Here is a 288,358-nt window from a genome sequence, read left to right on the forward strand (position 1 = left end):
TTTCTGAGTACACAGAATAATTCTGTTGATATAGTACATTCCTAGTAAATATTTGTGAAATAAATGTTTCTTTTATTTTTTTTAATTTAATTTAATTTTATTATTATTATTTTTTTTATTTTAGAGAGAGAGTACATGTGCAAGCTGGGGAGAAGGGCAGAGGGAGAAAAAATCTTAATCAGGCTCCACACTCAACATGGAGCCTTATGCTGGGCTTGAACCCATGACCCTAGGATCACGACTTGAGCCAAAATCAAGAGTCAGATGCTCAGCCAACTAAGCCACCCAGCCAACCCTGGAATAAGTGTTTCATTTTGTACCACAGAATTGCCATTTAAGTGACACCTATTTATGCATTCCATTTGAGTCTAAAACATTAGATTCACGAGAAAATAGGGTTTTTAAGAAATGTTCATGGAATAACTATTTCATTTTTAAACCAAAGCTGCTAATTTATTTAGCATTTTTGTATTTGCTAAAGTTTCTGCCAAATACTTCATATTTAATGATGCCTCCAAACAACTTTATGTTCTCATAACAATTTTACATATCAAACAAATCTAGACTCACAGAGGTTAAGCAAATTGCCCAAGGATATAAAGTCAGTAAGCAAAAAAGCTTTTAACTTTTTATAGGGATAAAATTTACATACAGACAACTAGAAAATTATAAGTATGAAGCTAAATTAATTGTTGCAGAATGAACACAGTCATAGAAGCATACCCTGGGAACAAGAGAAAGAATCCAACAAGAAACTCCTATGAACCCCTTGTGTCTTATGAAATCCCTACACCTTTTCTCCTCTCTAAAGACAAACACTAGCTTGTAAAACCATAGGATACTTTTCTTTATTTTTGAAGTTCACACCAACCTATTTGTATTGTATATATTGTTTTGTGCCTTGATTATTATACTTAGCATTATGCTTTTATCACTGGGTAGTATTCTACTGTGTAGATTGTTTATTCATTCATTCACCTATTGAAAGACATCTTGGATTTTTCCAGATTTTGGAAATTATGAATAAGTACTATAAATGTTTGCATGTAGGTTTTAGTGTCAACATACATTTTCAAATAACTGTGCAAATACCTAGGAACTCAAATGTTGAATCAAATTATTTAGCATTTTAAGAAACTACTAAACTGTATGGAAAAGTGATTTTAGTTTTTTTTTTTTTTTTTTTTATTCCTACCTGAAGTGAATGTGATTTCTGATTGTTTTATATCACCTCTAGCAATTACTGTTGTCAGTTTTGGATCATGCTTATTCTGACTAGTGTGGATTAATACTTCAAAGTTGTCTCGATTTGCATTTTTGTAAGGATAAATGATGCTGAGTATCTTTCCATATACTTATCTATCATCTGTATATCTTCTTTGGTGAGGTGTCTGTTCAGATCATGTGACTGTTTTTTAATTGGCCTCGTGACTTCTGTATTGGAGAAGATTAATTAATCCTATTCATTATGACTCAATTCCTTTGATAGACATTAAATTCTTTAAAAAATTTTTTTTTACATTTATGAATTTTTGAGAGACAGAGAGACAGAGCACAAGTGGGGAGAGGCAGAGAGAGAAGGAGACAGAATCCAAATCAGGTTCCAGGCTCTGAGCTGTCAGCACAGAGCCCGACGCGGGGCTGGAACTCATGAACCACAAGATCATGACCTGAGCTGAAGTTGGATGCTCAACCAAATGAGTCACCCAGGCGCTCCCATAGACATTAAATTCTTTTGATAGATTACCATTGGACTTTGTGTGAGTTTTGTTAGCTTGTATCATTGAAGGAATTGCTACATTTCATCAAATGTTGATATTTTGTGGATATAGATTTGTTCATAGTATTTTATTAATATTTTAACGTCTAAGGATCAATTTAATGTCTATTGACTATTCTTTCATTTCTAGTACAGAAAACCTTGGTTTGCAAGCATAATTCATTCCAGAAACCTGCTTGTAATCCAAAGCACTTGTGTATTAAAACAAACTTCCTTGTAAGAAGTAATGGAAAGTCAGATGATTCACTCCATAACCCAAAAATATTCATATAAAAATGGTTACAATAATGTAACAAAGGAAATACAAAATATAAAGAAAACTAAACACATTAACCTACACTTACCTGTGAGGGAGACAAGAGAGAAGTGTTATTGTGTAGGATGACTGTTACTATCACTAACGGAATCTCTGCTATCTATTGGCTCAATGGAATCTTTCTCTGCATTGGTGCCATTGTATACTCTCACAAGGATGTTGACTACAGAATGGTATTAATAAACTCTCATTATATAGTGTACTTAATGGAGATGTCAATAAGGCAGCAGAAGAAAGGGTCTATATCGGCAGGCAGCCTGACCTAGAATGAAGCAAAGCCTTCCTAAGTTTAGTCTTGTATGGAAAAGCAAAGGACTGTCCATAGGTGCTTGGAAGTGACAAAAAATACACTAGTGCCTATTGTGGACATTTTCCAATGTTCTGAAAAATCACTGATTTCTGCCAAACACCACAGTCTGGGACCAAACATCAGAACATGGGAGAAGACCAACAATCACAGAGAGAGAGAGAGAGAGAGAGAGAGAGAGAGAGAGAGAGAGAAGAACCATTGGCTCATCTGTGATCATGTGATGTTTGGCATCACATACTACTTGTATTGAAAGACATTGCTCATTTATCAAGTTAAAATTTACTAGAAATATTTGCATGTGTTGTGGCATACTCACAAAACAAGTTACTCATAATCCAAGGTTTTACTGTATTTGTAACTTGGGTATCATTTTTTTTTTTAATTCTGGATTAGCTTGGCTACTAGAGGTTTATAAATTTTATTGAGGTTTTTAATGAGCTAGCTTTAGATTTCATCAAATTTCACTACTGTTTTTCAATTTCGTTGGTATCTGCTCTGATTTTTATTATTTCTTTTCTGCTACCCCTTCAACATTTTGTAATGTTACTTATTACTCCTGATAGTCTTCCTTATTCTGAGGTCTGCTTTGCAATTAATAGCTATACCAGCTTTCTATTAAATGCATTGTGCATTCTTTTGCACTCCACTCCATTTAACCCATCTGAATCTTTGTAATTACAGTGGATGTCTTGTAAACAATGTATAGTTTGGGTCTTTTCTTTTTTATCCACTCTAACACTGTCTACCTTTAAATTGGTGGAGGCCATTCACCTTTGAAATGATTATTGATACAGTTGGATTCATATATACTATGTTTATATTTTTTAATATTCATTGCATTCTATTCTTTGTATTTTTTATCTTGTTTTTTCCTTGATGATTTTATGTGATTCCAGTTTATTTCCTTTCATAGCAATAATGTTTTGAAAAATAAAATTAGCTGTTGCTCTGGAGTTTGCAATATACATTTACAACTATTCTAACTCAAAATAGTGACTTGAAATTTTGCATGGAATTTTGCTTGGTTTATATGGAATCTTCAACAAAGAACAATACATTTATGGAGAAATGACATGACAGTTTGAGGTTTCCAAGGGCAGCAAATTATGGGAAAGTAACTATAAGGCAGGAAACTAATAGAACAAGATGTGTTTGTAGATTCTCTTGGTGCCACCTCTAGGCTGTTAATAGTGTGTCTCCAGTAAAAAGAGAATTGATATCCTGCCTTCAGTCAGAAAAGGGGAGTGTAGAGAGAGCTTTTCTTGTGTTTGTTGCTTCTTAATCATCTTAAGCTCAAAATAACTTTTATGTCAAAAAGGCATATTTTGAGGAGACATATTGTGGTTTACTTCAATTCCTATTCTGATGCTCTTTCTTTATGCAACTCTGAATTTCTGACCTGGATCACCTTCCTTTTCCCTGATGAATTTCTTTTAACATTTCTTGCAGAAGAGATTTTTTTTGAATGATGAATTTCTTTAGTTGACCTTCATCTAAAACAATCTTCACTTTTCTTTTACATCTAAAAGATAATTTTGTTGGGTATGGAATTCTAGTTTGGTGATTTTCTTTCATCACCCTAAATACTTCACTCCACTCTGTTCTCATGGTTTATTTATTTATTTATTTATTTACATTTTATTTATTTTTGATAGAGAGAGACAGAGCACAAGAGGGGGAAAGGCAGAGAGAGACGGAGACACAGAATCCAAAGCAGGCTCCAGGCTCTGAGCTGTCAGCACAGAGCCCGACATGGGGCTCGAATTCGCAAACCGTGAGATCATGACCTGAGCTGAGGTTGGACGCTTAACCGACTGAGCCACCCAGGCACCCCTGTTCTCATGGCTTTTGATAAAGAGTCCAATATAATTATTATCCTTACTCCCGTGTAGGTAAGATGTCCTGACACCCCAGCTTGCTTTGTGATTTTCTCTGTGTCTTTGGTCATCTGCAGTTTGAATGGGATATGCTTAGTTTGTTTTGTTTTGCTTGGGATGTGAGTAGGTATATTTATTTACCTTGGCATTCTATGAGCTTTCTTGATCCTTGGTATGAGATCTGTCAATAATTTCAGAATTTTTCATTTACTATCACTTCAAATATTTCCTCTGCTCTGTTCTCAACTTATCCTCTGCCTGGAATTCCACAGGCGCATGCTAAAACTTTTGAACCTGTTCCATAGTTTTTGGATTTTTTTTTCTTTTTCTTTTTCCTTTTGCCTTTTGGTTTAGAATATTCCAATAACCTATCTTAAAGCTCACTAATTCTTCCCCCAGCCATGTTGAGTCCAACAATCAAAGGCAGTCTTCATCTCTTTTCAGGTTTTTGTTTTAATTTCTAACATTTCCTTTTGAGTTTTCTTAGCTTCCTTCTTTCTGTCTGCATTGCCCTTCTGTTGTTGCATACAGCTTACTTTTACCATTTGACCCCTTAACATATCACTCCTAGTTGTTTTAAATTTTCTGTCTGATTATTACAATTTTTATATCTCAATCTGTTTTTGATGATTGCTATTTTTCTTCAGACTCTTCCCCCACCCCCCACTCTGCCTTTTGTTGTGCCTTACAACTTTTTGATATAAGTTAGACATTGTATTAGGTAATAGGAACCGAGGTAAATAGAACTTTAGTGTGAGGATTTATGGTACTTTGCGAGTTGGGATATTTAATCTTTATTGTAACTATAGGTGGGAGCGGCTTCAAATTCCTCTAGAATGTTTGTCCTTGTGTCCTTTCTTTTTTTGACTTTGGGTCTCCCTAAGAACTTCTTAGGGAGATGCTGTGTTTTGTAACTCTTTCAGCTAAAACACAGCATCATGGAACCCTGCTCACATAGTGGGAAGGCATGGGAGATGATGCAGTCTATAAGTAGCTTCATTAAATCCCAGTCATTCATTAGTGGGCCTGTGTCTCAGGGTTGTTTCTTTCATAAGTGTTTCAGTGATAAAGTAGCTTTTTTCTCCCTGCCCCTTATTGCCATACCTGATTCCACCATTCTTAATTTATGTCCTTGATGTTCACACCCCTAATTATTATGTCCCCATATAAAACAGGAGAGTGCTGGAGTAAGAGGGAAGTTATTTCCTCCATTGAGACAAGGCTCTTGCAAAATATTTTCCTCTGTAGAGTGGGTCTTTGTTATGAAAAATGTTCTGGGTGCATTTTACAATGATCATTCTGTCTCCTCTTGCCTTGGTCAAGAGAGATTCAGAACTCTCTCATTATGGTCTGCCTCTGCCCTGAGAAAAATCTCTGAGTCACTTTGCTGGGCACTGGGCAAGGTGGTAACCTCTGTTCTAATGAGCTTGCCTTTCTTTGTGTGGAACATCTGCCCTCTGAGACTCTTGGGGTGAGGGCTAAAGTGTTCTTAGCCCACCATGACTGTGGTAGAGCCTCCCATCTGATGTGTGGGGCTGGGTGGAGGAACAGAGCCTCTTACCTCTTTGCTGTACTCAGGAAGTCAGCCTGTTCAATTCAGAGTTTGAGACAATGAGAAATGCTCATGGCCTCCTTCTCCTTGATTGTGAGCTGAAAGGAGATGAAGTTCAGCTTTCGCATCTCTACTGTCCTCGATTGGAGCTTACTTCAAGTTGAACTGGAGGCAGAAGGAGAAGTAGATCATTGGTCACATGCCAAAAGCTCATGGTATTCTCACCACGCTAGAGTAGATTTTCTTGACTAAATTATTATTCTTTTACTGTATGCTCTTGGCATAGATCCCAGTCTTTATTATTTTTTTTAATGTTTATTTATTTTTGAGAGAGAGACAGAGACAGAGTGCAAGCAGGGGAGGCGGAGAGAGAGAGACACACACAGAATCCGAAGCAGACTCCAGGCTCTGAGCTGTCAGCACAGAGCCCCATGCGGGTCTCGAACCCACGAGCCATGAGACCAGGACCCCAGCCGAAGTCAGCCGCTCAACCCACTGAGCCACCCAGGCACCCCTAGATCCTAGTCTTTAAGTAATTTTTTTAATTCTCACTAGTTTTGCTTGTTTTGTATAGAGTGGTTCCAGGGAACTCCTCATGCTTCCATCCTAAAGAAGCAGAACACCTACACTTATTTTTATACCATTCATATTGAATAGAGTAAGTATACTTACTATAGGCAGGAGAGTGGTGATGACATATGCCATGGGAAGATGAGCTCCGTCCTTGAAACCACCTGCAGTAGAATGTGATACACAGCCTTGACGTGTACTGCCTGAGCAGCCTGGGGCAAATTACCATATGAGGCCCAACTTTGCAAAGCTAGCACAGAGACTTTTAAAAGATTTTGTCTACCAGTTCCATTTGCTTGCATTAGTGGCATCTAAATACGTGTAATTTTTATTTAAACATTTCAGAGCTTTTAATTGAAATATCTAAAATTAAAAACAAAACACTGCTCTCTCCCTTCTTGCCGCCTAACGAATTCAGTGGCATATAGATTCTTCAAAATGAAAATCTGCTTGTTAATTAAATAGCAGTAGCACACTCAGTAGCTCATTTCCTGGGATATGCATTCAAAGGGCGGGTTGGGAGGAAAGAAAAGATGAAGCAGAATGGAAGATGATTGCATACCTCCAAAACAGCATTTACCCCAAACTGTTGCGTCTACGAGAATCATCTAGGGAGCTTGTTAAATAGCAGATTCTTTTATCCAATCACCAGAGATTTTTGACTCAGTGACGCTAGGATGGGTCCCAGTGATTTGAATTTTCAATAATCATCTCAAGTGATTTTGATGCGGGGGCTAAAATAAACATATTTTGAGAAGTCTAGAAGCATTTGGGTCATTAGGGTTCTAGTCCCAGTAACCGAAATGCCAGACAACGGTACTGAGGAGTGCGAGGGATTTCATATGAGAGCTGAAAATAGAACAGGTGCATCTGGTCATGCTACTCAAAACATTTGTAGTGCCTAAAACTCATGTTGAATGCCTCTGCTTTTGCGTGATTCTACCATTCTCTGCATTTAGAAATTATAATATAAGGGTTTGATTTGCTTGGAAAGAGTAGAAAAGTGGTGGAGGAAAAGGTGTATAGAATGGTTCTCCCTTCAGTTTTAATATCCCATGCATAAAACCAACGGTAAAATGAAGCAAATTAAAGTTCAGGGTTAGGAAGTTTTTAAAAACTTCAAATATACCCCGTATGGGGTGCAGATGCATAATTTAAGCTTATTAAAGTAGTTTTGCTCTTAAAATGTGTCATTTTGAAGAACATTTTTAATCAATAGTTTATTAAAACAATATTCCACTTGATCTGCTTTATTTCTGGAATTTTAAATTTTAATGTGACACATATTAATCTGCATTATAGTACCAATTATAATAAAACACTCCACATGAGGCATCTTCTTATTTCATTGTGTTCCATTTCACGAGACAATTTCTTATATGCTTTATATTTAAAGTTCCATAAGCACAAAATGAATGCTACTCTAAAATTTATAAAAAGTATGACATCTTTTGCCGTTGATGTCTCTAGTTTCACAGTAGTAGCTGTGATGACAGAAATAAGAAATTACATGACAGTTTGATGGTTAGTGCACTGCATATGTCTGTAGATTTGAATTTCCCCAATGAGAAACATCTAGAGAATTGGAATGGAAGAAAATATGTTGAACTACATATTTTCCAAGTTGTAGTCTCTCTCCTATTCTGAGAGAGAGAAAGAAATACATGTTCACGCACACAGGTGTCTATGAATACACAAATACAACATGCGTTCATGGTTTGTGGATGTCTTTGCAAGTCATAGGTTTTGTTTTGTTTTCAAAAGGTAACTCATTCCAATTTAAGCAACTCAAAAAACTCGACCTTTTTTTTTATGGGGTGACATATCATGACAATCTAGTAGACATGGAAACTGAGTTGTGGATTAAATAAAGCAAATTATGAAGAAGACCTGTACTATATTGGAAAGCTATTTATCCATTATTATCTAAGAAGAAAATAGGAATGTGGCCTTTCAGGAATAGAAGGCATACAAATCCTCCTTGGTCTTGCTAAGAATTCCTAACTCTTGCTGTTTTTGCTGTTGGTACTAATAGTTTTAATAACAGACAAAAAAGTTTTTCAAATGTTTATTTATTTTTGAAGAAGAGAGAGACTGAGTGTGAGCCAGGATGGCAGAGAGAGAGGGAGACACAAGAATCGGAGGCAAGTTCCAGGCTTTGAGCTGTCAGTACAGAGCCCAATGTGGGGCTCGAACTCATGGGCCATGAGATCATGGCCTGAGCCGAAGTCAGACGCTCAACCGACTGAGCCACCCCAGTGCCCCAAGACACACAAAATTTTGATGTCACATTTCTACTTGCAAAATATTCCTGTATATATTTTTTTCTTTTGAATTAACTCTTCCCATAGATCTCTCTCTCTCTCTCTCTCTGTGTGTCACACACACACACACACACACACACACACACATGTGCACACACACACATCATATCCTCAGTTGTAGAACTTGCAGTCATTCTCTGGATCTCAGCTTAGAGCACTTCACTTTAGGTGGCTTTCATTTCCTGTGGAAGACTGGATGCTTTCCTTAGTGGGGATTTCAGTAGCAGGATTGAACTCCATCATAAGCATGTATGCTTCTGTTGTTTGTTTTCTCTACTAAATCATGAGCAGTTTGGTAGCAGAGATTGTAGCAAGCTTCTTAGCATATCCATGGTGCTCAGTAGTTTATTTTAATTTTATGCAACAATTATATACAGTATATTTTACTTACCAATAATTCTGAAATCAAGGCATGTGTCCAAGATCACTCATCCAGTGGAGAATGGAACAGGTTCTGACAACGAAACAGGTGGTTCTAAATGATGTCCTCCTTGCCAATAAATGAAGAGGCTGGCCTCCTGTCTTTGCAGGAATTTTCACTCCATTCCTTTTTCATTGACTGAAGACTAACTGACTTTCAATCTTATGTACACAAACGCACTGGTTTATTTTATGGAGTTTTGTTTGGCACATACAGGCACCCAGGATTGAGGTCATGATACTCTCAAGTTCGTGGTGCATTACAATTATTGATTCATATGATACCATCATATCTTATTCATGTATTTCCTTCAGTATGTCCCTTTCATTCCCCCCCCACCTTCCCCACAAACAATATATTGAATTAAATTGTGTTATTATTAATGTGTAATTTGGTTTGTGTTAATATATTGTATAGAAATTGTTCATATTATAGATATTATGGGTCTCATGTATTGCTTACTTTTTTCGTTCATCAAAATGTGTTTCAGATCTATTCATTTAGTTCAATATATATCAATTTTTTTCCTTCTCATTATTGCACAAAACTCCATGGTATGATTCATCAAATTTTACAGTCCATTCCCTTCTTTTACAGTTATATTTAACCATGGTTCATGTCGCCGTGACACAAGCAAGTTGCCCCCAGTTTCTGTTTATGGTCAATGATGCTGCAATTAACATTGGTAAACATTTATTTATTAAGGTTATGTTGTCACAGGAAGAACTTTTACATCATAGGTTTGCATCATAGATATTCTTGTTGAGACTGTCTACACCACCATCAATCCCGGGAGCAGAATCACTACAACACTTATTGCCATTTGAAAACAAAAGAATGGTAAACTGGTCCACAGAAATCAAAGACCTTAGACAGATGTTACAAAAGCAGCACCACACAGGGATGGGGAAAGCTTGAATAGGTGTTGGTTCTTCTCCCTGAGAGAAGCACTCATTCCATTGATTTCCTAAGCCTGTTGCTTCACCTGCTGGGAGGTGTTCTGCATTCATTATCATACTTAGAGAACATCTGATTAAGGCAACCTTTGGAGCCCCAAGGTTCATTTTCAGCTGCATACAGTGGGCTGTTTTAAATCATCAACTCTCACAGAATTTTTATGCTAAGAGTTATGGTTTCTTTGGTAGTATAGATCTTATAAACATAGTTGGCTTCTATGTATTTGATTCTTGTCAGCTCAGTGTACAAAGACCCATATCTGCAGTTCTCTTCCAGACATTCTTCTTAGATTTGAAACATTTCTCTGCTTCATTACCTTCAGGCTTCTATTCTTTCCTAACCAAATCATAAGTAACTAGGGCCACTTAGGTTGGAGAGTAGCCACATTATTACTCTGCTTTTTCGGAGCTGTTTTGTCTAACGGGGGGTATCTAATGGATGCCAACAGCTCATTAAAGGGTTTTACTCATGGTTGTAAAATCTCTATTCTGTATTTAATTTTTGCTTGAAGACCAATTGGAATTTGCTTTTGATGTCAAATACTTATTTCATTTTATCTTTTACTGTTTGGGATAAATAAACAGTTGCCTTTCCGACTCGAAAGATTCCTAAATTCATGAACTATACTTTTCTTGCTTGCTTCAAACCATCAAATTTATTTCTGAGCTCAGTTTCTAAGAATACTTCCAACATGGTCTACGGTAAATGTCAAATACTTCCAACATTCTGTTCTGGAACATCTTCCCTCAAAGTAGAAATTCATTCATCAAGGTGACATTTTTACCAAATATTTCACCAATGTAGAACTTCCATCAACATCCTTCCAGGCTCTGACAATTTCCTTCCTGTCTTCCTCCTGCTCCTTAAACTAATACCAAATATCTTAGTATTTGCCTAAGAGCAGTATCCTGATTCTGGTAGCAATTACTGTACCACTCAAAATGGCGTTGGTTCTGCTGAAGTAAAACTCATCATCAACTGCAGTGGCTAACAGAGCAACAGATGTTTATTTACAGATTATGTTATATATACTCATGGTGAATCTGCTAGAAGCTGTGCTCTGGACCTTTATGTCACATCTCAGATGGAGAGACCAGTCACCATCATTGCTAATGGTGGTAGCAGAAGGAAAAACAACCTGAGGTCTTGTGCCAGCAATTTAATGTTTGCCCCGGAAATGACACTACCCATCTGCTCACAGTGTGTTGGCAAGAATGAGTTCTATGGCCCCACCTAACTTAGAGCACCCAGAAGTGCAATTAATCCAGGTGTCCAAAAGGATGTCCATAATTATGATGAAATAATTGGCGAAGAGTCTATTACAATTACAGAGTAGGGTTTATCTCGGCAATGTAAACGTGGTGTAGCTGCATAAAAATCCAGCAGCGTATCAGGATTCTGTATAGAACACAGAAGGCGCTCTGTTTTCCAAATGAAAACTGTTCTAATGCTGGAAATTAGAAGCTTGTACAGTCATTGGAAAGACTAAGATCAGAGAATTCTCCACCAAAAATCATAGCCAAGACTGTTGGATCAGGTGGTTTTCACAGATTTACTGATGACCTACTGTAGGAAATCTAAAGAACTGTTGAGAAGCTCTTCTATTTAACTCAAGATGCATTAAGTAACACACAAGAATCTCACCTGAAAGCTGTTACAAACACCACAGGAGCATGTTTCTGTCTGCAAATACTTAGAATAATCATCTCTCCTCTTGCGCCTTCCATATCTCCTATGAAATCCTTTCATTGTCAGTTTTTAACTGAGAGAAAGTTAGGTGAAGTGGATTCTGGGAGTTAATAGTTTCTAGTTTTTCCTTTGTGAGGCAGAAGAGATCTTAGAATGGCATGATGGTGATGTTTTATTGACAACAGACAATTCAGCATGTAAATAAAACTATATGATCCTATCACTAGATACAGAAAAAACATTGATAAATATCAACATTTGTTCATAATGTAAAAGAAAAAACCCTTAGTCAATAAGGAGAGGAAGAAACCTCATAAATTCAACCTATCCACTGGAAATTCATAGCAAATGTTATTGTTAACAGTGAAAAAGTAGAAGTTCTCACATTAAGTAAGAAATGAAAGGAAGATATTCACATCATAACAATTCAATATTTCCCCTAAGGGCTTTAAACATAAATGCCTTCATGGACCAGTGATCAAATCTAAATATCTGTGCATTCCAGGCATTGTCAGTCTACTTAACATTTTCACTTGGATGGTTGATGGCTAGCTGGTATTTAACATGTGAAAAATAAATAAATAAAACTTTTAATTTACCTCTAACCCTGTTTCTCCCAGGGCTCTCGTTCTCCATTGCTGTCTAGCAAGCCATGCCAATACTTACAGGCTTAAAATAATATTTATTTACTTATTTGTTTCCCATGGCTTTGTGTGTTTACTAGGCTCCTCTGGACATTTTCACTCAAAAACTTTCCTGTAGTTTCAGAAACGTGGTTTCTGAGGAGGAGACATTTGAAATCTTCTTCATTCATATATTTCTGGCACCTGACTTGGAATAGTTGACCGCTATGGTCTCTTTGGCTTCTCTCTTTCCATATGTCCTGTTTAGATGGCTTCCTTACATTCAGGAGGTCTCTCTGTAGTTGGACTTCTTCCATGAAGACTATCAACTTCCAGATAAGTGTCCCAAGAGGCTCAAGTAGAAGCTGCAAGACTTCTTACCTGGGCTGGGACTTCCCGATCATTTCTTGCATCACAATTTAGCATTCAGTCAATCCACAGAGACTTGCCCAAACTCTAGAGAAGGAGACTTATAATTAACTTTAAAAAAAAATTTAATGTTTATTTATTTCTGAGACAGAGAGAGACAGAGCATGAGCGGGGGAGGGGCAGAGAGAGAGGGAGACACAGAATCCAAAGCAGGCTCCAGGCTCTGAGCTGTCAGCACAGAGCCTGATGCAGGGCTCGAACTCACAAACCGTGAGATCATGACCTGAGCTGAAGTCGGTCGCTCAACCGACTGAGCTACCCCGGCGCCCCTAATTCACTTCTTGAGTAGAAATAACAAAGAATTTGTGCCATATTGAATCTATTTCACCCACAGTCTTTTCCGCTTTAAGATACAGTAGCTGCATGCAAGTCCAGATGTACTTGATCATTTTATCCTTGTGCACTTTACTAGTTTTTTAATTGCAGTAGAGTTAACATACAGCGTTAGTTTTAGGTATATAATATAGTGATTCAACAACTCTATGCATTATTCAGTGCTCATTATAAGCCATACACTTTACTTTGAATCCACCAATTAATCCTAATAATTCTACCTTTGAAAGAGACCCACTCTGACCATTTTCAGCTCTTCTACTGCTAACGCCTTGTTTCAAGCAACCATATTTTGCCTAAAGTATAATAGCCTAAACATAGATGGCCATTATGTAGTCTGTGTAGTCCCCCCCCAACAGAATCATTCTTCTGAAATTTAATTATCATGTCTACTACCTATTAACTTCCATGGCTTTCCATCTTAGAGACAAGCCAAACTTCTTAAATCGCTATAAGATACCAATTATCTAGCTGCTTGCTAGTTTTCTAAACTGTCTTTCCATTGTTTCCCTTGTTTATAAGACTTTGCCCATGAATGCTTTGTATTTCCTAAAACACACCAATCCATTCTCAACTTAGAGCCTTTTTTGCACATGTTATTGTCTCTGCCCAAGAGTCTTGTTCCAGATGTCCTTACATCTTTCAAGTGTTTACTTCTTCCTTTATTGTAATTTAGTCTTCTTTCCTTGTTGATTATAAATAGTCTAACACATACTGAACATTGCGTGTGTATATGTTGAAATCCCTTAGGGGCGCCTGGATGGCTCAGTCGGTTGGGCGTCCGACTTCAGCTCAGGTCACGATCTCGCGGTATGTGAGTTGAGCCCCGCGTCGGGCTCTGTGCTGACTGCTTAGAGCCTGGTGCCTGTTTCAGATTCTGTGTCTCCCTCTCTCTCTCTGACCCTCCCCCGTTCATGCTCTGTCTTTCTCTGTCTCAAAGATAAATAAATATTTAAAAAAAATTAAAAAAAAAAGAAATCCCTTACTCTGAGAAGAATCATATTCAATTTTTAAAAAACACAATTAATTGGCCCATATTTTATTTTTTTCAAAGATGTGCTTGCTGAGTGGCACTGATATGAGTAAGACCATTCCCTTTGTCAAATACAACCTTTAAATCTTGTACTTATTTTAATTATTTTACTAAAAAAACTTGTTTTTATTCTTGGAACAATAATTATTTTGGATCATGTGTTTAAATTTTTAAGTGGTGAGTTTTAAATTCACTTAAAATATTCTATGGTTTTAGTGCATCACTATTGGAGATTCAAACTTTGCCAATATATCCGTTTTTAATTATTTAACATATAATATTAATATATATTTAATAGATACTGATAAATGTTTTATGGATATTTGAAAAGTTGTAATTTTTAAATATATAACTCAATATAGGATATAAATATCACTTTAGGTATGCTATTAAAATCATGACCATCTTATTGTTACATGATTAGATAAATTTCCTAACTCCAAGTTAGGTGATCTTATTACAGTTGTAATTGGCAATTTCTAAAAGCATTGCCTTCTGTAATTATCCACAAATGAGTACTGTTTGTGATTTGTACTTTCTTCAATACAAGAACAATAAAAAAAAGTTCATTCTACGTCGTACTATATTAATATCATATTTGTATTTCACTAGTCTCAAGATGATAATTATTTTTGCTTAACATAGTCAGAGAGTGAAAGCAAACAGACATTTCTTTAACATGTATTGTTTTTCTTAATACAAGTAATTTAAGTTTAATGCACAATCTTTATAAAATGAAGAAATGAGCAATGAGAAAGGCATGATCCATAATCACAGCTCATGTTAATTAAAATATTAAATTTTAGTATATTTTTCCCGGAATATGTGTGCATATGTGTCTCTGAGCGTAGATACGTAAAGAAAATTAGGATATGTATTTGATAGTTTCTCTTATGTATATTCATTTTCATGAATTTTATACCATTTTTAGTGTGTGAAAACTTGTGAGAAATGCATAATATAGTGTTGTATTACTGGGTTCTCTTATTTTGTGGTAATTTACTAAACTATTCTTCTTATATTAGTCAGTGTGCCCGGTCCCATAAATAATGCTGCAATAAACTTTCTTATGCATAATTCATTGTGCACTTCTCTGATTATTTCCTTAGGACATATTCCTAAAATGGAATAATTGGGTCAAAGAATATGGGTATTTTAATGATTTGGATAAATGTTGCCAAGTTGCCCTCTAGAAAGTTTCCATACATTTGTATTCCCACAAGCTGCACATTAGACTACCCATTTGCATTTCTTTAATTATAAGTAATGTTGAATATTTTAATAAGTGTATTAACCATTTGTAGTTGTTGAGATAATTTTCACGGGTGGAGTTGCTCCAAGTGGTAATTTACTCCTTGCTTATTTTTCTTATTTATTGAGTTAAGAATTAACTTTCTGGGGTGCCGGGGTGGCTCAGTCAGATAAGCTGTCTGACTCTAGGGTTTGGCTCAGGTCATGAAATCATGGTTTGTGAGATCAAGTCCTACTTTGGGCTTTACACTGACAGCATGGAGCCTGTTTGGGATTCTCTCTCTCCCTCTCTCTTTACCCCTCCACCTCTCTTTCTTTCTCTCTCTTAAAATAAATAAATAAACATTATAAAAAATTAAGTTTTAAGCCACATATATAGCAAATTGTTGTCTAGTTTACTATTTGATTGTTAATATTATTTATATTTTCAAAATATACATAATTTTGAAATGTATATGTACTCACATTTTCTCATTTTTTTCTTTTTCTTATTTTAACTTTCTATGATTCATAATTACTTCCATAGAATGAGTTTATATATCTATGTTTTCTTCTTGTTAATTTCCATTTTTATTATGTTTATTTCACCAAGCTAACATATATTTTTCTCTGTAATCTATTATTTATAAGTTCTAATATTTTATTTGCAGAGTATATAGAGACATTAAGAGTTTTGATATGGCTTCTTACAAGAGTATGATATTCTTTTACATTTATGATTGAGACTGAAAGTTAGGGCGTAAACAGGGGAGAGGCAACACATCTAAGACATGGTCTTATAAGGTCAAAGATATAACTTCCATTGTTAATTTAACAAATATTTCTTAACTTTTGGCTTCCATTTGTGTCCAACGAAATATTTATTGGAAGTTAGACTGAGTATTGTAGCCATTTTCAATGAGTGTTACCATTCTCTCAGAACATTACTGATTTTTCTAGGCATATAAAATTGAGTCTGACAAAAAAAAAAGAGTATGATAAAAATCCCAAATATAGAAGATAAGACTTTCAGTAAGTTAAGTGCAGAATGCCGTGATTTTACTCCGTTGTTGGCATTCCCCATAATTTTCTAACATCTAAATGAAATCATATTGCCCTTCTTCTTTTTAAACAACCATATATCAACCAGCAGCTTCCCTTTGACCTTTACTATATACACAGAGTTATGCAGAATTTCTTTAAACATGACCAGTGCCTAGCAATGGGTTTAATCCACTGTAATAACACAAAATGCTATATGATGACTGGCAAGTCCAAATCTGCAGTGTGGGCCAGGAAGCTCAAGGCTCAAGAGAGCCAGCGATACAGTTCCATTACAAAGAATGACAGCTGGAGACCTAGGAAATCCAGTGGTGCAGATGAAGTACAAAAGCAGTCTGCTGCTGGAGAATTGTGTTTTACATGGTAGAAGGTCAGTTTTTTTGTTCTGTTCTAACCTTCAAATGATTGGATGCAGCCCACCCAAAGTATATAGGGTAATGTGTTAATGTTTAATGTGCCTAATATGTAAATTAATCTTTATCATAGGTATGTATGCATAGGAAAAAAATATGGTGTATATTTACATGTGGCTCGCTATTGTCTGCGGTTTAAGGCATCCACTGATGGTCTTGCAACATATCCCCTGTGTATGATGGGGGACTATTATAATGTCATTTTTCTTCAAAAGGCAACCGCATATTTACATTACATATTTGTATTACATATATATATATATATAACACATATACATATATATACATATATACATATATACACACACATATATATATATACATTATGTATATATATACACACATATACGTATGTATATATATATAGGTATGTGTGTGTGTGTGTGTGTATATATATGTGTGTGTGTATATATATATATATATATATATAGTATATGCATGATCATCTGTCCATGCTAGTGAGACCAATGTTAAGCAGAACTTACCTAAACTATATCTTGCCCATCTCATAATATTTCTGATACTCCAATGTTATCACTATATCCTTACCTTTTTTTTTTTAAACAAATGTTTATTGATTTATTTTGAGAGAGGGAGAGAGAGAAAACAAGTAGGGGAGAGGGAAAGAAGGGGAGAGAGAGAATCCCAAGCAGGCTCCACACTGTCAGTGCAGAGCCTCATGCAGGATATGTATCCCACAAACGAGAGATCATAATCTGAGCCAAAATCAAGAGTCTGGCACTTAACTGACTGAGCTACCCAGGGGTACCCTACCCTCTTTTAATTTTGAGTTTCAGATTCCTGTCTGATTTGAGTATTTGCCTGTTATGAAACTTGCTGTCTGTTCATCATTCCGGTTTCTAATTCTCAGAGATATGATTCTTAAATGTGAAAATATGCCTATGCTTAATGTGATATGACTTTGAATTTCAGCTTGAATCTCCTTATGCCAGGATGCTAGAAATACATTCTTATTAGTGTCTCTGTGATAAGAAAGACAGTAAAACTATAACATATTTATTGCCTAACTCTTACCAGCGGCTTAATTCATTAGCTAGTTTATTAGTTGTTTGCTTAGGTCAGAGACATGAAATAATTACCTCTAATGGGTGAAATGTTGGTAAACATGTGAACTGATGAAGCAGAGTATGTGGTCGCAGAGGTCTCAATGCACCATTACCTTGCATGTTAACTGTCTATAGGGCAGAGAAGGATACAGAGACGAAAGAGGGTAAAGTTTTCTTCATCCTTAAAATGAACAACTACGGTGAATGATTTTGAGATAATTATTGTTTAAATAGCTTCTTAATTTATTAGTATATGACAGAGTCAGTGATGAACTTCCACTTACTTCACAGAACTTTTCCCACATGTTGCTTCTATACAGACTGGTTTTGGTGGGGTCTTTAATTCAAGTGAAAGTTGCCCGAGAGCCTAGAGCTTCCGATTTTGTGTTCGTGTCTGTGCGCTTCAAACCTACACAAACTTAAGACGTGATTTGGTACCAGCTTAAAAGGAGCTGAGCAATGATGTCTTATGTTCTACTATGCAATCCCAAAGGAAAGACTGATCTTCCTTCTACACTGGTAAAGCAAACCATGTGGTAAGTATCCCAATTTGCCTCAGCAGCTAGTGTGTCACAAACTTTTGAATAGACTTTGAACATTTCCCCATGTATAAAATTGCTTTGTGTTTAACCACCATACTAAAAAGGTGGCATAGGTTGGGGCCTCCTTTAAAATACAAGATCTGTGAGGGGCGCCTGGGTGGCTCAGTCGGTTGAGCAGCCGACTTCGGCTCAGGTCATGATCTCACGATTGGTGGGTTCAAGCCCCGCGTTGGGCTCTGTGCTGACAGCTCAGAGCCTGGAGCCTGCTTCGGATTCTGAGTCTCCATCTCTCTCAGCCCCTCCCCCACTCATACTCTCTCTCTGTCTCAATAATAAATAAACTTAAAAAAATTAAAAAAAAAACAGATACAAGATCTGCGAAATATCATCAAGGATTTCCTTCTTCATCAAGATGTATAATTTGGCAGGCAGCTCGCTAATTGGTCTTCATAGAGATTACTGTCTTCGGAGCTGACAGTCGACTGTGCTGTATCATTCTCAAATATAATGGGAATGTCACATCATATGAAAGAAACTGTCAACTCTCAGATAAGTTTATGGACCCTGAAGCTGAAATCTGTCTAAAGCAACCTGGACACAAACATCTTATATTTCATGGAAACAGTACTCAAAGATGCATCATGTTCATTTTTAAATAATTAGCAGAGAAAAAAAAAGTTGTATTTTCTTCTTAGATACATTACGGAAATAGATACAGAAAGACATACCGACCTCAGAAGTTGATGAAATTGTGAACTTTTCAAAGTTCACCGACTTTTATGAATACATGTAAGCTTATTTGAATCCAGTATTTACTCTCATTCCATAGGATTTGGAAGGTTTATGAAACTCTTCTGCAAAAATTCCATGCTTTCACGAGCAGGCCACAAAAATAGGTATTTTGTGATGATTATGTTGAAATCTATTTTTCTGTGTGAAATGCAGTGTCAGAGCTCTAACTTTATAAACTGCAATGAAGGCATCACCGGAGAATATTCGTTATCAGCTCTGTTGGTCTTATAGCCTCTTCAAAACTCAACCTTTTTAATGATGTATATTACTGATTTTAACAAGAATCACTTATAAGGCAAATACACATCATCTCATAAGGGATGAACACTGAATATATGCAAAATGCCAAATGTACCACAAGGAGCCACAGATAAACCTACAAAAAGGCTGTTTCGCCCTCTCGCTGAGGCCAACATATTACTCCTTTTTCTGTGAAAGGAGGGATGGTGAACCTTCTGAGGAGCTATTTAAATGGGGAGGTGAGTAAAAATGTTAAATTTTCATTAAAAAAGAAATGAGACAGCCGTTGGAGGACCCAGGAAAAGAATATCTGTCTTAACATATTCCAATGCAGAAGTAACAAAATAATGTCCAAGTAAATAGGTCAAATATACACTAAACATATATTGTGTCTTCCTGAAAAAAGAAACAAAAACATACAATCACGTAAAAGAACTTTCACCCAGTTTCACAGGGATCATGGACCCAGTTTCACAGGGATCACGGACTGTCATTTGTGATAGCCTGAATTCATGAGCTCTAGTTTATTACTCTTTCATTATGTGACTTAGTGCACGATGTGCAACAATTCACACTACACTTGAATGCTATTCTAGTGAAATATGCTGTCTTGAAAGTTACTTTTTTTCACTATTGCAGAGGGATCAGGGTAGCAAAATGCTGAAAAGAAATCAAGCAATTTGAATAAAGGATAAGGCATGATATCAAAGCATAAAAATACTCCAGGGGCGCCTGGGTGGCTCTTTTGGTTAAAAAACTGACTCTTGATTTCGGCTTAGATCAATGATCTCACAGTTCGTGAGATCATGCACTGAATGCAAGGAACCTGCTTGGGATTCTCTCTCTCCCCTCTCTCTGCTCCTCCTCTCTTTCTCTCTCAAAATAAAATAAACTTTTAAGAGAAACATAAAAATATTCTGAGCAAGAGTGTAAGATCAGCAAAAATATAGACCAATGGATCACAGTAGGAAACACAGAAACTATCCAACAACATACAAAAAATGTGCTTACAATGTGTAATAGCAGGTTCCAATTCCATTCCCTTTCCCCTCGAATAACTGTTGGTTAAAACTCTCTTCACTGAGTAGTTGTCCTTTTCTTGATGGTATGCATACCACCTGTCATCTGTCAGTTTTCCGCACACATGTAGGTCTATTTCCCTTGGTCAGTTATTCTCTCCTCTTACCAATACTACTCTATGCTACTTTAAGAGTCAACCTGATAACTTTGTAAGTGCCTCTGTGTTTTGGTCATTTGTCAAGCTATCTTAGTCATATACTTATTAAAAAATAAAATGCATGGCACTTTGTGAAATGTCACAGAAATCCCTTTGAAGAGAGTGATTACAGGTGTTTTATTACTCACTTATGGTGTTCTATGATCAGTGGGGGTAAATGATAACTGTGTAGCATTAAGTTTTCTGAATGTGGGGTATCTCTCCATTTTTTGAGGTCTTCTCTATTGCCCTTTATGACAGTTTCATTTTTTATTACGGAAAATTCTTATACATTATTTGCTAAATGTATTGCCAAATAAAATACAGTTTTATTGCTATTGTAAATTATATCGTATAATTTATATATATATATATGATACATATATCATATAATCATATAACAAGTTGTTCATATATTTTTTGTTCATGTTCAGAAATAAAATTGGCTTTTTAAGTCATAGCCAGTAAGCCTTTTAATATTCTCAATTACTTATAATAAAATGTCCACGTATCTGTTTTGTGTTCCCATGTAGAAAACCATTAATGACAAATAATGGCAGTTTTATTTTCCTCTTTCAATTTCCTATGCATTTATTTAATTCTATTTTCTTATTGGAGCATCTAAAGATTCAGTGCAAAACTGACTAGAAATGGAGACAGAAGGTATCATTCTCTGTTTTAAAGACACGCTTCTAATATTTACCTATTTAAGTAGTTGTTTCTTGATATTTTTAAGTTGCATAGGCACTGTTCATCAAATTTCAAAGTTTATTTTACTTGTTCAATGAAAAGTTAATATATTGGGGCACCTGGGTGGCTCATTCAGTTAAGCATCTGACCTCGGCTCAGGTCATGAGCTCGCGGTTCATGAGTTTGAGCCCCGCCTGGAACTCTGTATTGACAACTCAGAGCCTGGAGCCTGCTTCAGATTCTGTGTCTCCCTCTCTCTCTGCTCCTTCCCTACTTGCTCTCCTGTGTCTCTCAAAAATAAATAAACATTAACAAAAATTAAAAAGAAAAGAAGCTAATTTATGATTATCTTCTCTACGTGAGGAACTGTTCTCGGTGCCTGAGATATACCAGTGAAAAGAATAAGGTAATGCCCTGTCTTCATGAAGCTTACCTTCCCGAGTTCCTAGATCACTAATAGTATTTGTTTGCTTTCTTCCCTAATTATGAGTACATATTAAATCTTACAAAAACCTTCTTCTATATCTATTGAGATGATATTTTCCCCTTTTAATCTTGTAATGGAGATAATGATGTCTAAAATGTAATATTTAAACATCTTTGTATATAGAAGACAATTCCAGTATAGTAACTATTGAATTTTGAATTTTTAAAAATACAGTGCAGGGGCTCCTGGGTGACTCAGTCAATTAAGCATCTGATGTCAGCTCAGGTCATGATCTCATAGTTCATGAGTTGGAGCCCCGAGTTGGGCTCTGTGCTGTCATCTCAGATTCTGGAGCCTGCTTTGGATTCTGTGTCTCCTTCTTTTTCTCTGCCCACCCACCCCCCTCTCTCAAAAATATACATTAAAAAATACATTGCAAAATTCAACTTGCTAATACAATGAAATTAAGAAAATGACATAAGCATATTAGAATATAGGGTCACAGAGGGATCTTCCTGCATTATTACAGTGCAGACCAAATCCATCGGCAGCATATGATAGTTGTGTGTGTGTGTGTGTGTGTGTGTGTGTGTGTGTGTAATTTCTGCCATTTAAAAATGACAAACTCTTGGACTTCTAAGGCAATGTCTAACATTTCAGAAAGAGCCTGGTTCATTAAAACCAATATTTTTGGCCTAATTAAAAGTTCTTGAGCTGGGAAAACTCTAAGATCAGAAAGGTTTGATCTCAATGCCCTGACCATCAAAGTAGGATTTTGGGCCATTTGTCCAGTAAACCATTTTCCTACTCCTCTTTGATAAGATACAGTTTTAACCTTTTGTTCACAAAGAAGGGATGCTCATGGTAAGATGAATTAACTCACCAAGTGCCTTATTTTTTAATTTGTGTTATTGGATATTTTCCTGAATTTATGTAGGATGTATGCATCTACACTTATGGATCAAGTAAGCCTATAGTCATTATTTCTCACACTTTCTTTGTCTAGTATTGGTAATTGAGGTTATATATTAGCCATATAAAATGAGACATTGAATGTACATTCTTTTTCTTTTTTTTTAAGGTTTTTTATTATTTTTGAGACAGAGCATGAACAGAGGAGGGGCAGAGAGAGAGGGAGACACAGAATCGGAAGCTGGCTCCAGGCTCTGAGCCATCAGCCCAGAGCCCGACGCGGGGCTTGAACTCACAGAACGCGAGATCGTGACCTGAGCTGAAGTCGGAAGCTTAACCGACTGAGCCACCCAGGCGCCCCAGTACATTCTTTTTCTGAAAAAGATCAAATTGTTATCGGCCTTGAAAATTTAGCAGAAGTATTCTTTAAAGCAAAAGGTTTGAGGGGCGCCTGGGTGGCTCAGTCGGTTAAGCGTCTGACTTTGGCTCAGGTCAGGATCTCATGGCTTATGAGTTTGAGCCCCGTGTGGGGCTACCTGATGGCTCAGAGCCTGGAGCCTGTTTCAGATTCTGTGTCTCCCTCTCTCTGCCCCTCCCCTGTTCACACTCTTTCTCTGTCTCTCTCAAAAATAAATAAAACATTAAAACAAATGAAATAAAAAAAATAAAGCAAAAGGCTTATTGTCTCCTTTGTAGAAAGATGTTAAAGTATCACTCCAATGTGTTTAATACAGAGAACAATATTATTTAAGCCTTCATTTCATCTTGTGCCAGATTAGATGATAGCAAGTTAGATTTTCTTAAAAATATTAGAGTTTTATGTAATTTGTCTATTTCTAGCCATAAGTTGTTGATAGTGTTCTTTTGTTATCCTCATAATGTCTGATACCCTGCTGTTATGACTTCCTTTCTGCCCATCATGCTACTGATTTGTGAATCCCCCCCCCCCTTTTTTTCTTCTTCTTGGTTGGTGTTTTCAGAGGTTTGTCCATTGTTTTTACTTTTGCCAAGAAAAATCAACTTTTGCCTTGATTAATCCTCCTTGCACTTTTTAAATTTCATATTGCATCTTCTAATTTTATCTTTATTATTTTTCTGTACAGTGGTCTGGTACTTATCCATTCTGTTCCACCAAACAGAAACCTGAAGTTACCTTTGGTTCCTCCTCATGATCCCTCCATGTGCAAACGTTTAGCTCATAGACATCTGTCAAATCTATACATTGCTGCCTCTCATAGGAAAAGGAATTTCGTAAGTGCTGTTTCTCTGCACTGACTTCTTTTTTCGTTTGCTCTGTTAACGTCTCTTCAGCTCCTTAAGCTCCTAGCACCTAAATTACTTCTTCAGAGTGTTTCTTACTGTTGTAATTTCTCATTCTTTTGTGACTTATTTGATCAATACTCTCTTGCTAGACTGACATCTCAGGGCAAACAGGAACCCAGTCTGCCTTGCTTACCAATATGATCCCAGGTCTTAGGAATCAGCAATTATGTTTTTTAATGACTAAATACAAGAAACCATAGACAAATGAACTTGGCTACTGGATAAAATTAAGGACACTCAGATTTTGACTCAATAAAATACATTTTAATTCAGATAAGTAAAAAAAAATTACTGCATTTGGGAAGTAGTTTATCATCAGCATGTTGGCAGAAATATTGCAGAGAAGATTCAGGAACCAACAAAGATTACATGGGTTTGTTGTAGGATTATTACAATTTGAAAGTACCAGGGTTAGCAGTGGGTAAAAAAAAAAAATAATAATAATTAAATAATAAATAACTAATAATAGATTTTAGATAATTAATAAATAGTGGCATTTATTGATTTAAGAGTGGTTCAATTCATTCCATACTAAGAGCACTTATATGACCTATATTTTTTTCATCTTGTTGATAAAGTAATTATACCCAGTTTACATGTGTTGAGTGAAATGTGCAATCCTTTAGTGAAGTCTATTAATTTATTTCTTTTTTTTTTTTCTGATTCAAGCACTGTAATCAGTAGGTAGATGACAAGTGACAAACTGTTGATAGGGTCTGTATGGTTTGGCTGTGAATTTTGCAAAATAAAGAAGAAAAAAATGCCAGTAGAAATATCTGAGCTGATACAGCAAGGGAACTAGACACACTCTACTTCATGAAAAAAGCAGAGGATACTTTTTATTAATAATTTAATTTACTTAATTTAATTTAATAATTTAATTTAATTTTTACTACTACTATTATTATTAATGTAATATTTATCCTTAAGTCATTCTTAAGATGGTTGAAAAATAAAATCAAGAGAAAGCGTCAGAGTGGAGGGCATAACACACAGTGGGAATGATGGATAACATTTAGAAAATCTCTGAATGTTTGTTTTGATTTCATGCTTTCTGCCCCAGCCTTTGGGAAGAGTCTTTAAAACTCTCACAGGTATCATGATGCAAGTGAAATAAACTCCTGTGCTTTAAAATGTTGTGAATGAAAGTTTTAGTCAGGTTGCCTCTCTAAGAAAAATCAATAAACCCTTTTAATAATGTGGGTCAGGCTATTTCCACACTAGGGTTTGAGAAATATAATGTTACCTTAAGGGAGTACTTGTTTTTTTGTTTTTGTTTTTTTTGTTTTTGTTTTTTTTTTTTTCTATTCTGAAAGTATTTGAAATAACATACCCTGGCTCTTCATATCCTTCTCCCTATCAAATGTTGTCCCTTGAACTAGGGAAACTTGCCAGTACAGCAACACAATTTATTTATGAAAAGAGGTGAAGACTATATTTCAGGTAATCAGACTACATGCAGATATTGAACCGATTAGCTCATTGAATAACCAATGACACTTTTTTTTTTTTAGCAGCAAAGAGTGTGACTTCATTTTGTGAACACGACATTTTATTTACCACGTAGAAATTACTCCTTCAACAGGAGAAATTATCATTGCATTTTGGGCCCTAAGTCATGGATGAATCATGATATCTCTGTAATTTCATTTAGTGAAACCATTTACTATCTTGAAGTCCATGCCACGATTGGTAATTCCATGAAACTAATTCCATGGGCTACTGCTCCCATAGAAAATATAACCTAGACAGAGGGAGACACGTAAACAACTACAATGAGATTCTTTTCTGAAGAATGGGGAAGGACACTCAACAAAAGGTGAACATGATAAAACAGAGTTGAAAACTTCATTGTGGAATAGCTTTGTAAGTGATTGGCTCAAGGGGATAATTAAGAACGGAAAGTCTAAAGATAGTCTAGACAGCTTTCATAGTTTGAACCTAAATTGTATTCTTGGGCTTTTTTTTTAAATGTTTATTTCTTTTTGAGAGAGAGAGAGAGAGAGCACAAGGAGGGGTAGAGGGGTATAGGGAGAGGGAGAGAATCTCAAGCAAGCACCACACTCAGTGTGGAGCTCAACACAGGGCTTGATCTCATGATCACAAGATCATGACCTGAGCTGAAATCAAGAGTGGGATGCTCAACCTATTGAGCCACCCAGGCATCTCTGGGCTTTTGAACTTTATCACACTCCCCAGGAAAATTAGAACTAAGCAACAAAACATATACTTTTAATATTTGACTATTTCATTAGAATGTAAGCGTAAGCTGGGGCACCTGGGTGGCTCAGTTGGTTAAGCATCCAACTTCGGCTCAGGTCATGCTCTCAAGGTTCATGGGTTTGAGCCTCACCTCGGGCTCTGTGTTGAGAGCTCAGAGCCTGGACCTGCTTTGGATTCTGTGTCTCCCTTTCTCTCTGTCCCTCCCCCACTCATGCTCTGTCTCTGTTTTTGTCTCTCTCTCTCAAAAAGAAATAAATATTAAAAAATATTTAAAATATTTTAATATTTAAAAAATATTTAAAAATATTCAATGAGAAAATAGATGGAGAAATTATAGTGCCCTCACTGTCTCACATACATTTTAGACCAATAAATATTGAATCAAAGAATGAAGCTCATGTCTCAAATTTTTAAAAGAAAAATTACTGATTAAAAATGTCTAATCAATAAAAGGATATAATTGTTATGACAATTTGGGGTTTATTTATTTGCAAATCACCCATATGTTGATTTGTTATAAACATATTATAGAAATCAGCAAACAAATCTATCAATTACAGGAATATTTACATGCCTTCACACACACACACACATACATATACACACACATACACGCATACACACATACACACAACTCATGAATGTTGTCTATTGTGGTTGTTTTAAGAAGTCACCTCCTCTGGTATAATGGTGATAAAAATCAATTTCGGTTATTGTAAATGTAAGTAGTACTTTACATTGTTTGGAGTCGTCATTATATTTCTGGTATTCTAGAATTTTATATCTCTCACCTTAATTTAGCACTCAAACAACTGTGTATAATTTGATGATAACACGATTCCCATGTGATAGATGAGAAAAGAGATACAGATGACTTAAGTTATCTCTTGTTACCAGCTATTTAGTGACTGAACTAGGATTGACACACAGAGTGGTGGATTCCAAAGTTTTACTGAGCGTTATTGTATCATATAACCTTCTAATTAAAGTAATTCTGATTATGATGACAATGGTGACAGATATTGTGTTTACTGAGCATTCATTTTTTTTGCGTGAGGAATCATGCAAAGTGCTGTTGTTTTGCAAAATTTGCCAAATTAAAACCTCATAAAAAACTTAAAATAGTGTTACTCTTATTGTCCCCAGTTCACTACCAAAGAAACTGAAAGTGTGCTTACAATTACACATCCAGTAAACTCCAAACCCAAAAATTTGAGTTAATGCCAACATGTTTTTTTATTTAGCAAATATATTGCTCCTGGGGGACTAAGTATGATTATCTTTTTAATTTTTTAACATTTTTATTTATTTCTGAGAGACAGAGACAGACAGAGCAGTAGTGGGGGAGGGGCAGAGAGAGAGGGAGACAGAATCCGAAGCAGGCTCCAGGCTCTGAGCTGTCAGCACAGAGTCTGACACAGGTCTCAAGTTCATGAACCTTGAGATCAGGACCTGAGCTGAAGTTGGATCCTTAACCTACTGAGCCACCCAGGTGCCCCAGATTAGAAGTATTCTTAAAACTACACAAAAATACTGTATCTTATCTGGAAATCAAGTGCTAACCTAAATAAATCCATCCTGGTGAAAGAATCGCTTGATATGAACAGCAAAATCATAACCCTTTTAAAATGGAATGTACCCAAAGCTCTATGAGGATGGGTATTCCATATACAGTTCCTCCCAGTGTCTTATACCTCTACACGCACACACACACACACACACACATGCACACACACATATACACGTAGGCTGATGAATGCATCTCTAAGAAACATATATATGAAACACACAGTGTTGGTTTGTATTTATTCCTACTGATAACAGCAGACTTGAGGGAAAAGAAAATATATTCTATATTTTAACTTAAGTTTTGATGTAGTGAGAAAAGCCCAATGAGTAAAGGAGATTAAAAAAATGAAGGGATGAGACGTAGAACCAAAGAATTTTGTAATTATGAAAGGTCTTAAAAGTTTTCTCCTTTCAACACCTCTGATTTTTAGTCATTCTACATCTTCCTCCATTTTTTACAAGTCAGGCTGTTCTACTTTCAAAAGGTTGTAATTGTTACAAATGTCTTTTGTACAAATGTCTTGATTCCTTATCTTCCAGTCTCTGTTAAAATTCTTCCTTTTGGGATAATACAGAATAAGATTATTCCCTCTCATATAAATATCATCTTGTAGCTAAGATTTTCCTTTTGAACTAAACACAGTTTTTCAGCCATGAATTTGAGCCTTCGCTTTTACTACTCTTTGCTGTGACTGGAGGTTCAGTGACTTTTCTCTTCTGGCCTCCATATTTTAATTCTACACTGAGGTAACACCTTTGGTTACTGATATATTTTAACAGGTGAATAACCCCTCAGGCATGGAACAACTGACCAACAAGAAATATAAGCCCCGGAGTGACCTTACACAACGTATAAAAGGTCGACAGTTCCTCCATTAAGAGAAGGCTCTTTCTCTCCTCCTTAAATCTTGTATCACCTCTCCTTAAATCTCCTCAAATTTAGGATAGTCTTGTGACGTAGATGGACAGGAAAGTCAACATGGTGTGAGTTTCAAACCTAGGTCTCCATAGGCTTTGTGTTTCATTTTTGCTCATGGAAGCCCTGTCCAGAGCTCAGCTGAGCTGGAGAGACCTGAATTGAGCTGTCAGGTACAGGACGAGCCAATTAAGACAATAAACCCAAATAATAGTAAGCCTCAACTTGTAATCACTTCCTGAAATAATGTGAGGAAGAGGCTAAACTGGAGAAAGTGTGGACTCCTCTCAGTTCCCTGAAGGGGAGGAGTGAGGGTGGAGGGCCAGCAAAGATGTTAGCAATCATCTCACTGCTCGAGCTCCAAACAAAAGGATATTGCAGTTTTTCTGGGCCTAGGGACAAAGAAGAGGGATAAAGGGGGTGAGGTAGGTCTAGAAAAGTGTAGAGGTATGAAGTCAAAGTGGAAAAGATGTCCTCAGATTGGCCACTTCCCATCGCCTGGTATCAGGAGCAGAGACCTCTGTGCCTGGCCTCCGTGAAAGAGGCCTCTGAATGGACATACCTGGGCGAGGAACACAGATGAGCATAAGAGATGGTGGGACCTGTGTCCTTGACTGCAATTCCTTTCAAGGACTGAAACGCACTGGCTATGCATGAAGTCTGGGGTGAGGAGGAAAGCTTCTCCCCTTGAGGCCTGGCAGGAAAAGTCTTTGGAATTGCCTGTGGCGGCACTTGCAAAATCATACATAAATTTCTGGCCGGGAGCTGGACTCTTCACCCCTGTTGGTAATTAAATAAGTCCAAGATGGCCCAGTAAGTCATGAGAGATGCTATTGAGCATGAAGGCTGCAGACGACACTCATGCCTGAGTGAGTGTAGCTGAAATCAGCTAAGTCTGACCCAGATCAGTAGAATATTCCAGCTGAGCTCAGTCTAGATTATCAGCCCATAGAATGAGTTACATAAATATGTGTAGTTTTAACCCATTCAGTTTTGGTTTGCTTTGCTTTGTTAACATGCACACAAAAAGCTAACTTACACAGATACTAACCAAAACCCATTAAATATAATTCACTGATATATTTGAAACCACCTAATCATACGGTTGTCTAGGGCCTTTTGGTTGTATATTCCCAGAGGTATTTCAAAGTTGGTGCTACATGCTTGTCATGTATAGTTCTTTTGGATTTCAATGGTTATTACTTCTTTCAACATCATTTTAGATACCCTCTGAATTTGGGTTAATTTTGCTGTTGGATTCTCGTATTTAACTTCTGTAAATTTTCCTACCCATCATCAACTTTTCCTACTTCTTCATATTTTGGTGTCTATGTCTCAGAGAAAGAGATCAGCTAAATAGTAAAACATTATACAATATATATTTCCAAAGTTATAGAGCATTGGTCTAAATTTTCATTAATATATAAACATTTCACATACTTACATATCAAATACTTGTAAAGATGAAAAAGTAGCCAAAAAAAACAATTCACAGTTTTTTAGAACAGTCAAGTTGTTTTTTTTTAGTATGAGAAAACTGAGGTCCAAGAAGAAAAGAGAAATGATAAATCTGTCCTATAAGTGAAAAAACTGTGACTTCAACCTTGGTCTTCTGAACATAAGTCAACCAAAAAAGGAGACTAAACTAAATTAAATACAAAAGCATTTATTTGGGGTCTCAGAATTGCAATTCAAGGAACACACATTTGGGCTGCAACCCAAAACTGTGCCTTCCGCCTCCCAGAGAACAAAAATCAAGGGTTTTTAAAGATGAGAGAATGCTTGTATATGTTCTTTACCCAAAAAAATTTGATTGGTGTTGGCAGAAAACCAATCTTGGAGGAATCTATTTGGTTACTAAGGTTATCACTAAGCATAGTCTCTACTATAGCAAGTTGCAGGTGTTTGGGCTTAATCTTTGAAATATTAGCTGTTTGGCCAAGTTCAAAAGTTCAGGGTTTCACTGAGTGAGGATATGCATAAGGCCCATCTCTTTAATGACTTCCCATGTCCCTTTTAAAACCACTTGACATAAGTGACCCCATTTCATTTCACCTTTCACAGGTATATCAGCACATTTTTACCATTTGTAATTACGATGGTAGGACATTTCCAGTAAGTTGTTAAATGTGCTAACACTGTCGCTATGGAAAAGCTATGAGAGCAATGAGATGGAATTCAGTAGAAATGACAAGATCATACATTACTCTATTGATTACCCATTGTTCTGAATCCATTTACTAGTTGTGAAAGTTTGGAGGTGTTCATAGTATAATATCTATAGATTTTCTGGGCTTAGTCCCTGTTTTGATACTCATTTTTGGTGGAATATTGGTAAGTTCTTTATCTTCCTTCATTTTAGTTATTCTAATTTGTAAACTGGAAGTTAATTTAGTACAGATCTCCTAGGGTCATTGCAATGATTATCTGTGATGATATATTTATAGAGACAGGCTGTAAGAAGTACTCAGTCTTACTCCAGTCTTCCTGCTGTTTCGGACCAGGCTGTAAGATTCTTTTTTTTTGTTTTCAATTTATTTATTTATTTTGAGAGAGAGCATGAAGGGGGAGGGGCAGAGAGAGAGGGTGAGAAAGAATCCCAAACAGGCTTGGTGCCCTCAGCGCAGAGCCCCATGTGGGGCTCAAACTCATGAGTCCCAAGATCATAACCTGAGCTGAAATCAAGAGTCGAATGCATAACCTACTGAGCCGCCCACACGCCCCCAGGCTGTAAGATTCTTGAGGGCAGGATTGCCTTCTGTTCAGTTTTAAGTCCTCAGGACCTCTGTCAAATGTCACATGCTCTGTAAGTACCCGTGGGAGGAGTAAAGAAGAGAAAGAAAAGGGAAGAAAAGAAGGGAAGAGGGAAGAAAGGAACTGAAGAATGAAGGGTGGGGATGAAGAAAAGAAAGAAAAATTGAGTCCAGGATGATTTCATGAGAAACATCACCAGGTTTATTCAAGGGCCTAAAGTCAGTTAGTAAAAATATTGTAAACCGTTGATGAAATAATTGAAGAGAAAGAGAAAGAACTCCATATATGGTAGATGCCTATAATTATTCTTAAATAATCATTTGGCATAAACATAAGAACTTGGTTTGAGATTCTATTTTTTTATGTTTATTAATTTATGCTATTTATTACTATTTTCTTCCTTTTTCTTTCAAATTAATTTGCTATTATTTTATTAGCTTCTTCCAATGAACGTTGAGACAAGTGATTTTTATTTTTTTCTTCTCTTTAAATATATGTATCTAAAGGCAAGTATTTTTTGTGTTTATGACCATAAAGCCTTTCCACAGTTATTGCATATTTTTTATTACCTTGCATCCAAAAATACTTACTAGTTTCAGTTATGACTAAGCCTCCAATGTAATTGTAACCCATTTGACTCATGGGTTATTTAGAAATGTATTACTTAGTTTCCAAATATTTATGAAAGAATTTTCCAACTATCCACTTATTATTGACTTTGTTAGGTAAATGTTTTGGTGTCAGAGATTCTGGGCTAATGACTTTAGGTTTTAAAAACTGTTTGAGACATTCTTTATGACTCAGTATGAGTCGATTTTTTAAGATGTTCTAAGTGTATTTTAAAATAAAATATTTTGGCAGTTATTGAGTAGAGTCATTGAATTTTCCTGCCAATTTAATGAGGAAAATATTATTCTAATAATCTGATTATTCTCATTTTGCAGGAGAGAACATTGAGACAGATAGGTTAAATATTTTGCCCCAAATCAGATAGCTTCTAAGCAGTGAAGCTCTCAGGGAATTAAGTCCAGAGTATGTCCACTTAAACCCAAGCTAAGTTGTTTTCTTTGTTATATAATAGCCATACAATTATTGCATTAAAGGTTAAAGTACAAATAAAAGAAAACTTCTAGGTTAGGTTAGATGAAGACTCAGTGGTAAAATTATATGTAATCATGGGAAGAAGAATTAGATTTTCCCCCTGTGTGACACCAAGAGGTATGTTAGGAGTAATAAAAGGAAGTTGCAAAGAAGTAAAAAGAAATCACATTAAAAAACCATTCCAACATACAGAGCTATCCAGAGAAAAGAGACTTCTTTAAGAATCATGCAACTCCCCTAACCTAATACTTTCAACATTGCTGAGGAACCACTAAGTGTAGTAAAGAGAACACTGAGAGCAATGGTGCTTGTGAGTCACATGCATTTTAGTCGCTATCACCAACATCTCCTCCAGCCAGTCCTATCGATGCTGGCACAGTAGCTAATGTTTCATATTCTTACCGATCCCTTATATTGCCCTTGAAATCTTGTTTTTTCCTGAGGAAACCGTATTTGAGGGGGTAGCATAATAGTAGATCATCAAATGGTAAGTAAAAGAAATATTGTATTGCGTCTTCGGCTTTTTAGTCAATATCAAAACCCATAAAAACGATTAAACCTTAGGAAAAAAAAAAGAGTCCCTGAAGAAAGATGAAAAACAATGTATATCTAAGAAGAGACCAAGCTGAGGAAAAGCATGAGGAAAGTATTAAATATTCACAAATAGAACAAAAACTCATAAAGAAACACTAAAAGAATTCCATGTTCGGCCTACCCATTCCTTTCCTGTAGTCACAGGTAATTCAAGTGGTAACCGGACTTAGAAATAAGGGTTCAGTATCTGAAAAGGTTGGTAAACATCTGACAAGGGCAAATTCGAGGTGAATTATTATATACCCCAAGAGCTGATAACAAAGAGAATATAAAGGGCTTACAAGAAAATCAAACTAATTTGCCTTGCAAAAATTAGAAAATCATCTATAACAGGTCACAAGTAGCTATTAATTCTATATATCACTCTTTTTCCTTCACAGCATCCCGGCTCCAAAGGGAACAGGAAAAATTTCTGTGTGTTTGTGTTTTGGGGGGCAAGATGGTTGTGGTCACTGAGACTCAGAAGGTGTTACAAACCACCCAGACTTGAGGAATCATGGAGGTATAGAGTTAATCCACGTACCCTACACTATGCACCCTGCACAGTCTCTTCAGCTCTGGCCAAATCTCACCATCTCGATTGATCAAGAGATACCTGGGATTATCGATACTGTTCTCAGTATTAGAGTCAGCCACACGACCTACTCATTGTCTTAAATGGGAACAAGTGATTATCACCCAACTGTTCCAAAGCATATCAAAAACATGGCTGGATGTGGATAGCTCATATGGTCCTCTGCCTAGCTAGCTGTGTAGACTTGACCTAGCCATTTTACAGAGCCCAGATTGAAAAACAAATCAAAACAAAAAACTCATTTTGGTGACTGAAAATTTGAAGACCACTGGTCACGTCAGCATAAAGTTACCCTGTACTAACACTGGAGGTCTGAAAGAGAGGTCACAGGCACAATCTTGTATGCCTTGGTGGTCTTTCCCTCTTTAAATGTACTGTTTTAAACTTTGCTCCCCAGACAGCAGGAGAGGAGAGCAATAACATGAAAAATTACATTGGTCAACAATTGCACTTTTAGTCTTTTCATTTATTACGTTAATATTTTCAGTTCTGGGGGCAAAGAGGTTACTTGAAGGCTTTTGTTGTGATGGGTTAAAAAAAACCTGATTGGTGATTTTTCAGTTAATGTTTATGTAATTCAAGAGTGTGCCAATATAACTACAAAGCATTGCAACCCCACACTACATTATTCAGATATATTTTCTTGATATACTGAAATAACAGTCCCCCTCTATCTGAGAACTCTTTTGGTAAATTGTACTTTATATTATCGAAGGCTGTGACAAACTTAAGAATCTCTGGAAGGTTAATCAGCAAGGAAAAAACTTAAGATCCAGTGACTTATAATGAGATTCAGTGGAAGAATTTAAGGGGCTTTAGCTTGGGAATATACTAAGTGATTTCAAATCACTGAAGTTCCCTTGTACAGAGGAATGACTTTTGTTTTGACTCAGATTGGAAAAGCCATGATCAGTAGGCAGATACTCCGGGGAACCAGATTTTGGTTCAAAATAAGGAGGAACTAAATATTAGAACTCATTGAAAATACAAGTCACCAGAGGCTGAAGTTTAATTGCAACTTATTAGAGGCAATTATGCTGCTGTGGGTTTGGGGTTGAACCAGTTTTCCACCATTATCCTGTTTCACTCCAAGTTTTTCTGAGGCATGTTTCATAATGGAACTGGAATTAAAGTAGCTAAATCTACTCAAATACACCTGGGGGGTGGGGATGTATATAAACAGCATTTTACTTTCCCTGAAGTCAATACAAAAGAAAAACAAAACTCTGTGAGAGCTGCGTTAAAAAATAGCACTATATAAAGTCGCAAGACTTGTGTTTTGCTTTCGTAAAACAAGAAAGTAAAATACGATTCTTTCGAAGCCTCATAGCTGCAGAAGTTGATAAAACACTTTTTGACAATTAAGTTAACAATGTTAGCATTTGCTCAGTTTATACAAGAGGAACATAAATTTGCATGAGGGTGAAAATCACAGATTTTTTTGGGGGGGTGGAATGCTCAACTTATAGCAATGGTTTGAAGTGTAAATGTTCAATTTGAATGTGGAGGGTCCTGTATTACCATGTAGAGATTGGGACATATTTCTGCAGATAAAGAGATCTTGTGAAGGTTATTGAATATCATGGCTAATTAACCATCAGATACTTAGCTAATAGCCCAGCATTGCTGCCGTCCTATCACCACGTCAGGTGAAAATAATTGTTCGGTGAGTGATCAGAACGATTAGAGAACCAAAGGCAATTTGTTTCAGCTGCAACTTAATCATAATCCTACAGATTGTATTTGAGAAAATTAAATCACTTCCATTTCTTTAAAAAATGCACATAGTAATAGTCTCTGTCCACAACAAATTGTAAATACCAAACGAAATAATTCAAGTAAACACACATTGCTTATTATCTTCATTATTATTAATGCAACTGCTCTAAATTATTATTTATAAAATAGTTTAGTATTCACTACAACAAAATTTCCCCCTGATATCATTGAAATGTCTATCACATCTATCTACCAATTTCAAGTGACTTCAGTAATAAAAACATGGATAAAATGTGGTTCCTCGAATGGAAAACAGCAATCCTTAAACTTACACATTATAGGTATCTCTCTCTCTCTCTCTCTCTCTCTGTCTCTCTCTTTCTCTTTCTCTCCTTCTCTCTCTCTGTCTGTTTGAACTTACCAGAAACTGAACTATTGTAGCCCCTTGATAAATATTTATTGAATGAACATTAAATAGACAAATTCAGGGTTTTTTTTTTGTTTTTTGCAGCAGTGCTTGAAATAAACAAAATATAGTCTAATCAGACAAATTGTTTGAGGGAAAAAAGCAAACTAAATTATATATTTTAAGTCAAATAACCCATTTTAGTTTCCACATAGCCCTATTCTAAACTTTTAGGCCATAACAATTCTCAATGAATTTTATCGTATACTCAGTGCTCTATGACAATGACGGGATTTTCTGTTCTTTCGGTGTTGTTTTGTCATTGTCTTTATGGTGGGATACTCTTTTGCCAACTTTTGCTTAAATAATAATGCCAAAATCTCACTGGCTTATAACAACACACATTCAGTTCTCATCCCCAGACTTGTGTATCAGCTGCACAAGCTCTGCTCCAGGCTGCAGGTTTGATTCGGGTCTGTTCATACATCCTCATTTACCCAGCCGGGTGGAAAAGGCAGCTGCTCCATGGGGCACGCCCGTCTTGTTGCAGGTGAGAGTGGCCAAGAGTCTAGCAACACTGAGCAAGAGCCCAGACTAGATATGTGCCACGTCCACTCACATTTCACTTGCTCAAAACAAGTCACAAGGCCAAGTACAATATCTACAAGGTGATACACATATTCCTCCCATGGAGGCTGGGGGAAGGTGAATAGTTGCTCCCCATTCATTAAGAGCCATCTATTAGAGTCACACGTCATAGGCTCTCCATGCTATTCCCATAATGCAATAGTTCACAAACTTTGAAAAGATGTTTTTACAGGATTGAAGTAGAAAAAAATATTCCTGGTATTAAGCTATTACGGTATGGGACTTATTTGAATCGTATTTTATGTGTCATGTAATATCTGGTAAGCAGTGGGTAGGAAAAATAATCCCTTAGAATTAGTATGTGAATATTATGTGAAATGTAAGTGCTACTTTTCACCTGGAACTCCAAAACTCATTTGACATGAAAGTTGAGACAGAGCCTTTAATTTTCAAATTTAATTTTTAAAATTTATACTACACGGCAGTGAAAAATTTTGATCATCAGTTTTGATACTTTGCAGTACTTAATGACTCAGCATCAAAATATTTGCGGCAAGTGGGGTTGCACAAAGCTAAGAATATTAACTAAGAAGTTAGCTGCCAGCTGGGTCATAACATGTCCCTCCAAACATGGTGATGAATTCCAGGTGGCATTTGGGCAGCAACAATAGTTAGATTCCAAGAAACAACAAGTAGGAATACAAATACCAAAATATTGATAACCTCTTCAATATTTTTAAAGTGTATGGGCTCGGCACGCTTCTGCTGCATGACTCTGCTACTATTTTTAAGCTTTAAATATCTGGAAATTTATTATTATAAATTTTAGAATTATTAGACTTTCAATCTGTAACTTTTATTGATAGTATGTCCTATATGTACAGATCTGTTATGGTATGCCAGTCCTATATATATTATAATGTATAACTCTACTATATACAACTTTAAAATGCTCTCTGCTCATAATCAAGTGATTGAAAGTTTTCAACAGCTTTTGAATGACTTACAAATAATATTCATTTGATTCCTTTCCAATGTCATGAGAATTTAAGTCAATGCCTTATTTGAAAACATAAGCATTGATGATTTATTATGTATGAGTAGAGATATTAGCAACTTCATTTGCAGAGTAATTGAATGATAAAAATCAAGAGAGAAAGAGAAATTCTATGAAATAATTTAATAAATATTAAAGGAACATTTCAAAAACAAGCCTGGCACAACTCTTAAGGTTTGCTCCAGGGATAGAGCTAATGGCTTATAGAATATTGTCTCATTTAATCCATCGTTTTAATACTTGATGTGTGGCAAGAGAAGTTGGACAGGATTGGTGATCTTAGGATCCAGATATATAAGATGAGGCTCTCAGGTATAAATATTGCTTTTGGTGGAACTGAACGAATCCTTCCTTAACCTCTGATTGACCTTTAAGAGATGAGAGTGTATTCAGGGTATTAGAGTTATGTTGTATACATGAAAATAGGACTCATATAAAAATGCAATCATGGTGGAGTTTGACATTAAGGCTACGCCCAGACAAACAAAAATAGCTGCACAACAGTCTTGAATGTGCTATTTCTACTATCTTAATAGTCCATTTGACCTTCTGTAATAAGAAGGATTATTTAATAATCAAATAAAGCAATGTCACAGTATGGACTGTATGTGAATCGACATAACTGACAACTGGGTTTGAATTAAATGTTTAAGACCCCATAACTCTTGATGGCTTGAGAGCATTTTAGAGAAGAGTTTTTTTCTTTCTTTCTTTCTTTCTTTCTTTCTTTCTTTCTTTCTTTCTTAGTGTCAATATTTGTTGTATGACTTTCTTCTAGTTTTTTTTTTTTTGTTCCAATTTGATTTGTGTTGACTTTAGAAGTCAATAGTATAGGCATAACCATTTAATTATGGGCACATTTAGCATTGCGAACTTAAGAATACCTGAAAAACACAATTGTCATAATTGTTGTAAAGGAATAATTCATGTGTCAGGAGAATAAGAAGGGGGGAAACATGCGAGAAATGCAACCAAGCACCAATATAACTGTTTAATATTAGTATATTCTTATGGCTGTTTTTGCTTCTACATCATCCATTTCTAGATTTTAATTACTCAAAGGATACCCATGTAAATACCCTAGATAATATTATCTTTATTATGAGAATACTAGTATGTAATTTGCTTAGAAACTTCCTCGCTTTAGAAAAAAGTGTACCTGGATTAAACTTTTTTTTTTTTTTCTGCCAGTAGTTATATTTTAAATTTTTGGGCAGACACTCTGATTTTCCTTGAAATTTCACCACACTGAAGTAACAAGAAAAATATATTTTCCTTGGACTTCTCTATGTCTTTCACAGAAAGGTGGCGATAATGGTGCCAACTAATTTGCTCAAATATTTACCTCTTCTCTCTACTATTAGATTGTACTTTGCTACCCTGTTGACATAATATTTGCTCATATAATTTGTTGGGTCATAGATTATGAGAAAAACAGCACGTGGCTCTTTCTCATGGAAGTTTTTAATGGCCACTCTGCATTCACACATTTCTTTTTTTTCCATTGGGCATAATAAGTTCATGGTCCTTGGAGAGGCTGTTTTTTCAGTTCAGGTCCCAGTACAAATAAGAAACACAAAGCAAGCCTTTGACCAATTTATGGTATAAGCAAAACATAAACATGTATTATTATAAATCAGGGAGATTTAGGGATTGTTTGTCACCACAACATAACTTAGTAAAAGAGCATTGATACACAGGCACAATAGCTCTGTCTAAGATGTTTAAAACGATTTTAAATCCATCTTTATCCCAGATATGCGTCGTCAGTGATTTTTAGAAAATTATCAGATTTCATACAATTTCTAAGCTAAGATGGTGAATTAGGAGGGTCTTGAATTCATTTCTTTCTATGGGCACACATACTCTCCAGCTACCCATGAAACAATCCCCTTTAAAAGAAACCCAGAAGGACGCCTGGGTGGCTCAGTCGGTTGGGCGACCGGCTTTGGCTCCGGTCATAATCTCACAGTCTGTGAGTTAGGGTCTCACATCCGGCTCTGTACTGATGCTCAAGAGCCTGGAGCCTGCTTCGGATTCTGTGTCTCCCTCTCTGTCTCTCTCTGCCCTTCCTCCACTCCTGTGCGCACATGTGTGCTCTCACTCTCAAAAGTAAATAAACATTAAAAATTTTTTTAAAAATTAAAAAAAATAAAAGAAACCCAGAAACTAGTTGAGTGACTTCTATACATTGGGAGAATGAGAAAATACTCACATAGAAATGGGTGTTGATGCAACGTCAACTATGGGGAGCCAAGAACAAAGAAGGAGGCTTGGAAAACCACAGAGGTTTGAGAGACAACTTACAGATCTAGCTGAGCTGAATGATAAAGTTCATCTCTAACACAAGACCACTCCATCAAGACTGGGAGAGGAGGCTGTGCTATCTAATGCATACACACCAACAGTGAGAGTCAAGGAAAATAAAGAAATAGAGGAATATATTCCAAATTAAAGAACAAGATAAAATAAAAATAAATAAATAAAACAAAAAAAAATAGTTTAGGGGCACCTGGATGGCTCAGTCAGTTAAGGGTTTGACTTCAGCTCAGGTCATGATCTCCTAGTCCGTGAGTTTGAGCCCTGCATTGGGCTCTATGCTGACAGCTCAGGGCCTGGATCCTGCTTCAGGTTTTGTGTCTCCTTCTCACTCTGCCTCTCCCCTGCTTATATGTATATGTGTATATATAGATATAGATATAGATATAGATATACATATACATATAGATATATAGATATAGATATATAGATATATGTGTGTGTGTGTGTGTGTGTATGTAAGGAAGATTAGTGATTTACTTGATAAAGTGTTCAAACTAATGGTCATAAAGGCACTCATTGAAGTCAAGAAAAAAATTAGTGGCAAAATGAGAATTTCAACAGAAAGAAAATATAAGAATCTGCAATTCAGACCTGAAAGAGCTAAAGAATACAACCATTGAACTAAAAAATCCAATAGACACAGAACAGATGAACACAAGGGAAGGAAAACAAAAATAATAGAAAAAATGGGGAGGGGGACAGACATAAAAGACTCCTAAAGATGGAGAACAAACAGAGGGTCACTTGAGTGTTGTGGGAGGGGGATGGGCTAAATGGGTAAGGGGCATTAAGGAATCTACTCCTGAAATCATTGTTGCAGGATATGCTAACTAACTTGAATGTAAATTAAAAAAAAAAAAATCCAATAGAGGCCTTCAGTATCAATTAGATCAAACAAAAGATCAGTAATCACAAAGTCAGGGAGATAAGATAGTGGAATTCATCTCATCAGAGGAGTAAAAAGAAAAAAAAAACAATGATAAGAGTGAAGATAGCTTAAGATACTGATATGACACCATCAAACATATCAATATTCACATGATAGGGATCCCAGAAGGAAGGAAGAGAGAAAAGGGGGCAGAAAAGTTATTCAAAGAAACAATGGCTGAAAAGTTTCCAAACTGGGGAGAGAAACACACATCCATCCAGATCCAGGAGGACCAGGGAGTCCCAAATAAGATGATCCATACTGAGACACATTATAATTAAACTGTCAAAAGTTAAAGATAAAGAAAGAATTTTAAAGCAGCAAGAGGAACAATTTCTTACCTGCAAGAAAACTCCCATAAGATCGTTAACAGATTTTTCAGCAGAGACTTTGCAGTCCAGAAAGAAGTGGGTATTTTCAAAGCTTTGAAGAACAACACAAAGAACTGCCAACCAAGGATACTCTACCTGATAAAGCTGTCTTCAAAATTGAAGGAGAGATGAATGCTTTTTCAAGCAAAAGCTGAAGGAATTCATCATCACCAGATCAGCCTTACAAGAAATGCTAAATAAACTTCTTCAAGTTTCTTCAAGCTAAAATAAAAGGAGGCTAATCAGTAACAAGTGTATGAAAGTATAAATCTCACTGGTAAAGGTAAATGCATAGGTCAATTCAGAATACTCTAATGTAATGGTGATGGATAAATCACTTATAAATCTAGTATGAAGGTTCAAAGACAGATATGAAAAAAAACTATAACTACAATAATTTATTAATGGATATACAAGGCAAAAAGATGTTAATTGTGACATAAAATAAACCCACAAAATGTGGAGAGAGGAAGAGTAAAAATGTAGACGTTTAGTACGTGTCTGAAGTTACGTTATAGGGTAAAACTAGACTGTTATGAGGCATTTTATGTAAGTTTCATGGTAACTACAAAGCAAAAACCTATAGTAGATACACAAAGATAAAAAGAATGGTATCGGGGCGCCTGGGTGGCGCAGTCGGTTAAGCGTCCGACTTCAGCCAGGTCATGATCTCGCGGTCCGTGAGTTCAAGCCCCGCGTCAGGCTCTGGGCTGATGGCTCAGAGCCTGGAGCCTGTTTCCAATTCTGTGTCTCCCTCTCTCTCTGCCCCTCCCCCGTTCATGCTCTGTCTCTCTGTGTCCCAAAAATAAATAAAAATGTTAAAAAAAATAAATAAAATAAAATTTGTTTAAAAAAAAAAAAAAAAAAAAAAGAATGGTATCTAAGCATACCACTATGGAAAATAATGAAATCACAAAGGGAAAGAGCAAGAGAAGAAAAAAGCAAATAGATTACAAAATAGCAAGAAAACAATGAAGGAAATGGAAATACCTGTCAATAATAATTTTAAATATAAATGGAGTCATTCTTCAATCAATAGGGAGTGGCTCAATGGATAAAAAATAAAAACAAAACAAAAACAAACAAACAAAACACAAGAAGACCCAACTCTATGCTGCCTAGAAGAGACTCACTTTAACCTTAAGGGCATACAGATAAAAAGTGAAGGGGTTAAGGGGCACCTGGGTGGCTCAGTCGGTTGAGCATCTGACTTTGGCTCAGGTCATGATCTCACAGTTTGTGAGTTCAAGCCCTGCATCAGGCTCTGTGCTGACAGCTTGCTCCGAGCCTGCAGCCTGTTTCGGATTCTGTGTCTCCTTCTCTCTCTCTGCCCCTCCCCAGCTTATGCTCTGTCTCTCTCTGTCTCTCAAAAATAAATAAATGTTAAAAAAGTTTGTTAAAAAGTGAAGGGATTAAGAAAATCTTTAAAATAAAAAAAAGCAGGGGCGCCTGGGTGGCGCAGTCGGTTGAGCGTCCGACTTCAGCCAGGTCACGATCTCGCGGTCCGTGAGTTCGAGCCCCGCGTCAGGCTCTGGGCTGATGGCTCGGAGCCTGGAGCCTGTTTCCGATTCTGTGTCTCCCTCTGTCTCTGCCCCTCCCCCATTCATGCTGTGTCTCTCTCTGTCCCCAAAATAAATAAACATTAAAAAAAAAATTAAAAAAAAAAAAAAAGCATCCTACAAAATATAAATATAACTGCACAAAACAACAATAGGGGGAAAGTAGAATTAAAAGACTAGGACACACTTGAAAAAAATTATGGCATTAACATAGAAAATGATTTAATTAATACAAAACATATATTATAGTGGCTTAATAGATAATATAAATTCTAAGCAATTGAATAGATGTGAAAAATTAGAAAGAAAATACTAACATAAAATCATCAACCTCACTGATGACAGATATATACAAAATATTTATAATATATAATATATATACATGTTTTAAATGGCAGTGTTTACCTGCCCAATTGATGTCCAAGTATTAAAATAATAATACACATATTTTGTGGAGTCTAGTAATTGGATAATTTTATTAAGACATGTTAGGGATGTAATAGGATCCTAATTATAGGAGGGTGATCAAAGACTATATGCATAAAGTGTTGAAATTGTTCATAGTAGTGTTGTGTTTTGTTTTGTTTTGTTTTGTTTTGTTTTGCTTGACTTTACTTTTTTTTTTTTTTTTATTTTTTTTTTTTGACTTTACTTTTTGGAGCAGCTTTAGGTTCACAGAAAAACTGTACACAACATACAGAGATTTCCCATTTACCCCACCCCCCAAATTCAAAACCTCCTCCAATCATCAATATGTCTCATCAGAGTGGTACATCTGTTACATTTGATGAACCTACATTGAGATATCATCCAAAACAGTTTGCATTACAGTTCCCTCCTGCTATTGTACATTTTATGTATTTGGATCTAAACATATAATACCATGTATCCACCATTATATTATTATATAGAGAAGTTTCATTGCCTTAAAATTCCTCTGTGCTCCAACTATTTACTCCCTCCCCACTAATCCCCAATCCCAGACAACCACTGATATTTTAACTGTTTCTAGAGTCGTGCCTTTTCCAGAATGTCATATATTTGGAATCATACAGTATGTAGGTGTCTCAACTGGCCACTTTCACTTAGTAATATGCATTTTATTTTTTCCATGTCTGTTTATGGCTTGATAACTCATTTCTTCTTAGTAGTTAACAATATTCTATGGTATGAATGTACCACAGTTTATCCATTCACCTACTGAATTACTTATACGTCACAAAACTTGGAAGCAACCAAGATGTCAAACAGTTACAAATGTCTGTGTGCAGGATTTGCTGTAGACATAAGTTTTCGGCACCTCTGGGTAAATACCAAGGAGCAGAACTGCTATGTATGGATAGTTTTCCAAAAAACCACCGAAATGTCTTCCAAAGTGGCTATATCATTTTGCATTCCCACCCACAATAAATGAGAGTTCCTATTGTTCCACACACTTACTAGAATTAGTATTGTCAGTGACCTGGAATTTGGCCATTCTAATAAATATGTAGTAATATCCCATTGTTTTAATTTGCAATTTGCTAGGTGGCATATATTGTAAGCATCTTTTCTTATGCTTATTTGCCATCTGTATGTCTTGTTCAATGAGGTGTTTGTTAAGTTCCTCAGCCTTTTATTTAATTGGGTTGTTTATTTTCATATTGTTAAAGTTTAAGTGTTCTTTGTATATTTTGCACAGCAATCTTTAATCAATCTTTGCAAATATTTTCTCCCAGTCTGAGGCTAACCTACCTATTTAAAAAAAAAATAATGTTTATTTATTATTGAGAGACAGAGAGAGACAGAGCATGAGCATGGGAGGGGAAGAGAGATGAGGAGATACAGAATCTGAAGGAGGCTCCAAGCTCTGAGCTGTTCGCACAGAGACCGACGCGGGGCTTGAACTCACAAACCCAGCGAAATCATGACCTGAACCCAAGTCAGATGCTTAACCAGCTGGGCCACCCAAGCGTCTACCTATTTTTTTTGACATCATCATTCACAAAGCAGAAAATTTTAATTTATGAAAGTCTAGTTTATAGGGCGCCTGGGTGGCTCAGTCTGTTAAGCATCCACCTTTGGCTCAGGTCATTATTCGCAGTTTGTGAGTTTGAGCCCCACATAATGCTCTGTGCTGAGAGCTCAGAGCCTGAAGCCTGCTACGGATTCTGTGTCTCCCTCTTTCTTTGTTCCTTGCCCATTCACACTCTGTCTCTCTTTGTCTCTCAAACAAAGGTAAAAAAAAAAAAAAAACCATTTAAAATAAATTTTTAAAAAAGTTCAGTTTATCAATTATTTCTTTCATAGATTGTACTTTGGTGTTGCATTTAAAAAGTTATTTCCATACCCAAGACCATTTAGGATTCATCCTTTGTTATTTTCCAGGAGTTTTGTAGTTTTTTAATTTTTAAAAAAATGTTTTATTATTTATTTTTGAAAGAGAGAGAGAGAGAGTGCAAGAAGGGGAGGGGCAGAGAGAGAGGGAGACACAATCTGAAGTAGGCTCCAGGTTCTGAGCTGTCAGCCCAAGGCCTGGCATGGGGCTTGAACTCACAAACTGCAAGATCATGACCTGAGCTGAAGTCAGATACTTAACCAACTGAGCCACTCAGGTGTCTCACGTAGATTTGCATTTTATATTTATGCACTATAATACATTTTCAGTTAATTCTTGTGAAATGTATAAAGTCTGTGACTAGATTTTTTTTTCATGTAGATGTATAGTTGTTCCAGCACCATTTTTCTGTTTTTGTTTATTTGGTTTTGGTTTTTGTTTAGAGGGAGAGAGAGAAAAGGGAAGAGGGGAAAGAGAGAGAGACAGAGAGAGAGACACAGAGAGAGAATCTTAAGCTGGTTCCACCCTCAGCATGGAGCCCAATGTGGGACTCGATCCCACGGTCCTGGGATCATGACCTGAGCCAAAATCAAGAGTTAGATGCTCAACCAATTAAGCCATCCAGGCACCCTAGCACCATTTGTTGAAGAGATATCGTTACTATATTGACTTTTCTTTTTGGTCAAAATTCTCTTGGAGTCTATTTACATTTATTAAAGTCTACTTCTGGGCTTTATATTCTGTTCTGTACATCTATTTGTCTACTCTTCCACCAATACCACATTGTCTTGATTACTATAGGTTTGCACTAAGTCTTGAAGTTGTGTAGTGTCATTCCTCCAACTTTGGTCCTATCCTTTAATATTATGTTGGATATCCTGGGTCTTTGGCCTCTCCACTTAAACTTTAAAATCATTTTGTTGAGGGGCGCCTGGGTGGCTCAGTTGGTTAAGCATCTGACTTCAGATCAGGTCAGGTCATGATCTCATGGTTCTTGGAGCCCAAGCCCCACGTTGGGCTCTGTGCTGACAGCTCAGAGCCTGGAGCCTGTTTCCGATTCTGTGTCTCCCTCTCTCTCTCTCTGCCCCTCCCCCACTCATGCTCTCTATCTCAAAAATAAATAAACATTAAAAAAAATTAAAAAAATAAAATAAAATAAAATCATTTTGTTGACATCCACAAAGTAACAGGTGATTTTGATGAAGATTACATTGAACCCATAGTTCAATTTGGGAAGCAATGGCATTTTGAACATACCGAATCTTCCTTTCTGTAAACACAGAACTTTTCTCCATTTATGTAGTTCTTTAATTATATTCACCAGGGTTTTGTAGTTTCTGCCATAGAGATTTTACAGATTTTATTAGATTTATACCTAAGTATTTCATTTTGGAGGTTGCTAATGTAAAAGGTATTTTGCTTTTAATTTAAAATCCTACTTGTTCACTGCTGGATATAAGAGAGCATGATTTTTGTATATTAATCTTGTATTCTGTAACCTTGCTATAATTGCTTATTAATTCTCAGAGATAGTTTCTGAATTCTTTAGAATTTTCTACATAGATGATCATGCCATCTGAAAACTGACAGGATTTCTTCCTTCCCAATCTGTACACCTTTTTTTCTTATCTTATTGCATTAACAAGTCCTTGCAGCATGATTTTCTTACAAGTTATTTTATACGACCGTATAATTTTAAAATTTGAAGAGATATGGAATAACTTGGACCAGTATTTATATTTGTATAAACTGAGCCATAAATTTGCTAACAGATTTGACCAAAATCGTCCAAATGCATCTCATATGTTGATATTGAGGCAACGTATATAAGAAATTATTTCTACTGTATTATATATATTTTGATAGACAGAAGATTAAGTATTATTAGATTTTAATTTTGATTATGATTATCTTTTCATAAGTTCTTATAAAACTCCTGTCTTTATTTACATATTCACAGATTTTATATTCTGTTATATATTATTTTCTCTGTTTTTATTTAAAAAGTAACTCAGAAACTTGATAAATCTATATAATTGCCAAAAAAAATCTCAACTTTAGAAAGTTCCATCAGAGTGAAATCAAATATAGAAAGAGAGGTAGTGCAAAATTTAAACTGTTATTCTATCTTTGTAGTTTTGTTTTGATGTTTTGTTGTTTTTCTCTTTCTTTGCAATATAGAACATTAATTCTAACTTACCGAAGCACATTGATAGAATCACAAAGAAGTTTTACCTGTTCTTATTTTATTCCCATTCTTGAATTTCCTTCATAGACAACATAATATGTACTTCATAATTTTACCCAAACAGGCATATTCATGATGACTGCATTTTCTTCTCTCCCATCTATCATAACATTTCCACCTAATGTAAAGTTCAATTAAAAGAATTCTATTTGGCGGTGGCGGGGGCGTGGTGTGGATTAAGAAACTGGAGTTTAATTCCAGCTGCATGACTTTGGCATAGAAAATTAACTTCTGAAACCATGTTTCCTCTTGTACACAAAAATATTACAGTGTCTGTCGTATCTTCCCCAAATGTTCAGAGCAAAAAAAAGGACTTTAAAAATGTAAGATTGTTAGTGTAAACATGTTCAGAATCCAACATTCCAAATTGCTAGACATTTTTTTTAGGAAATGAAGTGGATAACTTCTCTCACTTCTTAACGAAATAGAAAACATATCCAAGGTTATCCCAGTATATTAAGAACGACATTACCAGAAGTATTTCTCTGGCTTTGCCCTGGTTGTTAGTTGTATGCAGTAAGCTATTTATGTGAAGGGAAGGATAAGTACTTTTAAATGAGAATGAAGTAAACGAGACAACAGGGAATTGAAAAAGAAAATCATACCATGACCTGACTTAAAACATTAAGTAACTGATGGAAGTTAGAGTCATATGTAAATCTACTACTTAATTTCGAGGCAGGTCCTGCATACGAAAGAAACCTCCATGAGATGACAGCAAATACAGAGGAAAGAGTCATCCTTCACAACCGTCCAATCTCCACTGGTACCATTTCAATTCCCTTTGTCATATCACTTGTTTAAAAGCCTATTTCACATGTTTTGAATACAAGATTTTGCATATGCAGAGCTCTAAATGCAGAAGTACAGACTTAACTTTGATAACCGGAACCCATGTAACCTGACATGCATCCTCCTTTTGCTTTTATGCCATCTGTTCATTGGTCAATTCTTCACCTTTCTTGATCTTGCACTCTGACCTTAGGCCCCATTGGCTTGCTACTTGTCTTCATTTCACTAATTATAAGCTTCAACGGCTTATTAATTGGTATATTGACTTGTATAATATTCAATCATTTCGATGTGTTGCAAGCACTATGACTGAAAAGCCATGTTGGCTTTTTTATTATCTTTGGTCCACTATGTAGGACAGTAATCTGGAACAAACAGGCATCGAATAAATAAATGTGGAATAAAATTAAAAAAAATAGTCCTACAATTTTGTATATTTTAGGTACTATTCATTCATTCATTTATTAAATAGATATTTATTAAGCACATACTAGGCAATTGGAATACATCAAAAAATAAGGTCTATAAAAAGTTTATTGTATTTGCATTGCCTAAGGGGAAACAAACCATAATAATAAGCAATAAATGAGTAATTTTATAGTCTGTTAGAAAGTAATAAGTGATTATAAGGGGAAAAAAAAAAGAAATATATGCTTAGGACAATGGGAATTAGGAATTTTGGACCAGGGCCCAGGGAAAGTTATTATATTTAAAGATATGGATGCGAGGGGCGCCTGGGTGGCTCAGTGGTTGAGTATCCAAGTTCAGTTCAGGTCATGATCTCACAGCTCATTGCGTTGGGCTGTGTGCTGACGGCTGGGAGACTGGATCCTGCTTCGGATTCTGTGTCTCCCTGTCTCTCTGCCCTTCCCCTGTTCATGTTCTGTCTCTCTGTCTCTCTCAAAAATAAAAAAAAAAAATTAAAAGATAGAAAAGCCATGTTCATTTCTGGGCTTTACTACTGACTAGCTTCATGACTTCATTTTTCTAAGGTACTTCTGCATAATTAGATATTTGAGGATTTACTCAGGGATACTTAAAACTATGCTATTCCATGACTCTATGTCTAAGCTAAGCAACTCTCCTAAAGAGGATAAATCAATTACATTAATGATAGTTACAACCTAAAAAAAATAAATGGGGGCACCAGATTAAACTTTTTGAAAACCTTGGCTTTGATAACATATGAACAAAACACATTTGTTATTGTTTGTGATTCAGTACTAATTTTATTCATAACCCAAAATATCTGCATATGAAAATATAAGTTAACCATGTCATAGAATTTTTGCCATTATTCAAAGTAATACAGTGATAAACACAAAAGAAATCATTTCACAGTAGAACATGAATAAAGTAACACTTTATAATGTTATGTAATACGACACTATGTTATATTTATGATGTTATATAATGCCAGGTTTGCTTGGTCTTTTGGAATACAAAATTGTGATGTAAAAAATGTTAGATATTCATAGTCTGGGTTTAATGTGCTGGATGTACTGCCTGTCTGCACTTTTCCAGGTGGTTCTTCAAACTAAAGCTTAACTACTTAAGAATTTCAAATATGACAAATAGCTCTTTGAAGTTGACTTTTGTGTGTGTGTCAGAGAAACACAAGATGGAACATAAATAAAAACAACTCACAGAAACAAGGTTTAAGATGTGACATTTCTAAGCAGCAGGTTTCTTCTGTCCCCAGGGAGATAAACAAAACTATTGAAAACCCCATTAGGTATATTTATAGCCCAGGTTTAATGTCTAGGATGTAAACTAAGATGGCAGACGGCCAGCTACCAACTTGGGACGGAAGAAAGCAGCTTCTCGGAGTGAACTTTTTTATCATTTTGTCACCAACATTCCAAAGACATGGCACCTAAGCTTTTACACAGTGCAGGGGGAGCCTTGTTTTTCGATTACTTCCCATGAACATTTTTATTTTATTTTTTCATAAAACGTTGTCCGGGGAAAATTCACTAACCAGTTTTCCATTATATTTACTTGTTCTTGGATATGGGGAGAGAGGGCCCAGGAGGCCCAGAGAGGGAAAATCAGGCTTCAGAACTTTTCATGGCTCCTCAAATGGAAAAGAAACATATGAATCAATAACTTATCCTGAAGGAAATGTACCAATGAGCTGTTCTTGGAAGCAGCTACTGGGGGGTATGTGAAAGCCAAAGAGTATCTGATGAGACGTTTCAAAAATTGAGGTTATAGAGACTCTGAAACAGACTTTTTCATAGAATGCCAAGGGGTCAAACCGGTATATGTTATGGACTGAAAGAAAGTTTGTGTCCCTGAAAATTCATATGCTAAAACTCCGATCACCAGCGTGGCTATATTTGGAGTAATCAATATTAGATGAGGTGATAAATGTGGGACCCTGATGAAATGGGATTGGTATCTTTGTAAGAAGAGACACCAGAGAGCTCACTCTCTCTCTCTCTCTCTCTCTCTGCCGCCATGCACATAAAGAAGAGGCCATGTGAGCACACAGAGAGATGGCAGTTATGCATAAGAGAAGAGGCCTGAGAATGAGATCCACTTGCCAGATCACCTTGGTCTTGGACTTCCAGGCTCTAGAAATGTGAGCATTAGATGGTTTAACTCACTCAGCCTATAGTATTTTGCTATGGCCACACAATCAGACTAAGATGCCAGATGAAATACAGGAAGAATAATTTAATTCCTTTATAAGCAAACTTTCTATATCAGTATCATAAGGGGGAATTGACTGTTTCAAGGAAAACTCTTGAGTTCGCTGTTATAAGAGGTCAAGAAAAAGCCAAAGAATTCCTGGAGTCGGTTTTTGGTGTGGATGGGAATCTGGCACCAACCATACCATTGGATTAAATTGTAGAGTTCTATTCCAAATTGGATAAAATTCTCTAATTCTGTGGATTGAATTGGCAGGTTATTTTTTAAGTTTCTTTCTTTATTTTTGAGAGATAGAGCACAAGCGGTGAAGGGACAGAGAGAGAGAGAGGAAGAGAGAGAATTCCAAACAGGTTCCACGCTCAGTGTGAAGCTGGTTGTGGGGTTCAATTTCTCAACGGGGAGATTATGACTTGAGCCAGTATTAAGATATCGAATGCTTAACCGACTGAGCCATCCAGGTGTCCTTGAATTGGCAATGTTGTCCAGGGGATATATTTATGAGACAAGTGTAGTCACTGTGATTGTGTAGTTTTAAAATGTAAGAAGGACAAAAGAAATTGCAAAGGAGACTCAGGAAAAGCAACGAGTTCCAATGTTGGTGGGAGAGATGGTTTAGAAAGACAGTAAGAAGTAACACTGAAATATGAAAAAACAAAACAAAAACAGAACTATAAGATATTTTGTGATAGAGGCAGGATTGTCTGAATTTCTATGATTTTGCTAATTAACAATTGACCACAATAATGATTGGGGGGGATAAAAATTACTATTACTTTTATTTTGCTATTTCATATAAACCTACATTTTTTTCTGTTTCTTTTCACTTTTTTTTTTTTTTTATAAAAGGTGAGGGTTCCATGTATCTATTTAAAGGAACCCTTTGAGAAAATGATCAAGTCCCATGGGTACAGGCAGATTATAAGACGCTTATCTAAAACTAGAAATGGTTTTTAAATATTTTTAATAATCATTGAACTAGAAGAGATTCACTCAAAAATATTTGGTCACTTTTAAAGGCTGACTCTATAAGTAATAGCCTTAGAAATGCCCAAGCTGTAATACATTTTATCTATGTTTTCCAAATCCACTAGAAATTTAACAATTTTTTCTCTTCCGTCCAAACTCTTTTTTTATGTACTTACTCCTTGGAATCATTATCTTTATGCTGAATTAGTATTTGTCTCAGGAACACTCTCAATATAGCAAGAAAAATAGCCTAGAGAATTCTACTACCCTATGGATTAAACTAACAGTCCAAGAATCTTCATAAGTAAGCAAAATTCACATTCAGACAAAATTTACATATTTATTAGCCTTTGTATAAGCAAATACCTTTAAGTCTCAAGTTCTTATGCACAAGTTGCCAGTTACTTAAAATTCTTTGCAGCTGTTATGTGACAACTAAGAAATAAAATATTTGACCTTTTGTTTAGAAAGCTGTGAATAAGAATATAGCATAACAAGACATTTTTCAGCTGAGATGTTCAACAGGCAAAATTTGGCTCAAACGAATGTTTGGCAAAGGTTTTTACATTCTGTCTTTACATTGGCAAAGGCAGAAATCAGAGAACTGGTTTCTACAGATCTATATGCCAAGCAAGCCCTTAGCAAGTGAGTGTGAAATCTGGTGTAGAAAACTATCAAGTGTACTTCTCCGTTTAAGAGAACAAAGCATTTGTTTACTACTACATCTGTCTAGAACAAAGCTAATTGGATTTTTAAAGTTTTGGGCTTTTTCCTCTGATATTCTTATGATCAGATTTATCAGGATGGTTTCAATCGCCATCTGCAATTTTGGTTTGTGATTTTACATTCCTTTAATGCAGCTTTCACCTGCTGCCATGGAAGTCTTTCAAAAGCACAAGTGTAATTGTTTTATTGCCAATTTCAAACAATTCAGTATCACCATGGGAAAAAGCCTACAGTCTTTAGCCCATGGTTTAACTGTGTGTGTGTGCGTGTGTGTGTGTGTGTGTGTGTGTGTATGTGTGCGTGTACAACCTGGCTCATGTCTATCTCTTTATTCTCTTTAATAGCTGCTTTTTACTCAGGCTAGCCTACTTATGGTTCTTAGAAAGTACCACATTGTTTCTTATTATTTTTTGCTCAGGCAGCATCACTCTCGCTCCTAAATGCCTTTCCTTTCTCAACATGAATAATCCTAAAACATGGGCTAGTATGTTTTATTTTCCTTGCAAATTTCATTTCAAAGGCCCATTTATTTATTTCAGGTATGTTGAACACCTTCCTTCTGCAAGATAAAATTATTCAAACTGACACCTGTGACCCTGCTGAACTTTGGAAGGTTTTCTGTCAATATACCTCTAGCATTTTATTACATTGGTTTTCATTGTCTAGGTCCCACTTCTAAGCCGGTGACTCTCAAGAGTTGAGGGTTATAGAAGAATATTTATGTTAATGGGAGGTGAGGGATATGGGGGAAGGGTGTCAGACTCAGAGGTTTAATTTTCTTTACTGTTACATGTGCCCCTTGTGTGAAATCAATGTGAGCCAAGGGCAGGGTTTTTTTTTTTTTGTCTCTTTATGACCAGTACTCAGCAAAATACCTAGAAATTATAAGCTGCATAAAAATAATTTCTTCACAAATGAATGGATGCTTTCTCATGAGAAGCTTCCAAAAACATCCCGCGTGTGTGCAAACATTTTATTTCTCTCTCCTTTCCTTTTCCTTAAATTTTAAGTTATGAGATGGAAAGTAATCTTTACATTAATTTGCATAAACATGGAGGAAAGGCTTGTGTGTAATTATAACTGCAATTATACAATTATACATTATTTTATATGGGTGCATGTTTATGTAACGTATATTCATAGACTTGGTAGAGTCTGAACTCTCAAAGGGTGGAGTAATGCCTATTTTACTTATCTTCGTGTCTTCCATTTTTTCATCTGAACATCAAATGGTGCTCAACAAATACCTGCTGATTAAATGAATGCATTTGTTGATATGGATGAGAAAGAAATAATGTTTTAAAAGCTGCCTCTATTTTCATCAGTTGCTCTAGGAATGGACATAACATCCATCCTTGGAAAGATAGCTTCCATTATTAAATCAATGAAAGAAATCACTCACACATGCATAAACATATACACATACACACATATACACAATCACATGTTCATTTCCGGTATACAGAGGTAAAGCCCAGGATCTAGGTTTTATGGTCTAGATAGAAGAGATAAATTACTCCGCATTTTAAAGTAAAATGAGTTTTTACCAAGACTGTGAGTTCAAGGGAATTTTGCTCACCTTTATATAGCCCTGACCATAATTTTTGGCATTTCATGCTTGTTCTATAAATTTCTGTTATATTGAACTAAATGCATTGTCTTGAACTGATTTAGGGTCCAACAAACAACAACATCACCTTGTATATTTCTAAGTTTATATTTGCATTATCATACAGTTTTTTTTAATTGTTTTAAATGTTTATTTATTTTCGAGAGACAGAGAAAGATAGAGAGGGGGAGGCACAGAGAAAGAGAGGGAGACACAGAATCCAAAGCAGGCTCCAGGCTCTGAGCTGTCAACACAGAGCCCAATGTGGGGCTCGAATTCACAAGCCGTGAGATCTGACCTAAGCTGAAGGCGGACGCTTAAGCCACTGAGCCACCCCTGCATTATCACACAATTAAAAACAAATGACATAAAGCTTTTTTGATATATCAAACCATAAGGGCTTACACAATAGCAAAAGTATTAAAACCAAAAGATTATTTTTATATCCGGATTGAAATTATTTGGAAAGCCACATAACCGCAGCTTCCTGTCAATTACTATGTGCCAAAACATGGTCCTAAAAATAGTTTATAAACATCATCACATTTTATCTTAGAAGTCAATGTTATTCCCATTTTACAGGTAAGGAAATTGAGGCTCATGAAGGGTAAGAGTCTATCTCAAGATGGAACCTCTAGGAGATTTGCCCAATTCAATACCATACCGCCTTTCTTCTAGGTTGGTAATACCTTGCAGTGCTAGGTTGAAAATAAACACCCAAATTTAGTGTCTGGACACTGGTGAAGATCCTCTCTCCTCTGCTACTGAGACTACATGTTGCCTGTTCTAATTCAGAAGCAAGGGGGAAAATGGATTTTAAACGATTTATGTATATTTAATACTTTATGTTTGACTCAATATTTGGATACTGAATAATAACAAAAGCATAATTGTGCTTTATATGTATTTTACATTTCTATAGGACAATTGCTTCTTCATCATAAAATATGAAGACGTTTCAGAAATTTTGATCACTATTCTTTCTCCAATTAGTCATGCCCCAACAGATGTTTTCAAAATGATAAAACTGGCTTCATCAACCTCATTAACATTAGTATTTGAGAAATTACTGCCTTTAATATATCTAAGGCTAAAGCACAGCTAATTGCTGTATTATACAAAATTGCTAGGCCCTCCAAAATCCTACCAGCTTTAGGAAAATAGCAGTATGCTTAGAACTCTGTCCAAGAATTTTTAAGGCAATATTTGGTCCTATTTTTTTCTGCAATATTAATATGAAGTACATGATTTTCCCCTCAAATAAGTAACTTCGTTCTTCTTTTTAAATTTATTTATTTATTTTTGAGAGAGAAAGAGGGGGAGAGAGAGAGAGAGAAAGAGAATGAGCTGGGGAGGGGCAGAGAGAGAGGGAGAGAGAGAATCCCAAGCAGGCTTCATGCTGTCAGCGCAAAGCCCAACACAGGGATCTATCTCAGGAATTGTGATATCATGACCTGAGACAAAATGGGGAGTCAGGCACTTAAATGACTGAGCCACCCTGGTGCCCCAAAAGTCATTTCATTCCTAAGTTATCTCTCTTTCTTTCCCTTTCTCTCCCTTTCTCACATCTTCATATGGAATTTAGTTATTGGTGAATATATGCATATGATTGTTTATGTCTTATCTATTTATACACCTTAATCTTAAAAGTCACAGAATAACGCTTAGCAAATTTAGCTTAGCTGGTTGAAATACAACCCTGTGTTATGTCTTAATGAATGATAACATTAATTCTAGTAAGAGCTTAACTACTTATTAAGCATATTAATGTTAAGAGCTTTAGTTTTCTTTTAATGAACACAACCTTTTAAGCAAGGTAATGTTGTCTGCTAAACAATTTATAATGTCTAACTGGACAGTGTGCCTAATCAATAATATCATATGTGACTATGTCAACTCCATCTGTTGTTGTCTTTCATAGATTCATTCATTCACTCTAGACATACCATGGAACAGTCATCCAGCTACTGTTTCTAGGTTTGAGAGTTACGGCAAAGAGGGAAACAGATGAAGGCTCTGCCTTGGAGTTTCTGTGGTCTTCTTTGATAGTAACACGAATAGGAGCAACCCTCATCTTATCACTTGCTTCCATCATTTCATCCTTATGCCACAGATGTTTTTCTCACTCAATTAAAACCGACCTCAGCAGGCATTCTTGTTATTTCAATCATCTTAAATTGCAGGATAGCTTACCAAGGAAGTTTTAACACGGCTCAAACCAAAGTGAATGAGCCGCCAAAGAGCAAATTTGCATCTCCGTGGACCACATGTACACGTAGAAGTGTGAAGGGCATGCATCTCATGTATCCATTAGTATCTTCTGTCAGACGAAATATTTTGAACCAGAATTGCTCTGGTAGTTAAGTATTGAGTCAATAGCTTTTGAAACAGGATCATACAACAGAAGGCTTTTTCACGGTCTGTTCTCAAGCAATCAAATGTATCAGCAGATAGATTAGCCAGAAACTTCTGTTACACACTGAATAAAGTGCAACTAATTTAAACATCTCCACATGTGTCATCTGTTTGTTTGCTTTGTTTGCCGCAATTATCTAACTCAAAGAGAAGGAGGATCTGGCCTGAATTATCCTGATGATTAAATCAGTTATATTGTTAAGCCTTATATCTGGATAAATGGTTCTTAAGTGGCGCTGGTTTGCTTCCAGGGGAGATGAGGCAACATCTGTAGACATTGTGGGACTGCCACAACTGGGGGGATGCTAGTGGCATCTAGTGGGTAGAGACCAGGAATACCGCTCCATATTCGACAACGTAGTATAGTCCCCCACTTCCCAACGAAGAATTATCTGGCCAAAAACTTCGAAAGCTTTGAGGCTGAGATACCATGATCTAGAGAGTGTGAAGGAAAAGTAAAAATTGACCTTCCTGACATAATGTCATTCATTTGTGGATAGGGTTGCCTGGTTTAGAAAATAAAAATATAGGATGCCAGTTAAATTTTCATTTCAAATAAATAACTTTTTTTAGCATAAATTAATTGAAATTTAACTGCATATAGGGGCGCCTGGGTGGCTCAGTCGGTTAAACATCTGACTTCAGCTCAGGTCACGATCTCGCGGACCGTGAGTTCGAGCCCCGCGACGAGCTCTGTGCGGACAGCTCAGAGCCTGGAGCCTGTTTCCGATTCTGTGTCTCCCTCTCTCTCTGACCCTCCCCCGTTCTTGCTCTGTCTCTCTCTGTCGCAAAAATAAATAAATGTTTAAAAACAATTTTAAAAAAAATTAAAAAAAAAGAAATTTAACTGCATATCCCATATTTAATCTTACACCCTATTTGTGAAGCAGTCAATAATTACAGACAATAGCATTTGGATGCACTTGTGAAGCTCTTACCATTTTATTTGTCTATCAATGCTGCATTTAACACATCTCAGTCATATATATGCTTCACCTAGACATAATGCAACCTGAGGTATAATTTTGGCTCAGAAAATAATTGTGGACAAAGATGGCCATTTGGAATTAGCAAAATTAGCGATAATTAATAAAAGCAGCAAATTTTTCATGACGAAGAAGCATCTCTCAAATATTCAGATAACTTTCATTGGAAATAAGCAGTAGTTCCATGAATTATGATGAATTCCATTACAATAGAGTTTATGACAGTTTGTGATCTACATAATTTTGCTAAATTTGTATGATCGTGATGAGTGATACCACAATGGAATACCCCTCTTTCAATAGTTATTATATAAAAATGAGATAGATGATCAGTATTAGTTGGAACCTCCAGACCACATCAGAATCCTAGAGGAGCTATTTCCAGCACTTGCTCTGTGAAACAAATACTCATGTTTTCCTGGTTCTTGGGATTTACATGTTGCTGTTCTGAGATACCCTTTACCTCTTTTATGACTGGAACAGAATTTCTTGGGTTTTGGAGACTGTTGGATCCAGATGGCTCTAAGCTAAGTTCCTCTTGGAAGACTACCTTGAAGAGATCTGGCCCAATTTCAGTGATTCATCCTAGAGGCATTCAACCATGGTGTGAAGTCTGGTCCCTTTTCCTCTGTGGGACAGTGAGGAGCGGCTTTGCAGCTCTAAGACCCTGGAGAATCAGCAAAATTCTCCCTCACAATGTCACTGCGGTCCAGCCTCCCTCTGCTTGTTCTGACTTCCTTTCCTTCGCAGCTTCTCACAGAGCTGATCCCAAGAGATTTCTCAATATAAACCTCCTGCTTGAAAATTCCCATCTCGGGATATGTTTCCCCTGGTGGCCAAATTAGGGATCAGATGTATTGTTTCTCTGTTGTCAAAGGCCCTGACTAGTAAAATGTGGAACTTTGTATACTTTTCACTGTAAATTTTTTAGTAAAATGTGTTCTGTGTGCATACAGACACAGATACACACACACATACACGCACACACACACGCATTTTTGTTTGCATGTCACAGAGACACTTCTCTGTTTTTATTGAGTGTAGAAAAGAGGTTTGAGCAGGTCTTTGTCCTCTCTGTGTAACAGGCAATAGAGGATTTTAACCTTCATTTGATTTCCCAGTGAACTAAACCCTTCTTATTGTGCGTTAACCACATGCTTCATGTACTTTACCAGGCACTCTGTAAGATCCAAAGTAGGGATGGCCCAAATAATAATTGAAAGAAAAAACAAACATTTTCATTGTATTATTAATTTTATTTATGATAATATATTTATGATGTATTATGGTTAACAGCTGCTTTCCAATGCTTTTTCTCATTGTGCTCTCATAAAATCATGGGAGCTGGTGAGTGTTACCATTCTCCTTTACAGAAGAGTAAAATGAGACTTGGTAAGACTGATTATGTGGCCGAAGATTACCCAGGTGACAAGTCCTGGAACCAGGTGGCTCTGGACTTCTGGTCTTTCCACTGTAAACCAGCACAGAACAGGCTACTGTAGAATTGAATCTTCTGCTAGGCTGGGGACTTTAGAGCTGAATTTGTTACTGAAGTGTGGAATGTTTTTATTTAGGGAGTGGGAAGGATGAGATACCTGGTGTTTGAAAAGGGAAAATAAGACAGGGCAGCTTTGAAAAGGCTTAATTACACGGCCAAACTTAACATATAGAATGTTGTAGGGCTGTACCATCTGACAGGCAATATCTCAGCTTACGAGTCAAGACTGTGAGAAACGTGAAGCACAGAATATGACATAACTAGGGATGATCTACGGGCCTTGTACCTAACAGGACTCCATAAGTATCTGTAGAAATAATCAGTGAATAAATCTATAGTAGGTGCACAGATCTAGCCTGATCTGGCCATCTGGTGAGGTCCTGTGTCCTTCAGTGTCTAAAAAAGTGAGTCTTATGGATGCCCATATTATTACACAATGAGGTATTTCTTTGGCATCAATGACTTGAGTCTCCTGGTAATGGGTCCACACTTGAGTCTCAAAGGTACGTTATGCTGCAATGAGTTGTGTGCAAGGAAGTGACATTGGCACTGGATTTATAACATTAGGGGCAGTTTTGGGCAAGGCAGTCAGTGCCCATGTGTCCAATATCCTGCCCAGAGCATAGACCTTCTGGCTGCTGGGTTAGAGCCACTCCCATACACACAGATTTGTCTTGCCATCACTTCCATGTTACAGAATTCCTTCATCACAAAATTCTAAGTATTAGCAAACTCACGGATTTCTTCTTTTGATTTACGCAGATTTAACTATAAGATCCTTGAAGACAAGAAGAATATTTAAGTGTGCTGTCACTTTCATATACTAGTTACTTAATAAATCTCTTTAAAAAGGTCTAATGTGAGGTGCCTTGGTGGCTCAGTCGGTTGAGCGTGTGATTCTTGGTTTTGGCTCAGGTCGTGAACTTACCTTTCATGGGTTCGAGCCCCGTGATGAGCACATCAGTCTCTGTGCCCACAGTGTGGGACCTGCTTGAGATTCTCTCCTTTTCTCTCTGTCCCTCTTCCACATGTGCTCACTCACTCTCTCGGTGTCTCTCTCAAAACAAATAAATAAACTTAAAAAATAAATTAAAAAGGCCTACTGAAACAGAACTAGGTCTTGAATAATTGAAAGAATGCAGACAGTAGGGACCAGTGGAATAAGTGTCTGTGATGACCAAATGCAAAGTGGGTTTGACCTGTACTGAACATGGCATAGGAAATAATCTGATTGGAAATCATGTAAATGGTAAAGACTTGAGGGAGGCAAAAATTAATTAGGGAACATGTGACCATATTATACAGGGTTTTGATCATCAGAAAGAGGGTTCAGTGTAGTTGGACAAGAGCTCCAGGTTAGTTACTGGGCAGAGCAACCATATTAATCAGGAAAAATGTGACTATGAAAGGGAGCTTTAGGAAAAGCAATCATTGGTTTTAAGTAAAATAAGACAAGTCAAGAAATATCAGCACAGAGCACCCAAATACTGTGGGAGCCATTTATTACTAATGAACAGTGCATATTATAACATGCAAAAGGCAGAAAATGTTTCCTGTTCTTTAGCATTAAGTTCCAAATTTCACATGACCCTTCTAAAAAGCTACAATTCAGTTCTATGAGATTGGCTACAGTTTTATAAAGTATATGAAATCTTCAAAAAATAGAACATACCTCTGACTAATAAATCTTCAAAGATAAATCAGAAGAAGACCTGGCACATAGTTAAGCAAGGTCCTGAAATGCTTCCAAGTTCCTTAAATTGTCAAGTATTCAGCCACCCAATAATTTCTGATTTATGCTCAATTTTTCAAAAGCATGTATTTTTGCCTCATGGTTAAGAAAAGATAAATGACTATGTATTTTACAATGATGTCTATTAAAATTAGGCTTCCAATGATGTCAGATAAAAGTCTCCTTTCACTTCTAGCAGAAAAAGGCAGATCTGAGATAAAGAGTTCATATGATTTATGTTTCAAGGCAATCACATAGCTGTGTATTTTGGTTGGCATAATATTTTGTTGACAATTGTTAACAATTTATACCATATCTATATAATTTAAATTTTTCTCTTGAAATGGGCACTCATGCTATTTTATATGTCTTCTCCCACATGCATATGTCTATAACTAGTGATCAAAACACTTCTCTTTCCCACTCAAGTACTAACCAGCCCTGACGGTGTTTAGCTTCCGACTAGCTTCTGAGATCACATGAGATTGCACACGTTCAGAGTAGTACAGTTGTAAATGATGAGCAGAGTAATATATAGAACTATATTATACACCTGAAACTAATATGACACTGCACTGTATATTAATTACGCTGGAATTTAAAAAAATCCTCTCAAGGCTTATACTATGCTCTTTACTCAACACGCCTTCTGCAATTCAATGGATAGATGATGTGGTGGTGAATTATCTGAGTATAATCTCAAATATCTGAAGTTTTCCCTTGAGTCAAGCCATTGAACAATTCCCTGCACATCCTGTATCCTTTATCATCCTGTCTACATTTGTATCATTTCAATGTCATTATCAAATACTACCTGACCCAAGACACTCTCCACATCACTTTCATCAGACTAAATTTCTCATTTATATCTCCTCACTCCTATAGCACTTCGTGTGAACATTTATTGTACTATTTGTACAAACTTGCTTTATATTATCAGCAATTTATAAATAATTACTTCATCTATTAACTTATGAGTCTCTGTGATATTAGAGAAGTGGAGATAGCAGATTGATTTTTAATTTATCACAGTGTCTTAGACATCCAAATTGAACATCCTAAGCTATCAATAAATATTTACTGAATTAAATAAAATGTCTTAAAGTCAATTTCAAAAATTTTGTTTTGAAAAAAGTATTGATTTTCACAGAAGAAATCCTGTCATAGATATGATTTCAAGAAAAATTGCATGTAGTGGACAGCAAGAGATCAAATTACAATTCCTGTCACTTGATTTGCACCCTTGGCAAACTTTCTTTGGGCACACAAAAAACTGACACTGGATCCTGCATATTTTTGTGAGTTCCCATCTTGAAAATATCTGATATTTAAAAGTGACTACCTGTGGATATTACTTTTGCCATTGAAAAAAATAAAAAAAAATTACAGTATCTAATTTTCTTTTCTTCAGGTCAATGTGAGTACCGGCTAAGACAAAATGAGTGGAACCACAGGTATTATAACATTTGAAGTTATTGTTAGTACTGTTTTCCATTTTATGATCTACTGTGTTGGATTAATCTTCCTTGCCTTACACAAATTTTAAGAAGATTAGCATAACAATGGTCTCTGAGTGTTTTATAATCTGTAAATCGTGCTTATGTACATTACCCACACAGTAGACTTGGAAGGATGGCACCATCTACACACTCCTAAAAAAGTATTATAAAACAAAAGTTTGATATCTTATCTGTGTGTGTGGATTTTGTTTTTCCTCCCTTTTGCCTTGAAAAGTTTGTATGGTGGCTTCTTTTGAGTTGATTTTATTTGTTCTTCATAATACTTTATTATTATTATTATTATTTTAATTTTTGAGAGAGAGCGCATGAAAGAGAGTGGGGAAGGGGCAGAGTGAGAGGGGTACAGCGGATCCGAACCTGGCTCTATGCCTACAGCAGTGAGCCCAATGGGGGCCGGGGGGAAGGGGAGGCTCTATCTCACAAACCAGGAGATCATGACCTGAGCCGAAGTCAGATGCTCAACCGATTGAGCCACCCAGGGCCCCTTTTTCATAGTCCTTAAATACGGTGCAACAAGTATGGAAATATATAGTATGTAAATAGAAAATACTTATCACATAATTTCTATTCCAAACAAAAAGAAATGGAATAAATAGAATGACTCAACATAACAGCCGCCAGTCATCATCATCCCTTGGATATTATCATTGAGAAACAGGTACTGGACTATATCTATTGTGTTTGAGTAACTACAAGATCTCATAGGATGAAATAACGCCTCAATGCTGCTCTTGAATATCTTCAGAAAGCTGCACATTTGTGTAAGCATACCTTTCTAAAAATGTTAAGGTTACTATTGTTCAAAATGGAAGAATAATTCCAAACCTTTAGGCTTATTGCATATATCATAGAATAAACGCGGTAAGGATTCTTCTGTTTTCCCATATGCCATTGCTAATGGTCTTTGAACAACTTTCAGAAAGTCCAAGTGATGCTCTTTATTGAGCAAAACTGATCACTCATTGCACAAAACCTTTAATTTCTGAAATAATCGATGCTTTTTTTCCGACTTTGAAAATCAACTTTTTAAATTCTCATTGCCAGTCTCTATTTCTCCTTTTGACCATTATTTGAAACCATCCTAAAATAAATAATAAATAAATAGATTAAATAATAATAATTGAAGATAATAATATAAAATAATAAGATGCTAAAACATAAAACATAGTCCACACCACTCTCAGCCATGTCTAATTGACATTGATCCCTGAGGCAGCATGACCTAGTCCGATATCACCCTCCAGTGACCCATCTGAGGGCCCCGTGTCCAAGCATGATAGCAAAGAGAGCCCTGGCTCCAGCAAGCTCAGTGACATTCCCCAGCAGCCTTTGTCTCCAGCCACCAACATTCCCAGCTCAGCCTCAGCCTCACCCATCACCTGGTTTTCAGCTGCCATGCAACCTCTGGTGCATCTGTGCTACAGTTGTGTTTCCAGTGCGGTCATGCTTCAGTCTCCAATGGCACCCATGGTCTGATTGCCCCTTGCTCTATGATCACCCCCTGTGCCGCCCATCATCCAAACACCCAGGATCCATGTGGTGCCCATGTCTCCTTTGCCCCCTCTGCCCATGCCCCTAGTCTACTTGTGCCAAAAGCTTTTTTGCCCACTTGACCTTTGGCACTGGTCCCGGCTCCAGCCCCCAAGCCCACTGTGCATCCTAGCATCTCATGGAAGGTGTGCCTGTCTCCGAGACACTGAAGACAAAAAAGAGGCTCATGTCGCAAGAAGAGCTCTTCACGCAAAACAAGGTCTGGTGTTCTTCAAAGTCCAGGTGCCTAATATACGGGGTGAGAAAGAATGGAAACTGAGAAGGCAGGTGCTGGTGTTCACCCTCCTGCTCACAGATAAAGTCTCTGGCATCATGGAGAAGACTTATGAAACCAGCGAGGGAACCGAAGCTGCCCTAGGAGGACATTTTTGCCAAGGATTCCAACTTACTAGCTTACTCCAACATGGCCAATGGTGCAATCATCTCCTGGCTCTCAAGGAGAGAGGCAGGGGAAGGAAGTAGGTGAGAAAAAGCTGCTGTCAGGTCCCAGCCACTGCCATTTTTCTTCTCTTGTTCCCCCCACACCCTGCCCCAGCCCCAGGAGACACCGCCTGCACATTTATTTCCCTCTTACCAAGTTTGGAAATTCAAACGGTCCCGCAGAGTTTCCTCCCGCACCCACCCCTGTAAGGATAAGAAAGCAGGACTTTCTAAGTACTCTGCTCCCCAGGGGTCTTGATTTGAAGGAATTAATTTCTTGGTAGCTTATTAGGAAACATGAGCCCAGGGAATCTTGCAGGATTCTATCATTGTGCCAAGTGGCACCTGGCTGACAGAATATGATTGTTATAGTCACTAAGCATTCTGTATCTTGCCATGGGCTATCTAATAAACCTCTTGAACCCTTCTTGGGAAAAAAAAAACATATCATTTCTCTAATTGACAAACGTCATGATTTCCTGTTACTTTTCAGCTTAATATAAAGCCTTACATTGGCAACCCATGGTCCATAACATTGATTTAATTTATCCGACCGAATTTGTTTCCTAGTGCACTTGTGTATATCATCTATGTCATACAAAACTAGATCATTTGCTGTTTCCTGAACACCGCTTGTGAGTCTATGGTCATAACAGTTCTCTTTCTAATTCATCATCACCACCCATCTGCATCTGTCAAAGCTGATCTCAAGTGCCATCCTCTCTAAAGATTGCTTTTGGACTTCCCTGAACTCTGGGCTGTCTCTCTTCCGAGATAGTCCCATAAATCTTTATTTTTATATTTCTCTCTGAATTTATCATAATGTAGGATTTTCAAACTGAACTTTAGGGAGCTGAGGGTTTCCTCAGAAGTGCTTCAGGCATTATGTTGGAGTTTCAGGCAGAGGAGTAAGTGAATATCGGTTTCAATTTTTTTTTTTTTTATCGGTTTCAATTTTAAGACCCAAGCCTGAATCAAAGGCATAGGTTTGTTTTTAATATGGTGTTTTTCTGCATGACATTTATCTTTGTTATTTTTTTTTAATGTTTATTTATTTTTGAGAGAGAAAGACGCAGAGCATGAGCAGGGGAGGGGTAGAGAGAGAGGGAGACACAGAATCAGAAACGGCCTCCAGGCTCTGAGCTGTCAGCACAGAGACCAACATGGGGCTCGAACTCACGAGATCAGGACCTGAGTCGAAGTTAGGCGCTTAACTGACTGAACCACCAGGCACCCCTGCATTGCATATATTTTGAAGGAAATATTTCTGTTTCTTAAAAATCAAAGCCCTCATTTGATTTATTTTGTGTACTCATTTAGGATGAATGCATTTATATCATAAGCTTGTTAAGAGATGGAGTTCTATTGCATTCACTTTTGCTTCCTACTCCCTCCCCAGCATCAAACCCAACCCCTGGAGGAGTAAAATAATGGAATGCTATATATCTGGCTATTTTTCAGGGAGTATGACTACCAGCAACAGCATAATTCTTTTAAAAAAATTAAAAACAAATTTTTTTTAACGTTTATTTATTTTTGAGAGAGACAGAGCATGAGTGGGAGAGGGGCAGAGAGAGAGGGAGACACTGAATCTGAAGTAGGCTCCAGGCTCTGAGCTGTCAGCGCAGAGCCGATGTGGGGCTTGAACCCATGAACCATGAGATCATGACCTGAGCCAAAGTTGAACGCTCACATACTGAGCCACCCGGGCACCTCAGAAACAGCGTATTTGTAAGTATGGATCAGATCCATCCAGGAGAGCTGAGTTGAATCAAAAGACCTTTGCTATTCACGGGGAGGGTGTGCAACATAGCCGTGGTTCCACATGGTCTCCAGAACCACTCTGTTTTCAAATCCTAGCCACTATCACTAGCTAAGTGATCATGGGAATTTTACATTATCTCTCTGGAAAACAGTGGGTGATGATAAAAGTACCGACTTCACACATAGTTCAGGCAAAGAAGAGGCGAGTTAAAATAACCCAAGGCTCTTGAAACAGGGTCTTCTTTTCTACGTGGTAGGAAGTGTACATATTAGTTATTATCATTTTAGTATACATTTATATTTATATACATATATTATATACCTCTATCATATATTTTGTATTTATTTATTAGTGTATATTTGTCATCTTTATCCTCCCAGCATCCGAGTCCCTTTTATATGTGTGAGGATCTCTCACTTGATAAGGACCAAAAGCTGACTCCTAATACAAGACAGCGAAAGGCTTCGTATTTACACATTCTGCTTGGGCAGGCATATAACGTAAGCTCAGACAATCAGATGAGTCATTCAGTGCTTTGCAATGGGAGCTAATGATATAAACAGGGAAAATGGAGAATCTTTTTGGATATTGGTGCTGATGACAGAAGGCCTTGTGTATAATATCCAGAAGAACTGGTAATGGTGGGCAGATTTTAGTAGCCAGGCATTGATAGCCTTAAATTTAGGAATTCATTTCAGCCTGGTTCCAGTAGCCTGGCTTTCGTTTCTTCCTAATCTCTTTCAGAGCCCATTTTTCTAGTCATCCCAGTGATAATGGGAACCACCAAACGCGTACTTAATGGTATTTACATAACAACTTTATTGACATAGATTTCACATATTATGCAACTCACTGCTTTAAAGTATACAATTCAGCATTTTTTAGTATATTCACAGAATGGTTCAATAACCACCACATCAGTTTTAGAATATTTTTCAGGGGCGCCTGAGTGGCTGAGTCGGTTAAACGTCCGACTTCAGCTCAGGTCATGATCTCACGGTTCGTGGGTTCAAGCCCCCCGTGGGGCTCTGCGCTGACAGCTCAGAGCCTGGAGCCTGCTTCGGATTCTGTGTCTCCTTCTCTCTCTGCCCCTCCCCTGCTCGCACTCTGTCTGTCTCTCTCTCTCTCAAAATAAGTAAGTAAATAAATAAACATTAAAAAAAATTTAGAATATTTCTCACCCCCCCAAAAGAAATCTTGTACCTAATAGCAGCTGCTCCCCACTCTTCACCAGTCCTAACACCTGCAACCTTAGGCATCCACGAATCTGCTCTCTGTCTCTACAGACTTGTCTATCCTCGATATTTCATGTACATGCAATGCATGCTATTTTGTGACTTGCTTCTTTCATGTAGCATCATGCCCGTAACGTTCATCCGTGTCATGGCACGTATTATTACTTCGTTCCTTTTTTGTTGCAAACTGACATGCTATTTGGAGAACACACACTTATTTTCTACTTCTCAGTTAATAGACATGTCGGCTCCCACTTTTGAGGGTTAGTTTTGAGAGCACTCTGAGATTGGTTCAGACTCCAGGACTGCCCTTCTCTACGGCTGGCCTACGGCTTGCACTCGGACAGCGAGCAAGTTCCTCGTCATGGCTCACCCCCAAAACCTCTCCTGTTTTTGATGCCGCCTTTAGATTTGAATTTCTCATACTCTGTAGAGAATAAAGTCAGTTCCTTTGGAGAGAGAGTGAGACTTCTCCGTTCTTAGGGCCTCTTTCTCTTGCACGAGCAAAATCTCTGAGGTAGAACGGCGACAGTGGCCTACCTCTCTCAAAGTGAACCCTGCTGTACCGGTAGGTGCCCAGGGTGCGGTGGGGCGTGGGGGGTGGGGGGCAGCCTCTGGTATTCTCTGCTTGTCTCTTCCAGGATACAACTGCCACGACTACATGTTGGCTGGATATTCCCTGGCCCCAGGAGTCTAGGCCTCCTACGGCTGGCTTGGAACCTTCCTCTTAGGAACCCTAACCTCTCAGAGGCACTCGCTTGGAGTCCAGTTTTCTAGGACACGGAGATGAAGGGCCAGGGTGAATGTTGGTGCATGCCGCTTTCAAGTTGTCATCATCTCCCTTGATTAGGAATGAGGGGCAGGGGCGCCTGGGTGGCGCAGTCGGTTAAGCGTCCGGCTTCAGCCAGGTCACGATCTCGCGGTCCGTGAGTTCGAGCCCCGCGTCGGGCTCTGGGCTGATGGCTCAGAGCCTGGAGCCTGTTTCCGATTCTGTGTCTCCCTCTCTCTCTGCCCCTCCCCCGTTCATGCTCTGTCTCTCTCTGTCCCAAAAATGAATAAACGTTGAAAAAAAAAATTAAAAAAAATAAATAAATAAATAAAAAAAAGGAATGAGGGGCAAAGAAAGCTTTCCTCTCAGCAACACGTGCCCAGACTGGTGTCTCCATCACGCTGAGCTGTGGTGAAGGCAGAGGGTGGGGAGAATGGGCTGTGCTCAATGACCAGAGACTCTTCTGAAATTTAGTTTCTTCTTGAATTACATGCCCTTAGGACCATTTCTAAAGACTTTACTGTCTTCCCCGTGATTTTCCCCATGGGTGATTATTTCACCAGGGGACCGTTTGCAGAGCTCCTCATGCAATTCTGAAGTCCTACCTCTCCGCGTCCTATCAATAAATAAATACCCCTTCTACTTATATAATCAAAATTGAGTTTCAATTTTTTTATGTATGTATGTATGCATGGATGTATTTACTTACTTACTGTATCTCAGAACATAGTTAGTATGTTGCAACTCTGGGATCGGATATCCAGATAGCCAGACCTGCTCCGGACCTGGCCTGTGTGTCTCACACTTGAAAAAGGGTGAGACGTAAATGAAGGTACAGGATGTCATGAAATTTCACCCTGAGCCTGCAAAGTTGAAGCTCTTTGGAGCATTTTCTTCCAGTGACATAGTTCATACTTACATATATGGATATATTGAAAGAAATCCTCTCTCAGCCCTCCCTTGTACTCTGCGAGTGAAGGTATGAAACTTAGTGATATTGAAACTCTTTTTGACAAGGTCAGAATTCGAATGGGATTTTGTCTTCATTTTTACATTGATAGGTACCTGCCTGTAATTAAAATTATTTGAGTTAAGCTGCATTCAAAATTCTCTAATCCCTATGAATCCCTCAGCCCTTGATATGATGTCAAAATATCTCTTCTATGACATTAGTTAAAATTTGGATGATAAACAAAAGTAATAACATGAGTATTTGTTTATTCCCATAGTACAATGCTATTCCTTAAAATGCCAGGTTTTTTAAACATAATGTTTATTTATATTTATGTATTTATTTTGAGAGAGAGAGAGAGAAAGAGAGAGAGAGAGAGAGAATGATGGGGGGAGGGGCAGAGAGAGAGGGAGACACAGAGTCCGAAGCAGGCTCCAGGCCCTGAGCTGTCAGCACAGAGCCAGCCGCGGGGCTTGAACTCACAAGCCGTGAGGTCATGACCTGAGCTGAAGTCGGACGTTTAACCGACTGAGCCACCCAGGCGCTCTGCCAGGTTTTTCTAAAAAGGACATTGAGGAGAAGGCATTCGGGAAGTGTTTTCTCATTGAACACAATTTAATTTAATTGTGAGAAGATTTTGAACCAGTCTGTATGTTGTGGTGAAATTATCTTGCTACATGAATCCACACTCATTCTGAACACAGGTTCTGGGTAGACCGTGGATATAAAGGGCAAGGGTATCTATCAGTGTCCGTTGTAGCTTGACACAGCTAGCCCCTTGTCAGAGGTCTCTATCACCATCCATTCCTCATGGTTAGGTGACAGTGTGATAGAATGAAAATTCACCCGACCAAAGTCCCACATGTTAGATGTTGTATTCTAATTATTACTGTCCCTGCGCTTTTCCACTAAGTGATAAGCTCTTTGTGCTTTTTGTGGGCAGAGACCCTGTTTTATTTGATGTCATGTTTTTAGTATGCATCGTAGGATATTTTTCCCAGATTTTTTTTTGTGGTAAGATAAAAATAACATAAAATCGACCATCTTTTTTTTTTAAAGCCAATGACTTTTTTTTTTGTTTGTTTTTGTTTTTGTTTGTTTTTTTTTCATGTGAAAGAGAGACAGAGAGAGAGCATGAGTGGGGCAGAAGGGCAGAGGGAGAGAGAGAGAATCTCCAGTAGGTCTCATGGTCATCATGCACCTTGATGCAGGGCTCGATCCCATGACCCTGGGATCGTGACCTGGGCCCAGATCAAGAGGTGGATGTTCAACTGACTGAGGCACCCAGGCATCCCAAAATTTATTATCTTAACTACTTTTAAGGGTACAGTTTAGTGGTATTAAATACACTCATAATGCTATGTAAATGTCATCACCATCCATCCATGTAACTCTTGCATCTTGTAAAATTGAAGCCCTACACTCATTAGGAAATAATTCCTCATTCTTCCCTCTCCCTAGCTCCTGGTGACCACCATTATACTTTTGTCTCCATGATATTGGCTTCTCTAAATACTCACATAAGGACGATTGTACAGTATTTGCCTTTTTGGTGCCTGGCTTATTTCACTCAGAGTGCATCCATGTTGTGGCATGTGTCTGAATTCCCTTCCTTTTTAAGGCAGAATAACATTCCATTGCATGTATATGCCATGTTTCACTTATCCATTCATTTGTGGATGGATTTCTTCCAAATTTTAGCTGTCAGGAATAATGAATGTTACCATAAATATGCACGTACAAGTATCTCTTTGAGACCTTGCCTACAATTCTTTAGGGTATATACCCGGAAGTGAAATTGTTGGATTCAATGGTCGTCCACTATATTTAATTTTTTGAGAAACCACCATACCATTTTCTGCAACAGCTGTCCCATTTTTGCATTCCCACCAACAGTGCGTAAGGGATCCAATTTCTCCACATCGCCAACAAAACTTGCTATTTTCTGTTTTTTGGTTCGTGTTTTTTATTTTGTTTTGTTTTCTTTTGATAGAAGCTGTCCCAATAGGTGTGAGGTGGCATCTCATCGTAGTTTGGGTTTGCATCACTCTAATATTAATTGCAATGAGCATCTTTTTGTATGTTCATTGGCTATTTGTCAGTTTTCTTTGGAGAAATGTCTACTCGCACATCATAGGATCTCGTACGTGTATGACCCTCTACAAGTGAATAAATAACTCCTTAAAATTCTACTCCTAATTTGGGGCGCCTGGGTGGCACAGTCGGTTAAGCGTCCGACTTCAGCCAGGTCACGATCTCGCGGTCCGTGAGTTCGAGCCCCGCGTCCGGCTCTGGGCTGATGGCTCGGAGCCTGGAGCCTGTTTCCGATTCTGTGTCTCCCTCTCTCTCTGCCCCTCCCCCGTTCATGCTCTGTCTCTCTCTGTCCCAAAAATAAAAAAATAAAAAAAAAAAATTCTACTCCTAATTTGCTGAATAGAGTGGTGGAAAATTTTCTTATGTCTGGTCTTTACATGCCAAGAGTGGAAGAAAAAGGTATTATTCAGTATAGAAGTCTAATATGTAACTCATGTGGCATTTCAGTGTGGGAAATATATCCTAACCCGCTCATTTTCTTTTTGTATACTTAATCTCTCTGCTACCTATGTAAGAAAGAACCGCTTTTCTTAATTATTTGATCACCATCTTGAGAAGTTATGCCTGATACAGACTGCTGATAAAGGAAAAACCCAACTTTAAATAAACTTTTCTAACTTTACCAAGCTTTTCCAGAAGGGAAGAGCCTGTGGATTTTTGCCAAAATATTCTTCCATGACGCTGTGTGGATCTCAGAATGTCTTGTGCCACTAATCAACTCACAAAACAGCACTCTGTATGACTATATCGGCTCTGTACTCTTTTCACTATTATAACAAAGGCATTTCTACAAAAAAGTATATTCAGTTATTTACTAAATCCATGTATATATTTTTGTCTTATATTATCTTTTTACAGAAAGAAAATAAGGTTGTTCAACCACTGCTTATTTTCTCAATTTTTTTTTTTTGCTCATATGTTACTGCCCAAAGAAGGTCTAAATATGCAGACTTTATTAATATTACAGGGCAGTTTTAAGGGAATTACTCTATTTGCTTAAAACATCCTGTTTAGATCATAAATTGTGCAATGTGCCATGAATTTTACACATTTAAATATCCAGCTAATTTTCATGGTGATTGTAGTCACGTAATGTTCTTCCCTTCCTGGTCTTTTTTCAAAGTCTGTTAATGTAGAAAGATGCTTTTTAAATAATTATCACACAGAACATGTTCCATTAGCAGGATCAAGGTGTTCTGCTTCTGTAATGGAATAATGAGTCTTTTCCCAATTTGTAGGGAAGGAAAACACCTAATGGAGACATTTTTTTTTAACTTTATGTTTTTCCTCCAAATACGTTTGTCTTAGAACATTGACCCTTATTGTATGTTATTGATCTTGTATGTGTGTAAGATGATATCTGGTTTGCCTCAAAATTGTGTATGTGGAATTTAAAGATGTCTTGTACCCAGTATCTCAGTATTCCAACGGCCTTCCACAAACAGCACTGTGACTTCCAGCTGCTAAACCAACTGAATAATTCTGAGAACCACTGGTCTAAGTACTTAAGGAAAACAAAGGAAATTTATAAAAATGGAAAAATGAAGTTAATATTCCTGAATAGCAAACCTTTTTGAGTGCTGTAAAAGGTGCTAACCCATCTAGAGTATATACTAAATCACTCACCGAGTACCCTTAACAATTTTCCAGTAGGGATTTTTTTCTTTAGAAATCGCCAGCCAAACAGAATGGATATTAAAGCTTAGTCCCTCCTTGTTTGGGTGAAAAGGCTCCTTAGGAAGAACCTTAACACATTTATAAAAATCTCATTTACCTAAAGTAATGGCAATTCACATACAGAAGCAAATTTTATTTGAATATTTACATTAGAAAAAGAGGCTTATTTTGATAGCCATAGTGCTGCAGAGGAAGAGATGGAAATTTACTTTCAGTGTTGGGGATAAGGATTTGTTTCCAGGCTGTAGAATTAAAATTGAGAAAGAGAGAGAGAGAGAGAGAAGGGGAGAGAGAAGGGGGGAGGGAGAGAAGAAGGAAGGAAAGAAGAAAGGCAGGAAGGAGGGCAGGAAGAAAAGAAGGAAGGAAAGAAGGAAGGAAGGAAGGAAAAGAAAGTCAGGTATATAGAATTAGATGGGATGGGAATGCTAGAATATGAGTCATTATTATCCATATTGCACAATAATGTCTAAACAAACAATTTTTTAAAGATTTTAAGTATTCTCCTTTTATGAGCTTGATTTTCACCCACTATTTAGAAGATTCTAAGGAAACAATGTCATTATTTGCATAATCAAGAAATAGAATATTCTTTTCTTTTCCACAAGTCACCATGTTTGACAAAGACATATACTTTCAAAAGTACAGACATCTGTAGAAATTTCCTTATAATAGGGAATGCCAATAATATTAAATATATTTCTGTATTTATTTGGCATCTAAAATAAAAGTTTCCTTTCGTATGTAGCATATTAATTTTTGAGAACTTTACCATTACTATTTCACTATTAATGTCACAATTAATAATTAGTAATTTTTTCCATGAATCAATTCTACCTATTACTCTATCACATTTAAAAAAAAAATAACTTGAGGTCAAATTGTTCACCTCTTATGAATAGTTGGTGTGTACATTTTCTTGGATTTTACCCGAGCATGGTCAGGGATATCTACCTTTGCTTTCCATATGACACAATTTCTTTGTGAATGAGAGATTTACAAAATTCGTTACCCCAATAGGCAAAATGGGCCATTGTCATAGACTCTAGGTAAATATTAGAGGCGGCTATGGTGTTAAACAAGCTTTCATGCTCAGTGATCTTCCTCTTCACACCGTCCAGTCTCCCTTTATCATAGCACGATGTGCATCTACGCAATGAAAGTCATGGCCGTCTTGCTAAGATGTATTGTTTGGGGTCACAGAGCAGCAAGAGCAATCTGGAAGAGATTGAAATCTGCCTGAAGAAAAATGATGCTAGATTCCGAAGAAAAGCATCCATGAGGCTATTTCACAACTCAGTGTTTAAAGGACCGGAATTAGGCATTACCGCCATAGGTCTTTACTGGAAGGTTTTTTTGCCCTAAAATCCTAACAGGGATCTAATTTTTCTTCAGTTAAATGAGAAATATTATAAAGTGTTACATGTGTATCTAAAGCGCTCAAACAATATCCAGAGATGTAACTAAACTTTGTATAATACTGAAAAATCCGTGTCAGACTATCAGGTAAAAAACAAAATTGCTTTGACATCTTGTTACTTGGTCTCCAAAATATTAATATGGTCAACGGGGGGTGCCTGGGTGGCTCAGTCGGTTAAACGTCCGACTTCAGCTCAGGTCATGATCCCACAGTCCATGAGTTCGAGCCCCACGTCAGGCTCTGTGGTGACAGCTTAGAGCCTGGAGCCTGCTTCGGATTCTGTGTCTCCCTCTCTCTCTGCATGTCCCCTGCTCATGCTCTCTCTCTGTCTCAAAAGAAAATTAAAAAAAGTAAAATATTAACGTCGTTATTAACAAATAGTTATTTTATAGGCAGACGCATGTTCTCCCTGACACTTTTCCCATCTGCTCTACTTACTTTTGTACAATTTTCTTCGATACTTTCTCAACTGTTTTGGCTTTTATTGTACTTTCAGACAAAATAAAGACTAAATAGAAAGTCACACTGAAATCATGCTCAGGTGAGAATGATATGGGAGAAAAAGGATCATCTGGCATATTCTGACAGGATCTCAGAGCATGCAAACCACACTTTCCAACTGTTGGGAATCCATGGGTTTTTCAAGATTTCTGTAGGTAAGTATAACATTCTACTAATTAATACCTAAAATGTAACTCAAGAGCTTTCTCTCATATCATACAGTTTTTTTTTTTTAATGTAGTTTGGGGGAAGCAAATATAAATACTTCCTATTTAAGCATTGTCTGAAAACATTGTGTGGGGAGATACGTACATCAGAGAAATATTAGAGTTAAAAAACCCAAAGATGCTTTATAGGGGAAATGTTAACCTATAGAGACTCTGCAGACGACTGTCCAAATTCATATTTGGGTAACAGAAAATTAGCTGAATCTTTTCAGCTTATGTACTGTAGACCCCTCATAAAATTCTACGTTTTCTCTGCCAAGTGGAGGGTATGAAGACATTTATTTTGTGACTGAAGCAGGCAAAGATACAATCTTAAAATATTTGTTCCAGATTTCAGAATTCCAAAATATTTTTTTTTCTGAACAAATGCATTCATGTTGTAGTTGTTTGAATTTATTATCTATCCTTTACGTCATTGATCAAAGAAGTGAGGGATACCACTGTTTCAAATTCTTGATCAATGCTATGACCACTTCACCCGTGTCGAGTTCACCAAGAGCAGAAACTTCTCTATTCTAGGTTTTTAGCCTTGTTCTGTGATTAATCATCCTGCCATACCAACACAATAGCAGCTTAGTTTAATTAGCTATATGGCTTTACAGACAGCTGAATCAAGACCTTCATTTTTCTGCTTAGGATTTATGCCCTTCGAGAGGCAAGTTTTCTCGAGATAAAAATATTCCTGGCCATTGCAAGAAAAAGAGCATCTAGACAAATAGGAACAAAAAATACACATAAAGCATCTCATAATTTCTTTTAAAATCTTCAAATGCTGATCGAATGAACACAGGTATGTTAACCTTAATTGATTAAGACATTAACTGAATTGTCATTCAAGCAAAATTGTTAAACTTGGTTGGATTAGCTACTGCCATCATTTATATTTAGGGATATTTGAGAAAGGAAAGAAAACACAGGTAGGTCAACATGCGTTTGGAAATAGTTATCCATCTACTGAGTAACTTTATTGATGACCCATTATTGTATCATGTATGTAGCTACCAAAAAATACACAAATTATTCTCAATTCAGCAAGTTATTATATATATGAATGGTGACAAAATGACAACAGAAAAACAAATGAATGCTGATAGATATAACATACAGGTTATAGGTAACTACGTATGTGCACATTATATACACACATATGTGATCTCTGTATGTTATGCTATGTATATGACCTATAAGCGTAATGATTTTAAAACATTAGATTAAGCTTTTATATCAAAATTTCACAACCATTCAGTGCTTCTAAAACTTTTGATTTGAGGACTCCTTTGAAAACAATGGTGACAGCGATGGCCCCTGTTCTTCAGTTTGTTTACGGCAGTGACTTATCGATAAATCTTCAAGCTCCCTATATCCAAAGCACATCCATAGAAACTCCAGATTAATAACCTCCTGATTGAATCGCTTGGGAGACCAGCTGCAGAGTTTATGGTGTTTCAGTAATAGAGGTGCTGGAGATACCATCGTGCTTCTCAGAATTTGAGGGTTGTCACTCTCTTTCTCTGTAGTGTGGCCCAAAAGGATTTGATCTCGGTCTGTTATGCCACCTTCGAGAAATCCAGGGTCAAATCAGTACTTCTCTTATGCAAACTCTAAACTGCATAAAATAAAACCTCCTCCTACATGTTCCAGTCAAGGTTTATAATGAATTCTTTTTTATTTTTCTTAACCAGAAATCCTTCCATTCTTTTGCATAAAATTGCTAACCGAGGTCATTCTGATTTTTCTTGGCTTGCCCAATTCACGTTATTTGCCTGGTTATTGTTTTTATTGTACATTATAAAGAACATGTTCAAGTCAATTTGTACTCTTAGATAACTCGTAAATCAGGATATGGGCAGTTTTTTTTTTTTTTTTTTTTTTTTTTAATGTTCTCTCCCTGTATCTGATCTTTGTCTTGCTCTAAACCACATTGTTTTATCCTTCCAACGTATTCACTTTCCCCTTGCTGGTTATTTGCATGGGTTTAAAAGCATTTCGCCTCTTGCCAAATCTCTTTTTATCTTAGTTTCTCTCAACCTTAATCTATTTTCCTGTACTAAGTCTGTAATTCTGCCTCCACATTCTTTTATTCCCCATGAACTTATCTCTAATCACAGGCATTTTTTTTTTCCTGCATAAAACTTGAAATAGCCCGTGTTACTATTCATTCTGCGTGGCTCTCACAGATTCAGTAGATCAGCATTGATATTAGCATTCTGAGCCACACAGACCCATTTTCCCAGCCAGCAATTCTTCCTACAGGTGTCTCAGCCGAAGAGAGAGTGTCTGTACAAAAGTTTGTCACTGTTAATACGTTATTCTTTTAGTCATTTGCGGAAGATATCATTTGCCGAGAGAACAAATTGGACTAGATTGCAAGAATTTGCTACTCTTTCTACCTGAATCACTTGATTCTAGGTTTTGTGGTTTTGAGAAACACATAAACCAACAATTCTGAACACATCAAGTACATATTGGTCTGACTCTGGCTTTGTTTCTTCATTCTGATTCGACTGGCTGCAGATTTACCCTCCTGACAGAATTCTCATAGTAGCAACATGTACAATATCTTTTTTTTTTTTTTTTTTCTCTAGAACTTTGAGTTTCACCTCATTGCCTAACCTTGCTCATTTTTGTTAAGGAGCAGAGTGCTGATAACAAAACGCAGCTTGTTAAAATTAGGACCGTATATCCCAATGGCAGTGTTTCTAATAGATAATTCCTGCTCTTGCATTTGCCAGAACCCTGCTGTAAGACCTGTGGCAAGATACTGAAGCATCGCATTGACCTTCTAGATGCTACTGCTGTGTTACATAAGTGTGCCTCGCCTCTTTGCCCAGCCACCTATGAGTGCACGTATGATCTGTTTATGTGGACCCCTCACACTTCATTCAGCTGTTTCCCCAGAGCCGATGCAGTTACAAGGTAGGAAGATACATTCCAAGCACTGGCATACTGAATTTAAAAGACCTTTGACTGTAGGGGCGCCTGTGTGGCTCAGTTGGCTAAGTGACCGACTTTGACTCAGGTCATGATCTCAGGGGTTTATGAGTTCAAGCCCTGCATCGGGCTCTGTGCTGACAGCTCAGAGCCTGGAGCCTGCTTCAGATTCTGTGTCTCCCCCTCTGTCTGCCCCTCCCCGGATCACTCTTTCTCTATCTCTGTCTCTCTCCAAAATAAACATTAAACAGTTAAAAAAAAAAAATTAAAGATCCTTGACTGTAAATATGGCCATTTGGAAACTAGCGATGTCTCCATTTTTTCTATCTATCTTGTTGATATGTGTGACACTCATGCTTTCCTTAGTCAATTATCTCCCCTCTGCTTATTCTCCCTGTTGGCTCTAGCATGTCAGTTGCTTTCTATTTCATTTTTCTTCTCATGTGACTTAGGCTTTAGTGAATCATTCACTCACTCATTCATTCATTCATTCATTCAGTAAAAGTTTAACAAACCCAGTGCCTGAATGGTTCATAGCATTGGGGATGCAAAGGTAAATAAAACAGACACTCTCACTGATGGAACAGACTATCAAAAGTAAATAGATAAGAATTATCATAAATTTATTATCGCAACAGGTGTCAAGAAGGAAATAAAACGGCATGATGTGATAGAACGTAGAGAATGATGAGAGTGTGGAAGGGAGCCAACTTACAGTGTATGGTCAGGACCAATCTCCCTATAGAATTCTTTAAACCAAAACCTCGATGAAGTCAGGAGGTGAGCCATTCTAATATACAGGAGATCAGCGTTCCAGGAAAGGAAAGAGAAAGCAAAAGCCCTGTGGTAGGAAAGAGGTGAATTGTTCGAAGAACAAAAAAAATCTGTGTGACAAAGCAGAGTGACTACATAGAAACATGGGTGCACAATGACTCTGCAAATGTTATCAAGATGACAGATGTTGTAAAGACCTTGTGAGTAAACGCATGTTGTATTTTATTTTTGATGATATTAGGAATCAAAAGAGAATTTTTTTTTATTTTTTTTTATTTTTTTTAAATTTTTTTTTTCAACGTTTTTTATTTATTTTTGGGACAGAGAGAGACAGAGCATGAACGGGGGAGGGGCAGAGAGAGAGGGAGACACAGAATCAGAAACAGGCTCCAGGCTCTGAGCCATCAGCCCAGAGCCTGATGCGGGGCTCGAACTCACGGACCGCAAGATCGTGACCTGGCTGAAGTCGGACGCTTAACCGACTGCGCCACCCAGGCGCCCCAAAAAGAGAATATTAAACAGGAAGTTCGGTTGGCTGCTTACGTTTACAATGAGTATAGCCAATGACATAGTCCAAGAGAGAAATGATGATGTCTTGGACCTGAGTAGTATTAATGACATTAACAGAAATGGACATATTTGGGTATACTGGTAGGCTTCGCTGACCTATCATCCTGTAGTTCTTTGGCATTTGCCATTCATATCTCAATATTACTTTATAACTTTTACATCTCCAAAAGATATCCAAAGGTTTTATTTTATATGCAGAATGATCCCACTAAGATGTTCAAGTTGCCTTCAGGGGCTAGTTTTGACTGGGCGGAATATGATTATTTAGGAAAGGAGAACAACAGCCACAAACAGCTACCATTAGCAATGAGCGAACCAAATAATAGGACAATGGGAGATGGGGTTGTTGGAAAGAATCATTGGAGTTAGCAATAAAAAGACCAACATTATAAAGAAGGAAGTAAACACTGTATAATGATGGATGACCTTGCAAATGACTACACAATATTTGACTTTGATATAGAAGATGCTATTGGGGAAATGCATTTTAAATATTACTTTCTTAAACCAAAATAAAGAAGATCTCCCAGAATGTAAAACACATTCCCTCTTGGCTCTTTGTTGCTTATAGCATATACTATGTAAAACTTCTGCAATCTACCTTGTTCGCCTTTATTGGTTGTTATTCTGAATGCATGGCTTATGCTTTTCTCACACTTGATTTTTAAACTATTCTTTTAATATATATTTTTTAATAAAAGTACTTATCCTTGCGATCGCCCCTACTTGGAATGTTTTCCTCTTGTTTAGCCAATTCTAAAATTACTATGTCAAGTACCTCTCCAAATATAACCTTTATGAAAACTACTTTACGAAAATTCCTCTGTAATCCCATCGCACTTACTATACGTGTTTAGTTTAGCAGAGTCTAATCTTTATATAGATAAGTTTATATCTTTGTCTCTTCCACTGTTAGAGGCTGCTGCTTGAAACCATTGCTTTTTCTCCTTTACACACTGACTCTACAGAGCAGGAGGCTACCAATAAATATGTGGGGAATTGAATAAAATCCCACTTTGCATAACCATAATCTAACCACAAACCACAACAACTGAATTGATATACAATTTGGACTGAAAACAGGAATGATTGTGTTATGGTCTTCCTAGGGTGACCCATCTTGATGGGCTAGATGTGTAATTCCACAGGGGCTACAGTTATGTTCTCATGACACGCTTACTTACATGTTCTTGGTCTCACAAAATAGTGCATCATGTGCCTTAGAAATTTTATCATCATGGAGGCCAAGCCTTAGTAGATACTTTGCTAGTTGTTCCCCTGCATTATCTCAGTGAACCCCACAACATTGGTGTAGGTAGATAATTGCTAATTCCATTTTGGGGAGAGGAAAATAAAAAAAAGGTGAAAGGGGTTAAGCAAATTTCCTTAGGTCTTACAGCAGGAAAATATAATTCCAGATCGGTTGGACCCCACAATGCTTGCCCTTTCCTCTGCAATTACATGGAGACATGTACATGACATGTACGTGTAAGTGACATAGAGAAGTACAACAGCATCTGGAAAAGGGTAGGCATGCCCATTAAGTCTCTGTTGCCTGCGCTAAGAGACAGAGAGACAGGCCTGCACGTTCTACTTACCTATAAACCTGCGCTTTTTGGTAGGTGTTAAGGTTTGCTGTTGGCCAACCACTAAGGGGCGGTGATACACAACAATCCACTCATTGTGGCTCTGGGCAGTGAGTCATGGAAGCTGCAGGTTCATTGCAAGGAAAAGAATTGAATCCTCGGTTTTATTTCTCAGTCGAGAACTGGAGCAGAAACAAAGCAAAACGCTTTGTCTCCCTCCAGGATCTAGTTATACCTTTTACTAAGACAAACACATCACATTCAATTCTTCTCTCCCACTGCTGATGAGAGAGAAATACATTCAAAGAACCATCCGGAGCAGCTAGATTACTCTCCCAGAAAAATAAACGGTAGCTTTGTTTACAGAACTCTGTCTCATCTTTACCCACTGCCCTGTGCTCCTAGAGGCAAGCACGTTAACATCTAGCATGAAAAGGGAATCGTTTCATGGCTGACGTCTAAGATTCCGAACGGGCTATAATGTCTGAATGCTCAGCCCCCAGCAATTAGTGTCCTGGTAGCTAATGTTCCCGGGCTCTATCAAGTCCAGATACTTTGCATAATATCCTCAGATATTGCTTTTACGCTGGGCAAGCCTGGATGCAGGGAAATTGCTATTAGAAAGGTTGGGGGAAAATCCTTGCACTGGAGTTGACATGCCGTATTGATCTAGTTTGAAATCCATCTATTCCTGAGACAGATGGGGGAGCTCTGAGACTCTCCATCCAAAACTTGCAACAGCTTATTGCTGCTGCTGCTGCACATGCTGACAATAGCTACAGTCTGAAAAGCAGGGTTTACATGCCTGAAATAAATTGTTTTGATTAGAACCTTTAGGAGAGAAAGTCATAAGGTACAGTTTTATTGACTACTTGCCAAACAACACAGACCCATGCACTGGAAGCTTGTTTTGCTCGTGTAAGTCAAGCACCAACTAGGCTTTTATTTTCTAAGGAATTGGAGTATAATATATTATCATTTACTCTGAATTATTGCACACATGTCATAGGAGGAAGTAGAATTAATTCTCGAGTATTGCTGACCTCTGTGTACGTGTCTGTTTGTTTATGACCTTGTTTCCTTGCAGCAGGTGTATCCTAATTTGGGGTAATGAAGGCTGCTTTGATTACTTGGTAATCCATAAGTGTTGTGGCCAACAAAGTGAGCTCAAAAAGCTGCCACGGGGCTCTAAAGAAACAAATTGTGAAGAGAATAATCATATAACTAGCTGTATTAATAATGCCTTCTCTCCTTTTCTGCCCTTCTTCCCTGAAGCATATTTTTTCTCCTGCAGAGAGCTTCCTTTTAAGCTGTTGCTGTTTTTCAAAAACAAGACAATTCAGTGCAATCAACCAAACAAAATTTGGACAAATCGTTGTAAAATGCAAAATTAGAAGCCAGCATGCTTTTTTTTTCCCCCTGAAGCTGGACCTGTGTTACATTATCCCCCAAGAAAGCTATTGATGGTGATGCTCTTTTCCCAGCAACGTGCATGGAGATTACTTTCTTTCTTACTTTCTTAGCCTGTTTATATGAGTTTCAGAGTTGGCTATTACAGATAGAATTTTATCGTGTACAAAGTTTATCGTATTAATGCCTGTGACGACACCTTCTTGGTCTATTGTGCCTACACGAAAACAAACATCTTGCTGAGAGAGAAAATCGTGTGTGCATGTCTCCATACATATGCTTTTATGAGAACACGAGATGAATGGTAGGAATAAAAGGAAACCATATATATTATCTATTTTATTATAGACACTATATTGCATGTTTCACACATATCATTTCATTTTATGTCAATTCACTCCCCCAAAATACAACTAACAAACATATACTAATGTACCTATTAAGCATAAACTTTGGTTAATCAATCATCTGGTATTTACTAATCCTGCTACATTCTAACTTTGTGTCACGTTAATTAATCAATTAATAAAATGAATGTAGAACATAATGACTTCCTCTAGGATTTTATAATCCATTCAAGAGATATGAATCATTGCATTTCGTTGTTAGCTCAGAAATGCTAAATGTCAAATGATTATAAAAGCTATGTAATAAGATATCAATAAGGGCCAGATATTGCTGCTTGAACAGAACAATAATTTATTTCATACAATAAATGCCTATTAAAAAAAAGACACGTATTAATTAAAGTGGCAACAACAGTATATATGGCTAACATTTGACCAATAGGTCTCCACGTTTCATAAATTGTTCTTAACATGTGCTGACACCACCAGATTCTAAAGTGGTGAGATCCAGGGTCTCAATTTTTAATAACTCATTTGAATGACAAGTTGCCTAGCTCTCAATTTATATGCTGCAGGAGAGCTATAAAGGTGGAATTAAATCTGCTAGAATCCGCACCTTGGATTTTGGGGGTTAGCTCTAAAATATAGGACCACATATTGTAAATTTCATCATGCAATTTGCATTATCAGAAAGTCACAAATGCTAATTGCAAAGTGCTTGCCATTTTTCTGAATGACGCGAACACAGTATTGCTGTCATTTATACCATGGAGATTTTTACCATCATTATCATTACAAGATAAAATGATTTCCACATGAAATTTGTAAACATTTCTTTATATGCCAGAAATAAGAGGTGTGATTTAATGGGGCTCGCTTCTCCAGACAACTCATCTCATTCAGTTATGCTCTGAGAATGTGAGGCTGTCGGATGCTGCAGGGATATGTAGTTCAAGCACACTGAAAGAGTTAAATGTTGTTCCTGTGCTCTTAGCCAGGAGGGTCATAAGCATTGCAGTAAATGGAGCATCATTTATTACCTCTGTCTCTTCCACTGTGTTTTTGAGAGGAAGTATTGGCACTTACTTTGCAACAGATTTGATCTTCTGTTCTCTGAGGAAATGCTGTCACTGGTATTATTTACTCTCTGAGCAACAAATCCTCATAAATTATAATGGTTCTCCAGACAGCCATTTGCAAATTTAATCAGGGATGATTTCCTTGCCTTTTTCAATTAGCCCCAAATTGTATTCAGGCACTGTAATATACTAAGTCCTTTTCTATATTCATTCCAGAAATATGACTGCAATAAGCTTCCAATCTAAAAGAAAGGGTATAGATGAAGGCACATCTAGCGTATAGCCTATTTAAAAAAAACCAAAAAAACAAAACAAAAAAACAAAAAAAAACACGTTACTCTTTTTGCTTTAAAGTATATAAGTACCGCAAAAGATTCTAGGTCACCTGTCTGCCAAATCACTGTATTGCTTCTCAAAGACAACACGCACCGCCCAAATAGCCAATAATCATAGGACATTAACATGAACTAAAGCCTTATCCCTATAGCACAAAGATCTAAATTTGAAGAGAGAGCTAAATTTGTCTTCTGCCTCCACCATTTCCTAGGTATATGCCCACGAGGATATTTCAGCTTCTCTAAGATTCAGTTTCTTCACCTATAAAATGGAATAATGTTAATACATCTCTCACACAATTTTTAAACGATTACATGATATCATGGAAATAAATAATGTAGAGAAATTGAGATATAGTACTCAATAAATAATAGCTATTTGAAACAGCTCACCTCTCCTTTCTTTTGAAATGAAATAGCCAATGTAACCAGAATATATTTCAATAACTACCCAGTACCATATTAAGAGTTGGGATAGCCTCGGGTTTTGAACACGTGTCTCCAGTTTTGGATCGCTTTTTATTAAACTCTCCGCTGCAGCAGTTTATATTATATAGGAGACTCAACTGTAGGTAATTCCCCGAGCAGTTTGCTCACTGTTTAGTGAAGGTCCTACCATTTTATCAAGTAATGATATAGAGGAGTAGTAGTCGGTCACCTCTGGATATTGCCTTAGAGATTTCAATGACAATTTAAGCTTATTTCAAACTGTTCTTACATTTGGACATGGCACTCTTGGACACTGATGCTGGATGGAGTTGAGATGCCTCAAAAATCAATACTCAGCAAGTCTGGGGTGCCTGGGTGGCTCAGTCGGATAAGGGTCCGACTTCGGCTCAGGTCATGATCTCCCAGTTTGTGAGTTTGAGTCCCGAGTAGGGCTCTGTGCTGACAGCTCAGGGCCTGGAACTTGCTTCAGATTCTGTGTCTCCCTCTCCCTCTGCCCCTCCCCTGCTCATGCTCTGTCTCTCTCTGTCTCTCAATAATAAATAAATGTTAAAAATAAATAAATACATACATACATGCATACATACATATGTACGTACGTACATACATACATACCTAAAATACTCAGCAAGTCTGAACGGATGTTAATAAGCTAAACAAAGTGCCCTGGAGCAAGGGCCAAGTTTAGGGGAGCCTCAACAAATTGAAAGAATGACATTTCTATTCGAGAGGTGGAGCAGGAGGAGAGGGTTACATGGGAGACACCAAGGGAATATGTAAACAGACTAAACAGGTGGACTGAAAGCCAAGCACACACAACTACACAAAGATATTTCTTTTTAAACAATGAGATTAAATGCTGGTTAAAATTTTGATGGAGACAATACCAATGTTCTTACAAATAAAGGTAAAAATTTATAATTAAGTGGGAGAATCAGTGACCCTCCCAAATTTTATGGATTTCAAGATTTAGGAAATCAAATAGATAAACTTTTTAGAAATAGGCCCAAGCCAAGAAAATATTAAATATGAAAAAATGTTTACAAAAAAATCATTAGTTTTAACATGTCACAGTATCACACAAGATTAAATTGGGCAAAACAGTAAAATAATTGCATTCTAATCTTGTGTCGTTAATTTTGGCTCTGGGATTTCATTATATTTTGACCCCATCTTGTCGATTAGGAAAAAAATGTAACATTCCATCTTTATCTCCATAAGAAATGATCCAAAATACACAGGCTTTTAATGTCTGAAGTCATTTTTTTTTAATTTACGAAAAATACGTGTTTGTAAGTAAGTACGTATTTGTATGCGTGAGTTGAGGAATCCTGGCAGGTATCAAAAACAGTATGGGGAAAGTATAGATACATGAAGAATTGGAGCCACCCTAACAAATAACACTTCTCTTGCCCAGATTTTTAAAATTGATGTCTTAAAGAAAAATGAGATGGAGTCATCTCATCTACTGATAAAGACTAAGCTGGAAAATGTCAGTTGGTGTTGGAATAACAGGTTCTGTTGAGTATCCCCCAACACAGGATAGATGCAAAATAGAATAGAGGTGTCACTTCATCCCCGTGGTGCCCTTTGGTCTCATTACAACTCTAATGATTCTATCTCAGAGACCTGATTCTTTCTAAATCTTTACCCCCCATTACTATAGATCCTGGAAGGTTTACTACACAATCAAGAACATAAAAATAGGTGATTCTTTACAGCAAAGTGGAACAACATCTCAATCATTTGACCCAATAAGAACTAGAATGTTGCCTCACATATCTTTCCATCTCTAAGTCTGTGGTACTGCAACATCGTTAGCATCAAGATACCATCCATTTTTCACTCAGCTTAACAAGTACCTTCCAGCCGTATTGCCCGTGCAGCATTTACTTTGCGCTGGTAGTTTACCCGGGCAGTATGGATGTGTCCCATCTGTTCAACTTTAATTAGCTTTACACATACAACATAAAAGATGATTTCTGTATCTGTCACACTTTTGCAATTTAATATGACAACAAGTTGAATAAATCTTAAGTTCTTCACCTTTGCGTTCTGTTTTACACTTTTCGTATGTTGCACATTTGAAACTCATCGTCTCCACTACTGAAAAAAAATATATATATAGGTACGTAAATATTCTATGCCAGCACTGTTTTGTTGTCTCTAGTCAAAAATCTCACCTGAGGAATAACATATTTTTATTGCAGTTACTCTTAATCAAGTGGCATAGGCTATGTTCACTGCCTTCTGAAATCCATCATCTCTCTTTTCCTCAACCTACCAAGCCTGGAAGAGAAGCAAAGGCCCATGAGGACGGACTGTAGTAAGGACTTTTAAATGTCCTATTTTGAATAGCCCTGTCCCTCCTCTTGGAATATACCTATCAAAGCAGACCAAGGAATCTAGAGTTATATGCCTACCTGTTAAGCATTAATAACAGCTAAAACATTTATTCATTACTCTCTCCTTTTGTAATAAAGTTAAAGGAATACTCATAGGAGAAGGTAATATGAAGTGATTGCTGTCCTATCGGTATTTGCTCTAACAGTCAAACAAACTGAAACTCCCCAGTTGAAATTGAAAACATTCCGATAGTTCATCTATCTCATTCCAAATATGGATATGTTTAGAAATCTCAAGAGATTACTGTTATTACTATTGTTTATTAAATTCTAGTAAATAATAATAATAAAATAGTAGTAGTAATAATACCTCCAATAGCATAAAATGTGGACCTCTCGCTATCACAGGAGGAAGATGAACTTTTTTCATGGGTGAGGTTGAGAGCAGATAATTAACAAATGTGATTCAGCCTTGTTCTCTCTCTCTCTCTGATACACCTGCTAGAAGAAAGAACATATTGCACCACCTTCCTGAAAGCTTTACAGGGTCACCACCCCATGGAGAAGTGTAAGTTTCCATAGCGCTTGAAACTGGGAGACAAGTTCAATTTCAGGGTATGATCCTCACGAGCCCGCAAAGCTAAAATACTGAAAGATGATTTCTCTAATTTAGGCTTTATCAGCATTCTTAATGCTCTTTTGATCTCCATCTGTCTGATCCTTTTGTCTCTTAATTGATTCCAGCTATAGCGTGAAAAAAAAATGATATTTATTGTTCCCCCTCAAGTTGCAACAATAGCTCTTTGAATTTTACAAATTGGTATTGCTCACAACTCCACTGAATTATGATTCAGTGTTTCATAAGCACTTAATTGTTTACCTCTATAGCAAAGTTATAGTTTTCATTATATTTATAATAGATTTATTAACTTTTCATTACTTAGATTCAATTGGACATTAATACAATATCAAACAATGATCATAGACAGGAGACTTAGCGACAATAAGTCTACTGCAGAAGAAATCAACTCAAGTAACATCTAAATTTATGGGCCGATTTGCAAGCAAAGAGTGTAAATTGCCTTTTTTATGGGATTTAATTACGTCTACTTCCAGGTAATCATAGTACTATCAGATTTTTAGTGGAAAGAGTACCAAGTTTTTAAATTCTTGAATATTATTGGAGATGCTCCATTTTTTTTCTTATTTTATTTCTAGAACTGTTTAAAATCATTACTCTGGTATTTCCTTGATTTTTCATAAATGCATTCATATAGATAAAGTGTCTTCTGCATAAAATTTTGATTCCAGAATTTATCTGGGTACAAACCAATTTCAAAGGATCTTTAATGTGTCTTTTGTTTAATACATTAATAAACGAAACATCAAGTAGTGAACTGATTATCTGTAGCCTTGAGTTATTGCTCTTCCTTAAGAGCATATATTTAGGTACATACATCTTGACTCTCCACCTTTTTTTATCTATTACTTTTATTACATTTTATTTTACTCTAAACTGAATCTTATCACCATCCTCCATAACCCCACCCCCCCAAAAAATAGGAGAAAGCGAGAGAAAGAAGAAAAATTTCCAGATGCCCTTGACTCCCTCTTGTATTTTTTGTCCTTCAAATATAAAGTGATACATTATCTGTAGGCCAAGTGCTTTGAGTTCATTTCCCATTTATAAAAATCCAAGCATGCAAATATCCCTGTGCTCTCAGAAATGCAAGCTCAATTTAAGCTATGTCACTGAGGAACAAAGGCAATTAAATTAGCCTTCCCTGTTCTCCTTGATGCCTTTCTCCTGACCATACCACTTTACTGATAATTTGTCTCAAAAATCATGTCAAGAGAGCTCAAGATCAAACTCATATGCTACTCACCACCATAAGCCTCACTTCACCTCGGAAACAAAAAGGTTTGGGTAAGACTGACTTCCCTATTTGCTTTCCACTCTGATGAAAACTTTCCTCAGGAGCCCTGGATCTCTTCACTGACACTGATGTGCTCTCGCTCTGAACTTAAACTTTCATTTCCACTTTAAATGTCATTGACGTGACCTTCATTATGGAAGCCTAGTGATTGGAATTAATAAACATGTTTAATATTACCATCAATTTACTTTTGCTGATAATTATCCTTGCCCATCTTCCAATTTTAAACCTGGAAAGGACCTTAGAATAAAGAATAGATAGAATCACTGTGTCATTCCATGACTGGCATGTAATCATTTGGTAAGTTAAAAGATTCAGTGAATGCCCTGAATGGGATTTGGGAATGGCAGCTAAATTGCAATTAGTGTAGTAAACAAGAACAAGAATATAATTTTAAGATCCAGAGTGGGAATCACGAATGATCATAAAATTCTATTCTGAGAGTTTTGTACTTTAAAATGTTGATAGTCCAGATTCTGTGTAGACTAGTAAATACAGCCAACCCATAGCAGAATGCATCACACAGTATCAACATTTGTCGATTGATTTACCCACAAGGTTTTGGTGACTGACTTTTTTGTATCTTCCCTAAATAGTTTGATGAGATAGATTTTTCCCATCTCTCAGTATGAGGGTACTTACATGTCTTCTCTGAAGTCTCAGAAGCAATTATAAAATATGGGAAATATAATCAAACCCACCAAGACATACTTCTTCATTGTAAAACAAAGCGAATGCACAAAGATAAGATACACATAATGATATTACCCTGTGGATTTATATCTGAGAAACCCATTTTTTCTATTATATGATTTTATGTGATTATTTGTTGTTTTTTTTTTTTTTTTTTTCTCTTTAGGACTAGCAGAGGCAATGCCCCTTGGATGATCATGGAAAACCATCATTAATATTGAGAATCTATAGACATACAATGGGAAAAAATGTGAATACAATTCTAAGCATTGCTTTGAGTTGGATCAAGGAATTCTGAAATGCTTAACTGTCACTTTTTTAAAACCTTTTTGAACCAACCTGTGCAAAATCGCAGGAAGAAATGTCAACCGAGAGACACTGTCCATCAGAGTTTGGCATGGTACAAGCATCTGATAAATATATTAGAGCCCCAAGGGAAATCACTTAAAGCATTGACACTTTATATTTTTATACTTATGCTAAAGGCAAAATGTTAAATGAAATTTGTGCCGGTGTCTCCTTATATCTTTACAAAGACCTAAATTATTTGGGGGGATGATGAAGCTGAACAACCAAGAGAGTAGAAACAGGTATTTAACGATGTCCTAAAGAACAAGAATGGGTTTCTCCAAGGAATCACACTACTGTATTAGATCTCCTCTTCCCTTCTTGCTCAAAGGGGCTGTTCCTAGTGACATCAGGAATAGCTCACAGTTCTGCTCACTGTACACAGTTGGAAAAGAAACATCGCTAAATTCTTCTGCCCTGTCTTCTGAAGAGGTCATTCTTTCAAGGAGTAGCTTTAGGAACTCACTTCTATTTGGAGGAAATGAGTTTTTGTTACTTGACTACCTGTTCTCAGAAATACCTTTAGCTTGTCAATAGGAAAGGTCCACTTGGGGTTCAGTCAATGCATAAAGGAGGTTTTTTTCAGTCATGGGAGATTCTTACCTTTCAATAGAGCTACTTTCCCACCTTTCCTTTCCCAGGCAATTCCCGGGCTCTCCCTTACAGTTACATTGTTTGAAAACCATTACCCTTAGTAATGGTATGAGGGTTGTGATCTAAAACTTGACTGTAACCATTTCAAAGTGCTCAAGTTAGTGGTAATGCCACCTCAGTGACTAAAGGAACACCAACTGAATTGAAATGTTCTCTTGTTAATGGAAAAGAAAAATAAAAAAAAGAAAAAACCAAAAATAAAAAAAGGAAAAAAAAAACCTTCTACAACTTCAGGGAGAATAAGCAACAATGACTCTCACAATGCCGAGAACAGCAGGGAGCTCTCCTATACGTACACGTTGAAATAATCATGCCTTGGTCATGTTGGGTATGAATTTCTATTAAGAGGTGACTTGGGTTTTTATGCTGTAGGCTTTTGGGCTCTCAAGAGGAATAAAAAAGGCCTCTCTGGGAAACCTGGGTACCATTAGATAAAGGATATCTAAATGGCCTGGGGTGGAAATATGACACATTTCCTAATATGTCAGAACAGAATCAGAATCTGACATTAACCTCCAAATGGCACTAATTCAGAAACCCATTTTTAATCAACTTGGCTATTTCCATATGTCTATTTTTATATCTCTTGCCTGTCACCCTAATTTAAAGTCACTTTGACAAGGGTGCTATTTTGGGTTTCCATTTCTAGTCCCTCTCTATGCCTTTTTGTTTTCTGACTTTTTAATGTCAATTGTAATCCCAACTAGATATGAGAATGATAGTATGCCAGATTGTGCCTTATACACAGTTGGAATTCAGGAAATGCTGGCTGTTTCTTATAAATATATAATTCGTATCATTCTTGTAATTAATTGTGACCTCACGATTACAAGAGTAGCTTATCTGACTCTAGATCAAAAGTCAGTATTCTGGAGGGATCAGGTCTCTTGCTAGAGACGAATAGATGCTTTAGAAACTGAATATTAATCGATGGTGATGGAAATTTTAATGAATGGTAAAAAATGATACTGCTAAAAAGAAGCAGATAGTATCTTTTAAGTTAAATTTTAGATTTTTACATAATAATAAATTATATGCTACTATTATCTACTTGAGGAAGGAAAAAGTACACATACACACGCACATATACTCCATTTTTTTAATATTATTTTTTAGATACAGAGTGTCATGTAAGACCCGGGAGTTCTATTCCTTATTGAAAAATCTCTTCCTATAATCTTTCCCAGTCTGCTTCTAAAACGAGTCAGCTTTTAAATTGTGTTGTCAAGAGGGTAAATTTCTGTACACAGATGAAGCTGTTGCATTAAGTTCAACAGCCATTCTTTTAAAATGAATAGTTTACTAGAGTTGTAGCAACTCTTCAATTTTCAAAAATGCATATCGGTGAACTTTCTCATTTTTATTTATGGAGCCTCAGAAAAAATAATTGCTGAGTTATAAGGCACAATAGCTATGTTTCAGATTTATAGAGCATGCATACATCTTTCAGAATGCAGACCTCTTGCACAGTATGATGTGCATTGGGCATGCATCAAAAAGAATTTCCAAATTGTATATTGGCATGTGGAAGGGGAGGGTGGATTATCAGTGATATCGAGATATTAATTATTCAGTTTCACTGCCATGCATTATGAATAATGTATATGGCATTCAATGGTAAAACAGCAGGTTCCCATCAGCATGCAATATTCTATAAACAAGTATAGGGACACCAGAGCATTGGTAATATAATTAATTGGTACTGGATCTTAATATGAAGGCTTCATCTTCATCAGGACAAGTAGGACAAGACTGGGTTTTCATATGTCTCTGCTGTTGGCCTGGCAGGTAGCATGAGATAGAATAAAGTTAACAAGGCCAAGTAGATGAATTCTGTCGGGAGAGAGAACTTAGAAAAGTTTTGAGCAGTGATATGTGGCAAACTGAGGTAGAGAAAATGAACTTTCTTTCCTCTTTTTTTTTTTTCTCTTTTAGTTCTTTTCATCTTCTTACACGTTACCAGTAAATGTTTGGCAGCGTTTACTTAGCATCAGAAAATCAGACTGTAATGGCGACAGGCGCAATTTCTGGGGCGATTCAGAGCTTATTCTGAATCTCGCTCTGAGATCCAGGAAAAGTTTCTTCTCTAATCATTTTTCACTGGAAACACATTTTGAAAATATATTTTGTATTCAGTCTTTGTTCATACAACATTATTTATTAAAAATTTTCTTGGTCATGGGGCGCCTGGGTGGCTCAGTCGGTTAAGTGTCCGACTTCGGCTCAGGTCACGATCTCACGGTCCCTGAGTTCCAGCCCCGCGTCGGGCTCTGGGCTGATGGCTCAGAGCCTGGAGCCTGCTTCGGATTCTGTGTCTCCCTCTCTCTCTGACCCTCCCCCGTTCATGCTCTGTCTCTCTCTGTCTCAAAAATAAATAAACATTTAAAAAAAAATTTAAAAAAAAAGATGGTTACAGAGAAAGCTCAAGTTTCAGGCAAAGCAGTTTATGACTCTGTCTTTAGAACGCATCTCTGGGGAAATTAAAGACAGGAGGGAAACATGGACTGCGAGAACTAATCAATCAAACAATAACAATAAAATACGAGTCACCAAGTAACAGCACAAATCAGACAATCACAGGAAGACAAATTGTGTCTTGGTCTAGGGTATTTAGACAGTGCCTGGCTGAAATCTGGAAAAGAAGACATCTGGAGGGAAGAGAGCCTGAAGGAACTGTTTGAGGTTTCATTCCTGTCTTGGCTTCTTCAGAACAAAACCCGACAGCAAGAGCCTGGAGTCGTGAGGTTTGTATCTGTGCATTGAAGAAGCCCGGAGCTGATGAACTGAACTGAATGCCACTTGGATTGTTCCTTCAGCCCTGACCAGGAGACTTTCCTGATGAACTGACAGAAAATGGGAGTGATCAAACTGGCTAAGATTGTCACAAGAAAACAAAAACAAAAACAAAAGGTCTGACTGGAGCCATACTCCACCCATGTTAACAGACAATATCTGATAACCCGAAAGCACCTCGAACCGCCAGGCCAAAAACTACATGTTTGAGGAGGACAAACACCTCAAAAAAAAAATTTGACCAACGGAAGGATTTGAGACAGAATTCTTGCAACAGACCATCATTTTTAAGAAGAAAATAAAGGAAGATGGCAAAAATAAAAATAAACGATTTGAAATATAACATATGAAAAATGTAACGGTTAAAGTCCAAACGGAATATGTGGGGGATTCCTGGGTGGCTCAGACGGTTAAGCAACCGACTTAATGTCGGCTCAGGTCATGATCTTGTGGTTTTGTGGGTTCGAGCCCCACATCTGGCTCTTCATGCTGTCTGCCCATGAGCCACGGAAACTGCTTGGGATTCTCTCTCTCCTTCTGCCCCTCCTCACTCCCACTCTCTCTGTCTCTCTCAAAATAAATAAATGAACTTAAAAAAAAAAAAAAACAGAATACATGGAGATCATAATAGTAAGGGTACAATAAAGAAGAAATTAGTGGATTGGAATATTGGATTGAAGAACTCACAGATGACTTAAAAAAAGATAAAGGTGGAAAATATATAAGATCTATAAGGAAGCTTAAGACATATAAGGCCAAACTATAAAAATTAATAGTATTTTTCTGTACCAGTGATAAATAACTAAGACATATCACAAAGCCCTCGTAATAAAAACGGAGCCATTTGGTTGCAAAAGAGATAAATAGATAAAATTGATTGAAAGACCTAGAGACAGAACCATATGTATATGGACATAAAATGCCATAAATATGTTACTGCAAATTTAAAGGACAAGGGCAGGTTGTTCAAATTGTAGAAGTTGACTCAAAATATGAACTCAAACTGAAGCTGTATGTATCTTTATGTAGCACCAGGTATCTCTTATTGGTGAGTTACTTAAAAATGAAAGATAAAACTATAAAGGAAATGTAGAAAATATTTTTGCCCTAAGGAGAATGAGTTCTTATGCAAACTTTCTCTCAAAAGCCTTTTTGAAAAGGATTAATTGAATTACATCATAATGAACCACTTCTGTCAGTGAAGAACACTAAAGACAAAATTTGAAGGAGGCCGGAATGGGTGATGGTATTTGCGTATCCAACATTGGCAATGGTTGAATACAACCGCCTCTCAAAAACAGAAAACACACACACACACACACACACACACACACACAAAAACAAACAAACAAAAAAACCCCACAAAACCCCAAAAAGTTCCTGTAAATCAACAAGGATGAAATAGCAATTCCAAGGAACAAACCAGCAAAACTGACAAACTGTAACTTACAGAAGAGAAATACTGACCTGTTGATAAACAGATGAAGAAATGCACAAAGTCATGACAAATCAGAAGCATGGAAATGCAAGGAACAATGAGATATTAGCTTATTTCTCTGGAAAAACTTTAAAAGCCGAACAATCCTATGCATAGGCATGGATATGAGGATACAGCAACTCTCAGGGCTGGCGGTGGCGCTGTAGACCGTGGAATTTATTCTGGACAAGAACCTGCCAGGACACAGGTTACTCTTCCACATAAATTTTGTCCTAACAATTCTTTCTCCCGGGAATCCATAATAAAGAATTTCTTACACAGGTCCAGAAGGGGCATTAATTAGGATATTCAATACAATGTTCCGAGGGTGGTAAAGAATTATAGGCAATCGAGGTGTCCATCACCTGGAGAGAAGAGGGAGAAATGTAATGGATGCACATCACGTAGCAGGAATACACATACACACAGCAGAGTATGGTTGGATCTTATAAATAGAGCTCTGGGTTGCAACAACAACAATGAAACAGAACTAAAAAAGTAAAAAAAGAAAGAGAAAAAGAAAAAAAAAAAAAACCCGGGAGATGCGAAGCACATCACTTATGTAAATTTAAAAGCTACTTGCATATATTAATCGATATATATCTTAAAAGAACACAAACAAAAATACACAATATACATGTTAGAATTTTTGTCTCTAAGGAGAAATGGAAGAAAAACGTGTAGTAAAGGAAACGAGAAAGGACGACAGGAAGAAGGAAAAAGGGACCAGTGAGGGAGCTCACAGGGACCGAGAAAGAAGCTAAAGAAGAGAGGGGATTTGAATGGACCAATAATGAGGAAGTACCATGAGTGGTATAACTAGTTCCATTGTCTTTATATGAGGTTTTAAAAAAAGGAACCAATAATTTGTAGGAGAACATCTCTCCTTTCAATGAAAGATGCACGCGCATATACGTCTTATTTTGTACAAATAAACCCTAGACTTATGCATAGGTAAACAAAGTAATGGTGTAGAAAAGATGAAATCAAACTTTCTCTTCCTGAAATCTCAAGACTTCAGTATAATTTAATAGCACATTATCTGACAAACAGTATATGTTTAATATTCAATTAATGAAATCATTGATGCCATAATTAGTTTAAAAGAAAAAAAATAAGTTTGTTTTTTTTCTTTTGAAAAAGGTAGAATAACATTTTAGGGTCCACAGCTGGACACCTATCACCCAATGTCTGCTGGGCAAGACTCGTTGCGGTCTCTTGGTATGTGTTGTTGGTGAACCAAAACTAAACAGGGCTGTACGTGAGACCTCAGGGCTCCAACTTAAAAACCCAGCTGAGTCTGGGATCCAGTCAGGTCCGATTTGGGCCTGGGTCCAGTGGGAAGCCTAAGTGAATATTACATAAGGGCTAATTGTTCATAGGAAACTCAGAAGTCAAAAAAGCTGCAAACATTGGTAGACAGGTCAAGCACTTAAAGGTTGTTAGAGTACTCAGTCCTCAAGAAGACTCCTGTGCTAGGTCAACATAGGTTTTAGTTTTGGCTCTGGGAAATCTGAGCTCTAACTAAAAGAAATGGCACACTTCATATCCAAATTGTTTAACTCACCACCTTCTTGCATGGCTATTCTTTTATGTTTAAGAACTGTAGTCCTGGAAGCAAAATGGCAAAATTTTACTTAAAATAACCTAGAGATACAATGGCCATCATGGGGAACATTCCAATTAGAAAGGATCACTCATTTAAGAAATGCACTTGAGAGCAAGGGATCCCAAGTTGAATAAACAGAATGGAATTCCTACTTTAATTGGTATGCAGAAACTTCCAAAAGACTTCAAGATTCCAAAATAGCTTCATTAAAAGACTCCTTACAAAAGGCTAATGGAAATTTAAATACACAAGAGGTACCTAAAACAAAAGATCATAGGACTAATGTGACTCCTACTATCTCTCCCCTCATTCTTTTCTACCTGACTACTCAAGGTTTCCTAATTCTTTGCCTGAATTGCCTTTCTACTCTGAAGAGACAATTAGGCAGTTACTTTTTAAAATAAAACTACCTGAGGTTACAGATAAACTTCTTTAGATATCCTTCATATCTTGGTCAAAGATTGAATTAAGAGTTATGGTTAAAGAATTTCCTAAACCTAAGGAAGAACCCCAAACATTTTTTGAAGACTTTAGAGTTATTACCATTATTAGAGGTCTGTGACCCTGGGCTTCCAGATCTTTGTCAGCTTATACACATGCTGGTAGGACCTCAAGGAGCCCAAAAATGGATACAAGAAGCAAGATGTCATAACCTGATGGTTGATATACAAGGTCCTTGGTCTTCAACATCTCAGAGGCCAGAAGAAAGCTCCCAAAACATCAGTTGAACTTTTACAGGCCATTTTGAGTCTTTCCTACCCACCCTGATTGGTCTATTATTCAAAGGTGCAAAACAGACACATAAAAATGTATCTGTGACATTCTTTAAAGCCCATTTGGAAGCTCTTTTCCTCTGGCATTTGGGGTTCCATACCATAAATAAGGTGACACAGCCTGCTGTGGCTGCCTTCTTTGTAAATGGATTATCTCCTAAGATTAGTGGATTGATAAAAAAAGAAATAACAATCAAAATAATAAGATGGGAGGCCATAGGCCTGACTGAACTCAGTACTATGGCTCAGCATTTTGAAAGAACCCTGGAGCAAGATGGAAAAGAAAAATCCACCCAAGCTATTAGCTACAAAAGCTCCAAAGCCAGAGATCCAAAACAATACCTGGGCCTCCTACAGTGCACTTCCCAGGGTTCCATCATCAAAATGTTGGTCCCGAGATGGTCTCAGATGTTATCAACTGGAACACTGGAAGAGAGACTGTCCTCAAAAGTCCTATGCAGAATCTTCTCCAGTGCCCTCATACTTACTTCCAGAGGAACATAAGGGGATATGGGCCCCTCCCACAGCTGATGAAAATCTGAGGAGCTCTCACACTTCAGATGGATTCATCTCCCAGCAAACTATTACCAGTAATTCCCTTAAACAGCCAATGGGAAACACAAATTAAAATTAATTAGAAACTTTGCCAAATTTTAGTTGATACCAGAGCTACATTTTCTACTTTAAGCCTCCCCTTCATAAGGTAACATGTCCCTTGGGAAAAAAGGAAGTTTCCATTGTTGGTATATCTGATAAAGTTCAGGGAGAATTTCTCTTTCAATCAGTACAAATGACTCTGGGACCTTTTCCTAAAAAAAAAAAACAAAAAAAAAAAAACAAAAAAAAAAAAACAAAAAAAAAAAACCAAAAAACAAACAAAAAAAAATTCTTTTTACCATGTAATACAGTCCTGATCAATTTATTAGGTAAAGATCTCATTTCTAAATTTAAAGGGCTAATACATTTGCCTCCAAAGGAGACCTCACTTGAGAATTTCCTGATCAACTTGAACTTGATCTTTATGGTCCTTGTAGTCTGTCCTTGACATAGAAGAGGAAGAACTCCAACAAATGTTCCCTAATTTAATCGAAGTGCCCAAAGATCTGTGGGCTACTTCGTATATTGACATTGGGAGAATAAAAAAGTATGGAAACAATAGATGCAGATAGATACAACTAAACATTTCCCTAAATTACCTCCATATCCATTAAAGTCTGAGGCCTTACACACAAGGCCTTACACAGAAGGCCTTACACCCAAAATGGAAAACCTAATTTCTTGGGAGGCAACCATTCTCCACCCTAGCCACTGCAAAGGCTCAGATCTTGCCAGTCAGGAAACCTTATGGGTGGGGTGAAGATTTGCCCAGAACCTGAGAGCTATTACCAAAGTAGTCATTCTTGTTTTCCAGTTGTTCCAAACCCAAACACTCTTCTGCCCACCAAACTCAAAATTGTTTACTGGTGTAGACCTTTATTCAACTTTTTTCAGCATCCCTGCAGACCCCAACAGCCAATATCTGTTTGCCTTTACTTGGAAAATTTGACAATATACCTGGACAGTTATGCCTCTAGGGTTCATTGAAGTCCTTTCTTATTTTTTCTCAAGTACTTCATTGAGATTTAAGTGTCCTCTGTTCCCTGGGAAATCAATTCTTGTACAATATGTAGATGACCTTTTGCTGTGCTCAGTTACCAAAGAGCATCCATAAAAGATTCTGTTTATTTGCTGCAACAGTCAGCTAAAAAGGGACACAGAGTCTTTAAGAAAAAATTACAATTATTTCTAGACACTATTCATCACCTAGGTCATGGTCTAGGTACTGAAGGAATTCAGCTGTCTCCAAAACAAATTAAACTAATCCAGGAATTTTCTAGACTCACAAGTAAGCCAACAGCTTTGTAAATTTTTAGGCTTAACTGGTTATTGCAGACTATGGATTCCTAACTATTTACCTAACTATTCAAAACCTTTTACTGTATTTGTGCACAAAGGGGATAATTAAGCCCTGGGAATGCTCATATATGAGCATGATAATAAACGTAGGACTATTGTCTCTTATGGCATATGACTTGATTCAGTCGCTCGTGTATCCGAGCTGTCTTAAGGCTATAGATCTGATGCTACAATGGTAAAGAAAGCCTCAGCAGATCTGACCCTAGGAAATGACTTTTATTTGCAAACTGTGCACTCTGTCCCAAGCCTTCTTAACTCTGAATTGACTCAACATTTCTGTCCAAGTAGACTAACTTTCTTAGAGTTCCTTCTGCTTTCACCACCGAATCTACATCTTAAATGTTGTAACATCCTTGATTCTGGTGTTCTTACCCTCGTCCGATGAAGGCCAGCCCTATGACAGCAAAGCAATGTTACAAGACATCCCTAAACTAATCCTGATCTAATTTTGTTTGTTGATGGGTCATACTGTAGAAATGAAAAAGGGAATTCTCAAGATGGTCCTAGTAATTAGTATATATACTAATTACATAGTATATAACTATATACGTAGCGCTATATATATATATATATATATGTAGTAAAGTAATTTGCTATTACTCCCCAATGGGGTAGAAACTTCACAGGAGCTAAATTCCCCCAACAAGCTAGCTTCACAGCCTTACCTGAACATGTCAGTTATAAAAAGGATGAACCATTATGCTGGTTGGTAGCTGGTACGCCTTTGGGGTTGTCCATGATTCGGGATGTTATGGAAACAAAGAGGTGATTTTTGTTTTGTTTTGTTTTACCATCCTCTGAGACCCCAATCAAAACTGGGCTGCAAATAAACGATTTTCTTACCGCATTTCCCTTAGCTTCTGAAATTGCAGTCTTTAAAATTGAGGTTCACTAAAAGGACTCAGTCTGAGTATCAGCATATGGAATTCTCATATATATCTGGTGGGAATATAAAACATTACAACCATTTTGAAGAAAAGTTTGCAGTTTCTTAAAATGCTAAACAGACCTAGGATATAAGGTAACCACTCTACTTCTAGGAGGGTTGAAAGCATTTGTGTATACAGAGACTTGCACACAAACGTTCATCGCCTCTTTATTTCTAATAAACTTTTTAGTTATGGCTACATACAATCAAATGGATACATTTCAAAATCACTATGGTGAATGAAAGAAGTCCAACAAAAAAGAGGATGTGTGTACAACCACATTTATACAAAATCATAGAAAATGCAAATGAATTTAGCATAATTGAAGGCAGATCAGTGGTTATCTGGGAAAGAGGGTGCAGGTGGGATGGTAAATGGGCAAGGAGAAGAGGCAGGCATCACAAGAGGAATGAGGAAACTTTGGGGAGTAATATGTTCATTATCCTGACTTCCATGGTGGGTTCATGGGTGCAAATGTATGTAAAATCTTATCAATTATACCTTTAAATATGTATAGTGCATTGTGTGTTCATTGTACCTATATAAAGCTGCATTAGAAAAAATGCAGGGGCTCCTGGGTGGCCCAGTTGGTTGAGCATCCGATTTCAGCTCAGGTCATGATTTCACGGTTTTTGAGCTTGGGCCCCACGTCGGGCTCTGTGCTGACAGCTCAGAGCCTGGAGCCTGCTTTGGATTCTGTGTCTCCCTCTCTCTCTCTCCTCCCCTGCTCACACTCTGTCTCTATATCAAAAACAAACAAAGATTAAAAAAAAATTTTTTAAAAGAAAAAAAAATGCATAGAGGGGTGCCTGGGTGGCTCAGTTGGTTAACCGTCCGGCTTTGGCTCAGGTCATGATCTCACAGTTTGTGGGTTCAAGCCCCACATTGGGCTCTGTGCTGACAGCTTGGAGCCTGGGGCGTGCTTTGGATTCCATGTCTCCCTCTCTCTCTGCCCTTCCCCCACTCATGCTCTGTCTCTCTGTCTCTCAAAAATAAATAAATGTTAAAAAATTAAAAAAAAAAAGGAAAAGAAAAACTGCATAGGAACAGTATAAAGGTACACTTGAAGAAAATCACCCAATAGTGTCAGAGGGGATCTTTGTTTAATTTGAGCAAATGCACAGTTAAAACCAAAGCAACCTGATTAAACCCGAGTGGCATATCTAAACTTCAGTATAGGCTTGTTACAGAACCACTGCAGGTCGATGTCTCAAAAGCCTGGAGTCCCCTGTTAGCCATTTCCCTTGCAGAGAATATTAGGGCATAAAGCTCTTGACTTAAACTGATACTTTACTTACCTGTGTATTTTCACTTGCTAAAGCCCTCAGAAGCCACAGGCATAGAACTCTGTATTTGATACAAATGCATGCAATAAGTCTCGCTTTCCACAAGTGAGAGATATCTGAATTTCAACCTAATTCTTCAAAAAACATTTATTTATTTATTTATTTATTTATTTATTTATGAGACAGAGAGAGTGAAAGTGAACAGGGGAGGGGCCAAGAAAGAGGGGCAGAGAGAATCACAAGCAGGCTTTGCGCTGTTAGCACAGAGCCTGACGTGGGGCTCTAACGCAAGAACCCTAATATAATGACCTGAGCTGTAATCGAGAGTTGGACGCTTAACAAACTGAGCCACCCCGGTGCCCCATCAGACTAATTATTTTAAAAACAGTCCAATTTAAACTATGTGTCTCCTTCCTATTTGATAGACAGAAAATTCAACTTTGGCCATAGGGAGCAACAAAATATTCCTAAGAAGTTTCTTATAGTTGTTGGTCATCGCAATGTACTCTTTCCTCAAAGAACCCTACAGATGCATTTCGCACGTTTCCCTTATTTCCCTCCGCTCTGCTGTGTCTCTGACTCATAAATATTTGCCAAGGAAGGGAAGGCACCATGATACTTTTCCTTTTGGAATTCTTGATACTTTCCTGGGAATTTTCAAAAGATCAGATTAAGGAGCCCCATTACTTGTGGTAACCATAGAACACAGTCTACCCCACTTGGCTTTCTCCAATCTCCAGATTTTGGTTTTTGCCTGAAAGAAATCTTTCCTTTCTTCTCATATTTCTTTCCGTCTCTTTTCTCTAGGGAACCCAGACTGATTGCTTCAGTGGATTTTTGGTTTCAGGAAACAAATTCCAAATAAGGAGAGGGTCATGCAGACAATTTCTGCTTTTTCTTCCTGCCAAAAATGCTTCAGTTAAGAAAAGGCAGCTCAGAGCCTATTACCTGCAGGACAGAAGAAAGGAGAAGAAAAATTGCAAGGAGAAAGATAAAATGATGGCGCAAACACTTCATGAGAACAAAAAAGTTGTAGTTCCAAACTGGTTTGGTAGCATTTGCTAAAATCTTTCAGTAGCTAATCCAGTGAACAAACTTAATGAATCTGTCAATTCTCACAAAGCATCGCACTTACTCTACATCAGGAGCAAGACCAATAGAACCAGCTTCTACTGTTGTAGAAGTTAGAATGTGCCAGATAACGACTCTAAGGTGAGCCTGTGAGAATTCACATGATTGTGTGAACCTGTGTGTGTGTGTGTGTGTGTGTGTGCATGTGTGCATGTGTGCATGTGAAGAGAGGGAGACAGATAGAAACCTAACTGCATTGCGCATGAAACAATATGCCTTAACTTACATTAATTGTTTTCTCAGATATTGTACTACTTTATTCTCACTTCAGCCCTTATGAAAAAAATATTCTAAATTTAATATCTATTTTATTTTATTTTTATTTTTTTAATGTTCATGTATTTTTTGAGACCCCCCCCCCACACATACAGTGTGAGTAGGAAAGGGTCAGAGAGATAGGGAGACCCAGAATCTGAAACAGGCTCCAGGCTCTGAGCTGTCCTCACAGAGCCTGACACGGGGATCAAACTCACGAACCATGAGATGAGATCTGAGCTGAAGTCGGATGCTCAACTGACTGAACCACCCAGCTGTTCCCTAATTTAATATATTTTTTAAAAATTAGGGTTAGGAAAGTGAAATGATTTGCCAAAAAGATGCAATTTATATGACAGCTGGGATTTGAAGACATGTTTCTCTCATTTAAATCTCTTAATATCTTTTTTTTTCAATTTTTTTTTCAACGTTTATTTATTTTTGGGACAGAGAGAGACAGAGCATGAACGGGGGAGGGGCAGAGAGAGAGGGAGACACAGAATCGGAAACAGGCTCCAGGCTCTGAGCCATCAGCCCAGAGCCTGACGCGGGGCTCGAACTCCCGGACCGCGAGACGTTACCTGGCTGAAGTGGGACGCTTAACCGACTGCGCCACCCAAGCGCCCCTAAATCTCTTAATATCTTAGAGTTATCAGCAGAATTGAATTCGGATTCTGGCTTGACAATTTAGTGTACTTTTCTATAAATGGGGATAACTAATTAGGTAACTACCATGCTTACTACTCTTAGGGGAAATATGCTCACATATACAAAAAGACTGGTAAACCCCATTTCATTGTCTTAACATGATCAATTCCTCTGATCTCCCTGGAGAAATTGTAAAAGTCTTTCCAAACTATTTTGATGGTATATGTCCTTAAAAAAGTTAAAATGTTTTATCTATTAGGTACAATTCCAGGTTTAATATTAATGGAATAACTAAACTTAGGTGAGACAGACTGTGAAGATCTTTCTAAAATAAGTTATCTACATGTTGTTCTGTTAATTTTTTTTTCCTGGAAAACTCGTTATGAACATTTTTTTTTTCAACGTTTATTTATTTTTGGGACAGAGAGAGACAGAGCATGAACGGGGGAGGGGCAGAGAGAGAGGGAGACACAGAATCGGAAACAGGCTCCAGGCTCTGAGCCATCAGCCCAGAGCCTGACGCGGGGCTCGAACTCACGGACTGCGAGATCGTGACCTGGCTGAAGTCGGACACTTAACCGACTGCGCCACCCAGGCGCCCCAACATTTTTTAATAAGTAAACAAGATCTACATATCTTAGAAGAAAAGCTATTTACCTTCCAAGACACCTAGTGAAGCAGAGTTGATAGTCGTGTGGTAGATTTCTTCCATTTGCTCCCCCAGAGCTGCTTTCCACCCCTTCCTCCCTCTTCTTTGCTCTGAGAATCTGACCCATGTGAACAATTTAACCAGTACACCCAGGATCTCAAGATCGGTTTTGTTGAGTTGGGTTTGTTGGGTCCCAGGTAAAGAAGAGGGAAAGGAGAGTGAGTTCCAGGTCCTCAGTCATCTTGTTACCTACCAGTGAGACCAACTTCAGTTGTCCCTTAAGAGACAGAGTGTTTTTTTGTTTATTTGTTTGTTTGTTTGTTTGTTTGTTTTTGAGACAGGGTGTTCTATAAGACTCTTCCTCTTTCTGGCATTGGGAAGCTTCCTTTTCCCCTTATTCTTTCAACCCTGGGGGTGATAACAGTTCTGTTGCTAATTATCAGGAATCTTGCATTATCTTTTTCTTTCAGTTTTCTATACCCATCTTTACCTGGTAATTAATTTCTGTGAAAATAAACCTTCTTCAGATTACCTTAATTTGAGTGTGCCATCTGTCCCTTGTTTGGACCTTGATTGATACAATTATTTTGTAAACTTTCAGAAATTTGTTTGCATGTAAAAGCTTATATCCAAACATAGATACTTTTTTCCTTCATAATTAGTAACATTCTTGACGTACTTTTTTTTTAATATATGAAATTTATTGTCAAATTGGTTTCCATACAACACCCAGTGCTCATCTGAAAAGATGCCCTCTTCAATGCCCATCACCTACCCTCCCCCCCTCCCACCCCCTATCTGAGTTTGTTCTCAGTTTTTAAGAGTCTCTTATGCTTTGGCTCTCTCCCATTCTAACCTCATTTTTTTTTCCTTTCCCTCCCCCATGGGTTTCTGTTAAGTTTCTCAGGATCCACATAAGAGTGAAAACATATGTTTTCACTCTTATGTGGATCTTGACATACTTTTTTTTTTTTTCAACGTTTATTTATTTTTGGGACAGAGAGAGAGACAGAGCATGAGCGGGCGAGGGGCAGAGAGAGAGGGAGACACAGAATCGGAAACAGGCTTCAGGCTCTGAGCCATCAGCCCAGAGCCCGACGCGGGGCTCGAACTCCCGGACCGCGAGATCGTGACCTGGCTGAAGTCGGACGCTTAACCGACTGCGCCACCCAGGCGCCCCTTGACATACTTTTTTAAAAAAAAAGTTAGTAACATATCTTGTAGATTTCTTTCTACATTAGCACAATAAAGATTTATTATATTAAAGTAAAGTATGCTTTAAAAAGTGTAAAATTTGGAATCTATCAGAAGAAACAAATATTATATATAATAGAAATTCTTATGTTCACAAAAAGAGTTTAATACATGATATTTCTGTTTGTTTGTTTTCCACAATTTCAGAATCTATTGAATGAGAATTAATGTCACCCCAGGATTGAAGTTTATTCAGTTTTTTTGAAAAAAAGGAATTTTTCTTTTTAATCCCTCGTGTCAATGATTTCCCTCAAAGTAAATCCTTTCATAGTCACTTGGTAAAACATTTACTACCTCAGTAAAGAGTATACATCATTTGGGACGCCTAGATGGCTCAGTTGGTTAAGCATCCAACTTCAACTCACAATTCCATCTCATAGTTTGAGGGTTTGAGCCCCGCATCATACTTTCTGCTGCCAGCACAGAGCCTGCTTTGGATCCTCTGTCCCCCTCCCTCCCCGCCCCTCCCCACCTCTCTCTCCTTTTCGCTCAAAAATAAAAAATAAACTTAAAAAAGAGCGTGTTTCATTTGACAGTGAAAAATATGAAGAAGCAGTAAACTTGGAGGTGGGCCTCATTACCACTGGGATGAAGGTTGAAATGTATCAAATCAATACATTGTACACCTTAAATTTATACAACGGTATACACCAATTATATCTCAACAAAAACATTTCTAATATTTTTTTTTTCAAAAAAATAGTTCAGATTGGAGCTTATAAAACCATTGCTAATATCACTGATGATAGATCTTTTCTATATACTAGTTTATACTTTGGGCACATTTAAGAAAAATTATGGAGGATAGGGAGGGACTGAGGCCATGTTTTGACTCTGAGAATGACTTAGCAGGGTGTGTGTCTCCTTTCTTCACCCTTTAGGCATCTGTAACAATCATCTTCTGTGTTTCACTACACCTCATTTACATTACTCAGTTTCATGGGACTTCTGAAGATGATATATTTATTACCAGAATGTTCTAATAAGGCATTGGAATGCCTTAATAACTATATAAATATTCTGGAGAAGTGTTAAGAAACATTAACAAAAGCAATACAGTATCTTGGAATCTGAAAGGAATAACATAACTCTGAGCAAAAATTATATTTTCACAGAAAATAAAACCATATGGCCAAGTGAGAACCACTTTTCCTTATTTACATCATCTTATTTATTAAATGTTCCGTATGCTATTGTCTGGGAGACTGGAACCACATTATGTTTAAACAGATTCAATCTATTCATTTATTTAAACTGACAAAACAGAACAATTGTTTATTTCCAAAAAAAAAAAAAAAAAGCAAACCATTTTCTCCATGGCACTTTTTTTTTCCTCTGTGGATTCCCTCAGTTTTTGGCTAGGAAGTGTAGTCTCTGCCCCGAAGGAGTCTGCTTTCTTTTTGTTGGCAATTAGCCCTTTCTCAGTGTTTATTTCAGCACTAAGACTCCAGAGTCTTGTGAAACCTATCTCTGTTCTCATATAATTCCTTTCACTATTTTAAAGCTACATTAGTCTTTTACACCAAAGAAGAATGGGCATTCTCTGTGAATCTTAGTCTCAACGTATATTATTATAAAGAACACTGTAAAAACCTATTAAAGTACATTAAAACACTGACATAGTCCTCACTAAGATTGGAATTACATATGCAATCGAAATGACCATAACATGTTATCAAATAAATAATTTAACAATTGCAGAACTATATACAACTACTAAGAATATTAAGTGATCCTTAAGATAAAAATGGGCATTAGGTAACATGCACATTAATTCTACCAGAGGTCCCAATGTATTTCAATGTTCATACATGGTAAGTAAAGTATGCAGTTATAGTATCTTTTAACTCTAACCTAAATATAGGATGGTGCAGTAGGCATAATAATGCTGCCCCATCAAAAAATCCGCAAATCCTAATCTCTGAAACCTGTGAATATGTTACATGTCATATTCACATGTTATTAAGGTTACTGACCTTGAGATGGGGAGATTATTCTGTTTTATCCAGGTGGACCTGAAGTAATCCCATGGGTTCTTAAAAGTGGGAGACAAAGAAGACAGAAATCAGATGGATGCGGGGGGGGGGGGCGGGGACAGAGAAAAGATCCAGAGTATGAGAAGGACTGGACCATCATCACTGGCTTTGAAAATGGAGGAAGGGGTCTCCCAAGAAGCTGAGAAAGCCTCCCAGGAGACAGCCAACAAAGAAATAAGGACCTCATTCCTATAACCACATGGAACTCAATCTGCCAGCTGCTTGAATATTCCTGGGAAATTAACTCTCCCCCAGAGCCATCAATAAGGAAGGCAAGCCCTGCCAGTGCTTCGACTTAGACCTTGTAAGACTGGAGCTTTGTAAGACTCAGGCAGGCAGGCCAAGTCCACTGACCTACGGTAGTGTGAGATACTAAACCGATGCTACCCAACCCACTGACTTTGTGGCAATTTGCTAAGGCAGCAAAAAAAGAAGGAATCCTATAGCTGAGCTTTGCTTGCGACAGTTTTGCTGGTCCAGAGACTTTTAAATGACTGGATCAATGTTATTTTAACTCATTTTATTTTATTGTTCTAACTGTACCTATTTTCAACAGGTAGAAGGAGGCCATGAAGGAAGATGCTTTGACTACCCAATTAAGACAATTTTCCCTAACTTTGCAAATTTGTTTGAATCATAATATCCAGTTTCAAAGTTTTCACAAACACGTAGATGGTAACTAATTGAATATATCGGTTTGTTAGGGGCTGGAAACAAAGTACAACAGAGTGAGTGGCTAACCAACAAAAATGTGTTGTCTCCCAGTCCTAGAGTCTAGCAGGGCTATCTATGTTCTTTGCTGAATTCTGTAGGGAAGAATCTGTTTCCCTGTCTTCTAGCTACTGGAGAACATCCTCATTCCTTGCCTCATGGCCTCCTTCCTTCATCTCCAAATGCCAGAAACACTGCATCTCTCTGGGGCTTTCTTTTCATGGTGGCATCTCTCTCTGACTCTTCTGCCTCCCTCTTCCACTGTTAAGGACCCTCGAGATTAAAGTGGCACCAATGGTGCCTGGGTGGCTCAGTCTGTTGAACTTCCAGCTGTTGATTTCTCACAGTTCGTGGGTTCAAGCCCCATGCTGGGCTCTGCACTGATGGTGCAGATTCTCTCTCTCTCTTTAAGGTAGATAAATAAACATTAAAAAAAAAAATGGGCCCACCAAAATAATACAGAACAATCTCTCTATTTTAGGGTCAGTTGATTAGCAAGTTTAACACTTTAATTTCCCATTTGCCATGCAAGCTAACACATTCCCATGTTCTGGGAATTAAGACATAGATACCTTTGTGGGGATCTTACTATGCTTACCATAGGCACTGAGGGTTCATGGAGTAATGGTCAAGGGAATTGGCTTTGAAGTACAGACAACTGGGGATCATATTCTGCTTCTTCTGTTGTATGACCTTGGGCTATATTAATATATGCTGAGCCTTAAGTTTTCCAACTCTAAAATAGAGGCAAGACAAGCTACATCATAGGGAACTTTGATAATTAAATTTATATAAAGTTTTCAGAAAAGTGCTAACACAGTAACAATATGGTACACAATTATTATTTTAAGTGCAGAATAAGAAAGGAAAATTCCACTAGAATCCTGACTCAGAGGAAAAGAAGACAATGACCATGATACGGGAAGAAAACAATGACTCCCCTAACCCTTTGGTATATGAATGCTAAAGATAAGAAGCAAGAGAGAGAGAAACACATTTTCATTACCAATCCTATCATTTAAGAATGCCTATCAGCTAAGAGACACCAGCTTAGTGATTTCTTTGTTGGGTTGAGTTGAAAAAAAAAAAATGGACGCTAATAGTAGAAATGGAAATTGACTTAAAGGATATCTGGTAGTGTCTAGTAAAGTTGAAAAATGCACATACCCAATCTGTTCATTTTCTAGGGCCACCACAGCAAGGCACCACAAGTTCTTTGAGTGACTTAAACAACAAATTTATTGGCTCCCAGTTCTGAAGGCTAAAATAAAACATGTTTTCCATGTCTCTTCTTCTCTAGCTTCTGGTCGTTCGCTGGCAATTATTGATGACCCTTGGCTTGTAGAAGCATCATCCCTACCTCTGCCTTCATCTTTGCAGGTGTCTTTCCTGTGCACATGTGTCTGTATTCAAATTTCCCCTCTTTGAAGGGCACCAGTCATATTAGAAGAGGGTCTGCCCTACTGACCTCATCTTAATTTGATTTCTGTCTAAAAACCCTATCCCCAAATAGATCACATGCTGAGGTACTTGGGGTAGAGAATTAAACATATGAATTTTGGAGGGACCCAATGAAACCATTAACAATTCAACTCATTAACAGATTTCCTTTTAGGATTAACAGTAGTCTCCCCTTATCCATAAGGTATACATTCCAAGACCCCCAGTGGGTGCTTGAAACTGCTGATACGGCCAAACCCTATATATGCTATGTTTTCTCCTATACATACATAACTATGATAAAGTATAATTTAGAGTATAGTTGGAGTCAGAGAGAAAAATTACTAAATAATAAAATAGAACTATTATGACAATATGCTATAATAAAGGTTACATGGATATGGTCTCTTTCTCTCTCTCTCCAAATATCTTAGAATACTGTACTCACTCTTCTTGTGATGATATGAGATGATAATATGTCTACTTATGAGATGAAGTGAGGTGGGTGATGTAGGCATTGATGATGTGGCATTAGCTTACGATTGACCTTCTGACAGTGTGTCCAAACGAGGATCAACTCTTTCTGCACCATGGATGACCATGAGTTACTGAAACCATGGAAAGTGAAGTCATAGATAAGGGGAGAGTACAGTATACTAGAGAAGGTATTGCATCATTACAACAGAACATACGCATGAATATATTCATTGCTACATTGCTTTTCATAGTAAACTACTGAGGGGAAATTTCCATTATGTTCATAGGTAAGTATTTTAAAGTTTATTTGTAACTTATACTTATCACACATCATTCAAAATTCTCAAACTCATATGCTTTAATGTGGCTAATCATCAAAGCACAAGGTAAGTGGAAAGAACAAGTTACCATAAGAGAGTTTAAATGCGATTTTTTAAAGTAAACAAAGACATTGCATGCATTATTTACGCAAGCACAACCACGTTTTAAAAATCAAAGAAACAAAAAAAGAACAAATTTATGAAAATCAATCTGAGTCTGGATAGGAAGGAGGCAAACTGGTGAGAATAAAACAAAACAAAACAAAACAAAACAAAACAAAACAAAACTCTGGTTTACCAGTAATGCTTTATTTCTTTGTTGTAAAGAGTCTGAACCATTAAAAAATGACATAGGTAATTCTAATATAATCATCTGGTATCTAAGTTGGTATATTATTTACTTACTTTTCTGAATTATTTAACCAAAGCAAATTTTATCAGAGGAGAAAAAAATGCCATGATAACTCTGAACTTGGAGTTATTACATTAATGTTTCTCAATTGTCATGGTACCCATGGATAAGCCACAGCAAATGAGCAAGCTCTTAATACCATCATTTCTATCTTAAAGCTACCAGATGTTTGTGAAAACACTAGGTAAGCACATTTGCATTTTATTTGGCATAAATATACATATAGATTTGCTTAATCTGCATACTGCTTTGGAGTTTAACATGGAGTAAGGCAAAATAAAATGCTACAACTTTTCAAACTGAATTAAAAGTTCAACTTTCAAATACAAAATTAAAACAGAATTTCAGAAGGATTCCATCACAAGAGTGTTTTTGAGGGACAATGTGGTTGTATATCTCTCTTGGAGAACACAGCTGAAGGAAGAGAATGAACAGATTATCTAGGGGAAGTTAGGAGGAAGGATAGTGTAGTGGCTAAACACACAGTTAGAACACCACATAACTGGATGCTAACCCCATTATTTTTCCCATCCAAAAAAAAAAGTTGAATAAAGATATATACATATTAAAGTTATAGACCTATAGAAACAATTTTTGTTGAGAACCTGGTACGTGGTAACTTAAAAAAAAAAATGGGTGTCGAAATATTTATTTATTTTTCTGAGATACAAGTGCATCATTTTCTGGAATGTGACATGGAATCGCCTAAAAAATATTTCGGGGACTGTCAAGTAAAAACCAAATCTGAATGTTGGTAAGAAGTTGTTTGATTCGAATGTATTATTGAAATAGGAGGAAAGTGACTCCTGTAATAGTGACGACACCCCTAGGGAAATGTCTATGCTTATCTCAAAGGTTAGGCAGAAGAGACTTTTGTATAAGAAGGAGTAAAGTAGGTTGAAAGAAATGGTGTGGGAAATAGGATGAACAGATGGCATGATCTCATAGTTGATCTAGTAATGTTTTTCCCCGAGGGCAGTCAATTTTCTGGAGTACCCAGTGAAGACGGGTTGTTCTTAATTCCAATACTTTCTTAAATTCAAGGGTGAGTCAAGGTCCAAGGACCTGTGGGGAAGAGAGAAGACTGACTAGAATTTGGCCAGGTTAGAGCATATTTTATCCAACTTGCTCAGGTCAGTCAACAAAAGAGGGAAATAATCAAAATAACTTACAATAGAAGCTGAGTAATCCAAATATGAGTGTAATTGATTATAATTTAGAAAATACTTTTTCTAGACAATAGTTGCACATGTACCTTTTTTAAAAGCAAACGCAATTTAATTAACATAGATTTACTCCTGAGCAAATAGCACTGGCTTTATATTCCATTAAAGGTGTTAAAATGAAAAGAAAATGAATGCGATTTTTTCTTAAATGTTGGTTGCAAAATTATTGGCTCAACATTTATTATAGTGATTTTAGTGGAAACTTGATAAAGATTCCTTATGATTATTTAAATCCACTTCAAGCCACTTAGAATCTTACCCTCTTTCTATGTTAGACCTTGGTGCCTGAGTGCTAGATTTACCTTCGGAAAGTGTTGTCTTGGAAACGATATGATGTCATCTCTTTGGCATTATAGGGCCGAAAGGAGGAAGAGGGCTGCTTTTGGAAAACATAAACCTTTGTTTAAACATGGAGAGCTTTAGTTAAGACAGCACTAAAGAGTAGAATAGTTATAGAAGCGTGACTAAGGTGAATGGAGCTGAACAAGTTTCTTTGGAGGTGTTCTCTTTTTCTCTCTCATGAACGAACTCAAAATATTGAACTCACCAACTTTGTCTTATTTTGCTTTACAATTTTACTGTTATGACTAAAACTATTTTTTACGTATTCGTGGAAATAATCTTTAGTGTATTAGCCAGATAGGTTATTGAATTGTATAAAACATGTAAATAAACTCAATGCAAATGAGATCTCCTGGGATTACCAAAAGAGGATGCGATCATTCATTCTCCTATGACAAAACAGCTCTATGAGGTTATAAAGATGCTAAAAAGGAATAGACAAAGGGGAATTAAACAAACTGTTATATATAACAAAAATGTATACGCATATACATACCTAAAATGGATATACATATACATGTACGCATACGCACATTCTGATGGTTCCCTCGGGGGGAAAAATGAGAAAGGTATTTGACACATTTAACTAAACGTAAACTGGATTATAATCATCTCTTTTCCTTAGTTTAGGATTCTGAAATCCAAGCTCCGTATTCGTCATGTCTTCCATATCTTCTTTACTCGTTCAAAACGGACCTGTGTGGGGCACCAGGACAACTCACTCAGGGAAGCATCCGACTCCTGATTTGGGCTCAGGTCATGATCTCACAGTTTGTGACATGGAGCTCTTCGTCAGGCTCTGTGCTAGACGTGGAGGCTGCTTGGGATTCTCTCTCTCTCTCTCTCTCTCTCTCTGCCCTCCCCCCACTCATGTTCTCTCTCTAAATAAGTAAACAAACATTAAAAAAAAAAGGATATGGGGCGCCTGGGTGGCGCAGTCGGTTACGCGTCCGACTTCAGCCAGGTCACGATCTCGCGGTCCGTGAGTTCGAGCCCCGCGTCGGGCTCTGGGCTGATGGCTCAGAGCCTGGAGCCTGTTTCCGATTCTGTGTCTCCCTCTCTCTCTGCCCCTCCCCCGTTCATGCTCTGTCTCTCTCTGTCCCAAAAATAAATAAAAAACGTTGAAAAAAAAATTAAAAAAAAAAAAAAAAAAAGGATAGACCTATAGATTACGTAATTTTTAACAAGCTATCTTCCCTTAATGTATGGTTGTAAAGAATGATCACGTCACATTGGAATCTCAAACTTGGGATTGCTAATGTTTTATGCTGCAAAAGTATGAAGCATAGCCCTCCCTTCCTCTGTTTGAAGGACCTTTCTTTCACTAAGAATCTGGATCTTTCATTTGTCAGTGGGTCCGTTCATTTGAAATTAAAAAAAAAAAAAACACAGAAAGAATAGAATAAAAGCAAATGAACTAAGGAAGAAAAAACAAAAAAACCCTCCACTGTCTAGATGTAGATCACTGGAGGCGCCTCTTCCTCATCCTCTTATCAAATTCTTATTCCAGGGGCGCCTGGGTGGTGCAGTCGGTTAAGCGTCCGACTTCAGCCAGGTCACGATCTTGCGTCCGTGAGTTCGAGCCCCGCGTCAGGCTCTGGGCTGATGGCTCAGAGCCTGGAGCCTGTTTCCGATTCTGTGTCTCTCTCTCTCTCTGCCCCTCCCCCGTTCATGCTCTGTCTCTCTCTGTCCCAAAAAATAAATAAACGTTGAAAAAAAAAAATTCTTATTCCATGCAAAATCTGTTTAGCTCTAAGTCTCTTTGAATAAGCAAAGCAGAACTGAGGTGAACTTAGAGGTTTTCTCCTTAGTGGAAAGTGTACATAAGTACGATGGGCAACAAGGCCCTTGAGGTCTCTTGATGACCCTCTATAAATAATCTGGTTGAATTAAAAGAATCTTGAATTAAGAGTAAAAGGCTCAGTGTGAAAGCAGCCACCTTGAGAGTCCTAGATAAATGTCTCAGAGTCTCTCTACCTTGCAGAGCCACGGCAAGCTTCAGGGACTGGAAAAATGCCTTATAGATTTGTTTCTAAAAGATCTATACAGGGGATGATTAGCTTAACATGGGAAGTGGAAAGTGGGTCATACTCATTTTTTTTTCATGGTAGTTCAACACCTTTTATATGTCAGACACTAATCAGGTGCTTGACATCCTAATGTAGTTCGGCCAGTTAAATGCAAGAGACAACTATATCAAAAGAAACTTCCAATTTATGTGAAATCAGATAATATATTTAATAATAATAAATATATAATGTAAACACACACAGAGTGCTAAGGGAGTACAGGACCAGAATCCAGCCTACCTGAAGAATCAGGGACAGTTTCCTGTACGACATGGTGCATTAGGGAAAACACAGAGCAATACTCAATTACTAGAATTAATTTCCTCTGTCATTTTCTTAATTATGTCTGTGACTACCATCGTATGATAAACATGGCATTTGTAAATGTATTATGTTTAAGTCCAGTTTTTGAGGAGACACCCTAAAGTTCCAAATCATAAAATATCTAATTCTCCTAAAAATGATTGAAAACCCAAGTGAAACTAGTTTAAACAATAAAGGGAAGCTATTTTAGAGTATCATACATGCTTTTGATTCCTTTATTTAGCTCTGCGCTTTAATTGTGTTTTACTATATCCTGTGATGCTGCCTTTTTTTTTTTTTTTAATGAAACTTTCAGAATCAGGTGGTTTTTCATGAGGCAAACAAAGTAACTTCAACTGCACTAGTCCACACATTTGTATAGCAACCATTCAGAAGAAAAAAAATATCTCACTCCATCAGGTATCAATCCTGGACATCAAGATAAATGTTCTAAGTTGGGTCTACCTGTGAACCAATCTCTTCAGATGGAGAAATGTACAGAGAGATTGGATTAACTCTAGGCCAGTGTCATCTCTGAAATAATCGTAGGGACAAATGAAGGGGCTTGTGCCCTTGGAAGAAAAGAGTCACCGGGATTTGGCTATAGAGCAGGACCTAGAGTGAGGTGCAGTCTGGGCGTATGGAGATTCTGGTGATGTCTTAGCCTCTGGAAGAAACTAGGCAACTGCCCAACATCTGTAATGAAAGGTCTCTTTATCTCTTTATTATTCTCTATTGATCTTGTATTCAACACCTATCAACATGTATGTTCTAAGCTTTTGGTACATGTAAACTAAAAGGTTTTGGAAGATCTCCAGGTGTATCATGTATGAACATCTACGAACTTCAATGCTCAGGTGTATTGTTCAACACCACAAAGCAATTCTCCAATTCTCAGTAGACACTGAATGGGTGTCTTATAATCTTAGTCAATTCTGACACTATCTACTTTGCTGAGCTCCCACGGGTTAAAGACACAGCCCAGCAAGACTGCCGCACCCCTAGCCTTTGAGCCACCAATCGCAAGCCCAGATTGTCAGATGTGCTTCCGATCAGCTGGTTATAAATAGGAGGCTCCCATGATCTCCTCCTAGAGTGTAATTAATTTGCTAGAGCAGCTCACAAAATTCAAGAGAAATATTTACTTATATTTATCAATTTATTATAAAGGTTATTAGAAAGAATAGCTAGATAAAGAAGTACATGGAGTGAGGTCCAGAAGCCACAGTACTGAGATGCACTACGCTCATAGCATGTGGACACATACACTGATCTGAAAGCTCATCATCCTCTTCCTTCAAGAGTTTTCTAGATCTTAATTTGTAGCCCCACTCCTCCATTTCCCAGAGGTCAGGGCGGGGTTGAAAATTCCAACCACTTGGTCTTTTTGGTGATTCACCCTATCCTGAAACTATCAAAGGACCCCACCCTAAGTCACCTTATTAGCATAAACTCAGGAGTGTTCAACAGTGACTCCTTATAATGACAGACCCTCCTGATTTCTCAGGAAATTTGAAAGATTTTAGGAGCTCTGTGCCAGGAATAGGGCACCAAGACCTAACATATTATTTATTATACCACAAATATTTAGACCTAATTTTAGAAAATTAACTTCTAATATGAAGGTGATATACATTAAGGTTAACATCTTCACTAGGTTTTCAACGGCTGCCACAATAAAATACTGCAAACTTAGTGATTTGACACATTTAAAAAAATTAAGTTTACTTGTTTTAAGAGAGAGAGAGAGAGAGAAAGAAAGAGAGAAGTAGTGAAGGAGGGGCAGAGAAAGAGGGGGATAGAGGATCCGAAGTGGGATCTGTTTACAGTAGAGAGCCCCGTGCAGGGCTTGAACTCACACACGGTGAGATCATAACATGAGCCAAAGTTGGATGATTAACCGACTGAGCCACCAGATGCCCCCATTTTTTTTTTTTAATTTAACTTTGTGCCTGTAGTTGTAAGTAGGGCACGTGTCTGAACAAGATAAGATAAATGTGTCAGCGGTGTTATGCTCCTTCTGAGGGCTCTAAGGAAGAATCCATTTTCTGCTCAATTGGATTGTTAGTTGAATTTATTTTCTTATAGTCATAAGACTGAGGTCTCCAATTTCTTCCTGATTATAAACTGAGACTTGTTCCCAACTTGTAGAGGCCACTACTTTCCTTGGCTTATGCCCTCCTCCTCCATTTTCAAAATAGTAATGGAAGGTCAGATCTCTCTCACTTTGAATCTTCTGTTCCTCCTCTGCCAGGAAAGATTCTCTACTTTTAAATAAGGAATAATGTGATCTAAAAGGGCTAAATTGGGCTCATCCAGATAATCCAGGATAACCTCTCCATCTAAAAGTTCCTAAACTTTACTACACCTGCAAAATCTCTTTTGCCTTATTTACAGTTTGGGAAATTAGAACATGGACATCTTTTGGGGGTTATTATTCTGCCTACTGTAGCACACTAATCTCCACATTATTTCCAGAGTGATCTCCTTAAAACTATTACAGTTACTGTATAGGAGTGTCTTTGTTTGCCTGGGGACTTTGATAGTCTGATAGTGTGAATAAGAATAGGGACTTCGGGTCACATGGTATCTTTTTGACCACCTGAGGGGCTAGAGCTTGAAACTGGTCATGTGGTCAGTAAGCTATGCTTATTCAGTGAACCCCCCAAAAAATCTGGACATTAAGGCTCATGTGAACTTCCATGATTGGCAACACTCTGTGTGTATAGTCACACACTCTTTTCTTTTTTTTTTTAATCTCAATTCTTTTTTTTTTTTTTTAATTTTTTTTTTTAACGTTTATTTATTTTTGAGACAGGGAGAGACAGCATGAACGGGGGAGGGTCAGAGAGAGAGGGAGACACAGAATCTGAAACAGGCTCCAGGTTCTGAGCTGTCAGCCCAGAGCCTGATGCGGGGCTCGGACTCACAGTCCGCGAGATCATGACCTGAGCTGAAGTCGGATGCTTAACCGACTGAGCCACCCAAGCGCCCCTCTCAATTCTTTTTTTAGACAAAGAGAGAGAGTGTGTGTGTGCATGTGGCGGGAGGGGCCGAGGAAGAGAGAGAGAATCTTAAACAGGCTCCATGTTCAGTGCTGAGCTCCATGTGGGGCTTGATCCCATGACCCTGGGATCACGACCTAAGCCAAACTTGAGAGTCAGATGCTCCACTGACGGAACCACCAGGGGACCCTATAGTCACACATTCTTAATGAAAACAGTGACACTGTTCACAGCTCCACAGAGAGAAAACAACTGTAAGTTCTGTAACTGGCACTTTCTTGGACTCTGCTGTATGCAGTTCTTTTCTTGATGGATATAAATCTGTATCCTCTATCTATAATAAACCATAACCGTGGGTATCACAGCTTTCAGTGACTTTTCTGAGTCATGCTAGCAAATTGGTGAAACTTTGGGTGGTCTTGGGAACACTCTAACTTGCAGTTGATGCCAGAAGTGAGAACAATCTTGTGGATTGGGCTTGCTCTAACTTTGTAGCTCACCACTGATAATCTTTCCATTTCTTAATCCAATATTTTACCATCTGGTTTCTATATCCAGCCCCAATCTGATTTCCAGGCTGTAGATACGTACCTTCTAATTTGGGCAAAATGCTTCGAAGTGATTCCAGCTCCCTCTTGCTGTGTGTATGGTGGCAGTAATGTCCCATGCTATACACATTTTTTTTTTAATCCACACCTTTCTACAGTGATTTAAGGTTTACTCTCTTACTTGATTTGCTAGTGGGCAACTGATAGTATGATACAAGCAGTATTAACAAGTGCTTACATGTCAGGATCTCCTTCTGCTGCTCTTAAAACCCTTGTGCTGCCATGTGAATTGCCTGCAGGATCGTGAGAGACCTTTTGTGACCCAGGCACCCCCAAGACCCCAGCTGGCACCCTGCCAACCAGCAGAACTGTGAATGAGGCCACACTGGATTATCTAGCAGTCAGCTGACCTGCCACTTAAATACAGGTACATAAACAAGTCCAGATGACATTCTTAATCAAACCTCAAGAAGGCCCTGGAACTGATTAATACTTAAAAGGGAAAAGGAGGATAAAGGGGATGGTCCACCTTGAGTCATGTTATCAAGCATATTATGCAATGGGAAAAGAAGTAACTTATCGCAGACCCACTGAATGAATAGAACTTGTATTGACTGGAAGATATACGGCTCCTTGAATAAAAAGGATATTGGATAAAGGAGTTACTTATGCATTATAGTTGCTCATAGTTTTAGGGTTGGATTTGGAATTCGTAAGGTACACGATAGCGAAACATTATCTCAAGGTAGGCATTTTCAGAAAATAAGATTGTTTAAAGAAGTGCAGTTATATTCCAATTATATTCACCCTCTAGTCTGTCATTTTTTTCCCCCTGGGGGCATACTTGCAACCCTTTAGAGGACAATACAAGAGCAGTGGTTTCTTACTATTACCCTAGGAATAGTAGGGTAGATACCACACGTTAATGTCTAGATGGGTTTTATTTGCTACACTATGCAATATATTTGAAGTTTGTGCTTAAAATTTTAATACACATCTTTCTAAACCTTACATATTCAAAACTGTTGCATGAGATCAGTCTCCCAAAATTCATATGTGGAAGCCTTATGTGCAAGATGACTATATTTGGAGATAGCGCCAATTAGGGTTCAATGAGGTCATAAGAGTGGACACCTAATCAAATAGGACTGGTATCCTGAAAAGAGGAAGACACACCCCAGATCTCTCTCTCTCTCTCTCTTTCCACACACACACAAAGGAAAGGCCAACTGAGGACACAAGGTAACCAACTTCCATGTAAGAGAGATCTCACCAGACACCAACTAGGCTGTTCCCTTGATCTTGGACTTCCAGCCTCTGGAATTCTGAGAAAACTAATTTCTGTTATCGAAGTCACCCAGTCTGTGGTACTTTGTTATGGCAGCCCGAGCAAAGTAATTATACTCCCTGTTTCCCTGTTAGTTAAAATGGACCTTTATCATTTCTCCATCGTGGGTCCGTGCCTGTCAACCATTCTATTTTACTTTATTGCTGTTAGGAACTGCATGACGCTTGTCTTCCTAGAACTTAATTAGAGCTTGTAAATCATTTTAATTAGACCTTTTAAAGAAATATTGAATAATGGAAATTTCATTATCATTGCATCCTTTAAGATGATAATTAAGAATTTAGCAATCTTTCAATAATATTTATGGTTGTATATCAAGCTTGTTTTATGTGCTTAAAACAAACTAAATGATAAGTATTATTTTTTAAATCTCCATGTACATGCTGAACGTTTGTGTTTAGACTTAGAAAACTGGAGGGCATATTGAAATGAAGACAAATTTGTAAGTGAAGTTCATTAGGTCTGCATGGTTTTGCTTTGCATGCACTTGAAAATTAATATCATTGGGGGTGCCTGGGTGGCTCAGTCAGTTAAGCGTCCAACTTCGGCTCAGGTCATGATCTCATGGTTTGTGAGTTCGAGCACCTCATTGGGTCCTGTGCTGACAGCTCAGAGGCTGGAGCCCACTTCAGAATCTGGGTCTCCTTCTCTCCCTGTCCTTTCCCCACTCTCATTCTGTCTCTCCCTCTCAAAAATAAACATTAAAACATTTAAAAGAAAAGAAAGAAAATTAATATTATTGCAATAGGTGAAAGAGCAATGGAATCTTAAAAAAAATTTTTTTTTAATGTTTATTTATTTTTGAGCGAGAGAGAGAGACAGACAGAGAACAAGTAGGGGAGGGGCAGAGAGGGAGACACAGAATCAGAAGTAGGCTCCTGGCTCCGAGCTGTCAGCACAGAGCCTGACACAGGGCTAGAACTTGTGAGCTGTGAGACCATGACCTGAGCTGAAGTTGGACGCTCAACCAACTGAGCCACCCAGGCACCCCTAGAGCAACGGAATCTTTAGGCAAACTACGGACTTAGATGATTGTGATGTATCAATGCCGTTTATCAATTGTAATAAATGTATCACTTTGCAGAGGAGTGGGCTATGCCTATATGGAGGCAGGGGGTTATGGGAAATCTCTTTACCTGCTTTTTAATTATTTTACTGTGAATCTAAAAGTGCTCTAAAAAAGTAAAGTTTTGTATATATAATGACAACCTAATTTTTAATACAAAATTTTACAAAAGCAACTGACAATGATAACATATAATAACAATACTAACAATAATAGCATATACGGTTGATGTTAAATTTTCATAAATCAAAATTGAAAGCATCATAAGCCATGGAGGAAAAAAAGAGTAATGGGTCCTATAGTTATCACTATACAAACAAGTGGAAGAACTGTTATCCCTAAAGCTGTTTTGTCATTTCATTCATTCAAAAAACATATTTTAAGCACCAGGGAAATATTTTCTGTATCAAAAATGTAAATTTCACTGATCTGATCTTAGCAGGAAAAATGATGAAACAGGTTAAAAAATAATTTCCTGCTCAGAGTGGTTAAAAATAAATTACGAATTAACGAAGATGGTGTATAATTTGAATGAGGGATATGGAACTGTCAGGAGACAAAGGAATAGTTTAGGACTCAGTGTAGTAAAGGGCCCTTTAAGGGGAGAAGGAATCTGTGAACCAGTCAATGTGTCAGGACAACATATGAGATATGGGAAATTCATGCTTAAAGAGATTTTCTTTTCAGAGGAAAGAAACTGATAGGCAGTGAAGTTATATATACTAATAGAAAAAGTAAAATTTTGCCTTTGTTTGTGGCTGGTTGGATCATACAAATTGTGTAGAAATCCGACATACAATCACACAACCATTTTCAAGCCAAAGTTGATGAGGATTGGAAGCCAATGGTCCCCACCTAGAGTAAATTTTTCTCCTCTTCACTTTTGTAGCATCCTATGTAGACATTCTCATAGCTTCTACCACATTGCACTGAAGATAATCTTTTTATATACCTATCTTTTGTATCAGATCAAATTCACCACAAACCAATTATTAGGATTTATCTCATTGCCTCTACAGTACCAGGCACATGGTCTAACACCTAATAGGTGCTCAATCAGTGTTTACAGATGTAAAATTAAATTAATCCTCCCAATTAACTAAAGAACTATTTCCCAACAGTGGGCATGGTGTAGAGAAATGCTATCTTTATAGGATTTCAAAGACATTAGATTTAAATAATGTAAAATCTAAACTCCAAAATAGTGCTAGAGAAGTGTGGCAATCTACCTTCTCTTTTTAAAAATAGTTTTCAGTCATTCTGTTTGATAGCTTTATACTTATTTCACTCTTATTAAATCATTTAAAAAATTTTTGAGTTTCTAATGAACTTCTGAACTAACAATTGATGTAATTATTGGCTTCTTGTATGTATGTTTGCCTGCAAACAAATAAAAATTTCTACTTGCATTCTGGACTTCCAGTACTTACTATCCTGTTGTTAATGTGATGAATGAATCATTAACGAGCTGAAGTATTTAAATGTCAGGATCAAGGACTTTAATGGCATTAATTAAAATTAAAAAAAAATCTCAGATCATGAAATTTGTTTTGCTTTGCTCTGCGACGCAAACAAATCCACTTAATTTTCATAATCCGATTTATAAGAGAATGAAAGAAAAGATAATATATGGCTATATCTAAAATTTAGAAGATATTTGTTGATATGTAAAATTAAGTACAGTATAACTAGAAAAAAGGCTTTTCTACCAATATGAAATGGAATACGCCATAGAATGATTTTAAATGTTTTTATTGCTGTTAGAGATTTTTAAATGACATTTAAGGTAGTTGAATAGGTTTTATTACCAAAATAATACATTTATGATTCTGCTTTGGACGAAAAATAAATTGTTGGATGAGTCAGATATACACTGGCTGGATTCTTAGTTTTACAAAAGGTTTTAAGAGAGAAAGAACACATACACACACACTGCAGATATATGTTAAAGACCTTTTAATTCGAATATTTTATTTTTTTATCGTGGCGTTCTTGTTAGTATATAGAAAAAATAATCTATTTTTAAGGAAAAAGTGGTTTTTACTAATCAAGTCTCACTGTATTACTTTGCTAAGAGTGTGGCATATAGACAGGATACATTTAATGGATTTGAAAAACAAACCATCAAATTGTATACTTAGAATAGGATATAAATATTTGTTCCTTTATCTCTCATCTAATAAGTAAGACTTATATTATACCAGGCAATGTCCATCTAGTTTCTGTTGAAAGAAAGAAAAAAAAAAGAGAGAGAGAGAAAGAAATAAAGAGAGAAAGAAAGAGAGAGGCAAGAAAGAAACGAAGAAAAACAAAAAACTCACTACTTTGTAAGCCAGACCTCTTCAAATCTAGTTTTTTATAGGAAGGTTAAATCTGTTTTCTCATTTCTTTTTATTGGTTAAATATTGATTTGTTGGCTTGTATAATTTTACATTCTTTATTGTGAATTATTTTAAATATGTATTTTAAAAATCCCCAACAAATATTTAAAATATAAAAATATTCATAATATACAGCAAGCCTTCTATATTATTGAGGACTTTTTATATTATTATTGAACTAAAACCTACAAATATAGGAGGAAAAAACCAGCTGGGCGCAATTTGTCATACTATTCCATCTCTCCCTTCTTCCCCAGTATTAGCCATATGCTACACTGGTTGTTTTTTATTCTACAGGTCAAATATAAATAAATATTTGCTGAGTGAAAACACACCAAGCATTCTCATAGCCATTCCATAGAGAACAGAGTACATTATTTACAAAGTTTACAAACATTACCCAAATTTATGCATCCATAAAAATGCATAGTATTATTTTCATGGTTTTGAAATATTTTAAATAATGACAGAAACCTACTTCTATTATATTTATAGTAAATTTATGTTTATAATATAAATATTAAAAATTAAAGTATAAAAATTATAAAATATGTAATTATATATTTATATATTTAATGTATAAATATATAAATATAATATATAATATATATTATATATGTATAAATTTTATATAAAATATATAAAGTATATATGTATATATTTATATAAATATATATAAATATAAATATATAAATATACATTAAATATATTATATTATATTAATTATATTATATTATATATTAATAAATATATTAGTATAATATTAATATATTATATTATATATAATATATACTAATATAATATAATATATTAATTAATATATTATATTATATTATATTATATTATATTATATTATGTATTAATATTTAGTTAATATAATAATATATTAATTAATATATATTATATTATATATAATACAGATATATTATATTATATATATTTTATACTTTATATTATATATAATATATTATATTATATTATATATTATATTTATATAATGTAAATATTATATTATATATTATATATAATATATATAAATATCTATATATTTATAAATATATAAATATATAATATAACATATATAGAAATGTATAAATGTAAATATATATATTTATATATAAACATATATAAATTTTATATATTTATACATGTAAATGCATATAAATATATTTATATTATATGTTGTACATTTTTATTATATAATATTATATATATATAACATATAATGCCTAAATATATATATTTATTATATAAATGTATTTATATTATATATACATATTTATATAATTATAACAATTAAAATATATAAAATATATATTTATATAAATTTATAGTAAATATATAAATTACAAAATTTATACTAAATACAATTTTTGAGATAACCCATTTAAAATATTTTTCTGTAGTTAATTCATGTCACAGCCTATATTGAATTCCAATGTATACCTTACTGATAGAAAATATTACATGTATTCACATATTATATATCTCTGCTCGTCTGTTGATGATTTGTTTCTTTTGTTATGAAAACAATGATGCCATGGACATTCTTAAACATGTCCTTACAAACACATAAACTTTGATATTGCTTGGCTATATAACTAAGAGAGAAATTGCTGGCTCAAAGGATGTACCCGTTGTTTACATTAGATAATACTGATAAAATGCTCATCAAAGTGTTCATACCAATTTACTCTCCAGATAACAGTGAGGGGGTTTGCTCCAACATATCTTTGCCATCAATTATTACTGTCAGTTTTTCCATCTTTTAACTTTGACAATATAAACTATTTAAATATATATATATATATAATACATAATTTTTTATCTTAGAGAAAGAGAGAGAGTGGAGAAGAAGGGCAAGAAGGAGAGAGAGAATTTTAAGCAGACTCCACATTCAGCATAGAGCTCAACATGGGCCTCAATCCCATGACTCAGGATCATGACTTGAGCCAAAATCAAGAGGCAGATACTTAAACAACTGAGCCACCCAGGTGCTCCTAAAATGCTGTCTTAATATGATTTTGAATTGTGCTTTCTGGATTATCGGTAAAATGAGCATTTTTGATATGCTTACTGTTATATTATCTATGATCAGATTCCCCTCTTGCCTATTCTGATAATTACTCTTTTGTCGTTAACAGTTAGGAATTATAGGTATTGCATGCCATTAGTTTGTTTGGATTTTCACTTTCTTTTCTGTACCTTCTGTGGAATACATTTTTAATGTTAATGAGATCAAATTAATTTTTTTAATTCTTTGTGCTTTTAGTATCTTGTTAACATAAGACCATAAATATATTAGCTAATATTTTATTCTTGATATTAAAATATTTTGATTTTCTTGAGTGAATAATTTATTAGTTAGCCTGATAATCTAATGTTTGTGGGCAGTAAAAAAAAATTAGGAAATTAATTTATTTTTCTTATATGTGTAGATAATCTCTTGGATAGTGCCACTTATTGAAAAATATAGTTATCACCTCTCAGATTTCATTCCATATATAGTAAATCAAATTTTAATACAAGCATGTCTTATTTATAATCATTCTATAAGTATATTCTATATTATTCTTTCCATTTGTTTATTGATCTATCCTATAGTATCTTCACAAAATGTTTAACCAATCCAAATAGATGCATATATTTTCTTACATTTTCCCAGTTGCAAATTTTCTGTATGAAATCTGCATTTGGGATTTTCTTGTCTTATTGCTTGGCTTTTCAGGGTAATTCTGGACATAGGCAGAGATATAGGCTAGAATTATAGGTTGCATTAACATATTTTAAAAACAGAGCCATTTTACAAGCCTGGGTTAAAACCCATATTGATAAGAAATCTTTTTTTTAAGTTAATTGTTTGATGAATGAAAATGAGAAAGTTTTATTTCTTCTAATATCATTATCCACTTTTCTATCAATGATAGCATAGATGATAAATTAAGTTAGATGATACCCTTTTTTTTAATCTGTGAAACATTTAACAAGACACAAATTATCAATTCTCACTAAAAAAGTACTCATTGGTAATTTTTGCCATTTTGGGGACAAAACTTTTGGGAACCTACTATTTTTCATTGAAGTACTTTTCTCTGTTCATGATATGTAAATATTAAGGGTTCTTCATAGATATCAATTCATTCATTCAATAAATATTATGAGATAAATAGATCAATAGACAAACTTTGCACAGCAAGAACAATCAGCTGCTCAGTATTTGTTGAAAAAAATGAATAAAATAACAAGTCATGGGGCAATGTGACCAGAGAGATAAACCCTGGAAGATTGAGGACTGTTCAGTTCAAATAGAATTCATAGTTTATCTTTTAGAAAGTGAATTTTATGGTCTACATATTTGAAGGCTAACAATTAAGATAAAAAGGAAAAGGGAGGCAACCATAAGAGACCCTTAAATACAGAGAAGAAACTGAGGGTTGCTGGAGGGGAAGTTGGTGGGGGTATAAGCTAAGTGGATGATGGGCATTAAGGAGGGCACTTGCTGGGATGAGCACTGGGTACTCCATGTAAGTGATGAATCACTGGGTTCTACTCCTGAAACCAGCACTACACTGTATGTTAACTAACTTGAATGTAAATAAATCAATTTTTAAAAGATGCTGTTGTGACCACATCAGTGAGGATTTGATCACCTAAACTAGGTCCATGGTAATTTGGATAGAGGCTAGAATGTGCACTCTCTCTTTATATATACTCACACATGTACAGATAATATGTACAGACAGGAGTTGAAACAGCTGAATTTGTTTCGTAATTGAATTTAGGGAATGGGACAGAAGAAGGACTCCAGAATGCATGCCAGATTTCTAGTTGGGCTGACTGAGTGAATAATGGTTTATTACCAAAAATTACTGAAAAAAAATATTGAAGTATGAGCAGACTACCATAACAGGCATGGTAAACTCTGTTGGGATAGACTCTCCTCATTAACCATCTCTCATACATGTTATAAGTCTCAGATGAGATAAGGAATGTGAAAAGTTTTTAAGAAATTTAAGACATTGGGGTGTCTGGGTGGCTCAGTCAGTTAAGTGTTTGACTTCAGCTCAGGTCATGATCTCACAATTCATGAGTGTGAGCCCCCACATGGGGCTCTGTGCTGACAGCTCGGAGCCTGGAGACTGTTTCAGATTCAGCGTCTCCCTCTCTCTCTGCTCCTCCCCTGCTTGCACTCTGTCTCTCTCTCTCTCTCTCGAAAATAAGTAAACATAAAAAAAAATTAAAAATTAAAAAAATAAAGAAATTTAGGACATTAAAATCATCTGGGTATATAAAAGATACCATTATCATTTTCGGCTGAAAGGAAATTATGTAAATCAGAAGTAACGATGGTAATTTTCTTTTACCTGAGAAGAATGGAATAGAGAGGGGGGCATACTGGCTAATTAAATTAAGGTAGAACCTATATATCAGGATAATTAATTTGTATATGCTGATCTTTGTACCCTCAGAATCTAAGAATCTGTGTTTTAGGCCTATATATTTTTAAATATGTTTTACTCCATAAAGTCTTGATTAATGTTTTTCTCATAAAATCCGATTTAAGAGAAAATCATATTATCTATGGGCATTACTGGCTACGGTAAAGGTACCACACTTTAATGAGACTCAGCCTATACCGAGGGTAAAAAAAACATGAAAGATTATTATAAAACTCACCATCATATCTGCTGTAAGGAAAGGACTATGAGGATTATACAAAGTCATTGTGATTAGCTCCCCCCCCCCAAAAAAAAATATGGCCTAATACTTAGAAATAGTATTTCACATTTATTTAATTAATTTGGAATTTCAGGCTAATGCTAAATTGTGTGCAAGAATCACCTCATAAGGTAGATGACATTAGTAAAGTTTATGAGATCTGGGGCACCTGGGTGGCTCAGTTGGTTGAAAGTCTGCCTTTTGCTTTTGGCTCAGGTCATGATCTATTTTCAGCTCAGGTGGTGATCTCACGGTTGTGGGATGCAGCCCCAAGTCAGGCCCCGTTTTGGCTGTGGAGCCTGCGTAGGGTTCTCCCCCCCTCCCTCTGTCCCTGCTCTGCTCGTGCTCTCTCCCTCTCTCAAAAATTAAAATAAAAATAAATTTATGAGATCAAAGTCTATAAACAATTCTGTGGAAACAGCTCTGTGGAGTCCCATAGTTAGCATGAAGTTTATTTTGAAGTGAAGACACTTGAGATTCAGCAGGTGCAGAAAGAAGTATTCTCTGAGCTTCCTTTATAAGACTAAAAGCAGCAAGTTCTGGAAATAAGGCTGCCATAAATTCCCTCTCTAGGATGGTCTACTCCCAGGAGGAAGAACCAGAATAAATCTAACATAAATCCCTTCTCCAGGGAGTTGTAGGGCTCTGTAAAAAGTAGAAGGACCACCCACATGTGTAGAGACAAACATTATCACAGACTTTCTTATCTCTCCTTTGTTCTCTTAAGGAAAAAAAAAATAGTCTTTCAAAAGAAAAGAAAAAAAAAAAAGCCTTTTCATTCTCCTCCTTTTCCTCTAACAAATTAGGTATATAAGCCTCTAACTTAAACTATTTAGCAAGACAGCTACTTCATTTGTTGCTTCCCATATGCATATGTATCAACTTTTTTTTTCCATTAATCTGTCTGATGTCAGTTTAATTTGCAGGCCCCAGTCACTGCACTGAGAGGGTAGAAGAGATTTAGTTTTCCTCTTTTGCAGTTCCAATATACACAATGAACGACTGGTGGAGCTCAGGCACAAACTCTAATTATCTGGGTCTAGAGTCTGTGTCTTTATTTTATTTTATTTTATTTTAATTTTTGTAGTGTTTATTTTTGACAGAGAGAGAAAGAGAGAGAGACAGAGCATGACGTGGGAGGGGCAGAGAGAGAAGGGGACACAGAATCTGAAGCAGGCTCCAGTCTCTGAGCGGTCAGCACAGAGCCCGACACGGGGCTCAAACTCACCGACCGTGAGATCATGACCTGAGCTGAAGTCGGACACTCAACCGACTTAGCCACCCAGGCGCCCCTAGTCTGTGTATTTAAATAACCACGTTCCTCTGGCTTATTATTCATTTGTGGTTACTGTTTTTCTTTGTTTATGTATCTTTAGGTTTTAAGTTTCGAATCTTATTGGCCCTGTGAACAGTGTCACAGACGATCTCTTTGATTACCAAATGTTTTGGAACAAGCCTATAAATCTGCCCCAATAAAATACAAAGGTCGGTAATCTCAATATCAAATTCCTAGGAGCATACTAGCTCAATAATCTGTTTCCTTATTAGCAAAACAAAACTTAAGGCTAGTATTTCACAGCAAATATATGAGATTGTTAGTTTACTCTGACAACACAAGGATTGGTATTCATGGTATAAAGCCAGGGAACTTTCAACTAGACTGAAGGTAGAATTTTATGTGATGAAATATCAGTAGTTTTGAAAGTTTGCTGTTTAAACAAAATGACAACTCAGGGTTTACGGGTATGGGAAGCTAACAAGTAAAGAAAAAGAGTGACTCTGGCCATATATATTTGCCTCTGTATATACTTTGTCAGTGGTGAGAAATAGACATAACAGCATGGGGGGAGTGCCCTACTAGTCAGTTTTAACACATATATTTCAAAGCCTCAATTCTGGTACTATGTTGTCTATATTTCCGCTTGTAACTTTTGTTACTTTATTATTATATTTTATATATTTGAAAAAAATTAATGTTTTATTTTTATTTTTGAGACAGAGACAGGGTGTGAATGGAGGAGGGGCAGAAAGAGAAAGGGAGACACAGAATCCAAAGTGGGCTCCAAGCTCTGAGCTGTCAGCACAGAGCCCTAAGGGGGGCTTCAACCCAGGAACTGTGAGATCATGACCTGAGCCAAAGTCGGACACTTAGCCAACTGAGCCACCCAGGTGCCCTTATATTTTATATTTTGTAAGTGTCCTTAAGTATTTCCTAAAACTACAGCGAAGAGGAAAACTAATAAATTAACCAATTACATATATGTATGATACATATATATGTGTATATCTGTATTTACCACCCTTTCCCTTTTGCCTTTAAATAGACCATTTTGTCATGGAAAGTGACACTACCTGGGAATATATATGGACCAGATAGTATCCTAGTATACTCAATTTTATTTTTATCTTACTATTTTATTAATCCTATACTTGAATGGGTATCACAGTAGTGATGAGGTTCTCTTGGCTGATAATTATCAAGAGATAGATTAAATAATATCTAAACTACTCAGGCTGATTTCTGGCTTTGCTGAAAATAAAGACTTTCTGAACTTTTTTTTTTTTTTTTAATGTCTTAGGCTACTTTCTATAACATTTCAAAATGTTTTTCATGCCTTTGCAATTAAATCGTTTATTAATATGATTATATTCTAAATGATTTTTCAGCTTTTAAACCCACTCCTGAAGCAGCACAAATCTATATTATGATTAAATACCCAGGCTAAAGATGTGAGAAGCAAACTGTTAATTGTGTGCATATATGGGCGGTTTCTTAATTACATAACTGGTGAAACCGGAGGAAGTATGTGATGTTCTCCTTTCTTTTGCAGAGACATTTTTGAAAATCAAAACCAGTGACTGTCTTTGCAAGACAAAGAACTGATTATGCGTTTAGTCAATAAATGAAGAATGGCTGGTTACATGTTATGTTTTGTTCCTTTATTTTCCCAGCTGCATTGACAAGGTTTCTTTTGAAACCGCAGTCAAATGAGATGGTCTTTGGGTAGAGAATACAGAAAACGGTGCTTTCTCTTTTTCATAACGTTAGACCAGCCCTGCAGCGCACCATGTTACAAACAGACTCTAATTGTAAGGGGGTGAGGGCACAAAGTAAAGGTTTCCTATGGTGGAGGTTATGATCTACTGTAAGAAGGATCTACTGCGGGAGGAACTACCCTGTGTGTGAGCACGGGGGGCCAGCCCACGAAAAGTGCTACAAGAAGGGCTTCTAGGAAAACGTGCAAATCAAAGAACAGGAAGATGGCGATGACCTTTAAATTCATTCCTTTCTCGGGAAGTGTGCCCATTACCTCCTTAAGTGCATTCTGGCTAAATTTCCTGGGCCATTGATGCAAGGAAATCAGGTATATCGAAGCACATGGACCTAACTGGGGAAAGTGTCTAGCCCAGGACAGAACCTCGCACCAGCTCCCACAGTCATTAGTCACCAGAAGGGAGCTTCAGTCTGTCGCCCTCGCTTCCCTCGAGCTTCGATTTCAGAGCGTTCGTGTTTGGGAAGAAAGCAGGTGAGCTCGGCTCATTTGCAGCCAAGTGAGCTGCGCTTGACTATTGTGCTGGAAAATCTAGCACTTTTCTGCTACTGGTCGAGTTAAAATAGTCCTTCCTGGCTTTCAACAACCCTTGTCATTTGAAGGTGGGCTAAAAAGGGTCCCTTTATCAAATTGGCATTACTCCCACCGCCGAAATGTGGTTTCTACATGGAATACTGAGGCTTAGCCCTGAAGGTCCGATCTGCCCTGGACAAAAGCCTAGGGAAATGACCTCGCTGCCACCCACTGCCAGGGACAGAGTCATGGATCCCGCTTACTTCTTTCTGGTTTGGAGCCAGGTGTCCGGCGATTCAAAACTGAGAAAAGAAAAATGCACACACATATCCAAAATATTCGTGTTTTCAATACGAATGAAGAAATAACAACGAGAACGAGAAAATAACAATGATCTGACCTCCTCTTTCCATTTCCTTTTTGTTTTCTTTTTCTTGCCTCTTTCCCCTTTGGATAGTAGACTTTCTTTTTTTTTTTTATGCTACAGGTTCCATAAGGAGAACCTTACACATTCAAGTGTCACAGAAAAAATTATTTGATAATGTGTTATTAGATTTATATATTTATACACACACACATATATACACCCATGGGCGTATATATGTAATCTCTAACTCTATATTAAATAAGCATAATGGTTCATCTGTAAAATTTAAAGGTTTTGCGATTTTACCAGATTATTTCATATAGGTGGTGCACTGAAAACTGATTTTTCTGGAACAAAAACCATCGCATCAGAGGATTGCAAAGCTGGAATCTGAGATGTCAAATAAATGCATTTTTCTATGTTTTTGTAAGAATCAAAGATTTTCCCTGTGATTCAAATGACAATGACAAAGGTGACTTAAGGGTTTCACGTTATGATTTTGTAGGGAGTGCTCTCTTTGTTACCACAGCCTTAAAGATCCCCCTTTCTATAAATCTGACAGTGGATTATTCGCCATAAATCTAAGAAGCCAAGCATTTGGAGCTTAAAACTCCTGCATCTGTCTGACTTGGCATCACAGTGAGAGGAGTCACAAGGCCAGACACTATCTCATTGGGAAAGACAAATTATCATGTCTGAGTACCAGGAATAATGATTCTAAATATGGACAGGTCTAATTCATTCAACATTTCAATGATGGCCGAATGACACGTGCTGGGTGGGTTCAACCTCCAGCTGGAATTTTAGCTCTTTGGGAAGCTGCGGCAGGACAGATCTGTGGCAGATGAATGACAGACACATTTTGGGAATGAATGCATTTTCTAGCTCAGACAGGGACCTTTCAGAAATCTTGGGAATTATGTCACTTTCTACTTCTTAACCATTTACTTCCCTTCGTCCGACAAAAGCCACTCATACCCCACCCACCGCCTCGGCACAGAGCTATTCATGATACTAATTTGTATACTTTTGCACTTAAGATACTATTACAAATACCCATCTTTTATCTTCTTTGGCAATTGCATTTTTGCGTGTGTGTGAAGAGCTACTGAAAACAAATGGAAAAGAAACTGATTTAAACAAAGGTTATATGAGCGTGCGTATTCCAAAGAGGAGATTCTCAGAAATATAAAGTAAATAATGTAATATCTTTTATTTGTATCCTCCCCCAAAAGCAATAGATTAAGTGCTAATGACAGATTCAACAAAAGCAAATATCATTTTGCTGTGGCCAATCCTCTGGTGTTACCTGAATGGTAACTTTACCACCATTATCTTTGGAGAACCATCTCTAATGTATATTTCTGCAAGACTTTGTGTCCCAGAAAATTGATATTCAAAGAAAAAAGAAAAGAAAAGAAAAGAAAGTTTTGACAAAATCAACAACACACCTTTATTCTTTACATGGTCTAATAATAGGATGATGTGTTTTATATGTGTTTTTGGTATCTCCTTGTGAATTTGGCATCTCCTTGGTCAAAGACAAAACAAATCCTCTAGCACTGTCCCTGGAATCCTAAATTGAAACTTATCCTGTGACAGTGAGGAATAAAAGTATATATAGATGAGGAATATACACAACAGGTAAAACTAAACTTCTAAAGCCAGAGTAGTAACTTCAGAAGATATAAAAAAATGCAATCCCGTAAGTAATTATTATTATGCCTATTATCCTTTTATATCTGTAGAAATCAAAATGCTGATTCTAGTTGATGTTAATTAAATCCAGTTCTAATATATGTATGTATTGTTTTTCAAATAGAAGAGTTAATCAGTGGCTAATGTCTGAACGGGAGTTGAAATACTGTCAGAAGAAGAATTTTTAGGAAGATACTAATTTGTTTTGATTACAATATAGCTCATTAATAGACTTTCATAAACTATATTCGTTAGTTTTCATTGCTAATGTAAACTGCCTACAATAGGTTTCACTATAGGAATATAGTCAGATAATATTTCCAATTTATTTAACATGTTCTTGTCTACTATCTACTATTTGGCACAGTAAAAGACACTGGGTATACAGCAGTAAACAAAATATAAATAATTCTTTCAGATGTACTAGAAATAATTTTCACTTAGTACTAATAAAAATTTGCTAACATATGTAAATTTTTCTATGATTTATAAAATGCTTTTAGAAGCATTATCAAATTGATCCTTTTTGTGACTTATGGTAAAGTATAAATAGTTATTACCATTATTTCCATTTTCATATGAAGAAATCAACCTCCAAGAGCTTAACTAAATTTACAAATATTTTTTGGCTGGTAAGTAGCAGAGTTGGGATGTAATTTTATACTCACTGCATCACGCTTTGCAGGTGCTGTCTGAAATGTAAAGAAATGCTCATTCACTTTCTTGATGTAAATATGCTTTTCCTATTTTTCCTTTAGCAGAAAGTCCCAGTAAAATGTCCCATGATGACATGTAAATAGCTATGTATTTAATATAATTTTAATCAACAAATATGTAGAATTATTCACAGAGTCCTGGGGTAAGAAGGAATTGCATGGTCTGGTCTCACTCACTTTTTTCAGGTAAGTAAAAACGTCAATAGTCCCAAATCCAAACAATTTATCCTCATTTTTTAAAAGCTTCAGCAAACCTTTTAGCTGCTTGTTTTAGGATTTAGTCATCCTTGGAAAGAAAAATTAGTTATTTTGGACACGACATTTTCTAGATAAAACTAAAATCCATTATTCCCTGGCTTAAAGTTAAGAACAATTGATGAAACCCAATTAAAATGTTGCCCATCTCTTTAGAGTCAGATAATTTTCATCTCTCACCACTCCAAATGCCAATAATCTGTTCTTTTTGACTCCAAATATTTACAGTATTTTTAAAAGTTTATATTACATAAATAGAATAGTATGTTTTGGATCTTATTTTGCATCCATTATTAGAGTTTCACGTTCTTATTTCATAAATTGTAAGCTTATTAGGGCTTTGTATTTTGCTGTATACATTTTCATCTAATTGCATATTACTCGCAGTTGATGTTTCATTTGGATGGTTTCTCAAATGGATTATATAGAGGCTGAACTCCAGAATTATATTTCATTTCCCAGTTTTCTACTTTGGCTTTAGGCTAAGGTCTGTTATATCCATGGTTAATGAGGAAACCTTAGAGGCAATGCCCAATTCTAACTAATGAGCTCAAGTGCAGCCATTCTCCATAGTTCTCCTGGATTAATAGCAACCAATCTCATTTACTAGACATATGCATTTTCCAAAGTTAGTGTGTTCTATCTCAAAATGGCACCTGAAATCGTTATAACTATTTGGTAATACCATTTTGCACATAATGGCAATTAGACAATAATCAAGAGACAATACATGATAGAAGTCATGCAGTGCCCAAACTGCAGAAGTACACAATTTTGGAAGGGAAAAAATGCATATTTTTGCATTGAGTAGAAAAGATTTCATAGAGGAGATTTCAGGTAGACATTGAAGAAGAAGCAGGGCTTAGACAGATGTTAACAGACCATGGGTATAGTGAGAGAGCTGCTGTATAGGAAATAGTTATCATCCATTAATTTTCTATTTTAGTCATTACAACACCATCCAAAAAATAGAAAGCTATTCTAGCACTATATGTGGAGGGGCAGCGATGCAGAAGCAAGTGTGATAGAAAGTAAAAAACAAAAAAACAAAAAACCTGAATTTTGTTCTTGATTTTATTTCTAGTTAGGCTTGGATATTGTTAAATCTGTGTAGGATCTTCAAAATTCAGTTTCCCTACCTGCAAAATAAATAAGATGACTTAATATTTATTAACTTCCCACCAGAATATTCGATAAATGTACGGTATTTTAAAAATGAATGCAATTAGATTTTTTTCCACTTGTCTCCCCTTTTTCATCTAACCTGAATATTTTAATCTCAGAGTCTTTCTCATTTCTCCTTGCTTATGTCACTACATAATATTGAATGTAGCAATGTTTGGTATTCACTCCACACTACTCCAGTTTGACTGAACGGGGCTGAGGCAACAGGAAATAAGAAAACAAAAGGGTGAGAAAATCAGGGTGAGGTCAGGTAATTGGAAATGTTTTTGCGAGGCTGGCTTGTAAGAAGTTAGACAGAGATGTTTAAAGCAGGGCAAGCAGTCAGGGTTATAATGTGTCATGTTGGAGAGTTTGGATTTAATTCTCAAGAAACAGAAAACCATTGATAGGTGTTAAGTGGGGGAAATGGCATGGTAAGATTTGCATTTTAAAGAGCTGACTTAGGACCTCTTATTTCCCTGTCTGGCACCGAAGGAGCTTAGAAGTGACCACTCCATCGAAGGAGCTCGAAAATCACCATCCATGGTAATAACAAGTAAAAAGCTGAACGGACTGAAAAACCAACAACTCTTCTTAGATCCTTAAGAGAAGTGAAGCTATGGCCAACTGGTGACACCAAAATTGAACAAAAGAGACCGGCAGATACAGAGAAGCGAAACTTACCAGAATGGAAACACAGCAGCTAAAACTTCTGGCACGGGTGCCAATGCCAGGGTAGGAAGGCCTGAGCTATAATTGGTAAATAGTTGGAGACTCAGTGTGGAAGAGTATCAGTGTGGTCCAGGTGGACCCAGTCCCCACAACCCCAGGAGCTCAATCAAGTTCTTGAAAAGATCGGAAACAAATCCTCTCACGCTCCTGTCAAGGAGAGTAGAGAAGTCACCATTTTGAAAACACCAGTGCATTTTGTTCTTCTTAACAGGTCCGGTCACAAGAAAAAGTAGTGAACCAGAGCTTTACCTACTAGTGGTTTTTTCAGAGCCTAACCTACCTGGAGGAAAGGGAAATACCCAATTCTACCCGTAGTAGATATCCTGTCCCACCTAAGGTAGTGGTGGTGAGAAACTGAGAAGCACGTGCAGGGTTCCCAGTTCAGAGACGCAAGCAAACTAAAAAAGCGAGACCTGAACACCGGACATGGAACACTCCTTTCGTCCCTAAGCTTTTCTGCCCCCTTACTGAAGGTCCTTCTAGAAAGTTCCTTTTGCCTAGTGCATATTTTTTCATAGTATCAAGAAAAATATCGCAAGGTACACAAAATGGCAAGAACCAGAGTTTGACGAGACTGAGAGGAGATCAAAACCAGACTCAGACATGACAGAAATATCAGAATTAGCAGAATCAGAAGCTATCATGCCTTACAGGCAATTATGATGCACACTTAAAATTTGAGAACCGCTGATCTAGAAAATTGATTTGGATACTAAATTTTCTATATGTGATTTTCCCATTTTGGTGTGTGTGTGTGTGTGTGTGTGTGTGTGTGTGTGATTTTACTCCCAATTCTACTCACTATAGACTTCAAGTAATCTTCACTTGTTTTGCTCCTGTAATCCTTTCCTATATAGTGACTGTCAGTCCTATAAGAGGTGTATCTTGGATGTCTTTTACATTCCTTCATGGCCTAGCATGATGATGCTAAAGAAATATTCAGTAAATCCTTTGTGAAAGAAAGGTTAACAACGTGACATACTCACTGGCTAAAGCTGGTTATGCAGACTGTTTTTCTGCAGAAAGTCTGACCTGGAGACAGCATCACTTTCTAGATGATGTTGAGTGTCAGCATGAACACCCCTAAGTTTCATGAACCAGAGATGACTCCCACTTATCCAGAGACACATTGTCTCATTTAACATTACCTATGGGGCGCCCGGGGGGCTCAGTCTGTTAAGCGGCCGACTTCAGCTCAGGTCATGATCTCGTGGTTCGCGAGTTCGAGTCCCGCCTCGGGACCTGTGCTGATGGCTCAGAGCCTGGACCCTGCTTCGGATGCTGTGTCTCCCTCTCTCTCTGCCTGTCCTCAGCTGGCACTGGCACTCTGTCTCTGTGTCTCTCAAAAATAAATAACATTAAAAAAATTTTTAAAAAAAGATTATTTAAACCAAAAATTCCTCCTGTCCCCTCTGGCTGTTATACAGGAAGTATACAGCAGAAAGGAGAGAAAATAAATTTGGCGTGGTATTTGACATGTTGCTGTTTGCTAGAAGCTCTGGGAAAAGGTTGGATGGAAGATGACTTATGAGGGTTTGACAAGAATTGAGGGTCCTGACTAAGCAGTAGGTACCTTTCATTCATTGGGGTTGACTGACTATAGTTTAAAATACCATAGGGAAAAATGATATGTCAGGCCAATCCTATCTTAATTCTCAGGCACCTAAATGATCATGTACTTGGATCTTACCCAGAATTTGTTCTTCCACATATACTTTTGTCATGGAAATCCTGAGCTGTGTTAAGAATCAAAGAAAGGTGCTCTCCAGTGTAGATGGGTCACCTATAATTGTGCATACCTTCTAAATGAAAATCAAAATATATGTCAGATTCCTCTTTCTTCTTGTTTACCAACCATGAAAACACACTCTCAACTGATAATGCAGCCTCAGTGGAAGCCAAATATATACAATTGGTTAAGGTTTAACTATGTTTGTTCCACTGTTCTCAGCAATTTTCACGCATTTAATCCATATGCAATTGTAGTAAGAGATCATTCAGTTACTGATCGATGGAAAACTGAGGTCCAGAGAGGTTGATTAATTTTCAACAGGTCACACAGCTAGTAAAGACCAAACAAACAAACAAACAAACAATCAAATCAACAAACACACATTTCTTGTGGAAGAAAACCTGATTTCTTAACTGTATCTCAGTCCCTACATAAACAATTATTTCTGCAGAGCTGTTATGGATACGGCCTCAGTTGCCATCATGCAATTTTTTAAACTTAAAATTATATATTTTTTGGAAACCTTCTTTCTTTTTTCGAGGGGGGCAGTTTCCAAGTAGCAATTTTATTTAGTGTTCCCTTACTGATCAAGTCTCCTGTGAATTTCCTATTTCCTTCTCTGGCCAGGGGAAAGAGGGATGTTAGTTAACTGGCTTGTACACCCCACGAATTGACCTTGTAGGTTCCCTTCTGGTCTTGCTGGTTGGACATTGTCCTTTTCCCTCCTGTTTTTATTTGTCCTCTCTGAGCCACTGTTTGCATTCAATTTTACAAGGTATCCTTCTATTATCTCCTCTAGTTTTCAAAGCTTTTTTTATGCCCCCTTTGTACTTTCCATACTTTCTAATTCATCGAAAACTTTTTTTTTAATATATTCCAGAACATGAGAGAAGATGCCAAATGGGAGTGTAGTCAATGAAGAAGAAAAAGAAGAAAAATTAAAGTGGACAGAAATGTCACAAAGATGGAAATACAAGAAATATTGAGTTTATACCTGAAAAGTTCCTGAAACAGAAGTAAAAGAAATAGAGGAAAAGGGAGAAAAATGTCATGGTAAAGAGTTTGGGACAGCAATTGTCTGAGTAAAGTTGCTAGAGATTCACCATTGAGGCTTAGAAACATAAACTGTGGGTTTGTCTCCACATAAATAGGAGAGAAGAATTTGAACCAACCTTGTGTTTACATGAGGGGGCAAAACAAGTTTGTATAGAAATGGGCATCATTTTTTTTAATAATGCTGTAAATGGGACTGTGACTTAAATGGTTCTACCTAATACTCTAAATATTGGGAGGATCGTTGATGTGAGAAGAGGCAACATGAGAGGCAGGTGTTCTCACTTACTGAGGTTGTCAGAGACGTTAGGGCTAATTTCTGTCACAGGTTGGGCTAACCCAGACCAAAACTGCATGATCCGTTTCTGGACTTTCCATTTTCCAGGAACTTTATGTTTTCTCTTATAACAAAATTCTTCTGGGCCTAACTTTATTAGAATATTAAACTGTCATTAAATACAGAGTAAGAAATATATATAGTAAAAAACATACATATAATGATCCATTGTACTTTTGTGTTCTGTAATGTTGGATAGATTGTAGTTTAGGGCCCACTAGATAATGAGAAGGTATTGTATATTTGTCACGTCATTTAATTAGCACCACAATCCCATACGGTAACCATGGTAATGGCAGTCCTAAAGTTTTAGAATACTTTCAAGTTATAGACGGTGAATCTTGAATACTTACACTCAGATTCAGATTCAGCTTACTCACTCTGGCTTGAAAAAGCGAGAACATTTTACCAGGGGTAGATTCAGGTTTTGGAACATCTGAGGCATATGCAATTTAGGTAAGCTAATTAAAAAAAAATAGTGATTTGAATGATAAATGCAGAAAATGCATTTAAGATTACAAACACATTGTCATTTTCTATAGAGATAATAGTAAGATAATTCAGTCTTTCCACTCTCAAGGTTGGTCATCTGTATTGTTTTATTAAAACGTTTCAAAAATCTTTGGGCTTCACTACTCATTATCATTATATTACAGTGCTACGACTGCCATAACAAAATACCACAGACTAAGAGGCTTAAAACATGAAAATTTATTTCTCACCGTTCTGGAAGCTGAAAGCCCAAGATCCCTGTGTCCTCACGTGGCGTTCTCTCTGTGTGCACACGTTTCTGGTGTCGCTTCTTATAAGGAAACCAGTTCTGTTGGTAAATCCGTTCTTATGAGCTCATTTAATCTTCTTTGCCTCCTACAGGCCCTATTTCCAAATAAGGTCACGATGACGGTTAGGCCTCAACCTGTAAGTTGTTTGTGGGGGACACAAATTAATCTATACAATTGATATTGTCCTGCAAATATTTCAAGATGTTATCCATTTTCAAAAATCCTTTATCAAGTGTCTTGCATATATGAAAATTACACAAAGATACTTCTGTCACACTACTGCTAGAAATTTGTGCTGTGTGAAAATAGATTCTGATAAATTGTACTTCCTTAATTTTTATAAAAATTGATGGTACGTTTATAGTTACATATGGCATATTATCAAGAAGACCACAGACAGAGATACGTGTGGTATATTATTAAAAATTACAAACCAGGAAATTAAAAAAAAAAAAACTTAACCTATCTGGGACAGTCATTAATACTCTAGAGTTTACTCATAGGGAAGCCACAGCCTAATTTTAATTGCACACTGGTCACATTTTCTTATCTTACTCGTGCAACATTGTCGAACTCATTTCATCTCATTCTCTTCTCACCCATTGCTTGCAATTCTTCAGTCACACTATTTTTTTTATCTCCCTCAAAGATATAAATTCATATCCATCCTTAAACTTTTTCTCTGGTTTGTTTTTCTATCTAGTATATTCTTCCAGATCTTCATACAACACTGCAATATGACTCTTTCCAGTTTTCTTCCAGAAGAATTAGTGTAACAAGGACCCAAGTTACTTCCTGCTTAAAACAACACTAATACTTCATATAAAACATACAAATTTTTTTTTTCAATATAGAACACTATAGGACAGGGACACCTTGGTGGCTCAGTCAGTTGAGTGTCCAACTTCGGCTCAGGTCATGATCTCACGGTTCGTGAGTTCTAGCCCCATGTCAGGCTCTGTGCTGATAGCTCAGAGCCTGGAGCCTGTTTCAGATTCTGTGTCTCCTTCTCTCTGCCCCTCTCCCACTTGCACTCTCTCTCCCTCCCTCTCTCTCTCAAAAATAAACATTAAAAAGATGTTTAAAAAATTAAAGAAAAAGAACACAATAGGACAGTGATCACTTAGACAAGAGGAGGAAATGAGGTGATCCCTAAAATTGTCACAACTTCCTAATTGGAGAGTGGTTCCTGGCATTGGGTGAGGGAAGATTTACTCAGTTACAGCATGACAGTCTCCTGACCTAAGATTTGGAGATGAAAATCTAAGAAAGGCTAAGCAGCTAGACTCTAAAGGACCATGCCAGAGTAGAAAAGGCATCACAGAAACAGTTCCAGAGATCTCTTCCAGAGTTGTAAAGAATCTACTTTAAGTCTTCAAATGAGTACTGATCAGTTCAGGTGGGTATGAAAACTACCCAATGCTTTGGAAAATCTACCAAGAAGGAACAGAGGGTAGAATCCTGGCGCTTGCATAGGTCTGGATATAATTTGTGTTCCTCCTAGACAGAGTTGAAAATATCGTAATTTATGGACCATTGAGTAGGATAGTCAAAAGGTTATTGCCTTGGCAATATGACAAAATCAGTCCCAGAACCAAAGGCTACTCTGGTTGCATCTAACAGAGTTTAAAAGCAAGTCTCAAAGCGATCAAACTTCTAAGTAAGTTTGATCAAAATTTGATCAGACTAAGTTTGATCAGAATTCTAAGTAAATTAACTGTATTATGAAGCAAAACTTACTATATAGGAATACAAAAATATCCTGCTTTTAATATAGTAAAATTCACAGTACTTATGATCCAGTCAATAATTACCAGGTATGAAATAAAATAAGAAAATTTATGCCATATTAAGGAGAAAAAGACAATCACTAGAAATAAACCCAGAAATTAAATAAATGATAGAGTTGACAGAAAAGTATATAAAACAGTTATAACTATAACTCATATATGTCAATATATATATTGACATATATATGTCATATAACTATAACTCATGTCAATATACATATTGACATATATATGTCATATAACTATAACTCATATGTCAATAAAGAAGAAGAAAATTAAACATTTTAAGTAGGAATATGGAAGAATTAACAAAACAAATTGAACTTCTAGAAAGGGAAATCATGCCTGAAATTAAAAAAAAAAAAAATACAATGCTTGGAGGAGATAGGAGATTATACATTGTAATAGAAAAAAAATTGCATATGTAAACATAACAACAGAAGATATTCAAAAGAAAAAAAAACAGTAAAGACACTTAAAAAATAAAGAAAAAAAATCGAAAAACTGAGGAACAACTTCATATTAATAGGTGTTTAATTGAAGTTCCCATGGGGATATTGAAAGAGAAAAAAATATACGAAGACATAACGCCTGAAGTTTCTCCAGATTGGGTTGAAACTGTAAATTCATAATCCAGTAAACTTGGCACGTCCTGAGCATGAGAAGAGAACTACCTAAACAGTAGAAAACATTAAACACAGCCAGAGGGTAAGCATGAACATGTGCACACAGAAACACGTACCATGAACAGAGGGACAAAGATGAGGAAGGCAGCAGATTGTTACAAAAAAGGCAGATCAGAAGACGGTAAAACGACAATTTCAAAGACAGAGGGAGGGGCTCCTGGGTGGCTTAGTCAGTTAAGTATCTGACTCTTGATTTTAGGGCAGGTCCTGATCTCATGGCGCGGAATTGGAGCCCCACACGGGCTCCAAGTCGGGCATGGATCTGGCTGGAGATTTCTCTCTCCCTCTTTCTCTGTGCCTCTCCTACTCTCACTCTCTCTTTAAAAACATAATAAATAAATAAATAAATAAATAAATAAAGACCGAGAGAAAAATGTCAGCCCACCACAACCAGCAAAAATATCTTTCAAAGACAAAGGGAAAATAAAAACATTTTCAGACACAGAAAAACTGAAATAATCACTAGTGTCTAACATGCGAAATGTTATGGGGAATCTTTTAGGAAAATTATTAGAGATGGAAATTTACATTCTTCACAAAGTGAGGAAGGACACCGGAAATCAAAGACATGGTAACAAAGCAGTAAATAAATAGTATTTTCTTACACATTTAATATGAAAATTTTTGACTTACTAAGACAAAATAATAATACTGCATTATGGGGTTTAGGATCCATAGAGGCAAAATATAAAAACCAGTATAATAAGGCCAAAATATGTGTGAAATGGAATTGTTGTGTTGTAAGGTATTTTCATTACAACTGAAGTAGTATAAGTTTACTTGAAGGTAAACTTTATGAAGTTAGAGATGGATATTATAAACTGTAAGACAGCCAGTAAAAGGAACAATACGAGGAGATAGCTAATACACCAACAGAGAAGATAAACAAATCATAACAACAAATTAAGCCAAAGGAGGTAGAAAAAGAAGACAATGAGAATAACAACAATAAAACATGTGGGACAAGGAGAACACAAACAGAATGATGGTATACTAAAGCCCAACCACAGTGGGGCACTTGGTGGCTCAGTTGGTTAAGTGTCTGACTTCATCTCAGGTCACGATCTCAGGATTCATGGGTTTGAGCCCTGCGTCGGGCTCTGTGCTGACAGCTTAGGGCCTGGAGCCTGCTTCTTATTCTGTTGTCTCCCATTCTCTGCCTCTCCCCCACTCTCACTGTCTCTCTCTCAAAAAATGAATACACATTGAAATAAAATTTTTAAAGCCCAACCACATCAAGAATCCCGTTAAATATAAGTGGTTCCATCATATTATTTAAAAGGCATGATTGTCAAAATTGATTTAAAAAAAAAAAAACTAAGACCCAACTTTGTGTTTTCTACAAGAAACAAACACATATAACAAATATGGGTAGTTGAAAATAATAGTTTGAAAAAATTAGCATGATAATCAAAATAAAAATACTAATCAAAATAATCAAAATAATCAAAATAAATACTAATCAAACTAAACACTAATCAAAATAAAACTGAAATGGCTAAAATAATATCAGGCAAAGTAGATTTCAGAACAGTATTATAAGGGATAAAAAAATAATGTCCTATATGTGTGCACGCATCAAATCAGCCAGAGGACAAAATGTTGCTGAATTTTTTGAACCTAACAAAAAAATTCAAAATTCTTCTTGAAGAAGAAATTTATAGAATTATGCGATTATAGACAAGTCAAGAGTTACAGTAAGAGATTTCAACCTCCCTTTCTCAGTAACTGGTGGAAAAATTAGACAAAAAATCAGTAGAGACTTAGAAGACTTGAACAACACTACTAATGAACTTCATCTAATTTACATTTATGAAAGACTCTATTCACCCACAGCAGAAAGCATATTTTAAGTTGTGCATGGGCATTTAGCAGCATAAAATATGTATTAACCATAATGAAAATCTCAATGGATTTTAAATGACGTAATAACACAACATACAACCTTGATCACAATACAAAGTTGAAATCAGTAACAGGAAGATCTCTGGAAAGTTCCCAAATATTTGGAAATTCATTAACACAAGTCTAACTGACCTGTAAATCAAAGCATAGATTGAGGATGAGATTAGAAAGAAGTTTGAACTGAAGGGCAAATAAAAACACAGCATGTCAAAATGTATGATATCAGCCAAATCAGTAGTAACAGAAAATTTTATTAGAAACGAATCAATAATTAGAAAAGAATCAACGATCTCAACATATTTTCAAAATTCACTTATATTAAAGCACATATTAGTAATGCATTTCTTTTCATGACTGGTGTTCTGCTGAGTTGATATACTGCATTTTGTTTATAATTCAGCAGTTTATAAACATCTGAATTACTTCCACGTCTTGGCTATTATAAAATTGGCTGTTATAAGCATGTGTGTACAAGTTTTGTTGTCGTTCGACTGCCTGTTTTCAAATCTAGTTAGAATATCCTCAGTAGTGATGCTGTTGGGTCCCGTGGTAATCTGTGGGTGCCTTTTTTTTTTTTTCAACGTTTATTTATTTTTGGGACAGAGAGAGACAGAGCATGAACGGGGGAGGGGCAGAGAGAGAGGGAGACACAGAATCGGAAACAGGCTCCAGGCTCTGAGCCATCAGCCCAGAGCCCGACGCGGGGCTCGAACTCACGGACCGCGAGATCGTGACCTGGCTGAAGTCGGACGCTTAACCAACTGCGCCACCCAGGTGCCCCTGTGGGTGCCTTTTTGCGAAACAACTACACTGTTTTCCACAGAGGGTGTGCCATTTTATATTTCCACTCGCAATGTACGAAGGCTACGATTTCTGTACACTCTTACAATTTTTTATTGAAACTGGGATATTTTTGTTAATATGGCACCTGTGGAACCCGTAGTCTTACCCCCCTCAGACTTTGTTATTTATGCTTTTTGTGGGTTGTTTTGTAGTGAATTTTCTAACATTTTTTTAGGGCATCTACATTCTTTGCATATGTGACCGCTGAAGTCCTTGTTCCGTTGCATTGAAGGCCACCTAGTGATTTGGCACAGATTTCTTTAAATACTTGGAACAACAAACAAAAAAAACAAACAACAAAAACGCGAGTAGCTCCTTTCTGTCTTTGTAGATTGCCTCTGGATCAGGACACTGCCTCATAGCTTAGCCAGGCAGCTGACAATTCTGTCTTGTCTTTTGCTTTCTACATATTCCCCAAACATCTCTGTCCTTATCCTCTTCTTCTCAGGATTTTTAATCTGTCTATTGCTTGCCCTGTTATTCCTTGTTCTAGGTGGCTCTGTTATTCCTTGTTCTAGGTGGCTCTGTTATTCCTTGTTCTAGGTGGCTATGGATAATATATTTGCTTACATGCTTTTGACCGCGAAGCTACTCAGCTTGTTGGTTGCTCTGTGGAGTTCCCTACTCTGCCATTTTCAGAGATGTCGCTGTTGGTCTTGTAAGTTTTCACTGAGCATAATCTCCTTCACTCATGTTATTGTTTCCTTTTTTTAAAATGTTTTTTCATTTTTGAGAGAGACAGATCAGAGACAGAGACAGAGACAGGGAGACAGAGCGCGAGCAGGGGAGGGCAGAGAAAGAGGGAGACACAGAATCCGAAGCAGGTTCCAGGCTCCGAACTGTCAGCACAGAGCCTGGTGCGGGGCTCGAACTCACGAACCGCAAGATCACGACCCAAGCTGAAGGCTGACACTTAACCAACTGATCCACCCAGGCGCCCCATTGTTATCTTTGATGTACACAGTTCCTTTCAATTGTTGACTCATGTTCTATGGTATAGATGTACAAAGTTTTCTTAACCAACCATCAAGTGAACTTGTGTATGGATATTAAGGAAATATAATTTTTCTTTATTCCGGAATAAATGCTCAAGTTTGAGATTTTTGGATGGTATATTAGTTGTAGGTTTAATTTTTAAGAAACTACCAAACTATTTTTAATAATTTAATAATTTATAATTTGAAAATATAATAATTTATATTATTTTGCATTCCTTCCAATAATATATAAATGATCAAATTGTGTCCACATCTTCACCAGTATTTGGTGTTGTTGCCACTTTTTCTTTTAGTCATTCTAATAGAGGTCATTGTGATTTAATTTACATTTCCTTAATGGGTAATGAAACTGAACATCTTTTCATGTATTTATTTGCCTTCTGTATATTCTACTGAGTGAAATTTCAGTCTATATATGTGGTCCATTTTCTAATTGTACTGTGTATTTTTCTATTATTGTATTAAATATATATGTATATATATACATATTCTAGATAGCAGTTATTTGTTGGAAATATACATTTCAAAGTACATTCTCCTAGTCTTGAAATTGTTTTTCATTCTCTACCCAGGGTTTTTTGTCCAGCAAAATAATTTAATTTTAATAAAACCCAATTTATCAAGCTTTTATTTTATAAATCATAGATTTGATGTGCAGTTTAAGAACTTTTTGATTATTCCTAGAATCTGAAGACTTTCTCCTAGGTAACTGTTATGGAATATAACAGTTTTACATTTAAGGTCATGATCTAGTTTGAGTTTATTTTTGTATAGCATGTGAGGTCAGTTTGAGATTTTATTTGTTTTGCTTTATTTTATTTGGCTAACAGATGTCCATTTTCTCCATCATCATTTTTAAAGACTATTCTTTCTCCATTGAATTTCCTTTGCAACTTTGCCAAAAGTCAGTAGAGCATTTTTGTGTGGATCTATTTTTGGTTTCTTCATCATGCTCCATTGATCTGTGTATAGATCCCTGAGCGAATACTATATTGTCTTGATTGCCGTAGCAGTGTAGTATGACTTAATATTTTATAGAGTGGTTTGTCCCATTATATTCTTCTATCTCAAGATTGTGTTAGTTACACTAGGACCTATGCCATTCCACATAAGTTTTAGAATAAGCTTGTCCACGTTTTCATAAACACTTGCAGGTATTTTGATAGGGATTGCACTAGACTTTTAGATCAATTTGGGAAGAATTGACATCTTTACTATCTTGAATCACATATGCTGTGATTTGTCTAATTTTTCACTGGTTTCCACAATTACAAAATGTTTTCACATAGGTAGAAGTTTGGTTTTTTTTTATAGTAACTTAATCTTCAGCAAAATTATGCAAATGTATGCATAAGGAAATTATCTCAGGAATACAATTTTGGCAGTTTGGTAGGGGCAGATGTTCTCTTTTTAGAATTTGGCTTATTTAAAAGAAAGATAATGGGGCAAAAAGATCTTCTATGTCTAATGTGAAAATCATGTAATTCTTCAGCTCATGGATCAGGAATATTCATTTATTCATCACATATCACTTTGTCCTCCAACAATGCTATCAAGATTTCTTGAATAACTGGAATTGATCTACTTCCTTATTCCTCCATCTTGCTTTATTTAATTGTATTTTTAAAAGTTTCTGACTATAGCCATAGTTCCCTTGAAATTTTCTTATACTTGTGAGAGCCATCATTTCCCTCCATGTAGCTCCCGTGCAAACAATTCTAAATACTTGAAACTGCTTTACATTTTTCCACCAAAAATGACTTTTCATTCTGTCAAATTGTAGTTTATATTCCTAAATAGGTGAAAGAGGAACACGGGGCATATCCTGGGGTGGACATACCACTGAACTGATCACGTCAGAGGGAAGGAAACAGCTTAAGTGCTTGGGGAGATTGCTATCTCTCTTTGTCTCTGTCCCTGTGTCTCTTATTCCTTCCTACTGCACCAGAGATTTAGTGGTCTCAGTGGGTCCCGGAAGACTACTGTGACAATAAAAGACAAGATGACATCATAAGGAAGGGACCCAGAAATATGATGTGATGAACAGACCCTAAACATGTGATACTCTGTACTCCTTGCTATGTAAAATTATAAATTTCCTAATTCCAGTTCCAGACAGATTTTTATAACATTCCCAATGAACTCTAATGATTAATAATTCTTAAAAAAAAAAAAGAGTTCTTAAGTATCAATGAGGTAACGAAAAATATCTCAATAGGAAAAGGACAAAGAAAATGAAAGCAAAACGTATAAAGGAAGCATAAATAACTAGTGAATATGTCTTAGTAAACTTAAAATTAAAAGTATTTTTTCTCTGTTAACTTTATTTTTTCTTTCATTTTTTCTCTATCAATTTTAAATTTTTTTATCATGTAATACTAATGCTTTTTAAAAGAAAAATATGGATGTAAGTGTGAATATGTTCATATTAAATGAAAAAGTACTGAATTGTTTTTCATGATTAAATTTGAGGATATTTGAGGGCTTTTTTTGTCTTTCCTTTACATTTATAAACTTTCTAAATATTTACCAAGTTCAAATAACATTTTTGTGCAAATAGATGAAATAAAAGGTGTTTCTAAAATATAAATAAATATAACATGAACAAAATGCTAAATGTGTGCATTATAATCATACTATTTTGGGCCATTTTTCCCTTCACAACTTGCACTAGTTATATCAAGAATTTCTAGCATTCTTATCAATAACTTCTGTATGTTATAGTCAATAATTGACTTTTTATCTACAGAATTTTTTTAAGAAAAAACAATTTTTCCCCTCAGCATAAGAGCTATATTTGCATAGTAAGAGCCATGACTCATTTATGAACTATATCTCTGTGTTTTTAATAGCTATATCATCTATATTTATATATCTATACGTATATCTAGATCTACATGTAAAGCATCAGATCTATACTTCAGATTATTGAAGGAGAAATAACTTGTTTGCAAATTTACCTCATCCAAGCATGTCATGAATAATATGTAAGACTGAATATAACAAACTGCATGAAAACCTAGAACAAGCATAAGACCTTTATATACATGTGTGAATGTATGTATTAATTTCTCTTTTATTTGGGCAGGACCAATTTACAAAACCGGGCATGTTAGCATAATCTTATCTATTGTTAATAAAGATTTGTTGTTGGTCTTATTTGGTTTTGTCCGTCATTTGTTATGCACACACCATGAGTAATCTCAAAGAATATAGATGGTTGGATTACTTCTGGTTACTATTAAATCCTAAATCTCATTTATTTATTTATTTATTTACACCCAATGGGGGGGACATACTAGATAGGTAGGAGAACCTTGGATCAGTGTGGTATACTCTATATGTTTTGTAAATACCTAATGATACAATGATAAGTTGTTAAAACCACAATTGGAGAGGATGAATTTAAATAACCTGTTTTAGATTTGACATTTCAAGAAAATGAAATATGTTTGAAGAAGTAGGTCCTTTTGACAATATGATCAAACAACCAACATTCTTGAAAGCATATTTTAAGATTTTATACACCATACAAAAATTATGAAACCATAATTTTATGACAATACTTGAAATTAACATTTGGAAAATTACCTTGGGTACAAAGTAAATGAAAAGTAAAATCACATACTGTTTTAAATTTAACAAAAGAGACTATCATGTCAAAAGTCTAAAATAGGAATAAAACTTCATTTGGAGGAAAATTAAGAGTCTTGAATGATTTTATTTTTTTAAAACAGAAACTAGATAGAAACTTCAATAATAATTTAAATAAATTGGAAAAATAATTTAAAAATCTAAATAAAACGGGAATAGAAAATACTAATAAAATGTGTGAAATCACTAGGAAAGTTACAAACATTAAATATTGAAACTTACAGATTTTGGGAACAGACTGTGAATGTCTTCTCACTACTCTTATTTAAAATAAGACAGAAAGAGGGGCACCTGGGTGGCTAAGTCAGTTGAGCGTCCAACTTCGGCTCAGGTCATGATCTCACAGTCTGTGAGTTAGAGTCTTGCATCAGTCTCTGTGCTGACAGCTCAGAGCCTGGAGCCTGCTTCAGATTCTGTGTCTCACTCTCTCTCTGCTCCTGCTCTGTCTCTCTCTGTCTCAAAAATTAAAAAAAAATTAAATTAAATTAAATTAAATTAAATTAAATTAAAAAATTAAAAAAATAAGACAGAAAGAAAATAAAATAAACAGTAAAAAGAATTAAGGAATTGTAAAAAAAAATCACATAATTGCAAAACAAGAAAACTCAAGATATTTAATGACAAATGGTTATCTCTTAATAAGAGATGATTTTAATTAAATAGGAAAATATACAAAAGTGAATAGCTTTCTATCACGGCACCTTATTTATAAAGGAAAAAGGGGAAATATATAATTTATTACAAAGAAACAACTGTAGGCATGTAGAAATAAATTCAAAAAGAAAAGTAAGTTACTTGCATGAATCACTAATTTTTGCTCAAGAATACAAAAGTGAATCTGGATCAAATGTATAATTCTTTAGAGTGGACAAAATGTCAGAATACTTTAGCTTTCTCAATTGCATTAAATGCAATTCCAATAAGAATTCATTTACAGAACTGGATAAAATAATTTAAGAATGCATATAGTAAAAAAATAGTCACTCGAGAATTGTCAAGTATGTTTTAAAGAGAAGACCATAGAAGGGGACCTGAGTAGCACATATTAAAATATGCCATCATCTACTGTAACAATTGGTAGGACATGCTATTAGATTAGTGTAAAGGAACAGAGTATAGAAACAGATGGATATTTGTAACCAACTATATACACAAATGTACATGCATATATTTTCTGTTGGATAAATTATTCATATAAAATGGAATATCTCTAGTATTATCAAACAATAATTTAGAGACACAGACAGCTAATTTGGAGACAAAGATTTCTAAACAAGTTATTCTTTACAAGTCAGTGGACCTTCTGAGACTAGCCATGTGAACTCTCGTGCCAAAACAAAGACAGAGAGGCAGCTTGTTGGGATAATGTAGGAAAGGAAAGAACAAAACCAGTCAAGGTGGCAAATACTGAAAATAATTCTCACACCTTTGGGTCAGTCCCGAGGCTTCCAGATGTATGAAAGAAAGAGGCTTGAAAAATAAATGAACCCGTAGTGGCAGTGTTGGAAAAAACCCCATCTCCAGAATAAAGAGAAGAACCTGTTACGGAAATATCCCTTAGAGAACTGAGGGTGAAGGAAAAAATATCAACAACAGAAATATGATAGCATCCATGAATCGAAAGGAATTATATATTGGTTTCTAATTTCCCACTTAAAAAAAAATAGCGCTCCTTGTAGAAATGGTATATCCTAAACCAGGAAAGGAAAAATACTAGGTAATAGGATATCATATGTCAGAAAGCAAGGAAGAACTCAAAATCAAATAGGAAGACTCACCAAAAAACAAAGAGGTCAAGCCTAGAGGGCCTTCTGTGGACTAACTCTGGTATGTTTAAATAGCAACACCATTAGTAACTTATTGTAGTTTTTGGAAGTGATTACAAAAAGATTAAATAAATAAAAATACCTGAGTTCGCAGCATCTTCACCACAAGTAGATTTCATTTCAGGAAAGCACTTTCTTTGCTTATCCATAGAAGAAACTCATCTGTTCAAGTTTTATCATGAGAGTGCAGCAATTTAAATACAGTCATAATGAGAGTTTGAAATATCGTGAGAATTACCAGCATGTGACATACAAGTGAAATGAGCAAACAATGTTGGAAAAATGGTGCTGGTTCAATATAGGTTGAACGAACCTTCACTCTGTAAAAAAACACATCTGTAAAACACAGTAGAGTGAAGTACCATAAAACTAGGTATGCCTGTAAGAAAGAATTAATATTAGTAAGAAAAAACTTAGTAAGTCCTTTATGTGTATAAGAAAGAGGAAAAGATAGAGTCAGAGAAATGGATGCTAAAATCAATGATTGAACTGTTTCAGAAAATAGAAATTTGCACAATGCCCGATGATACTCCATAGGTTATTTGACAATTGCAAGGGGGAAAAATAAGTAGGCCCTCCTTAAAAAGGTCTGGTGGCCATTTTCTTTAAAAAGTAATCAAATTTAACATCAGGAACAGTTGGATCCTGATTTAGGGAAAAAACATAAATTTTGAGGATAAATAAAGAAATTTTAATGCAAATTGCTATTAGAGGATATTAGAAAATATTTATTGGTTTTCCATGTGAAAAGGAACAACTAATTGAATAAACTACTAAAAAATTCCTTATTTTTATAAGATATATATAATGTATTCTGGGGTAAAATGTCACGATTTCTGGAACTTACTTTTAAGTAGTGCAGATAGATGGTTAGAGGAAATATAGTAAAATATTAAGATTATTGAATGTAGATTTTTCTTTTAAGAGTTTTCATTGTGTTATCACTTTTTACTTTAAGGTATACAATTTTTTTTTCATAATAAGTGTTAAAAAATAGAAAATTAAGAAAAAATATTTATATATTCTTTAATTATAAAAAGCAAAATATTGGGATAATCAATATAAAATAGTCATACATAATTACATAAATTATTTCTATACTAAACAAATTTAAATATAGTAACAAACCAGGGGTTAAATTCACAAACACAAAGAAAAATTTGAAAATTCATTAGAGATTCAAATAAAAAGAAACATATCTTATGAACCGAGTGTGAACACAAAAAAGAAAAAAATAGTCAAAAAATTGTATTAGAAAACTGGCCGACATCACTGGTATTTACAGTAATGAAAATTAAAACAGTTAAAAACAACTTTAAAAAAACTTATCAATAAGCAGCTATTTTAAGAATGATGGCATGTTGCCTTTTTTTTTTTTTAAGTGTATTTATTTATTTTGAGAGGGAGAGACAGTGTGAGTTGGGAAGGGGGACAGAGGTGAGGGGAGAGAGAATTCCAAGCAGGCTCTGCATTGTCGGTGTAGAACTCAACATGGAGCTCGAATTCACCAACTGTGAGATCATGACCCTAGCTGGAATCAAGAGTCAGAGGCTTAAGGGACCGAGCCATTTGGGGCAGGGGGACCCCGCATTTGTTGCCTTTAAGCATATGAAGGAAAACACATTTATACATTGTTATTGGAACAAACTTTTGGGAAAAGACTATGCCAGTATCTGCTAAAAGTAAATTTTGCTACAAACAGACAAACAAACAAACAAAAACACTGCAAGTGTATTCATGCAAAGATGTTTATTGAAGCAAGTTATCCAACTGAAAACAACTTGAATGTCAAATAGTATGGAATTGTTAAATAAATTATGCTACATCTGTAGTTAGAAAATGAAGCAGTTAAATAAATTAGTTTGTTATTCGTGTCTTGCCCTAGAATTATGTGTATAATACGTGATTCAGTAGTGGATAATTCTGGTTTTGTAAAATATAACAATTAAAAAAAGAAAAATAGACCATATGTGTATATCTATATCTATATCTGTATCTCTTCTGTATATCTGTGTATCTTCTATAAATGTATCTATAGCTTCAGCTATCTTTGTACAAGGGTGAAAAAGACAACATTGTGAAAGCAGATATCCAAACGGCCAACACTGCTAAGCATTCCTCAAGGTAGAGGGAGCTAGAAGGAGACCGAAAGCCAAGACAATTAACACTTAACTTATAAATATCTATTCTTTGAATTGTTGCAAACGTGTACTCTTTCCCTGATTAAAAAATAATATCACAGTTTAAAAACTCCCTCAACAAAAGCAACAAAAGAAATTGCTACTGAATGAATTATATCTATTCAGTCACAAATTATTTTCTAATGTGCAGAAGTTTGACTGCAGGCATATCGCAAAGAGAAACGATGTGCGAAGCTTTTCATGTAAGATTAATGATGTCGTATAATGTGTGGTCCTTTTACTTTAAAGAAAGGTATCACAATGTGATACTTTATTACTATGCCATTTTAATTACTGCATCTCTGTGTGCTTTATTGTGAATATTTTTAGTGTTGGATTTTTGACCCTAGGCAGTTTCATTATGAAGTAGGGTTCCTTTTCATGGATTAGCAAACGTTACAAATCAAAAGGATGAAGTATAAACACAATGGATTGTAACTCAAAACTCTTAAATTTCCTCATATTTTTCTCTTTATCTTGGTGGAACAAAGCGAAGACTCAGTAAGTTAGTGAAACGAATAAATGAGAGGAAGACTGGCTATTTTTCTTAGAAAGAAGTTTGGGGGAAACTGTCACTTTGATTAGTAAATTAGAGAAACCAGGAAGCATATTGTGTTTTTAAGGCTAAAATATAAAATGTTACCAAGGGCCTAGAAAACCATTGTGTTATAATATAGAAAAACTAAATAGGGGAGCCTGGATGTCCAGTCTGTTAAGCGTCTGCCTCTCAATTTCAGCTCAGTTCATGACCTCACCATTTGTGAGTTCGAGCCCCATGTGGGGGCTTGGAATTCTCTCTCTCTCTCTGCCCCTCACAAGCTTTCTCTGTCTCTAAAAATAAATAACATGAACACTTTTTTAAAAAAGGAAAAAAAAATGAACCTAAATAGTAATTATGATTTATAGGATTAGCAGTCCTCAAATCCTCTAATACAAACATTAGAACGGTCTTTTAAGAATAATAATTATATGGAAACCTCTTATCCCAGCCTTTCTTATTCCCCTAGTATTTTTGTCCTTTTAGACGCTGCAGAGATGTAAATCTGTCCTATAAAACTCCCATCTACCGAGTTAGTAAACTCTACTTGTGTTTTGTTCTCCTCTTGGGTATCATAAGACACAAGATTTATATCTCCTTTTTGAAGTCACCATCTGACTTGGCATCTCACCCATCAGACTGTGAAACCTTGAGAGCCAGAGTCATATCATTAATCTTTGTAACTTCAAGAGGAAGCAAAGTACCTAGTTCATATCAGGTGCTGGGTAAATGCTTGCTGAATTCAGTGCATTGATATTCATGATACTGGACACATTAAAGGCAATTAGGAAATCGAATCACATATCTGAAACTAAATGTGATGATTTATATTATCTTTGGGAAAGACAAACCTACTCTCAAGCATTTAGTGGATAGCACTGACTCTAGTATGTTATCTTTCCCATGTTGTGAAAGGATATCTATTCTTCCCTTGTCAATTATCTTTTGATCTTTTGTCGCCTCATTTATATTTCATGGAAAAAAAAAAACTAAGTGCATTTCCACTGGAACTCTGTCATCTTCACACCATCAAATCTATCTACAGGTTAATCATATTCTCTGCTTTCTCCTCTTTACATTGGATAAAATGTCTTCATTTCTATCAAAGCCCATCTCTTTAACTTGCTTAGGATCTTATATATCCTCGTCTTTCTAGGGTTTTCATTAATATGATTATACTCCATTGTTAACTAACTATTCCCCCCCGCCCCCCTGCCTTTACTGAGTTATGCTTGTGCTGCTGTACTAATGTCTACAACTATAGTGTCTAAGCAGTAGAAATTTATTATCTCACAGTTCTGGAGATCAAAAGTCCAAAATCAATTTTACTTGACTACTGTCAAATAAAACCACAATAGAATCTGGAGATTGTAGGAAAGAATCTGTTTTTCTGCCTTTTTTCCTGATTCTGTAGGTGGCCCACGATCCTCAGTTCATGGCCATGTCACTCCAATCTCTGTTTTCATTGTCACATTTTCTTCTAGGACTTTGTGTCTGTTCAGGTTGCTATAACAAAATACCATAAACTGAGTGGCTTATAAACAATAGAAATCTAGGGGCGCCTGGGTGGCTCAGTCGGTTAAGCGTCTGACTTCAGCTCAGGTCACGATCTCACGGTCCGTGAGTTCGAGCCCCGCAGGCTCTGGTCTGATGGCTCAGAGCCTGGAGCCTGCTTCGGATTCTGTGTCTCCCTCTCTCTCTGCCCCTCCCCCGTTCATGCTCTGTCTCTCTCTGTCTCAAAAATAAATAAACGTTAAAAAAAAATAAACAACAGAAATCTATTTCAGATAGTTTTGGAGGTTGGGAAGTCCAAGAAAAACCACCAGCTTCCTGGTTGATAAAGAAGCGTCTCTTTAGAGCCTTTTTTATAAAGGCACTCAGGGCATTTGGGAGCTTAAGTGTCTGACTCTTGATTTTAGCTCAGATCACGATCTCACAGTCCTTAAGATTGAGCCCCGTGTTGGGATCCGCGCTTATAGTGCACAGCCTGCTTGGAATTTTCTCTCTCCTTCTCTTTCTGCCCCCCCCTCAATAAATAAAGAAACATTAAAGAAAAAAAGAAAATGAAAAAGTGAAGGCACTAATCTTATTCACAAGATCTCCACACTCATGACCTAATCACCTCCCAAAGACCCTACCTCCAAATACCATCCTATTTGGCATTAAGATTTAACATATGAATCTGAGAATTAAAACACTTTATCTGGCCCGCTCTGCCTTCCCTCAGTTCATTTTTTTCTTCATACAAAGTACATTTCTTCCATCCCAATAGCGCCAAAATTCTTAACTCTTGCCAGCATCGACTGTAAGGTAGAAGTCCAAAGTCTCTTCCAAATGCCAGTCCAATCAGATATGGGTGAGACTCTAGGTATGATTCATCCTGAGGCAAACTCCTCCAGCTCTGAACAGTCTGAAGCCAGACTGTTATGTGCTTCAAAAATATAATGATGGGGCCGGCATAGGATAGACATTCCCATTCCAAAAGGGAGAAACTGGAAAGAATAAAGGAGTGACAGGTACCAGTAAGTCCCAAACTTAACGGAACAAAAGTCATTAAATCTTAAGGCTTGAGAATAATCCTTTTAGGTCTGATACTCTGTCCTCTGGACCCACCGGGGCTACAGTCCTTCTGTGGCTCTTAGGAGTTGGAATCCCATGCCTTCAGCTCTCCCGGGAAATAATTCTGACTCCATTGCCCTCCCCATTTTGGGCCATTCAGGTGACTCTGCCCCCATGGCTCTCTTAGACATTGCCCCAAGTGGGCTTTCTGCAGTGAATCCATTCTTTAAAATATAAGTGAAGGCAGCCATGATCCTGCACATTTGCCCCTGCCCTTGCCCTGTGTGTACCACTAGACACAGTACTGCAGATGCCACCAAGGTTTGTTGTTTGTTGCATCCGGAGGGGTGGCCGCTGTATCCAGTGCTGCATGGGCACCTGCTGAAGTCACACTCAGGGCAGCTTAGGAGTGTGGCAACCTGTGCAGCTAGAGGAGCCCATCAGGTGAGATGACGCCAGAAAGTGTGCTCCAGGTCTCTCAGACTTGGGTGGCCCCTAAAACCACTCTACCTCAAAGCCTTTGCCTTCTGGGCCTTTGATGAGAAGGGCACCTCTGAAGGTCTTTGCACTGTCTTCAGGGTCATTCTTCCATTGCCTTAGAGAACAGCACTTAGATTCTGTTCAGAATGCTAATCCATACTAATTTTCTCATCAACTGATCTCTTGGCCACGTCATTTGTGTTCTTTCCCCAACGAGGCTTTCTCTTCCTTCACAATATGAAAAGGCTGGGAATGTTCTATACCTTTAAGTCCTGTTTCCATTTTGATTAACAATTCCATCTTTAAGCCATTTCTCTTTTCTCATAGTGTAGTATAAACAGTAAGGAGGACCCAAGATATATCTTTAACACTTTCCTTAGACATAGCTTCAGGGGCACCTGGGTGGCTCCGTTGGTTAAGCATTCAACTTGATATCTTGATATCAGCTTGATCATCAATCTTGATATCAGCTCAGGTCATGATCACACAGTTTGTGAGATAGACCCGTGTTGGGCTCTGTGCTGACAGTGCAGTGCCCATTTGGGATTCTCTCTCTCCCTCTCTCTCTGTCCCTCCCCCTCCTCTTCCAAAAATAAATATATAAGTATTAAAGAAAAAAAAAAAGAAATAGCTTCAGCTAAATATCCAATTTCATTGCTCACAAGTTCTATTTTCTGTGGACATAAACACCGTCCCACCAAGCCCTTGGCCATTTTATAACAGAGAAGACCTTTCCTCCGTTTTCCAGTAACATATTCCTCATTTCCATCTGAAACGTCACCCATAGCCTCACTGTCCACACTTCTACAGCACTCTGTTCAGGATTCCTCATGTGCTCTCTGAAAAGGTTGAGACCTTCACAGCTCCCCTTGTTTCTTTCTGCACCCTCCCCAGAGTTATCCTCGACTTTTCCTTTCACAGCAAGATAATATTTGTCTAACATGCACCTCAAAACTCTTCCCGTTACCCAGTCCCCAAACAATTTCCACACTTTAAGGTGTTTGCTACAGCGACACCCCACTTCTCATTGGCAATTTTTGTCTTAGTCTGTTCAGGCTGCTATAACAAAAGTATAGACTGGGTGGTGTCATGTAAACAGCAAAAAAAAAAAAAAAATGTTTCTTATAGTTTTGGAGTCTGGACAGTCCTAGATAAAGGTGCTGGAAGATTTGGTGTTTGATGAGAGCCTGCTTCCATTCATAGAAGCTGTCTTCTTGCTGTGACCTCACATGATGGAAGGGGTAACGGGGCCATCTGAGTACTCTCTAATAAGGGCGCCAGTCCCATTTATGAGAGTTTTGGCTTCACGACCTAATCACCTCTTAAGGGACCCACCTCCTAAGGTGGGTTTAGGATTTAATATACGAATTTAGGGCAAGGGACGCAAATATTCAGCGTATAACACTGACACTCCTACTTCTTTTAAGAACCCTTGCAATTACATTGGGCTCACTGAGATAATCTAGACTAATCTCCCAGGATTCTTAATTTAATCACATTGCAAACTCCCTATGTCATTTAAGTGACATATTTATAGGGGACTAGAGACTTGTTTAAGTCAGGGTCCTCCAGAGAACAGAATTAATAGGATGTATAGGGTGTGTGTGTATATGCGTGTGTGTGTGCATGGATCTATATATGTATATACATTGTGTGTGTGTGTGTGTGTGTGTGTGTGTGTGTGTGTATATATATATATATATATATATATATATATATATATAAAAGGATTTGGCTCACATGATTACAGACTCTGAGAAGTGCCAAAATCTATAGTTGACCAGGTGGAGACAGAGGACAGCCAAGCGTATGGTTCCAGCCACTGTCTGGGGAATGCAATTCATTTTATTCAGGTCTACTGATTCAATTATTAATCTTATCCAGAATCGCCCTCATAGACACACCCAGAATAACTCTCAATTAAATATCTTGACACCCCTCAGCTCAGTCAGGTTGACACATAACATTAACCATCACATATGTGTCCATGTTTGGGGGACCGTTTTTCAGCCTACTGCAATTCCTATAAGCATAAAACATGCTCTAGCATACTCATCTTAAACTAAGCCATACCTTGTTTTATTGTGCTTTGCTTCATTGTGCTTCACAGATATTGTTTCTTGTCTTTTCTTTTTTAATTGAAGGTTTGTGGCACACCCTATGTAAACAAGTTTATCAGTGCCATTGTTTCCAACAGCATTTTCTCACTTCGTGCCTGGGTCACATTTTGGTAACTCTTGCAATATTCTAAACTTTTTCTAGCTGCATTTAGAACTTTTGTAGGAAGAGATCAAAATGCCACTATTAACTGGAGTTTGGAAGAAGTGGATTCCAACCATCCTGGAGGACTTTGAGGGGTTCAGGGATCCAGTGGGGGAAGTGACTACGGATGTGGTAGAAACAGCAAGAAGAGAATTAGAGGGGCGCCTGGGTGGCGCAGTCGGTTAAGCGTCCGACTTCAGCCAGGTCACGATCTCGCAGTCCGTGAGTTCGAGCCCCGCGTCGGGCTCTGGGCTGATGGCTCAGAGCCTGGAGCCTGTTTCCGATTCTGTGTCTCCCTCTCTCTCTGCCCCTCCCCCGTTCATGCTCTGTCTCTCTCTGTCCCAAAAATAAATAAACGTTGAAAAAAAAATTAAAAAAAAAAAAAAAAAGAAGAGAATTAGAAAGGGAGCCTGAAGACGGGACTGACTTGCTTCAATCTCATGATAACACTTGAACAGGTGAGGAGTCGCTTCTTATGGATGAGCAAGGAAAGTGTTTACCTGAAATGGAGTCTACTCCTGGTGAAGATGTTTTGAAGATTGTTGAAACGACAACAAAGGATTTAGATTATATAAACTTAGTTGATAAAGCACTGGCAGGGTTTGAGAGGACTGACTCCGATTTTGAACGAAGTTCTAGTTTGGGAAAAGTGTTACCAAACAGTCTCACATGCAACAGGGAAATCACTCATAAAGGGAAGAATCAATGTGACAAACTTCATTATCGCCTCATGTTAAGAAATTGCACGGCCACCCAAACTTTTGGCGACAACCACTCTGATCAGCCAGCAGCCACCAACATCAAGGGAAGACCCTCCACCAGCCAGAAAGATTATAACTTGCTGACAGCTCAGATGGTGGTTAGCATTTTTTTTCTAGCAATAAACTGTTTTTTTTTTTTAAATTAAGGGGCATACACTGTTTCTTCAGACATAATGTTATTGCACACTTAACAGACTAGAATGCTGGGTAAGCATAACTTTTATGTGCACTGGTGAACCAAATAATTCATTTGGTTCATTTTATTGTGGTCATCTGGAACTGAACCCGCAATATCTCCGAGATGTCCCTGTAGTTTTCGACGGATGCCACATTCTTCTGCATTTTACCCTCTATTTCTCTACTCCAGTTCACATGCAAACGTGAAGGAGCTCTGTATATTTTCTCAAGCTCTAAAACTCAATTCTCTTCTAAACCCTTATTAAGTGGCCTTTGGGCCCCTCCATTTTGCTTTGTCTTGTATCAAGGTAAAAATGGCCTGCAATGTTGCCATATATAATGACCTTTATTATTATGGTCATATATATAATGACTCTTTATTCTGATCTTACCAGACATCACAACATGTGTCTCAGACTCTCCCTTCTTGGTCGCCATGAGGCCAACTTCTCATCATTCAAGGTTCAGTTTGAATGTAGCATTGGAGATGCCCTCTCTAACCTCTTTAAATAGACCCCCCGTCAGGCTTCAGTTTTATTTCCTTCAGGATATGTATCAATCCTGAAATTATCATATTTGTTTACATAGTTTTTATCTTCTGCCTTCTCCCCCAATAGAATGGAAGGTATGTAAAAAAGGAACCATATCTGTCTTCATATTGTGCTGTTCCAAGTTTCAAGAACAGTGCCTGATACAAATATCCAAATGAGTAAATGATGGACTGTCTATAGTAATTAACAGGATATCACTATCAAAGTTTTATGTAATGGATCTGCAAAAATTATAATTGTAGTATGCAAAAGATACAGATCAAATTTACAGTGATATTACACTTCAGTACAACTAAGATTAAATCAAGAATTGGTTCCGGGAAAGAGTTTATGCAAAATTAAAAACAGAATCCGATGATTAATAGACATAGAATAGCTAATGGCAAGTAATTATGCATACAAACATATATATGTAACATATATGTATGTACATATGTATGTACAAGTATAATACATACATATATGCATATATACACATATTTGATTTTTGAAAAATAATTTTTTGTGAATATAATCTAATATCATTATGGCAAAATAGTTTTCTCAGATTAACCTCAAATTTATTCACTGTTGAAGAGAAATTGACTGTTTTGTATTTCTTTCTGGAATAATATCCATTAAGGGCTAAGGTTATCACTATATGAAATTTCAGTTAATATTTTGGAAAAATTAAGTCTTCTGACAATTCATGTTATAAAATCATCATATGTTTTGTAATTAAAATTTTTTCCTATGTTTTTTTGATAGATAGTCAAACTGTCCAGAAAAATCTGACCTTCATAATGAGAATTTCTGCAGTTAACAAGACCGAGGGTAAAAAGCTGCAGTTCAAATTGTTCCAAGACATACTGACCATTTTAATGGGCAAGGAAGAAGGTACATAACTGAATCTTGTCAAGTAAACACTTTCTAAGTAGAATTTCTATAGAATTTCCAGGGAAAAATTTGATCTGTGTTTTTTCATATTATAATTTGAAAAATATTGAATGGGGGAAATCCTCCAATCAAAGTTCTCTGAAACAGTAGGGGAAAAATAAAATATTTAGAACGGAGGTACACTTTCCCAAAGAATTTTGACTTAATAGGAAGTGTAAGTTAATATTGTAAATGTATAAATACAAGCAGGAGGTGAGGATTTTATTTGCATCTTCTCTAGTTACTACTGGTCTCTGCAGTGACTCTCAAAATACGTCCCATTGCCCTCTAAGGACTCCGGAGGCCCCTTCAAAGAGTACGCAAGAGGACACCAAACTGTTTTCATGATAGCAGGCAGATGTCATTTGTCTTTGTCACTGCGTTGACATTTGCCCTGATGACACATAAACAATGAGTACGTAAGACGTCTGTTTCTCTAGCAAGGATTCAAGCAGTGGCACTACACCGTGCTAGATCACTCTCTTCTTCACTGCCACGGAAGAGAAGTATCCTGGCAGGCATTTGCACACACGCTTACACACGTGCACACTAATCAGTCACGCTTCAGAATGTTCTTTATGAAGCAATACAAAGTTCTTCTAGGAAAGCTCGGGTATTATATGTGATGAAATGGTAAGTCCAGATAAAACATTTCTGCTGCTGACCAAAGTACATTGCTTATGCAGTGACAATTGCTATGTGATGGTGTTGCAAGGCTGTACTAGTCACATTTCTTAAGGACTGCCATTTTTGGAAAATTCAGCAGGATAAGCACAACATGGCTGTCCAGCTGCGGGTCCTTGGAACCCATCGCCTCGTAAGTGGACATCACAGTGAGTGTGTGGCTTCAGGGAGAAGAACGGACAGTATTTGTTGCTGGGTAGGAAAAACTCAAGTCTTCCTGTGCGTCCCCTTTACACTCGCACTATGACCCCCACACTCACAGCACCTGCGATGCCAGACCTGCGTGGGAGTCTCTCACGCAAAGCGATTCTCTGGGACCCTAGCTGGCTGTTCTTCAATTTAACTCAATTCTGACATTACCTACCCAGAGATACCACCAGATTCCACATCGTCGGGGCTCAGTCTCACAAGACTGTTCCCCACTCCGATGCCAATGACGACCGATCGGTCCCTGGGTTACCCGCAATGCTTGTCTGACTCGGCTACAAATAGGAGGTTCCCATGACCTCCTCCCCCTTGGACTCTATGACTTACAAGAACAGCTCATAGAACTCAGGAAAACACTTACCAGTTTATTATATAATGAAGGATATGATTAAAAAAAAATACAAATAAACAGCCAGAAAGAGGTACATAGGTCAAGGTCTGGGAGGGTCTCAGGTGCAAGAGCTTCCGTCTCCATGCAGTTGGGGTGCACCACCCTCATGTTACATGATTGCATTCTCCAACCTGGAAGCTCTCCACATCTCATGCTATTGGGGATTTAGGGAAGCTTCATCACATGGGTGTGATCGGTTATTAACTCCTTTTCCAGCCCCTCCCCTTTCTCTGCAGAATGGCGGTGGGGCTGAAAATTCCAAGCTTTTACTCATGGCTTGGTCTTTCTGCTGACAGCCCCAATCCTGGAACCCACTCAGAGGTGCCCCCTTAGAACAAAGGCACTGCTATCACCCAGGAAATTCGAAGGGATTTAGGAGCTCTGTCAAAAGTCGGCGTCAGGGGCGCCTGGGTGGCGCAGTCGGTTAAGCGTCCGACTTCAGCCAGGTCACGATCTCGCGGTCCGTGAGTTCGAGCCCCGCGTTGGGCGTCGGGCTCTGGGCTGATGGCTCAGAGCCTGGAGCCTGTTTCCGATTCTGTGTCTCCCTCTCTCTCTGCCCCTCCCCCGTTCATGCTCTGTCTCTCTCTGTCCCAAAAATAAATAAACGTTGAAAAAAAAAATTAAAAAAAAAAAAAAGTCGTTATGAAAGACCAAGTGTTAGAACAGAAGAGGCTCTTAGTGCTCTAATCACATAAGTGATTCCAAGGGTCTTAGGGGCTTTGTACTGGGAACTGGGGTCAAAAACTAAATGCTATAATAAAAGATTCTCCTAGCATCTCTGTTTACAAGGATTTCAGGACCTTTGTGTCAGGAACCAGGGGGCAGAGACAATACATATAGTTCTTATTATTTCACAGTTGCCAATGATAAAACTCAATATTTGAAGCAAGAATTCATATTTTGGAAAACTTGTATTTGTCTGTCTGAATTTGAAAACTTCCCAGACTTAAAGATTTTCTGATGAGCCTCACATTGGTCTCCATGCTGAGCGTGGAACCTGGTTGGGATTCTCTCTCTCTCCCCTTCTCTCTACACCTCCCAGCCACCCAAAACAAACAAACAAACAAACAAACAAACAAACAAACAAGTAAATAAAATTAAAAAAAAATTCTGGTGAGGTCACTGGTGATATGAATTAGTTTCGTATTGTCTAATAAAATGTGTCCTATTTATTTATTTAGGAAAATGCATATAGGACAGTGTCAACATATGTTAATAACAGATGAATGATGTTGAAAATTCATGTATGGGTAAAATACACATTGTATGTTCAGAATGAACCAATGGATTCTAATGTTACATGATATGAACTTTTTGTAATGTGGTTTTAGATTCCGCATTGCAAGTGTTAAAAGCCAAACAATAGGCTCAAAATGGATTTGAGGATGCTAATTCCGTGTCACCAAGCCAAGATTTAATTACTTCATGCTCTGCCAGAAATGGAATCGTAAACCAATCACAAATCACCTGCTTAGCATTGGGTAGGCAGTGTCCCTGACAGACCCCAGCCTCCCCCAAAGGGAAGAAACTTTGCAAAAACCACGATAACCAAGTAATTTTTTTTAAACTAGTAGACCTTTCTCTATCCTGCTCCTTTCTGCCTATAAAAATCTTTGAATTTGTATAGCTCCACAAAGCTTCTTTCTATCTGTTATATTGTTTGCTACTGGATTTGAATCAAATTTTGCACAGGTAAGCTCTAAACATTTTGAATATGCCTCAGTTTACATTTGTATACAAGTGGCTTCACAAATACCGTTGGATAGTTTTGGGGCGCCTCAGTGGCTCAGGTGGTAAAACATCTGACTCTTGATTTCGGCTCAGGTCAGGATCCCAGGGTCATGGGATAGAGTTCAGTATGGAGCCTGCTCGGAATCCTCTCTCTCTCTCTCTCTCTCAAATTAAATAAATAAATAAATACGTAAATGAGTAAGTAAATAAATAAATATTGTTGGACAGTTTCAGTGGGATATCAAAGAAGAACATACATCATTATCTAAAAATACTATTAAAATATTCATCTGTTTTCAAAATACTCATGTATGTGATGTTTCATTTTCTTTATACACTTCGTCTCAGACATTTCAGTATATTGAATGCAGATGCAGATATAAGAATCCAGATTTCTTCTATTAAGTCAGAAATTAGGAAGATTTGTGAACATGTAGAGCAGTGTCACTCTTCTTACTATTTTTGCTTTGGAAAGTGTAGTCATATATCATAAAATGTGTATATATTATTTACATTAGCATCTGACGGGTTTATTATCATTTTTCATAAAGACGTGCCAATTTGAAATCATTTAAACATTTTAATTTTAAATTGCTTCCATTTCAATTCAATTACTGGTAAAATCAGTGATATGATATAAATAAATAATATGAGTATGTTATTTATATAAATATATTATTAAATGTATATAAAAATAAAAACTATATACCATGAATAAAATAAGCAAATAAAATATAAGACACATAAATAAAAGCTCTTTGGGGTCTTCAGTAATTTTTTTTTTTCGTTTATTTATTTTTGGGACAGAGAGAGACAGAGCATGAACGGGGGAGGGGCAGAGAGAGAGGGAGACACAGAATCGGAAACAGGCTCCAGGCTCTGAGCCGTCAGCCCAGAGCCTGACGCGGGGCTCGAACTCACGGACCGCGAGATCGTGACCTGGCTGAAGTCGGACGCCTAACGGACTGCGCCACCCAGGCGCCCCTGGGGGTCTTCAGTAATTTTAAGGAATGCAAACATTTCCTGAGAACAAAATGCTTCAGGAACGTGTGTCTGTAGAAGTAGTTTTATAAACGCTTTGAAGTTTGTTTTTTTTTTCTTCCAAACACAATCCTCCTTGAAATTGCAACAAGTAAGAGACCGTTTGGACCGCTCTGTTGGAAGTGAGAAAATCCTAGAGGTTAAATGACCCTCCTGCTAAATATCTAGTTCTTACTAACTCAGTAGATAGATAGCTATAATATAGATAGATATAAATATATATTTATCTATAATAGAGTTACCTATAATACAGTCATCTACATGATATATTTATCTATGTAAGTACAACTTTATATAGATATAAAATAGATAGAAAGATACTGGGTTATATGGATATATCTCTTATAGCCTTGTTTGAAAATGGTTAATGATCTGATGGTGAGGCTGGTTACATGTAAATTTCATGGATTATATGAACCCATGTATATGCTGTACTTTTCATTGCTGGATCATATTGATATTTAGAGTCACTGTGAATATGAAAAGGCAATTATTTAAACTCCACCTGCTTATAAATAGTTCAACCAAGTTGTACATACGCAAAGTAATACTGTCTGAGTACAGACAACAAATTGATGTAGGATTCACAAAATGGTATTATCAATACTAACACAACATATGTTCACTTAGTTAAATATCAGTAAACTAAAGGAATGAAGTTGGTCACACGGTTGATTGTTAAGCAATATGAAATTCTTTCTACTTTGACTTACTGTCCACATAATGTTTGTCTTCCAATGGAGTCAAATTTTGTGGGGGGATTCAGTATGTTTGATTCTAATATCCTAGATTTCTAAGTTCGTAGTCAGGTGGCAAGTTTCTCACCAGGGGATTGTAAATGTATAGTACTCTAAGCATGAATTATAAAGAATACACACAGAGGCATGCAACCCGGTGATGTCTGGTGTGGTGGTGGGTGATGCTTCTGTTGGCTCACAGAGGATTTTGCTCCACTGATACGATGGCAGGTTGGTCTAGGTCATGTTTTAACAAGTTTCATTTCTGCTAACCGTCGTGTTAGCGTTCTCTAGAGCTTTCTTCCCCGCGCCGCATTTTCCAGCAGATGTGTATGCGAGTGAGTGTGTGTGTGTATGTATAAAATGCTACTCTTTTACAGTGCTGAGTACTCAATAAGCAAGGTCACTTTTAAAAGCAGTCCCTTTAGTATTGATAGAACTGTCTCCTCTGGCTTGTCTCTCTCAAAATATTGGCTAATGGATGTCTACAGGTGATTTTTAAAATGGGAGCATTAGTCAGGGATTAGAGCATCACAGCCTCCCTTACCTGTGTGAGAAGATGCCAGTCTGATGCGTGATGGATGGCCTTGTATAATGTTATGAGCCTCTGTCTCGCTCTTTGTATGCAAGGTCTTTGGCCACGTGAGAAATAAAATCAATATACAGGACAATAAGGTTATAGCCTAGGTCTATTAGAATAACTTGTTGACCCAATAGTTTCAAATAGTCTTTATGTAACAAATGCCACAAAGCAAAACTAATAGTGTGATTTTCTAGTCTTTATTTTTTTTTAATTAAAAAAAAATTTTTTTTTTCAACGTTTATTTTATTTTTGGGACGGAGAGAGACAGAGCATGAACGGGGGAGGGGCAGAGAGAGAGGGAGACACAGAATCGGAAACAGGCTCCAGGCTCTGAGCCATCAGCCCAGAGCCTGACTCGGGGCTCGAACTCCCGGACTGCGAGATCGTGACCTGGCTGAAGTCGGAAGCTTAACCGACTGCGCCACCCAGGCGCCCCCTGATTTTCTAGTCTTTAAAATGGCAGTCAGGTAGCTGGTAAAACTGTGGGGCTTAAGGTTGTAACAGGAAGAGGCTCAGCGAGGTCACTCTTTAGAAGAGCCATTTAAGGAGATGTCTCCTAAATGGGGGTGTTACCGGTTGAATTTTGCCCCCCCCCAAAATATACAGTAAAGTATATTTAGGTACCACCAGTACCTGAATGTGACCTTATTTGGAAATGAGTTCATTTCAGATATAATTAGTAAAGTTAAGATGACTGGAGTGGGGTAGCTCCTAATCCAGTATGACTAGTGTCCTTATAAGTGAGGAAGGTTCCATGCAAAGTCACAGACACACACACAGGAGGAAGATGACGCGGAGACACGGGGAGAAGTCACGTGAGGACAGAGGCAAGGATTGGAGTGATGTGTCTACAAGTCAAGGAACACCACTGGTTGCCAGCCGTCACTGAGGCAGGAGAGCGGGTGGCATGCCACAGATTTGCCCTCAGAACCTTCAGAAGGAATCGACCCTACTGACACCTGCATTTCTCACTTCTAGCCTCCAGCGCTCCGACGGAATAAATTTCTGTTGTTTTAGGCTACCCAGTGTGTGGAATTTTGTCACGACAGCCCCATGAAATTAATACATGGGGATACCAAGATGGCGGTTGGGCAAAACAGACATGGGGTTTGCAACATTTTAAAACCATCGTTGGTTAAGTTACGATTTCAGTAGAATGTTTTTTTGTGGACAGAAGCAGAGAGAATCATATGGAGACTCTTTCAACGAGCTCACAGGAGAATCTGGATTGAAATTCTGAAGTATTGGGGCGTGTGGGCGGTTTGGTTAAGCGCCGACTTTTGATTTGGGCTCAGATCATGATTTCACAGGTTAGGGAGACTGACGCCCTCATCAATCTCCACGGAGTCTGCTTGAGATTCTCTCTCTCTCTCTCTCTCTCTGTCCCTCCTAGGCTCTCTCGCACACTCTCTGTCTATCAAAATAAATAAACTTAAAAAATTCCCCAGTATTAACCCTTTCCCACTTTTCTTTACATATATTAGCATAACATTACATATAAAATGTGATGCAAATAGGCCACAGAGAACCTAAAGTCACTGGCAAATTCATTAAGTGATAGAATAGTCTCCTAGACTGGGGGAAGAAGTGCATGCTGAGAAAAAGAGCCAAAATCAACTTTGAACGCATGGACTTTTACAACCTGGGCCACAACAACTGTGACGTTAGTATTCTATTATTCAAAGTGATACGTAATGAGAAATGTATTTATTTTTTCATAGGAATGGGTAATCTCCCATATGCATTCTCCACAAGGTCATCAGCCAGCACTGTGGCCAAGCTGGGGAGAGAGTCTCTTCTCCTAGAAGAGATTTTTGCCTTCACTCATTAAACCAGTCATTTTCTGACTGGTGCATGCATGAAAGGGCACGTCTTTGAAGGAATGGGGAAAACTGAAAACATTCAGAAACCAGAAGTCTATTTCCACTGGAAACTACCCGAGAAGCTGCAAAAGTAAAACATTACATTTAAGCTGAGGCAAATCTTTGATTTTGTCATTGGTACGGTGCTTGACTTACAGAAGTTGTTTAAACGAATAAATGAATTGGTTTTTTTCACATTTAATTGATATATTCTTAATTAAATAAGGCTGTATTATTTTTACTGTTTTGTGTTTTAATTTTTCTAATGTTATCTGAAATGATGGTGTTTATTATGAATAATTAAGTCACCAGTGCTTCTCGGGCAGCCTGGGTGGCTCAGTTGGTTAAGTTTCTGACTCGGGCTCAGGTCGTGATCTCACAGTCCACAAGTTCTAGCCTCATGTAGGTTTGTAACCTTGTGTGGGGCTCTGTGCTGACAGCTCAGAGCCTGAAGCCTGTTTCAGGTTCTGTGTCTCCCTCTCTCTCTGCTCCTCCCCTACTCTGTCTCTCTCTCTCTCTCTCTCAAACGTAAATACACATTTTTTAAAAAATCACCAGTGTTTCTCTCTATTCTCTGCAGCAGGGTTGACTTTTTGTTTAATTTTATTTTCAGTACTTTTATGAAAACAATTTCATAATTTTCTAAGAAGACAGTATGGAAATGACTTTTTAATACATATATATCCTGCAGAAAATACAGGCATCCCATTTTTAAGGATTTCACATTCTAAATATTAGAAAACACGCTGTAATAAAACTTTTAACTGTAGATGGAGAGACACCTTGGAGATCAATCAGTCCATTCCCTTCCCATCTTATTAGACATGTGAACAGACTGAGTGGCAAAAGCAAAGCATGTAAACTATCGATCGATTATCTACCATGTAAGGAGGCTGGGGGCTGGGACCTTTATTCATATGATTCCAACTGATCCTTAATACAAGAGTCATTATCTGCAATTTACAAATGTGTGAACTGAAATTCAGAGAAGTTAAGGGACATATCAGGGGTATGCGGGAAACAGTGGCAAATTAAAACTGAAGTTTCCTGTTTCTCCATACTGTGATCATTAAAAAAATAAAAATTGAGAAGTAAAATAAAATGTTCAAAGAACAACTTTTTTTTTTTTACTTTTCTTCCATCTAGATGCCCCCTTGTTGATATTTAAATAATTGTAAGCATTTCAATTATTTTAGTTTTTGCTTTCTGCCTTTCCTTTTTACCAATGTACTATCATTTATGTATCTGCATGTCTAAAATATTCATTCTATTTGCAATGTACTCTTATGTAACTAGGTATTTCATATATGTACTACTTTGTTTCCATATTGCATTTCTTGATAATTGAGATTATCATGTCAAAAATATAAACATACTTTTGGTTCATATTATTTCCAAAATGAAATATGGAAAATTTACCAAACTATGAGTTCCGAACTCATTTTGCTAAAATATTAAAGAACCTCTGGTAGTGAGAGTTAATATACATGTATCCCTAATTTATAAGTGTGATATTATATTTCTTAATTCTGTTCTTGATTATTTATTGAATTCTTTATAAATTGCATTGTGCCCAGTTAATTTTTTCTCTGCGTATTTTATTTTTTTACCTGTTGGGCACTTAAAGTTTTCCTAAACAATGTATATGGGCCAGTTGTGGTATAATTATTTTTTGTTATTTAACACATTAATGTAATTCTCACAATTACCTTATAAGAGAGGCATTATTTTCTATATAGTTATATCCCAAATTGAGATGTGATGTCATAGTCAACATTTGAGTGCAACACTGTGTGATTACCAAATCTTTTTGTATTCTTTATTCTAAAAGCCTTCTTCTTCATCAATGTTTGTAAATCAAATATCTAGCCTGGCCTTGAAGCTCCCAGAAATCCCTCGGAAATTTATATACACAGTTATTGATGTTCCACATAGTCACTGAGGATATTAATAAATCTTTTAGCTTCTCTGAAACAGAAACATCAGTAGTAATTTTGGATTGTAATTTTGTGATCATATCAGTCCTATTTTTTTCATTAAGGATGATTTTTAAAGTTAATGTTAAGTTATTGTCTGAGGTGAAAAAAATGCACTGTGTTCCTGACATATGAACTAGCAGCAGTGAATCTACCACATATTTGTAACTGACAGTGCCTATGGCTCCATTAGGTCTGATTCATCAGTCATGTCATCTTCTGAAAGTACTAGAAATAGCAGCAAAGCTGGAGTGCCTTTTGAGATGTCCTTTCATACTTCCATAAGGTTATTGTACATCCATTAATACAGATGACAAAAGAAATGTCATCTGAGTTGAATGAATGGATGCCAAGACGCTAAAAGCCCCATCGTCTCAGGTGAAGGGGCAAATGTGCAGCCTTGGGAGATGGAAATTTCCAGTTCTCTATCTTATGTAGTCACACATGTTGCACATTGTCCTTACAGATTTGTGAGAAAGAGGATTGTCAACCAGCAAACAACGAGAGAGGTATATCCAGACCTTGAAGTTAGCCCACATTAGTCTTCATCTGTTTCCAGCCGATGGTCTCTGTTTTGTACCGAATGTCAGTGGCCTAGAAGTGTGAAGCTACAATGGGCTCCCAGGCCGAGATAAGCCCCAAATAAGGTCCTGCTTATAAGAAGGTAAGAAAGATGTCAGAATTCTGAATGTGACATTACTGCACAGCTGATAGCATGGAAATGGTGAGCTGGTTAGGGATCACATTTGGTCAAACCAACTCTGGTAGAACAAGAATAAGAATGGAAACGAGAAAAAGTGGGGTATTTGATGTCAAAGAACCTAATAAATAATCTCTAAAGCATTTGTAAATGGAAATACATGAAATAAATACAAGTGTTGAACAAGACATACATTGTATATTTGTAAATTTTATTTCGTAGAGAACATGAACCAGAAGCCCCTGAGCTAAGGGAAGTCTTTGAAAACCAAAGGTCTCTGCTACTAGATCAGTTTTCCTCTAGGCTAGTTCATGGCTCATCTTTGGAACTATTTGAAAATTAAAAATTCAAAGCTCTCAACAGAACTAATGAATTTGAATTATTAGTGATGGAATCTGAAAATCTTGATTTGAAGCAAGTTCACAGTTGATTTGTACTGAGATCCATTGGGATTGACCAATCACTGGATGGATGATCGCAAGCTCTACCTGCTTAGTCATTTCCTCCTGCTTCTACCTTCTCTCTCTGCCCTAGAACTCACCTTTCCCTCATTCCGCAGTGTTCATAACAGCAGAAGTTGATGTATCCTCCTACAGGTAACTAGAAGTTCCAGAGATTGGGAAACAAAGTTGAGTCATTTGATGAGACGTGTACATGAATAGGAAGAAGGCAATTTATCTTAGAAAAGAAAATATTGTCTTTAAAAGGTTGTATATGGTTTATATCTTCACAGTATGATCATAGAACATGAAAATTAAGAGATAAGATGTTGTCAAGTAGCTTTAGTAGGGAATGAGTTAATTACAGTCTCTGAATAAAATGGAAGTAAAATTTCCCCTGGTAATTCTGGAGTCAAAAAAGATAAACAGAGATGAGGTAAAATAGAAGAAGTCTAAGAGGTATGAATTTTATTAAGTTGGGATCCACAAACAAGGATTGCAAGTAATTTGTAAACAAAAATCTCCTCCTGATGGATAGGGTTCAAGTTTGTCCTTTGAACAAAGTCTAGCAACATCCAGTGGCATCACTAAATCTTCTCTCAGTGTTGCTCTTCTAAAACCTTCAACTTCAGTTTTCAAGCTAGCTTTAGGAAAAAATTTCAGGGATGCCTGAGTGGCTCAGTCAATTAAGCATCTGACCTTTGACCCTGGCTCAGGTCATGATCTTCTGGTCATGTGACCAAGCCCCAAGCCCTGCTTAGAATTCTCCCTCTGCCCCTCTCCTGCTTGTGCTCATGTGCTCTAAATAAATAAATGAATAAATAAATAAATAAACTTTAAAACATAAAAGAATTTCATAGTTTCTGTCTACATTCTGAAAACAAAATGTAAAATAATATTTTATAGAAATACAGAATACTGCTTTCAGTTTCAATTGAGACTGTTGATAAAAATAGGTCTTAGCTTATAGTTCTGTTTTTGTTAACATCCAAACTAGAAAACAAATAAAATAATAGCTAAGACTTGGAAGTCACTGTTTTGAATATTTACATGAATTTTAAAAATGATAGATAATATTAATTATATGCTAGTAATAATGAACGACTTTTATTTTCAGCTACCATTCTAAGTAATTACCATGCACTGCCATTTCATATTTTTTTAATTTTTTTAATGTTTATGTATTTTTGAGAGAGAGAGAGAGAGAGAGAGAGGGAAAGAGAAAGAGTGAGAGTCGGGGAGGAACAGAGATAGGGGGACACAATCTGAAGCAGACTCCAGGCTATGAGCTGTCAGCACAGAACCTGATGCAGGGCTTGAACTCACACACTACGAGATCATGACCTGAGCCAAAGTCGGAAGCTTAACGGACTCAGCCACCCAGGCACCCCTGCCATTTAATTTAATTTAACAAATCATATAATAAGATTTCTGTTCATTATTTGACCACCTGACAATACCCTTCTTGTTACTTGTTTGTGGTACCTTTGGTTTCTAACTTAAAAAAAAAACATCTGGCAATTATGCAAAGCCACAGTAGATAGTGACCATAGCAAGGGAATTAATCAACAGAGAAGAACTTTGCTTACTCTGCGAATTTCATGTGCCTGTCCTCTTGTGTGGTGGTTGGGTATGAAAGAGGCACTCACAAGTTCGTGACAGGCACCCTTCAGCTTGCAGAATTGAAATGGATGCACCTTGGGTCTCTGATCCCTGTATGTATTCATGCATTTACAAGTGATTATCAAATGTTTCTTTTAATCACCTTCAATAATGAACATTCAAAATTAACATTTCTGATACAATGCTACAAGGGCAGCATATCATCCCCTCCCCACAGGATCAAATGGAAGCCCCAAATGTCATTTTTCCCCTCTTATCTTCCATTGGGCTGAAAGGCAAACAGAAGGCAGGATGACTGGGTCAGACTGGAGTAGTAGTTAAAAATTGAGACTCTTGGGGGGGGTGGGCTGTGGGTGGCTCAGCTGATTAAGCATCAGGCTCTTTATTTTGGCTCAGGTCATGAACTTGGGGTTCATGAGATGAAGCCCCATGTCAGGCTTTGCACTGACAGCATGGAGTCTGCTTTGGGTTCTCTCTCTCCCTCTCTCTCTGCCCCTCTGCTGCTTGTGCCATCTCTCTCTCTCCAAATAAATAAATAAACATGAAAAAAAATCAGACTAGGGAACAACCTGCCAGATTTGATTCTTGACTTTGTCATTTAGTAACTGCATGACATGGTGGAGATCACATAATCTATTTTCTCGTGTACGACATAGGTATGCGACGATTAATGTTATGTGTCAACTTGACTGGGCTTTGGTGCTTGGTTGTTTGGTCAAACTAGTCCAGATGTTGCTGTGAAGGTATATGCTTCATTATCTTTATATCGATATATGAGCGTATACGCTTTCACTATATTTATTCATTCTATAGTAGGAAAAAAACAACCAGAATCTTTCAAATTATATAGACATAGGATGAAATTTATATTTATAATTTGTTACATTGAACGTAATAAATTTAGTTTGTTAAATTGAACTTAACAAATTATAATTTGTTAAATTTAATTTATAAATTTATAATTCATACCACCTAATTTTGTGTATTTGTGGAAGCACACCCCTCAGCCTGTGTTTTTTCACCTATAAAATGATTATCGTAATCCATCTCCAATGGTGATGCCATTATGATGATCAGTCTACATCAGGTGCTCAAAATTGATAGTAATACGTTAATTTTTATTTATAAATACCCAGGTGATTCTAATTTGTCTTGTAGCAACAGAGGGCAATTAAACTAACTGCACAAACTTTACATTCAGAATTCTTTGTGCTAACTCTACTGCTCTACTAGATAAGTAAATTTTCCAAGGACTGTTGAGTGATATGTATGTCAGATACTTGTATTAGTGATGTTAGGTGATAATGGAATTAGAAATGGAAGCTTTATGATATATAATCAAAGCATTATTTTTAAAAAAATATATATTTAATCTTTGGCTCAAATGATCTGCTCAGTCTTTTACCGGTCATTCATGAGGCATACATTTTAAAATAGACTTCTGCTACAAATGTCTTTCAAATATGTTAGCTTTATATAGAAGAAGTACTCCACATTTTCATTCAAAAATCAATGCACTTTACCATGGTTTCATTAACAGGACATCTTTAGTAGTAATGTGAACTGATTTTTATGGAGATGTACATCCAAGCATTTTAACAGAGCAGAAAATATCCCATAAGACTTATTGCCTCATTTAACATTTACATTTGCATAACACTTTGCATCTATTAAGAGCATGGCAATCATTTTTATTAGTTAACGGTGACTAAGGTCAATATTATTTCTCCCATTTTCCAGAGAAAATATTTAAGTGTAAAGAAATGAAGTGATTTCAGCCATGCAAGTTAAAAAAAAAAAAAAAAAAAAAAAGATTTGCAAGTTCCGTGGTCAGGTTTAAAGATACTGTCAGATTGCTACTTCCACAAATTGCCAACCAAATATTTGCCTCATTTTCACAAGACAAAAGGGAAAAATGCCCAAATATTGTATATACAAATAGATCTTTAAATAGACATAAACCTGTATCTATTTAAAGAGAAAGAAAATTAAAAAACTACAACCAAAACTACTGAAATTTCTATTGTCATACCACACAGATCATGCCTAAGATGTTCTAGATTCAGTATGAAGCTAAGACGTACCAAGAGAAATGGGGGAATAGAATAAACTGTAGACTAAACTGTGCCTATAGTTAAATGCATAGTCTACGTTTTTGAAAACAATTGTAATTGCTTTATTTCACTCTCGATTCTACCAAAAGGTACTTTCTAAATGAAAACCCCAAATCAGGGGTGACTGGGTGGCACAGTTGGTTAAGCATCTGACGCTTGATTTTGGCTCATGTCATGTTGTCACTGTTCGTGAGATCGAACTCCAAGTCAGGCTCTGTGCTGACACCCCAGAGCCTGCCTTGGATTCTCTGTCCCTCTCTCTGCTCATGCCCCACTCATGCTCTTTCTCTCTCTCTCAAAATACATAAACTTTAAATGAATACCCCAAATTGGCTTTTGATATGGAGTAAGAAAATGATTAACCCAAGATTGATTTTGGGAAAGGACCAAAATGAAGTATAGAATTTCAAGTAAAAACCATAATTCCAACAAACATTTCCCAGTGCTTGCCCTCTCTTCTCTATCTCTCTCTCAATGTCTTTATAAATCAATACAGTATCATGGAAGATAGCTATAGATCTTAGAAGTAACAGGTATTAAAAATATTAACAAAACTCAGAAGCAGAATTTCTAGAACTGCTTAAAACTCTGTGACAGCACTGTACTTTCTCTCACCTAAAAATTATTTAGACTCACTAATACAGTTGAACATTTACTATGCTGTCAGAAAACAATATGTAGGTAACGGTAAGTAAAATTATCATTAAAAATGAGTTAATGCATGTAAAAGCATGTTGGAAACAGCCTTATAATAATTATGTTATTTTTTTCTCACAATCTTTATTTTTTAAGAATTCACTATTTGTCTTACAAGTGTATGGCCAATGCTTTGGGCATCAGGAATACTGAAATGAAAATCTATCATTAGGAATGGTGGATATAGAAAAAGCAAGAAATTCTTCAAGGGCAAACTATCATTATAATTTTCATTTACATAATTTCTAGTTTGATCTTCCAAGATGTAAAACCCTAGAAGTTCCTTTTCTCACTTTTGTATCTCCCAGAAAAACTTCCATGTAGAGTTGGAAAAAGCAATGAGGAAACTGAATGCTCCTCTCTGCTCTTGTAGAATGATCAACTGACCTTGGGCAAATCAATTAATGCACTAGAATTTCCATCTTCCCATCTGCAATATAGAAATAATGACACCTTCTATGATGCCTCCAAGAGGGTTATTATAAAATCAATAGAAATTTAGAAATGGACTAATACCTAAGCTCCATATCTAATATCAAAGAAAATAAGTGGCAGACTCAGCTTGATGACATAGAATCCAATGGGCCTTGGCCTGTGGATTTTAAGATAACTACCTTTCTTAGTATTTTGTTTTTCCTGCAGGAAGAAGTAAATAATTTTTTTTAATTATTTAAATTCCAAGGGTGAGAAGAAAATCAGCTTTGTGTTCAGTTTTGGACTTGCATAAGTTGAGGTTCCCATAGAATAACAAGTTGAGTTGTCTGATCCAGGAATACATATCTAAACATATAAGTATATACACATGTATATATGTACACATACACATATATAAGAAATATGTATGCACGTTTAAGATTAACAGAGATGTGGATTAGATCTATAGAATTGGGGATTATAACTATATGGAGAATATCTTCAGTCTCAATAGTGAAGGAAGTCATTCAACAAATTTCCATTGATTATCAATTTTGTATGAACCTTGATCAAGGTGCTGTCTACACCATAATAGAAAAATAAGCGATGCATATGGCTTTTACTCTCACGATTCTACCATATCACCAAGGATGAAAGTGTATAGTGAGAGAATAAGACTCATAGCAGAATTAATGAAGGCCATAATTTTGATATTATCAGAAAAAAACTACAACCGAAAGCTTTCTGGCATGCCATTCTTTTTAAATTGTATATTTTTCACTTTCTGTCTGATTTTAAAGGAATTATCTCATCATTTTTAGATTGAACTTTCAGAGATGATGTTAATTTACTGTGCTTTTAAAATTACTCATTTATTCAATCTGTTTTTTTTTTCCCCAACTACCATGACTGAGTGCCTGTAAGTTTCATTTCAGACGTTCTAGGTGCTGAGGATACAAAGATAAATAGAACACGTTGTCTGAAGTTGATATATGCAGTTCTTCCTGAGTTGAGATTACATAATCCATTACATATTTTTTTTCTATCATCGTAGAGATTTCAGAAACAGGAGAAATTAATGATATGTAGGCTATGTATAAATGATGGGAGAACAGAGCATAACACTTCTGAAGGACAAGGAGATCTGAGATAGACATTACTGCTATTCAACCTTATTTCTCACTCTTCTACTGGCAGGCTCATGGAAGAAGGCTTGCCACCTCTCACTCTCCTTGAAGTGAGGTGCAATCATGCATTTTTTTTTTATGTTCATTTATTTTTGAAAGAGAGAGAGGGACAGAGTGCAAGCAAGGGAGGGTCAGTAAGAGAGGGAGACACAGAATCTCAAACAGGCTCCAGGCTCTGAGGTGTCAGCACAGAGCCCCACACGAGGTTCGAACTCACAAAACCATGAGATCATGACCTGGACCAAAGTCAGATGCTTAACCCACTGAGCCACCCAGGTGCCCCACAATCATGCGATTTGATTTGGCCAACCAAATGTGGCCTTTAAGTATCAGCGCATAGTTCCACATGCTCTCCCTGTCTGTCAGCAGTGTTGCATATCATGAAAACCCCATCACCTTGGATCCCAAATGAAGAAAATGTGAAGACACCTCTGCTTACTCGAGGTGAATATGTAGCATGAGGAAAACAAGTCTTTGTTTCTTTAAACTACTGAGATTGTGGAGGTTGTTTGCTGTAGTGGCTTGTGCTAGTCTATCCAAATAGACATAGGAACCAGAGTTCAAATCTAAAGAACAAAGTTGCACTCTCAGACTGACTTTAGATTTGTAGTTTTGACTAACGATTTCTCTGCTTATGATATGAGTAATGGGGAGGCAGAAATAAGGTAAAGAGGGGCACGAAGGTGGAAATCTTTCACTTTTTGTACAAACTTTCAAATTGATGGTTGACTTCAGAAATGTGCCACCTCCTCCACAGCCAGTGTATATTGAGTTAACAACATTCCAATTTGTTTGTGACTTAATGGGAACTTGAGGAACACTAAATTGAAATGTCTCTAGAATCATTTGATTGGTGCTCTCCAGAGGCTGAACTTCCGTGAAGAACTAGTTTCAGGTTTTTGTTTTGCTTTGTTTTGCTTTATTTTGCTGATTAATTGTTTGAAGCATTGTAAAAGAAAAAGGTAGTTGATGGAAAGATTTTTTTCCCCTTCTCTGCACTATTTCATTCAATGCGCACATGTTTTCACAATCAAGACATTATGCTCGTTTTTATTTCACAAATTTGAAGATATGAATACAAAATGTTTGATACTCTTGCCGTGATAACTTGACAATTCCGTATTTGACTCTGAGATACACTACCAGTCAAGAGCCTCTTGAGAACTGGATAACATTAGAGAAAACAAAGTGTTTATTTCATTAGCTTTTTGAGAGGTATTACAGTTTCCTGTTTCGACATGCAGGCCAGTTCACCTCGATGTGCTTGGCAGTTGAAATATCACCTCTGCACATATAATAAGAAAGCAATATCCTTAATAGTGAGTGATGGCAAAGATAATTGAAAAGGAGCAGTGAGTACAGAAACATTAAAGCTCTACTCATTAACTTTAAACCAGGGCAATGTAGAGCAACTCACTGATGTTTCATCTTTTTATTCTGGCATGTGGATGACAGCAAATCTTTGGTAGTTGAAATCAGGATAGCAAGAGAGAGAATAAGAAGCCTGGATGATCCATTAGAATAGTTGATGAGAAGTTCAAAGTCATATTTTATAAAATGTTAGAATCTTTGAAACCAGTGATTTTCAACTGTAAATGAGTTGGCTTCCAGGGGACATTTGGAGACATTTTTGGTTGCCACTCCTGGAGGGTTGGGGCAGTGCTACTGGCATCTAGTGTGTTGTCCAAAATAATGATATTGTTAAACTGAGGGATCCTATTTTAAACCGGCTTCCTTATTTTACAGAGATTCTATCGAAGGTTAGATCATCCATACAAAATATTTGCTAAATGCCCACAAGTATCCAATGCCCTATACTGAGTAAATGGGCAACAAAAATGAACCAAAAGAGTCAAAATTTTGCCTTCAGGAGGTTTGGGGATAGAAGAGGAAGGAAGAGATATTGTGACTCATCTCAACATTTTCAGCAGAAACATCCAGTGAAAAACATCTGAAATTTTCGAGGCTGGAAATTTCCCTGTGCTTATGTTCATAGCCTCTTTAATTCACAAGGCCTGACATATAATAGTCTGATAAATAATAAGTGAAAAGTGAAAAGAACAAACAAAATAAAACTACTGTCACTCGTTAAAATCATAAAACCCAAAGTGCAATTATTCAACTTTTTTCATAAGACAAAAATAGATTCCAAGCAATCTCTAAATGTTGGGCATATTGGAGTTAATAAAAGAGGCAAAAGCCTCTACTGTAGTGGAACTTATGTTTTAGGGAGGGGAGATAAAAAACCAAATATCTTGGTAAAATTTATAATATTTAGGACATTTAGCAAAAATAATAATTGCAAAAGAGGAAGGAAGAGGTTATTTTCTAAAGGATTGATTTATTGTAAACACTTCCACTAAAAAGTCCCTGCACTTTCCATGAAAATTGTGAAGACAATTTTTATCCTTAACGATATATTTAATCTTAAAATAGAAAAAACAAGCAAACAAACAAAAATAAAAAATGGTAGGGAGTTCTGGGGCGGAAGCAGAATTAAATTCTTAAATACTGTGGTCAAGGATAACTTACTGAGAAGGTGACAGGTGAACAAAAGACAGAAGAGGCAGAGGTGGTGAATCATGTAGATATTGGGGGAGGTTGTAGTGGGGGGGTAGGTAATATTCCAAGAAGAGGGGATCATCAGTGCCATACAAGCAAACTAATGTGCCTGAACTGAAATAAGCAACAATAATGGAATAGGATGTGGTTTCTTAGAGATAGGGGGGCTAGGAGTTGGGAGGTAGGGTTAGAATGTCACAGCTCTTTGGGAAAACTTTGGTTTTCACTGACATTAAAATGGGGAGCCGCTGGCAGGCTTCAGGGTGGAGTGAAGGATCTTACTCATGCTATACCGAATCTCTCTGAACTACTGTGTTGAGACAGCGAGGCAAGGGGATGGAGAAGAAGGAATGGAGGGCCAGAGGGGAAGAGGTGAGACCAGTTGGAAGTCTACCTCCATATTTACATTGACTGAGGATGGTGACTCAGACCAGGGTGCCGGCAGGGGAGATCATGAGAAGTGTTCACTTTCTGCGTATATTCTGATAATTTTGAAAGTAGCCCTTAGAGAATTTACGAGTGGATGGAACGTAAAGTAAGAAAGGAGGAGAGGGTCATGGACGGCTCTAAGGGTTTGGACTTGAACCCTTGGCGGGAGGCTAAGAGTCTCCATTTACCGAGATCAGGAAGATTATCAAAGAAGCAGGATGAGCTGTCTGTGGGAGAATAATATCAGCTCAGATTAAAAAAAAAAAATCATTGGTATTGGGTTATTTACCTAAAAGAGAACAATATGACGGGCAAGTGACCTGAAAACCTATTAAGCCGAGAGACAGGCAGGCTTCTCACAGCAGGCGAGAAGCTTCTCCCTTCATTTTTTTACTCATTTGACCCCAACTGTCTCTTTTACATGCTTTTCAGAATAGATTAATTCTCACCTATGTTTTCTGATTGTGGCTGTTTTGCATCTCTCAAGACTGAGTTCCTGCACAGTCTTCCTACAATACAATAGCATGACCGCTTTAAGGTTCGTCACACTGCAGGATTATAAATACTGATTAGGCCGTGACCAAAATATTTCACAGGAGACTTGACACTGCATATTCTTTAAGAGTAGCCCCGGAGTTCCCCAGTTTTGAGATAAAATAATCCTACAGCTAGAATATTGTATTTTTGTAAAGATACAAAGAATTGAAAAACTTCTCTTCCTTAATATCTGAAAACAACTCTAATAGCAAAACAATTTCATGAATTTAGAAATTTCTACCAATTAAAAGGAGCACATGATGATACAGATAAGAAATTTTATAAATTTAATCCAAACGATTATATGGTCGTGTGCTACTTTGAAAAGAGTTTCCAAAAGAGGTATTTTTTTTTCAGATCATTCCCTCTCTTTATAACGTATATCTAATCTATATATAATTCCTGAGATTATATATTTGCCCGCTTCTTGTCTTGTGTTTGTTTTTTGCTCTTCTTTTGTCAGGGCTGCATGGATGCTGAGAGAAAACTACATTTTGAGAAAAAAATCCTTAAATCCCTTGAGTTTCTCTTTATCCACAGGAAATATGTAAAGTTAGTATCTGTCTTGTGTTTTGTTTATTGGTCTTCGTGTTTTACGTGATGGTTTGGGTTAATGGATTTGTATAACTTCCACTCTTGGTATCTCTAGTCTTCGGCTGATCGTACTAAAAGCTAAATTTCCCTGCTTCATAGATCTCATGTGCAGGTGTGTGATTGCAGTTCCCAACTTATCATCTCAGAAGGACTGTGGATGGAAGGGAGAGAGGAATTAGCTTCACCTACAGAACTCAAAAACTTGAAAGGATACAAAATGTCCTCTGCAGACTAGAATTAAAGGATCCTGTCTTGCATGCTTGGTTGAATTATTGATTCACTCTCTCCTATTTCTCGATCTCATGTTTCACAGGCATAAGCTCTTCTGTGTGTTAGAACCTCTAATGACAGACCTTCATGAAGAAATATGGACGAAGCAGACGAGATTTCCTAGAGGTTCGCTATGTGCAAATATGTTTTAAAAGCAGCTCAGGGATAAACATGACACACCACGGTGGAGTTTTAAAAGCATCTTATGGGGGGCACTTGGGTGGCTCAGTCGGTTGAGCGTCCGACTTCGGCTCAGGTCACGATCTCGCGGTCTGTGAGTTCGAGCCCCGCGTCGGGCTCTGTGCTGGCAGCTCAGAGCCTGGAGCCTGCTTTCGATTCTGTGTCTCCCTCTCTCTCTCTGCCCCTCCCCTGCTCATGCTCTGTCTGTCTCTCTGTCAAAAATAAATAAACATTAAAAAAATAAAAAAATAAATAAAAATAAAAATAAAAGCATCTTACGAACCACAGAATTATGCCTTGACATTTCAGGTCAGGATGAATTTTCTTCTGAGTACCTGGCCCTGTTAAGATCTTATGCAGAGAGCCCGGCTTATCTCTGTGGGTAGGGAAGGACAAACTTGGGGAAGTCTGCAAGTTAGGGGAGATTCTGCAACTTACAAACCCACCTTAAGGTTGAGGTGGGAGAACCTTAGAGCCTTTCATCTTATTTTTCGTCTACTCTCATTTTGAGAGGAGAACATGTGGTCTCTGTTCCTTCAGAGCAGTACATTCATTCTCAGGAACATTTTTTCAGTAACACATTGGACTGTAAACACACCCCCTCGACACCTCTGACGGATACACCTCTATATTTAGAGCTGTATCTGTTACGTCTTAGATGTAGTGAAGCTTTGTCAGTGAGGTGGAAAGAAAGAACAAGAGAGAGAGAGATTCAAAGAGATGTAAAGACAGACAATACATTGGACAATGTCTGTGGAAGAAACAGAGCACGGGTTATAAAGAGGCAATGAGTTTGTATACAATCTTTACACATACTTGAGTGCCCAAGTCATGCTTTACCAACAAATTAGAGGCTGAGATTTTTCCTGACAACTCAAATCCTTACTGGCATTATTTCATGCTATGCTGAGTGCACTGGGGAATCTAACAGTGTGAGAGTAACACCGTAAATGACAATGATTGGGAATGGGGTCCCTTCGCTGGACATATTAGTTTATATACTTGAGCATCTAGGAGTAGCAGAAGATTCCTGCTTCCCTAGATTTGACAATCAGAGTATTGGGGAAGTCTGAGAATGAAATCCAGTTCTCATTCTAAAACTGAGAAGAGTAGTGTAGAATTCTTCCCAGTTAACAGTAAGAAGATACAGCCAAGGTAATGTGATAAATTTGACAATATCTAACAGAATCATACCAAAGGAAAAACAAATCTCCAAAAGCAGCAAAAGATGATATGTCAACATAGCTCTATTTGTTATGGGGCTTCTTCAGGCTAATCAATATATAGTCATGACTAGAAAGTACTGATGATACTATGTTGGAATATGTAAAGTTGAAGAGAAATGAGTGCTGGCTGAGGAAGAGAGACAGTTCATGCACAAACTCTAAAAACATACATTTTTGGTCACTAGATTGTTATAGTTGATGCTCGTGTGCAGCAGGAAAAAAAAAAAAAGTCCCCAGTCCTTACGTATTGAAACTTGACATTAGTTGTAGGGAAAAATTAGAATGTGGTATGGGTGATATGGAAACCTCTAATGATTCCCCAAACTGTATGAATATGTATTCATATCTTGCATGATTAGGTTAAATTTTTACCAGAGATGTCTTAAAACCATTTTGGAAACTGGAACTTACCCCCATTCTGATATATCTTGTTCCATATATCGTACAGGAAACCTCTTCTTTCAAATTGAAACAATCCCAATGCAGTCATGCCATAAATCCATTCATGTCCTCAGTAATGTGTCTAGCCCCCTTAAAATAGGTGAAAATATATTTAGACCCCAAATTTGTTTATCTTTGTTTTGTTTTGTTTTGTTTTTAGAGGGAGAGCTCCAGTGGGGGGGAAGGGGGAGAGGGAGAGAGGAAGAGAGAGAGAGAGAATCCCAAGCAGGTTCCACTCTGAGCACGGAACTCAAAGCAGGTTTTGATCCCATGACCCTGGGATCATGACCTGAGACCAAATCAAGAGTCGGGCGCTCAACCAACTGAGCCACCCAGGTGCCCCTATTTATCTTCTAATTCACCAATTGTTTTTACACATGGCATCTGACACGCAATGTCCAAATGAAGGAAAGCACATTTGTTTAATAACATTTATTGATGTTCATAATATTCATATTTGCTGTGTGATGAAATTAGTCTGTAACTCAGCATTAACGTCACAAAACTGCTTCCTGTATTGACTTGCAATAACCTGTAAAACGGCCGTGCCACTTATTTAAATCTTCCATTCCTATCTCCAAATTCATGGCATACAGCCAGGACCTGGCCAGTCAAATTAAAAATTTCAATACTCACATAACAAATTAGACCTGCATATTGTTTTAAGCCTTTATGGCAACTTGAATCCGAGTATTTAAAGTATTTTTAAATGCCATTTTACTATTCATTTATTATTATTATTATGAAAGAAAAATAATGACCTATATTTTATTTGATGGAGCAAATATGTTTAATTTAAAGATACCCTAATCAGAAATTAAAGCCACTATGAGCTCACCAATGCAAAAATGCCTTTTTTAGAAACCCATTCACAATTCCTGGCTGGAGAACAAGATTGTCACAGATCTGGCCTCTGGTGAATTGTTGGCTATGTGCAGAGGATTTACTGCAATTACCCATGCTGTGATTTAGATTAAGCCACTTGCAGCTTCAATTCACAAGCACTTATGAACATTCTCACTCAGATTTACTTAAAAGAGTCCCTTCAACTTCAGACTGTTGTGTCGGGTGATCACAGCAGCCCATTGACTTTAAATGCCGGACAAATTCAACGTTAATACAAACTTTACCAAACGGCACACATGCAAAATAAAATTATTTTGCTGCTGGAAGTTTACTCAACACCTGTTCTTGCCTAATTCAGGTGAAGTTGGCTTTGGTAAAAATCACAATATGTACTAAAGCATGTAGGATTTAAACGTTTATGTTATTGCTCAGCTCATGGGGAAAAATTTAGTCCCAATTCTTCTAGAGAAGAATTCTATGATTTGAGTTCCTTCAGAATGAATTAATGAATGAATGAATACATATTCATGCAGTTTGGGGACTCATTAGAGGTTTTCTCTCTTAAACTCTGATGTCAGATGCCATGTCCTTTTTGACATTTCCCTCTTCTTCTGTTTCAGCAATCCCAGGTAGTTAATGCCCCCAAACACACAAATGCTCTGCCTTTAAACTTGCCATCTTTTCTCTGTCTATGAAATAAACCCTGCACACTCCCCCAAAATCACCTATGTTACTGCTTGACCAACAGGGTACTGAAGCCCTCCATAGGACAAAGTCTCTAACTTTTGCCATTAAAGCGAAGAGAGGGGGTGTCTGGGTGGCTTAGTGGGTTAACTGTCTGACTTGGGCTCAGGTCATGATCTCACAGTTTGTGAATTTAAGCCCCACGTCAGGCTCTGTGCTGACAGCTCGGAGCCTGGAGTCTGCTTTGGATTCTGTGTCTCCCCCTCTCTCTGCCCTCTCCCGCTCACATTCTGTCTCTCGCTCTCTCTCAAAAATGAATAAACATTAACAAAAATTAAGGTGGGGGTGCCTGGGTGGCTTAGTCAGGTAAGCGTCCAACCTCGGCTCAGGTCATGATCTCACGGTTCACGAGTTTGAGCCCCATGTTTGGCTCTGTCCTGACAGCTCAGAGCCTGGAGTCTGCTTCGGATTCTGTGTCTCCTTTCTCTCTGCCCCTCCGCAACTCGTACTCTGCCTCTCTCTCCCTTTCTCTCAACAATAAATAAAACATTAAAAAAACTAAAATAAAGAGAATACTCAACTGCTGCCCTCTGGTACATTCTGTGGTGTAGACCCCAAAATGTTAGTTTATGCTCCTTGTGTCTCACAAATACGATAGAGATTCTTCGGGTTTTAGGCTATGGAATGAGTGGATAAGGGCTGGATTGAAAGCGAAGACAGGTGTAGATGCTATATCCAGTTCTTGAATAACTTATGGACTTGGATGTCTGTGTGTAGTCTGTGACTTCTTTGCCCCATAGAGTGCGAATTTCCAAGCTTAGCAACAGCCTGAGTAAGTGCATCTCTCATATGGGAAGTAACCCAAAGATAGGAATAGCATAATCTTCTAGAGGAGAAAGCAGATGGTTATAAACAACATTGCAATCCATGAAACTTTGTAAGTCAGGATGAAGAGTTTTGACTCTTTTTACATGTGATTGAGAATCACTGAATTGTCCTAAAATAAAGAAATAATGGAATTTCTTTCATAGTTTTAAGATCTGGTGGTAGCTGGGTGAAGATTAAATTGCATAGAATCTAGAGGGAATGAAAAAGGTGCAGTTAAAAGCTATAGCTCTTCAGGAAGGGAATGGTATAGGATTGTTCTCATATGATAAAAAGACGAGAAAAATTATTGAAATTGGGGTATGGTTTTGCACGGATATGCGTGCATGAAGAAAAGGGGAGGAATCAAAGATTGTCTGCTTTCAGGGCTCCTCCGTAAGGCAAAAAGGATCACCAGGACTTAAAGAAGGCCTTCCCATTCTTCGTATCCCCCTAGTAAGAATAAACGCTTGTCAAGAGCTCTGTGTTTATGATACCTGATGGGTCTATTTGGATACCTGATGATTTTATTTACTTATTTTTTTAAGATTTATTTATTTTTGAGAGAGAGGGTGCAAGTGAGGAAGGGCAGAGAGAGAGGGAGACAGAAGATCTGAAGCGGGCTCCAGCTGACGGCAGCTAGCCTGATGTGGGGCTCGAACTCGCGAGCTGCGAGATCATGACCTGAGCCGAACTCCGAGGCTCAACCTACTGAGCCACCCAGGCGCCCCCAAAACCTGATGATTTTAAAGAAGGTGGTGTTGATTCTACAGCACCTCGTCATCAACACCTTTTTAAAAAATGAATCCCCAAAACATCATTTAATTTTTAATATTGAATGTTTCTTTTTGCAGTTACCTTTTGAAAAAATATAACCATATGCCAATATTTTGCTGCTTTGAAAGCTGTCTGTCCTTCCACTTCTATGTTGATTATTGTTTACTTTTCTCTCCTTCTGTTCTTCTTTCTCTAACTTTCTTTTCTGCATTTTCTTCCTTGAATGTCTAGTCTGGAGGCACATCAACCTTTTAGCCCATTCTCTTCTTATCTCATTTCTGTCCTCTTCCACCTGCCACAAAGCTCGCCTTTTGTCCTTGCCATCTTGTTTTCACATTCTTACTAGATTGGGAAATCCTTCTCTCAATTAAATACTCTACTAACATAATAGGCTTTGAGTTAAGTTCAATTTAAGAGCGGTGGGACAAGAAAGTCCAGCTAATTATCTCTATTCTAGAGAAAATGGGAGTTTGCAAGTTTTCAGAGAAAAGTTCACTTCCTAATTTTCGGATGTGGCCAGTCAATTTCTAGCCTGATAAGGTACAGAGGAGTAATTTCAGCGGGAGAAAAGATGGTAAGCTCAACACTACACTATTCACACGCATCTTTCATTGCATTGCTTTCCCTTCTCTGTTTCTACACTATTACATGGACTAAATGCAAGTATAAAGGCTAACATCAAATAACGGTGACTGTAACACTTATGCCATTCTTTCTCTCCAGTTACTTTAATGAACTGTTTCTAACTTTGTTATAGGATGCATTTGTCCCTCCAGTTCTTCTATATTATCATGATTTTAGGAAAAAGAAAATTAAGACAGTCAATAGAGAAAGTATTGCTTTAAACACACGCACACACACACACACACACACACACCATTCCACAGCATTATATAAAACCCATCCCTTCCTTCCTTCCTTCCTTCCTTCCTTCCTTCCTTCCTTCCTTCCCGTCCTTCTTTTTTTATTTTAGAGAGATTGGCAGAGGGAGAGAGAATGAGAATTCCAAGCAGGCTCCACACTCAGCACGGAGCCTGATGCAGGCTTTGATCCCAGTACCCTGGGATCATGACCCGAGGGGAAATCAAGAGTTGGATGCTCGACTGAATGAGCCACCCACGTGCCCTATTTATTAAAAAAAAAATCTGGCTAAAATACGTTTCTTCATTCAACAGCATTTTGTTGAATTCCTACTATGAAAGTCACTGTACTGAGTGCTAGTGATTCAAAAATACATAAGACGGACATGGTCCTGTTTGTATTGGTTCTTAGAGTGAAGGGTTTTTTTTGTTGTTGTTGTTGTTTAAAACAAAAACAAAAACAAAAACGACTCGCCACTCCCATTACGCTGTTCGCGGTTTGGGAGGTATAAGGACGTATTCAGGCCTTTGAATCCCTCCCTCGATGAGTTTCTAAATATACCTACATGTCCAGAAGACTGAACGTGCAGATTTCCTCCCAGCACTGTCAAAGAGAAGAGAGAAGTCTTAATTTAATATCCAAGAAGGTCCTAGACACTCATTATCCTTTGAAGCCTGGCTCACTGAGCACTTTTTACAATGAAATCCTTTCACTTATCTTTTGCCATCTGAACCAGATAAAATTTTCCTGCATACTTAATGCCTTTATATGGACAGTACCAAAAGGGAATAATAATGTAAATAACCACTACTGAAAATTTTCCATTTCCCTATAAAATATTGTCACAAAGAGTTATGTTCTATATTATTTGAAAAATAGATTATTTCCCTTCCTGCATATAACTCAGCTTTGGTTAATGTATTTCCATTTGGATTTTTCCTAACATTGAGAACAATAATGATCTGTTATTTTCAGAAGAGTAACAGCCAAAAGGAGGCAAAACACATTTTCTAGCGTTCTAGTGTTTGATTGCTTTTTAAAAGGGAGGTTTTCCATTAACTTTAATTAAATATTTAATAGAGATCGCAGCCAGAAAACATAATTTCCCATTGAAATTAAATTACTTTCCCCAAAGAAAACAGTGTGGGTGTCTAACAGGGTGGGTCAGATCCTCTGTAGAATTCTGTCTCCGTCCTTTTCAGAGTAATTACTGACCTGTTATTAACACTCCAGGAAAAAAAAAAAAAAATTGGCGATCTACATTTCTGGATCACTCTCTCCTTTGTGTGCAACTACACTAAATACAGGATTTATCCTTTGTTCAGCATGTGCAGGGACAGATGCTTCAGCTACTAATTCTTTGTCTCATTTGGAGCATTAAAAAATGAAAGGCTAGTTCCTGCACAGATCAAGGCTGTCCTCTCCACGGCAGAGTCCTTACCATACCTTGAAGAGATGTAATTTGAGAGCCTTTCTGTGCTCAGGGGGTTGAACAGAGGAGGTGCAGAATTTTACCTTCTGACCTGGGTTCTTTCTACAAGTCTTTCAAGCCTTTCTCAACTAGCACTGCTCTCATATTCCCCAGCTTCTGTCCATTCATTAAATGCTGATTTAGGTTTTTATGGCAACATTCGTCTCAGATGAGAGTTACCGTAAAGCTCATCATTAAACCTTATAATTTTTAGTGCTGCATATAATTTATGGTTCCATTTTAAAATCAAATCCACCATAATAAATTGTCTTAAGACTTTGAAGATACATCATGTAGTTAGCTTTTTTCTTGTAGCATCATTTATATAGACAGGATATGACTTTATGCTTGAGGAATATATTTTATTTAGAGCACAACAATGCATTGATGGATTTGTTGTAAGTTATCTCCAAAGAAGAGTATCTCTGAAGACGAGTAACATTCATAAGTGACATATATCCATATACAATGGCACCCCGATCATTTTGGAAATACAACAGACACTCGGGAAAGATAATTGAGTTCAACTGTTTTTAACTTAACTTAAATGGTATCAGTTGCTGTGTGAAAAGGCTTCCATACTTTGGGTCTAATTTACCTTTCCTGCCTAAGCTGAAATTCTGAAAGAGTTCTTTCTAATGCATATTAGAACACAGTTCTTCTAAGAGACTCATTATTTCCCCTCTGGACAACTGTAATATTTTCATGATTATTCACCTATCCTCTATTATTATCCCCAAACTTAAATCCATCTTTTAAATTATTGTTAAAATCAGTCATGTAAGGTAAAAGTATGACTGTGAACCCCCTAATGCTTGTTAAAATATTCGAGTAGCTTTCGATTGCTTATAGGATAAGGTCAGCATTTCTAACAAAACGACATCTTTCTTAATTGGCATTATTCTCTTCCAAATCAAACTCGATATTTTATAGGTTATACTTAATACTCCAACAATATTACTTTATGTCTTCATTATTTTATGTATCTCAATTTTCCCATAAATTTTTTTTTTTTTTTTTTTTTTAATTTTTGGGACAGAGAGAGACAGAGCATGAACGGGGGAGGGGCAGAGAGAGAGGGAGACACAGAATCGGAAACAGGCTCCAGGCTCTGAGCCATCAGCCCAGAGCCTGACGCGGGGCTCGAACTCCCGGACCGCGAGATCGTGACCTGGCTGAAGTCGGACGCTTAACCGACTGCGCCACCCAGGCGCCCCTATTTTCCCATAAATTCTTATTATGCGCCAACTGACCGGAAACTATTGTGCTCTGTATTGGGTGAGCACAATGGGAGGTGATCCCTGACCTTATGGTTCTCACAGTCTGGTGGGGAAACAGATACTAAGCAAAGAGCAAATAATTATAAACTTGTACTGTGACAAGTGGTATAAAAGAGAAGAACACGGTGGTATTTCTACTAGTGGAAGAAGAATTTAAACAAATCACGGAATTTAAAGAAAGCTTTCCCACAGAAGAATTTTAGAGCAAAGATCTGAAGGATATTGATGCTTTCTCTGTAGGGAGAAAAGGAGAAGGATGTTGTAAACAGAGAAAACACCATCTACTTCCTTCCAGGTTGTCATTGATTTCCTGGAGCATTTTTCTCTGCCTGAAATTGCCCTTCACTCACTTTTCCACATTCACCTGATTCAAAGTTGACATCTAGAAAACTTTCCTTCCTCCTTTCATATCAGACCAGTACACTTCCTTTGTGTTCCTTCCCAAATGACACATTATCCACATTATATCGTTCTGAATTGAGGGGAAAGGAGGAGTGACTTGGAGAGGGAAGGAGAGATGGAAATCATATTGCTGTCCAAATAGACACTTTGGTCTTCTATTAAAAATCTACCTATTCACTAAGTTAAAAAAAATCTAGCTTTCTTTAATAAGTTGTTCTTGATTTCCTAAGCCAGAAATGCTTTCTTTCTACTTGAAACTCCAAGTATTTAGACGTATTTTATCGGTTTACTTCTTTCCGTTGTACGTCCTTTGTTTGTTTTTTGCTTGGTTTTCTTTTTTGTTTGTGGGTTTCTTGTTTGTTTGTTTGTTTTGCATCCACTCAACTCAAGGTGATTTCCAAAGCCTTGAAGGTAGTTTCCAGGTTTACTCACCATTTAGTTCAACATTTCATATATTTTTAGTGAATTCGTAATATAAAATAAAATGATCTCTTTCTATTTTAGCTTGCTTTAGGTCAGAGTCTCCATATCCATTTACTGATCTTTGTAACTTTTGCCTGTCTATTTATTTTTTTATTTTATTTTTTTATTTTGAAATTTATTGTCAAATTGGTTTCCATACAACACCCAGTGCTCATCCCAACAGGTGCCCTCCTCAATACCCAGCACCCACCCACCCACCTCTCCCTCCCACCCCCCATAAACCCTCAGTTTGTTCTCAGTTTTTAGGAGTCTCTTATGTTTTGGCTCCCTCCCTCTCTAACCATTTTTTTTTTCCTTCTCCTCCCCCATGGTCTTCTGTTAAGTTTCTCAGGATCCACACAGGAGTGAAAACATATGGAATCTGTCCTTTTCTGTATGACTTATTTCACTTAGCATAACACTCTGCAGTTCGATCCACGTTGCTACAAGAGGCCATATTTCATTCTTTCTCATTGCCACGTAGTACTCCATTGTGTATATAAACCATAATTTCTTTTTTTTTTATTTTTTTTTTAAATTTTTTTTCAACGTTTATTTATTTTTGGGACAGAGAGAGACAGAGCATGAACAGGGGAGGGTCAGAGAGAGAGGGAGACACAGAATCGGAAACAGGCTCCAGGCTCTGAGCCATCAGCCCAGAGCCTGACGCGGGGCTCGAACTCACGGACCGCGAGATCGTGACCTGGCTGAAGTCGGACGCTTAACCGACTGCGCCACCCAGGCGCCCCTATAAACCATAATTTCTTTATCCATTTGTCAGTTGATGGACATTTAGGCTCTTTCCATAATTTGGCTATTGTTGAGAGTGCTGCTATAAACATTGGGGTACAAGTGCCCCATGCATCGACACTCCTGTATCCCTTGGGTAAATTCCTAGCACTGCTAATGCTGGGTCATAGAGTAGATCTATTTTTAATTTTTTGAGGAACCTCCACACTGTTTTCCAGAGCGGCTGCACCCGTTTGCATTCCCTCCAACAGTGTCAGAGGGTTCCCGTTTCTCCACATCCTCTCCAGCATCTATAGTCTCCTGTCTTGTTCATTTTTAGCCACTCTGTGCCTGTCTGTTTAAAGTGAAACTGTAAATACCAAGCGTAAGAGGGGCAGGGGCAAATTCTTGGGCTTGTTTCCTAGCCAGAGTTTTTCAGAGTCTCACTACTGACATCATTATGGCCAGGTAACTTTTTGGTGTGAGGATAGGGGCTGTATGCTGCTTTGCTGGATCCCTAGCACAACCATGCACCAGTAGTGTCTTTTCCCCACATTCCTGGTTGTCACAATCAAAAATGTCTCTAGTCTTTTTTGCCTAATGTATCTAGATGAGAACCACAGCTTTTAATGACCAGTTTTGACTTCTCCAGATAGAAACTGGGAATGCTAAGGATTTTCATGAGATTTTCATATCCATAGAATGCCTGCAAGGCTGACATAAAGTAGGATCTCAATGTTTATTATTACAATAATTATAATTCCCTGGGGCACCTGGGTGGCTCAGTGGGTTAAGCATCTGATTTCAGCTCAGGTCACGGTCTCAGGGTTTGTGGGTTCGAGCCCCACCTTGGGTTCTGTGCTGACAGCTCAGAGCCTGGAGCCTGCTTGGGATTTTGTGTCTCCCTGTCTTTCTGTCCCCCTCCCCCACTCATGCTCTGTCTCTGTCTCGCAAAAATAAATAAATGTTAAAAAATTAAGAAAAACGAGTATTATAATTCTCTTTATTTCCCATATTTTCCCCAATGAGACCTGCTATCATACTGGACTTTTTGGCCAAATCACCATATCTCTCCAGTAACTTAAGGGAATTATTTTTGAAGGTTTGAAAGAGCTTTTGTTATTGGGAGTGGTGGGAGGTGGGAGACTGGGGAATGTCAAATTAGCTCCCTCAAATTTTATCCTCATGTAATTATGATTCAATTATTTTTTCAAAAAAGAATGACCTTAGAGTTCCCCCTATTGCCTGGTCACTCACACTGCATGAAATTTTGAAATAGAGTCCTACTTACTTGATATTTCAGCATGTGGGAGAGATTGGAATCATTGGCAAGCCATATTCATGTCCTCGTTCTTTGAGATCATTTATTAAATGCTAAATAAGGCAAAACATCCACCCAAGTATTAATTGTAACTCCCAAACAATTTGTAGCTCAGAAACTTGTGTAACAATGCTTAAAGCAATAATTGATTCCCTCTGCCCACATTTGTATGTTATTCCTCAAGCAAATTTAAGGCAGACATTTTGCCAGCACAATCTGCATTAACATAGTCTTTTCCAATCTGAGACTAACCGAATTCTCGAATCATTTTTCTTTAATTTATTTGTTTGAGAGAGAGGGAGAGAGAAAGAGAGGGAGGGAGAATGCATGAGTGAGTGCAAGTGGGGCAGGAGAAGAGAGAGAGGGAGAGAGAGAGAATCCCAAACAGGCTCCACACTGTCAGCACAGACCCTGACATAGGGCTTGATCCCAGGAACTACAGGATCATGACCTGAGCCGAAGTTGGACACGTAACCAGGTGAGCCACCCAGGCTCCCCAGAATTCTCTAATCTTAAACCAATCTTCCAATTGTGTTCTACAATGTTTACTTAACGTTGCATAACAATCACTTGGTAAGATATACACTATTTTTATCTTTCTGAAATATGGGCATTATTTCTCAATTTCTTCTTTAAAACCTTACGTTATTTATTGTAGATTCCTAATATTTTTCTTCATAAAATCAATGCAAAATTAGTGGTATAGTTTTCCTCTTTTTTTCAACCCCCCACGGTGAGTGTTAATGACATCTATATTGCTTTTCTTTAGATGTGAAGCATATAATTTTTAAAGCATATGCTCCCAAATTGGTGGCAAATATAAGTTAATAAATTTAGATATTAGACATATCTTCTGCTAATCACTAATCATGGAATCCTTTCAAATGCATGCAAATTAAAGTTTTTACTTTTACCTTAGATACTTAAAACTCTTAATTTGTATGTTAATAGCTCACTTGCATTCATATATACAGTTAAACATTTCAGTTATATACATATTTTTTTTTCTAATTTGATTCCAGACTGCGCATCAAGGTAAAATATTAATTAAGATTAAGGAGCATTTAAGCAGAGATGTACTATAGTTGAAAAGAAATGAACACAAAGGCATAGAAGTCTTAAGCTGGGAAAAATATTCTAGATCTTTTAGATCCCATCCACTCACTAGCAACTGAAGCAACAAAGAATGTGCACAGTTATTTTTAAATGTTTACACAACTACTTGATGGTTACAACTTGGATGTTGTCTTGGTCTCTTAATTTCTAGGTCAATAATATTCATAAAGCATCGTCGAATCAAAAATGTTACAAGTGCAAAGGTTTTCTACAAATCCTCTAACCTACCTCTTCTCTTTCTTTGAGAGCTTTTCAAAGGACAAAGAACTTCACCCTCTCTGAAGAAGAAGAACATATCTTTCTATTTGTTGAATGTCTTTTTTTTATTTTCAACGTATCTTCCGTATGCTCCCGTTCTTTATGAGTTTTACCACTCATTTTAGTTTTGTTCTCTGGTTCGATACAGGACTGGTTTTCAAATGTTAAAAACAACCATCCAAATAGATATCTCAAGTTTCTTCAATTGCTTCAAATACACCAATTTCAATGATTCAGGCAGATAATTTCTTTTTCTTTAATGTTTTTGTTTATTTTTGAGAGAGAGAAAGAGACAGAGCACGAGTGGGGGAGGGGCGCGCGCACAGACACACACACACACACACACACACACACACACAGAATCCCAAGCAGGCTCCAGGCCCTGAGCTGTCAGCACAGAGCCCGATGCGGGGCTCCAACTCACCAACCATGAGATTATGACCTGAGCCGAGGTTGGATGCTTAACCAAATGAGTTACCCAGGAGCCCCTCAGCCAAATAATTTCTCATAGGAATATTCCAATTTGCCATTATTTCTTATTCCTCCAAAAGGGCCATACCCGGAATTAAGTGAGAAGTGTGAGGCATCGTCAAACATGAGATATTGCTGCCTTTCTCGTGAATAATGTAATTGTATTCATGATGCCAACCTGACATTTTATTAATTTGAGGAAAAGTCAATTCAGTCAATTCAATAATATTAATAGATATTGTAATCTACACTAGCCATTGCACTCAATGTGGAAGTTAAAAGATGTTTAAGACATAATCTTGCTTTCTGGTATAAAGTGGGATTAACTAATGTAGATCAAAGCTAATTGGGAGAAGAAGGAAAATAATTCTTCGTGGACATTGCAGCAAGAATAGGGGTTTGACAACTCAATTCAATTTTTTGCAGAGACGTGATTTTTCGAGAAGAAAAATACATGAAAGCTATTCTATGCTGTGGAAATAAAGTATATAAAAAGAAATAAGCCATATATTGATGTATTTTGTGAACTGTAAGTAGTTATCTATTGTCAGATCATAGATTATAAGGAAACACAGGGTAGGAAAATAATAAAAGATAGTTTTGGGTTTTTTTTAATGTGTGTATATTAAGAATCTTTTTGTTGAAAGGAAGTATCAGAAAATGCAATCCAAGCTGTAGACTAGCCCAAGGCAGGAGCAAGGGTAGGGAAGAAAATAAAGAAGGAAAAAAAAATATTGGTAGGTCATGAGCTTATTTAGATTAAGGAATCACTTCATCAAGGGGCTTTCATAAATCCACCAAGATCTGGTCTCTACTTCTTCTAATCCTGCTCTCCTCTTGTGTTACCAGAATCAACTTGATAGTGAGATAGCTGACAAGAGTCCAGTCTTATTATCTTTGCACTGTAAATCCAACAGGAAGGAAATTCCCTGTGTTTCAGCAGTTTAAACAAAAGTCTGGGCATCAACTCTCATTGGCCCATGCTGGATTAAATTCCTCTCTCTGGACCAAGGACAGTATTTCTGGAATAGAGTCTACTATTTTGGCCAGACCTGATCTCACAGACAGAGAAGTATCAACTTCACCTAAAACATAGAAATTGAAGTTTGGGATAAGTTTATCCCCTCTCCCTCCTTGCCACCCCCAACATTAAGTTTCTGATGGCAGAAAATAAAAAGAAGGCCGAAAGTATAAGGGGAGAAGAAATGAGCATTGTGAGATATACTTTATCTGAGAATATAGCAAAATCATGCCTGTTTTATGAGCAGCTATTTATTCACCAATAATATGAGAGGCATCACCTATGACTTATAATCCTCTCAAGTTCTATGTAAGGTTTGTAGTTTCAGCTCCATTTTATAATTACAGAAAGTTGTGTATATGAGGAGCAGTGAAATTTGATCCAGGAAACTTTTAAACTAAAATTGATACCTTTTTCTGTACATCTTACTGTTTTCATAACATAATAATAATATTTATTTAAAGTATTCTTTAGTTCGACCTTCAAAGGAATTATTTATATCAATGTTCATGAACATTGGCTGCACCATTGGAATCACTTGAGAATTTTTAAAAAATACTGAGTTCTGGTTCACACTTACAGATATTGATTTAAATTAGTATATGGTAAGGCTTATCCATTAGGATTTCTAAACCTGCTCATATAATCTACATGTGCCGCCACATTTAAGAAATAAGTATACTTAAGCAAGTACCAAAAAAAGTAACGAAAACACAGGACTCTCACTCTGTTTTGTATTTACAACTTGTGAGATTCTATATTAACAGCAAAATGTGTAAGTCATGATATCAAAGTCAGATAGAGACTATATCTCCTTGTATGGTCCTGTTTAGTCTTACAAAATGGCTCTTATAAATCATCATCATTATTAAAACTCTACTGTTTTGTTTTTGTTTTTGTTTTTGTTTGCAGGATTATTTACTAAGCAAAGTTGAATTAAATGGTAAAGACATGGTCACTGCCATGTAAGGATTTCTCTTTTTGAGTCTCAAAACAATTCGCTTCTCTTCCCAAAATGTAGTGGTTGACTGAGACAAATCTCAGAAGAAAAAAGAAGCAGCAACAATGGCTTCTTTTTATCCTCTAGGCTTTTCTGAGCCATGTTGACGAGGCTGTCCTCTTCTTGCATGCACCTGAATGTACACAGCAGAAATCTGTCTTTTCAGCATTCTTATAGATGCGTCAGTACCTGTGTCATCAATTTCTATCACACACAATCCTTGGCTCCTTTGTAGAAGTTGGCTCTGAGAAGAGAGAGGTAATTATCTCCTGAAGTCTGAAGTGGGGTAGCATTGTATTTCCCACCTAAATTAAAAGACTGAAGATTGTAGACAAAGACAGTGATGTAAAATCTAGTTGGTAAGGAGCTTAGCAATAAAATGAATAAAGTCAGACTTGGAGATCAGTACACAATTTTTTTTTTTTATCATGGGCAGAGTAATGTATAAAACTTCTTAAGTGAGTGCCTAAAAGCCATTTAAATTGTTGCTAAAGAAAAAAAAATAGTTGGGGCTGGGGTGAAAATGAGCCAGTTTTATTCTCAGAGCAATGTCATACTTCACTAGAATAGAGTTTCAGAATATGCTCTCTAAATGTATTAAAATGTATGCTACTATATGGTATATTAAATGATATTCATAGTCTCATATAAATTCTTATAATAAACTACAATAAATGCTAAAGTTAAATGTATTTCCTCTTTTCTCTGTAGATGCTATTTCCACAAAGAATTCATTCAAACCTTTCTAAGGTGTATAAGACCCTCTTTAAATATTTAGTTGAGTGTCACTTCTTTCTGAGTCTGATAAAAGTAAGACTTTTCTTTATCCTTTAAACATAAAAGAAGCCATATCACTGACATCATTCTCTCCCTTAGAAGAGTGTTTTCAAATTATCAAAATGAAAAACTCTTTCTTCTCTAACTGAGCTTAACTCTGCTGACCCTGAAAACAATGTCAACCACATGCAGCATTTTAATATCATAAAAAAAGTTTCCATAGACTGTAATTATTTTCACTCTCCAGATGGAGGATTGCACGGTCTAGTGTATTAAGAAATGCCTTCAACTTTTTAAACATTACATATGCATTGAAAATACTTTAAGAAATGTAGTTCAAAATGCATGTTTTGAAGTACAATATGAAGAATGCCAAATCATTTAGAGGGTCAAGATTCCCTTCATGTGACCTTTAGCTATGCATTGAGATCCTTAACACCGACCCGGACCTGAATCAGGCACCAGAGACCCAGGCAGAGTCTTTGAAAGCTACGTACGAGAGTTTGCAAGTTCTTTCATGAGACAGGGGAGGCAATGGAGTTTTGAGTTTTGGGAGTTTCTGTTTGTTTTGTTTTAAGCAGAAGAGTGACGCTAACTTATTTATGTCTTAAAAGATCATTCTATTATCTTGGTGGATAATAGTTTGGAGTGAAACTAGTACCAAAATGAGAATTTGTGGTAAAATGGTTTGTACCTCCCCAAGACACTAATTTCTCACAACAGGTTAATTTTACTTGATGTGATTACTTATTTTCTTTTTTCTTTTTAAATATTTATTTTTATTTTGAGAGAGGTAGAGACAGTATGAGCAGGGAAGGGGCACAGAGAGAGGAAGAGAGAAAATTCCAAGTAGTCTCTATGCTGTCAGTTCAGAGTCCAACACAGGGCTCGATCCCACAAACTGTGATATCATGACCTGAGCTGAAATCAAGAGGGGGACACTCAATTGACTGAGCCACACAGACACCCCTGATTACTTATTTTCTTAAATCTTTATCTAGAAAGTGTCCCCAAGTATTCTTGGCAATATTAATGTTCAAAAATCTCAACGTATGGAGTCTGTACATGAGGAAAAAAAGATGGGTAGAGTGAAATGTATAAGGAAAATTATTTTAAATATTTAAAACTTATCAAAATACTGTTTATGTATTTAAAGTTATCTTCCCATATTGGGACTTACAGAGTCATGTACTTCCTTGCATACAGATGGCACACAGTTTGTCTCTGAGAATCAGATACCGATAAGGTACTTTACTAGGTAAAGAAGACAGAACCAATGTAACTGCTCTCAAGAAACACGCCATCAAGTCTGGCGGTCATCATATGAAGAAAATGGACCCATTTCCAGCTATAATGTCTGGAAGAAGAAGTGCCATTCCCAGCACAGGACCAATGTTATGAGGAACTGTGTATGGAGGAATGGTGAAAGTGACCTCATGGAAGAGATAATCTAGAGAGAGGTTGTAAATTAATGAAATCATTCGACACATGTGGAGTGCCAGCTATGTGCCTGGCCTTGAGCTGATTCTTAAACATATTAAAATAGAAGATAAAAAATGATGCTCATGGAATTCATATCAAGAAAGGAAGCTCAAAATCTTATTTCCTCAAAGAGTTATTAATGACAGTTCTAGGAGACATTGTTTACCCAGCTAATATAAATACTCTTCCTGCTATAAAGAAACAGGAGTCCTTTTGTTTTCTTTGTTTGTTTGTTTTGTTTTTGTTTTTTTCAGAAATTGAATACATCTAACAGAAGGATATTTCTAAGTTCAGATGATAAAGAGAACATACATCTCTCTTCCTTGGACCCACTTCATATGACAATGAAGTGATTTAAAAAACAAAAAACAAGTCTAAAACTACAAGGAGAGAGAAGAGAAAGGGAGAGGTGAAGACAGGAATAGTTTAAGCACATGCATATATGTCTGTTGTCAAGAAAAGTCGCACCAGACAGGGGTAAAGAGGCATGAAAGACTGTTCAAATGCATTATCATAAGGCAGAGAGATTGAACTATAGTACATTGTAACAAAAGGTGGGAAAGTGCTGAAGCACTGGGATAAGCTAGAGGACAAGTGTTGGGGATTATTAGTGGGGAGGTTGTTCAATGTAATCAGGCCACCTCTATTTGCTGATTGGCACTTAGTGACTTTCCACAGAGAATGAAAGATAAAGACCCTGTCTTCCACTATGATTACTTTTCAGAGAGTTGGCTATAGGTCCTTGAGAAAAACATTCCTGAGTGATAAGACTGGCCCGAGGCTAAAGAAGATATACATTTCAAAGGAGCAGAGAAAGAATTTACAACTGCAAGTTTTCTAAAGGAAATATTTTAAGAAAAGGAAGATCAGGGGCCTATGGTCAGGAAGAAATCTGTCTCAAGTTTAATTAAGCTAGGGGGAAACTTAAAGCCATCTCAGTTAACACGTGTGTGTGCTTTGTCTATTTACTTATTTATTCTAATACTAAATGAAGTAAGACCAATGTAAGGAAGGAGACTATAGACCAATTTTATGAATAGAATTAGGTGTAAAATCCTAGATTACTAATTAGCAAACCAAATCCAGCAGTGTATAAAAAAAGGAAGGAAAGAATGGCAGAATAGATTCAATATATGCTTTATAGTGACATGATTTTATTACATTAGGGGTGTTTAAGACAGTGGATAGATTGACATATTTGGGCCTCAGTTTTTCCTCTGTAAAATAGGGGTAGGTTTTCTTCCCTTTTTTTTTTTTTATTTTTGAGACAGAGAGAGACAGAGCATGAATGGGGGAGGGTCAGAGAGAGGGAGACACAGAATATGAAACAGGCTCCAGGCTCTGAGCTGTCAGCACAGAGCCTGACATGGGGCTCAAACTCATGGATCGTGAGACCATGACCTGAGCTGAAGTCGGCTGCTTAACGGACTGAGCCACCCAGGCGCCCCAGTTTTCTTCCCTTTAATAGCTGTTTCAAGGATTAAGTACTGCATTTCACATAGCACCCAACACAGTTGTTGATAAAAAAAATAAATAAATAAACTCAGTAAAATAATTGCTAATGTTAATGAGAACATGACTTCATGAGGAAAATGTGATGAATGTTGAATATATATATATATATATACTATATATTTACTCAAATACGTAGTGATGTGAGGAAGTACAGTATATTTGGGGAAACACAGACTGATGTAGCTATATCATAGAGTAAGAACAAGTGTGGGGTTGACAAGACAGGTATCTGTAAAGGTAAGACAGAACTCAAGTGATGAAGGATAGCATATTTTGTACTTTGGAAATTATATAATGTATCATGTGGGTGTTACAGATTAATTGAGAGATTGAGGCAAGAGGACAATATGGTGAGCTTCAAATTTTAAAAAGAACTCTCTGGAAGTAGTCTGGAGGGTGGGGGCAGCAAAACTGGAACCTTAAACCGTTCATTGGAACATGGTAAGAATTATTAGAACCCACTGAATGGATGAATGAATAATAAATAAGGTCATTTTTGGGTAGTAACATATTCATTAAAAAAAAATTGTTACAAGCATATTAGGTGCCAGAATCATTAGAAGAAGTTGAGAAAACATCAGGAGTAAGACACAGACTCTTGTCCTTAAGACATTTACGCTTGTGACTCATATCTAAAAAGGCTCTAGTAAAAGTATGGGGAGCAAAATTTCCTCCATTTGTCAAAGCTGAAGTCAAGGAGTAGAAATGGGAGCGATATTATGGAAAAATTTAAAAATATTTAGTTCACATATCTACCTGCTTAAATGTATTCCATTTCTGGCCAATTGTCCTTTCTCTCTTTTTCCTTGGAAAAATAATTGTTACAGTGGAGAGGGTGACAAGAAGGATATTGACAGCCCAGTATAATATATTTTAAGATAGAACGGTTTCTTTAGCTGTCATGCATCTAATAATTTCAAATTTTCAACGTGACTTTTTTTTTCTTGAAATAAAGTGGTCATATAAACCAAAGCAAATATAAAAGAGGTGTTCCAGTGAGCAAGCAGCCCACACTCTTTTTGCAACATCATTTGTTATGTTTGCCCAGCCACGACCTTGGATCTAATGATGGCTATTAGGAGGTTGACTCAGATGCTTACGTATTTATGCATTTGAAAAGTCTCTACACATTTGTAAGCCTGGTAATAGGGAGGGATATGATAATAGGTGTGTTCCTTAAAGGAACAAAGAGTACATTTCATGTCTTAGAGTTTTCCTGGAATATACAAGGCAGGATTAAAAAAAAAATGGGTGTAACATCATGAGACCAACAAAACAACAAATATCTTTCTATTAGTAACCACATAATAAAAGTGTTATATCTACCAACTATAAAATAATTAAATGGTTTGCTCAAGATCACACTGCTAATAAGTGGTAGACTTGAATGTCATTCAAAATAAATGTGTTATTTCCTTCTAATTATTAAAACATCATTTTACTCACAAGCAAGAAATGATTACTTGCTTGCTTGAAAAATATTTTTAGACGCCCTATATAACTTACTACTGGTATTGTAAGGCAGAATTCAGTTGTATGTACATATAAATATACTCTGAGGTATATTTGAATAGTTCCTCATAAAACATACACACATTTAAAATAATTTCTAATAGGTTGATGTTAAGTGAGCATACTGTAATGGAGGTTGTCTAATACAATGAAATAATTTTGTTAACCGCATTAAATATTGATGGGATGAAGGACTGTCATGGGTGAGGACCCACATATTTTTACTAGGCAGGGGACAGAACTAGAAGTAACTGTTGGAAGTTACAAGGAAGCAGATTTTCCCTCAACCCAAGCCACTGTCAAAAATAAGAATCTCCTTCTAATTGAGCTAGTTGCCTGATAAAAAAACAGAGAAACTTTCAAGCTGAGAGTTCTAGCATTCTTTTGTGAAGGTGAGAGAAACTATCAGTGTTTAGGGAAGCCATGGATCTGTTCCCATACAGAGCACGGTGCTAAAGTTGGAAAACAGGAATGCGTTCCGTGTCATACTCAGTTACTTAGTTCATTGCAAGTTTGTTCATTTTCTGCATTGCAAAGTTGCAGGATGTGAATTAGGGCACTTAAAGTGGTTGTGACAAGAGTCGGAGAGCAAGTAAACTACATATTGAAAGCAGTTAGCTAGAGGGAGAAAAAATGTGAGGAATGAGGTAACCAGATGCAGACATCTGGATAATGTTGATTGGCAGTTTAATGACTCTTGTCTTCCCCAAATGAGGTATCCAATGACTGTTTCCATTCTTCGTTCTCATAATGGTATATATAATATGGAAAGTCTAAGGGAGGAGGAATCTAGTAAGACTGAGGAGGACACGAAATACCCACCCACCACGTGCAAATTATGATTGAATATGGTCAACACAGTGGATCTATTGTGTGTCCTAGAAATTTAAATACAAGTGTCTGGACTATTGTCTGATCATCCAACTCTCACAGTGTGAAATATATGTATCCTATTTTGACTTGTTCTTTGTTCATGTGTGCAGGTGTCCCAGTGGTGAAAGTTATTCACTATCAAAGTGCTTAGCAATTCTCTGAACATCTAGCCCATCCATATCTATGTTTGGGCATTCAGTCTGCATATGTCTAAATGTGAAATTCAACCTCCTCCCACCAAAATATAAAACAACTGTTGTTCTATGTCTTGCATTTCATTGGCTGGTACCAGTAGCCCCACATTTTCCCAAACCCAAATCACCCCAGGCACCTGCTCTGTGTCCTTTGTCTAAGTGCCAAGGCTTCATGAGCAACCACATTCAACCTGAACTTAGGTCCTGTGGGGTGAATAGTTTCGAGATGAAAAATGTAACATGGAAATGTTTTTGATCTTTCAACTATTTTTAACTCTTCATAGGATACAGGACAACTCTCATTTTGTTCACACATGTAGTTTCCAAGTCATCTTTCAGACTTTATGTTTTGTGATAGTGATGCATTATGGTACACATAATAGTTTTCTTTAAAGCAATTCATTAATTTCAATTTAAACATGTATTTCAAAAAATAAAAAAATAAAAAAATAAACACGTATTTCAGCCTCATAACATGTATTTAAAAACTCCAATAACAGTGTATACATTGATTTGTTTATTTATCTATCTATTTACTCATTTACTTACTTTTAAGTAGGCTCCATGCTCAACATGGGGCTTGAACCCATGACCTTGAGATTGAGAGTTGTATGCTGTAAAGACTGAGCCAATCAGACACCCCATTTTACATGTGGTTTTTTCTTTAGTTGTATTACAATAAACAGATGTTTTAAAGCTCTGCTCTGGACATGTCCTAAAATTATCTACCATATGTATGACAAAGATCTGGAAGCATGAGAACATAAGACATGCCTTGTCTTCCTTCTCAAACTTCTCTGTCTTTGTCTTCTCCACATCCATCACAGCATACTGAACTATCCACGGTTTCCTCATTTTGCCAGATTACCTCATACCTTAATGCTTTTCTTGAGTTGTGCTTCCCCACAAGCTTCTCTCTCTCCTGGACACTGGCTCATCCTCGAAGATCCAGTGTCTGGGTTCTATGCTGTATAAATTGTCTGTTGACTTGCTTTATTCAAGACAATACAGAAGAGTTGACATCCCTTGCTTTGCCCACTTTTAAACTGGCCCTCTTGTATTAGTAATCATGGTATTTGCAACACATTTTTAGAGGTATATTTTGTCTATTTTTACTAGAGGCAGAGCAGGATACAGTAGTTAAGGCATTTGGATCTAGAATCAGGTGGTGTGGTTGCAATTCCTAGCTCTGACAACTACTAGTCATGTGACACAGAGTAAGACACACCTTCCTTCTCTGGTGCTCCATTTCATCATCTGCAAAATGTGGGTCGAAATTTGTTTCATAGATTATGTGAGTGAATGCATGTAATGAGTTCACCATGGTACCAAGTTCACAACAAGCCGTCAGTATGCCTCAAAACAATGAGAGCGAAAACGATTTTTTTTATTTTTATTACCTTGTTAATACAACACTACAATCTGCCTAGAGACTGTATTCTGCATATATCTAATTGAATATCTAAAATCTGCCGAATCACCTAGAATTTAGTAGGTGCTTATTTCATGTTCATTTAAAGAATGAGGTAATGGTTCACTTAGCGTTCAGGAATAATAAAGCAACAACGGTCAGTTTTTCTGGTGTATTTTTATATTCATACCTATGTATATGTCTAAACCATTTGAAACATAATATCCGCACTTGCAACAAAAGTCTGTATCCAAATTTATCCTTAAGTTCTTAAAGATAGTTGAGAAGAATGATTGAATTCATTCAACTTCAAGCTGGATCTATGTTTAGTGCTTACATTTGAGATCAAGGCACTAATTTCCAAAGATAATACAAACACACAGAATGTAGGCACATAGAGATGATGTTTGATTACACATTTTCCAGATACAGATGGAAATTATATCAGATGACTTTGAATTAAGAGTATGAGTTACTTTGACCAGTGAAGTGTCTTTACCTCAATGATTCAGATTGGTTACTTAAATATAACGGTGCTTGTATCTGTGGATCCATTTTAACCTCTGTGATTTTTGGTTGTGGTTTTGTTTTTCCAGGTAGAGGTGCAGAAAATACGTTTGATCAAATTCAGTTGTGTGCTTTTCTTTCCTGTTTGAGGTCTCTATCACTTGCTGAGTGACTTTCAAGTTGGTTTACTGTTTGTTGAAATTTTCATTCCACTGACTATTTGAGTTCAAATGGTCATAACATGCTAATAACTTGATGCTTGTTCTACAACTGGCCCTGTCACTCCGAACTAATGAAGGTAAATTATAAAACAATAAATAAATAAGCAGCAGTTACCCTTGGGTGACATAAGTACTACTTTTAATTACTTTAAAGTAAGCTTTTTAGAGCCAACAATATAAACTCATTGTTTGATAAACACACTGGAAAAATAAGAACTCTCATTTTGTCTTTTTATAAATTTATGAGGTTACATTAATGGAAGACCTTAGTCATACAAAGCCTGCTATAATGGGGTTGTGTCATTCTGGGGGTAACTATATAATGATAGCAATAACTCAATGGAAATAAAATGGACTTATTCAAATTGCCTATTTTTCTTTGAGACAACATAAGTTGCAAAAGGAACTTTGATGAGTGCATCTTGTAAATTTTGATCCTGAAGTCTACTTATTCAGACTGTGCAGATACAGTGATATTAACAATGCAGATATGCGATGTATTTGCTTTAATGATAATAAAAGAACTCTTGTGGCATCATTCAGCTTTGGTGGTCTGGATCAAGGACTACATTCACTTTTGTATTTTCTAACCCACTGCACCAAATCCCCCAAATCTGCTGCCACTGATGCAATACGTGCCATATTTGGAGAAAGATGGCCAGATAAGCAAACCATTAAGAATGTTGCTTACCATGTTTTTTTAAGATTGAATAGCATTCCATTGTGCGTGTGTATCAATCTATATCATCTATATCTATATCTATATATCTATATCTATATATCTATGTTTATATTTATATCTACACATTTTATTTATCCATTCACCTGTCAGTAAACATTTCTAAAAGAGTCAAATTCATAAAATCAAAGATTGAAATGGTGACTACCAAGGCCTGGGGGAAAGGGAGAAATGGGGAGTTATTAAACAGGCATAAAGCTTTAGTTAAATAGTGTAGGTAAATTCTAGAGATATGTTCCACAACACTGTTGCTACAGTCAGTGGAAGGTATTGCTTACTTAAAATTTGTTAAGAGGATGGATTTCACATGTTAACATATGTTCTTACCACAATACAATAAAGAGGTCAAGAATGCTGTTTACCAGATCGCACTTTCCTAGAGACCCGGATTTTGACTGCAGATCCTTCCAATAGCTAGCAGATTTTCCCAGAGTGTCCCTTGAAACTCTAGTCTGGGGATTTAATCCTGACTAGTAATAGATACAGATATAGTTTGTTTGAAAATAATTTAACGTTTTTATCCCTTGGAAATCTAGTGCCTATCAGTAAGTTAAAAATTTTATACAGTTCTATATTTATCCTTTCATTTACATATTAACAGGTGTTAACAAGCCGACAATGAAACTTGAACAAAACAGGAACAGTTCTCTCCCTCCCTTTGTTTATAGAGGGGGAAGCAAAGGAACAAACAATATATTCAAGTGTTAAAAGTAAAGAAAGTAAAAAGTGTTAAAAGTAGAGAAATTTGAAAGAGGACAGAAAATGCTTCGGAATACTATCTTATAACGGTTGATTAGGAAAGAGTCTAAGAAAAGGAGACACCTGAGCACAAATCTGCAGGATGTGAAGAAACAAGCCACACATATATTAGGAAATGAGCATCTCAAGCAAGGAAGGAGTGCAAAGGTCTTGTGACAGGAACATACTTAGAATGCTTATGAAATAAGTCAGCCAGTCAGCCAGGGGTGGTGTGAATAAGAGACGAAGTCAAATTTAGCCGAGATCACATAAGCCACAGTAGGGAATTTGGCTTCTATTGAGTGCATCTGAACATATGAATATCACGATTTCATTTTCAGTTTTAAAAGATATTCTTGCTGATGAGCGGAGAATAGATTTTAATAGAGCAAAAGTAGAAACTGGGAGACAAATTAAAAAGAAAACACTTTTTCAATAATGTAATGGGAAATAATGATGGCTAGAGACTGAACAATGGTGAAAGATGCAGTGAGATTTATATATATATATATATATATATAGTACATATAGTCAATAAAAATTGTTGATGGATGGATATGAGATGTGTAAGAAACCTTCCTTGACCTGATAAGTTGGAAAAAGTGAATTGTAAAGATGAGGAAGACAATGGAAAGGACAGAAGGTATCTATTGCATGAGACATCAGTGTTTTTTGGAAAATATAAAATTGAAGCTACTTATTATATATATAAGTGGGGGCTTTGCAACATTGGATATAGGAATCTGATGATGAGGCTATGCAAAGCTGGGTACTACATCAGATCATTAGAAGAGTGAGAGTAGACAATGGAAAGAAGTCTAGTAATTTAGTTCATGGAGATGAGGAGGGGCTCGTAAAGGCTTTTAAGGTGTAAGAGTCCCAGATAAGGAACTTGAAGTGAAAGAGAATGGCATCCTGGAAATCAAGGGAAGAAAATGATTCAGGAATTGAGTCATCCATGTGTGTCAACTGATCGCAGGTGAAGAATTCATATAGGATATGGAAAAGAACTGAAAGAAAGGACTGGGGGACAAGATATCTTCAGAGACCTTGGCAAGAGCCTTTTGGTGGAGGTGAAGGTGTGGAGATGACTCCTGACCAGAGAGGACTGAACAGACAATGGGAAGACAAGAACTGGAGAGAGTGAGTGTTAACTTCCGTTTGGAGCAAAGAGATGAAGATTGTGAATAAGAGACTGTGGGTTCCTGAGGGCAAAGTGTTCGCTTGAAAATGGGGAAATTTAAAGTACTCTGTCACCCGTGTTATACACTGAACAAGTGTACTGTTTTACTGTTACAGCGTCCTGGTTTTATTGCCTGGATTCTACTTCCATAGATCACACATATGGTACAAATTCCTAACACTTAAGGTTATGAGATAATTGCACTAATTACTAACTTGTTTTACACTAGTCTATTTTGGAAATTATTTTCTCTCAATGTACTGGGTAACTGAGAAAAATTATATATTTATTTACCTATTTACTTATTTATTTATAATAAGTGGTGAGGGCCACTTCATTTCAATGGAATATAATATATTTCATAAACCTTTTGGTTACTTATTAAGGATATTACCCTAAGTAATTATATCATCCCTGAATTGCCAGCATTTGTTCACTGCTCCATACAATTTTTTTATTCTGAGGGTTCTCTTTGTCTCTTTGCTCTCCATAAAACCTGGCTGTCTCCTATTAACACCGATTTCCCCAATGACCTCTCAAGAAGAGTCTGTTTTTTCTACCACTCTCTACTTATGGGAGGTCTTCAGATGGTGAACGTGTACCCCTTGTCCACTAATGCTGGTATCTCCCTTCTACGTCCTTCAAAAGCTCAAGCCATGTGAATCATATGCATTCAGATCATTCCACTTGTAGTTCGTTGTTGCTACCATTGCTCACGTCCAGGCCATTTTCTCATCACTTAACCAGGATCTTCCTTCTCACTACTCTAGCTATTGGCTGTTTCAGAATCCAAGCAAATGATACACACAGGGTTGATCTCGCCATTCCTTCACTCTTCAGTGCTACCAGTGTTTTGGGTTTTGTTTTTTTGTTGTTGTTGTTTTGTTTCGCTTTATTTTGTTCCATTTGGTTTTGCTCTAGTTCCACCTCAGCCACCACTAGACCTTGTCTGCATGAAAAACAATCTATTTTCAAACAGCTCACTCTGTTCATTATCTCTGCTCGAAACTCACTCATCAGTTTTCCTTCACCAAGAATTTTCTGATTTTCTTACTCATACTGATTATGTTGTAACTCACTCATGTGACCACTTTCCTCCAAATCCATGTAAATTAATGTTTCAACTCTTTAATGTTTCCTTTGAGTTCTCTTAAGTTACTTACTTACCCATCTCTTTTCCAAACCACTTACCTTACGAAACTCCAGGTCTGGTTTTACTCATGTACCCCTTTATCATTTTCCTGAACCCATGCAGTTGAGTATGGTGGAAGGAATGCTACAGAAAGTGATGACTGGACACACTTCAAATTTGTGGTTACAGATATCAAACATGAGCTCAACAGTGACTGTCAATACTTCCATTCTTCCCTGGTAAAATTAATCGTTCCCTTGCTGAGATTACTATAATTTCCTCTGGAGTCAAACTTTCACTTCCTTCCACTCAGTCTCATCTCATATGGTGATCCCAACATAGAAGTCATAAGACAACTGATGCGATTTTAAGAGAAGTATCTTATCAACCCACGATCAGTTTCATCAAGCTGGTTAAGTCTGTGCTATCTAAAATAATACACTATTAGCATTAAAGTGGGAGACATATCTACAAAAAAAGTCAACTTGCTTCTCCACGGTAGTATCCACCTTGGATATTCCCTCCATTCTTGTTTTCTCTGTGACATTCTTTAGGCAATCATATCTTCTCTTCTTTATACTAATTTTATTTCTTTTTAAAGAATGAATCCCATGAACCTGTAAATATGAATAATTTCATCCAGTAGAGGAAGAAAATATGCAAATGCTGACAATTAAAATAAAGAGAAAGTTCCATGCTCCATACAAATTCTACCCCATTTTTCTGAGCTGCTTTAAAGGGAAACCGCTCAAAACACACAATATCCAAACATAAATATACTAAGAAGTGTCCCTGAAGTGTCTAAGCACTGAAAATATAACATGTCTTTTATACTCTTTTCAAATAAACAATTGGACTTTTGGTATTCTATTTAGAGGTAGCATGATTAAAAAGGGATCTGAAGGTGAAAACAGTGAGCAGATTCCTGAAAAATGTAACTAACATTTAAAAATAAGTTTATCCCCGGGGCGCCTGGGTGGCTCAGTTGGTTGAGCGTCCGACTTCAGCTCAGGTCAAGATCTCACAGCTCTTGGGTTCAAGCCCCGTGTCTGCCTTGGTGCTGACAGCTCCGAGCCTGGAGCCTGCTTCGGATTCTGTGTCTCCCTCTCTCTCTGCCCCTAACCCACTCTCATTCTGTCTCTGTCTCTCTCAAAAATAAATAAACATTAAAAAAATTAAAAAAAAAAGTTTATTCCATGCTTTCCACCTTTTGGGGATCCCCTGGTAGTAGTCTAAACTCATTCATTTCCATTTGTTCATCCTCATTCTCTTATTTGAATATATGTCTCTACCTTCCACTGTACCGTTCTTGTTAAAGTCATAGAAATTGGTGATTTATTTTCTGATTTTCTTTTACCTCACCTCTCACCATCTTCAGTTAGGATCTACTAGACCTTCTTCCTTGTTACCACTTTCAATTATTTGTTTCAGAAACATGGCTTTTTCTACAATTTCCCCTGACCTCACAGTCCACTCCTTCTTTTTTTTTTTTATTTTTTTTAAATTTTTTTTTTCAACGTTTATTTATTTTTAGGACAGAGAGAGACAGAGCATGAACGGGGGAGGGGCAGAGAGAGAGGGAGACACAGAATCGGAAACAGGCTCTAGGCTCTGACCCATCAGCCCAGAGCCCGACGTGGGGCTCGAACTCACAGACTGCGAGATCGTGACCTGGCTGAAGTCGGACGATTAACCGACTGCGCCACCCAGGCGCCCCAGTCCACTCCTTCTTAATATGATATACAGGTTTCCCCTTTACTAAATAAAGATCAGAGTATCCTAGGGACCTTCCTTGAGCACTCTTCTGTTTTCACTCTATGTTCTCTTCCTATGTGGTCTCATCTTTTCTTTTTGTTTAATATTGTTATTTGCCAGATTGTCCCTCCTGACTTAGACACCTTCTATAACCTACGTCTATCTTTATATCTGCAATTGGCCATCTTAACAGGGACAGAAACTAGCTCCCCAAAAACCTTCCCTATCTTATGCTACCATAGTCTACTCATCTGTGCCAGTCAAAAACCTATAAATGATCTTGAACTCCTTCTTTTTCTTCATACACTATATCTAATCCATTGGTGAACTTTTGACTTCACTGTGAAAATACGTTCTGAAGATGAATGTCAAATATATTCTGAAGACAGATACCATATTCATTTGTCTTTTCATTAAATTCTCTACAGGGGCGACTAGGTGGCTCAGTCGGTTGAGCGTCCGACTTTGGCTCAGGTCATGATCTCACGGTCCAGGATTTCCAGCCCCGTGTCCTGCTCTGTGCTGACAGCTCAGAGCCTGGAGCCCACTTAGGATTCTGTGTCTCCCTCTCCCTCTGCCCCTTCTCCGCTCATGCTCTGTCTCTCTCTCTGTCAAAAATAAACATTAAAAAAAAATTCTCTATGACCTCCATTATGCCCATCATCAGGCTTCACCAGGGTTTACTGGCCCCACAGTCTTGATTTTTTTTTTTTTTCCACTACAATACATCCAGTACTGAGCAGCAAATGTGATTATTCTCAGGTACAAATTAGCTGATGTCAAGTCCCTTCAATGGCTTATCAAGATATTAACAACACAATCGAACATTGAAATCAAGGCCTAGACAGTTCTGCAACATCCGCTCTACGTTTACTTGTTCTCTTTTCATTCTTTCTTTTACTACTTGCTACTCTTTGTTTGCTTGTTTCTAACCTCAAACATTCAAAATTTATTCCTCGGCTACATTTCCACCTTTGTTAGTCTATAAGCCTTGAATGCTCCTTCCCTGATCTTATGAATATTATAATCTTCTCATCATTATTATTTATTTTTTTCCCCAAATGTCAGTTCCTCAGAAAGATCTTTACTAAAGATTCAAAGGTATCCTCTGAAGTTCTTTGGAGCTTTCTGTGGATGTCCGTGTTCCCTAGCACTCTGTCCTACAAATGCCAACTTCCCCATTCTTCTCTGTCCCAGCTATCTTCTTAATCCAGTGAGACCACCGGGGTCTATTTGAGTTTCCCCTTCCTAGGCAGCATCACAGAAACTTCCTCCAAATCCATAAGGATGGGAATGATAGGGCTTACCTGGCCTGATGACCACATGTCACATTTCAGAGAACATGGTCCCACATTGCCTATGGCCACTATCCATAATTTTTTGTTTTATAATTTTTCCTAGTTTTCTATTTGTTTAAATCTGTAGGGTAAATCTGGCCCCTGTCACTTCACCATACCTGAAAACAGAAACCTCCTAATGGTTTTTCGGCACATGTGTTCTTAAGGACTTGATATATCACTCAGTTTCTTACCAGAAGAAGAAATAACTTATAAGGAAAAGAACTTAATAGGCATGATATTTACAGGTTTTGAAGTAAATTAGTTGTTTCATATTATTGTTATGGTTTTGTATCATTATACTATTGTTATATTATGTTATTATATTAAACATTCCTGCTCTTCCAGTCTTGTGTATGACCAAAGACTAATTGAAACTTTAATACTCATTTAATAGGAAATAACACCTAGTTACATGACTTATCACCTTTCTTCTTAGACAGATGGAAAGACTTGTCTTAGGCAGAGATTCCTTCAACTCCCTTTGCTTTTCATGTCTCTCACACTTTTTCTGTTGACATGGGAAATTATCAAGTGTTATGAGCTTAAACTATTATAGGAAGGTGAAAGTAAAATTCCCATTTTTTAAATGTGGAAATCTACCTGTAAGTAAGATTTTTCTTTTTTTTTACTGCGGAAGAAGTTTAAATTTTTTAAGGATGTCTGTGTGTGTTTATCTGTGTGTCATGTAGTTATTTTATATTTATTTAAAGACTTTAGAAAATTATTATATTTTTTAGAGACACCTGGGTGGCTCAGTTACTTAAGTGATCACCTCTTGATTTTGACTCAGGTCATGATATGAAGGTTTGTGGGATCAAACCCACAGTTGGGCTCTGCTCTGACAGCACGGAACCTGCTTGGGATTGTCTGTCTCCTGTCTCTGCCCATTATGCACTCGCACATATTAGCGCACTCTCTCTGTGTCTCTCTCTCTCAAAATAAAAAAAAATAAAAACAAACTTAAAAAAAATAAAATGATTATATTTTTCTAATCTAGAATTTCTAATCAAATTCGTGTCATAGAATTTGTTGAAAACTGACCCCTTCAAATTAAAATAATTAGAATTGCTAGTTTGTTCTAGTAGACATTATCTTCAAAATACATTTATAATAAGCTTACAAATGTGACTTTATGTATTTGTTGAACTAAATATATATATATATATATAATATATATATTAATATCAATATATATTAATGCACACATATCTTCCTAAAAGTAAATTTCTATGTCTGTGGGTTGGTTCATACACAGTGGGGAAGTTTGCGAGCATACTTTCTTTCCATTTAAAATATTTGTGTACAGGGGCGCCTGCGTGGCGCAGTCGGTTAAGCGTCCGACTTCAGCCAGGTCACGATCTCGCGGTCCGGGAGTTCGAGCCCCGCGTCGGGCTCTGGGCTGATGGCTCAGAGCCTGGAGCCTATTTCCGATTCTGTGTCTCCCTCTCCCTCTGCCCCTCCCCCGTTCATGCTCTGTCTCTCTCTGTCCCAAAAATAAATAAACGTTGAAAAAAAATTTAAAAAAAATAAAATAAAATATTTGTGTACAGGGGCACCTGGATGGCTCAGGAGGTTAAGCATCCAACTTCAGTTCAGGTCATGATCTTACAGTTTCGTGAGTCTGAGACCCATATTGGGCTCTCTGCCATCAGCACAGAGCCTGCTTCAGATCCTTTGCCCCTCTCCCCTTTCAAAAATAAACAAACATTAAAAAACTCTTAAGAAATAAAATATTTGTACACGTTTTGCATTTTGGTAACCTTATTAATATGCCAGTTACAAAAATAACTTCGTTTCTTTTTTTTGAATTTTTGCACTTTAAAGATGTTCATCATCTTTAGATCCATTAGCAACATACAACTAACTATAGATGAAACCAGTTTCTTAAAATAATATTTTGTTTACCATTGCGCAATTACCACAGTTATCTATTCTGCAAAATAAATTGGATTCTTGGATCGTGATAGTTGGAGTAGAAAAGCATGTCATTGTCCCAGGGATGGACTGACACATTGAAATATGGCACATTGGGATATAGTGGTGTGTTAGAGTGAATGGGTTTTTCTGGTGAACCATAAATGGATTCCAATATATGCAAGGGCTCTCCTGAAACAAAGCAAAGAGAGGAATAGCTATAAATTATTCCCAGGGTTCAGAAAGGAAGTTAATCCTCAAAATAAACACAAAAGTGATCTTCAGATTCCTGCTCTCCTAGGTGCCTTCCCCCACCCTGATAAGGAAGAATAAGGAAGCAAGCACAAGTGTGTAGGCATTGGCTGTTAGATGTCTTAGTGATTGCAGGAATAATATTAAGGTTGTTTAATATTCCTACATTTAAGGGAGAAGTCCAGGTGAGCAAAGTAATTCAATGATTCCAGGATAGGAAGACACATGCACATTTTAACAAATCAGGTTTCTGGGGAGCCTGGGTGGCTCAGTGGGTTAAGCATCTGACTTCAGCTCAGGTCATGATCTCGCGGTCCGTGAGTTCAAGACCCGCATTGGGCTCTGTGCTGACAGCTCAGAGCCTGGAGCCTGTTTCAGAGTCTGTGTCTCCCTCTCTCTCTGACCCTCCCCTGTTCATGTTCTGTCTCTCTCTGTCTCAAAAATGAATAAATGTTAAAAAAATTAAAAAAAAATCAGGTTTCTTGAATATACCAAGTCAATTGGGGAAAAAAAACTTGACTTACCATAACTGTCGATGCTTTCATCTTTAAAGATTCTAAAGATACTTTGGATATCATAAGTATTATCTCTTTTAGTAACAGAAAGTAATGAGTTAACATTTCAAGGTTATAGCTACACTGATCAAAAAATTTGTTTTTTGAGTTTACAACTCAATCCTGTGTTTTAATTGATCATTTATCCAACTATCACCCTTTTAAACAATATTTAAGCACCTTTTTAAAGAGGCCCTTGCAGTTTTTTGACTTTTTAAAAAATTTACACCGAATTTTTATTAAAAATTAAAAATGGGGGCACCTGGGTTGCTCAGTGGTTAAGTCTGACAAGTCTGACTGTTTATTTCAGTTCAAATCATGATCTCAGGATTAGTGAGTTTAAGCCCCTGCATCAGGTGCCTTGCTGGCAGTGGGGACCCTGCTTGGGATTCCATCTGTCTCCTTCTATCTCTGCCCCTCCCCTGCTCACTCTTGCTCTCTCTGTAAAATAAATAAACTTAAATAAATGGAGTTATATTAATCTTGACTTAGCCAGATATGAAACAATTTAAAGAACTTAAAGGAGGCATTAAGAAAAAAAAAAAAAACTTCTGGAAAACCTCATTGTGATTACTAAAATAGTTAAGTTACAATCAATCAGTCTATCAATCCATCAATAAACAGCAATGCTGCATAAACAGCAGGGATAATTCTGATTATCTGGTTTACCAGCCAAAATTAAGCATTTGAGCAGGCATTTACTCCTAGTCTCACATGGTAGGTATCTGCTTGTCTCCTTTTGTCACCTTGTGTTTTAAGTATTTCTGGGGATTTGTGTCAGTATGTTGCAGGGGGAGGTCTCTATGTAAAGTGTTTGCAGATCCTGGGTTTCAACCCCTTAATTACCTTCATTTTTGTTCATTGCCATTCTGTCTAGGCTGTCTGGGGAGGAGAGCCTCTGCAGAATGGCTCTTTTTTTTTATTTTTATTTTTTTATGTTTACTTATTTTTGAGAGACAGAATGAGACAAAGTGAGAGTGGGGGAGGGGAAGAGAGAGAGGGAGACACAGGATCCGAAGCTGGCTCCAGGCTCTGAGCTGTCAGCACAGAGACCGCGTGGGGCTCAAACCCACAGACTGTGAGATCATGACCTGAGCCGAAGTTGGACGCTCAACCGACGGAGCCACCCAGGCGCCCCTGCAGAATGGTTCTTTATAACCCCAATTCATTTTCTGTCCCGCTGGTCTCCCTTGTTCCCTGGGACCCTGAGTGCCACCATATGCAGTAGGTAACATTGTAAGCGTCTGTTCCACTCAGGTGACTCCTTCATTGCTTTCTCCCATCTTCAGGGTGCCCTCCTAGAAAGCTCTGTGTGCGTTTCTACACTGCCTAACATGACACTTCGGTAGGCTAGAACAGCAGCAAGCCCCCGACATGAACTGGGAACCAACTTTTCCCCAGGAAAATGGGGTTGTGACCATTTTATGGCACCAGTGTTCTGTAAGACCGTACCTGCAAGATGTGATTTTGAGGACTTATTTTCTGCCATGTAGACTGAATGGCAGAGAAATTCCTTCTGCCAGGAAAAGAGATTGATACTAAAGTCTATAGACGAAAAGAGAGAAGAGAGAGGAGGCCATTTAGAAGTTTGTAAATAATTGTGGAAACCTAGAGCCTCTATCATCCAATTCTTTTTTAAGTGTCAACCTGTCCTAGCTTCAAGCCTGTTAACGCTTCCTCTAAAATTTCTTTAAAAAGTCCTTTATAGTATACTCTTCCTGTGCATAAATACCCATGACCTAAAGTCCATGCTTGTACATTAGTAGATTTCTAATCATTTTTTAAATTCTTCCTATGGCTCAAATATTTTTCTCTTTGTGTACTCCATTAGATGACCCTATCCACTTAAATTATCCATTACTTTTTAAATTAGCTCACAGTGATTTTTCTTGTCTGCATTTATATAGCACAAATATAGCCTATATTTGCATAAACATATGCCTATATGTGTATATGTATATCCATATTAACGTATATATTTATGTATGTATGTATAAATGTATAACTTATCAATGAGTTTTAACCTATCACAAGTCTAGATTTATAACTGTTCATCTGCTGAAACATATGTTTATTTACAACACATTTGGCCATCTTAGTGACAAAATGATTGAATCTATCATTATTGTTTATTTTTTTCAAAATGTGCGGAACTTCTAAATAGTTGCATCCCAACCACAGATGTAAAAAAGTGTTCTGAAGAATATTGTCACTTTTTAGCATTATGATGATTCAGAAGAGGTAGTTAGGAAGACCTATTTTCTGGTTACCACTATTGGATTATTTTAACTTATTATTTTAACACATTATTTTAACTCCTACCATAATCATGTATTGAGGAAGTGGAATGAATGAAACATTTTGTTTTTGAGGTGGGAACTACAAAAAACAAACAAAACAAAACAAAAAACAAGCAAACAAACAACAAAAAACCACACATCTTTATTTTCCAAGGTTGACAACTGAAGATATATTTAAGATTCGAGGGGCGCCTGGGTGGCTCAGTCGGTTGAGCAGCCGACTTCGGCTCAGGTCACGATCTCGCGGTGCGTGAGTTCGAGCCCCGCGTCAGGCTCTGGGTTGACAGCTCGGAGCCTGGAGCCTGTTTCAGATTCTGTGTCTCCCTCTCTCTGACCCTCCCCCGTTCATACTCTGTCTCTCTCTGTCTCAAAAATAAATAAACGTTAAAAAAATTTTTTTTTAAAAAGATTCGAATGAATCATTGTAATTCTGAACACCCTCCATATGGCTCAAGGAAAAGGATTTCGATTGTGTTTCTCAATGGTGTTTTCTGTGTGTGTTAGTGGTGATTCCTCCTGGAAGATGGCACAGTCATTACCCAAATATGCCAGTGCTGCTGAGGGAATCCAGCCATTTTTCAGGGAAATTATAAAGCTGCAGAGTCCGTAAAGCTCCAGTTTCTGGAAACATCACTGCGGATATGCTCTACACTTTGTAAGAATCAGGGACCAGGCAGAGATTAGGAAACATACATGGGCTGTGCAGGCACAACCTGGTGGTAATGGCAGGAAATTGACAGGAAATTAGTGCAATCTATCATTCTTGCCTTTATAATGGTGTCTGCAGAAGCAAGATGATACTGATCCTATTTAGCTGTGACCACTCTGAGGTCATTGTGATAATGCCTCTGATCCAGGCACAGTAACATACTGACTTTCAGTCATTGATTGCCCACCTTGAGATGGGCTACTTCAACCTTGGGGGGAGGACACTGACGGCATACATGTGGCTTTGTCATTCATTTCCCTATGTGATATGTTTTTTTTTTTTAAGTTTGTTTATTTATTTTGAGAGAGACAGAGACAGCGTGAGCAGGGGAGGGGCAGAGGGAGAGGCAGAGAGAGAGAGAAATAGGTACCATGCTGTCAGAACAGGGCCAGACGCGGGGCTCAAACTCGCCAAACTGTGACATCATGCGCTGAGCCAAAGCCAAGAGTCAGACACTTAACCACACAGGCGCCCCTCCATGTGACATTTTGATACTCTGTGTCTCAGCAAACTTATTTCTCCTTCCCCTGCCATAGCTGTGAGAGAAGGTGTGTAATAATTATACCTTTCATTCCTGTGCTGAAACTGTCTTGGAGCTGACTTTTCTAATATGCCATTTTTCTCACATCCAATTCCCCCAAAGAGGTTTTGCTACAATACAAAGTAAAAATGTATGTGAATTCCATTTAATAATTCGGTACTTAACACTTTCATTGTTATTCATAAGTGAAATGTGGTCTTTAATTTTAATATACTATGTCACCTTTTCCAGGTCTTGGAATAACTTTATTATCTTTCTTTAAAAAAATATTTCAAAAGTTTTCCTGAATTTTCTACTCTTGGTAAATTGTTTAAAATATATTATCTGTTTTTTATTGTATTGTATTGTATTGTATTATTTTTTTAATTTTATTTTTTTTAATTTACATTCAAATTAGTTAGCATATAGTGCAACAATGATTTCAGGAGTAGATTTCTTAATGCCCCTTACCCATTTAACACATCCCCCCTCCCACAACCCCTCCAGTAATACTCTGTTTGTTCTCCGTATTTAAGAGTCTCTTATGTTTGTCCCCCTCCCTGTTTTTATATTATTTTTATTTCCCTTCCCTTATGTCCATCTGCTTTGTCTCTTAAAGTACTCGTATGAGTGAAGTCATACGATATTTGTCTTTCTCTGACTGACTAATTTCGCTTAGCATAATACCCTCCAGTTCCATCCACGTAGTTACAAATGGCAAGATTTCATTTTTTTTGATTGCCGAGTAATACTCCATTGTGTGTGTGTGTGTGTGTGTGTGTGTGTGTATCACATCTTCTTTATCCATTCATCCATCAATGGACATTTGGGCTCTTTCCATACTTTGGCTATTATCAATAGTGCTGCTATAAACATTGGGGTGCATATGTCCCTTCGAAACAGCACACCTGTATCCTTTGGATAAATACCTAGTAGTGCAATTGCTGGGTCATAGGGTAGTTCTATTTTTAGTTTTTTGAGGAACCTCCATACTGTTTTCCAGAGTGGCTGCACCAGTTTGCATTCCCACCAACAATGCAAAAGAGATCCTCTTTCTCCACATCCTCACCAACATCTGTTGTTGCCTGAGTTATTAATGTTAGCCATTGTGACAGGTATGAGGTGGGATCTCATTGTGGTTTTGATTTGTATTTCCCCGATGATGAGTGATGTGGAGCATTTTTTCATCTGTCGGTTGGCCATCTGGATGTCTTCTTTGGAGAAGTGTCTATTCATGTCTTTTGCTCATTTCTTCCTTGGATTATTTGTTTTTTGGGTGTTGAGTTTAATAAGTTCTTGATAGATTTTGGATACTAACGTTTATCTGATATGTCATTTGCAAATATCTTCTCCCATTCTGTCAGTTGCCTTTTAGTTTTGCTGATTGTTTCCTTCACTGTGCAGAAGCTTTTTATATTGATGAGGTTCCAGTAGTTCTCTTTTGCTTTTGTTTCCCTTGCCTCCAGAGACATGTTGAGTAAGAAGTTGCTGTGGGCAAAATCAAAGAGGTTTTTGCCTACTTTCTCCTCGAGGATTTTGATGTCTTCCTGTCTTACATTTAGGTCTTTCACCCATTTTGAGTTTATTTTTGTGTATGGTGTAAGAAAGTGGTCCAGGTTCATTCTTCTGCATGTTGCTGTCCAGTTTTTCCAACACCACTTGTTGAAGAGACTGTCTTTATTCCATTGGACATTCTTTCCTGCTTTGTCAAAGATCAGTTGGCCATATGTTTGTGGGTCCATTTCTAGGTTCTCTGTTCTGTTCCACTGATCTGAGTGTCTGTTCTTGTGCCAGTACGATACTGTCTAGATGATTATAGCTTTGTAGTATAGCTTCAAGTCAGGGATTGTGATGCCTCCTGGTTTGGTTTTCTTTTTCAAGATTGCTTTGACTCTTTGGAGTCTTTTCTGGGTCCATATGAAATTTAGGATTATTAGTTCTAGCTCTGTGAAGAATGCTGGTGTTATTTTGGTAGAAATTACATTGAATATGTAGGTTGCTTTGGGTAGTATCAACATTTTAACAAAATTTGTTCTTCCTATCCAGGAGCATGGAATCTTTTTACATTTTTTTTTGTGTCTTCTTCAATTTATTTCATAAGCTTCCCATAGTTTTCAGTGTATAGATTTTTCACCTCTTTGGTTAGATTTATTCCTAGGTATTTTATGGTTTTTGGTGCAATTGTAAATGGGATCGATTCCTTGATTTCTCTTTCTGTTGCTTCATTGCTGGTGAATGGGAAGGCAACCAATTTCTGTGCATTGATTTTATATCCTGCAAATTTGCTGAATTCATAAATCAGTTCTAGCAGTTTTTTTTGTGGAATCTTTTGGGTTTTCCATATACAGTATCATGTCGTCTGCGAAGAGTGAAAGATTGACCTCCTCCTGGCTGATTTGGATGCCTTTTATTGCTTTATGTTGTCTGATTGCAGAGGCTAAGACTTCCAATACTATGTTGAATAACAATGGTGAGAGTGGACATCCCTGTCTTTTTCCTGACCTTAGAGGGAAAGCTCTCAGTTCTTCCCCATTGAGGATATTAGCGTTGGGGTATTCATATATGGCTTTTATGATCTCGAGGTATGATCCTTCTATCCCTACTTTCTTGAGGGTTTTTATCAAGAAAGGATGTTGTATTTTGTCAAATGCTTTCTCTGCATCTATTGAGAGAATCATATGGTTCTTGTTCTCTCTTTTATTGATGTGATGAATCATGTTAATTGTTTTGTAGATATTGAAGCAGCCCTGCATCCCAGGTATAAATCCCACTTGGTTGTGGTGAATAATTTTTTAATGTATTGTTAGATCTGGTTGGCTAATATCTTGTTAAGGATTTTTGCATCCATGTTCATAAGGGAAATGGATCTATAGTTCTCCTTTTTAGTGGGGTCTCTGTCTGGTTTTGGAATCAAGGTAATGCTGGCCTCATAGAAAGAGTTTGGAAGTTTTCCTTCCATTTCTATTTTTTGTAACAGCTACAAGAGAATAGGTGTTAACTCTTCCTTAAATGTTTGGTAGAATTCCCCTGGAAAGCCATCTGGCCCTGGACTCTTGATTTTTGGCAGATTTTTGATTACTAATTCGATTTCTTTACTGGTTATGGGTCTGTTCAAATTTTCCATTTCTTCGTGTTTCAGTTTTTGTAGTGTATATGTTTCTAGGAATTTGTCCATTTCTTCCAGATTGCCCATTTTATTGGCATATTATTGCTCATAATATTCTCTCATTGTTTTTATTTCTGCTGTGTCAGTTGTGATCTCTCCTCTTTATTCTTGATTTTATTTATTTGGGTCCTTTCTTTTTCTTTTTTATCAAACTGGCTAGAGGTTTATCAATTTTGTTAATTCTTTCATTTATTTATTATTTTTTAATGTTTATTTATTTTCGAGAGAGAGAGACAGAGACAGAGCAAGAGCAGGGGAGAGGCAGAGAGAGAGGGAGACACAGAATCTGAAGCAGGCTCCAGGCTCTGAGCTGTCAGCACAGAGCCCGATGCGGGGCTTGAACTCACAGACCACGAGATCATGACCTGAGCCGAAGTCGGACGCTCAACCGACTGAGCCACCCAGGCGCCCCTATTTTGTTAATTCTTTCAAAGAACCAGCTTCTGGTTTCATTGATCTGTTCTACTGGTGTTTTTTTTTTTTTTTTAATAGCATTAATTTCTGCTCTAATCTTTATTATTTCCTGTCTTCTGCTGGTTTTGGGTTTTATTTGCTATTCTTTTTCCATCTCTTTAAGATGTAAGTTTAGGTTGTGTATCTGACATCTTTCTTCCTTCTTTAGACTGCCTTTGCTGGGTCCCAGAGGTTTTGGGTTGTGGTGTTATCATTTTCATTGGCTTCCATATACTTTTTAATTTCCTCTTTAACTTACTGGTTAGCCTCCAAGATGGATGTTCTTTAGTATCCAAGTATTTGTTACCTTTCCAAATTTTTTCTTGTGGTTGATTTCAAGTTTCCTAGTTTTGTGGTCTGAAAATATACACGGTATGATCTCCATATTTTTGTACTTGCTGAGGGCTGATTTGTGTCCCAGTATGTGGTCTATTGTGGAGAACTTCCATGTGCATGGAGAAGAAAGTATATTCCACTGCTTTAGGTTGAAATGTTCTGAATATATCTGTTAAGTCCATCTGGTCCAGTGTGTCATTCAAAGCCATTGTCTCCTTGTTGGTTTTTTGATTAGATGATCTGTCCATTACTGTTAGTGGGGTGTTGAAGTCTCCTACTATTAAGGTACTACTATCAATGAGTTTCTTTATGTTTGTGATTAATTGATTTATATTTTTGGGTGCTCCACATTTGGCGCATAAATGTTGACAATTGTTAGGTCTTCTTGGTGGATAGACCTGATAATGATGATATAATGCCCTTCTGCATCTCTCGATACAGTCTTTATTTTAAAGTCTAGATTGTCTGATATAAGTATGGCTACTCTGGCTTTCTTTTGTTGACCATTAGAATGATAGATGGTTCTCCATTCCCTTACTTTCAATATGAAGGTGTCTTTAGGTCTAAAGTGGGTCTCTTGTAAACAGCATATAAATGGGTCTTGTTTCCTTACCCATTCTGTTACCCTATGTCTTTTGATTGGAGCATTGAAAGTTTGCCCTCTATATTGTTGATTTTATGTTCTGCCTCATCCGTCTTTGCTTCCATGACATCCATTGAAGATTGCAGCTCAGTTATAGCATTTTTTATTTCATCCTGACTAGCTTTTACTTATTATATCTCCACAGAAAGGGATTATAATCTATTTTCTATTCCCGCTAGCATTCTTATTATCGTGAGTCAAAATTCTGCTTCAAACATCTTGCTTGTATCTGTGTTGGTTGAGTCTCTGGCTGTCGTTCTTAAATTCCTTCATTTCATCATTTTGAAGGGAGAGGAGGAATTAATAAGGTAGAAAAATTAAAATTAAAAAAATTAAAATTAGAAAAATATTAAAATTGAAAAAAATGAAAAACAAACATACACACACACAAAATCAAAAAAATGATGCTAGATCCTAGCTGTGTTTTGGTCTGGGTGTTGAAAATGGCTTAATAGATTAGGGAAAAAAAGGGGAAAGAGAAAAATAAGGAAATATTTTGAAAATTTGAAAAAAATACACTGAAGTAGACTAAAATGAAATGATGGAAGTAAAATAGAATTTGAAAAAAATTACACAAAGGTAGAAAATATAGTAGAAAAAATTAAACAATATGTTTAATAAAATTGAAAATAAAAATGATTTTTTTCTCTTTCTGTATTCAAGACAATGAAAGGAAACAAAAAAGAGAAAAATTTCAAAAATTAAAAAAATTAAAAATAAAGAAAACTGAGTAGATGGACTGGCTAACAGACTGAAATATGACTGAAATTACTTCATTTTCCCCTAGAAGTCAAACTATGAAGCACTTTATAGTCCATAAACTAAGCAGCTGGTGAGACTTGTGTTCTTAAAGAGTGAGGTTGGCCCTGTTGGGCGGGGCTTAGTGTAACTAACGGCTCCGTTCTCCACTAGATGGTGCTGCTAGCCTACTGGGGTGGATTGTTGTGGCTCTTGTAGGTGCGTATTGCATGAGAGGGAGCGGTGAAAATGGCGTCACGCAGCTACTCCCTCTCTAGTATCAGAACTCTGTTCTCCCTGATCAGTAATGCACACCCATCCTTTGTCTTTGGCTTCCATCCACTCCCTGCTTTTACACAGTCCATGCCCAAGTCCCAGGCAACACCTCCCTCCTGAGTTTTGTCTCAGATGCGGCTGCCTTCCCCGGCTTCCCCACTTCTGAGGGACTGCAGCTTTGACCCATTCTGCCCCTCTGTGGAGGGTCTTACTGAGCAATGGCCGAATGCCGGCCACACCCAGGAATGTTCTCGGGACCGTGCTGCTTCTGATGCCCAGAGACTGCGGACAGGTGCCAGCCCATCTCAGAAAATGTTCATGAGACAGTGTAGCGGCAGCACCTGAGGGATTATGGAAAATCACAACACACATCTGGCACCAGGCTTCACCCTTAATGACCTTGTTCCAGCACCAGCAAATGTGGCCATTCATTGGGGTCTGCTGTGCCCAGGTGGTCTTACAGCCCCTACCAAATGTCCTTCCAGCAGTGGAACCGCTTCTCCCCCTGTGGCCCAAGAATCTCCCAGACCCCACTCTGCTCCTGGGGATCTGCCCTTCCCACCAGAGCACAGCCAGGTATTGAGCTGCAGAGTTACAGACTCTGCTTCTTAAAGGTGTAAAAGTCCTTTGTGAATCTATTGCAAAACCTGGAAATTTTTTGTGAAGGGTCTTTTTGACTAATATCTGTTTTATCTTCTATGGAAATTAGTTGTTATAATTTTCTAACTTCACTAAGGGCAATAACTCCTCTCATGGTTGTGCTGAAAACATGTTACTTGAGTCATTTTTAATGTATCACTTTTGTACATTTTATTTTCGATTAAAATTACCAATTTGATTCAGATTTCCAAATTAATTGGCATACAAATGATTTTTTAAATTCTATTTTAGTTTCTTATTTTGGTATTTGTGTTTTCTACTTTAAAAATTAAATTATGTAATTTTTTTTGATTTTTCAAAGAAAAAATTATTTCTCTACTTTTTGTTTCCCAACTCAATACATTTGGCCTTTATCTCTATTTCTTCTGTTTCATTTATTTTAGGTTAGGTTTTATCTTTTTATGCAAGTGTCTACTCCATTTCTTATGTTTCTTGATAAAAGCATTTAATACTATGAATTTTCTCTGAGCACTGCTTTAGTTATATTTTGAAGAGTTTAACATATTATGATGTTATTCTAAATTTACAATTTTTTTTTCAATTTCAGCTCTCATTTCACCTTGGATCCAATACATTTTTAAATGAAATGTTGTGGTTGTTGTTTGGTTTTTGTTTCTTGGTAGAAGAGACTTTTTGCTTTTTGATATTGTTATCAATTTATTTTTTTTAATTTTATATATAGAGAGAAGGAGAGCAGGGGAGAGAGACAGAGTGAGAGAGAGAGAGGAGAGAGGATCTTAGGCAGTCTCCAGGCTCCGCATGGAGCCCAGTGTGAGGATTGATCACAAGATCCTGGGTTCATGACCTGAGCAGAAATCAGGAGTAGGTCGTTCAGCTAATGGAGGCACCCAGGTGCCTCGATACTATTATTAATTTTTAACATTATTACATTGTGGCCAGATTAACACTGGAGTTAAAATTGTCTGTTTCAATGTGTAATTAGTTTACTGCCTTCTTGATCTGCCAAAATAAGACAGAAAGTTAAAGCCTCATATTGTGTATATCTATTTCCCCTTCTGTGTCTTATTGGTCCTGAGGTTGGTAAGAGCCTTGTTAATTGCAGGAATTTCAAGAAGCAATGTGCGAATAAAGCACAGTTTGAATAACAAATTATATGGTTAAATTACTCACATGAGAAACCACACTAGAATAGGAGCCGATGAGCTGAAGTTTACTGCTAAATTTGGGTATGGTTGTTATGCCTGGTTGTGAGACAGAATCATTCTCAGTTTGACGCTGATGGCTTAAAATATACATTAAAAATTGCTTAGTAGAAATCTGCTACATATCCAGTCCAAGGAATATTTATCACAAAGCAAAAGGTCATTTTTAGAAAAAAGAAAAAGGATTAAATCAAATAGGTATGCTTTTTTGAGCATAAAACATGGATAATTTTTTTTTGCAATAAAATTAATATCTAAGTAGTTTGTTTTCTTTAGATGCTCATTTCAGATTTCTTTCAAGAGTTCACTTTGCTTTACTTTAGGGCACTAATAATAATGATAACTAATGCTTCTGTAGTCTTCTCATGTGCCAGATACTTTTCTAAGTGATACACATATATTAATTCATTTATCCTTAAAATCTTTTAAGGCAATGTAATTTAAATAAATTATTATCTTTTTAATAAGTGAGAATCCAGTATTAACGAACAGATATGTGTATAATATTTAATGCAGCTGAGTGGCATAAATTAATAAACCTCGCGTTAAAAATTAGGCTTTTGCTTATATTTCATTTTGAATATATTTCCTATGTCTTTATGTTTTAAGACATTAACTTATTTTCACTCTGTAATTTAACCCAACGTGAAATGGATATTTATGATAAAATTGATGCTTTAAATTTGTCACACATCTTATTATTTATACACTAGCTTACATTGTATGTAAGATGGGTTGAGTTAATCACACTCTGTTTGTGCCACACTGATATCTTTGAACCATTATGTGATGAAGGGTATGAATGGCATAATTTCTGTGGAGAAAAATATGTAAATGTATACTGTTGTCTGTTCTATGTGAATGTAGTGTTCTTTCTCCTTTTGCAAAAATTTCTCTCTTTGGATGAGGTCGAAAAAAGGGTTATTTATGCAATTAGTTGCTACAAACCATGTACCTGGGGTCTTACTAATCTGCTTTCACGGAGACCCTATATCTGACACTATGGCTACAATTTGCCCTGATACTTCAATGAACTTGCAGTAGTCTACGGTCATCTTCTAGGCTTTAACTGGATTCTGCAGGGGGCTTTCTAAATGGGGAAGGGGGCATCTGGGGCTTGTGGTAGTGGTGCACGATGATGCTTTAGAGCTCTTGGAAACAACAATTCAATGCATACTCTGTGTTCAAAGGTCTGTGGAACATACTGACATTTTCCCTCCTTAGTGGACAGTTATCTGAGTAAATGACCCAAGGTCCCTTGGGATAAGAGCTGCGGAACCTTGCCATTTTACTTGACATGGTGTTCCAGGGCTTTCTCCCTGCATGTATGGCCACTAATGTATGAATTAGTTCTTGGATCTGAAAAATGCCTCAAGTTTGAAAACTGTACATGAAGTCACGACTTTTTTTTTTTCTTTCAACGTTTTTTTTTTTTTTTTTTTTTTTTTTTGGGACAGAGAGAGACAGAGCATGAACGGGGGAGGGGCAGAGAGAGAGGGAGACACAGAATCGGAAACAGGCTCCAGGCTCCGAGCCATCAGCCCAGAGCCTGACGCGGGGCTCGAACTCACGGACCGCGAGATCGGTGAAGTCACGACTTTTATTGGAGTGACTTGTCTCTGCCTCCCAGGCATCCATCAGTGATTCCTTCTACTATCATAACCTGAGGGTTAACACCACTCTATGCCTGTTTCTTTTGTACTTTGGGATGTTTTCCTCTACTGACTGTCTTTACAAATCTACGCATCAGGCCACCCTGAACTTGGTGGCCATCGTGATAATCATGACCCTTGACTTCTCATGGTTAAGTGTTGTCAACTTTTGTTTTTGGAGTCTACTCTCTCCATAACCATCAGAAGGCCAAATTCTTTAAGACTATTTTCTTTTACTCTCAGGCCTGGCTATAGAAAAGCTACAACTGAATATTTTTATGATATCCTCTTAATATTGAATTTCTCATGGATTTGGCCAATGGTATGCTGTGGTCTTCTCATGAAGCATAATCATCTGATGGATGTGCTGGATGTGGACAGCTTACCTTTCCTAGCACGCCCACATTGTAGAGGCTTTAAATAACTTCCACCTTCTTTATAAGAATTTAGATATTTCGGGGCGCCTGGGTGGCGCAGTCGGTTAAGCGTCCGACTTCAGCCAGGTCACGATCTCACGGTCCGTGAGTTCGAGCCCCGCGTCAGGCTCTGGGCTGATGGCTCGGAGCCTGGAGCCTGTTTCCGATTCTGTGTCTCCCTCTCTCTGCCCCTCCCCCGTTCATGCTCTGTCTCTCTCTGTCCCAGAAATAAATAAAAACGTTGAAAAAAAATTAAAAAAAAAATTAAAAAAAAAAAGAATTTAGATATTTCAATTTTGCTCGGTTTGCTCATTGTATTTTCAATGGCTTCAGTAACCACTGTATTAGTGGGTTTGCATCATCCTTGGGGCCCTTGCCAGGGCTTTATATCTAGCATTTTGGAAGAATGCTCCTAAATCAATAAACTCTTCCCTATCCAATTTTATGATCTTGCCCTCTTGGTCACTCTCAACATCCAGTCCCGTGTGTACTTCTCCATTCTATGGCATTAAATGTACCTGCAATATTTATTTTTCCATGACTATGCACTTTACTTATCCCTCCCAAAGTCTTAATTTTGCACGATGGTTATGTGTTTATCTGATTGGAAATTTGCATTTCATTATGAACTTCAAATTTAACTCTCAAAATGTGGTTGAGTATCAGGATCCAATTCAAGGCAAAGTGACTTGACCAGATATTGTGGACTGAAATGTGTTCACCTTACGTTTGCAGGTTGAAATCTTATCTTCCAGTACCTCAGAATGTGACTGTATTTGGGGACAGGATGTTAAAGAAATAACTAAGTAAAAATGAGGTCATTAGGGTGGGCTCTAATCACATATGACTATTGATTGCCCTTATAGAAAACTGATATTTGGATATGGACAGGTGCAGAAGGAAGGCCAGGTGAAGACATCATCTACATGGTAAGTAGAGGCTTCAGAAGAAACTGAACTTGCCCACCCCTAGATCATAGACTTCCAGACTCCAAAACTGTGAAGAAATTAATTTATGTTCTTTAAGCCACTCAGTCTGTAGTGTTTTGTCTTGGCAGACCGAGAAAACTATACACCAAGAATGAAATATCCTGATTTTATCAGAATCTATTTTAATTTATTAAAAATGGAATTTGTTTTCTTTTGTTTTGGAGCTGGGAGATACATTTGCTCCAACACTCTTTTCTTTGTTTGAATTAAGTGACAGTTTGGAGAAGTGCGTCTAAATACTGATTCTTATTCTAGGGGCGTCTGGGTAACTCAGTGGGTTAAGCATCTGACTTTCCAGTCATGATCTCGCAGTTCGTGAGTTCAAGCCCTGCATCGGGCTCTGCACTGGCAGTGCGGAGCCTGCTTGGAATTCTCTCTCTCCCTCTCTCTGCCCCTCCCCTACTCACACTGCCTCTGTCTCTCTCAAAATAAATGAATAAACTTAACAAAAAAATCTAAATATTGATTCTTATTCTTGGAACCCAAAGTGAACTTTTGTTTTTTACATTCTCTTATCATCGTATTGTGAAACATGGCCTTTCACAATATGGCGGAAAGAAGAGAGAAACAGGGATGTTTAAACAAAAAATGCAGACAATATGAAATTTGTATTGATTGGAATTACTCACTGGTTAATAGATAATTTATCAGCACTGCACGACTTAAAGCAAGGGTACAGGGGCGCCTGGGTGGCGCAGTCGGTTAAAGCGTCCGACTTCAGCCAGGTCACGATCTCGCGGTCCGTGAGTTCGAGCCCCGCGTCAGGCTCTGGGCTGATGGCTCAGAGCCTGGAGCCTGTTTCCGATTCTGTGTCTCCCTCTCTCTCTGCCCCTCCCCCGTTCATGCTCTGTCTCTCTCTGTCCCAAAAATAAATAAACGTTGAAAAAAAAATTTAAAAAAAAAGCAAAGGTACAGGCAGAGACGGAATTACACTTTTCCGAACTCAGACGATTTAAAGAAATTGTATACTAACTGGACTTGATCTATGAATACTTAAAATTGATATATGATGTGTGTCTCAGAATCATGAGATTGTCCTTTAGAGATAATGTTCTCAGAGAAATCAAATTAGAGTTTGACTAAAATGTTGGTTCCTGAAAATATACTGGAGAATAAGGGCTTTAAGAGATTAGTTCTTCTCTAACAGGGTTGAAAACATCACGTTATAGTTCAGTCATACACCCCAGCAATACCTCCTTTATCTTTTTTAACCTCATTTTAGAGACTCAATTTAGAACAAAACTCTTCAGGGGCGCCTGGGTGGCTCAGTCAGTTAAGCGCCTGACTTCAGCTCAGGTCACGATTTCACGGCTCATGAGTTCGAGCCCCCTGTCGGGCTGTGTGCTGACAGCTCAGAGCCTGGAGCCTGTTTCAGATTCTGTGTCTCCCTCTCTCTCTCTCTGCCCCTCCTCTGCTCACACTCTGTCTCTCTCAAAAAATAAAGAAACAAAAAAAAATTTTTAAAAAGAAGAAAACCCTTCATTTTGCTTATGAATCATGAAGCACAATCATGGAAGCCTCTGAGGCTAGCACATAAGAGCTTGCTCTACAGACTTGCCCATGTGAGAAGTAGCTCAGTCAACAAAACAGAACTGGTTCTTTAAAAATTTTTTTTTTCAACGTTTATTTATTTTTGGGACAGAGAGAGACAGAGCATGAACGGGGGAGGGGCAGAGAGAGAGGGAGACACAGAATCGGAAACAGGCTCCAGGCTCTGAGCCATCAGCCCAGAGCCCGACACGGGGCTCGAACTCACGGACCGCGAGATCGTGACCTGGCTGAAGTCGGACGCTTAACCGACTGCGCCACCCAGGCGCCCCAGAACTGGTTCTTTAGAACATGAACACTTACCACTCTTTTTAAACTTTTTTTAATGTTTATTTTTGAGAGTGAGAGATAGAGTGCAAGCGGGGGAGGGGCAGAGAGAGAGGGAGACACAGAATCCAAAGCAGGCTCCAGGCTCTGAGCTGTCAGCACAGAGCCCGACACAGGGCTTGAACCCACAAACCACGAGATCATGACCTGAGCCGAAGTTGGACGCTTAACTGACTGAGCCACCCAGGCACCCAAAGAACTTTTACAACTCTTAAATTATAGGGTTCTACCCTTCCCCTTCCATAGTGCCAGTCACCAATGAGACATCTCTCCCATTTTCAGTGACAGAAGGTTCTTATTGTCACGAAGTTTTGAGGTTCCTCTTGGGCAACTTCCTCCGAAATTTGTATACACGACACAAACAGCATGTCAATTTACAGTATCTAAAATACAGTTTCAAAATTTGATAAAAATCTGTGTTTTTAGGTATGACTATAACAAATGAAAAGGCTAACTTCTGTTTGTATATATTTCCACTTTCAACATTTATCGTAAAACTTCACTCTAACTAGACCACTTGATGATTAGAACCTACATTGAAAGAACTGGTTCAGAATTATTGGTAGTGCATCCTGTGTTTTGTAATCTGCATGATGTATTAGATAACAGGGATAGAACGACCATCAGAATAGTTATATAATCTATCCATCCATAAGCAAGACTTATAATCTGAACACACAGAATCAGAGGATGGCAGGTTTTTTTAAAATATCTCTAAGAACCAGTAATTGTTCTTACAATCAACCATGAAAGATACATAAAAGTGTCGTTAAGTGTTTCCATGAATACAGTAAATCGTGATAATTTGTTCTTGATTGTGATTTAAAGAGGATACCTTTGGGGCGCCTGGGTGGCTCAGTCAGTTAAGCGTCCGACTTCGGCTCAGGTCATGATCTCACCGTCTGTGGGTTCGAGCCCGCGTCAGGCTCTGTGCTGACAGCTCAGAGCCTGGAGCCTGTTTCAGATTCTATGTCTCCCTCTTCCTCTGACCCTCCCCTGTTCATGCTCTCTCTCTCTCTGTCTCAAAAATAAATAAATGTTAAAAAAAAAAAATAAAGAGGATATCTTTGTGGATAGGTGTATGACTACTTTTGTAAATAACATAGCAGTCAATGAATTGCAATTTAAACTGCTGGCCTTGATTAATTTTATATAAGGCCTTATCATTTTACAAGCTACTTCAGATTCATTTGCTCCTAACAAATTGTGTGATACCACGTTACTATTAGATTTGGACGAAAGAGATGAACAGACTTGTTTATATAGTTTAAAGTTTAAGTATTGATACTCCCAGATCTTGTCTTTTGGTTAAAGAACTTACCCAGGATAAGTGGGAAAAACGAAAGATAACCGTACTATTGATCCTCTTAATTGAAATTTTTTTTCCTACTGAATACCCTTTAACAAAAGAAATACAATAACAATTATAGTTGCTCACAAAGGATTATAGAAATGGTAAAAGGGCCGGCTCGAAAACTCCTGTTTTTAATCTTCCAGAGAGAAACTGTACTCTTTCATTTCCGTTGTACTAGAGTATAAGAAATCAATGACAGGTACATCTCTCTTTGGAATAACTTTTATAACCTTCTCTCAAAAAAAAAAAAAAAAGAAAACCAGTCTCTATTCTCGGCATGCCACCCACAGTTCACTGACTTTGAACTAGTCATGTCCAATCCCCAGCCCAACTGGGCTGTTTCAGCTATCTCTGGTGGAAAAATCCCCTGAGATTTCTTTGCTGAGATATTTCCAGTAGTTCTTCTCATAATAAAGATGACTTTTAGAGGCCAGCCATGTTACTCATCAAATGGAGTTCAGGGCTTAGTTATTTTCTTTTTTAACATTTTGAAAGTCATACCATTTTCCTAAAGTATATTTTAAAAAAAAAGAATATTGCCTAAATTTTGCTTCTTTTATCCGTGTGTTTTATTACGTCAGAATGTGTATATAATTATGTCATATATCCTTTTACTATTTTGCAACAGATTCATTTCTTCTCTAGGGAATAACAGTACTTTCAGTCGAGACTGTAATTAACACCACAATGGGCTCCTTTGTCCTTTATTATATTATCAGTCTTAAATAAACAGTTAAAAAGAAAGTACCAAAAATCTTATAGATATATAGTTCAATGAATATTTATTGAGTCCCTACGTTGTACCAAACACTACACAGTGGACTTAAAGTAGCAATAAGAACTAGGAAGGACCGGGAATTTTAGAATGTACCTATTAATGCCAAGAAAAAGAAGGAGAACATAAATATGTGTTCACTGCAGAGTGTGGTCCAAGATGAAGCATGCTAGGAAAAACTCAGCATAACCAGCAAGTCTGAGGAATGCATGAGGGGGTTTCTTCTTCCTTTTTTCTCTTTGTATTTTTATTTACTTTTTTATTTTTATTTTTTTAAGTTTATTTTCAGTGAGAGAGAGATGGAGAAAGACAGAGATACAGAGAGAGAGGGGGGGAGAGAGAGAGAGAGAGAGAGAATGAGAGAGAGAATCCCAGGCAGGCTCTGCACTATCAGCAAAGAGCCCTCCAAGGGGCTGGAACTTACGACCGGGGAGATGATGATCTGAGCCAAAATCAAGAGTCGAATGGCATGCTTAACTGACCGAGCCACCTGCTACCTAAGTGGCCCTGCTTTTCTCGTTTGTTTGTTTTTTGTTTTTGTTTTTAATTTTGAGAAATCTAAATAAGAATCAAGGAGAACGTGACATTTAGGCACAATGTGTCAAACACAGAGAACCAACAGCAGAAATCCTCCTGCGATAGGAGCACATATTTGAGAAAGAACAAGGGGGGCAGTGTGGCAAATGAACTCAGTGCCTGTGATGAGTTCAGAGTTTTGGCTGTGACCGGGATTGCACGGCCGCTGTTAGACTTTAGGGAAGCCACTGGCTTTCCTACGCATGAGATGAGGAGCCAAGGAGGGGCGGGGAGGGGGGAGAGGGTTGGTAGTTAGCCGAACAGTGAGCGCATGCGCTGATGGGTTGAAAGGCTCCCTTCCACTGCTGTGCCTCAGAGAGGTTCTGTGGGGCAAAGATCCCATGCAGGGAGAGGAGACTACCACCGCAACCTGGGCGAGCAGAAAGAGTGCCCGGGAGAAAGCTTGAGGGTGGGGGACACAAGGGGATAGTCCAGACACGGAATTAAATGAAATATTTCAAAGATGCATCGAGTTTCTGTTTCGTTGTTGATGCTATTTCTAAGGCACTGAAATGATGGAGACCAATGAAGGGGAAGAATGGGTATGGCTGGAGCAGGTTCTGGCACAATCATCCAGGTCTGTTTGGGGCACGGCAGGCAAGTTTCACATGTTTTAACCTAGATATGTCCACACACAGTTCTATACAGTTTTATGGAATTTAGTGAAGAATTCTGGAACAGAGATACGAATTTGGGAGTCTCATTATGCAGATGATAATTAAAATTGTGACCCAGAGGAAATCACTGGTGAGAAAAGGAAGATGAAGGAAAGGATTCGAGAAAAATGTAAGACGTCGGTGAGAATTGGGATTATAAAAAGTGACATACAGCATGACCAGGGTCAAAGGACAAAATGTCAGAGAATGTGATGTCCAGAAGCCAAATGAAGAAGACACTTCCGGGATAAAGAAGATGTTAACTTTGGTGAATGATCATGCGGCAAGTAGGATCATGACCAAAAGATTACCATGAATTAAACAATGTAGGCGTCCGTAATGACATTAAAGCAAACCTCTTTCCTTTTAACATTTCTAAAAAAACCTAACAATTTTTTACCGCATATGGATATACCAATGATTAATATGGACTGTTGTTTTATATGTATTCAAACTACAGAAATGGAATATTCTTTCATAATCTAACCATTTTTTGTTTTTACTGAACAGGTGTCTGTCATATATATATATGAATTCATTATATATGGCTCTAGTTCATTCCTTTGAGCTAGCAGTAGATGAAAGGAGACCTATGAGATTTCACAATGTATTTATTATATGTAAAATTGGGGCGCCTGGGTGGCTTAGTCAGTTAAGTGACCAATTCTTGATTTTGGTTCAGGTCACGATTGCAAGGTTTGTGAGATTTAGCCCCAAAATGGGTTTTGTGCTGACAGCGTGGACCTTGCTTGGGATTCTTTCTCTCTTCTCACCCACAGCGGCTCATGCTCTCCCTCTCTATCCCTCTCAAAATAAAAAAAATAAAAAAAAACATTAAAAAATAAAATAAAATGAATATTTGCATCAAATATTTAGTGCTCCAAGTGTGCTGTTCTTAACACCCTTAATGCATATACAGTAAGATTTTTTTTTAACGTTTATTTATTTTTGAGACAGAGAGAGACAGAGCATGAACAGGGGAGGGTCAGAGAGAGGGAGACACAGAATCTGAAACAGGCTCCAGGCTCTGAGCGGTCAGCATAGAGCCTGACGTGGGGCTTGAACTCCCGGACCGCGAGATCATGACCTGAGCCGAAGTCGGACGCTTAACCGACTGAGCCACCCAGGCGCCCCAAGATTTTTTTTTTAAGGAGTGGAACTACTAACTTAAGTATATGTATTTTTAAAAACTTTATTATATATTCAATTTCTTTGTCTAGTCTTGCTGTTCCGGCTAGGATCTCTTTTACAATATTGAAGTTAAAGTTGTGGGTACTCATGCATGTCTTATGTCTTTAATGAGAATACATGTAATACTTCATCACTAAAATATTTGTTGAGCATATATATTTTATTACTTTGTCACCTGATATGTCTTAGAATCAGTTACACCATAGTGGGAATAAGCAAATCTAGTGCCTAGATTTTGGTTTCTGATACCATTCTCCAATAAAAGGAACCAGGCCATTTGACGTAATGGCTAATTCTAGGACTAAGGCTATACAATGTATAAGAAGAACACGAACTGTCTTTTATTTTCAGAAAGCAAGGAAGTGTTAAATACAAAAGTCCCACTAAAATGGGGGTAGGTCAAAGGAAACAGAGGAGTCAACTTAAAAAGTCCCAAAAGTCAAAGATGAAGTATTTTAACAAGAAAATTATAAGGTGTTGGATCATGACCCAAAGTATGAAATAAGTCTCCATGAATCCATACGATGTAAATAAATGATTGAATAAATAAATGGGAGAGAATGGACAAATCTTCCACATGGAATTACAAGTAATTTATTATAAATATTCTGCCCTGAAGTAGGAGGAACACAATGCCCCATTCATTAAATGTGGGCTGTTCTAGTGACTTCCTTCCCTGAAGTCGAGTATGGGGTTAAATAAATCAACCTTACAATGGAAAAATGATCAAACTTTTTTTCAGCCTGGTGATCAAGGTTAGCATCACCAGCGATAACATACTATGTAGTCTAGACATGCAGTGATGAAAATAGGACTTTATGTCAGTGGTCTTCATCCCCAAAAAGGTAAAACCTAATCTATTGTGAGAAAAACATAAATCAAATTCCAATAAAGGGGACGTCTACAAAATATTTGTCCAATACTCTTCCAAAATGTTAAGATTATCAAAATCAGAGAGAGAGAGAGAGAGAGAGAGAGAGATTGTCACAGTGAAGAGTAGCTTAACAGGACATGTTGATGAGATGCAGTGTATTATTCTGATAGGATCTGAAATAGAAAAGGCATAGGTAACAATAAAGAAAATTTGAGTTAAGAATGGACTTCAGTTAATGTCTGCATTAAGGTTCTCCAGACAAACAGAATCAATGGGATATAAATACTTATTAATGGAATTGGTTCACGTGGTTATGGAGGCTGAGAAGTTCTGTAATCTGCCCTCTGCCAGCTAGAGAAACTGGAAAACCAGTGGTGTAATTCAATGAAGACTAAATGCCTGAGAAATTGAGGTGGGAAAGAGGGAGATGATGGTGTAAATACGGGTCTGGGTCTGGAAACTGAGGAACCAGGTGCAGAGAGTTCTGAGGGTAGGGGATGTCCGTCTTAGCTCAAGCAGAGATGGCGAATTTGCCCTTCTTCAACTTTTTTGTTTTATTCAGTCCCTCAAGGGATCTCAGGCCTACTGGCACATTGTGGGGATGATTTTCTTTACTCAGTCTACTGATTCAAATGCTGATCTCTTCCAGAGACATCCTCGCAAACACACCCAGAAGTAGTGCTTTACTGGCTATCTGGGCTTCTTTTAGCTCAGGCAAGTTGATGCATAAAATTAATCAACACAGCAACAAATGTACCACGCTAACATAAGATACTAATTGCGGGAACAGGATGTTACTGTCTGTATTACCTTTATATATTTTTTCAGAAAATCTAAAACTTTTCTACAATAAAAGAATGTATTGAAAATATTGAGTTTTTGTTGGGATCTTTCAAAACATCACACTTCCTTCTATTCCCGCTTGGCTACGTTTTTTAAGAAGAATGTGAGATGAAGGCTGAAATACATTTTTTTCATATACTGATGTAACCACCCTATTTTCACTTTCAATCAGACATGCTATGAAGTAAATTATATTAATCATCTTTCTAATATGAAAGCATCTTTATTAGTCACAGGGTTATAGAATAGGCTATAGTAAAAAAAAAAAAGCAAAAACCAAACAAAACCCCAAACAAAACCAAACAAAACAAAAACGAATCCCAGGAACTTGAAAATCGAAGGTTTATATTTCTCTAGAACTACATGCTTATGGTAACTTAGTAGACATTCTGATCTATGTCGTACTCGCCCAGGGGACCAAAGTCAAGCAATCTCTAGACTCTAGATACCACTGACCATGGTGGAAACAGAAGGGAATATGGTTACAGTCATAGGGGCACATTTTTGAAGAATATTTTTTTGTTGTTGAACATTTTCTTTTGTCATGTGTAGTCCACGGCTTAGTCTCTCCAGTGAATTTTTCATCACAGATATTATATTACATTACAGAAGTTCCACTTGGCTTTGTTCTCTTTATGCTTATGTTTTCTCCTTGAGGCAGTTTCTGACTTTTTTTTTTTTTTTAATTTTTTTTTTTCAACGTTTATTTATTTTTGGGACAGAGAGAGACAGAGCATGAACGGGGGAGGGGCAGAGAGAGAGGGAGACACAGAATCGGAAACAGGCTCCAGGCTCCGAGCCATCAGCCCAGAGCCCGACGCGGGGCTCGAACTCACGGACCGCGAGATCGTGACCTGAGCTGAAGTCGGACGCTTAACCGACTGCGCCACCCAGGCGCCCCCAGATAATGGATCTATAGACGCAGACTTCAAATTGCAAATATGCTGGAGAGAATTTCAGAGTATAAACAGGAATCATGGGAAATTCTGTAACTGAATATTTGTCTCTTTCTATTCACAAATTTCTTCTTCGGCGGTATTCACTCTGGTGTTAAACTAATCCAGGAAGTTTTAGTTGTAATTATTTTATTTTTTAAGAACCATACCAAAAATATACCTGGACTGATATGGGTAAAGGTGAAAATTGAGTAAGTGACAGAGAAGAATCTGAAAAGCTATGAGCATAAACTCAATGTTAAGCAAAAGAGGCAAAGAGTAAAATAATACCTACCTCATGAAATCTAATCTATAACGTTAGATGTCTTCCCATTCTGAACTTTGGAAAAAGTGAGACGATTGTACTTGGGAGAAGAGAAGGTGATGCATTCTTGGATGCTGCTACTGTTCCGTGTATTGGCCTGACTGGTAGTTACACGGGGCGCCCACGGTGTGATGTTTCTTCAGGCTATACAATTACTGATACCTTTACTCTTTCATATTTATTTTGTATATCAGAAAGAAGGTTTACGACAAAATAATGGCCTCGGCCAGTTATCAAACATTATCAACCCCCTCCCCCGCCACAAAAAAGAACACCCAAGTATCACATCAGTACTTACCAAATTGTATTTTGAAGATAAGTGTGACCACCGGCCAATTCTCTGTTTTGGTGTTGATAGCAATGGTAAATTTTAATTGAAGAAGTGTCTCAATCATCTAGGTGTCTACTTCTTGCCATTTGATTCTGGTCCCTGTGTCTGTCGGGAGGTTAGCCGAGCTGCAAGTGAGCCGAACTGTCAGGCATCAGGGTAGCCATTAAAGCAACAAGACAGAAATGAAAGTAATACTCAAGCCTTTAATCACTAACTATGATAGCATAAGCAAGAGACTAAAACCTGTTCCATTTTCCCGATGAAACAGCAGGTGAATCAGTGATGAGGAAATCCTGAACAAAAGGTCCTGGCAGTCTTATGGACTCTAGGGTCAGTTTCCTATGATTAGAGCTTTTTTGGTCCTATCTAAAAAGTCTTTGTCTAGCCCACGGTGGTGAAAACAGTTATCTATGTTTTCATACAGGATTTTTAAATTACGTGCTTTTACATTTTGGTCTATGATCTAATGCAAATTGCTTTTCTGATCTGATGCGCGATAGATCAAGGTTTTTTTTGTTTGTTGTTTCTCTTCAGTATGATTATTCTGACTGTTCTTTTCCCATTTCACTGCATGGACAACCTTGTTGAAAATCGATTGATCATATAGGCACAATCTATTTCTGGACTTCATTCAATTCCATATATATATATATATATATATATATATATATATATATCCTTACATGAAACTACATTTTCTTGATTACTATAGTACATATATATTGTTACTAGATCGTATAATTTTTCCAAATTGGTTTTAAGAATTCCAATATATCGTTAACTTCTTTTACTCTAGTCAGATTTCAAATGTTCTACTTCACATGAATTGTAAAACAAAACAAAATGATAAAATTCCATTAACTCCTCCAAAGTTTTGTGCCATTGTTGTCACTATTTTATTTATACATGTTATAGCAGTTATGTATAATAATTACCATCTTTGCTTATGTCCATTTATAGGTCTTAAGAAAATTGGGGCGCCTGGGTGTCTCAGTCTGTTAAGCGTCCGTCTCTTGATCTTGGCTCAGGTCATGATCTCACTTCGGGCTCTGCGCTAACAGAGATGGTCCTTCCCCACTTGCTCTCTCTCTTTCTCAAAATGAATAAATAAACTTGAAAAATAAAGAAATAAAGCTCTTAAGAAAATAATCTTTATAATTATTCTTACATTTCCCTTGCCAATCTTCTCCATTTATTCATTATATCTGAGTTTCTGAATGTCTATCTGGGAACATCCCTTAGGAATGAAGAGTTTCCCTATTTCTTATAGTGGTATCTCAGTTAATTCTCTCAGCTTCTGTTTATCTGAAACATTTTTATGTGAACTTCAGCTCCTTTCATGCAGGTTTATTTCTTGAGATACAGAATTCTGGGTTGACGCCATTTATTTTAAAGCACCTCAAAGATGTTCAGCCGTTTCCTCATGCATTCACCATTTCTGACAAATTAGCTGGAATTTTTAACACTGATATCACTGATATCTTGTATCTAGCTTTTTTTCTTCTTTTTTATCCTTTGCCTATTCTATTTACTTTAGGCTTTTAGAAGTTTGACTATGATATACCGAGGTGTGGTTCTTTATATTTATCTTCCTTTGGATAAATATAAGCTGACTATCTTGGATCTGTGGTTTCTTACTTTTTCACTAACCTTGGGAAAGTTGGAGGCCATTATTTTTTTTCAAAAATTTCCTTCTCCATCTCTTCCTTTGGGGAATCCAGCTGCATGTAGGTCACATTTGATCCCTCAGGTAACTGAGTTTCTGTTTTGTTTTGTTTCCCAACGTTTTGCCTGTTCAGTTCAGTGTGAATAATGTCTATTAATCTGAAGTCAAGTCCACGGATCCTTCTTCGTTTTAAATACATCCTATGACTTTTTCATTTCAGATATTTTGTATGTGAATTTCTGAGAATCCTTTAGATTTCTGTTATTATTTCCTTACTTTTTGCCAAGCTTCTCCATTTGTTCTCTCAGTTGTGCTGCTTTTCCTGCAAAGTATAAACATATGCATAATATGTGGTTTAAAGTCCTTTTCTGTGCATCGCATTATCAGTGTCATCTGTTGAAGCCTGTTTCTACGCCTTTCATACCTTTTAAGTTCTTTCATGCCTTTGGTGGAAGAATACATGTTTTGTGTTTTCATACTAGTAGGTCTGACTGTTTGCTACACTGCAAGATATCTGGATTGTTTCTTCCTTTAAAGTTTTATGTTTTGGGGCAGCCGGGGGGCTCAGTTGGTTAAACTTCCAACTCTTGGTTTCCACTCAGGTCGTGATCTTTCAGTTTGTGAGTTCAAGCCCCCATCGGGCTCTGTGCTGATGGTGCACAGCCCACTTGGAATTTTCCCTCTCTCCCTCTCTCTCTGCCCCTCCCCTGCTCGTTCTCGTGTTTTCTCTCTCTCTCTCAAAATAAATAAGTGGGAAAAACTTCAAAAGTTCCTTTTAAGGTATTATTTTGTTCTAGGATACAGTTAAATGAATTCTCATTATGAGCCTTTATTTTAGGCTCTGTTTGGGTAGCTCTGTTTCAATTTCTTGCTCAGCTTTAGTCTGTCATCTTAATTTGAAGGCGTGTCCTTTCTGGAGCATCAGTGTATACCTGGGATACTCAGCAAGAGTCTCCACTCTCGCTAGACCATCCTGCCACGTTTCCCTAAACTGTCCAACCTCTTCTGTCTTCATTCAATTATTAGTCCTCAGCAGCTGCTCTCTTCCAGGCCTTAAAATCTCACCCTCAGCATTCAGAGCCCTGCCTTCATCAAGGAACAGAGGGAATGATATGCTGGCATGAGACTTTCTTCTCTGTACAGCCTTCCTGTCTACCACCTAGGCTCATAAAATCATTCTACCTCAAAAGCTCTACACTCTATTTCTGCCCGCTCCATTCACTGAGAATGCAGCTTTCTGCTTGGGTTCCTTCTCTTTGTGCTGTGGTCTAAAAAAAAGTCTCCTAGGCAGGAAGTCAGGGTGAATACAGAACTCACACTTGGAGGAGTGTTTCCTTTTTTTTTTTTTTTTTTTTAAGTCTGATATGGGAAGTGTGTTGCAGCTAGAGGTAGAAATCAAAAAAAACATATTTATATCCAACTTGCTAACGAAAATTTGAGGTATCTGCTTTGCTTTATCTATCTGAAAGTAATACTTGGAGGAAATGGGAAATACTTTGATGGAAGTGCATTCCACCTTGTCTCAGTCTCAAAAGAAATTTCAGGCCTGCCTGAGTGGCTCAGTCGGTTAAGCATTCCACTTTTGATTTCAGTGCCGGTCATGGTCTCGCGGTTCGTGAGTTCGAGCCCCGAGTCAGGCTCTGTGCTGACCGCTCAGAGCCTGGAGCCTGTTTCTGATTCTGTGTCTCCCTCTCTCTCTGACCCTCCCCCGTTCATGCTCTGTCTCTCTCTGTCTCAAAAATAAATAAACGTTTAAAAAAAAGGATGCTTTGGAACCAGGAATCTAATAAAAACAGACTCCGTGTGCACTCTTAACTGGTGATTTCCCACCTCAGAAGACTAACCAGTCATTTATGACCTCTAAAACTTTTGAGGAGTGTAGAAAAGGTGGAAAACACAGTCTACGTTAGGATTATAGACAGGAGAACTGCTAATGGGAATGGCAATTTCTGGCAAAGATAATCTTATGATCAGAATTATTAATTTCAGACTTGTCTGTACCTGCACCCCAAATTCTACCTTAAGGAGCTATTATTTACATGTCAAAATTCAGCTTAGGTATCACCTCTTGTATGAAGACTTTGCTGAATACCAGCCCACCCTGTCTTGTCTCCAAATTGTATGGGATTCTCCTCTTCTGCATGTTGGAATCTTTATCATAGTACTCATGATACTATACTGTAAATGCCCCTTTACTTTACCCCTTTACTTTACTATAAATTCTCCTTTATCTACTTATGGACTCCAGATTCAAAATCTTGAGTTGTGAAGGCTGGAACTTGTGTTATGCACTGTTTTATCTCTAAATAGGAGCACAGTACCTAAAACCCAGTGGTGGTTCGATTTCTTATTTTCATTTTCACATGCATTCCTTGCACAGATAAGAAGGTTGAAACACAGCAATACATGATGCAGTCAAGATCTGCCTTCAAAGACAAGATGCTTTCTACCCATGTCGTCACTCTGATAATGGAGCCCGGGTCTGGTCATGCTCTGCTTGTTTTTAGCCTTTCTTCTGGAATCAGTTTTCAACACTTGCACTGAAGAAGATAGGCTTATATGCCTTTCGAGAAACTCATAGAAAGACAAGCTTCTTCACATTAACTACACCTGTGAGGTATTCCTATTTATCAGGAGTGGGGCTGTTTATTAACTCAATGAGTTACTTTAGGAAATAGATGATAATTTAGACATTTTTTAGAAGATATAAATGTCAAATGTAAAAGAATAATTTAAAAGCATACAATTTTTTCATGGAGCGGACTTAATTAGCAAGAAAATACTTTCTTTTTCACCCAGATTTACAATCAGAGCATTAAAACAAGTGGCTGAAATTGTTTTAAAGGGTGACGGAGTCTATGTCAACACATGTGGCCAAATAGGAATGCTTTCAGGAAAACGATCCTACGAAAGCACCTAATTAACTTTTAGCTACAAATACTAAGTTTTTTTTTTCCCCCATCCTACCTTTTCTTTCTCTACTAGTGGGTCTCACTTAGTAAACTGTTTGGGTTGCCTTGGGATATAAAATCTGTCAAGAACGTTATTGAGACATGGGAGAAGGTGGGTAGAATCTTCTCCGTCAGAATAGATGACAACTAATTACAGTCCAGAAACTGGAAACCCTTGGGGAAGCAATGAAGTCTGAGTCTGCCCAGATAAGATTGTGTGAGGCTATTTTTGAGGGTGAGAGTATTTATGAGCTGCATTAATAATAGATGAACGAATGTTGTAGCACTAAAATATGAAAACATTCACATTCTTATCTGACCACTAGGAAGTTGCTTGCTTGGCACCAATATATAAGAAAAATAATATAAGCATTAAATAATAAATCATTTCTTTAAAAAAAGTTTTCATGGTATTCTTTAATATTCATAAAAGTTGTTAACAAAGGTTTTTTAAAGCTTTGCAGTGTGGCCTTCCAAGAAAGATGAAGCAATACGTTTTCCTGCAATGGAGAGATGCTTTGTGATTTTTTTTTTCTATAATCCCTCTGTTTTCTGAATGCTGACATTGTTTTGTGTTTTCTATTATTAAGCAATGACTATTTTTATAATAAAATAACACTATTAGTTTGCCTTGCTATGATCTAGTATTTAGTAATTAGATAATGAGTCTTGAGATTTCATTCTCTTTCTTGACAGGGGACAGAAAAGGGCTTCCTGATATCTCTCTCACACCTGCATGAGGAGCCTTCTTCTGACTAAAGCCGCACACCTAGAGAAAGGCACTGGGGGAGTATCACCAGTGTGTTTTGATTTAAAATATACCAGTTAAACCATACTCTGAAGCCTCAGCCAGACCTTGGTGCCGCCATGCCTAGAATTTCCCCAAGTGTATTAGAGCACTTTCACAAACCAGTGCCCCTTTGCTTCAGAGTTATCTGCAAAACCGTATGCGCGCACAGGTAAGGGAGGGTTGACAACGCCATCATATTGGTATGAATGACTGCATTAGAGTCTTTGTCACTAGTTCTTGGAGTATGTGCAAGAAATGGTAGGAGAGGTACAGGTGGAATAGTAAAGCACATGTTGCTTTCTCATTTTCCATCCCCGTGTGTAAGACTAAAATGAGAGAGACAGATCCGATAAGTAGATGATAGTGATGTTGCTGAGGCTTTAAGGCGAGGCTCCAGAGGCTGTGACCTTGACTTCTCCCTTAACAGCTTCTGCATTCAACCACAGGTGCAGCGTGAGTGATACAGACCATGCCTAACTGGAGAAAAACAAAGAACCGGTAGGCAGCAAGACTTCTGGCAAAATATTAACTAGCATAATAGCTCTCGTGTTAGAATCGCTGCTTCCAATATTATCCCTTGAATTGCTTTGTCACCCTGCTGCCATGTGGCTTTTCTAAAATTTAAATATACTCATGTTGCTTATTGCCCCAAGATTCTTCAGTGGCTCTTACACCCTACAGGGTGCCATTATCCTTCTCGCAGTAGACTAAGTCTTCATAATTTGGCCCCTGCCTATCTCCGTTATTGTCTCTCCAACCCCTTCATCGCCCTACATTAACCTGTGCATACATACGTGTTGTGCCTCAGAAATAAGGATTTATTTTCACTTTCTGAACATGAAGGATATCAGAGTGCCTTCAGATTATCTGGAATGTAAATGGGACTCAACACAAAGCTGGTAAATGGATGAACACGTGCTCTTTCATCCCCCACGCATTACAGATGCCATGACAGCATTTTCTCTTTACTCTCCTTTGGCAAGTTCTTACTGTTTTTGCTCTCTCATTGAATACTCTCTTCTGGAAAGGTGTGCTTGGTTCTCCAAGGCAGACTTTCATATTGGCCGTCACCTAATTACTCCAAGAAAGGCATGTATAGGTTTGCTTTTCTGGGCAATCTAAAGTAGTTTCAATTTGCTCTCGGAAATGGAAGCAATATTAAAGACAAAAGAACAAATAAATATAAAAGGCATTCCAAAGCTTTGTTATCCAGTCAGGGATTTTAGTTATCCCTTGTATTTGCACGTTGGACGCTCTCAAAATATCTGCTGATTGACTGATTAACTACTTGCTTATTGTATGTAAATAGCCTTTGAAATGATAACTTGGTGAAAAAACTACATTTTTGCATGGAGTAATTCCTGATAATAAAACGTGAGATATTTATTAAGGTGCATGTTTCCAGATTCAATGTATTAAAAGCAGCTAATCCATCACCAAGATTTTATTTAAACTTCTACTTAATTTTATGCTGGCTGTTATGTTAATCAACGTTTAAAATAATATATGTGGTAGCTGCTCAATAAATTTTTGTTGATTATTAAATCTCCAAACTGAAAACTTTGATGTAATTCTGTCTATTAATAATATTCAGCCTTCCACATGTCAAAACTCTGTCTCTCAGTAATAGAAGTCAGTCACTTATGCTACATCACTTACAGTATCTCTTTATCCCCTTTGGAAAAACAGAATGAAACTAGTAAGAGAAATAAATTGATAGAATTTTTCAAATGCAGCTCATGCTGGTGGTATTGTTTTAGTTCTTTTTCTTCCCTCTTCCTCTCCTTCCTTTCTTTCTTCACCTCCTTCCCTTTCTCCTCCTTCCAGTTGGTACAGACACTGGGCAAGGAAATAAAGAATGTGTGTGTGTGTGTGTGTGTGTGTGTGTGTTCATGTATCCTTTATAGCACCTATATATGAGTTTATATACATATATAGAGGATACATATAAGCATATATACATATGCACACAGATATATGCACATATATATATATGTATATATACATAGCATAACTTGCAATGAAAACAAGTTTCAAGACTTGGTGAATTATGCATAGAACATGCTGAGAGTCCTTTATGTTGTCTGAAGACTTTAGATACAAAACACTTGCCTAAATGCCATAACATCACACCTTCATATCAGTTGGTGTTGGCTTGCTGACTAACTTAAATTAGGTTTGCTGCAATGTTACTGCACATTGGGAGAAAATAAAAAGCAAGTTTGGAGATTCGGTGCTAAGTAAACATTTTAAACAGAAATAGATTTTAGAGGGCTAAAATCTAACTCAGAGGGCTCTGACTTTGACTCTGACTTCGGCTCAGGTCATGATCTCACAGTTCGTGAGTTCAAGCCCTGCGTCAGGCTCTGTGCTGTCAGCTCAGAGCCCGGAGCCTCCTTGGGATTCTGTGTCTCCCTCTCTCTCTCTGCCCCTCCCCTGCTCATGCTCTGTCTCTCTCCGTCTCAAAAATAAATTGAAAAAATAAATAAAAAAAAGATACCTTTTTATTCTGATGTGTTAATATTAAATCATCCTGTTTCCAATTAGCAAATGCTTGAGATTTAACATGGGTGTTGCAGTCAATTGTTTGCAATCCAACAATTATGCTTTTAAGGAAGACTATTCTAAGAAAGAATATTCTTGTAGTTCCTCAGGCCACATCACAGAAGACTATTTGACACATAATATAGTTTAACTACTTGTTAAAATGCCTTTTGAGCTATGGTTTAGAACTCAGGACAGGGGACGGATTTGAGTCTTCTAAAAGCTTCTGAAAGCTAAATAGCCTCTCCACTACAGCACTCACCATTCTATCCTAGAAAAGATGGCGACCTCCCAGCAGAGCTCGCTGCTGATAGAATTATGGGTTTTGTGAGTTTAGTATTAGTGTCTCAAGGTTGCGGTTTACTCTACAGAGGATACATTTTCATCGGATTCTCTTTTCTAAGTGGCCTCCTAACCTACCCCTGGAGGTCTAATTTGCCGTAAAGCTCTCTCTTCCGATTTTTCCCTGCAGTTTTTCAGGCATTGGCTGAGGTAGTTGTTTGGTTACGAGGATGAAGCTGAGAAAGACTAGGCATAGATTACTCACAATTAGCACTGCCAGTTTTGAGCACAGGTTATGTACCAAGAAGTGTGCTAATCACTGCTTACCGTGTTCTTGTCATTTAGATGGTATTTCCACATCATAGGAGAGGGATGTGAATCACAGAATGATGACCCAAGTTTGTAAAGCTGGTCAATAGTCAAGGTAAGATTGAAACTCAACAATACTCTGACTTCAAAGCACTTGTTTTCATTCATCATGCTATCCTTGGACCAGAAACTCCTTAAGTAAAGTTGTTGAGAACTGACGTAGCTTTAGCATACCAAAGTAATCAGTTCAAGTGGAGAGAGCCAGAAAATTTCATTATAAATGTCTAGCATAAAAATAGCCCTATGGAATGAACCAAAGGAACGTAAAAATGTCTCCCATTTGTGTAACATTTGGGTTTCAGGGTTTACCCTGCTTTGTTTGTTTTGTGTGATTTATCAATGGGCGATGGGCATTGAGGAGGGCACTTGTTGGGATGACCACTGGGCGATGTATGAAAATCAATTTGACAATAAATTATATTTTAAAAATTAAATAAATAAATAAATAAATAAATAAATAAAATTACTCAATCTTGTAAGATATTTCTTCTCCTAATCCAACACATTGCAAACATTGCTAAGTTTGCAGGGCGCCTGGGTGGCTCAGTCGGTTGGACATCCCACTCTTGATTTCACCTGGGGTCATGATCTCATGGTTCCTGGGATGGAACCTCAAGTGGAGCTCTGTGAGGACAGCATGGAAACTGCTTGAGATTCTCTATCTCCTTCTCTTTCTGCCTCTCCCCAGCTAACACATGTGTGTTCTCTCTCTCTCAAAATAAAAAAAAAATAAAACTTTTTTAAAAATCGCAAAGCTTGCTAGGTCATATTTGGCATAGCGGATATTTCATAATGCTTGATATATTGTGGAAACCTCAAAATAATAATGTAATAATAAAAAAAATATTGAATAAATAAGCAATCAACATGCTTGGAATGATTACTACATATCAGTGGCTTTGCTCAGCTTTTTCCAGAAATTTCCCTATTAACCCACCAAAATGACAGAATGACAAAAATCAGAGAGGCTGGCTTTCCCTAACAAAGATACTGAAGCTGTCTTCCACATTGAATAGCTTCACTGGTACATGAAGCTTCTTTTTTCTCCCAAGTTTCAGACAATTGTGTAAAATAAATTAAATGTTCCAAAAAACAAAAGTATGGAAGCACAATATTGCAAATGATCATAAATACACAGGCAGATAACAGAATAAATGAGGCATTGGCATGGGGTGATTTTCTCATCGGAACAAAAAGAAAAGAGGAATGTTTACCTCATTAATCCATCATTCACTCTTGAAATGACAGTCATAAACTTCTGAGAAACGTCATGGAAATTTTAGAATGTTTTCCTGGACTTCACTTTGCTGCCTAGCCTTTGCAAAAACGCTTCAGCCTGGAACATTATTTCTTACTTGATTGACTCCTACTAATAGCTTTGTGGTCTTTTCTTCCAGGAAGTTTTCCTTGCCACTCCATACCATGAACGGGGACCCCACTGCATTTCTGTGGGACCCTGAGCTTGTATCAGTGGTAGATTTTTCTCAGGTTAGTGACCATTCTTGTTTATTTATCTGTGCCTCCTCAATTTTCTGTTTGATTCTTAATACCTAGAATAGTGCCTGGAGCAGCATAGCTCCAGTAAAAGGTCTGTTTGTTATTGAATGTTGCTGGATATCCATGACCGACAGTGCCTTCCCTATCAGGAAACATCACTGGGTTGACTACACCTTACTACTCTGATCAAAGAAGCCTGGGGTCTTGCCTATGATGCAGGGGGCATTCCTATGTGGCCCCTTACTCTACAGGTTCCCTGGTCTCTCCCATTCTTCACTCTTTTCACACTAGGATGGGTAATATCACAGATCAGTTGTGTCCCCTTAATTCCCCCTAGACAGGAATGTTTCACTGTGTGGCTAAAGGTGTGGTGTTAAATGGGTGGAGACCAACTGATTCATGAACAGTCCATGTGTCAACTTGCAAAGCTCAGTTGGTCCTATTATCTCTGGTGAGGCACTGGAGGGTTTTCATTAAGAGAGCGATACGGCTAGATTTTGATTTTAGATAGAACACTCAGCTGGCTCTGCAGAAGATGGGTTTGAGAAGAACATATTAAAAAGCAGGGAAATCAGGGGCACCTGGGTGGCTCAGTCGGCTGAGCATCCGACTTTGGCTCAGGTCATGATCTTGCAGTTCGTGAGTTCAATTCCCGTGTCGGACTCTGTGCTGACAGCCGCAGAGCCTGGAGCCTGCTTTGGATTTTGTGTCTCCCTCTTGCTCTCTGCTCCTCCCCCATTCATGCTCTGTCTCTCTCTGTCTCTCAAAAATGAATAAACATTAATTTAAAAAAAAAAGCAGGGAAATCAGTATAAATTAGTCGGTACTACAGACCTGCATATGAAGGGCTCATTCAAGAGGTCCACAAAGTTATTTTCTGTAAAAAAAACTAGATACTATATGTTTCAGGCTTTCTGGGTCATATGGTTGGTCTTATAATCATTCAACTCTACCCCTGTTGCTCAAAATGTAGACAAAATGTAAAAAGTGAGCATATCTGTGTTCTAATAAAACTTTATTGATGGAAACTAATATTTACATTTCATATAATTTTTATTTTTTAAAAATATTATTGTTTTATTTTTTTAGCAATTTAAACCATAAAAAAACATTTTTATTTGCTGACCATATTAAAAAAAAAAAAAAGTAATGAGCTATATTTGCTTCCAGTGCCACACTTTGCTGACAACTGGCTTATTTGTTTGTAAAAGAGAGGATTTTTTTTTAAGTACTTGCAAGGCTTTTCTTCACTGGCATTTCATGAGCTCCTAACATAGTACATGCCAAATAGTAGACATTCAAATACGTTTGAATGAAGGGAAATAGAAGAAACTTAGTGACATCCCATTGTGGTGAGGATGGAGATCCGAACAGATATTGTATTTTTAACTTTGGTTACTTAAGGTATGGTGTCACCACCAACCATCATGGAAAATTTTGGGAAGAGTTCACCTGGAAGACAGAAGTAGAAAATATTTGTCCTCTGTTCTGCTTGACTGGTGCTTGAAAATTGATTAGAATTATCTACTTAGCCTCCATGTATCTAGAGTTTCTGTGCAGACACTTCCAGAATTCTTTCTGGATGAAGTATTCTCTTATTACTATAATTCCCATAAAACATTTACACATCAACTAGTGAATTCTGTGAACTCTTTTTGTTGATAACTATTTTTTTTCCATTGGAGTGGGGTACCTGGGTGGCTCAGTCAGTTAAGCAGTCAAGGGTCTGACTCTGGATTTCAGCTCAGGTCAGGGTCTCCTGGTTCGTGAGTTCAATCCCCATGTTGTACTCTGAGCCCATAGCATGGAGCTTGCTTGGGATTCTCTCTCTCACACTCTGTCTCTGCCCCTCCCTTGCTCATGTGCTCTCTGTCTTTTTCAAAATAAATAAACTTTTAAAGTTTTAAAATTTCCATTGGACAAAAGGGAGAAATTTTCTATTTTTCCTTAAAGAAATTAATTTTGTTGTTGTCATCGGTATAATTATTATTATTATATTGAAGTGTAGACATGAATGGTTATGGCCACTAGGTGGAAAAGCAAGCAGAAAAATAATGTGACTTATAATATTATTTCAGTCTCTAATTCAAATGCCTCTAAGCTTCCCAAGCCAGAGTGAAGAATGCCATTAGAGTCCCTTCCCTGATAATCTCTGCCTTTCCCTCCCACTCTTTTCCCAGTTCCATTTTGCATCTTACATATTTCAATGATTTCTCCAAACTTGAAGATAATTCTTCCCCCTCTCACCTCCCCCTCCCTTCCCTCTTTACCCTTATCTATGGGCCTCTATACCCTTTGTCCTTATCTATGGGCCTCTATACCCTTGAGACTTGTGGCTTCCAATAATAAAATAATATGACTAATGTTTGGAGTGAAATTTAAGTATTTTATATCTCAGTAGATATACATGAATATTTTCAGAATGAAATAATTTACCCTAAACAAACAAACAAACAAAAAAACAAAGGAGACAAAGGAAATACATCAAGCACAGCATTGTAGAAATTTAATCCGCTAGTTCTCATCCATAGATGTCATCTGGAAAAAAAAATGAAAAAGATACCATTTTGGACCAACCAAATAAAGAATACAAGTTTAAGCTTGGGGCAGCTTCATTCTGAGGGTTGTCACATGAACAACCACAGAATGGTTGGTACCCACAGAATACTACTTTTGTCAGATAAGCAGTCTTCTATCATGTAAGAGATTTCTAGAATTCAGAACTATGAAGAAGTTGAAAAACTTCTAATTAAAAAATGACATGGGGGAATCCTACAGTCTGATTGGGTCAATTGCTTCCTGGCCTAGTTTTATGAATTAGAATTACTTCTGCTTACTAATAGCATTACATAAAACATGAAAATATTTCTACAAGTCAAGGTTATTCGGGTTAATAAGAACAGGGTCCCCAAGCATCGTTGAATACAATGTTTATAATGTCTGAGCAACTATTCATGAGTAAAAGTAAGATAAATATGGGGTTATGTTGCATTTAGTGTTTTTACATAAATTATTTTGAAGTAGTCTCTATAATTCTTTTTGCTTCTTTAATTTTCCTAGTTGCTTTTATTTTTTTATCCCTAATATGGCCTGTTTTCTTGTGTTTTTGTCTTCATATTTCTATTTTTTTCTCTTTACTTTTACAAACATGCCAAATAAAAAGACTTTTTAAAGGATTTGTGTTAATTGACTAGAATGTTTTTGTTCTTAATGATTAAAATCAGAAGCAAACAAAATATGATCTTGAAGATAATCCTCTCTTTCTCTCTAGCACATGAAATAAGGTAGAAAACAAAACAAAACAAATCACAGCATAGGAAGACACACAAAATTCATTTGGATCCTGGCTCTCTTATTTCCTTTATTTCTAAAAATTTAATTCACACTGATTTAAATCTAATAATATACACTTAATCTGGTTAGAATTGAGTGGCTATTCCTTGAATTAATTAATGCATTTATTTTTTTTAAATACATATTGTTGAATCCTTGTTATGAAGAAGGCATTATGCTCAGTATATTCAATGATTAAAAAAAAGATTCTAGAGGTGCCTGGGTGGCTCAGTCGGTTAAGTGTCCGACTTCAGCTCAGGTCATGATCTCATGGTTTGTGGGTTAGAGCCCCGCATTGGGCTCTGTGCTGACCGCTCAGGGCCTGGAGCCTGCTTCGGATTCTGTGTCTCCCTCTCTCGCTGCTCCTCCGCTACTCACACTCTGTCTCTGTCTCAAAAATGAATAAAGATTAAAAAAAATTTTTTTTAGAGATTCTAAAACATGAGATCTACCATCGAGGAACTAACAACAGGTTGATGATATGTATACATATGTATGTACACATCAGTGTATGATACATAAAAATATATAATGGAAATATGAGTGCCTTAAAAGACAAAGAAGTAAATATTTATCATTACACAATGCAAACATTTGAGTAGATAACCCAGAATGGACTTTTGAGAGAAATACTATTTTATTTTGACCTCCATGAATAGATTTCATAAAGACAATGATCATAAGGGAGAGGTAGATGAAAATTGATCTATTTTAGGATTCCAGGCAAGAAGTTTATATAAATGGATGAAGTTTGAAAAAATAGAGCGAATAAGGTAATATGAGTTTATTTCATAGAGGTACAAACACAGTTTATAGAGTCTAATCTTGGAGCTGTGATTGAAGAGTGAAAACTCATAGCAATTGAGACATTAGAATGGTAAGTTGTACCAGTTCTATTTTCTCCTGCCTCTAGCCAAACATAATGATGACAATGATAGTATTAAGAAAAAATTTCAATAACAAACATCTTTTAGGGGCACCTGGGTGGCTCAGTTGGTTAAGCAGCCAACTCTTGATCTCAGGTCAGTTCATGATCTCAAGGTTGGTGAGTTCAAGCCCTGCAGCAGGCTTTGCGCTGAAAACATGGAGCCTGCTTGGGATTCTCTCACTTCCTCTCTTTCTGCTCCTCCCCCACTTATGCTCTTTCTCTCTCTCAAAATAAATAAATAAACATTTAAAAATATATTTTAGTGCTATATGCCAGGTTCTGAAAACCAACTGTAAATAGAGAGAGTCCTGGTAGAACCAGGACTTAACCCGCCATGCTTCAATCTCTTTAGTGTCTGAGAGAGGATGAAAATAGGTCAAGGAGAGTGGAAAACTGATTAACAAAACGGGTCTAAAACTGAAAACTGAAGCCGCTGAATGTTGTTGTTCTCTTTGTGCCTCTCATCTCGGCCAGAAACCTGATCACAACCCTTTCCTCCTCTACCTCTCTTGTTCCGGTATTTTCTATTCTACACTTTCATATCATTCACCAGAATTCTCTCCATTGAGTGATGATGGTCTCACATTAGTCCCTGATCATTTTCGCTTTACTTCCTGCCATAGGTCTCTAAGCAGTGTCCCTGCCTCCAGTTTTCCCCCTGTCTTTCAAACTATGATCAACGATCTTCCTAAAATGCAGTCAGCGTGACACTGCTCTGCAAACAGCCCTGTCTCATGTGCCTCACAGCTCACGGAAGAAAGTCGAAATCCCTTCCTGTGGTACAAAGGGCTTTGCCTAATAGGTGTCCTGTTTTGGACAACTCTAATCTCAAGTCATATGTCAAGGCTAAAATATGTTTTCCAGGAACGCTTTAAATGTAATTTTTTTTCCTAATGAGCCAAACTCTTTCATGTCCACAAATTTTACAGTTTTCATGCTTTTGCCTGGAACCCCTGGTGAACTATTACTTTCATTTAAAGATTCAAACCAGGCTTGACCTCCTTTATGAAGCCTTCCTTCACCTACTGATTAAAACCTGTCTTTCTAATTGCAAACGTAGAGCCCTACTCTTTTTCCTGGAGCACTTGTAATCCTCCAAAGATTTCTTCATTTAGATCCTGACTCCATGTAAGATTTTTGAAATCAGAAACAATGTTTTATTGTCAGTGGTACTCCCAGGGGCTTAGCACCTAGTGGGGGTTGAATAAATAAACACGAATTAATGAGGAGGGTTGTAGATGTAATTAGGAGATCCTGCCGCTAGAAGTTTACTCCCTCTTTAAAGGAAAAAAAAATATGTAATTGAAAGAAAAAATAATAAAACACGAGCCTTTCCACTGTTCAATTCGTGGTGTAATTTGGTTATCTCCTGGGTCAAAAGAGCCATTTGCATTTGGGGCCATGCCTTAGCTTTAATCTAACACACAGAAGGGGGAAAGTCTGAATTAAAGTGGTTGGGAACTGTCACACATGGCTGTTCTCTGCTCCCATAAGACGCCTGCAAAGCCAGATTTGAGGGGGTGGGGTGGGAGGCGGAGAGCCGCAAAGACAGAGGAAAGAGGGAGCGGGGGCGAAGTGAGAGAAATCCAGGAGGGCAGAAAAGAAAATGCAAGATAATTAGCTGCCATGATTAAAAGGCTTCCTTTTTCAAATCGCTTTTCAATCTCATTCCTACCATGTGAAATGTTAAGATCTATTTCCAGGCTGAGTCATGTGCTGGAGTGCAAAATTTTGATAAATAATTATCTTTCTATTTTATCCATAAAAATATTAGGACAGATCCACTTAATTATCATCACCAAGCACGACAGGGTGCTGGTTCAGCTTTGACGGATTGCCACTTGCAGCCTGACCTAAGCGTGTGGCCCTGAGCCTCATGGATGAACACCTGGGGGCAGAAACTGGCCCCTCTCCTCCCAGTTCACAGCGGAGTGCCGGGTGTCATACAGCTCATTTTCTGAGGCGCGGGCTTTGCTCTTCCCTTTAGGGAATGGGATTCTGACAGGCACTTTATCTCAACACATTGAGTCTCGTATGAAAGTGTCACTTTCTCTTGCCTCCTTGCTAGTTAGTTCAATACCATGACGAGATACACAGAATGAGATTTTATACTGCAGGCAAGACAGGCACCTGTTGTCTTAGGGGAAGTGCACTGCTTTCTGTATACATATTCCCAAAGAACAACAGCTCCAGAGAGAACAGGGAAGGGAAGCGAGGCAGGGCCGTTTCACCTTGAAATGAAAGTCTTTGGGGGCACCTGGGTGGTTCAGTCGGTGAAGAGTCCGACCCTTTCGATTTGTGAGTTCGAACCCCACCCTGGGCTCGGTGCTGACAGCTCGGAGCCTGGAGCCTGCTTCGGATTCTCTGTCTCCCTCTCTCTCTCTGCCCCTCCTCCGCTTGTGCTCTGCCTCTCTCTTTCTCAAAATAAATAAACATACAAAACATTTTTTAAAAAAGATGAAAGTCTGGTTTGTATCACTCCGTGTGTGTTCACTCGTGTTATCTTAGTTAATCTTCACAAGCAAGCGATCAAAGAATGTGATCAAATGCCCTATTTTCGCTTTCAGAAAAAGCAGGTTTTAGCAAACAGCTGAAGGAGATGCATTCACTTCTGGGCACACACCTCTCGGTCTGCCATTTCAACCTATAAGTGAGTTTGTGAAAGTGCCAAGGGAGGAGGGTGAAACAATAGAATGAATTTAGGGGGTGCCTGGGTGGCTCAGTTGGTTCAGCCTCGGGCTCTTGACTTTGGTTCAAGTTAGGATCTCACAATTTGTAGGTTTGAGCCCCGCATCAGGCTCTGCACTGGCAGTGTGGAGCCTGCTTGGGATTCTCTCTCCCTCTTTCTCTGCCCCTACCCCACTCATGAGCTCTGTCTCTCTCTCTCTCAAAATAAATAAATAAACTTTAAAAAAATAATAATAACAAATTTAGGAGGTTAGTCCAGAAAATCTAATCATTCCTACATCAAGAGAAACCGAGTATTAATCATTCCTACATCAAAAGCATTCCAATTCAGGCATTTTGGGGGAATATTCATTAGTGTGTGTGTGTGTGTGTGTGTGTGTGTGTGTATTTTTTGATGACAAATCCAGTAGTGTATTCAATGGTTATTCCCTCTTGGAAACTGTTCTGGTCTGTACTTTAATGATTAGGATTTTATAGAAATGGAACTTTTTACTCTTTGGAATGAGGTGTAAAAAGCATCTAGACACAAACTTTTGGTCACTACCATTGGCTAACGGTGGACACAGCGTTTGTACCTTCAAATTTCGACGATTTCTCTTTCTCTTGTACTGGAAAAAACCGTCATCATATGTTATTACTCACTGCCCGCCCTTAATCTCCTGGCTCCTATTAAAATTACTGTAATTAGATAAATAAAAGGACAGAGCCACAAGGACAAAGAATGAAAGCAGCGATAGGAGCACATTTCAAAAACAACAATGCTGATAGGCCAGTGACCTCTGACTTTGTGCCACGAGATTCCAAAGCCCAGAAGCCGGTTGATCAGGACCAAATAACTCCAGAAAAGGGAGGGGAGGGGAGGGGCTCCACTCAACTCAGAAGCTGGTGGTACAGATAGGCTTAAAAACAGGACTATTTGTGAGTATTTGAGAAAATAATGTTGACTGCCTTCCAACCCTCTCCAAGCACCTTTAAGACTCCCTGACCCCTCCCCCCCAAACACCCCACCCACCCACCCAACTGTGGCAAACATTAGATTTACTCACTAGAGACACTGAACTAGCAATGCTTTGGTTAGGAGACACAGGCCAGTCTGAGGGTGGGAATATCACAAGTAAAATCAGGGAAATAATGGAAATCTTTATACTGAGTACTGAGACCTCCCTCAGCCACCTTCTCCACTGTAGGAACACTTCTAGGCAGGGGGCTGGGTAATGCCTTTCTGGAAAAACTCCACATAAAATATTTACATATAGTGAAGCTTGGTGGACAGGCAAAAATAAAAGCATCAAGCTTACTCTAAATTGAAGTAAAACAGTTATCAAACTACAAATGCACGTGTAAACTCAATTTGTATTTTATTTCTTAGATCTTTGATATGAGTTGATTGCCAAGAATCAACAGGTATCAAAAGGGAAAAAAGAGACCACAAAATAAGAATTAAAAAAATAAATAAATAAAACAATACAACTGCTAACATGTCAGAGTGTTAAAAATTAAAAAAAAAAAAAGAGGAGTAAAAATACCAGAGGAAAGAAAAACAAGAAAGATAGAAGGAAATTTCAAAAAAGGATGTTCTCATAACAGTCCTCAGAAAGATTAGAGAGGCTATTGCAACCAGGAAAGAAGAAATGGAGAATTAAAAACCAAAACAAAACAACACACACACACACACACGCACGCACGCACACACACACACAACCATTTGCAAACCTAGAAAAATCTTAGACACGCAAAGTAGAAGACAGTTTTTAATGTCACTAAAAGATAATGATTAAAAAAAGATAATGATAAAAGTTAATGATATCCCCCAAAAGTTAAAAACAACAACAAAAAAGACTTGGAAACTAGGAAAATGAAAATAAGAAATTTAAAAGATTAGTCCAGGAAACCTAATATTTAAACAACAGACATTTAAAAATATAGAGGAGAGAAAAGAGATGTGAAGGAATTACTTAAAAAAATAAAATAATTTCATGAATTGAGTGTCATAAAATTATAGATTTTTGTGATCCAAAGTGCATCTAGCCCAGTGAATGATAAAAAACCCATTCCAGAGTTCACCAAACTTCCTTATTTATATTTGTGGACAGGTAATCAACCATTTGGAAAAATTTGGTTATCAGAATGGACTTCTCAATAGCACTGTAATCTCAAAGACAATGGGGCTCTGCTTCAATAAAAAATCAGACCCTACATTGTATAGCCTGACAAGCTACTAATAAAGACATAGTCATGTGTGTACATTCTCAATGCTTTTATTTCTTAAGGACTTTTTCTCAGGAAGCTACAAAGAGATCAGCTCCTTCCCTCTGATGAGGACTAAATTAATAATAATAAAAAAAAGAATGATTCAGAAAAGAGAATTTCTGACACAGAGAAATTTCTCACTTTATTCAAGCAATAATATTGACAGAAAACCTCCAAATATAATTATCTAAAAAAATAATATTTAGCGACATGAATGTTCAAGGTCTCAAAAAGTAAGTAAAAATAATATTGAAAGTAATGTAAAAATAGGTAAATGTACTACAATACTTGTCTCATTATGTGCCAAGTATTGTGTCAAACCCCAGGTATGGGTAACTGCCACATAGACTCTAAGATGGATATTGTTGTGTCTACTCTGTAAGCCTATAAACGGAGGTTTAGGAAAGCTGATCCATTCGGAAGTTCTAACAGCTTCCAAGTACCACAGCTGACATTCAGGCCATGCTCAGTCTTACTATAAATCCAATATGAGATGATAATTAGTCCTCTGTGATGTTGAATGAACAGACAGGGAGCTTAGCTGCTCTTCCTAAAATTTACGTTGACCTTGACCATGAGTCACCTACCTTGGGCCAAGGTCTGGATGGAACATTAAGAACTAACAAATTCAACCTTATAAATCAAAAACAAGAAAAAGAAACCATTAGGAGTGACAATGTGTAATTTTTACAGTTTTGTGAAACTAAACATAGTCATTTAAATTCACTTTTCACCTACTCTCTGCTCTTTCATATCATAAACAAGTAACATCCATCAACGAAAACAAATATGATTTTCTAAACCTCTTTTGCTGCTGGAGTTTTTACCGTAATGTGAAAGTATAACCACCATTGCTTTGGAGTTTAACTATTTATAAGTGCTCTTTGAGGCGTGCCTTATGACACAATTCATTAGTTGTGCTAATTACGTTTCTTTTTTCACAACAAGGGTAGGAAAGTCACTGTGATGTGCTGAACACCATTAAATTAGACAACATATCTCAAAACAGAAAAAAAAATATGTTTTAAGCTCTCTTACTTGCAAAATTTCCACTCTTCAAGGAGGACCAACTACGTTATGTAGCCGTCATCTTAGAAAGAAGGTCTGAGACATCCATGACATCCATCCATTATGTACTTCACTAGCATGATTCTAGTTTAGTATTGAAAGGGAATTCAGGCTGAAAATAATCAAAGCTAACTCTTAAACAGTCAGGGGATGCATCAGGAATGTTTTAAGTGCTTTGAGTTCAGTGTCTTACTCATTGTTTTAAGTGTATTTATTTTATTTTGAAAGAGAAAGAGTGCATGAGAAACCAGGGGAGGGGAGGAGAGAGAAGGAGACAATCCCAAGAATCCCAATCATCAGCATAGAGCCAGATGTGGAGCTTGAACTCAAGTAACCGTGAGATCATGACCCAAGACAAAGTCAAGAGTTGGATGCTCAACTGAGCTACCCAGAAGCCCCAATGTCTTACCATTTTAACCTTATTTTAACATCTCTATATGGTAGGCATACTATTCTTACTCTCCCGTTACAGATGAGGACACCAAGGCACAAAGAGAACAAGAAGCTTCATTAAGTCTAACCAACTGAAAAGTGGCCAGAGCCAGGATTCATACCTTGTCCCTCGGGGTTCCAGAGTTTGTTCTCGCAAAGCATCTCTCGGGAATGGGAAATTGTGGTCATATACATTTGTATTTTGGTACCACATTTGTAAACTGAGTGACCTGAATAAAATACTTTGACTCCCTGGTTCCTCCATTTTTTCATCTGTAAAATTGGGATAATAATGATACTTAGAAGACTGAACCACACTCTTTGTGGGAGCCATTTGTAAGCCCTTAAATCACATAAAATGCTATTTACTTTCAAGGGAAGCAAATTCACATGACTGACATTTTTTGTGAGACACAGGTCACACACTAAACATAGACTGGCAGGAGAGGCAGGAACATGTTCATAACTTCTAACCCCTGTAATTCTACGGGGCTGAACGTAAGGATCCTTTTAAATTAGGGACAATTGAATGACAGCGTGCACTGCAGTGGGGATTACAGAGTGCGGCAAGACATCAATGATCTCACCTATGAGCAATGCAAATTGAGAACTTGGAGAGTCAATGAGATTTTCAGGCTTAATAGGACAAATGTAATTAACTGAATATTAAGTCTTCTTTCCCACAGGACTGTAGTGGAAATTGGCCTTTGACAGAAGAGCATAATTCAGTCAATAATCACATTGAAGTGGTGAGTATAATTCAAAAATGAAGGCTGCAGTGAAATGCACCAAAGAATGTATGCTTCTGATTACTGCGTTCATTTTCAGGGCTTGAGCATTGCTGAGTAATATTTTTTCATAGTTCACAAGATTCTCAAACTTAAGAATTGTAGGTTTTGAAGGTCGTAAGTGGCTGTAAGCCTCATAATGAAATACAACATTTTCAAGGGTAGGGGTGAAAAAAATCTTTGTTTCAGGACCACCCACTGCCACCTCTATTTTAAATCAAAGAAAAAAAAATAGCAAATACAACTTGAATAAAGAGGCTTTTTAATCACGGAAAACTCAAATTTTACTTACTCCGTTAATTAGCAGCTGGCACATCAAATGATATATGATGCCAATTCTGGTACAAAACAGAACATTAAAAAAAATAACATATGAGTAGGTAGAAAAAGCTTTTCAAGTAAATAAAGATCAGTACAATTCTGCAATTGGATTGGGGTTCAAAACATGTCAGTTTAATTAATGTCTGCAGAGAATTATGTCAACTTTTCGAGAATCATAATCATCAGTGGATATTTCTCGCACATCTGCTGCTAAAGCTTTCAACTGGCAATTAAGCAAAGAAGAGAGAATTCGTGTGAAATTCAATATTTGATTGTGGTTCAATATTTGTTGAGTTCAAGGTCCATAATAAGAAGAAGTCTTTTGTATAGTTTTTTTTTTAACTTTGCAACCTTGATCTCTTGTTGTGTATGTATATGATTGAACTTCTTAAGAACTATGAAGATAACAAAAAAAAATTGCTAGGTATAAAGATAATCCCTGTTTCCTCAAAATCTTATGCACGCTGGTCTTGCCAGAAACCTATCCACAGTGCAATGGTACACATAAAAAAAGGGAAAAAAAGATGTAAGAAAACATTAGAAAGTAACTAATGTGTGCTAAAGTAGGCATTCAGAGGGAAGCTAGCAGCCATAGATATACCAAAAACTATGAAGAAAAAAAAAGCCGACTTACAAAAATTGGGCCCCTAGAACACATGTCACCTGTTGTCATGGTCAAAAAGGAAGGGAAAATTGAAGAAAGAACCTAAATATTCTTGGAATTACCGAGGGTGTGGTTTCTCAGTTTTACTTTTAACTATGTCCTGGAAAAATAAATGAATTACTTCTAAAACGCTTTCTGTAACATTTTTAAAAAGCTCTGAAAACAGCACATGCTTAAAGGTGCACCCCAGTTTTTCAATGACCTTAATTTGATTGTGTGAAAATATGAAATTAATGTTTATTTTTCTTGATATTTCTTTGGCTAATACTCTGTATATCTCTATTTCTTTAAATTTGTTTTTTAATGTTTATTTATTTTTGACAGAGAGAGAGAGAGAGAGAGAGAGAGAGACAGAGCGTGAGCGGGGGAGGAGCAGAGAGAGAGGGAGACACAGAATCGGAAGCAGGCTGCAGGATCTGAGCGGTCAGCACAGAGCCTGACGTGGGGCTCGAACTCACAGACCAAGAGATCATCACCTGAGTTGAAGTTGGATGCTCAACCGACTGAGCCACCCAGGCGCCCCTGTATATCTCTATTTTTTGTCCCTGATCAGTGAGGCGCTTCTATAGAAGTTTTAGTTATTTAAAACAAAACCCAAACCAAACTTTTGTTCAAGTAAAAATTCCAGTGTCACACACGCACACACTCACACCTCCTTTCTGTTTATCAGCCCACAGCTGTGTGTGTGTATGTACGTGTGTGTGAATGTGTCTGTTTGTGAAGAGCTCTGCTGTTGCATTCTTCCTTTCTCCCCTTCCTGCCTCAGTCATCTAAGAATAGGAGAGAATTTAGAGGTTACTTTAGATAAGTGATGGTCCATGTAGCATCTTTTTGTTTTTTTGTTCTTTTGTTTTTGGCCGTTGCTTCTCCTCTGGTGGGCACTAATAACTATCATTGTCCGCTGCGTATCCGACCTCCAGAGGGTGGCTTTATAGTGGGGAGCATTCTGAGATTTCCAGAGCCTGGTGGGGGACCCAGTTCTTGAGTTATCTTGGGCAGATGTGCTCTGACTCGACCTGCTCCAAATACAGTTCTCCGAAACTCCCTCCTGTCCTCATTTCTGGTGTCAGTGCCAGTTGTCATGGGGTGAGACAACATCCAGATCACCGTAGCTTGCTCATCTTCTTCATTGTTCAATTTATGACTGCAAGATCCATGCACCTTTTCAAGCCCTTAAGGCTCTCTCGCTAGCATTCTTTTCTCTGCCCTACTGCCTTTCACCAATGCCCAGCTCACCCTTCTCAAATAGGCTAGAGGCCAAACTCCCCACTTAAATAGACATGCACCCAGGAATGGGATGCTAGCCTAAATTTTAGGCATCCTTGATCTTTATGAATGATTTTATCAGAACCCTCTCTTTCACTTTCAACCTAGATGGGACTAGAGGTCCTTTCAATCTTCCAAATACCATAGTAATTTAACTGCTTTTAGTCCGGTGATTTGAGAGGCCAAAGATAACCTTCTAACCCCTCCAACTCCAAGTTCTTTTATAGGCAAGGATGATGATGGATAACAGAAGGACCAAATCAATCCCCAGGGTTAACTGCTTTTAAGATAATCATTATTTCTTACCTTAATGCTTGCACTCACCTATGAAATGATGCCTCTGTCTCCCATCTAACCCCTGTACAACATGACTTCCAAAGTTTACTCAATCAACAGAGGGAATAGAGCACAGTGTGAAGAGTCAAATCCCTGGGCGCAAATTGTAGCTCCAGTAGTTACTTACCACTTCTATAGCTTTGGAAGGTTTAATTAAATGCTGTATCTTCAGTTTCCTCATGGGTAAACTGATAGTAATAATGCATATCTTTTATGTTGCCAGGAATGTTAACAATAGAATCTATGTAGAGAGCACATAGCTAGCATTTAACAGATATTAGCTACTTCGATTAAGAATCTTTTTTTCACCGAGGATCCAATCTATCCAAAGATAATATTAGATTGTCTTCGTCCTCATCCTTTGAGATAGCTAATATTTTCTACATTTTACAAAAGAGAGCTAGAAGTTGAAAGAGAAGTACTTACCTAAGTTCTCCCAGGTGGCAAGTAGAACAATGTTTTGAATTTTATTTTATTTATTCATTTATTTTTAAGTAGTCTCCATGCCCAGCATGGAGCCCAACGAGAGGCTTGAGCTATCAAAAAAGCGAAAGGAAAAGAAAACATTAAGAAACAGAAGAAGACATAAGAAACCTGTTATTTTCCTTTACACGGCCATCTATTTTGTGATCGATTCTCTTCAATGGCTCAGTACATCTTTTTTTTTTAAGTTTACTTATTTATTTTTGAGAGAGAGAGAGAGAGAGAGAGAGAGAGGGTGGGAGAGGGACAGAGGTTTCAAAGCAGGCTGACTGAAAAGAGCCCCATGCAGGGTTCGAACTCCCCAACCGCGAGATCACAACTTGAGCCAAAGGCAGACCGCTCAACCAACTGAGCGATCCCAGTGCCCCTCTGTACATTCTTCAGTACAAAATTCTTTGCCAGGCAAATAAATCTTTCCAGATCTAGTCTTTTCCTCATCATATAAAAAAACAACAACAAAACAATACAAAACAAAACAAAAAACAAAAAACACATCTTGACTACAATAACTTGCTAAACAAACAACTGTGACCATAACTTAGTTCCAGTTTTCTACAATGACCGGGCTCTTTCCTTCCTGCATATTTCTACATGTGCCATTCTTTCAGCTGGAGATTCTCTCCCACCTTCCCTCACCTCGATTCACCCGGAGAACTTTTGTTCAAGTCAAGATTTACTTCAAGACTCTTTCAGGATTGTCTTCCTCTGCACATCACGATTACTTCACGTTATTTCATTATTATTGCTAATATTAATCACTTTAAATCTATTGTGGGAAGCCAAGTGTAAAAAAAACAAAACAAAACAAAAAAAAAACCCTGGATCAATAACCAGGAGACCTGGGCGTAATAATTACTAAGTAAGCTGGGGCGCCTGGGTGGCGCAGTCGGTTAGGCGTCCGACTTCAGCCAGGTCACGATCTCGCGGTCCGTGAGTTCGAGCCCCGCATCAGGCTCTGGGCTGATGGCTCAGAGCCTGGAGCCTGTTTCCGATTCTGTGTCTCCCTCTCTCTCTGCCCCTCCCCCGTTCATGCTCTGTCTCTCTCTGTCCCAAAAATAAATAAACGTTGAAAAAAAAAATTAAAAAAAAAAATTACTAAGTAAGCAATTTAGTGTACGATTCACGTAAAAAATGTGGTCTGCATTTTGCCTCAGCTGTTTTCTGGATAAAACGGATCAATCACACCACACATTATCTGCAAGTGGAGAAAAAGAAAAATTAATTGAAGTTAATGTTTTGATGCAAATTTAAAAAATATTTTACCATCTATCTGGGCTCCTTTTTCTCATGGTTTGTTTCTCAACTCCCTCCTCTACTTTCCTCCTCCTACAACATGTCAGTGAGAGAGATTTTATATATATAAAATCAAAATATGTGCATATCATACATATATTTAAGTGTATATATAACATCCATATTCACTTTGTACATATGCTTAAATGTTCTTTCATTGCCACAATACAGTCTTTAAGCAAATTAAGTCCAGTTCTAACACATTAGCTGACATGCCTCATCCTAAAACTCATTTGAATTTATTAAAGAACTCACATGTTTTCTCATTTTCCAAGCTAGAGATTAGGTGGGGCAAATCAGTTTGCAATTCGGTGACATCAAAGCAAAATGAACTCTTGATTTCACACTCTTCTAACAAGATAATATTCAACTAAGCATCACCCACCTTGGTGGAATTTACTTTGATTTTGCTAGAGGAAGGTAAAAGTTTCCCAGAAACAATGTTTAATTTAAAACAAACAAACAAACAAAAAGAGCCCTTCAAGTTTACAATTTCAAGCAATTTTTTTAATTTAAAATTAATTACTCTTATTATTTAATCTGTAGGTTAAAGTCTTTTTCACACATAAACACAAAGGTTAATACAAGTCAGGATACGAAAGTTCTTTTTTTTTTCTAATTTCTGTACCTTCAGCAGAAGGCCCAGGACTGATGAAAACATTAAGCCTCCTTTCACAGATGTTTGCAAAATTTGAAGAACATGTAACAACACAGTAAAAATGTGAAAGGCTCTTCTCTGGAATCCAGGGGAAATAAAAATACAACTGCACACGTATGTTGCAATGGAAAGTATGCTCTTAAAGTTTCAAGGTACATAATCATGACAGAATATAAAACATAGAAATCTCTGTTACAGAAATTAGACATTCAAAGCAATGTCAGGGAGAAATAACTTGGAGCTTAGAAACATTGACTTTGGAGACAGTTAGACCTAAATGTAAAGCTTGCCGGTAACACTTTTTAGGGATATAAGCATGAACAAGTTATGGAACTCTGTGTGATTCAGTTTACCCCTATGCAAAGTGGGGTTAACAGAGAATTCCTCAAGTTACTATAAGGATCCATAAAACAATGGATATAAATCACATAGGACATGATCTGAGGCATAATAATTTCTTTACAAGCACTTGTTATTACTATCAGATCATAGAGAGCACTTGTGATACCTTGTGATACCTTGAGGATTTCTTTTACTTTTTTGACAGGATTAGCAAAACTACCGTGAACATTCTCATTAACAAATGTCTCTCATTAAAGAAACTGATCAGGAATTGCATATATGAATTATTATGTGCATGGAGTCCATATATCATATTGTGTGTGTATTCATAATATTTATGGAGAATGGTTTAAAAAGCAGACTATAAATCTGTAGTACCTAAAAGAAAAGCAATTTAGGCCAGATTTTAAAAACAATCTAATAGTACACTGGGGAGAAACTTCTCAGAACATGCTAAATACCAGGGTTTGGATGGGAGGTAGAGGATAGAGAGAATTTAAGACAATTTACAAAAATAGAAATGATGATATGTTACTTATTTATTGATGATTTATGTATTTCGTTATATGTGCATCTCCATTTGAAAACATATATATATATATACACACACACACACACACACACATGTGTTAATACACATATATCCATTCATATATATATATATACACATACACGTATATATACACATATATACATATATATACACATATATATACACATGTGTATATATATATATACACACACATATATATATACATATATCCATTCATATATATATATACACACACACATATATATATATATATATGTGTACACACAGACACACACACACACACACATATATATATACACACATACATACACATATATATTCCATTCTGGCTATATCAGAAATGGAATCTTTAGCCTGTCTGTAGGGAATCATTTGATCAGCACTAGTTAAGTAATCTGCCTGATAGAATCTTGCCAAGCCCTAAAGGGAAGTTACTGTGCAATAATCAACCCACTTTTTGCCTACCATAACTTCCTGTTCTTGCTCCCTTGTGCCTTTAAAAGCCTCACTTTGTACAGTCCCGCTGAGCTCCTTTCTATCTGCTAGGTTGGATAGTACCCCATTACAATCCACTTTTGCTCAAATTAACTCAACATTTTTAATATGCCTCAGTTTATCTTGGAACAGTATACACATGAATAGATAGATATTTATAAAGTTAAAGTTCGTAGCAAAACTCAATATTAGGTCATGGTGCTTCAAACAACACTAAAATACTAAATAAACTTTAGACTGACTTTAAAAGTTATTCTCGGGGTGCCTGGGTGGCTCAATTGGTTAAGCGTCTGACTCTTGATTTGGGCGTAGGTTATAATCTTAGGGTCATAAAATTGAGCCCCACATCAGGCTCCCTGCTGAGTGTAGAGCCTTCTTGAGATTTTCTCTCTCCCTCTTTCTCTGCCCCTGCCCCACTAGCACACACTCTCTCTCTCTCTCTCTGAAAAAAAAAAAAAACCGTTTTAATGTGAGGTAAATCCTAAATTATACTATAGAAAATAGAAGAATTAAAATAATATACAAAACTAATACATTCTGATAAACCAGGTTTCTTTCAAGACAGTTCGTATAATGAGTAACTCAATTCAATATCGTCATAATTTAAGGGAGTAAAAAATTCACTCAATAATAAAAGAAAAGTAATTTGGTAAGTTCCATTTCTATGTTTTATTTAAATAAAATCACAAACAATCTGTACAAAACAACCAACCAACCAATCAACCAACCAAACGGGTCCATAAATCCAAAAATGTTTTAATATTTATTTTTGAGAGAAAGAAAGTGAGCAGGATCAGCGGAGGGGTAGAGTGAGAGGGGGACAGAACATCCTAAGCTCTCTGACAGCAGAGAGCCCGATGTGGGGCTTGAACTCACACACCCTGAGACATGACCTGAGCCAAAGTCAGATGCTTACCCCCACTGAGCCACCCAGGCGTCCCCATAAATCTAAAACTTTTATCTTTAGTCCAGATGTCTTACTTAGCATACAACTGTTTATGACATTTACTTGTCATCTCCAAAATAGACACTTAGCAGACATAGAAAAATGTGTATGACCAAAAGTGAAATCTGAATTTTTCCCCATTTTACTCAAGAAGTTTTCTAATCTAAGTTGATGGCAACTCCATCACTCTAGCTGCACAGGCCAGACCCCAAACCTTGAAGTCATCCTCAGGTCCACATTCAATCCCCCATGAAAATCTGTTGAGTTTTTTCAAATCTCGGTATATCTACAAGCTGACCATGGCTCATAATCGCCATCTTGAATACTTCCATCTAAGCCATCATTAATTTCCATCTGACTTAGTACAATAACCTTCTAGCAGACCTTCTCCCCACTATCCTTGACCCCACCCTGTGATGTGTTCCCAAGACAGCGGCTGAAATTAATTGCATAAATAAAAATCAAACCATAGCTCTTCTTTGCTGAAAACTCTGTGGAGGTGCTCCAACTTCATTCAGAGTGGACATCTTACAAAGTTTTCACATGCCCTGCATGATAAAGTGGCTCTTTTTCCTTTCCATTCTTGTCTGCTGTCATTTCATCACTTCCCAGTCTATTTCAACCATATTGATCCCTTTGCTGTTCCTCAGGAATAGCGGTTGGCATATTCCAACACGCATCCATCCATCTGCCTAGAAATGTCTTCTTCTGGGTAGTTCTCTCAATCTCTCCATAGCTTTGCTTCAATATTAGTTTTTTCAATATATTTATTAACTTTCACAATATCGTGTCAATTGTCAATTTATTTCCTTGGGGTTGCAAATTCCTACTTGATTGTCAGCCGTGAGAAAACGAGGCTGAGCTCCTAATTTCTTTCTCTGTCAGCTGGTCTAGGTTAACCTTTGTCAGGAGAGGGCACTCCAGAGACGACATTAACAAGAGAAAAGGGTTTTCTTTCCTGCTTCCTGTATGCTGTTGCGAAGCCTCCCTCAGAGCGAGGGACTTTTCCAGCATGTGGATCTTGAAGCCCTCCGGCTTCTCCAGCACCAAGTTTCTATACTAATTCATCCAGCACTGGGATCCTGCAGAACAGGATCAGCAGCAGCTAGGAATTTTCCATAGGAAATTTCATTTGTGAACACCTCTCCCTAACTCCCCAGAAGGTGGGTTCCGGCAAATTCCACCCGCAGCAGCTCAGTGATTTCTCTGCTGGTCAGTGCACCACAGCAATGCCCTCTCAAACAATATCTGGATTGCCATTTTGCTTTAGAAGTTACACACGTATGGCTGTTGGCAGACTGCGCAACAGAAGATTCTGCCTTTGTGATCAGAAGACAATAGTACTATTTTAAAATGTAACTGATAGATTTCTCTATACAGTTTCATGCACTTTAAACATTTTCCTCTGTTGAGATCAAATAGATGCAGCACTTACGTTGTGCTTAGAATTACTCTGGGATGAGCCATTCAGTGGGTATAGGATAACAGGAAAATTCCCAAGTCACAATTTTGCCATAGCTCTGAAGAGTCTGCTGCTTTTTATAGTGTATCGTTTTGCCCACTGACTTGCTGACTGATTCTTTAGGTACATGGCCAAATATGTTTAGAAAAGAAAATGTCCTGGGGGCGCCTGGGTGGCGCAGTCGGTTAAGCGTCCGACTTCAGCCAGGTCACGATCTCGCGGTCCGTGAGTTCGAGCCCCGCGTCAGGCTCTGGGCTGATGGCTCGGGGCCTGGAGCCTGTTTCCGATTCTGTGTCTCCCTCTCTCTCTGCCCCTCCCCCGTTCATGCTCTGTCTCTCTCTGTCCCAAAAATAAATGTTGAAAAAAAAAAGAAAAGAAAATGTCCTGGATTTTTCTACAAATTAAATAAGAAGTTAGTCCAATAAGTAGAATAAATTTATGTATTTATTTATTCTAAAGTTTCTTTATTTATTCTGAGAGAGAGAGAGAGAGAGAGATGAGAGGGAGAGAATCCCAAGCAGGCTCTGCACTGTCAGCACAGAGCCAGATCCAGGGCTCAAACCCACCAACCGTGAGAACATGACCTGAGCCAAAGTCGGAAGCTCAATCAACTGAGGCAGCCAGGAGCCCTTGAATGAATTTATACTGAAGTGCTGTCAAATGCAAAATAAAATAAAATTCCCAGCAATCTGGGACAAATCTCAGTATATCTACAAAGGTGCAGAGAGAAGAAGAGAGAGAGTCACAGAGAGACAGACACAGAGAATGAGTCTATGAAGACAAATTATACTGAATGTGCTCTGCTTCCTATCAATCTTCAAGCAGTTCTTCCAGGAAACAATGGCCCAGAGCGGAAAACTAGATTTTTGCTGTTGTGATCAAAACCCAGTTGCCCGATACTGCCAATGTCTTGTGGGCTAGAGACACATTTCAATGGTAATAAAACAGCAGTGTTGAAGATGTTCCAGCTCATACTCATTTGACAATGAGAAAATATAGTATGCTTTGATTGTAATTGCCGTCAGACATTGAAACGGTCCTTCCACACATATTTGTTCTAAATGTATCTTCCCTACAAACTTATAATGGTGTCACCAGCCAGTCAGCAACCAGGAAACAACAGAAAACGTCTTAGGTAAATTGAGAGCCTTTCATGTGGGAAATGTTAGGCCTAAAAATATAGTTATGCCCCGGGCTGATTTATGGGGGTGCGGTTGGTTATTTACCGTGTTCTCATGAAGCGACTCTGTTTATTTTTGTGATTTACCAAGTGCTTTATGTAAAATTCTGGGTGGTGATTTAGCACAACTCTCTAAATAATTCCTCTCTTCTTCGTGGCTCCTGATGCTGACATTGATTTAGGATGTCAGACTGAAGATAAGAGGCTTCCTATAGAAAAAAAAAAAAAGATCTTTTATGAGTAGGAACCTTTTTACGGCAGCCATGCTATTTTGGAAATTTGAAAATTACCATTCATTTGAAAATTTGGAAGAAAGAAATTAGTCTATGATAGGTGATAAATCAGTTTGATATCGTCTTCTCCTTTTCATCCAACAAATCCAAATGATCCTATGGGTACATTTCCTAGGTTTGAAAGAACAAGGTTATTTGGTATAATATGTTCTATTAGATATTTTGCTGAATACAGATAATAAATCAAGTTAGTGATCTCACTAGCATAGCTCACCAAGATCAACAATTTTTTTTTCTGTTATAACGGCAATGTTAAATGGTCAGTCAGCAATTACTCTGTTAATATGATCAATCCAGGTAGGTGATAGGACACGGTTGATTGAAATCTTGTTAATGTTGTTGTCAGATTGACTTTGTGGCAATAGTTATCTATTCTGTTTGCTCAGCTGAAAAGACAGATGTCATTTTGAATCTATTTATCTTTGCATGTTTTAAGACATTACCAGCATTAATCAATTTGGATAGATAAACATTTTAAATGTTAATAAAGATAACTGTGAAATTACCCCAACTTTTTTGTTCATGTCAAGCCATGAATCGATAAGTAGATTCTGTGAATCACCTCATCTGCTACTCTGGGGAACGAGCATTCTGGTCTGTATCCAATTGGAAACTATAAGTATTTTTTTTTTTTTTTTTGATTCTGCCACCCATGCTTCTTAGAAAATAAATGTACCCTGCAGCTTGACTTGATTGAATGATCCCGTCAGAATGAATCTGGAGGTTATTCTAGCTGCGTGTTTTCAGATAGAGGTTAACTTGTTCTGTTATTGAATTTTATAGCACATCCGCCATCAAGGAATCAATAATATTATTGGATATAATGTCTGAATATCCAGATTGATCACAGAGTAAATGAAGAATCAGTGTAAAAATACATTTTGCATGATTGTACACCCTTACTTTGTTCTTTTTTGTAAATACAGAACTCTGTAAATTAAACCATTTACTTTCATGTATTTGGAAAGGGCAAGGTTATATCAATAATTGTGTGTGTGTGTGTGTGTGTGTGTGTGTGTGTGTCAGTTCACACATACACCATTTGTTAAACTATATTTTCTTCTCTCTGTGATTCTCTTGCTTGTTTTTTTATTTCTATTTATTCCACTCAAATACGGGTCCCTGGTGTTTCTCAGCCTCTGTTTTAATGCGGGAAGCAGATTTCCTACCTTGATGAATGAGCTCTGCCAGAGCTTATATACTTTGATGCCCTAGCACCTCTTGGAGTAATAATGAGAGCTGCTGCTTCCTAATGGGTATTGCTGTTAACTCTAGTGAGAAGGGGGATTTTACAAGATGATTTATTGACTACACAAAATGATTCCCAAACTGATTTGTTGGCTGACAAGTAACAATAATATTACCAGTTGATATTAAACTTACATAAATAGGAAGCTAATACAGAAAGCTGATTTTTTTAAAAGTATTTCTGTGCTGACATATCTAAAATGAAAAGATCTAAGTCTTATACCTTAATGGCTTGCAGGCTTGAAAATCAACCACATGTAATACGAGTTGCCAAATGCCTGATGTCTGTGATAGCTCCTAGATAACCTTGAGAGAATGGTTATCTACAGATCTATCCAATTCCTTGCCGTGATCTTTCTCATCCCAATATTCTCCAAATTTTGTGTCCTTGTACTTGTGATAATTGCATATTTTATCAGAATCCAACATGAAATACCATGTAACTATCTACTAAATGTCTCGAGTCACAGCCCAGCCTTCAGAAATAAAATAAAATCTGATCGTGTTAAGCATACTCTAAAGAGAATATTATTTCTTTGCTCTATAAAGGTGGAAGGGAAGTAAGTTTAAGTTTTCACTGCATGGTGAATAGGTGGGTGAGTAGAGTATGTTTGTCCTACTAACTCTGGCAGTAGAGCTATGAGGTGGGTTTTGTGTGAGTCTCTTTTTGGATTTTGTTTGTTTGTCTGTTGTTAGATTTCACATATAAGTGAAATAATATGGTATTTGTCTTTCTCTGTGTGACCTATTTCATTTAGCATAATGCCTTCTAGTTCCATCCACGTTGTCACAAATGGTAGGACTCTTTTTACGGCTGAGTAACATTCCACTGTGTGTGTGTGCGCGTGAGTGTGCGTATTATATCTTTCTTATGCATTCGTCTATCAGTGGACACTACAGTTGCTTCCATATTTTGGTTATTGTAAATGATGCTGCAATAAACACAGGATTGCATACATCTCTTGAGTTAGTGATTCTGTTGTCTTTGGGTAAGTATCCCAAATCAGAGATACTGGGTCATATGGTATTTCTGTTTTTAATTTTTTGAGAAAACTCTACAATGTTTTTCATAGTGGCTGCACCAGTTTACATTCCCACCAAAAGTGCACGACTGTTCCCTTTCCTCTACATCCTCTCCAACATGTGCTATGTCTGGTCTTTTTGATTACTTGCCATTCTGATAACTCATCATGCTTTTGATTTGTTTGCTTATGACTTTGGTGAAATTCACCAAAAAAAGCAAAACCAAGTATCTCCTTTCTGCACCAGTAAAAACTATAAAAGCTTTTCAAGTATATTCTGCACAGAAAAGTTGTCTGAATATTTGTGAAGAGGAGGAAGTACAGTGGTTTAGACCCTGCATCTACAACTTTATGCCACTTTCTTTTTTTTAAAAAAAACGTTTATTTATTTTTGAGACAGAGAGAGACAGAGCATGAACGGGGGAGGGTCAGAGAGAGAGAGGGAGACACAGAATAGGAAACAAGCTCCAGGCTCTGAGCTGTCAGCACAGAGCCCGACGCGGGGCTCGAACTCATGAACCGTGAGATCATGACCTGAGCCAAAGTCGGATGCTCAACCGACTGAGCCACCCCGGCGCCCTTATGCCACTTTCTTGTACCATTACATCCACAGATTTTGTTTGGTTAAAGTCCTGATTAACTCAGGGGTGCCTACGTGGCTCAGTTGTTAACCATCTGACTCTTGATCTCGGGTCAGGTCACGATCCCAGGGTCATGAGATGGAGCCCTGCGTTGGGCTCTGAGCTGAGTGTGGAGCCTGCTTGAGATTCTCTCTCTCTCTCTCTCTCTCTCTCTTTCTCTCTCCCCTGCCCCTCCTCATCCCCTGGCACATGCACACACATGCTCTCTCTCTAAAATTCAAAAAAAAAAAAAAAAAGAAAAGAAAAGAAAACTTCAGTCTTGATTCACTCAGAAACCTTAAAATGGAATCACTGATCACATATGTATTCTTCATTTCATAGATGAGGCATCTGATGCCTAGGATGAAGGGAATTACCGGTGTTTACCCTGACAGCTGGAGAGATCTGGGGCTCAAAGTCACGTTCCTGATTCCCTGAACAGAGCTCTTTGCACTTTACCAAGCTGCTTTTCTGATATTCGACTAGCTTTGGAAATTACAGATTCTAAAGGCTATGAATCCAAATGCTTGTACATTTGGCTTTTCCTTTGTACATTTTATAATAGCTCAGTGGCTGCGGAGAAGGTAATCTACTTCTCAGTGTGCATGTTCTTTTACTACGGGCGATAATCTACTGAGTTCTGGAGTTCCCGTAATATAAGCAACTCCCTTTGTGACTTTCAATTGCTGTAGGTCTGTAACGGTGCTTGGCACTTTAATAATTAGTCTACGGGGAGCTTTAATAGAGTAAGGCAACTGTTTTAATTAACTTAATCCCCAGAACATGAGTTGACCATTAGACATCAAATCACAGTTTAGCTCTTAGAGTATTTGAACTCGGAAGAAATCACATTTGTAACTACAGTGGGGATAGCATTATCTTCTGTTATAAAACAATGCAGCCGCAGCTGATTGGCCTTCACTGGCCTCTGACACCGTGGTAAATGGAAGTCATTATTTCCATTGGAATGAATGTATAATGGAAACAGCTTAAGCGTTTGGCTTTGGGTAGTGCAGAAATGATGTGTGCTGGCCTACTTCATGAGAAGCAAAAGACAAACAGAAAGGAACAAGGAACAGCTATTTTGAAACTTGAAGAGTGCATATTGTCAGCTGAGTAAAGAAATGCTTGTTGCAAAGCCACTTAGACTTTTGAAATCCGTTCAAAAGAATAACATTGCAATAACGTATTTTTATGCCCAGATAATTTACTTTATGTTCATTTTTTTAAACTATAGGACTACTTTAGACACTCATTTATTCAGACACCTTTATGACATGTAAGCTATTCTAGGGAAAATGCTAAGCAGAGAAGACGTAAGAAAACTTATTTGTTGCCCTAAGCAAATCACAAGCTAGAGTTTGTAAACTATCTTTCCATCTGTACAATGGAGTTTTGTCCTTATGACAAATTGGAGAGATTGCTTACCTCCGTTCATGTATTCTTTTCTGCACTTCATATGCATTTGAAACATTTATTATATGAGTCAAGGATATGGCACTGAGGGGTTGAAAGAAAGAATTCAGAAAGAATTCTTTCAGTGAAAGAAAGGATTAAGGTAACCTCCAAGAACAGAAAATGAAGTGGGTAGGACAAACAAGTGGGCAGTTAAATACTATGTGATTAAGTTGAATGATAATGTTAATTACACAGTGCTACAGGAAGACATAGGAAGGCCACATACTTGGTCTTGAGATTCTAGAAGGTTTCATAGATGACATAATATTTGGATTAAGAAGGTAAAGACCAGGAGGCTGTCGATAGACCTACAGTTGGTTAAAGTTGTGCCAGGAAAAATGAGTAAATGCACAAGGACCCAGATGCAAGAGAAAATTTACCCTGTATTTAATCTTAAAGAGATTCTTGCTGCTGGAATAGAAAGTACAAGGATGAAGCTGGAGGAGTGATTATATCATAAGGAGCCTTTTATACCTGGCTTTGAAATTTATACTTAATTATAAACAGTATGTGAAGTTGTACTGAAGAATATTAAACAAGATAGCTTAAAAGGAATGAAAAGCAAACAGAATTATATAGTTTATTGAACACCATGTATTTACAATATTGTTATTTCTACATATAATAAATGTAAAAATATTATGATAATATCCTACATTCTTTTTTAGTAAGAAGTATTTGGAAGTTGATAGGTAGTTGACACTTGTTACACATATTAATTTAGATTTGGTGCATTTCAAGTGCTTATTAACTGTATGTAGTTAGTGTCTATAACTCTGGGCAGTGAAACTCTAAGTTTTACCTTGGAAATTGAGGGACCTGTCTCAGTATAATTTTAAGACTGGGTGCATAATTCTGTCTGTGGATAATTCTGGATAATTATACTGTGCCTAACTTCTGGGGGGGGCGGTTAGTGAACGGGCACATGTGAGTTTAATTCAAACCACATCTGCAAATTATCAGTGATGAAGATAATGTTTTGGCTACTCCCTGACAACCCTTTTAGTATTCTTTCTGCTCAGAACATATGTAAAGAAGACAGATTTATTTATTGAATGGCTTCCTTGCACACACCAACTAATTAGAATCAGCATTATAACAAAAATGTTTGGCAACTCGATGGGCAATTGTTACATCCTTGAAATCAGAGAACATATCAGAAGGGGCAGGTTGGATGCAGTATGGGTGTTTTCCATGCTCTGGGTAATTTTAGAATGCTTGAGAGCATCCAGATAGAAGTCATCACTAAATAATTGAACATGAGGACCCAGAACTCAGCTCCTCACCTTACCTCCAAAATGCAGGAGATTGGCTCTGATACTGTTTGTCCAACGAGAATCTTCACTTCTGAGCTATTCATACATTCTTTTTATAAATAATATAAATAATAGTATGCTGATTTTTGTGTAATACAGTAACTCTAAAACCACATTGGTTTTTTTTAAATATTATATAGATTCTCAGATCTGTTGAAAATAGACTTATTGGGTGTGTGCATGGTCGTATGCATTTTCTTAAACATTATATCATATTCTACTACAAACAAAACTCTGAGTTAAGTTTGATTGCACCTTGACAAATTAAAGCATGTCTTCCACTGATATGAATTACAGAATCATAGAGTCATAGAATATTAGGTACTTGAAGGTTTCTGTAACAGAATTCTTCAAATAACAGAATGTTTGATGCCTGAATGGATTTTTCAGTATCGCTGAAAAATCTTCATTTAGCATAAGTTAGAATGCTTTTACACTAATACCAAGAATGTTCATTCCATTTTGAGCATCTTCAACACTGTTGAAATTTTTCTTGACTTTCACCCATTTTTTCCAAACACTACTATTTAAATCACAGGTAAATCTGAGATCTTTTCAAGAATAGTTATTTAAATTTTTCAAGATGGACATCAGGCTCCTGGCAAATCTCATTTCAATTCAACAAATATCCCCAGGAAACTTGTTAAATTTAAGCTCTTGGGTTATAAAATTATGAGGCAGACTAATTGTGCTTTCAAGGGACATACTTATCAACCAATGAGGTATTGGGTCTACTGCTAGGCAGAGTGATGTGTATGCCTAATCAAAGTAAAGGGAGTATGTCCCTAACTGCAGAGAAAACATTCATATGGTCTCACTCAGATATTATGGTAAGTGTTAAGAAAGAATAGGCATTTTATTTATTTTAAAACTTTTTAAAATATTTATTTATTTTAGAGAAAGAGACAGAGCATGAGTGGGGCAGGGGCAGAGAGAAAGGGAGACACAGAATCCAAAGCAGGCTCCAGGGTCCCAGCTGTCAGCACAGAGCCTGATGTGGGACTTGAACCCACAAACCAGGAGATCGTGACTTAAGCCAAAGTCAGACGCCTAAGGCACTGAGCCACCCCGGCAACTCAGGAATGGGCATTTTAGGTGACACCTAAAGAATGGGCAGGCTGGGCACAGAATGAAGTGAAGGGAAATTGAGGATAAAGATAACCCTATTTGCATGCCTCGTTCAGTGTCTATAACGATGTGGCCATTGCAGGGTGTTTATAAGAATATAGGAGGGGATAGGAGCAAAAGGAATATGAGTGGGGTACCTGAGTGGCTCAGTCAGGTAAGCATTCAAGTCTTGGTTTTGGCTCAGTCATGATCTCACGGTTTGTGAGTTCGAGCCCAGCATCATGCTTTGCACTGGGAATGTGGAGCCTGCATGGGATTGTCTTTCTCTTCCTCTCTCTCCCTCTGCCCCTCCTGTACTCTCTCTCAAAATAAACTCAAAAAAAAAAAAGAAAAGGAACATGAGTGCAAACTCATGAAAAGAAAAATCATGAGTTTCAGAACAAAAACAAGAAAGAGGAAGAGGGAGAAAGAGAAGGGAGATTCTACTGCACAGAAGTGAATAATCAATATGCACCCTTCCTCCCCGGACTTTATAAAGGAAAGAACTCCTGTGCTGACCAATTGATCCATTCTATTTTAATACAATGCTTCCTTGCAAGTTGCTTTTCTGAAGCAGGAGATACACTTTGATTTTTCAGGGTAAACTCTGTACTATTATCAATTTATCCTGTTGGAATTTTGGCTTCCTTAGAAAAAGCCCAGAAGTGTTTATAGAATGCCTTGAAATAAACCCTAAATCTCTCTATGAAAGTTCTCAAAGTAGTCTTAAAAAGTATGATGTTAGACTGTTATCTTAATGTTAAATGGTTATTTTAATGCTAAACTTTAAAATAACTACTAAAACAGTAAAACCCTTTTTATTTCTTTAATATTTATTTGTTAATTTTGGAAGAGAGAGAGAGCATGAGCAGGGGAGGGGCAGAGAGAGAGGAAGAGAGATAGAATGCCAAGTAGGCTCTGGACTGTCTGTTCAGAGCCCAATGCGGGTCTCCATCTCACCAACCATGAGATCATGACCTGAGCCAAAATCAAGAGTCAGACGCTTAACCGACTGATCCACCCAGGCACTCCTGAAGCCTTTTTAAAATTATAAAAGTGTCCTAAAACTTGGAGCTCTCTGTCTCTAAATACTCATATCCAAGACATAGCCATACTTCCATATATTTCAGCTAGAGTAGAATAGTGATATAATATTTCCAGATGCATCCATAGCAGAGGGGGAAGAGTAACCAAAACAGCTCTCGTCCCCTCTGGCATCAGTGACTTTCTGTCCAGAAGACCCTTCTTCCCTCCTGATCCTGGTTTCTTTTTAGGTGGAGCAATGCTAAGTGCAGCAATGTCCGCATCACAAATCATTAATCTGTTGGAACAGTCTGTGAGTTTCAAGGACTCACAGGCACCTTTGCACTCCATTCAATATATGTTCTAAATCAGGATCAGAAGTGATCATTAGAAGAATAAAAAAGACTACTCTCAACCAAACTTTTATTTTTGCTCTAGCTGAGCAAATTAAATAAAGAAAAATAAAGAAAAAGAGCATTGTTATAATTTTAGATCGTGGCCAGTCCCAAGTAAAATATTACAACTCGCAAAGCGCTCTCTTCTTTCAGGAAACAATGCCCCAGGTCCAACTGACTATGTACCTGTCCATCCTTTTGATGTCTCTTTATGGGCAGCCTTTTCACCCCGCCCCCACATTCATTTGCTCCAGTCACTTAATAGGTATGTCCTGAGTGTCTGTTTTGTGTCAGGAATGGTCCTGGGCTCTGAGGATGAATGAGAGGTAGAATCAGACAACAATCTCTGTCCTGGGGAAGACAGATAGTAAGTAATAAAGAAGCGAATACTGTATGTTATGCTAAGAGATGATGATGCTATGCCAAGATGGAAGAGAATTGAGGAGTCTAAAGCAGAGATTAAACATGGTGGCTGCTAGTGGTCACATTGAGAAAGTGATTTAGACAGAGACGTGCTCTGACAGAGGGAAGGGGGGTTGACCAATAAGGGCATCTGAGAGAACATTCAGTGCACAGGCTCTGAGGCAGGGTGCCAAGTAGACACCTGGAGTTTTAGAGCTGCAGCAGGTGGTGATCATGGAGGAAATAGGAGTTGACAACAGGAGGGGGTGAGGGGCCAGAATGTGTAGAGCTGTACAAGTCCTCGTGAAGACGTGGGCTTTGACTTTGTGAGAAAAGGAATTGCCACCAAAGGAAAGGAAGCAGATGGATGACACACGACGCCTTACTCTTTTTTTTTATTTTTTTTAACGTTTATTTATTTTTGAGAGAGACAGAGCATGAGAGGGAGAGGGACAGAGAGAGAGGGAGACACAGAATTCGAAGCAGGCTCCAGGCTCTGAGCTGTCAGCACAGAGCCGGATGTGGGGCTCGAACTCACAAACCGTGAGATCATGACCTGAGCCAAAGTCCAACACTGAACCGACTGAGCCACCCAGGCACCCCTACAATGCCTTGCTCTTTAAAGTATTCGTTAAAGGAATCATCATGGCCTCTGCGTTGAGAAGCGTTAGAAGAGGAAAAATGATACAAAGTGGGAGATTGATCAGGAAGCCGTTGTGACAATCCAGAGAGTGACAGCAATAGGATATGGGGGGAAACATGTTCTGAACTTTCACTGAAGGTAGAGAAAATGTGGCATCTGAACTGACTGATATGGGGTACAAGAGAAAGAGAGGAGTCAAGGGTGTCTCCAGAGTTTGGACTGAGCAAGCTGGAAGGAGACAATAAACATTCCATGAGTGGAGAAAGCCTGGGGATAAAGCGGTTTCTGGAAGGGCACAGGATGGGGCTTTGGATACTGGTGTCTCAGTTTTCCAGAGCCTCTGCACAATCGCCATGCCAACCTGTAGCGTGTGACCCCCTGTTCCTTCAAAGGGTTTGGTTAGATAGCCTGAAAAATTAAAATTGAGAGCTCCTCTGAAATAACAAGAAAACTCATCTTGAAAACTCCTGTTGCCGTGGGCAGGAGACCTGGGCGTAATAATTACTAAGTAAGCAATTTAGTGTAAAAAATGTCCACAGGAGCTCTTCGAATGTTAGTAAAAAGCTAACATCTTAGAGCAACCATCAAGTGAGAGCAGGGCGAAAATACACCGAGGTGCTTCAGAAAATCACAATCTCAAAGTGACCCTTTACATCATCTCATGTGTGTAGCTCCCTACCCTCACCTTGACCCGGGCCAGCAGCACCATGAGGCACAGCGGCCATAGTGGCTTAGGACCCAAGGTAGTTTTACAGGTGTACAAACATGTTTCGATTTACTGTAAAATCCGAAAAATAAAGGAACACAATCAGCCTGTATGACATTCATCTTCATACCGAAACAATCATAAAGTGAAATTTTATTATTTAGATAGTTGAAGAAGGGGCCTACAAGTGCCAAAGTGTCCGGGGCCCATGAACATCCTGTGAGCCAGGGGGCAGGTCTGGAGATGACCATACTCTGTACTACAGTCACTTGGGGTTATTGAGCTTATTCGTTTCCACCAGAATACCAGTTCTGTGTCATCAGAGACATGAAACCCCGTATAATAAACTACACCTTCGGAAGGATATTTGTTTATAAAGATGTTATGCTTGGTTTGAATATTGTCTATTAACTCTTGATCGCACTACATTATTGACAGTCTCTAAAACAAATCTTTTGAAATTAAATATTAGGGAAATACAGAGAAACCTAATATTGTTGTCTTTATTTCACAAACCACGGTGTTTCTCTTTTTACACAAAATTTTTATTTGATAATCTCTCTAAAGCCCTGGAAATATGATTCGATAATCAAGAGAAATAATTGCATAAAGGCACTGGACTGGGGCAATCGAAAACAGTAGGTAAACTTAATCCCCTATCTGATACTCTGCAGGGTTGGCGAACCTGTATTTTTGCTTACCTCGAGGAGTCTGAAAAGGATTGATGGACAGCAGCACAAGTGGAAAACAAAATGAAACAGCAATGCCAAATCTGCTTCTTTTTGCAAACCGAGCCAAAAAAGGTTTTTGATTTATTACAAAAGGTCTGCCACTCTTCACACACAGCTAGAATACTTACGTGAAAATGAATAATAAACCAAGGCAAAAAGTTCGGCTATTCCACACTCTTTTGATTCATTGATGGCTATGTTTTGTTTGGCTTTTAATCCGGTTTTGTTTTGTTTTGTTTTGTTTTGTTTTGTTTTTGTTAGCGTATAGACGGCAGCATCCAGAATAAAGGGTTCCGTCCATTTTTATGAATTTTCTAAACACATTTGCAGTAGAGTGTTGATGGACAGCATGCCCTTGGATGTTCATCCGAGGCTCACCAGAAGGCTTAGAACAGTGTCTGTAGGGAGGCTGGGGGAGTTGGGGAAAGAAGGTAAGAACATGCTGGGAATGGTGTGGGGCCATGAAGTGTGTGGTTGGGATAGTTGTGAAATGTCAGTGTTCAGAACCAAGGAGCAGGTGGGGCGTCTGGAAGGCTCAGTCATTAGAGCATGTGAGTCTTGATCTCAGGGTCATGAGTTCAAGCCCCACATTGGGCATACAGCCTACTTAACTAATAAAAAATAATAAAGAAAAAACCAGGAGAGAGAAAAAAAAGAGAGAGAGAGAGAGTTAGTGGGCAAGAGATAGAAGCCTTAAATATAAATTGTTGTCAGAACATGCACTGACCGTCGTTTTTTTTTCGTTCCACTCCTTTGGCCTTTTGTCTTCCTCTTTTCAGCCGTGAGAGGCCATAAAACCTGATTACAAAGAGAGTTGACTCCAAATAGTTTAAAAATTTTTAATTAGGTTTTTAAAATTTTTAAATTAAGTTTTTGGTTTTATTCTGACACTTACTGATCCTGTGCAGTTACCTAAATACCACAAGCTCCCCACGACAGCTCTCTTCACCAGCTGTGTATTTAAGGGCAAACACCTCCTAGTCTTGTTCTAAAGTTTAAAACTGATATTTACAATTAGCAAAGAGTTTGACATAGCACAATAAATTGACATGAGGAATAAATATTAGTTCTTTTTATTGCCGTTGCTAACGCTCCTTTACAGGGAAACAAAAACAAAAACAAAAACAGATTGACTTTGAAAACCAAACACTTAAAACTTTTTTAAGTTTAATTTTACATTGGAATCAATCTTTGGTTCCTCGTCTCTCTCAATCTGTAAATTCTGATGGCTCCAAAATCCAACTTACTCTCCAGGCAGCAATATATAACTTCTACAGATATTTACCACGTCTCTTTCTGTCATCCACTTTCATTGATTTGAAATCATTCACTTTAACAATAGTTTAAACAGTTGTTTTTGCAGAAACTGACACAAGATCATCAGTATAAAAAATATCTCCAAATAGCCGAATTGGCATTTCTTGTCATTAAAAAAAAAGCATCTTAAGATGAATACCAAGTAGATTAATAACACGCCACATTGGTATGGTTAAATTTAATATTCTATCTCTTTTAAAAATCATTTTGAAACCACTGTGGTATTGCTACAAACTATCTATTCTTCCTATAATTCAATTTTTATGCTTCTATTCATTGAAAACCTGAGAGCTAAAATATTTGATGAAAATAGGATAAAATCCTCTGTCTCATTGCTTAACAGCCCATAAAAAGAAGATGAACTGAAGAAAGAAAGAAAAAAAAAGCAATCTGCCTTTCAAATACAAGCTGCAAAACAGAAAACTATGCCAGGCCACTGAAGCTTTTTCTCCCATTCCCTTCCCTTTAGCCAACAGTTAGCATTTTATTTCTGGGTCTATGACTGTTATTTGACTTTAAGACTGATTTATTCATCTTAGCCGTCTTTCTTGCACATTCGGCTCACTGTCTCTCTCATAGTCCCTGGCTCTCATGGGCACTCAGGAAACGTGTTCTGAATGATGCATTATCGCAATTCTTTTGAGCCTATTTTACTGAGCACCAGTTATGTTCAGACACTGCCTAAAGAACTGGCATCAAAGAACAAAGCAGGTGTGCGTATCTCGTCCTAATGCTACAGTCGTCACATCTGTGACGCTATGTGCTGCCCACCGAGGAATGGGGTTCACAGGCCACAGTGGAGGGGATAGCTGTTGTGAAGCTGTGGGATCCGGGGACGCCTGGGGGTTCTCTCTGGAATCGGCAGAATACGCCCTCGTTACACTGCTCCTCTTCCAACTAAGGAGTTCTCTGGCAGGAAAGATACAAATGCCAAGGAACCCGATTTAGGTGCTCAAGGGGAAAAATGGTTGAAATGAGAACCTTCTGCCCAGCTGGTGTGGAATTAAAAGATGGTTCTGGATATATTGGGGGTAGGGAGTGTAAATGTAATGTGAATGGCTCCAAGGTTTGTGGAAAATACTACAACAATGTAAAACTCTAGGAATGTTGTTGGGGCACCTGGGTGGCTCAGTTGGTTAAGCATCCAACTTTGGCTCAGATCATGAGGTCATGGTTCGTGAGTTCAAGTCTTTCATTGGGCTCTCAGGGCTCAGTGTGGAGCCCACTTCAGATCTTCTGTCTCCCTCTCTCTCTGCCCCTCCCCTGCTTGCTCTCTCTCTCTCTCTCTGTCTCTCTATCCCCAAATAAAGAAATATTTTTAAACATTAATGAAGAAAATCTCCAGGAATGATTTCAAGTACACAGCCTGGAAATGAGTGCAGAAAAGGAAAAAGATAAGGAATAAAAGTAAAACCACTCTGTATGATCATGTGAAAAATATACTCAATCTGTGGCCCATGGGAGTGTGTATGGATAACATGACCTTTGGGAAAACAGCTCTCTTTTTTATATGGATTGATAGGGTGTTTGGAGTGTATATGTAAGTGTGAATGAGTGTATGCGTGTGCGTGTGAATGTGCATGTGCACATACATGTGCTTTGTCCAGTAGTTCACAAGTTACCAAAATAAATTTTTTCAAAAGACACATACTTTATCTCACACTGGATATAAGACTGCTAATGGAATTGGACCTTGTATTAGTGTTCTTTGGAGAAACAGAACAGGATATATTTTGAAAGAGAGAGACAGAAAGAGAGAGATTTATTATAAGGAATTGGCTCATGTGATTATAGAGTCTAAATCCCAAAATCAGCAATTACAGTCTGGGAATTAATAGAACTTGATGGTATACATTCCAGACTGAAAGCCAGTAGGCTTGAGTCTCAAGAATGGCCAGTGTTCAGTCCAAATCCAAAGGCGAGAAAAGAACAATGCCCCGGCTAAACATTCAGGCAGAATGAGTTCACTCTTTGCCCCTTTGTTCTATTCAGATCTTCAATTGATTGGCTGAGGCCCATCCATTTTAGGGAGGACAATCTGATTTACTCAGTCTACCAATTCAACCATTAATTTCTTCCAGACACACTTTCACAGATATGCCCAGAAAAAGATGCTTGGTCAAATATCTGGGCACCTAGTAGCCTGGTCAAGTTGATGCATAAAATTAACCATTACAGGGTCACCTTTGGGTGGCTCTGATAAACGCTCTGGGATATTCAAGAATGATCTCTCAGAGAAAGGAGTGCTGAGGATAATACGAAGTTCTATGCATACAGGTTAAGATGCTCCCCCAAAGAGGACAGATATTTGCTATATGGAGGATTAAAAAAGAAGTGGGTTTTCTTTCTCATTCTCTGCAACCCACACATATCAGTCATGTGTTGGTAGTATAGTAGAAAATTATGTTGGGCACCTGAGCAGCTCAGTCGCTTAAGCAGCCGACTCTTGATTTCGGTTAAGGTCATGAGTTCACAATTCGTGAGATCAAGTCCGTGTCAGCCTTTGAGGTCACAGCACAGACCTTGCTTGGGATTCTTTTTCCCTTTCCCTCTTCCCTGCCCTCCCCTCATTCATATGTGTGCTCTCTCTCTATCTCTCTCTCAAATAAACAGTGTTTAAAAAAGAAGGTGCATTAAGAAGCTCTCCCCCCACCTCCTTCCCTCCCCCTATTTCCTTCCCTCCTCCTATCAGCTTCCCTCCCCCAACTCTGTTTCCACCTTTCTGCTATCCACACATATCAATCATGTATCAGTGACATAGTAGAAAATTATGAAAATGAAGTATGAGAATTTGCAGACTTCATGTCACCTCTCTGCTGAGGCCATTATGATTACAGGCACATCTTGTCAAAGCAGAATGGACATTTCCCAATGGACTCTGGAATGAGTTCTAGGAATCAAAGCAAAGGTAAAAGATATGAGCGGGGAAGCTAGTAGACCTATTGGACCATCTCTGGGGCAGATCTGATTTAAAACAAAAACAAAACAAAAAACAAAAAACAAAATTTTCCCCTAAAAGTTAGAATGAAAACATAAACATAACCCCAAACAGGTTTGTGTGGGCAATGGAGGTTGGTGTTAAAAGAGAAAGACGTTAGAACCCATTTGTGAAGTCCACTGGCTTACTCTGAAAAATAAGTAGTCTTTGGCTCATGACCAGAATATCGCTGACATCAATCATATGCACAGTTCCTGTTTGTCTCGACAGAAGCTTGAATCCATGTCTGTAACGTTTACTACCGTCTGGTCGGTGAGTGTACTTTCAAAATATAGATATGAAAATATCATACTTAAGTCTTGCTTCTTTGAAAAAGCATGGGTTTTTATTGTGATTTCTAGTCTCGTGTATAGCCTCACCGCTTAGCTAATACCTGAGCCCCTGAACGCGCTTAATACACCTGCCTTGAAGAAATGTGCAAAGGTGCCGTGTCTGGGACTGTGGTGTTTTACATCTGTTCAAGGCACTTGTTCTTTCAAAGGAATTGTATTATCAATGCCTTTGCAAGCAAAAATGAAACTGTTTGATCAGGAATTGTTTGCCTAATCTATCTTTCATGAGTAGCTGGAGGTCTTAAAGGCAAGTAGACCTGAAGGAGGAAGTAATGAGTGTTTTCCTCCCAGCACAGGGCATACCTCATTCAGAATGTACTTGGTTTCTAGCCGGGATTTCCAGACTTTCATTTATCTTTACTTAAATTCAAGTGGGTGACTGAAGCTAAAGGTCACTTTATTTACCAGAACCAAAATGTCAACAAATAAGCATTCTCTTTCTTGCTTCCTCAGATCAGCATGCATGCAACATAACACAGTGCTCTAAGACCTTCTCCACAGAGATATTAAATGAAAGCCTTAATCCGTACAGAATATGTTAATTCCTGGTCTCCGTATCCCACAGGAACAGAAAGGATAATGTGTCAAGAATCACAGCCTTGTGTTCTAAATAATCCTTTCCTATGTCTTACTAAGAAGGAATCCCTGGGACTAATCACAATGATCCCGAAAGATCTGGCCTGGGAAATAGGACACATGCGTTCTGAAAGCAGCAGTGTGATTAAGTACCCATGTAGCTGTACATAAACCGCTTTGACCCCCTGACCCTGGCATTTAACCACCTGTACATTTAGTGACAACACCTACCTTAAGAATGATTGCCGTAAAATGGAACAGCATCCTGGAAACGGTGGGATTTTGATGCTCCACAGAAGCTAAAACATGTGAGATGCAATCACCAATCGAATTTGAAAGATAACGATAGTAAAGATGTGACCATGGTAACGATGAGTGCGTGCTCTCCAGATGAAGAGTTCTGTGTCCCTGCTGACGTGTCCACACTGTGAAATCTCAATGTGTTCTATTCTCCGGGAACCACTCCTTGAACCTTTACTGTGTGCCCAGCACTGGGCTGAACGCTTTGCAAGG

Source organism: Lynx rufus, unplaced genomic scaffold, assembly GCF_022079265.1.
Source record: "Lynx rufus isolate CCGP_SWC_20201006 ecotype Redwood Valley unplaced genomic scaffold, mLynRuf1.p SCAF_3, whole genome shotgun sequence".
NCBI classification, from domain to species: Eukaryota; Metazoa; Chordata; class Mammalia; order Carnivora; family Felidae; genus Lynx; species Lynx rufus.